A 271,629-nucleotide genomic window follows, 5' to 3' on the forward strand; every position below is an offset into this window, starting at 1 on the left:
GTTGTTAGGTTTTAAGTTACGTTTTCTGTCTTTGTCTCGTCACTTCCTGTTTTATTTTGAAGCCTGTGTCCTGCCCTTGTCTTCCTGTGTGATTGTCTTCCCTCCCCCAATGTGTTACACCTGTGTCTCATTGTCTCCCTAGGTTGTGGCATATATGCTGTGCTCCCCATTCCTACTGTGCCAGATCGTCTTGTCCCTTTGTCCACTGACTTGACAACATGAAAGTGGTAGGAGACGAAGACACAAGAAGGGTCAAGAAATAAATGGACAATAAAAGCCACAAAAACATGCTACGAAAGCCAATCAGAGCAGGGGTGCAGGGCAAATCAGCAGTCTCTACCAGGGACTGTGAGTGATGCAACAATAGAAACATGAGTCTACAAGGGTCAATAACACTCTGGGCACATACACACATGCACTTTATACTGATTCAGCACCTGTTCCAAGTGCCATGGGTCTTTATAACCAGACCAGCTTCCTTCCTCGGACTGACAAAGCAAACTGCAGGGTGTGTGTGGATTTAATCTCAGAGCAGGATGTGTTGTGTTGTGAAGCAGGCTACATTGCTGCTGCTGCTGTTGGCAGTGACCAGCTACAGCTCATTGCAGGCCGCTGATGATTGTGAGGGTGTGAATACACCTCTGCCAGCGAAGGACCTGCACAAGGTGAGTCTATAGTCTACCTGTGTCGGCGAAATCCAGGAGACAGAGCTCCTCAGGAGAGAAACTGAAGCTTTTAAAATCTGCTGTCTTGGCCTGGGCCTCAGTAGATCTGTGTGTTCAGAGCGGCGATACACTCTTTATGCAGTCTGGACCATAATATTTGTTGAATGCTCCCGATTCTCTTTTTGTAAAGTCTGTCAGGATATCGTCCTCACTGCAGCAGCTGCTGTCTGTCTCACTCTAAACTGTCTCCCTCCCCATCCAGATTTTCGGAGACTGGGTCCTGGTCTGGTCCGTTGCCGACCACCAGCTAGGCTGGGCCTTGTTGCCACATGTAACCAGCTCACGCGTGAAGTTTCGACTCCTAGACAACAACAAAACCGCCATGTTCGATGACTCTAAACTGTATCTGAGTGCTTCCCCTTCAGATCATTCAGACAGTGACGTAAAGCTCTATTTACAGAGGTTCAGAGAAAAGTCTGGTCAGACTATCTGACTGTACATAACTACGTTTAGTACCATCTGAGGGACTGTACTGTAACATCTGCATCAAAACACTGTTGCGTGTTCATGTCATGGCACCTGACTGTTTTGTTTACAGTGGGAAGAACTGTTCAAACTACATCATCAACATGTCCATGCCCTCTGACCCCACGTCCGATGAGCACCACCCACTGGTTGCCTTCGCTGGCAGTGAGTGATTTAAGGATGGTTAGGCTTATAGTGCATGTATCATCATGATCATCTTCATCCCTGCGGTGAATCCTCATTCTGCATGTGTGTTTGTGTGTTAGTGGTGCAGGAGGACGGTGGAGTTGTTAAACCATACAATGATTCAGGTGCGATGGACGTGTATGTCAGCTGCCCCAACTGTCTGACATTTGTCTACAGGAATATCCTGGGCAAATATCTGCTGATCTACAGTAAGATCACATACACAAACAATCCGATTATCTATCAAAGATGTACATGAACAATTGTGAAAAATAAACTCAAGTCTTTTTTTATCTCAGTGTTGTGTATGTTGTGTGTGTTCATCAGGGAGGGAGGGACATCATTCGGATGTGGAGCAGTTGGAGGCCGCCCACGATGGCTTCAAGAAAAAGGCTGAGTGTCTGAACATCCCTCACGACAAAGCGTTCATCTATGACGGATTGGCAGGTCAGTGAAATCTCCAAATGGAGATTCAGATGCAGTAAGGTGGAAAGAACAACAACAATGAACTTTGACTCTCTTCTTCTTTCAGGTTTTTGTCAAGTTAAACCTTCTCCTGAGGTGAAGCAGGAAGAGGAAGCGTCCTGAGTGCAGCTGATCAATGCACTGAATCAGGAAATCAAGAAATGTCATTTACAAACAACAAATAAAATAAAAACAGATACAGAGCCTGTGTTTTTCTTTCATGAAGCTGTGCAACATCATAATTCATTGCTCGTTTTATAGCGCTAAGATTTTGGCATGTACCTCTGCCATCCAAGGACCTGCACAAGGTGAGTCTACTTGTGTCGGCAAAATTGAGGAGACAGAGCTCAGGAGAGAAACTGACCCTTTTCAAGCAACACTATGGTTTCTCGACCTTAAAATAATGTTTCTAAATTCAAGTGGTAGAAAAACAGATAATAGGAGGAATTGTGCTGCTGCTGCTGCTACAGCCTGAATGGGGTCGCGCCGGCTGCAACTGCACTCTGTAACTTTCCTGTGAGAGTAGGAACACAGCCGGTGTTGGAGGAAAGCAAAGAGGATTTTGTTGAAGGAGGCGAAGGAAAAAAAGGGGGACAGTGATCGAACATGAGCCTAGTCAGAGTTTTGTGTGTTGGCGGAGCCCTGGAGGGGAGGCTGGCCGGCCGTATGCATTGTCCGTGTCTTTATCATTCATGTAGATCTCCTGTTTCTAACTTGTCTTTTGGTTGGTTGGTTGATTGGTTGGATGGTGGGTTGGCTGGTTGGTTGATTGGTTGGTTCCCTCTAGTCTTTGTAGATTTTATTCAAATATAACATTATACAAATAGGGTCAGCATTATACAGAGATCATTGGTCTATAAAGTGACTGGTGTAACTGGAACAGTTTATCACCTACAAATTGGTTAAAATTAGGTTACTGAAGAGTATGAAGGTCTAAATTTCTCCCATTAGGCCTACAATAAGAAGACAGTCCACGTGTCACTCATCTAAACTGAAAAAATTTGAGTACGGAGGGGCTCCTGGGAGATTGCAATGCTTCTTACTATCCTACAAGAGAAAGAGAGGGAGAGTGAGGCATGTTTTTGTGGTTTTTATTGTCCCTTTATTTCTTGCCCCTTCTTTGGTTTTGTTGTGACTTTGTCTCATTTTCATGATATTGTTGTTTTTTGTGTCCAGGACCTTTTGATTGATCTTTTCCTTGACTACATTGTAAATTAGGTCTCTATCTCAGTGTATTTCCCAGTTAACATAAGGGTTAAATGAAAGATTCAGTGATTAGGATTTAATTTGGAAGGCAATGGTACAGCCATGTCGCGTTTGACATGGTGCACTGTGCCATTCCAGTCTATGGCGGTTTCCCTTCCAAAAACGGGCCTTAACGATAAAACACAGTACTCTCACCCAAACAGACTGGATTTCTTGACATGATTTCTTACAACGCCATGACCAGAGCATGTCCAGCATAGATCCCATCATACATGGGGTCATGGTGTAAAATATTGGGGCAAATCAGCAGTCTCTACCAGGAACTGTAAGTGATGCAACAATAGAGACATCTATCCGCATACGGTAAGGGTCAATAACACTCTGGGCACATACACACATGCACTTTAAAGGGATAGTTCAACATTTTGGCAAATTGGCCCATTGCCATAATTGCTATAGTCATAGCAGTAGGTTCGTTACCTTTAATTGTAGGTGTAAGCTATTTTTAGTACAGCGGAGCGCAGCAGCAGGCTGCTCAGAGCTACGCTATGGAGGCTAAGGGAATTTCTTGGTTTCCCTCATCAAACTCATCAAATACAAAATCCCAAAACTCCACAGCGCTTTTGTAGACAAGTTGTGAGCTGCACAACCACCACGCTATGAGATAATGACGGAACGATACGAAACGGAGCCGTTTTCGAGGTAAATTCATACAAAACCGCTGATGCGCGTTGCGTTCAGGGACAGTTTTTCAGCAAGCAGTCTCCGTATTTACCCTGTATTTACCTCGAAAACGGCTCCGTTTTGTATCGTTCCGTCATTATCTCATAGCGTGGTGGTTGTGCAGGTCACAACTTGTCTACAAAAGCGCTGTGGAGTTTTGGGATGTTGAATTTGATGAGTTTAATGAGGGAAACCAAGAAATTCCATTAGCCTCCATAGCGTAGCTCTGAGCAGCCAGCTGCTGCGCTCCGCCGTACTGAAAATAGCTTACACCTACAATTAAAGGTAATGAACCTACTGCTATGACTATAGCGATTATGGCAATGGGCCAATTTGCCAAAATGTTGAACTATCCCTTTAAGCTAACACAGTACCTATGCCAAGTGCCATGGGTCTTTATAACCAGACGAGAGCGAACTGCAGGATGTGTGTGAATTTTGGTGTCAGAGCAGGATGTGTTGTGTTGTGAAGCAGGCTACGTTGCTGCTGCTGCTGTTGGCAGTGACCAACTCCAGCCCTTTGCAGGCTGCTGATGATTGTGAGGGTGTTAATACACTTCTGCCAGCGAAGGACCTTCACAAGGTGAGTCTATAGTCTATCTGTGTCGGCAAAATCCAGGAGACAGAGCTCCTCAGGAGAGAAACTGAAACTTTTAAAATCTGCTGTCTTGGCCTGGGTAGATCTGTGTGTTCAGAGCAGTGCTACACTCTTTATGCAATCTGGACCGTAATGGATGTCTATATTCAGGGCCGGCCCTAGCATTTTGGTGGCCCTAAACAAGATTTTTGTTTGTGGCCCTGCACTCTAAGCGCAAACACCAAATCACATACACTGCTTAAAACTGAATACAGACATGTTTATGCCCTCTGAGGTCTGAGGCAATTTTCTCGACTTTTACATATTTTCTTAAATTCATCTTATTAAGATACTTGCAGATGTAACAATACTCAAGTGTTTTATGTCTACACTGAGGCCAGTTTGTCCTAGAACACTGTATAAAGAAATAATTTAGGCCAAATTCTGGAAATTTGAAGTCTGCTTTCTGAAAAATCAAATCCCCTGTGAAAACACTCCTTCAGTCATGAGAACAAACTGTTTTGGTGCTTGAAATAGGATATGAATACAGTAATAGATAAGTGTAGAAAACAAGTCTAAAATTACATTTTGTAAAATCGCTTTTTGAGCATAAATGTTGTCATTTTGGCATTCTATGTTCACCAAATGTCTCAAATGTGAGATACAAGAAGCTGAATACTGACTTCAAAGCTTCATCAGATTTTGTAAATGAGAAATTTGCTTTTTTTTCCCCTCTTCAAACAAAAATATTTACTAAATACACAGAAAACACAATTTACATTGTTCATATAATGTGTGTTTTCACTGTGTCTGTGCTGTTTGAAAGGTAAAGAAAGTGTGAGGAGCTCAACAGGTCTGTATGAGCTGGAGCTGAGTTTAAGTCTGAACTCTCTCATATATACATATTTTTAAAATAATCCTGCTCATCAGATCAAAACTTTCAGCGTCTGAAGCACCGTCATCACCGCTTCTCTCTCTCTCTCTCCTAACGATTCTGTGGGATTGAAGCTTCACCGTTGTTTTAATTGACAGGTTCGGTCTCCTCTGCCGTCTCTCTCCATGCCAGCCGCTGTAGGTAAACCATGGAGCTAAAACTGTGATAGAAAGGACCTTAGTGATCCCAGAGTGCCAACTGGTTGGCCGAAGTTGACTGACAAGCGATTCAACCAATCACGTATGCTCAAATTAGGGGACAACGGATACATCCAATTACGCACATGAGAGGTGACGATGTGTGTGCCGTGCTCTGTTATTGGCTCTCTAACTCTGGCTGTGAATAACGTAGGTCATCGAGGGCGGGTGTATTTGAAAGAGGGGAGCCGTCCCTCGGTCACAGGAGCAGTTGAACCGCGTTTCTATGGCGTAAAATTACCGAAATATAAACAAAAACATATCAAGACCATCCATCCATCCATTTTCATCCGCTTATCCGGAGTCGGGTCAAGACCTCAGAGTGTTAAAATGACTTGAATTGAACCCCAGTACCTTCTGATCATGTGGCCCCACCTAACGGCTGTGGCCCTAAACAACTGCATAGTTTACAGTGTTTATGCCAGGGGCCGGCCCTGTCTATATTGTTTGGAAGGTCCTCACTGCAGCAGCTGCTGTCTGTCTCACTCTAAACTGTCTCCCTCCCCCTCCAGATTTCCGGAAACTGGGTCCTGGTCTGGTCCGTTGCCGACCATCAGCTAGGCTGGGCCTTGCTGCCACAAGTAACCAGCTCACGCGTGAAGTTCCAACTCCTAGATAACAAGAAAACCGCCATCTTTGATGAGACTAACCTGTATATGTGAGTGCTTCCCCTTTAGATCATTCAGACAGTGGTTTACAGAGGTTCAGAGCAAAGTCTGGTAAGACTATCTGACTGTGCATAACTACTTTTAGTACCATCTGAGGGACTGTACTCAACATCTGGATTAAAACACTGTTGCGTGTTCATGTCATGGCATCTGACTGTTTTGTTGTTCACAGTGGGAAGCACTGTGCAAACTACATCATCAACATGTCCATGCCCTCTGACCCCACGTCCGATGAGCACCACCCACTGGTTGCCTTCGCTGCAAGTGAGTGGCTCATAGTGCATGCAAAGACGGTTTAGAAACCAAGACGCCCCATGACGAGTCAGCTTCCTGTGTAACGGAGGTCCATGGGTATAGTCACAGTCATGAGGTACCAGTAAGGAGAAGTGACGGTGTGTGGCCGTTAGTGGTACTGAAGTTAAACTCACTCACCCATAAAAGGCATGCTAATCCACTTGCCAAGTGGTCACTGACCTCTTGGCGAAACGGTTAGCATTGTCGCTCGCAGTGCTTGAGACCCGGCTTCGAAACCCCCTCAGGGCAGGGCAGGTGAGAACAACATCAGTCACAATGGTGCCATGACACCCGATGCCCCGGATGGAGTGACCCATAAAAGAAGTGATAACCCACTTGCCAAGTGGTCATTGACCTCTTGGTGAAACGGTTAGCATAGTTGCCCGCAGTGCGGGAGACCAGGGTTCGTAACCCGCTCAAGGCAGGTCACAGAACAACGTTATTCACATCTGTATAATTTGGGATTATCCACGGCCCCGCCCCTTTAGGAGACTAGAGGCAGGCTTAAGTCTATTGACTCCAATGAGAGAAATGAACAGATTATGGTCGATTCTTTCGCCCCATAGTAACTTCAGTAAATATTGGACTCATTTTTCGCATTTCTTCTGAACACTTCTGACACTAAAATGGAAATTTTCAGATGGACACATCAGGAGAAAATTAACTTTGTTCCAGACCTGTCTCTGTCTCAACAACACACTCTCGCGAGGTTTGGCACAGATCTCCTAGGCAACGTCAAACAAACGTTCGCGAACGCCCGCACTATTTAAAAAAAATATCAAATATGACTGTTAGCTGTGAAAATATTTAATGTTATCATAAGAAAATATAAATATCTCACTTTAGTCTACCTACAACTTTTATAAATCCACACAACCCGAGGGGACCAGGCCCACTTATGGGACAGGAAGTGTCTACCATTTCATATCATTGGAGCAGCTTCTCATGGGGTATCTTGGTATCTTTGGTGATTGTAGCATCATCATCATCATCATCCCTGCAATGAATCCTCATTCTACATGTGTGTTTGTGTGTTAGCGGCGCAGAAAGAAGATGGCGTTGTTAAACCATACAATGATTCAGGTGTGATGGATGTGTATGTCAGCTGCCCCGACTGTCTGACAGTCGTGTACAGGAATATCCTCCTAGGCCGAAATCTGATGATCTACAGTAAGCTCACACACATACACGCACACACATAAACTTAAACTTAAGTGTTGTGCGATCTCAGTGTTGTGTATGTTATGTGTGTTTATCAGGGAGGGAGGGACATCATTCGAATGTGGAGCAGTTGAAGGCCGCCCACGATGGCTTCAAGAAAAAGGCTGAGTGTCTGAACATCCCTCACGACAATGCGTTCATCTATGACGGCTTGGCCGGTCAGTGAGTCCTTCAGCTCTCCAACAAGTTTCTCTGAAATCTCCAAATGGAGATTCAGGTGCAGTCAGGTGGAAAGAAAAACAACAATAAACTGAATGTGACCCCCTTCTCCTTTCAGGTTTCTGTCAAATGAAACCCTCTCCTGAGGTGAAGCAGGAAGAGGAAGCGTCCTGAATGCAGCTAATCAATGTGCTGAGTCAGTTAAATCAAGAAAGGTAATTTGCAAACAACAAATAAAAATGAATAAAAATAAAAACAAATAAGGAAGCCTGCGTTTTTCTTTCAAGAAGCTGAGGAACATCATAACATAACATCTGCTCTGACAGTCTCTGCCAGAGCAGTGCGGACCCTGTGGCCTGAACATGGATGTATTATATTAACGGGCCTGAAGCTCGGCCATATACAGTGCTACTTGAATGTTTGTGAACCCTCCAACATGGTGCCTGTGATTGTGGCCAAATAATTACATTTTAGACACATCTGTCCTGACCTGAACTTCCAGGAGGCCTCTGGTTTGTCCAAGTGATCTTTGGCAACTTTGTTGGGTTGGCCTTTGCCTGATTTATTCTTCATCTGGTGCTTCTTGCTGAAAGTTTTGATGGCCGTCCATTCTGGGGTGAGTTGCGGTGGTGCTGAGTGTCCTCCATTTATAAATGATTTGTCTTACAAAACCGTTCCTGTCTGAGGATGTCTCAAGTACCCAAAATGCTAGTACAGCGGATAACCATCATGGATGTTTTACCATGCTGTGGTAGCTAGTTCCTCCCAACAGCAGGTGGCGGTAAAGCCCCGCCCCCCGTGACGTCTCAACTGCTCGCCAAGAAGACGCTGTGTCGTCACATCCCCCAGACTTTCAACATGGCGTCAGGTTTGAAGCTAAATTTCTGGGAAGACGGACCCAAACCCGGACAATTTTACTCATTCCCCGGCGGCAGCAGCGGACCGGGCACATCATGCGGACCTGTCAAACACACACTGTGAGTGATCCCGTCCGAAACAACCGGAGGCTGTTTCCCGTTACGTTAAATAGGAGCTCCGCTGTCGGTTTCGGTTTGAGCTCCGCCGCCGATGCTGTATCATCATGGAGGCAGCTAACTGAGCTAAGCTAACTGTCGGTTTTTGTTTTTTCCTGCATTTCTGGTGCTCATTACTGACAATTCAGGACTTTTAAATCATTAAACAATTAAAAATAGAAACAGTGAAGTTTAATTTTAAAGCTGTAAACAACGCAGTTTGTTCTGTTTGTCTCCGCTTTGCTGACTAATTGTTAGCCGAAGTAACGTTAGCTTTCCTCATATTTATTCTAGTTTCCAGATATAAAACAACGACATAAACTATTCTTACTCCTCTACAAGTCGAAATAATGCTTTTTTTTCTTCTTTTTTTTTATTGATTATGGAATGTATTTCTTACTTGACAATGGCAAGTGATTCTCTTCGTTATTTTGTTTATTTGTGGGGATCCCCATTAGCTGTGCTAAAGCACCGCTAGTAGCTATTACTGGGGTCCACATTTAAAATCAGTCCACGTAAACACACATTTACAATCATTACATGAATAAGACTACGTTAGCCAATTCGACCAAAACTGACATTAAATCTTTACAATATATAAGTCATCATCATCATAAGTCAAAAACACATAGGTTATCTCAGTAGGAAACTGATTAAATGACGCTTGGGGAGACAGTGACAGGTTTATTATTTTTACACTGAGTTGCTGTTCCTTGTATTTTTTCCTGTGTTCACTGAGAAAACTAAACATCACACAACCACGAGATAAAAATAAAAAGACAAATGCACCTGTTTTAAGTGAACATTTCCTGGCCACAGCTTCAGTGACAATAAACTGGGGATTTTAAGGTTTGGAGCTGTTGATCAAGCAAACAAAGAAGTGCGAGTTACATCACATCAGGATGTGTGAACCATTATTATTCACCGTTTTTATGTTCTGTCTTTCTCCACAGTAACCCGATGGTCACCGGGACGTCGGTGCTCGGTGTGAAGTTCACCGGCGGCGTCATCATCGCGGCAGACATGTTGGGTTCCTACGGCTCTCTGGCTCGATTCAGGAACATCTCTCGCCTCATGAAGGTGATGATCGCCACTGGCATTCAAAACATGAGCCGTAAATGTGAATGAACATGATCTGTCACAATGTCTGAGCCAAGGTGAAGAGTTGTTTCTGTTTCAGGTGAACAACAACACCATCCTGGGAGCTTCAGGAGACTACGCCGACTACCAATACCTCAAACAGGTCATCGAACAGATGGTGTAAGCTGCTGTCAAAAATACCTATAACTGAAAATTCACTTAAAGGGATAGTTCAACTTTTTGGCAAATTGGCCCATTGCCATAATCCCTAGTAGTTTTAGGAGTAGGTTTGTTGACTTTAATTCAGGGATGCAAACAGCGCGCCGAAAAGCGAAACTCGCTTTTTTCATGACCAATTAGGTGACTTGTGTGAATCGTTCAGATCCGAAGAGTTTTTGTTTTGGGGAGGGGGGGGGTCTCAGCGTCTCAGCTGGGGTCAGTAAAATGTTTTTCTAACAGGCTGACAGTGACAATCACGTGAAACTGAGGCGAACTCATTCATGGTTGCCTCTGATTACACTGATAACAGCCTACCTATTCACCTCCAATATAGACGCGACATGCGCGCTCATTAAAGCGGCACGTATCCGCGTGCAGTCGGTGCGACGGCGACGCCGTTTTTCCCCCCCGTGCATGTCCGTGCAGCTGTGCGCCGCGGACATGCACAGTTCCCTACGTTGCTGTGTCAGGCAGGTTTTTCCCACGGAGCTCTGCCCCGTTTCAGAGGTGAAGGAAGCCTTAAAGACGTTGCCTCCGCGAATCCGCGATGTAGAATGTTCAATTCAAAAAGTGAAACTAACACATATATGTCCACACTGAGTGTGTAATGGACATATAATGTAGACATGTCTATTATTTTAATAATAATAATTATGACTAACATTCAGGGAAGACCTAAAATTTAGTATCTCCAAAATGGAAATATTGCAAAGGAATTTTTTTTTTTTTAAGCATTTTTAATATAGAAATGTTGGCCTTCTGAAAACTATGTCCATCTATATGCACTCAATACTTGGTTGGGGTTGAACTACTGGAAATTGACTTTTCTGTGATATTGTAATGTACTTATTTGTTAATGGTGAGCCCCCCCGGGGAAATTCCTCTCTTTTTTGGTCCTGACCCGTTTGCATCCCTGTTAATTGTTGACGCAAGCAATTTTTAAAACGATGGAGCAGAGCCGCAAGCTGCTCAGAGCTACACTACGGAGGCTCATTGGATTTCTTGGTTTCCCTCATCAAAGTTTTGACCTGCACATTCACCACGCTATGAGATAATTACGTTACGTTACGAGACAGTTGTTTTCGAGGCAAATGCAGAGACTGAAAACTGCCCTGCCGGGAACTCGCATCAGCGATATGTTGAACTATCCCTTTAAATTTAGGATATTTTGCTATGGACTCTTATCATCTAACTTTCAAGTGTCAGGACACAGTTGTTGAGAGGTTCATCCACTGTTGTGTGTCTCTGTTTAGGATTGATGAGGAGCTGCTGGGTGACGGTCACAGCTACAGTCCGAAGGCGGTCCACTCCTGGCTGACCAGAGTGATGTACAACCGCCGCAGCAAGATGAATCCTCTGTGGAACACCGTGGTGATCGGAGGTTTCTACAACGGAGAGAGGTGAGAGCTCCGACTGCTTCCTCTGGTCCGCTTGTATGGCCCGTTGGTTTTAGCAGAACGATATTAATTAACCTGCCGATCTTCTCTCTAGTTTCCTCGGTTATGTGGACAAACTGGGTGTGGCTTACGAGGCTCCCACGGTCGCCACTGGTTTTGGAGCGTACTTGGCTCAGGTAAAGAGAAGAGCTCCTCTTCCTTGTTGTCAAATTTACACAGAGAAATTGCCACTATGACAACTGTGCTCCAGTATAAATAAGTTATTTAATTAATTAATGGACTGAAATGAAGTACATGATCTGTGTGTGTGTCTGTGTGTAGCCTCTGATGAGGGAGGTGGTGGAGAACAAGGTGGAGATCACCAAGCAGGAGGCCCGGGAGCTGGTGGATCGCTGCCTCAAAGTGCTTTACTACAGAGACGCTCGTTCCTACAACAGGGTGAGTTCACATCACCTGTCCTTTCACTGATCCCAGGTCTGCTGTGCACGATATAACTCCTTGATAACTTATATTTTACTTAGTTTACAGTTTGTTACAGTTATTTAAATATTGAACACAAAAAACCCAAAGTTTCATTTTTTGACAAAGGCTGAACAAGAAGATGAAGATGTTATCTTTTGGTGTTTTTACAAGACAGAACTGCACAGTGAGTTATTTTGACTGTGTTTCAATTGGATGTTTGTTTTTCTATTTCAGCACGAGATCGCCATAGTAACAGAGGAGGGAGTGGAGATTGTTGGTCCCCTGTCTTCTGAAACCAACTGGGACATCGCTAATATGGTCAGGTAGGGTCAAAGGTCACTGCTCTGGATTCTGGGAAACAGAAACAGTGCTCCAGCATCTATAGACATGGAGTTTTCCTTTGTAAAAAATGACAGTGCCACAGTCCTGCATGCACCCAGTTTCATTAACCCGGGTCCAAATCACATCGTCGCACACTATGAACTCATCCATATTGTATTTATTAAGGATTTTGATGATGCACTGTAACATTTAGAAGTCTGGATTTGCTCCCACCTGTTGCTGATCTTATAGAGAACTGATGGTGCGGTGATCCCTACATGCCCTAGACAATCAGTTTAAAGACAATAAAAAATAACACAAAAAACGGCAGGTGATAAAAATTATTCTCTTCTTATTTATTTAATTTTCTATCAATCAATCTCAAGTGAAATTCACCTGCTGTTGTCTTTTACTTGTAAATAAATATGAACATATCGTTCAAATAAATATAAATATATATTTAGCTACCCCTCCCCCTGAACTGGTGCAGGAAATTGCCTGAATTGCTACACTAAATTAAATTAAAAGAACTACAGTGAAAAGATCATCATATTTTCTGTTGATGATACTAACCATGTCAGGATGTTTTGTAATAAAAGAGCTCAGTCCTAAACATGTATTATTCTGTATTCCTGGTCGACTGAAGTGAATCCTGTAGTCTGAATGTTATTGTGATTCCTCTGGTGTCACGTTGTGTTAACTTGTGTTTCCCTCTTACTCTGCAGTGGGTTTGAATGAAGATAAGCTGCAACTGATGAAGCTTCGGTTTGTCTGCTGCGTCACAAACGACCGCTTACATACATCTTATCTATTCCACTTTAGGTTTTTTCTGATGTTCAGTGTCTCTTTTTGTATAATGAAAAATAAATGCCATCAATGAAAAAATAATTGTTTTTGTGGTGTTTCTTGGGTCTTATACATTCAGGGGTGGTCACCGTTAAAAACTGGACCTTAATTAAACATTTCTGCCCAGTAAATTGTTTACATCTCACAATCTTTCACATTTCAGAGTTGGATAGTGCTATTCAAAAAGTGTTGGTGTTTTTTACATGAACATGTTATTATCCATGAATCATATCTCATATTTATTCAGAAATGGACAAACATATAACCAGCTAATCTGTTTTATCATTTTTTAAGGAAATACTTTTTAAAAGATTCAGACCAACCCATCAATAACATTTCAGTTAGTCAATGTGCTTTTTATCAGATACATTTTAGATAAATAATCAACAATAAAACTATGAGATCGCCCTCGAGTCTAGTATGCATTATGTAAAACTAGCCTTGTTTAGCCGTGTCTGCCTTCTCTGCAACTGTGTAATATTACATCATAACGACACGTCTAATACATTATTGAATGTTTATATGAAGTGCTTTCGCTTTCATTGTCTTAACCGACGGTTGTTGTTGCTATGCAGATTTCACGAGATAAAGTCATCTGTTTTGTAACTGGGCAGACCAGGAAAACGCATCCAATCAGAATAATCGCTGTCAGAAAAATAATTCTAGTCGACGAATAGAATTTCACACGCTTTTGGTATCCGGGTAGATTTGTGACACTGCACCAATCGGAATAGACGTCGGCTTTGTAGTCAGGCAGACATAACAAAGTCGGCCAATCACAAAAAAATCTGAAAGGGGATTTTTGCTGTATCTTGGCTCAGGTACTTTCTTTTTCTTTTTTAAAATAATTACTCAAATGCGACTCACCGAACATATCATACATTAATAACAGAATAAATTGACTGTCACCGGGAATTGTTCTGAAATTAAAAATAGCGTCTTAAAATATATTTTACAGGTGTTTCAGTGCTTGGTGGCTAATGCTATCCGATAGCAAGTAGCTAGGCTAGTCAGTTAGCATCCTATGGTTCGCAGCAGCTTGTAGCTACTAGCAATGTCGGAGCGCGGCAAACATCAGCGTTTGCCCCCAAACTAACTCCGTCGACCTTCGTTATGTTCGTTTACAGAAACGTTTGTTTGGTGTAATCTGTGAAATAAAACTAAGTGGGGTGTTACGAGTGTCGCTGTCTGAGGGAGCTAATGCAAGCGGGTGTCTGCGGTCCGTTAGCCCCCGCTAGCTGGGCAGTAACATGTTGCTGCTGCTGGGTCGGTGTGTGTTCATAGTAAATGTCAGGGCACATGACTACCGGCGCTACGCCCGCTGTAAACACGGCTTGTCAGGCATGACACCGGGACGGACCACGGCGGCCACACATCGGCCGCTGACATGTTTTTGTTCCACCTCCAACTCATGTTAGCGGGCGTGTGGAGTGAGCATGGCCGGGGCAGTGTTTTTGCTCCACTGAAACGACAACATGCCTCCCGCTCCGTGGTGGTGGTGGTGGTGGTGGTGGTAGTAGTAGTAACGTCTAACGGCACCGTGACAGCCGGCATGTGTCACTGGTACTCCGGCAGCCAGTTGGCCTTTTCTAGCAGTTGGTTACCGGGTTGAAATCTGAGCGGAGCAAGCTACTGTGACTGTGGTGTTAAAATGCAGGTCCGGTACGTCTGCAGGTGCTGCAGTGGGCGGCTGTCTGTCTGTCTGTCAGTCTGTCTGCCTGTCTGTCTGTCTGCATGCCTGTGGTCAACAGACAACAGTGTCACTCAGGGTGTGTTGTTTTTTCTTGGTTTTTTTAAAGGCTGAAAAGCATTGAATCCAGAATCCCCCAACAATGCCCTGATTGTTCAAGTTTTATATTGAATTTATAGAGTAATTTTTTTTGCTCTCCTACTTTGACAGCGACAGCCCCAACTCCTTCACTCTGAATGCACTGATTTCAGCAAAGAGTTGAATCGACATATTAATTTATTATCAGATATCTATCCATTGATTGAGTCAAGACAGATTGCAAAACAAAAAGCACCTTGGCACAGACATAGAAGTAAAAGCCCTCGTGCCTCTTTTCTAGGATCCCAGACTGACTCTGTCATGTTGTATGTAGATGAGTGTTGCTCTTTGTCTATTTACTCTTACATGTTTACCTCTAGGCAGGTTGTCGACAGTAGGGATGTCAGGATTACTTGTTTTCACAATTAATCGTGGTATTAAACGCCACAATTAATTAATCGTAAAGATTCCTAAATACCGTCACTTTCCAAAAAAGATGATGTTGGAACCATATCGGCAGATGTGGCGCCAAAGCAAAGGTGAATGCACCGATACTGGTCCATTTACCTTACGCAACATTGAATTGGTAGGAATTTAAATGTTAGCGTGTCATTTGTATTTAAAAAAAACCCCAAAACGATTCAAATAAACGTAAACATTTGGTATAGATGACAATTTATGACCTGAATATTTCAAACACTTCCCCTGGGGGATTAATAATTGGTCATACATAATAGATACTTGAAATATTTTGTTTAAACAATGAGTAATGTAATTATATTTGGACTATATTTGATTTTACACATTCATAGTGTTGTGAAATTAGTTTGCATAATAATCGTGATAATCGTAACATCGTGATTATTTCTCTGACAATAATCGTACCAAGAAAAATTGTGATCGTGACACCCCTAGTCGACAGTTGTGTAGATGAGGTTGTGGCGTTTTACTCAGGTTTTATTGCACTTATTAACAGTAACAGAATCAAATGGAGTCGCCTGAAATGTCTAGTAATTGATAAAAGAAAATTACTGATAAACTACTTATTCTTTTAAAAGTTCTGATTGGAAACACCACACACAATCTTAAACAATTGTATTCTATACTTTCACTTTATTGAATATAGATCAAGTTCAAATAAAATGCAGCATATAAAAATATCTGAGCTGGCGCATCTTGATTGACGGCTGCAATCACGTGACTGCACATGATCGCGGGGTCACCAGAAATTTGGGATGTCAAAATGGTTTCACAAGCCAGAAAAGGTTGGGAACCAGCAGGTTAAGAGGACCCCGGGGTCTGTTCAGTAATCGATAATGGATATCAAGCTGGGAAGAGTAGGCAAAAATGTAATTAATCTTATAAATTAATGTACTACTAACAGCATGTTCTGCAATTATGAATAAATATATGTCATTATTCTGTTCTTTTATTTTAACTAATTGATTGATGAAAAAAAAAATATTGATACATTTTGATATTCAATAAAATGTCAATTGAAAGTTTAATGACTGTTTCCTGAGCCTTCAACTAGATCTCAGAGAAGCCAATTCTCATTTATGGAAAACTTTGTTGTCACAAATCTATAAGCGAGTCATGTGCCCTTTCCCCTCAGATGGTGGTGCTCAGCACTGGTTAGTTGGTCCAGATGTCGGAGGACCAGCGGCACCCACGGGCCGAAGCCTCCCGTCGGGGAGAGGCCGGACTGGAGGCGGGGGAGGGCGACACGGAGCCCAGCATGCTGCTGCAGAAACTCAAGAGCAACATCTCGTAAGTCACCTCTTAAAAAATATATACTATACTATATATATATATATATATATATGATTAAGGTCTTGAAAGATTTTGAAAATGAATTAACGTGTTGAAAGAGCTAATTTTTTAAACACAGCCTAAACTGAGCTGAACATGAATTCAGTTTAGAAACTAAAACTGATAAAAAAAGGTGCAGTATGTAGATTTTCCACCTCACTGACTGTTTATATGAAATAGTACATAATTACTACCAGGGATCTTTAAACTCTTGTTCATCATCCTGGAAAATTATTTTAAGAGTTTAAAGGAGTCATCACCTGGTTTTTTACGTATCCAATCCCCCTTAAATTGCTTTGAATCAATTCTTAAAACTTATTGGAAACTCTTTTTTTTTTTTTTAATTCAAACATAGAGCTTGTTCTGACACTTTTTCATACGGCAACTTTCTCTCGTGAGAGTAAGCGCGAGGTTTTGACTGGTCCGGATGTTCATTGTATTAATATGTAATGAGGACGCAGGAAGGACAGGAATGGTGGCTGGCCCAGTGGGCTACATGCAGGCTGTATTGGAAATCGCATACTATGCTGCTCTCTGTCGTGTACCGTAACCATGTTATATAACTTCATAAAATAAAATAAAATTTTATCAGTTCATTGTAAAACATGTATTTACTGATGCAAATGTGGTGATTTCTGTACGTAGGCTACAGAGCCCCGGGGCATAGCTGCTGCTGCTCTGTGTGAAGCTTCACTTTTCATTCAAACAAACTAATACGACTGCCACAATTGTTAGATTTCATCAATTAGACCAACATTTATCTCCTAAAAAGAATTTAACCAGTCGGCGGTAAACCTCTACAAACCTGCGGGTAAGTTAATTAACGATCGTTTCCTCCGCGGGCATGACAACATAGTTTGACCGGTTAACAAGCACTGCAGGCGGGTTGCTGACAGTGACTCCTCCTCTCCTCTGGTGCTCGCTGCAGCTCGCTGGGGCTTCACTTCTCCCAACGCGGAGCCGTCATTTGGATAAACTAACCGCACATTGGGGATCGAAACCCTTACTTTCTCACATGAAAAATTATTAAAACTTAATAAAGTGACGAAATAACAGCGCTGCAGTGGGAAATAAAACAATAAGTAATGGCGCCGCGGCGGAAGTCGGGGTGGTGGAAGAGAGGTGTGTTTATGAAAGCAGGCTCCTATGGTGATGTCAATATAGGAGCAGAATCAAAATCTCGTAATTTTGCGGTGTGCAGCCTCATGAGCTTCTCTGGCTTAAACAAAGAGCCCAAACGAAACCAGTATACATGTTTTAACAAGGAAAAATGCGATTTCTGGGTGATGACTCCTTTAAGAGAAAAGAGTGGGAACCCTGATTGAGGCAACAACAGGTTTCTACCATGCTCTGCTCTATAAAGAAGAGCAGGTCTCTGATTGCTGTGTCCTCTTCTTTTGCAGTAAGAGTGTTCAGACCAAAGTGGATCAGATCCTGGTAAGAACGTCACTGTAAAATGAAACAGATACGTGATAGCTTCATCTCCCCCCAGAGCTCGTGTTTGATCTGTTCTGTTCTGCTTCAACAGCAAGACGTTCAGCGTTTCTCTGACAATGACAAGCTGTACCTGTACCTCCAGCTGCCCTCGGGACCCAGCTCTGGAGACAAGAGGTCAGTGCTGCTTGTTGACAAAGGACAGTTTTAAGGGGATAGTTCAACATTTTGGCAAATTGGCCCATTGCCATAATCCCTATAGTCATAGCAGTAGGTTCGTTACCTTTAATTGTCGGTGCAAGCTACTTTTAGAACGACGGAGCAGAGCCGAGAGCTGCTCAGAGCTACGCTACGGAGGCTAAAGGGATTTCTTGGTTTCGCTCATCAAACTCATCAAATACACAATCCAACAACTCCAAACGCTCTGGTGGACAAGTTGTGACCTGCACATCCACCACGCTATGAGATAATAACGTAATGTCAGAGTTGTTTTCAAGGCAAATTCATGCAAAATCGCTGATGCACGTTCCCGTCGGGGGGACGTTTTATGACAAGCAGTCTCTGCATTTACCTCGAAAACAACTCTGTCTCGTAACGTTCTGTTATTATCTCATAGCGTGGTGAATGTGCAGGTCACAACTTGTCCACCAGAGCGTTTGGAGTTGTTGGATTGTGTATTTGATGAGTTTGATGAGCGAAACCAAGAAATCCCATTAGCCTCCGTAGCGTAGCTCTGAGCAGCTCGCAGCTCTGCTTCGCCGTTCTAAAAATAGCTTGCACCGACAATGCAAGGTAACGAACCTACTGCTATGACTATAGGGATTACGGCAATGGGCCAGTTTGTCAAAATGTTGAACTATCCCTTTAATTAACAGTCATTTGACAGGAAATACAGAAGTGTGTCTCATAATTAATTCTGGTGTGTGTGTGTGTGTGTGTGTGTGTGAAGTGGTGGTGACTCCAGCTCGTTCAACACCGCCGACCAGCTTCACACCTGTAACTGGATCCGCAGTCACCTGGAGGAACACTCGGACACCTGCCTGCCCAAACAGGACGTCTACGAGACATACAAGTCAGAAAACACACAGACACACAATACTCATTTTCTTAAGTTGTTGCTGTTGCTGTTGTTTTTGTGGTCGGGTCATGTAATCTCTCCCGACTCTGCGTCCTGCAGGAGATACTGCGAGAACCTGCAGCATCGTCCTCTGAGCGCCGCCAACTTTGGGAAGATCATCAGAGACATTTTCCCCAACATCAAAGCCCGACGGCTCGGAGGCAGAGGACAGTCCAAATATCCTTTCACCCTGACGCACTTATTTATTTAACACACATTTAAATCTGTGGCGGAGTTCGTGTAGATTTGACTGATGTGGTTTCTATGCTGAAGTCTGGTGCTGCTGGTTGAATTCCCTAACCTTCCTGGCTGATACGTACTGTTACAGCGGCATCAGGAGGAAAACTGTTCTCAACATGCCTCTGCTGCCCAACCTGGACCTGAAGAATGACCCGGTACACACACACCCACACACACACACACACACACCCCATAGTGTCTGCCTGAGTGGATTCTTCTTGTTTTCTCAGGAGCCTGCTGTGGCATTCAGGGACCTTAGCTATTAAAGGGATACTTAAAATAAACAAATTAAACTTCACCCAAAATCGATATATCACCAATTTTCTACTCACCGTCATGCCAAGGAAGGGTTTGGAGAACTTTCAGAGTTATTAAAGCACTTTACGAGTTCCAGGGGGGGTCCGGCTGGCAACGGATTTTCATATAATGGCGGCGGATAGAGTTCACTTTTGAATCGTCCAAAACACACACTATGAAACATCCAGATACCTCCATACTGCTCGTCCGTACTGACCCAAGTGTCCTGAAGCCGCCACATGAAAAAGTTGTTCGGAAAAAATGAATGTGATCTCTGTTTTTATCCTTGTTGTAGCAGTAGATCCCAGTGGCTGCGCAATATTTGTTGCGAGATGTTCGTTCGTCGTTGTAAACCAGTGGATGTATGATGTAAACACGGAAGAACATCTCACAGCAAATCTCGTGCAGCCACTGGGAGCTGCTGTTACAACAAGGCTAAAAACAGAGATCACATTCAATTTTTCTGAACAACTTCTTTCATGTGGCGGCTTCAGGAAACTTGGGTCAGTACGGACGAGCAGTGTGGAGCAGAGGTTGCGCTAGACTTTTTCGTCGCCGGTCATTTTGACTGACGGGGTCATAAAAATTCCGTCATAATCTATTTTTACCGGTCACTTTAATTTTTTTTAAATGATAATAATGCCATATTCAATAGCATTCAATTTTAATTCATGTTTAATTCATATCAAGTCCAAACAAATTGAACAGAGAATGCTCCGGAGCAGAGTCGGCGTCAGAGCACATCTAACCGTGGGTCAGTCAGTGAATGCGGGGGTCACTTTCTGCCACTCAACATCTAAATACAACGTAAATACCTGATGATGACATCAGTTTTCTGTCAACAATCAACATGCTAACCCATGTGTTATACCAAAACATCCAAAGGAGCACGTTTTCACATAGGCACCGCATAGTGCACTGGCGTTAGCTCTCTCTCTCTCTCTCTCTCTGCCTCTCATTTCTCTTTTACGCACGCACGCAGCCATTGCGCATCACTGAAACAACTGAAGACCACACAGCCAGATGCAGCACAAATTCAGACAGGACAAGACCCACTCAGCTTTAAGTGTTATAAGCAATGCCACGGCGGGCAAAATACATTAAAAGAAGGCTTAGCGTTACCTTTAGAAGAGTTGTATGCGGCGAGTGTGTGAAACGGTGATGGCCCACTGCTCTACCTGTACCGAGACACACCGCTGTAGCTACAGCTACGTAACTTAACAACAGCTGACTACTGTCGGTCCCTCGGACACTGCAGCTAAATCTCGCCCGTTAAATCATTATCGACCGTCATATTTGCACTGACACGACTCCCAGTCAACATTTAATCCACTTGTAATGTCTGGAGTTTGAATACTGCGGGGAAGCTTTCTGTCTTCTTCTCTGTTGTTAGTGTTTCTGTGTGGCAGAGCTACAGCGCCACAGCTCCACACAGGCCTAGCGGAAGTACTACAGCGTTTTCTACTGAGCGCACCAGCCAGCTGTGAGGTTGTTTTTTTAAATCTAATTCTCACCGTAGTGACTTTGTGACATTGTATATGTTTTATATCGTTATCCACCGCTCCATTTATTGATTATCCGCCGGCTTCATTGTAAACAAATGCACATGGCCAGACAGCCATGGGTGTGAATTGCAATCTGTCAAAATGACGGATGGCCTCAAAATTTTTCCGTCATCGTTTTAAAAAAACGGTCAATGACGGAAAATATCCGGTTAACGCGACCCCTGGTGTGGAGGTATCTGGATGTTTCATATTGTATGTTTTGGATGATTCAAAAGTGAACTCTATCCGCTGCCATTATATGGAAATCCGTTGCCAGCCGGACCCCCCCTGGAACTCCAAAAGCGTTTTGATAAAAGAAAGTTCTCCAAACCCTTCCTTGGCATGACGGTGAGTAGAAAATTGGTGAATTATCGATTTTGGGTGAAGTATCCCTTTAACTTTTTCCACTATAATATCTTCTTTGTATTTATATTGATTCCATTTGTTGTTTTATAAGTCAACGGCTGATGTTCCTTCCTCCTCCTCCTCTTCATCCTCAGGCGGAGCTGACTGAGCTGGTCCAGACGTACAAGCAGGAAGTGACAGAGGCGGCGTGTGAGCTGATCTGTGATTGGGCACAGAAGATCCTGAAGCGTTCGTTCGACACGGTGGTGGAGATCGCTCGTTACCTGATCCAGGAGCATATTGTCAACCCTCGCTGCAGCCAGGCCGAGCTCGTCACCTCCGCAGCACTCGCAGGTCGGTCACGCACAATCAACACACAGTCAAACGTTGATATGGAAATTAATGGAATTAATTAATTAATTCTTAATTAATTCTTTCATCTTTAGGGATATTTCAACATTTTGGCAAATTCACCTATTGCCATAATCCCTAATGTCTTGGGAGTAGGTTCATTATCTTTAGTTGTCAGTGCAAGCTGGTTTTAGGACGGCAGGGGAGTACACAAGCTTCACGGTATTTCTACGTTTCCCTCATCAAACTCATCAAATACACAATCCAACAACTCCAAAATGCTCTTGTGGAGAAGTTTTGACACATTCACCACGCTATGAAATAATCACGTGTAATTATGTAACATTACGACACATGAAGCAAATACTCTCAACTACTTTCGCTTTTGAAATCACTCCGCCCAGCAGCCGTGTCTGTATGAATGTAGTTCTGTCTCTGCATTTGCCTCGAAAACAACTCTGTCTCGTAATGTTTCATTATTATCTCATAGCGTGGTGAATATGCAGGTCACAACTTGTCCACAAGAGCGTTTTGGAGTTGTTGGATTGTGTATTTGATGAGGGAAAGCCGGAAATACTATATGTCTCCGTAGCTGAGCAGTTCCTATCTCTGCTCCTCCGTTCTAAAAACAGCTTGCACCGACAATTAAAGGTAACAAACCTACTGCTAAGACTATCGGGGTTATGGCAATAGGCGAATTTGCCAAATACGGCAAATACAGCTGAGGTCAATAGTCACGTGTCCTCCACTAAGTAGATGTAACGACTGCTGTCTGCTCAGGGATGACTGTTTGTCTGTCTGCAGGAGGTCCAGCCAAACCCCACAAGGTCATCAAGAAGACACCGGTCATCTCTAAAGCGGAGGGTGATGGAGCTGCAGACCAGAAGGTGCTCACTCGTGTTTCTGTTCAGTCATTGACTGTCACGTTCAGACTCAATCTGACGCTGCTCGTTGCTTCCTGTTTGTCTGCAGAAGGAACTCGGTGATTCGTCCTCCTCATCGTCACTGAAGCCGCCGTCCGGCGACAAATCAGCAGCAGCCAAACCCTCCACCCTGGACGCTCCTCCTCCCTCCTCCTCCTCTTCCTCTCTGCGTCCTGCTGTAGGTCAAACTTCCCCCCAAATCAGATTCGAATTTCGAATGCTTCTTATGTTAAATATTTATATTTTTTATGTTGTTTTTTTTTGCTCATTATTACGTCCCACGTCCACTGAAGGGCATTCCTATCAAATCTGTTACGTAACTTTTGCACATGCTTAAGTTTTACCAACTCAATATAAAACTGTAAGAAGGGAAATTGGAATATTATAAGTACTTGTGCGACGAATCACAGTTGATCTGATCCAATCCATTTTATTTATAAAGCACAATTTTAAATAAGCACAAATGTGTCAAAAGTGCTGTATAGTAAAATAAAAATCATAAAACACAATAAAAAGACAAAATACTAAAGATAAAGACACAATAAAATATAATAAATAGACTGTCCACCCTAGATAAAATATCTGTGCACATAAAATCAACAACCTACTAAAGCCAAAGACAAGAGTGATCGGTAAGCACATATCTACGATGTGAAGCACTCTGTGTATTCGTACTGAGAAGGGTGCTATACAAAAGTACTTACTTACTTACTTACATGGTGTATAGTGTGGGAAAACGTAGGCTCTGCCCCAGCCGAATAAACAGGCAATTAAAAAAACTCTATGTCGCGCACAACAACAAAATTGTTTGTTTTATTAACATGTTCACTCCCCTGAACGTCATAACGCACAACGTTAATTTGCGTCGTTGTGGAAGGTGCACGTTTCCACCTTCGAATGTTCTAATTTTTAAAATAATCGTATTCTGTTTGAATAGCGAAGTTCGTTCCGACACACCTCTGCTGCCTGCACCTGTGTCTACCAGTGCTGTTAACTTCCTTGTAGTAATTTAAATCACTGTTGATATTGTGGATAACTGATGTAAACATCTGGCGAGCAGGTGGAGGCCTTCATGAAGCAGCTGCCCAGGATCCTCCCTCGCAGCTCCATCCCCGACAAGACCCAGCTGTCAGTCCGCTCCTCTCCGCCCTCGCTGGCGCCCAAAGATGCCTCAGGTGTTGGGGTGGCATCCGGACCCGGGGGCCCGGCCGCCGCCGCCGCAGCTAGCGGTGGTGGGGTAAAGGTCATCGCCATGGCGACGCTGCCCCAGCAGCAGGGCGCGCCGGTCCCGCTGATGTTCCTGCCTCAGAGCTGCCTGTCCTACGAGAGGGACAAAGTGGCGCCGCCTCCGCCGGCCGCTCCTCCTCAGCAGCATCACGCCCCGGCGGCCCCCACCTCCGTGGTCCAGAAGGTACGAGGGAACGCCGGCAAGCGCCCGCTGGAGGCGGTGGCGTCGGGCGGGGCAGCGGGCGCGTCCGGCGGCTCTGCTGGCAGTACTCCTGTAAAACGGAAACGTGGAAGACCGAGGAAACCGCGGCCCGAGGACGCCCTGCCGCCTCCTCCTGCTGCTGCTGCTGCTCTCCCCCCTCAGCCCCCTCCTCCCCCCGCGCCTCCCGCACACCCCTCCATCATCACCCCGCTGACCGGCGGCGTCATCCAGAAAGCCTCTTCCTCGTCCTCCTCCGCGCAGCCGGTACTGGAGCTGGTGATCCAGGACCAGTCGGGGCTGGTTCTGAGCCAGCTGCCGGCGGTGGCGGAGCACCGCGGCGTGGTGGTGCAGTGCCACACGGGCGGCGGCGGCGCGGTAGATGTGGAACGCCACGGTCGGCCGCTGCTGCTGCTCCAGAGCCCGGGGAACCCCAGCAGTTGGGAGCTGGCGCCGTCGTCGGGTCGGACCCCGATGGTGGAGGTGATCCAGAAAGCTCCGAGACCGAGCAATAATAACAACAACAACAGCAGCAGCAGCGTCATCGCTCCGCCCGCGGTGAACCTCCACCCTCCTCCTCCTCCTCCTCCTCCTCCTCCTCCGCCGCCGCCCGTGGTGCACGAGGAGCGAGGGGAGGTGGAGATAACGCTGACGCCGATGGAGTTTTCTGTCAATCCGCTGCTGCCTCCCATCACCCCCACTTCTTCTTCTGCTGCTGCTGCTCCCGCCACCTCCTCCTCCGCCCCCGCGGGGAAGGGTGAGGAGGAGGAGGGGGGAGAGAGCAGCAGCACCTCCTCAAAGAGAGAGGGACATTAGCTCCCATCTCTCTTTTTCTCCCTCCTTTGTCTTTTTTATCAGCCTCCCTCCTCCCTCCCTCCCCCCGCTCACTAAGCTTTTACCTCACCTGCAACACAACCCCCCCCCCCCCCTCCTTTTACCTCCCCTCCTTCCTTACTGGTGGAAATCCCAGATTGGCGACCACAGAGAGCCAGTCGAGGAGGATAAATGAAGCCTAAATGAAACCTGATATCCTTCCTTCCACCGACCCCCATTGCACTTGTAAACAACAGACTGGACGCTGTTAGAAACCTGTGATTCTTTAAATTGCATGTCTGTCTGTCTGTCTGTCTGTCTGTCTGTCCGTCTCTGTCTGTCTGTCTGTCTGTGTGTCAACTGTGGCTGAAAGAGGACAACCACTCCTCGGGCGGATGAGCCTGAAATCAGACCTTCCTCTTTAACCTGGCTTTCTTTCTTCCTCGCCTCCTCGCTCTCTGAACTTCCCATTCTCTGTGCTGAGGTTTTGTCGTCTGCTGCGTCGCTTCCACCGCTTCAGATCAGTCGATTTGTAAAATTAAAAAAACAAAACAAAAACAACATGACATATAAAAGAAAAGATGAAAAGAGATGTGGAGGAAAGGTGAAAGAAAAGAGGAAGAGGGGAAGGAGGCGTGAAAGAAGAGTTCAGCCTGAAGTCGATAGATACAGTAGGTACTACGGGTCAGAGCCTTGTAAAGGCTCTATGTGCTTAAAATGAAAGAAATGACCTCTTTAAAAGAGCTCGACCTCGGTTCATCTTCAGTCAAGGTCATTGGGATGAGATTTGAGAATGTGCAGCAGTCGCTGAAGAAAAAACTGAAGTTCACACAGTTTGAATCTTTGACTGAATGTGAATTGAAGCTCAGCTCCTCTATTTTAAACTGCTTGGATTAGTTGTATATTGTTATCTGTGTTGGTTTAGTAGCTATCTGTGTGTGTTTGTGTGCGCGTGCGTGTGCATGTGTGCGTGTCTCATAATTACTCATCACCCAGAAGTATGGTGTAAAATGAGCCATTACATATAAAATTAGAGATATTTTTAAATACTTTATTAGTTCAGGTCATTTATTAGAAACAACTGCGAATTTGGTCTCAGATCAGTTTCATTGAACTTAAATGACAAAGATTTATTTTAATAAATTAAAAAGACACACAAACACCTCATGTCGGGTGACGGGTCTGTGGCGGCCGTGGCCACGTTTGTTATTGAGACGATAAAGATTTCCATTTTATGCCCATGATCGTCAGGGCTGGGTTTTATTTCAAATGAGCTGTTATGGGTTATAAACATAGATTAAGTCTTTTTCAAATATCGGCTCTTAAAAGTTAATGGATCCAGATGCAAGAAAAATATTTGACCTTTATTGATTTTTGACTATGTTCTGATGTTTTATATTTAAAATAATTAATTTAATTTAAAAAAAGAAGTAACAAGCAGATTTTATGACAGTGCCACAAATTGTTTTGAACCTTGAACCAGCTGGTTAGTTTATCGTAAAGCCTCGTCCGTAACAAAATCCACTTCTCAGCTCCTCTAAAGTCCACTGGTGGACCTGCACTGTAATTTATTTATTTATTGTGTGAGATAGATAACTTTTTTTATAGATTGTTTTACTGTAAATCTAAGTAGCAAGACAGTAAATCTAACAACAATCTCTGAAGGAATACTGAAGAGGTTCTGAGATGTGATACCCAGCCCTCGCGACCACATTGAGGCTCGATGGTATCTTTTTGTTTGAAGTCTCATCGCTCTTTTGCCCTGAGACTGAAATACGTAAGACTGACGTTAGCACTTAATTTGCCACAACCCCACCCCCCGTTCGCCACCTCTTCTTTAGCTGAGCTCGCGGAGATAAACAATTTGGTGTAACATGCTCGTGTTTCATCGTAGCCTCTGTAAACGTAAACAGAAGTGAAAGTTCAAAATGTGTCCTTTCTTGTTGACAAAGGCCTCAGCTCAGGCACAGAGAGCAAAGCACAAAGTTAGCTGCCACGTGTTCACGATGAGCTTCTGTAGCAAACAGCCGACATGATTAGCCTGCTTTAGCCGTTGTCGTACGTTGCCATACGCCCTTTGCACTAACTCCTTGATCACTGTCTAGATCAGCAATGTGACATGACCACTCAGACAGGCCGTGAAATGAAGGTTAATTCTACCTGTAAAATGTAAGAAAATGACTAGTACAACGGTCTATTATTTAAATAATTTCTGTCAATTGACTTCTGCTTTGAGCAAACTGCACCATTATTTGGAGTAGAACTTAAGAAGAAGCAGGAAAACTGTGTTCATCAGTAATGAGTTTGAAATTGTTTCATCATGTTTAAAATGACCAAACCAGCACTCTGGTTTATCATTGAGACAACAGGCTTCCTAAACTGTCTCCTTCACTGGTTTTCTGGAGAAAGAGTTTGCTGATACATGTCACATTGCTGACTTTGTTTCTTTCACCTCTGCCAAACTGACTCTCACTCTGAGTGAGGGCATCTTCTTCATTGTTGGTGCTACAAACTGCAGGGCTAGGTGTTAGTACTGTGCGCCCTTGCAGTTTTCCATTCTGTCATCAAATTTGTACAAAAAAAAAAATCAACTTTTTGTCGAGGTGTGAATACAGCCGCGTGTGTGTGTGTTTTGAATGTGTGTGTCCTTGTTTTCCTCTCCGTCCTGTGACAACGAGAGCTTCAGGTCAGTTAAAGGGACACCGAAAACTTTTGACTGTTAGAACCAAACTTGTTGCATACTTGCATAGTTGTTGATGGTAAAGTGAGTTTCAGCACCTAAACTTTGCCATGAAGTGAGTGTAGCCTAGCTCAGATGTTTGCTACTACAACACTACCAATAATTTATAATTAACAGGAGCACTTATAATGCTAATATGTTGTTTTCTATCACTAAAGTGAAGTGCCAGTATGTAAAATTTTTTCCACCAGGTGGAAAAATGCCTCGACTAAAATATCTCGGTCTCCCTTTAACCGCCAAGCCTCAGCCCTTTTCAGACAGAACTGAAACAAATGAAAAGTTGCACTGTTAAAAAGTTGAAACAAGAAAGTCCTTGTACGTTATGAATTTATTGTTATATGCATTGAGAAAATACATCAAGTATTTATGAGTGATGTAATGTTCTGCTTTATGCTTGCACTCAGCTAGAGACCGGCCACGCAGTCGGCTTTATTTTTATTGCAAGAATTTGGTCAAGATAATACTCCTTTTTTTAATTGTTCAGTAAAGAATTTAGTAGTATGAATAAAAGGGAATACATTCTGTTATATAAAAGTTGCAGTAACTGGAGAGACAAAACTAGATGCAAAACTAAAGCAACATTTCACTTGATGGGAGATGTTGCTTGAATTTAACTAAGTTGTATGACATATTTCCACAACATCTGGCTCATGACCTCTCTTGGACCTGTTATCTTTCACAAAACCCAAAGATTTAAATGTAGGTAAATGTAAATCAATATTGACATTTAGTATCACGTTGCAAAAGAATGATCGGAAGTCAGATCTGCTGGCAAATTGTAGCTTGTTTAGAACTTAAAACACAAGGTTTTGGACTTTAGGATTTGACTCGTATCCTAATGGTCTGTACTTAGGACTTGACTAATGACCAGTTCTTGTTGACTTGGAATGACTCTGGACTTATAATTGACGTTTAACTTGTGACTTGACTTGGGTACTGTTGGTTTTCAGTTGTGACTTGTTAGTCATAACTTGGAACTTTGATAAGGATTTGTTCTTGACTTCTTGGATAATTTGACATTGGATTTGTTGGTTTTGTCTCAGGACTTAACTTGGAACTGTTCTCGACTTGGACTTTGGTGGTACTCGCTTACAAGAGATTACCTGGGACTTGTTGGCCTTGACTTGTTAGTGTTGACATTGGACTTATTGGTCTTGACTTGGCCCTGACTTGCTAGTGTTGACATGGGACTTTTAGGTCTTGATTTGGGACTTGTTGGTCTTGACTTGAGACGTTTTGGTTTAGACATGTTGATGTGTGATTATCAAAGCACTCAACTACAACATCCTGACCTTTACAAGATACAGAGGCATTGATTCCTCTTCAGTCCTGTAGGGTCCAATAAATGAGCTGATAATTTCAACTTGGCACACTTATGCCCCATGAGAGGTTTACAGTTTCATTGAACTGGACTATAACATGGACAATATTCACACAGAAAGCAGATCAGATGTTTCCCAGACCCACTATCAAAAGTGAAATGTTGCTTTTAGCATCTTGTTAGAAATCATCAATGTCATCAATGTAAAAGGTTCAGAGAGAAAGCTGTGTTCCCTCTGCAGGACCTACTGGGCTAAAGCTTCTTGACCTTGGTCAGGAGCTCAATAAAGGGTTCAATATGGTCAGTCAGTACGTTTACATGTACAGTTAAGTCAAGCTAGGGTTTATAGCTTGATTTAAAATGGACTAATATGTGGATGCGCATTTTAAAAGTCTAGATTTAGTCATGAGAACGTACAGAGCGATGGAGGATGACTCCATCATGAAGTCCCTTTCCAAAGTTTCTGGAACTGAAATATTGCAAGAGAGGTTGAATGGGGTAAAACCCTGGTTTTGCCCGGTTTTGGTCTTGAACTAGTGGACTACAGTATGCAAAAAGAAATGGTTCACAGAAAGTCAGAGATAGGACTCGGTTAACTAGATGGCTGGAGTTCCACGTACAACATAAGATCAGCTGCTTTGTAAAAGTCGATTTCTTAAAAAAGTTTGAAAAAGTGCAAGTCCATGTGAGCAATAAATCCAATGGTCCGAATGACCGGCATCGCTCTTAGAAGTCAACTTTCAGTAGAGCTTGAAGCGGTCCCTTCGAAGTCACTAATGAGACTTTGGCGAGCGAACCAGGCAAAGAAGCCTCAGTTTGGCTCAGTTTAGCTCTTAGTTTGTAAAGATTGCACCAGGTAGATTCCTTCCATTTTTGTGAATTGGAAGAAGCCTCTTAAGACCGGCAACACTCGGAAAGTAATGATCCAAAAGGACTTTCAGAAATGGACAATGGGAAATCAGACATGACCTGAAGCCTAAATTTGGCCATCGCCCTTGGGCAACTGGATGTCGATTTCTCTGGAGTTCATGTAAAAATGTGTAAAAGGTCTGCACATTGAATAGTGTTGTGGCTGTTGGTATCTGAAAGGAGTTAGTTAAGTCAGGAAAGATTAGAAAAGTCCATTTTGGCTCAGTTTGGCCCTGCACTGGGAACTCGGGTTTGAAGGCAGTGGTGGTGGTTGTTGGAATCTTTCACTGTGGAGCCATGTCGCTCAAAAAAAAAAAGCAGAAACGGGTCAGATAATCAAAGATAAAAGGATCGGGATTCGGGTAGCAGTGTGTTGACCTTAAAGGATCAGACTTAACAGCACAACGTCTTCTGACGTCACTTCCTGTACCAGATCTTTTTGTGATACACAGTTAACTTTTTGATCATACCTTCATCCAATGTCATGTCACTATTATTTCACAATGTTCCATTTTTCTTATTGATTTTAAAGGCACAGAGATTTGAAAGATGTTTTTATTCCCTAAAAAGAGTGGTTCCTCTCAACCAGAAAACATCATGTAGGTTCGATGATTCTCAATCATGCAGATCATCTGTAGAGATACAAAGGAAAAAAGAGATTTGTTGTTTTGTATCTTAAAGACACTCAGAGTTCACTCCACAGACTCAGGAAAGCTTCTCTTTTTGTTTCCCTGTCATGTTACAGGGGAAGAAACATGGATGTCCGCTCCAGTGAACATCTTCAGATTATATAGGATATGGCAGAGTGGATTTTGTGCCCCATCACTTACACAAGATTTTTTTTATGTCCAGTTGTCAGAAGATCTCAGATCTTCTGGGTCTTCATCCTTCAGAGAGGCACTGAAGTCTTTCAGTCATGTGAGAGTCATCAGTTCAGTTCAGAGTCCAGTTAATCCGTCTGTGCTCTCAGTTCCTGTTCACAGCTTGATTAATTTGATGTCACATGGTCGGTCATGTCACTCAGCAGTGACATCAACATGTGAACAACCCAGGAGAAGTGAGAGCAATGTCTTATAAGATATAAAACAAGAAATTCTTCCTCAAAGGGAAGTGAAACTGAATTCACTTCACTTTTTTTAATTTTATTTTTTATTCACTGCAACATAAGTTGTAAAAATGTGACACAGATGAAGTCTGATGAGTAGACTGAAGGTGAGTCAACAGTTTGTCTTGTTTTTTTTAGTGACGAGATGACGAGACGTTTGTACGATAAGCTGATCCTGGTCAAACGCTGCAGTTACTGTGGTGGTGGTGGTGGTGGTGGTGGTGAAGTCCCAGTCTGAGCTGAAAGTGGTCCTGTCGTCTGTCAGAGACCCAGTCAGAGCTTTATAACTGAATCCACTGGAGCAGTTGTTTCTCCTGCTCATTTTCTGAGTCACGAATTAAGGGGACAGTGGTGGTGGTGTTGTTGCTGTTCGTATTATTCCCTGAGCACAGCCTTACAGGTGCTGCTACCTCGTAGGCTCAGGAACTCTGGGTAATGTAGTCCTCAACGGTCCTCCAGCCTGGTTTGGAGATTGCGTTCCAGTTTTGTGTCCAACTGAGTGGGACTCTGACATCGAACAGCAGCGCTTGGAGCTTCATGCTGTGATTTTCTGTTCACTCTGATTTTCATTTCAATCAACTTGTTTTGCTGTCAGTGTTTTTATTAATCAAGTAAGAGTTTTTCTTTTTGTTAATTTATCTGTTTTGTTTCCTGTTGCCGTCTGTCATTGCTCTTTCATACAATTGTACAGCTTGTTGATGTGCAGATTTTATTATTATTATTATTATATATGTTGCTGTTAAGACCTTTTAAATCTATGTTTGCTTTGTGGAAGACACAGCGGCTTCCTGCATGGTTTTTCCTGTGACTCGTCTGTTTTTGTATTATTAACTTTAAAAGTTTGGAGAAATGTTGGTTTTCTTTCTCCTGTAACCTGCTGGCCTTTTTTTGTTTGTTTGTTTGTTTGTTTGCACTTCACTTCAGAAAATCCTCATTGAAGTGGGAGGTCAATGTTGATCCAACGGTGAAAAAGAAATATAAACCTTCCCTCCTTTTGCCCATTTTGGTTTGGAAACCAAATCAGTGAAATGCACCTTTACTTTTAACTGTGTGAGTTTGTTTTGTTTGTTTGTGTGTTTCTGCTGTTTGTTGTGACGGAGGACAGACTCAGAATATTAATGTGAATCTATTTTCCTACGCTGACTGACTGGAATAAAGGATGTGACATTCACTGGCAGAAAAACACTGATTCTGATTCTGGGTCGATTTATTTTTCTTTCCTCTTCCTCACTCATTTCACTTCCTCTTTCTTTGCCCTCTCTCCTCTTTCACGTAATTCCCTTTCCTTCACTTTTCTTATCCTTTTTCTTCCTCCTACTGTTTGGTTTGGTTTCCTCCTTCCTCTGTTGTTCTCTCTTTCAGTCACCAGGAGGTGCTGTAATAAAACAAGTGTTTTTTGTCATAATTTCCTGCTTCAGGTTGGATGTTAAAGTTTGAATTGAATGGAAAGAAAAAGAAATAAATTTGACAGAGCAACAGAAGAGATATTTAGAAGATCTATGCATGATATACATTAAGATAAAAGAGGAATTGTACAGTAATACAGTTTGACGCTATTTTCAAATTTATATAGGGTTATTATAATATAAATATTTAAGTAAGGTGTAATACACAAAAAAATATAAGAATACACACTAAAATAATGGAGATAAAGATAATTTGATTGATTAATTTTTTTTCATTTGTCAAGAAAATTGTTCAATCTATTTTTTGTTTGTTTTGTTTTTACATTCAAAACAAATGTTAAAATAGAAATTTTAGACAGGTAGTCTGAGACCAATAATTATAATAATGATAATGTTTAAAAATCAGTCCGTGGAGTTGAAAATATAAAACAAAACCTGACGACAGAGTCCTGACGATCCAGCGACAGTCGTCATTGAAAATAGTTTATTTCAGGAAACGTGGGAGCTGAATATTTTTGTTCCAAACGGAAACAGAACCAAAACCAGCAGCTCCGGAACTGGTACAATCATGTCTTCAAAATAAAAGCTTTTAAAGAAAGCATTTTTGTTTTACTATCAAGGTAAACACATTTTTTCCCCCTGATTACCTACCAACAAACATTTATGGTAAATACACTGTTTGTGCTATGTGTTATTTACTGTATAAATAGACTTTTTTTTAAAACTCAACTCATATTTGAACCCATCACTGTGTGGCTGTTTAAATGAGCCTTTATTTACACAACAAACTGGAACCATAGACTATATAATAAAAAGTGGACGTAGGCCTCCAGTCTGAAAAGTGAAGCCAACGCGGAAGTGACTTTACGTGGACTGGAACCTATTATTGTTATTCACTTATGATAAATCTAAAGATTACTTTTTTGTATGAAATTATCAAGGGAGGCATCCCGACATCTTTATTCTGAGCGATCGATCAACCAAAATGCAATAGAATATCATTATAAAATCAATCACCTGAGAAGCCCCAGGCAGTGAGCTTTTCCTGCTTTAATTCAGTTTATCAATACATCAATTTCTAATTTTGTCAGAGGAACTATGCAAGTCCAGTCTCTTTTCCTCTGTGTTGCTAACCCTCCTCAGTCCACCGCTCCATGGATGAATATAGCCTACTACACATTGTAACATCATATATGATAAATATTTATCATATATGATGATGTGTGTATATTTGTGTAGTCTTATCTGTCATAAACAAGAGATTACAGGTTACGGGGCGCATTTGTGTTGCGGTGAGCAGAGACAAGAGCTTGGACACCGCCCGGGTCGGACGGTCTGATCTTACAAGGTTGGTTGGTTGGAAGGCAGAGAGCCTCCACTCTCCCTGTAACAAGTTACAAGTAATTTATTTAACCACCACAATTACTCTGAAACTGTTAAATTAAGGTAAAAAAAAAAAATGCAGCATATAAGCTTTATTTCAGACACAGGTCCATATCACAAGTCAAACAATATAAATAGTACAAAAATAAAAAAGAAAGTACAAAAAATACAAGAGGAGTGTGCATTTCATAAAATATACAGGCTATTGCACCAATGCCACCTTAGCCTAGAAGTGAATCAGTAGCAGCTTTTCAATGGGCTTACTAGAGCCTCAATTATGTGATTCTCTGATTTGTCGAGGCGACACATAAAACTAAACTTAACTGTCTTAAGAGTGCCTCACAGGTTGGCACTCTATTAGACACATACAAATGACTTAAGTTAAGATAAATATACTGCATAGTTCCTCTTTAAGATAAAGGTAAATAAAAAAAAAATTCTGTGGCTTGCTTTCAGTGTATGCATGCTGATTGGTGAACAAATGGTAAACATTAGTGTAGTTGGAGAAACTGTTGCAGGCAAGAAGAAGTTAACCTCCATGCTTTTATTGTGGAAGGGAAACCGGACGTGTGTGTTGGCTCAGAGTGCCGTCGACTTGACGGATGTGCGTCACAGCTGCTTTAAAGCAGACAGAGTCGAGCCGATCCGAGCAGAGTAAAAAGGCCACAAACCGAGGACCAGATGGACCACCTTAGATCCTGAAAACCAGGACCAGGAAACCCGGACTAAAAACCCGGACTAAAACACCTGGATCCAACACGACGGGAACTCCCGGGACAAAACCCGGATTAAAAAACCTCGAGCCTCGGAGCATTTACACCGGAGAGAGGACGCGTCAGTGACCGGGTAGGTGCCCTTCTCCTCCTCCGGCTGGTTTTCCCCCTTTTCTTTTTCACTTCTCCTTTCCTTTTCTCGCCGTTTTAGTTTGGTCGTGGCCCCAGCGAGGTTTAGAGTTATAGAGTTGTCGTTCACCGCTGTCTGTTGCTGCCGTGATCCGGAGGTGAAGCCCCGGGATGTGGGCCTGCTGCAGCCCCGCTCCGCTCCTCCTTCCCCCGGTTTGTTTTCATCAGGAGGGAGCGGCTCTGCCCTGCTCTGCTCCGCTCCCCCCCTGACTCCTCCATAACATCCCTTTAAAACATCCTCGTTTCCTCTTTTGCAACGTTTCCTTCACACTCTTTCACCGTCAGTTTACCTGTAGTTTTTCCTTTTTAAGTCGCCTTTTGCTTGTGGTTTGTCATGGGCGCATCAAGGGAAAAATGATTCCCCTGGGCACAGAGAGGCAGAAGGCCCCCGACCCCTCCTCTGTAGGCTGCAGACACCACCACTGGTTTATTACATCTTTTCATGGTAATTTCTGTTTCTGTTATGTTTTTTCTCTCCCTCTTTTTTTGTTTTAGTTCTAATTAGTTATAGTTGTCATTCTGGATTGAGTTGAATCGAGCACAGCTGGACTTCTTCTTTTTAGCTTCCTGGCTGAGAGATGAATGATACTTGCAGAGCCAATCAGTCCGGTTCAGGGTTATTATAGTTAACTAAAACAAAGACTAAAAGTGAAAAAATTATGTAATGAACTGAAATTAAAATAAAAATTACAATTTTTTCCCAAAAACAAGAACTAAATAAAAACTACAATGAACAATGTAAAACTAACTAAAACTAAACTGAATTGCAGATAGCATCAGCTTAGTTTTACATTTCTTAAATATGCTAAAGTTGCAGGAAGAAAACGCCACAGGGACGACTTGGAGTGGGACCCACAGGAGAGTGAATGTAATGTGGTGAGGACTGATGGGAACATTATGGGATGCAACTAAAAGGGAAAAATCCTACAAACTTAAAAGTTTATCTTCAGAGGTCTCACAGAGGCTTTCTCCTAAAACCTGAAAGACTAAGACCAAATAAAAACTACTCAATTCCCCAAAAATAAAAACTAAACTGAAACTGCTTAATCACTTGTTGAACTAAAACTAAAACTGATATAAAAAAGCAAACTGAAAAACGAAATAAAAATAAAAACTGATCAAATTTATACTATAATAACCTTGGTCCGGTTCCCCTTGATTGATCCTGATGGTCTGAGATGGTCTTGTTTTGATCGTCTGGTTGCTTTGCAGCTTTTCTTTATCTGTTGGATCGTACATCCAAAACCAGAAGACACTTTCTGTCGATTGACAAATTGATTAAAGGAGTAATCTTTGCAGTTATAACACGACCAATGCGTGGTTTTATACCTCCTTCTCTTTTACTACTTCTGCCATCCACACATTCAATCCTGAGTTTACTGCCTGTAAAAACAGAGAGCCTGTCCACACGGATACAGATTTAAGTGACTCCACATACGTTTTTTTAAAGGTTTTTAATGGTAAAATGGTATTTTCTCAAAACGCCGCCCCAGCGTTTTCGTGTAGACGCACAAAAGGGTTTTTTTGTGAAATTATCATGTCAAACTCTAACCTGTAACCTTAGCCACACCACTAGATGTAACATACTGTCCGGCCCCTCGGATACTGTGGCTGAATTGTTAAATCATCATAGATCGTCATATTTGCACTGACGCGACTTAGCCTATAATGTTTAGAGTTTGAATACAGCGAGGAGCTTTCCGTCGTCTTCTCTGCTTTTGGTGTTTGGTAGTGTTACAGCGCCACACGGGCTCAACACAGGCCTGGCATAATGTACTACAGCGTTTAGAGTCGTTTTGAGTGGTTCCATGTACGCAGATATTTCTTAAAACGATGCTGTGTTTATGGGGGAACTTTTTCAAAACAAACAAGAAAAAGATCATTTTGGGTGAAGCTTCGTTTCCGTGTGGACAAGGCCCAGAGACTGTCAGAAACGATGTTGGGCCTGTGTTGGGTTGAGACTGCAGAGCTGTTGGGTGTTGTACTGACCAGACTGGTAGAAACTGAAGGCACCATGATCCCTGATTGGTTCTTACCGCCTCAGCAAAATGCACAGTGAGTCACAGGCCGTACTGACCTTGTTGTCTTTGCTTGCAGCTGCAGTTCAGGTGGATTTTGTTTGGGGTGCACCATAAGTATCGGGAGAGATAATTATCTATATCTATATTAATAATTATCAGTCAAAATACACAGATAAGTCCAATAATGACATTATTTTGACGATCACTATAGAGCCAATTAGCCAACACCTTGATTTCTCTCATTTTCAGCCCTAAATTGATTTAAAACGATAACAAATGTTGATTTTTGAGTCATAACTGTTGTTTTTGTTGTGATTACAGTAGTGATGTCAATTATATTATTGTGTTAAATCAGAGGCAGAGCTATAATGTTAAATTCATCTTAGCCTTTCTTAAGCTCAGGTGCATACTGCATACCGTATATAAACTGTTATTATTATAAAAATGTTATCGGCATCGGTTATACGAAGCAGATGGCTCTTTTTTTTCCACCGATAACTATTGTGCATCCCTAAACTTTGTATTTTAACGCTACAACTGTCTGTGTTTGTAATATTTTGTGCAACTAAGCAGCTGCTTCCTATTTACACCGGCCAATGCATGTCCACTTATTGGAGTAATTATTGCAGCTGGTTATGAGTCGCTAGTGTTTAAAAAAGGGAAACTTTCAGAAACGGTGTTGGTTTGACGCTTCAGAGTTGTGTTGTACTCTAGACGGGTACAAACCAAGACCTCGTGGCCCAGACAGCAGCCTCGTCCTCCTGCTCCCTGATTGTTATCAGAACACGAATTAACATGTTTGTAATATCTTTGCACATTTAAGCAACAGCTTCTTGTTTACACCAGCTCACACACGCCCAGCCTGATCTGATGCATGTTGGTAGATGTGTTGTATGGAGATGATTTCTGCTATAATGACAGCCATCACGATGGAGAGATGGTTTTTATGTTTTAAAATGATGTTAGATGTGTTTTCAGGGAACATTTAGTCGTTTTTACTTTTGTTTCTGCACAAAACACATTTAAAAAGATTATTAAGACTTACTTTAACTTTGATTTTTTAAAGGATTTAATAATTTTACACTCAGACAAACAAAATCAGGAACATTTAAGCGAGACAACAGAGGAAGGGGAGCAGTAAAAAGAGGAATGAATAAATAAAAACAACTTCCACACAGAGTAGAGTAGAGTAGAGTAGAGTAGAGTAGAGTTCGTCCAGTTTGTGACCAAAACACCCGGCCCAGGGGTGTGACAATGGATTTCAAAGGTTGAATAATAAAGTTTTTCTTTTGAATAGTGACAAATCATTGATGAACGATCAAAAAAAGTTGTAATTACGTTTCAGTTTTTTTGTGTCTGGATATTAAAGGGACATTATTACACGGTATAAATTAATTAAAGCCTCAGATGACTTCAGGAAATTTAATAACGGGGCAAAGTTTAACAGTGACTGAGACTGTGTAGAGATAATGTTGTGGTGCTTATTACAGTGTTAATAGAGTTTAGTCTGTGTGTGTGTATGGGGGAGTGGGGGGTTATGGTCTGTGTGTGTGTGTGTGTTGTTATGGTGATAAACTTCACACTTTGCCCTGAACTGCACACATCACAGACCGACGCTGCGTTCACTGTCACTCTGTTCACATCAGCTGCAGCTAATAAAGTCAATAAATCGATGAACTGATAAACCAATTGATCCGATCTGCTTAAATTTGAGGATTTGAAGCTTTTCCTCGACTTCACATGTTTTAAAAACTTTTTTTACTCTCTATTGCAGAAAAGTTTCTCTTCTCTCACATTTAATAGACTAAAGTTCAATTAACACAGTACCCACAATTCATTGCCACCTTAGAGATGGAGGTTTCATTGTTTTATTTACAGTATTTCTCTCTATTTTGTTGCTGTTGTGAGTGACGTCTGAGGCGACGAGGTGAAGTTCACACGTGAGGACGCTGGTGATGAGGGACGGACGTCAGGTCTAATCTGATCGGGAGCAGAGTGTCGTCTTTCTGGAAACTTCCTATCAGATCAGAAACCTGAAACCCGACCTTGATCCTGAACCTGAACCCGAGCCTCAGCCTGAGCCTGAGCCCGAGCGTGTCGGCAACAAAAACAGAGCAGACCTCATCAGGCCGCGCTGTGATTATTAAAAACCCACAGTCGGTCACATAACACTGATTGTGTGTGTGAGTGTTTTTCTATCTAGGCTTCGGTTCAAATGACAGTCGAACACAGCATGATATCCTCATCACCCTCATCTTCATCCTCCCCCGCACTGACTCATCACCACACACACACACACACAGAACTTACAGAACTTATGAGGACTCTCGTTGACATGTTTCACTCCCTGAATCTAAACCGAGCCAGAAAGCAGCAGCTTCCCAGGACTCGGCTTTGTTCCCATTAAAGACAAACACACACACACATACACAGACACACACACAGGTTAACACTCGTTAATCTGTTTTCTATTGATCTTCAGTGACGAGTGGTCGACCCTTCAGCAGGTCAGAGGTCAAACGGTGACGTGGCGTCGCTCCAAACTCCACCTCCACACGTTCAGACTCACATTCCTCTCCACTGCTGAGTCTAAAAACGACACATACAGTATATCTATATCTATGTATATATATTGAAGACGTCACCCTGAGTATTGATATATAGGTTTCAACAATCAATCAATCAATCGATCAGTCGTTTAAAATCACAAATTCTAAATCACTAGTTTCTTAGAAGTCTTCTCATGATATCAATCTGTGTAGGTTACAGGTTAGGAGGTTGATTATGTCACCGTCAACAGATGAAAATGCAACAAATATTCATCAGTGTTTTCTGACATTTTAGTGAGAGGAGAAAATGATCATTGGATGAATTGATCACTTACAATAATCACTAGTTGCAGTTTTACATTTTCAGCAGCAAACGTTAGAATAACACAAACTGTCGCATAATGCTGAAAAATAGCTTTTTAAAATTTTGTCTCTGCACAAAACACATGTTATTTGTCATGTTATAAATTAGGGGTGTGCATTGGCGCTGTCCTCACGATTGTTCACCAGGTAACGATTCGATTCGATTCAATTCTACGATGCATTGCGATGCATCAAAATTCTACTGCACACAACACGGCAAATTTTTCATCAGTCATGAGATATTGAACAACAGATTTTATCGGCTGCTATGACTCAGTATTATCACTCTCCTGTATCTTTGACATAAATGCCATTAAAATAAATTAAATTGATGTAGGGTATTGGATATGGCATTTTCAAACCTGAAAAAGAAAACATAGTGATAAAAAAAAAGTTATTTATATTTGACATTAATCGATTAATCTGTTATTGTGTTACTCCAGTTGCAGCAAAATGCATCATCAGCGCACACACGGACACACAGAGTTACTGTCCGTGTGTACAGACCAGGTACAAGGTAGAACCAGGTTTAGGTGAGAGTGACAGGGAACACATACATGTTACTGGGCGTCCTCACTACTACAGCAAGACCTGTAAATGTGTGTGTGTGTGTGTGTGCAGCTGACTTCCACCCACGCTTGGATGCTCCAGAAACCTCACATCTGGAAACTATCTCACTTACACACACACACATACACACACGCATATGCTCTGCTATGATGACATCATTCTCAGCTGTGTGTGATCAGCGTGTCCTCGTGATGATGTCATCGGGGGATTTTGTTAAAGACACGTTGTTGGCCCCCAACTTCTCACGTCGGTGTCATTTCGACCCCGGACCAGGACGATGCAGCTGAAACCATCAGCCGGTTAATCGATTAGTTTATAGACAACCTGCTGTGATTGGACGGCTTCCTGACGTAGCCTTTAGCTTAGCACAAAGACCGGAGGCAGCTGCTGTCGTTCCTGTGCAGCAGCAGCAGAAGATCCAGTCGTTATGGAGGCATCATCGTCATCATCATCTTTCTTTTTCAAAAGAAATCGTCCTGGAGACGGGAGTTGATTGTCAGGAAGTTGGATCACAGAGTCTCAATCGGACACAAAACCAAAATAGAAACATCCTCTTCCTCCTCCGTATGCGACACGCGCTCAAGATGATGATGTTGATGACTGACAACACACAAATAGTACACACTCAGGGTTGTTGTAGTTTCCTCTGAGGCTTCCCTCCTCACTCCTCCACAACATGCAGCTTCTGCAACACAATCACACACTGTCATACAAATTGATTTCTAAAAAAAAAAAAAGAATATATTAGACTTAAAATAGATAGATAGATAGATAGATAGATAGATAGATAGATAGATAGATAGATAGATAAACTTTATTTCGGTGTCACTCCACAACACACATTACAAATACAGAGACAATATAAAAATACAGTATTTATTACAAATTACTCCCCTCCCCCCTTGACAAAATTAAAAATGTTAGCGGACCACTCAAAAAAAAAAAGAGTTGTGAGACACCAACTTAAAAGTCATGAAAAAGATAAACACGTACATAATGGTACCATAAAGACAAAACACAAAACAGTTGGACCTCTCTTTGGCACATTCATTGATGCAATGTTTACCAGCTAAAGTTACACACTATTTATTTGTATCATCAAGATCATTAAAAGTAACAATATACTTAGAAAGTGTTCTAAATAGTTCATCGCTAATATCCATATAAATATCACAGCACGAACATGAACATGAACATGAATGTCCTGAGAGGTTCAACAGGAAGCGTTGCAGGTTTGTGATCGGAGACGTCCAGTATTCAGCTGTGATCACTGGCAGGAGGGCGTTACATAACACACACACACACATAAACACACAAATACATGTGCACACAAACGCTACACTGTGGGGTGTGGGCGGGAGTCACATGAACATGTAAACACAACATGGTTCAGTGCAGCTAAACACACGGACTGTGCATGTGTGTGGATGACGAGCCGTTTCCTGACGGAGCAGCTGGTCGTCACGTCTCCACTGTCGGTTTAATCTGAGGATTATTCCTGTGATTAACTGTTCTCGTCTATAAATCAAAAGGTGACGTCTGAAAACATCCTGTGGTGGGTGGGTGAGTGTTTTGATGAGGTCGTCGTTCTCTCTCCGAGCTGCTGCCTTAAGGATTTTTAACAATCCCAGGGGTTTTTTGAAGAGCGAGTGAGGTCGACTGGCAGGGTGGTGCAGCGTCAGCAGTGATGGCGGCGGTGTACGTGGTCATTATGATGAAGATGGAGCTGAAGGCAATATCTTTGATTTATCTTTCACTTGAGATTATGAACTTTGACTGAAGGTGTACAGTCATATAAATATCTATTTTTCTTTTATAAAGAAGCATTTTATGGAGCTAATTTATTCCCTCATTCTGGGAAAGATGTACTGGTGTGGGTGGAGTTGTGATTTGTTTAAAGTCCCCCTAAAGAGGCATCTTAAAATTTGTAAAAATGCTCTGCTATGACTATTTTTTGACTAAAAATAGCTTTCCCACAAGAAAGTTGTTTTAAAAAAACTCTCAAAGAGGCTAAAAACACGTCTACTATTCCTCCCTCATTGAAAAATCCCGGTTCTATGAATATTCATGAGTATGCAAATGAGCTATGACTTGCATGAGTGTCACCGGGTGCTGAAAAACTGACTCCAACCAACTTTTTCAGACTCTGGCTTTGAAACTGCATTTTCAAATCTAAAATCCTCAGTTACGCCGTGCATTTAGCGACTTTGCTGCTGAAACGACTTGTAGCAGAACTCAAACACTACATTGACATGCTGATAATTTCAAAAAATCAATTTTTGGTTTAGGGGGTCTTTCATTTGTTTAGGAGAATGACATCACGGATAAAAGTCGACTCCTCATTCAGGACGAATTGTTGGACTTAAAATTATTTTTCTCTCTCCGTCTCCTGTCTTTAGGCCTGCTCTTCCAAAATGGCCGACGCCGAGGTCTCCCTGTCCCCGGCTCTGCGGCCGCTCCACCTTAGCCCCTCCCACTCTGCCCCGCCCCCTCCACCACCTTCCTCCTCTCCCACCACCTTCTCCTGCCCTTCTTCCCCCTCCAGTGCCTCCTCTTCTTCCTCTTCTTCCTCCTCCTCCTCCTGCTCTGAGAGCTCCTCAGATTGCCCCAACCATCATCACCATCACCACCACCATCATCATCACCACCACCATCACCCCCGGCCTCAGCTGCAGATGCCCCCGCCCTCCAACAGCGAGCAGCCGTCCTCCCCGAGCGCCAGCCCCCGCAGCTCCAGCCCCAGCGGGAGCATCGGCAGCTCCGGCAGCCTCGGCAGCAGCAGCAGCGCCAGCGAGGGCATCGGCAGCAGCGGCGTGTCGAGTGGCGGTGACCTGCGAGGGCCGAGTCCGCCGCTAGACGTCATCTCAGAAGACGCCATGGAGATGGACCTAGGAGTCGACCAAGGTAACCACGAATAGAGTCGCTGCAGTTGGAAGAAACAAATTGGGTTTTGTTCCTATACTCTGTCCACATTCATTTAGGTCCTTTCAGAAAATCCACCCAGTGCAAGGCCACACATTTGGTCCCAGAGATAGTTAGAGTTAAGCCTGGTATTGAATTGAAACAGATTTTTTTTATCGGTGAGAGGCCACACACATGAAGATAAAAAATATTTGATTTAACAGTTTTGATTGTGTTTTGGGTGGTGTGCTCTGATATTCCCAATGCAGCACACCACACACATGGAGATCTGTCTTATAACACACTAGAGTCTCGACCCTCCAAGCCAGAAATCTCTTATGATCAAACATTATCTGACGCACTTTGAGTTTCACTTTGTTGATGGTAGCCATACTGGTTTCAGTCAGTCAGCTCGCTTCTTTATTGGCTACATTCAATTCCACGTCACAATCCATGGATTGTCGGCTTCCACACACACGAGGACTTTTGATCGTAACGGTCAGGGCCGACGATTGTAAATATTGAACAGGTTTAACGTTTACGATTGTCGGCCTCAACCATTTTCAGAGCGTATCTTTGGGAGAAATTGACTCTTAACTCACCTCACACCACAGGATAATCGCGTAGGATAATCTTTAGAGATAATCGGGCGTTTTCTGTCCTTGGTCGGAAGGGAGAAAATCCGACAGATTATCTTCATGTGTGTACCAGGTTTTAGCTCCATCTAGTCCTTTTCTTGCAATGATCTTAGGTCCTTCTGGACAATAAAGGCCTCCAGAGTAATTTGGCAGTCAGGACCTATCAAGGCCGATGCCGAATCAATCTGTATTCCCACCCTTGCCACCATGGCCTCCACTGGCTCATGTTGCCGACCTCCATTCATCATCCAGGTCATGAATAGGTTCTATACCCAGGCCTGACTCTTGGTATCTCTAATCTACATAGGGTTGATTAATCCCAGAGGAAGAGATTTGATGGGGAAACAGGTCGGATCAGGGGTGTAATGAGAAGATACGTTTCTTTGGATTGGCCTCTTACTTAGGTCCGGTTTCTCTTTGGAGACATGATCCAAAGAGCTTTACCCAAGATCCAAGGGTCTCATGGTGTAAAACCCATCCATGTTGAGAGGCAAATCATCACTATCCAACAGCTTTAGGTGTGTAGAGTTGTTGTTGTCGGTCTTTGCAGACTGTCTAGTGGTTATCAGTCTGACTCTTCTCATCCTCTGCCTCCAGTGATCGACCCTGAAGTGGCTCTGAAGGCTTGTCAGGAAGTTCTGCTGAAGGTCAAGCTGCAGAACAGAGAGGTGCCCGAGCAGCAGCATCTTGACAACAAACACCAACAGGACGATGACCAACCGCAACAACAACAACAACAGCAACAGCAACAACACAACACACACTTAGCAGAGCGTACCAGCCCTCAGTGGCACATCAGCCCAGACACCAGCTCCATCAAAGAGGAAGACGAGGAGGAGGAGGAAGAGGAGGAGGGTAGTTCTGAGAAAGAGGCACAAAAACAAGCTTGTACCTCTCAGCAAACCGCGCCTCCGTCAGCCCAGCCGGAGTCTTCATCTCTGCCATCAGCGGCAGCGTCGTCATCATCGAAACAGTCGTGGCTGTTGCGGCTCTTTGAGTCCAAGCTGTTTGACGTTTCCATGGCAATCTCCTACCTGTACAAGTCAAAGGAGCCGGGTGTGCAGGCCTACATCGGGAACAGACTCTTCAGCTTCCCCGATAGCGAGGTGGACTTCTACCTGCCACAGCTGCTCAACATGTACGTGCACATGGACACGGAGGTGGGAGACGCCATCAGACCTTACCTGGTGAGTCCTACATTACACATTTACACCTCGTGCAAACCAGTCCAATCAACTATTGTATCTACTCAGCACAAACTAGGATAAGCCGCATGACATTGTCAATTACAGCTTTCAACACCTGAAAGAAGGTGAAACCAGGCTCACAGGTAGCTCCAGATGTTCTGGTCAGGTGTTGGAGTTTGTGCAAGAAGGGAATCGGCACCAACTAGGTACAGTTGAAATTGCCACTGTCCACTCAAGTCTTAAAGGGATAGTTCAACATTTTGTCTAATTGGCCCATTGCCGTAATCCTTATAGTCATAGCAGTAGGTTTGTTACCTTTAATTGTCGGTGCAAGCTATTTTTAGAACGGCGGAGCAGAGCCGCGAGCTGCTCAGAGCTACGCTACGGAGGCTCATGCTTCTTGGTTTCCCTCATCAAACTCATCAAATACACAATCCAACAACTCCACTTGACTCGTGGTCAAGTTGTGACCTGCACATTCACCACGCTATGAGATAAGAACGGAACGGAACGAGACAGAGTTGTTTTAGTTGTTCAGCTGTTTTGCATGAATTTGCCTCAAACAACTCTGTCTCATAACGTTCTGTTATTATCTCATAGCGTGGTGAATGTGCAGGTCACAACTTGTCTACGAGAGCGTTTTGGAGTTTTTGGATTGTGAATTTGATGAGTTTGATGAGGGAAACCAAGAAATCACTTCGTAGCGTAGCTCTGAGCAGCTCGCGACTCTGCTCCGCCGTTATAGATAATCTTTTATTACGGACTCGGGTCCATTATAGGGAGACAATACAAAAACACATACAATACAAGATAAAAAACACCATCATAAATTTAAAACACATACAGACATCTGTTCCAGTGTCTCCAAAGACCTGACAAGTATTTCGTATCACTGTGTGTAGCTAGTGCAACTATGATGCTATTGCTTGCACCGAAAATTAAAGGTAACAAACCTACTCCTAAAACTATAGGGATTATGGCAATGGGCCAATTTGCCAAAATGTTCAACTATCCCTTTAAGGACTTTAAGTATTGGAGGAAGGTGTATCAACACCTTGTCCATGCTGACCTTTATTGATGGTTGTGTTGATTGTTTGGGAGGAACTCCTGAACCCAACCAACCTGCTTTGAGGTAATCAGCACATACATCTGAGCTCCTGGTTTGAACTCATCTTTGCTAAAGAGAAGTGAAGCTAGAAGAGCTTGTAGCTGCAGATTGATAACAACATGATTTGTCTGTGTTGAACATCATTATTTCAGTAGATGTTACCAAAAGCATCAAGTTCTGACACTCCACTCCTGCAGGATGTGTGATGATGTTCAACTGTCTTCCCTCCTCTCTCTCTTAGATCTATCGCTGCAGAGGCGGTATCACCTTTTCCCTGCTGACCGCCTGGTTGTTGGGCGCCTACTCCTCCGACATGCACATCTCCACCCAGCGTCACTCCAGAGGGACCAAACTGCGAAAACTCATCCTGTCTGACGAACTCAAACCTTCTTCTGTCCCTTCGTCCGACGCTCCCAGACCGATGTCGGCTTCTGTCTCCGAAAGCCCGGTGTCGTCGCCCTCCCACCGGCGCGGTCACCGCAGGCACAACAGCAGCAACATGGAGGCCTCCACCGCCCCAGACGGCCCTCTGCCCAAGGAGGAGGAGGTCTTCGCGTCCCCGTCCAGAAGGACACACCAGAGATCCAAGTCGGACGCCACCTTGGTGAGCAGCGGGCCCGGTACGAGCCTCCGACGGACCGGCAGCAACCCAAAGGTGGAGGCGGTTCACGAGGAGGTGAGGACCGGATTCACTGTTCGATTATTTGTTTGGTTTCTAAGATTGAGTTTCACTTCACGGTACAAAACCCACTGTGAATATTCAAGATCCTCAGCTTCAGTTGGACATTTGGATGGGTCCAAGTGTTAAAAACCTGAAGGAAAACAAAAATTTGACGTGGTTTTGTGAAGAGCTGTCCTTAACTATCTGTGTTAAAGAGGAACTATGCAAGTCTGGTCGCTTTTCCGCTTGTTTTGCTAACCCTCCTCTCGTCCATGTGCATTTGTTTACAATGAAGTGAGCGAAAAATCTAAACATGGAGCGGTGGATAACGTAATATAACATGTATATGATGTTATGGTTACGACGTGTGTATTAGTGTAGTTTTAACCATCATAAACAAAGATTGGCGGTTACTGAGCGTGTTTGTGTCACGGTGCCGCAGAGACGAGAGCTGGGACACCGGGGCGGCGACCGAGTAACTACACTGATGTTGCAAGGTTGGTTTTCAGCCGTGAGACGCCAGGTGGAAGGCAGAGAGCCTCCAGTCTCACTTGTAACAAGTCATGTAGTTAACTATCACAACTATCACAATTAGTCCGGAGCTTTTTAATTAAGGCAGCATAGCCACGGGAGAAATCCTGCTTAGTTCCTCTTTAAAGTCTCAAAATGTCTTCGCACACAATCAGAAGCTGCTGATCATCACGTTGTTTTGCTACATGAACAGTCGTGGACTCTACGTTTAGGTCTGCCGTGGTTCAGTCTGTACTTTTGAGGTTTCTGCTCCATCGTGACAGTCAAACACTAAAAACATCTGCAACAGCTGGTGGAAACAGTCTCCATGTGTGGTTGGTTCTGTTGCTGTGAGCTGGTTTTGGTCTCAGTGTTTCCTCGTCAGACAGTTTTCTCTGTAATGTACTGAGCAGGTCAGGAAAGATTTTTCTTTACACAGTGAATAAAAACTACTGAAATCAGAAAAAGAGGATCCTTATAACTTTTAACTGTATCACAGTGATCCGTGATCTGTCTTTTTAAAAAGGCCGATCAGCTGATTCAGCTGCTTCATCCTCCATAATGTGAAAAAAAAAACTTGGTTTGGTTTTATGATGACTGAGCAGGTTGGAGGCTCTGATTGGCTGTTTGTCAGTAAACCCTGGCAGCACTGACTGTGATCCGTGTGTCAGTCGGATTTGTGCATTTTTTTCTCTTCCAGCAGCTGTAACGTGAGACCGAACCGATGTCCGGTCTGTGACTCTGGAGGATGAGTGGAAAATATGTGTTTTGTAAAGAAGGGAGAGAGAGGGAGAGAGAGAGAAGAGGTGCAGAGTGTGTTTTCACGTCCGTGCTGTTGTTGAATCGTTGCCGCATTCTTGGCCCGGCAGCTCGGTCACGTGCGGACCGAGGCTTTCCATTGGCCGACTTCTGTTCTCTCCTTTCATCATCCTGCAAAAGGAAAACAGACAATTAGAGCGATGGAGAGATGAAGCGGAGAGGAGTGTAAAGCTCTCTGCTTTTCTCCTCTTCCTGCTCGTTTGGACTCGGCTGATGTTTGATCATATTTTCCACTTGTTTTTATTTTTAAGAGCAGAGAGAGAGAGAGAGAGAAGCTTCAGTGGAAAAAACTAGAACAGACTGGGAGGAGACGAGGAGAAAAAGCTGGAGCTGACCTTTATTTAACGCTGCTCAACTTCTGACCTCCTGATAGAAGAAAAGAAAACGCTGCAGGGTTTATCGTTTCCAGCAGAATGAAGCTACTACGATAACTTGTGAATATGAAGCTGCATGGGGAAAAGGTTTGAGATAAGGGGTTTTTCATTCAGCCGCACATAGAAATACAAACAGAAAACAAAAAGTGAGGGGAAGTTAAAGTCCTGCTTCACCTACTGTCAGGACGTTTCTGAGTCTTTGAAACAGGAGGAAATATCTGTCGGTGCTGTGACGGTGTGTTAACATGGGTGTGTTGAAACAGGAAATGATACAACAGGTTACTGCAGGAGCTTTTGTTTTAAGGAACCCATTGATTTACATTAAAGACAGGCAGAAATGTTTGTAACTGAGCCGGCTGTTAATTATGTCAGTGATTTATTCTGTTTCCTGCTTTTTATAAAACTTAAATGACTCACTTCGGATATTTATTATATTAACAGGTGGATGTTTTGTTGCTTTGCAGTAAAAACAACAACGTAGAAAAGCAGCAGCACAAACCGGAGTAACGGTCCCTCGGCGCTGTCCCTGACTAAATAAACTCTACTGTTATTGTTTTCATCGCTCTGAATAACTGTTGAGCGTAACTTCACACACACTTCACAACAACCAGTTCAGTCGACCCGGGCCAAAGAATTCATGCAGATGAGGAAGTAAATATTTCAGTGTTTGGGAATAAACCTGTCAGACAGATCAGCAGAGTCCAGACAAACACGTCAGACTAAACACCGCTTGTGTTCAATAAGCAGTGGAAGCCCTGCGGTCCCTCTGTCGGCACTTTGTCGGCCCTGTGTTAGATCTGTCACCTCCATGTTGACCCCTCTGTCGCCCCTCTCTTACAACAGAGGTACATACAAGTGTTGATCATCCAGTACTGTTTTGTTTTTGTTTTCTTGTTTCTTTTTTAATGCCTTTTAATTATTGTAAGGCAAGGCAAGGCAATTTTATTTGTATAGCCCGTTTTTACAAACAGTTTGTCTCAAAGGGCTTTACATGGCATCACAACAACATCCTCTGCCCTTAGACCCTCACATCGACTGAGGAAAAACTCCATGGAAAACCCTTTTAACAGGGAAAAATCGGAGAAACCTCAGGGTGAGCAACAGAGGAGGGATCCCTCACCCAGGTAGTAGGTATTGTAGTGCTCAAGTCACCTGCCCCAGAGACTACGGTTGAAAATTAGCCAACTTGGCTAAACCGGCATGTTTACAGAAATGTTTATTAATGTGCATTGTCTCTGTAGGCTATATTTAAACCAATAAACTAAACTAAACTAACACAAAGTTACTACGATGTTCAACCTCAGGACAAACTGCACATTTTATACTTCGATTAAAAAAAACGACACAGCAGCAGGTCAGAGGTCTCTTTATTAAAAACAGCAGAGGAGTTCAGAGAAAACGGAGGAAGAGACCAAACAGGAACTGATATACGACTCTTCCTCGTTCTAGTGGAGGTGGGGGGTTGCCGTGGTGACGAAAGGGGTGGGGATGGAGGAGGAGGAGGATGGAGAGAGGAGGGGAGGAGGGGGGGAGAGTTGGTTTACAGCCAAAGACAGCACAGAGTTTACACAACAACACCGGCAGACGGAGGGGATTACAAATATATATTCAAATTAAAATCTAAATGACAGAGAACGGGACCGGACCGGACCACCCAGTGTTTCTCTGCTATGTGTGGACCAGGAACAACTGATCGATTATTGATTGATCAGTGAGAACCTGCTGAATTGACGGTGAACGTTGTTACATTTACAACAAAAAAATGAAACTTTTTAAAGATCAAACAAACAACCGATAGAGAAAAGTTGGATGGATGGAAGCTTTATTTATATTTAAGGGGGTTTTATATGTTCAGCTGCACATTAGTAATAATGGCAGTAAAAATCATGTGACATGAAAATAATCTTTATCTAATTGAGGCAAATTAAAGTAATGAAATGATAAAAACTCAAAACTTTTCAAAAGGAAAGAACTAAAGTGATATTTCAGGTTAAATGTGGCGAGATGTCGAGTCTGGACACGTTTCTTTGTTCTTGGACTTCCTGTTTAGGTTGAACTGGTTTTGAACCGTTCCTGCTGCAGCTCATCAGTTCTCCAATCGACAAAAAACTCAAGCTGACAATTTATTTATTTATTTTAATTTGTTCTAGCCAAGGTAATTCCATGACTTTCCCCATAAACCAACCGAAGCGCAACACTTTCTAATTTCCTGATTGGAAAGGAGCATGGAGAAATACAGGTTATAAAGTGTCAAATCTCTTTTCAGCAGCACTGCCCTACAAAGGCAAAGTGCAGTATCTGCATTTTTTCAATTTTTTTTTTTTTTGACCAATCAAAAGTGTGGCATATTCTCTTCAATCTGGTAGAATTTGATATTGGTACTGCTAAAAATTTCCAGAGTTATTGGGCTTTTTATTTTGCTGTCCATCCAAAAGAAAAGCACTGTGAAACCAAGGCAAAGTGCCGTATCTGCAAACACTACTGTACTACCTACGTTCTATAATTTAGTATCTGCAGCTAATACCAAGGCAAAGTGCAGTATCTGCACCAAAACCAAGGCAAAGTGCAGTATCTGCCATAAAACGGTCAAAATTGGTCAGAAAGACAAACTACAAAATACATTTAATTCAGTCCACCTTTATCTAATTAATTATAGACTTGGTAGTTATTCATAATTTGATGCTTAAACCTGACAATGAAAAACACAAAAAGCTGTTTTTCTCAGTTTGGCATTTTTACAGATACTGCACTTTGCCTTCGTAGGGCAGAGCAGTCAACTTCACTTTTTTTTACTTTTTTTTAAATGGCGAAACTGTCCTTTATCTTCATTAAGCTCTGTATTTGGAGGGGCTGTGGTGGCGGCGTGGGGCGGGCGGGCGGGGCCCTCAGACTCAACTGGAGCTGAACTCTTCCGTCTGTCGGAGGTTTCTGTGTCACAGAGGATTTTGGTCGTGTTGAATCTGGGTCATGTAAACATCTTAACCTTCCCTCCCGTCTCTGAAATGTTTCCATGTGTTGTTGGCCGGCAGAGCTGGACGACCCCTGCTCCCCTCCTCCTCCTCCTCTTTCTCCTCCTCCTCTTTCTCCTCCCTGATGGTGGGGAGGGGAGGTGCACACACACACAGGGGAAGGGGGATTTAAACCACATGATGCTGAAACGTCTGTGTAGCAGCAGCTCAGTCATGTGACAGAAATAGTTTATATGACCCAGACGTCAGAGTTTGAGCAAATACAACAGAGACTTCAGAGGTGGAGAAAAGCCGATACGTGGTCTGATCGATCAGCAATCAATCAATCAATCTGGACTGTTTCTGTCCTCAAAACAGCTCCGATCACATGACTACAGCTTCTTTTTTCTCTGTTAATGAGGCGCTCGTGGCGGCTGTTCATGAAGCCAAGGGGGTCAAACAATGCTCCACACGGTCGTCAATAAATAATCTATCAATCAGTCATTTATCAACAGTAACTTGTGCTCATGTTGAGTCAGACTCGCTGCTGCCTTGCTCCTCTGCCACGGCCGGTCACCATGGAGACAGCAGGGTGGTGGTGGTGGTGGTTTGAGCAGTGAAGGTAACTGGCGTTGAAGAGTCGGAGATGGAGCCGCTCTGCCCCCTGGTGGACAGACGGGCGAACTACAGCTCATCTCTAGTGCTGTTTCTTTACTGATGAACCCAAAGCAGCTGATCATTGGCAGATTAGATTATAAATTAATGAATAATTCTAATCAATTTCTTTGTCAGTGATAACCAACATGTAACATAGTTTAAATCTTGGAGAAATTGGATTAAAAAACTAAAGATGATCTGAAGGGTTGAGCAGAGGCGACAGGCCTCGCTGCAGCCAGCCCCCGGTTCAAATCCCAAATCTGATGGCCATTACCTCTTTCTATGCCTCCCTGTTTCCTTATTTTATCAAATAAAGCCCAAAAATATACTTAAAAAAAAACAATACTTGCCTTAAGATGTGTTACCATTGTCTCTTAGCAATGCATGATGGGAACTGAGACCTGAGTTTAAAGGGGACGTGTTATGTAAATATCACTTTTTGAAGGCTCTTTTACATATATTTGGGTGTTTGTCTTGCCTTCTGGCCCCCAAAATGTGAGAATTGACAAAAAGCAATTTTCTGGCTCCCTAGGTTAAAATACATGTGGTTTTACGAGCTGTTCCCTCGGTTGTCTTCCAGTGATGTAACTAGTTTTTGGATTTGCATAATCCCACCCCTACCTGGGACCAGTAGAAGGGGGCGGGGCGAGCAGTGGTTCATTTACATTTAAAGGGACAGGCACTGAAACCAGACATTCTGAAGAGGGCTGTTTTGAGTGGATGAAAAGAGCAGTGATGTTTGACCCTTGGGGTATTTTAACCACAGCATGTCACAGATATGTCTTTAAGACACCTGGGAACTATTTTAATTTGTGGGAAAGGGGTCATAATACGTCTCCTTTAAAGTGAGGTGTTGTTGTTTTCCCTGCAGCCGGAGCGTCTCCGTCCTCAGAGGGAGTTCGTCAAGTCTCTGCTGGGCATCGGGAAGCGACTGGCCACGCTGCCCACCAAGGAGCAGAAGACCCAGCGGCTGATCTCAGAGCTGTCGCTGCTCAACCACAAGCTGCCGGCGCGGGTGTGGCTGCCCACGGCCGAGCACCAGCACCACGTCTGCAGGATCCCGCACACACAGGCCGTCGTCCTCAACTCCAAAGACAAGGTAACGCCACACAGACCTGAGCTGCAGGACACACGCAGCATTCAGAACGTTTACATGGACTTGAGTATCCCGGTTATGAGCAATATCTTCTTTATGATCATATTAGGGATGCTGCGTTTACATGCACACTAGGGGTGTACCCGAAACAGCAACTCCCTGCATGCATTGCATTACAGTAGACAGGAAGTGCTCACCGATACTTCCAGGGTCACCGTTCAACAACTTAGCATTTTTCTCATAGACAATAATGGGAAAAGAAGCAGCTATAAAACGATGGATAATTTTTTTGGAGTGTCACAACCCCCGTGAAACGACTCGTTTCACTACCAGAATTTGATCCATTCAGTCCGATTACGTTTGGAAAGTCTAGAAGAGCCGCACGATTAAATTATTTTATTCCCGTTCTAGTTAGCCGAGAGCTAAAGCAGAAGTTAGCCGGCTAGCTCGGCGTAGCACTAGCTCGGCTGAAGTCAGGGTGCCCACTTCCGGTTTCTTCCCGAATACGAATCCGAAGTTTTTTTAAAAAGCCTGAATCCGAATACAAATAGTGCACTAGCTGTACACCCCTAATGCACACAGAGAAACCTGTGGCTGGATTCACCAATATGTTCTTAAGAAAGATCTTTAGAAATGTCTTAAGAACTTTCTTATGAACTTCTTAATTTTAGATCTTAAGTGCAATTCCTCAGTATTTTCTCAAGAACAGTCATTTCTTCTGAATTTGTTATTCTTCCTACTTAAGAACTTCTTAAAATATGTCACTGCATTGCAGGCGCAAACAAACAACATAATATACATCTAGTTTGCGTTTTAACCGTCAGTCACTCACTAACCATGGAGACGGACAAAAAGAGATGCAGAAAGGCAGGAGCTTGAGGTTATGGTGAATGAAATTAATGTACGAATAAAATTACTACTGATGAAAATTAATAATATGGGAATAACAGCGGAAAATAAGACAAGAGGGTGGGCCAAAGTGGCTGAAGCTCTGTCATTATATTTACTTAAAGCAGAAGTAAGCAGAGTATTTGTGTTAATATAAGTCTTAAATAGTTCTATCTTCCGACAGCAATCACTTATATAGAGTGTTTGGTCTGAAATACGGGTCTGTCAGTCACTCTGCTCTGCTGTAAGCCGAGGAGAAAACTTTCCTTGTATCCTACAACCTTAATCCAATGAGGAGAGAGAACGGCATGAAGGGCTGTGTGTGCAGCCAAGGAATGACCGGATCGCTTACTTCTGCTTTAACGGGATACTCAAGTGTAAACACACTGATTGTTCCTGTCTCCAGGCTCTTATTCTGAAAGTCTCCTCCTCCTCCTCCTCCTCCTCTTCCTCCTCCTCCTCCTCCTCCTCTTCCTCCTCCTCTTCCTCCTCCTCCTCCTCCTCCTCCTCTTCCTCCTCCTCTTCCTCCTCCTCCTCCTCCTCCTCCTCCTCCTCCTCCTCTTCCTCCTCCTCTTCCTCCTCCTCCTCCTCCTCTTCCTCCTCCTCTTCCTCCTCCTCCTCCTCCTCCTCCTCCTCCTCCTCCTCCTCCTCTTCCTCCTCCTCTTCCTCCTCCTCTTCCTCCTCCTCCTCCTCCTCCTCCTCCTCCTCCTCTTCCTCCTCCTCCTCCTCCTCTTCCTCCTCCTCTTCCTCCTCCTCCTCCTCCTCCTCCTCTTCCTCCTCCTCCTCCTCCTCCTCTTCCTCCTCCTCTTCCTCCTCCTCCTCTTCCTCCTCCTCTTCCTCCTCCTCCTCCTCCTCCTCCTCCTCCTCCTCCTCCTCCTCTTCCTCCTCCTCTTCCTCCTCCTCTTCCTCCTCCTCCTCTTCCTCCTCCTCCTCCTCCTCCTCCTCCTCCTCCTCAGGCTCCCTACATCATCTACGTGGAGGTTCTGGAGTGCCAGAGCTTCGAGACGTCTCCCGTTCCCGTGCGCATCCCGGAGACCAGGATCCGCTCGGCGCGTTCGGCGGAGAGCCTGGACTGCGGCGTCGGCAGCGTCGCCATGGCGAACACAAACGGGATGACGTCGGAGCACAGGGCGGGAAGTTTCTCCACCGTCCCCAACTACGACAACGACGACGAGGCGTGGGCCACGGACGACATCGGACAGCTGCAGGTGGAGGTGAGACATCGTGTTGGACGGGTCGGAGAGGTCGGAGCTGTCGCAGTCACAGCTGAACTAACGTGTGTGTGTGTGTGTGTGTGTGTGTGTGTGTGTGTGTGTGTGTGTGTGTGTGTGTGTGTGTGTGTGTGTGTGTGTGTGTGTGTGTGTGTGTGTGTGTGTGTGTGTGTGTGTGTGTAACAGGCGGAGGCTCAGACCAGCAGCAGCGATAACATCAGTCAGTTTTCAGTCGACAGCATCACGAGTCTGGAGAGTAAAGAGCCGGTGTTCATCGCCGCCGGAGACATCAGGTACACACACATCACACACACACACATCCAGTGTTAATCTGGTCAGCTATTTTTCAATTTAGTTTTAGTCATATTTAGTCGACGAAAAGTCTTGTTTTAGTCTATAGTCTTTTTACAGGAAGCAGATTGACAGTAATGTGAAAGGGATAGTTCAACATTTTGGCAAATTGGCCCATTGCCATAATCCCTATAGTCATAGCAGTAGGTTCGTTACCTTTTAATTGTCGGTGCAAGCTGTTTTTAGAACGGTGGAGCAGAGCCGCGAGCTGCTCAGAGCTACGCTACGGAGGCTAATGGGATTTCTTGGTTTCCCTCATCAAACTCATCAAATACACAATACAACAACTCCAAAACGCTCTGGTGGACAAGTTGTGACCTGCACATTCACCACGCTATGAGATAATAACAGAACGTTACCAGACAGAGTTGTTTTAGAGGTGAATGCAGAGACCGCTTGATGAAAAACTGTCCCTGAAGGCAACGCGCATCAGTGGTTTTGCATAAATTTACCTCTGAAACAACTCTGTCTCAGAACGTTCCGTTATTATTGTCACAACTTGTCCACCAGAGCGTTTTGGAGTTGTTGGATTGTGTATTTGATGAGGGAAATCAAGAAATCCCATGAGCCTCCGTAGCGTAGCTCTGAGCAGCTCGCGGCTCTGCTCCGCCGTTCTAAAAATAGCTTGCACCGACAATTAAAGGTAATGAACCTACTGCTATGACTATAGGGATTATGGCAATGGGCCAATTTGCCAAAATGTTGAACTATCCCTTTAACACTGCATCACACACACGCTCCAGCAGCTGACCTCTGTCTCTGTCATGTGTGTGTGTGTGGTTGTTCAGGCGTCGGCTGTCGGAGAACCTCGCTCACACCCCGACCACGTTCAGGAGAGACCCCGAGGATCCGTCGGCCGTCGCCCTCAAAGAACCCTGGGAGGAGAAAGTCAGGTGAGCGCCACAGACGACAGGTGTCACAGAAGCGTTCCTCAGTAGCCGTGGCAACACTAAACAGTTTCCCCTTGTCCATCTGTCTGTTTCCCGTCCCGCCAGGCGGATCAGAGAAGGCTCTCCGTACGGTCACATGCTGAACTGGAGGTTACTGTCGGTCATCGTGAAGTGCGGCGACGACCTGCGACAGGAGCTGCTGGCCTATCAGGTCCTCCGACAGCTGCAGGTGAGGACGTCCACATCTGTCCACATGTGGCGAGGAGGCGCGAGTGAAACCTGTCACTGACCCGTGTGTGTGTGTGTGTGTGTGTGTGTGTGTCCAGTCGATCTGGCAGCAGGAGCGAGTTCCCCTGTGGATCAAACCGTACAAGATCCTGGTGATGTCGTCGGACAGCGGGATGATCGAGCCCGTCCTCAACGCCGTCTCCCTGCATCAGGTAACCCAGGGGGATTGTGGGAAATCTTAAGCTGCTTGTAACACTGAACGACTTCAGCCGGGCTTGTTGAGCCACGCGACTCATTTTTTAAAGTCGGGTCGAATATCGGCTTCATCGGACGCCGTCTGTCGCTCGGCGTTTGGAGGGGACCAACGACCAATCGTCTGTCTGACAAACAAACAAATGCCTTTTAAACAAATCTTTATTGACAATTGTTTAGAGCCACAGCGGGTGTGGGTATTTATGTTTTTATCATTAAGATAAAGATACAGATACAGAAGACTTTATTGATCTGGTTTCTACAGTCCACCGTGACCATACACATACAGTTAATCACACACAGGTAGCATGATGGGACATAGGAATGTACAAATAAAACTCATATATATAAATGAAAACCCGTAATGCACGAGGCAATTGTCAATAAAGTGCAATAATAAAAGAATGCTGAGAGCAGAATAAATAACAATGATAAGAATAAAGAGATAAAAAAAGATTTCTCTGAGAAGTTGAAAAAGATAAAAGTGTGGGCACATTAAGCAGACAGTACGAGTTGTGGCTTTCCTTCGTGTTATCAAAGCTACATTAAGGTCGGTGCTCCTCACGAGAATGAATAAAGAGATGTTTACATTAAAAAAAATAAAAGTTTACTGAAAGAAAAATCTATTACATCCATATATAGACTAAAAATTCAAACTATAAAGTTATGAAATTAAAAACCTAAACAATCTTAACTTAATTTTCATCCATAAACTATGGCTCTTACAGTACAAGTTGAAATTAAACAAGATCTCTAAAATCGTCCAGCTTGATGTTGTGCGGATTGCTACGGCAGAAACCACAGTTTTTACTTCTCTTCCATTTTACAATGAAGAAAAAAATCATTTTAATAATCAATAAAACCTCTAACGCGTGTCCTGTGTGTGTGTGTCTCTCGTCTCCTCAGGTGCGTAAACAGAGCCAGCTGTCTCTGCTCGACTACTTCCTGCAGGAACACGGCAGCTACACCACCGAGGCCTTCCTCACCGCTCAGAGGAACTTCGTCCAGAGCTGCGCCGGCTACAGCCTCATCTGTTACCTGCTGCAGGTCAAAGACAGGTGAGACGCTCCGCTCCGCTCTCAGCAGCTCTGCTTCCTGTCTCGGCGCTAAGCTCGGCTAACGTAGCTGCACTCTTTGTGTTTCTCCAGACACAACGGGAACATCCTCCTGGACTCTGAAGGCCACATCATCCACATCGACTTCGGCTTCATCCTCTCCAGCTCTCCTCGCAACCTGGGCTTCGAGACGTCCGCCTTCAAACTCACCTCAGAGTTTGTCGACGTGAGTAAACTCCTATTCCCGGAGTCTCCTGGTGAGGAGGTTTGACCAGCCGCAGGAAGCAGCTGATGGATGATGTTGTTGTTGTTGTTTCAGGTGATGGGCGGCCTGGACGGAGACATGTTCATCTACTACAAGATGCTGATGCTTCAGGGTTTGATCGCTGCCAGGAAACACATGGAGAAGGTGCTGCAGATAGTGGAGATCATGCAACAAGGTGACACACACACACACACACACACACACACACACACACACACACACACACACACACACACACACACACTCTCTCTCTCATCCTGATCTTATATATTAACTCAGTGGTTCCCAACCTTTTCTGGCTTGTGACCCCATTTTGACATCACAAATTCCTGGCGATCCCGCGATTTAGATACTGCATTTTATTTGAACTCGATTTCAAATAAAATGAAATTTTATTTGTAAAAAAAGTAATTTTTTTTTTCAGATACTAGACATTTGAGGCGACCCCATTTGAATCTTAGGCGAGCCGAATAACACTGTATTAACTATTGTGTTGTACTTGCAAATCTTTAAACTGTTTACAATTATAATGAAAATAATGAAAGAAATAGTTAGTGTGGTTTTGGTTTGTTTTTTAATGTTGTTTTTACTTTGCGTGTTTTTACTATATAAATACAGTATATATGTTTTTAATGATCAGATTTTATTTTATTTTCAGAATCTACGTATCAACAATGCATATAACCATACATCAATAAGTAGTGGTCTGAGCTAGGAAAGAAATAGAAATGTTGTGTCCTTGTACGGTACATGTTAAGAAATATTTATCACTGGTCAACTCAGTCTGGGTCGTTTGCTACTATATTTGTAATTGTATGTGCTGGACCCCAGGAGGAACAGCCATTGCTCATAAAATGATGGCTATATAACAATTTCTAATGGGGATCCTAATGAATAAAAAATGTAAAAAACAAATCTCTCAGGTGGAGGTTGAGGTGAGTCTCACTTCTCTCTCTCTCTGTCTCCAGGTTCCCACCTCCCCTGCTTCCACGGCTCCAGCACCATCCGCGGCCTGAAGGAGCGGTTCCACATGTCCCTGACGGAGGAGCAGCTGCAGCTGCTGGTGGAGCAGCTGGTGGACGGCTCCATGCGCTCCATCACCACCAAACTCTACGACTCCTTCCAGTACGTCACCAACGGCATCATGTGACCGCCATGAAAAACCGCCAACTGAACTCCCCCAGAGACGACCTCGTACCTTTCAGAGCCGAGGAGCCGAGCAGATTCACTGGATGTGATTTTCTTCTTCTGTTTCTGTCTCCGGAGTTACTCATTGATTTTTTTTTGTTGTTTGTTTTTGAGGAACTCCAGAAAAATCCCTTGTATTTAGGATTTTTTTTTTTTTTCCCAAATACAAGATTTCAGTGATGTTCATGTGCAGCTGGGGAACCGCAGCGACTTGGACAGACATTAAACAGACTGGATCAGGAGAGGACTGCAGAGTCCAGGATCCTGGTTTATTGTTTTGCTGCCTGAGACACACAAAAAAAATCATTCAAACACTAACACACACACACACACTTTTACTGGATTTTAACTCTGAACCAGCATCAACCAGCGTTCAGATGGCAGGAGAGGAAACACGAACATGAATGAAGCCGTCGTCAGTGTTCGGACCCGTTCTAGACGTTCAACTGCTGCTGAAAGGACGAATGAGTCGAGTACAAAACCTGCAGATCTGATGTTCAGATGAAAACATTTCAGCTTGTTATCATTAGACACTAAAATCTTGTACAAACAGGATCGTTTCAGCGTCTTTGCTCTTGCAGATTCATGAACAAATCTCTTTCCATCACATTTAAAAAAAAAAAAAAAAAAAAGGAAACCTCTTTGTCTTTAAGCTCCTTGTACCTCTGAGTTCTGGTCTCATCAGACCAGATGCATCTCTCTCATTGTGAGATCCATTTTGAGATCCATGTTTACTTTATTTCGGTGAATGAGTGAAACATTCCTCTGAAGACGTAGCGAGCGCGAACCCGCAGACCCCAGGTCAGCCCTGTGTGTGTGACAGCAGCTTGTTTCAGACGCTCCTCTCCTGCTCTCATCCGACTGAAACCAAAACGCGGTCTCTACAACTCTACTGTACCACAAACAAACACCAGCAGGACGTTCTCCTCCTGATGAACGGAGAACATCTGTGAACATCTGTGACAGTCGGTTCTGTCGTCTGCTTGTCCTTTAAAGAACAGAACGGTGAGAGAGAAAGAAAAAAAAAGAAAGAAAGCACAACGTGAACTCTGTGTTGTTTACAGCTGTTTCCTTTGTTCTGTGGACGAAACTAAACGGTTTAGAAATGATCAGTTCTTCTCCCTAACCCTCGGACATGTTGAGTTGTAATTGTTGTTTTCACCAGATATTTATCACAAACATTAAAACTAATTCTACTTTTTTGTTCAGATTTATGGACAAAAGTTTAAACTAATGACTGAATCCTCGTCGGCCTGCAAGATAACCAACGTCGTCGCCATTTTACCGCCTGGTTTCGAACTCTGCAGGAGCTTCGATCAGCCGATTAGCACGTTTAATGTGTAGTTGTTGAAATTAAGAGGTTCTTCTAACCCTTGTTTTGGTACAAGATGAATATTTTTGGCAGAACTAATACTGTTTTACAGGCAGCATTAATGAAGCTGGGATTTAACGTAAAGTGACTATTTTAATCGCATGTACTGCGCAGTGTTCATAATAACTCCCTTCCTACATTTTAAGAGCTTTTAAGACTGAATGTTCCTGAACAAGATGAAACTTGAGAAACTATAGTGGGAACGGGAAAAAAAAAAGAACGAATTAAAATTGATCGTGTCAGATCATCAGTTTATTTAACTGGATTAATCCAGGTCCGGGAAGGTCCGAGATGAATTTCAGAGGAAAGTTTTACGTAATTATTTTTGATGAGTTTCTGTCAAACAGTCACTTACAAACATGCTAAAGATGCCAATGACATCAAAACTCTACAGCAGTAAATTCAAAAGGAGCATTTAGATGGAAGCAGACAAGCTGTCACTGGTGAAATGATTCATCTGCAACAGATTTCTACAACAACAACAACAACATTATTATTATCATCATGATTGTCCCTGTTCCACAATCTGTACATGTGTGTATAACTAACTGTCTGTTAACGATGTTGTGCATATGTAACAAACGCTCAACACAAGATACATTCCTGTGATTAACTCGAGATAAACGAGAGCATCGGACTCTGGTTCTGTGTTTCCAAGGAGATCAACAATGACCAGTTCCCTGGTTTCCAAGGAGATCGATAATGATCAGTTTCCTGGATATGTGAATTTTTTTTGTTAGTTTTTTTTTTTTTTAAACCGTCCACTAAAACTGAAACAGACGTGTTCTCAGTATTGACGAGCAAATGTTTCTTGTCTGTACTTTAACACTTATGATAATGTTGTTACTAATGTTGGTAACATTTTACAGTGGCTTTATTCCAGTGTTTAACACTTGTGTAATGATATTTGTACATAAAAAATACTGCATTTCTGCTTTTGAGAAGGCAATGAGATTATTTCCTCTCTTGAGATTAATTTTTGTTTGTCCATTTTGGTAAATTATCTTGCTAATCCAATGGGCAGCCACGATAGATTGAGTGTCACTGAATTTATTGTCAGGCTAATTAGCTTGAAAGTTTGTTCAGGTCTTTAACCACTTGCATGTTCGTCTGCAGGTATAAACTAAAATGAGGTAGACAAGCAGAGGTTCGCAAACTAACTGGCTATTAGTTTGTCAATTCTTGTATTACCCATATTATTCATCACGAATGTTGTATTTCTAATAGAAACAATAGTGAATTTACAGCCTCCCCGATAAAACAAGACGTTTGAAAACAGACCAAACATTCATAGGGCCAGCACACATTTGTCAAGTTTGGTTAATGACTAATAAACACTATTCTAGATTGAAAATTAAATGTAAACACTTTTGAATTTTTATATATGTATAGATGGTCTGTGTTTCTCCACTTTGAAGCACCACATTATTAATGCTAATGTTGCTAACTATCTCTGGCCAAGAACAGTGTGCCACCATTAGCTTTAGCTTTAGCACCAGGTTGCTGCTGCTTTTTGCTAGCTTGTTTGGTTTTTCTGTTCACTCTCCTCCACAATCTGCTGGACTGGGATTTTATTTTATTTTTAAATTCAGATTCATTCAAATTTTAAATTTATTTTTTTGTTAGAAATTTTGAGTGTCATTAACTACAGCCAAAGGAACGACAAGTTAAACCAAGAACTAACGCAGCTGTACGTGTTAGCTCACATGTGCCAGCTGGCTTTGAAGCTTGCACAACAAGCACACTTTTTCCCCCCTGGCCTGTATTTAAACTAAAGTTTTGTCCTTGTGCGTCAATGTGTCCTGAATTGTAACAGGAAAAACAAGTTGGCAATAGATATACTTTAACTTTTTAGCCTGTGAAGCCACTAAAAAAAAAAAAAAAAAAACTTTCACTGGAATAAAGCTGTTGTTCTGTGTTACTGCCATATAATTTACATCTGTACAGCTGTTCTGCTGTTTTTTTGTGTGTGTGTGTTTTGACCACTATTGAAGGAGAAGCACAGATCTGTTATTGTAAAAGCAGCATCATGTTACCTTCTGCTAACTGTTAGCCTGCTCCTTTATACTACGCAACCGCGCTTGACAAAGATGCAGCTGTGACTAAAGTTTACCTGATAAGCAACTTAAAAAAACACACACAAAAAGGGGGTATTTTCAAATACTGAATGCAAACTGATATGTTGGGTGGGGATTTTACCAGGCTTGGACATGTCATTGATTAGTAACACACTTGATTTGAATGGATTTTTATTTTTTTTGCAATCCCACTTCCTATTTTTTTGTCACACTCTTCATATTGTGGACAAAAGTGTCCACGGAGAAAACGTGATAAAAATAGTATATGTTAATATTTTTTCCAGTTTTCTTTGCATAGATCTTCTAGTCTACTTCTCCTCTGTTGATCCATACCAAATATTCAATTAATTTCAGACTTTTAACCCCTTAAATTCCAGTGTAAAGGGTGCTAGGAAAAAAACACACACAAAAAGGGGGGTATTTTCAAAATACTGAATGCAAACTGGATTTGTTGGGTGGGGATTTTACCAGGCTTGGACATGTCATTGATTAGCAACAATATTGATTTGGGGGAATTTTTTGTTTTTTGGTAATGTCAGATTAAAAGAAAAGCTCCCATAGACTCCCATTATAATTTTTTATAATGGAAGTCTATGGGAGCTTGACGACTATTTCCCCATTATCCTTTTAATGAGGAAATAGTGACATAAAAATACTATGAATCTCATATATATAGATAAGGTGGCCTCAGACACACAGTCACGCATGCACGCACGCACGCACGCACGCACGCACGCACGCACGCACGCACGCACACACACACACACACGCACACACACCCCTCAACAAGACTGCTCCTGTGAGCGACTGTACGTTATTTCTAATTCACTCTGATCCACACACACACATACTTGTGGCTAGAGTTATTGCCATCAAATTTGGTAAACGGTCATCATTTTTCACAAAAAAAAAAAAAAAAAAAAAAATTGGAACGATACACCTAACTAACTAAAAAAAGTTACACTCTTACCACTTGAGGACAAAAGTGTCCACGGAGAAAACGCCATAAAAATAGTATACCTTAATATTTTTTTCCAGTTTTTTTTGCATATATCTTGTAGTCTACTTCTCCTCTAATGATCCATACCAAATATTCAATTAATTTCAGACTTTTAACCCCTTAAATGCCAGTATATAGGGTCCTATGGAAAACCATGACCTAACAACAAATCACAAAATGTAAACATACCACCACTGGGTTCATTCAGCTGTGTGTTCAATTGTCATCATTCAGTCGTGGCAGGCACACACACACACACACACACACACACACACACACACACTGGTCCGACCAGTTTGAGGCGTTGCAACTGTCCTCTTCTTACTCCACCTCCCATGAAGAGAGCTCCAGTTATGGTGTCTGTGTGTATGTGTGATAGTGTGTGTGTGTCCATGATGTAATAAAAACAAGTATTTGTGTGTGTGTGTGTGTGTGTGTGTGTGTGTGTGTGTGTGTGTGCCACGACTGAATGATGACAATTGAACACACAGCTGAATGAACCCAGTGGTGGTGTGTTTACATTTTGTGATTTGTTGTTAGGTCATGGTTTTCCATAGGACCCTATATACTGGCATTTAAGGGGTTAAAAGTCTGAAATTAATTGAATATTTGGTATGGATCATTAGAGGAGAAGTAGACTACAAGATCTATGCAAAAAAAACTGGAAAAAAATATTAAGGTATACTATTTTTATGGCGTTTTCTCCGTGGACACTTTTGTCCTCAAGTGGTAAGAGTGTAACTTTTTTTAGTTAGTTAGGTGTATCGTTCCAATTTTTTTTTTTTTTTTTTTTTGTGAAAAATGATGACCGTTTACCAAATTTGATGGCAATAACTCTAGCCACAAGTGTGTGTGTGTGGATCAGAGTGAATTAGAAATAACGTACAGTCGCTCACAGGAGCAGTCTTGTTGAGGGGTGTGTGTGCGTGTGTGTGTGCGTGCGTGCGTGCGTGCGTGCGTGCATGCGTGACTGTGTGTCTGAGGCCACCTTATCTATATATATGAGATTCATAGTATTTTTATGTCACTATTTCCTCATTAAAAGGATAATGGGGAAATAGTCGTCAAGCTCCCATAGACTTCCTTATAAAAAATTATAATGGGAGTCTATGGGAGCTTTTCTTTTAATCTGACATTACCAAAAAACAAAAAATTCCCCCAAATCAATATTGTTGCTAATCAATGACATGTCCAAGCCTGGTAAAATCCCCACCCAACAAATCCAGTTTGCATTCAGTATTTTGAAAATACCCCCCTTTTTGTGTGTGTTTTTTTCCTAGCACCCTTTACACTGGAATTTAAGGGGTTAAAAGTCTGAAATTAATTGAATATTTGGTATGGATCAACAGAGGAGAAGTAGACTAGAAGATCTATGCAAAGAAAACTGGAAAAAAATATTAACATATACTATTTTTATCACGTTTTCTCCGTGGACACTTTTGTCCACAATATGAAGAGTGTGACAAAAAAATAGGAAGTGGGATTGCAAAAAAAATAAAAATCCATTCAAATCAAGTGTGTTACTAATCAATGACATGTCCAAGCCTGGTAAAATCCCCACCCAACATATCCAGTTTGCATTCAGTATTTTGAAAATACCCCCCTTTTTGTGTGTGTTTTTAGCCATTTTTTTTCATAGGACCCTATATTCTGGCATTTAAGGGGTTAAACGTCTGAAATTAATTGAATAATTGGTATGGATCAATAGAGGAGAAGTAGACTAGAAGATCTATGCAAAAAAACCTGGAAAAAAATATGAAGGTATACTATTTTTATGGCGTTTTCTCCGTGGACACTTTTGTCCACAATATGAAGAGTGTGACAAAAAAATAGGAAGTGGGATTGCAAAAAAAATAAAAATCCATTCAAATCAAGTGTGTTACTAATCAATGACATGTCCAAGCCTGGTAAAATCCCCACCCAACATATCCAGTTTGCATTCAGTATTTGAAAATACCCCCCTTTTTGTGTGTGTTTTTAGCCATTTTTTTTCATAGGACCCTATATTCTGGCATTTAAGGGGTTAAACGTCTGAAATTAATTGAATAATAGCAAATACTCTTTCTTGTTCTCTCTCTCTCTCTCTCTCTCATTCATTTGTGAATATGTATGTATGTAAATGAACTGAGTTAGTTTTCCTGTGAGAAAAACAGATGCCTTGAGACGTACAGAAGGTACAAACTCTTTATCAATGCAACAGGAGGGACGAAGGTGTTCGGGTCTCCGACCTGAGAAGTGCTTTTCTATCAGACGTTTGACCACTTCAGAGACGAGTTTCAACACTTTTATGTCGTCCTCTTCTCCATCAGTCATTATGGAAAAAGCATTCATTCGTAATTGAGGTCACAATTTTAAGAAAGTAACATTTTCGATATCCAAATTGACACTCGACATTTAAATCAAGAAGTAGGCCTAATGCTTGCTTGTTGTTTACTATCAAATAAAGGCACATAAAAGCATTTTCTTATGAACTTAACATTAAAAGCTGCTAAAATTGTTAATTTTCTGTGTGAAGTATGGTGACTTCGGAGAGGACGACGACATTGCCGATCGTTGAAACTCGTCCCTGCTACTAAAAACCTTTCATTGCCTTCTTTCTTCCTTCCATCAGCTCTGAACACATTCAAGAATTTCGATGTGAAAAACTCTTTAAGTGCATTTATCCTGAATGAAAAAAGTTCTTCTCTGTCATTTGTAAAGAATTCCTTGTTGTTTTTAATTTTTGTTTTGGTACTAAACGTTCAACACTAAATCCATTAAAAACAGCTTATTTTGTTTGATTCTACCGAGGCATCTATTGAGTTTCTATTGAAATCAATCTGAACAACACAGGGAGGTTTTTTTTTTTTTAGTTGTGTTGATTTCAGTGGGAAATGCTCATGATGCTAACGTCATGTCATGTGAGACAAACTGACTCAAGGCTCAAGTAAAAACTTTATTTTTTCACTGTGTGAAGAAAATAAGCAAGATGGAAACACTTTGGATTTCAGTGTGATTTCTGAGGTGTTTGTCTTTTTTTACAAAACAGCATCATCTCATAATGAGGCAGAGGACGAGGAGGCCGAGCTGAATTTAATTGATCACTGAAGGAAACATTTACAGCAGGAAGTCTTGTTTTGAAGGATTTTTTTTTATTCATAAATCCTGATTAAAGTTTCTGCGAACTGACCTGACTTCACTGGTCTTAGGTCTGTATTAGGAGTGCGGTTAGAAAATACGACAGTCAACATTATGAGATGAGAAAAGCGACTATAAAAATGATCAAGAGCTCTTAATCTTGTATTTAACGAGATGTTGATTTCACAGCAGATAAAGTTACTAATCTAATCTTGTAATCAAAAGATCTTTCCTTGTAACTGTGGTACACATAAAACCTATAACTTTAATCTCTTCAGTTGCAATAACGAAATACAAAAAGGTCTAAATCACAAGTAACTGAGATAACTCATGCTTAGCTTATTAGATCTTTGTCTTGTCATTGTGATCAATGACTTTTGTTATCAACTGAAACATCTTAGTTATTCTACAAAAACTGATATAATAATGGGGTATTTAAATGTAATTTAGTATTTTTGTATTGATGGGATAAAAATCCTTTTTTCTCGTCAAGATTTTGTGGCTCTCAATATCAATAAGACACAAATCTTGCAGTAACAAGCTTTTTTTGTCAAATTAATTAAAATTTTATAAGTGAAAGAAGAAGAAAAGAGATTTCTTGATTTCTTTATTCAGATAAACATTTCTTATAATTACAAGATAAAGAACAAAACGCCTTCACATCATAAGATACAGTTTTGTCATTTTAAAATCTTATATTTATTATGTCTGTATTTTCTCCAACCTGCATGAATACAGTGAATTTATCTGATATCCTGCTCCCAGAAACAAGTTCAGACACAGTTCATATTTACTGAAAACAAAATTAGAAAGTCTCTCCTTCAGCTCCACCCTCCTCTTCCTCCTCCCACAGACTCAGAATGTAAACCTGTGAACATCCACCTAGTTTTGTCCGTTAATTAAGATCCTTTTCCTTCGAGTTTGTTCCACAGCAGCTGTTGATCGGAGGCATCGATCAGTTCCGTTTGTGTGTCTGCTGAATTTCAATCATGTACAGAACCAACGCACACATCTTACAGTTTGTCACGTGTCCTCACTAAACTGCATGGCAACTCATTCAATAAACCTGAAGCCTGTTTCCTAACCGCTGTGGAGCTGTGTCTTATTGGAGAAGGAGCAGTTTTTGGTGGTGTGTTCAAGGACGCTTGGGCAATTAACAACTTTGATGCAGATTTAATGCAATGATTAGTCAATTAGTGGAACAGAAAATTAATAAGCAACTTATGTATTTCCATTCCTTCCTTATTGTAGTTATACTTTTTATTTTACTTTTGAAAAATCGTAACTTTACTATTACAATATCACCATTTTTATTTTTCCTGCAAAATCTGCATTAGTTTTTTTTTTTTTTAGCATTGACTACAATGATGTTAAACTATTAGAGTTTTGAACTAAATTAGACAAAATGTATTTCTCTGCAAGTTGATTTTGACAGATAGTAATTGAAAATTGAAAGAAAAGTAAATCAGATAGAAAGATGTCTGATTTTCTACTATCTTAGAAATCAAGGTTATATATATATATATAACTTAATATATTACTAATATGTATTTATTTACTTGTATATGATGATCTTCTTGAATATCAATTACAAAACTTTAGCAGAAGCATATATTTAAATTAAAGCTACTTCATCAAAATTTCTACAATTTATTGTCACGTAATTAAGAGTCATATTTTTTCAAACTTAGTAATAATAATTTTTTTTTTTTTTTTTTTAAGTAAATTTACAAATTAAAGAGCAATATTTGAGTTATTAAGAGTCCACACCTCAGAGCTTGTTTTTGTTTTTATTGACAATTTGACATGACAAATTAAATACAAAGCTGAACGGAGCATGGCGGCAGTCGGACACTGAAGCTCAACAATCACACCAGAGAAAAACAAAAGTTTGAAAAATACCAAACGACAAACAGAAAGAAAGAAACAACGATGCCCTGAAAACACTCACAGAGGCATGATGGGAAAGTCGTAAGTGCCAAGTCTTCTTCTCTGAAACCTGCCAACAACATCAGATTCGAGAACTCTTCTACGTTCAACATTTTATTCAACGTGGCTTTAAGAAGTTGTTTAAATCAGGATCAGTGTGTTACTGAACTTTCCTGGTTTTAGTTCATGACTCAACACCGGGACTGTGAATCAGCAGCAGAATTAACATCGATTTAGTCCAAAGCTTGTGTGTCTTATCTCGTCCAGTTTGTCTCTACAACAGATTTAAATGTGTAGAAGCTTGAAGCTGCCAGGAAAAGACAAAAATATTAAACATCTGGATGGAAATTAAGATTATAGATCACAATTTTTAAATTGTAAGTCATCATTTTGAGGCAATAAGTCATCAATACTAAAAAAAAAAAAAAGGTCACATTATTGGGTCAAAGCTGTGATAATGACAATGAGTCATTGAACTGTTTAATTTATCATAATTTGTGCTTTACAGATATTTACCAGATAAATAATACAAAGGACGAGTCAACATTTTGACTTCAGACAAAATGTATAGATATAAATACAGATAAGTTAAGAATAATTATGATTATATATCCAATCCAAATTCCTTTTTTTTTTTTCAAAGATATGTTAAAATTCTGACATTTTTAATGTGGGTCCATTGAAAATCTTAATTACATTGATACAGGGTCAGAAATATATAAATCTAAATGTAATTTAAGTCACAAATCTGACATCAAAAGTCATTCTTTTTACTTTGACAAAATGATAATAATTCTTCAATATGAACTTATTGAAATAAAAATTAAATTGATTCATTAAATATAATATTACTACAGATGAACCAAATGTTTACTTGTGACCATGCATGTGATAAGTTAAAAATCTGTTATTACAGCATAATTTTTATCTATATTTGTATACAAAATATTGACTTGAAAGATTTTATCATTCTTGTATTGTTTCTGTTATCGGTTTATTTTTCCTGGCAGGTTCAAGCTTCCTTACAGATCAAAGTTCTGCTCATTTTGGACAAATAGAAACAAAACAAAAACAAGCTCTGCAGTCAACACATGTGAGCAAACTGAGAACAGATGAGCACCAACAGGTGGCAGCGAACAACACGTCGTCAGATTTCAGTCCCGACTCAGGCTGTGATCACACATTTACCATTTGAGTCCTCAATTTTGTTTTGGTGCAGATGTGACGTTTATATAAGGTTGATATACGTTTTAGAAACAAGTGTTGTTCTAGCGTCAGAATAAAAATGGTTCAAGTTGGCACCAACATAAAAAATAACCTGCTGTAATTTAATGTTTTCTAAGTAAAAAAGAATAAGATCAAAACAACAAACTGGATGTAACTCTTTATTTTTACAGGATAATTTGTGTTTTACTTTGGTTCTAATTTTTGGGAAAGTTCATCTTTTTTTTTAAATTTAAATTTCAAATTAAGAGTCTGAACGTGAACTGGAACTGAAACATTTCCTGTCTCACATTCATATTTGAATATTATTTCCAGTAATAAATGGATAGAAAATGACATGGGCTTAAAAAAAAGGAGCTTCCTATGTAACTGGAACCCAAAATAAACCAATATTCATTATTCAAAATGGAAAACTTTACTGAACATTGGAGCTTATTTTCTGTATTAACGGAAATGGTAATCTGGATTTTTGTGTTGGGACTCGTTTGTTTTGTTTCTGCTGACATCCTACTTTAAAGTTCAGTTTTATCTGCAGTGATTAATGGAAAAGGATCGATTTCATGAAGGAAGGTCACGTAAGAACATGATTTCTTTTTTTCTTTTCTTTTTTTTACGTTAACTTTAGTGGAGCGTTCACAGAGAGTGGGAAATTAAAGTTAAAAATACAGAAGTGGAATCTGGAGAGAAAAGAAACAGATTTTCTTTCCCGGTTGTAAATGCACTTCAGTTCAGGGTTAAAGCACTCACATGAAGTCTAAATTCAAGTTTCCAGAGAGGAGAAAGAACTACAGGACAAAATTAAACAAAAGTAGAAGCGTGACCTTTTTGCTTTTTGACGAAACCAGTCTCATCAGGGGAAAAAAAAAAAAAAAAAAAACACTGTTCATGTCATTCAGGTCAATAAAAGACAAATTAACAGATTAAATTAACTGATTCACACCAGTTTTCCTTCATCATCTTTTGGTGCCACTGAAAAAGTCAACAGTTAAAACTAATGACTTTATTCAAGGTTAATAATCTTTTTTTTTTTAAAGCTTTATAGAACAGCTATAAACTGTCATTGAGAAAAACGTATTTCTTTTATTTTGAAACTAATTAATTTAACCTTTGACCTTCTGCGAAAAGATCAGGACCCGACCCTTTTTCTCTCTTTTTTTTTTTAAACTTACTGCTGATTAACATTTAAAACCACAGACCTTCAACTAGCGACTTCACTTCTGTAACTTAAGTTTCAGCTCTAGACTCTTCGTGAATTATTATGGTTTATAACGGATCGATTTAACAGCAGTAAATCATTTTTCTTGACAGTTGATAAAGACATTTTTAGTAATAAACACTTTATAAAGACAGTTACAGTTTGTACCTGTGTGATCTTACCAGACTCCATAGTCTTTTCTTACAAATTTACAAACGTTCCCAAACCTGGAATCCAAAACTGTCGCCTGTGGAACAAAGCACTGGGGTTTGGCATCGAGCTGACAGAGTGTGTGTGTGTGTGTGTGTGTGTGTGTCTGTGTGTGTGGTTGTTTGGTGGTACAGATGATGAAGAGTCTATAGGAGGACACAGTCCGAGTCCTTGTCTCTCCTCCTGGCTTGCTGTGATCCCTGGCCTCTGACCTGCAACAGAGAGAACAGAGTCATGAACGAACACAGTCATGTGTTGACAGGAACAGGCTGCAGGCTGCAGAAAAACAAGCGGTGAGTCAGTGAGGCAGCTGTGTCTGTTTCCATGGAGTCAAACTGTTGCTTTAACAGCAGCTCCTGTCCTGTGTGTGCTGCACCACGGATGAACGGATAACTGGATCACTGGATCATTGTGACACTTAACAAAACTTAAAAACATGGAAGACTGTGACTGGTCGGTTCCTCAGTGTGGAGTCGTGTGTGTTTATCTCTCTGGACGAAGCTTGTTTCGTTTTCATGCTTTATGACTTCAGAGCCACAAATATTGTGAAGACGGCATCTTTCTTTAAAAGGATAGTTCAACATTTGGGCAAATTGGCCCATTGCCATAATCCTATAGTTTTAGCAGTAGGTTCGTTACCTTTAATTGTCGGTGCAACCTATTTTTAGAACGGCGGAGCAGAGCCGCGAGCTGCTCAGAGCTACACTACGGAGGCTAATGGGATTTCTTGGTTTTCCCCATTAAACACACAATCCAACAACTCCAAAACGCTCTGGTGGACAAGTTGTGACCTGCACATTCACCGCGCTATAAGATAATAACAGAACGTTACAAGACAAAGTTGTTTTGGAGGTAAATGCAGAGACTGTTTGCGGAAAAACTGCCCCAGACAGGAACGCACATCAGCGGTTTTGCATGAATTTACCTCTAAAACAACTCCGTCTTGTAACGTTCTGTTATTATCTCATAGCGTGGTGAATGTGCAGGTCACAACTTGTCCACCAGAGCGTTTTGGAGTTGTTGGATTGTGTATTTGATGAGTTTGATCACATTAGCCTCTGTAGCGTAACTCTGAGCAGCTCGTGGCTCTCCTCTGCCGTTCTAAAATTATCTTGCACCGACAATTAAAGGTAACGAACCTACTCCTAAAACTATAGGGATTATGGCAATGGGACAATTTGCCAAAATGTTGAACTATCCCTTTAACTTATGCCAGGATCAGACTACACAAATTCAGGTCCATTTTTACACAATTTTGTCGTCGACACTGACACATTTCCAGCGTCAGATTATGAATTTCTTGAACGACGAACGGCCGCGTGGTGTCACATAACTAACAGCGATTTTGGTTTTGAGGTTTACACATTCGTTAACGTTCCTCATATTCTCTGTGAAGGACGAGACCCAGGAACGGGTCCACGATCGTTATGAGCAAAAGAACAACTAGCATCACACACACAGCGCTACGGTAGCCATGATGACAGTTTGTCAAGAATTTATGTCACTGTACGTGTTTAATCTGACACGGTTTAATCGTGTAGTCTGATCCCTGGGGGCTCGTTGTGTCTGCTGTGACTCGTGGTGCGTTCAGGTGCAGCTCTGTTACCTGCTGTGCTGCCTGCGCTGATCCTGGCTGCTGCGGCTGCTGCTGTGGCTGCTGCTGCTGTTGTTGCTGCTGCTGCTGGAGCTGCTGCTGCTGGTATTCCTCCTGCTGCAGCTGCCGGGCCAACTCCAGGTCGCTGAGCGGCCCCGGGGCGCCGCCCTGCTGCTGCTGCAGCGACACCGCCACCAGGTAGTCCTGACAACAACACCAATCAGTCAGTAACCGGTTGTAACTGGTAGGGCCCGACCTATATGGATTTTTTGGAGGGGGAAAAAAATCTGATAACCGATTAATCGGCCGATTATTATTATTTTTTATAAAGTTTAAAAATTGTATTAATTCAAGTAATATATCTACAGATATTATATAATATATAAATTAGGGCTGCCCCCGAATAGTCGACCAAAATTTCATTGGTCGATTGGTCGCAGGAAAAAAAACAAAACATTTGGAGCCCTGTCTTGTCAAAATTAAGTCAAAATAAATATGACTGAACTGTATATGAAAGGCTATAGGGCTTTTAATTTGAAGGGCCAGATACAGGGGGGAAAAAAAGAAGGAAAAAGAAAGCCAGCGGCAACACTGGTTTTGAGACAGTTAACAGTTAATCAAGTTGTTCATAAGCTGTGTGATGTGTGTGTGAGTGACTATGGCGGAGTGTGTCAGTCACTCTGCTGTGTGCTGTGAGGAGGTTAGTGGATAGTGGATCGAGTTGGATGCGCCCTCTACAGGATAAATAGCCCAATGTCTGGGGATGTTTTCAAAAGGGGGAAGTTTTTCAAAGTAAAACCAAGTCTTATTCCCTGCATTTTATTTCTGAAAATATCGGCGACAATCTGCGAGTTTTGGCCGATTACCGATTATTCTCAAACAGGCTATAATCGGGCCCTAGTAACTGGATCCGTCACCACCTGTCCCATCTCACCTGGTCGATCTGTCTCTGCTGGTCCTGGGCGGTCGGCGGCAGGGCGGCGGCGGCGGGCGGAGCTCTCTGATGACACAGTCTGAACTCGGAGTCGCAGAAGTTCCCGTCGCCCTCGACGTTGTGAAGCGACTCCCAGACCAGACCCTCCTCCTGCAGGAAGCCCTGGTCCGTCACCAGCAGGTACAGGTGACCCTGACGGAGCGACGATAAAACTTTATTAACAACAGGTTCTTCATTTATTCTTATTTAAGAGTATGACCTCCTGACCATCACTATAAACTCAACCGTTTTAAAGGGATAGTTCGACATTCTGGCAATTCGGCCCATTGCCATAATCCCTATAGTCATAGCAGTAGGTTTGTTACCTTTAATTGTCGGTGCAACCTGTTTTTAGAATGGCGGAGCAGAGCCGCACGCTGCTCAGAGCTACGCTACGGAGGCTAATGGGATTTCTTGGTTTCCCTCATCAAACTCATCAAATACACAATCCAACAACTCCAAAACGCTCTGGTGGACAAGTTGTGACCTGCACATTCACCACGCTATGAGATAATAATAGGACGTTACAAGACAGAGTTGTTTTAGAGGTAAATTCATGCAAAACCCCTGGTGCACGTTCCCGTCAGGGGCAGTTTTCCGGCAAGCAGTCTCTGCATTTACATCTAAAACAACTCTGTCTCGTAACGTTCTGTTATTATCTCATAGCGTGGTGAATGTGCAGGTCACAACTTGTCCACCAGAGCGTTTTGGAGTTGTTGGATTGTGTATTTGATGAGGGAAATCAAGAAATCCCATTAGCCTCCGTAGTGTAGCTCTGAGCAGCTCGCGGCTCTGCTCCGCCGTTCTAAAAATAGCTTGCACTGACAATTAAAGGTAACGAACCTACTGCTATGACTATAGGGATTATGGCAATGGGCCAATTTGCTAAAATGTTGAACTATCCCTTTAAGAATTCATTTGTTCCAACCTCCATCAAATCCCTAAACAATGCTGCTTGAGGCCGAAGTTCGTGCAGTAATTGAGCTTCCACTGTGGTGATCTTTTAGCATGTATTATGTATGTGTAGTGTATGCATGTGTTATGTTATTATGGGATATGTGCAATACTGTTATGTAACTGTTAATGATGATGTGGCTGATGAAGCATTTATGAAGCAGCTGCTGAGTCCAAGACAAATTTCCCTTAGTGAGACAATAAAGTGTATCGTATCGTAGGTATTCAACACAAGCAGCTGCAGTGTGTGTGTGTGTGTGTGTGTGTGTGTGTATACGTATGTGTGTGTACCTTGTGTTTGATCATGGTACTGAAGTGGTTGTTCCTGAAGAACACAGAGATCTCTCCCTCTTTGGCCGTCGTGTTCAGTTCACACAGACCGTGATACGACAACTGGGTCGCTGTCGACTCCAGAAACTGCTCCGCTACCAGACCTGGAGAAAACACACACACACACACACAGAGACACACACACACACACACACACACACACACAGACACACAGATAAGTCACAGAGTGAGAGGTGTTGGTGATTCATCAGACCTCTGTGTACAGTCAGTGTCTGCAGATTGTGTGTGTTTGTGCGTTCACTCATGTTTGTGTGTTCATATGTGTGTGTGTGTGTGTGTGTGTGTGTGTGTGTGTGTGTGTGTGTTACCTTCACTGACTCGGCTGCTGTCAGCAGAGTGTTTGTAGTCGATGATTTTCTCCACCAGCTGGTTGTAACTCAGTTTCCCCACAGCAGCCACCATCTCTGGACTCTGGACGAACACACACACACACACACACACACACACACTGAATGTTAAACATGGTCTCAATCTCTGCTAATGAATCATTAACAACTAATTACCCTCTGTGCATTTTCCATCCCTGTTTATGGGCCGACTGAGCTGCACTGGTTTCACAGGTTCGTCAGACACAGTCAGTCAGAAACAGATTTTAACAGTTTGGATCAAACTCTTCTCTGATTCATCTGATCAACATGAGTCAGTCTCACCGTGTCACATGTTCCCTCATCACCACACACACACACACACACACACACACACACTGTAGCTTATTCTGACTCACACACATCATCCTCCCACTATTGAATCTCTCACTACAGAGCCAAATGTGGGTCAATCCGCCACTGAAAATAGTCCCCAACAGAAGCTACAGTGAGCAGAGTCTTAAAAAAAGAAACTGTACTTGTGATCACCGTATTTTCCGGACTATATGTCGCACCAGAGTGTAAGTCGCACCTGTCCAAAAATATGTTGCGAAGAGGAAAAAAAACATATATAACTGTGCGTTCACACCAAAAGCTTCCAAAGTGCCAAAAACGCTGGAAGTTAATTCATTTTCAATGAGAGTCCGGCGACCTGAGCGACCAAAGCGTCACCAAACGAGAAGTTGAGTTCTTGGTTAACTTTATGGTAATTAGCTATGACGCGGTTCAGCAGCAACCTGTCAGAATAGAGATGTTCTTAGGCTCCCCAATGACCAGCGCGATCAAACTTTGACATCAGTTACGTAATGAGCAACCAAAGCGGCTAAAAATATTTGCCACTTTGGAAGCTGTCTTGTCTGAAGCGCATCTTCGCTTCGAAATATAGGTGGCGTGAACAGCCAAACTACTACTACTAAAAGCACGACTTATAGTCCGGAAAATACGAAAATTGTTTTAAAAATCAAAATCTAGAGATTATTTTTTACACACACACACACACACACACACACACACACACACACACACACACACACACACACACACACACACACACACACACACACACACACACACACACACACACACACACACACACACACACACACACACACGGCGGGTGAGTGTTACCTGTGGGTCGACCAGCCAGCCGTGGTACAGCGGGATGTCCAGCAGGTCGAAGGCGATGCACTCGGGTGTGTATTCAAAGTCTGTGACTCCGGTGAAACGCACGTTCACATCCAGACCTGTGGAGAGTTTAGGGAGGACGGCCATGGCATCGCTCATGTTCTACACACACACACACACACACAGACAGAGGGTGACAGGTCATTCATGGATCCAAAGTTACTCCTTTCTTCAGTCACTGTTGAGTTCATGTTTGACAAACCGAAGCTCACTGATGATTTTTAATTCTGCAGATGAACATGTTTCATATTTTGAGTCTGAGCTTTATTTTGAAAGTCGAAAGCTGGTTTCCTGTGTGCGTGTGCGTGTGTGCGTGTGCGTGTGCGTGTGCGTGTGCGTGTGCGTGTGCGTGTGTGTGTGTGTGCATATACCTGCTGGAAGTTGAGCTCCATCCCGTCAGCTTTCTCTCTGGGTGTGACAGACAGCACACACTCTCCTACACAACACCAAACACAAACACACACACACACGTCGTTGTGTCACTCTATTGTCGTCGTGTCAAATAAACATCTGACAGCTCCGTCTCCATAGCAACGCCTGAGCTGGTTAATAACAATAAAGATCACGATGAATAAAACATGAGAGCTACTGTACAGACACTAAAGATGGAGGACCAGACGCCAGAGGACACAGGAAGTGATGTCTTCGTGTTGTTGATAAGTTGAACCAGCGACAGACGGACAAGTCGGTCTGAACCGGTCTGAACCGGTCTGAACCAGCAGACAGGTGAACACAGCATCTGATTGGCTGACACCTCTGTACATGTGAGGTCGTATTTTATTCTGTTATTCTGTTCTTATTCTGCTTTTATTTTAGTACTAACTAGGGCAGCCGTGTCCTGTCAAAATTAAGTCAAAATCAATATGACTGAACTGTATATGAAAGGCTATAGGGCTTTTAATTTGAAGGGCCAGATACAGGAAGTCGTGACACTCACTCGCTGTCAATTGGTTTTTATTACACGGCAGGTCCCTATTTTTTTTTTTTTTTTTGGTCAAAAGCGACTTCTTCCGGTGTTGTTATAGACGTTTCTGGTTTGGAGACTCCGACGTGAAAGCACGTATCACTGTTAGTCGACTAATCGTCATAAATGAGGACTAAAGGCCTTTGCACACTGAGTCCGTTTTTGTCGTCCGAAATTGCCGTACGTCAAAAAAAAAAATCGACCTCATGTTGTGTCGATCATGTTTACACACCGAGTCCGAAACTTTCGTCCGTCATAAAAAAATTCGGATCAGGTTCGATTTAATGCGTTTTTCGCATCCGTGAAAAGTCTTTTGACCAATCACATCAGAGTTTCCAGGCTGGAGAGGGAGAGAGGGAGGGGGGGATCACCGCTGAGTGGGTGTGTGTGTGTGCGCCAGCCGCTGTTCAGGATCATGTTAAATATGTGAGCTAATAATCAATATCTATCAAACTGGACCGACATCCTAAAATAAACAGTTGAAGTGATCATGATAGTTCCGCTGCTCATTAACAAGTAGCAGATCATCTCTACTGGCTTTTAATGTTTCTCTTTCATTTCTCAACAAGTGAGAGAACCACAAAGTGCATCACTGCGTGACGATTTTTGTCTCCCTCTCCGAAATTTGGAACACAAAATAAAAATGCATGCGAAAAAAACGGACTCAGTGTGCAAAGACCTTAAGACAAGACCAAGACCAAGGTCGACCAAGAAAATCTTTGGTCAGGGGCAGCCCTACGGTAATAACATTTTATTAAATTATCCATGTAAATCTCACTTTGCGTTGATTCAGGAGTTTGTAACAAAGAAAAGTTTCCCTCCGGGGACGAATAAAGTAATTCTGAATCTGAATCTGAATCTTACCCAGGTGAGCCATCAGGTCCTCGGTGGTGACCACTTCGGTCTGAGCAGGAAGCTTCGCCTGAACAAACACACACACACACACACATACACAGTTACTACAAATTACATGGAGGTTTAACATATTCTTCCACCTCTCCTGCACAATGTTTAATTTCATTACTTTCATTGTTTTTATGTGCAAATAGACAAGTTGGGATGTGTAGCTGGATCATCTGAGTCTGTTACAGGAAACATCCTGTTGTTACACCGGGGTCACGGCATCATGAGTCAGGAGTTAAGTTACAGTGAAGACACACACAGACACACACAGACACACACACACACACACACACACACACTTCCGCCCACCCACTGCTTTGTGATGTTCGTTGTGTCTGAACGGGGCTTTAGTCAATAATCAGTGTAATTAAAGAGGCTCAGAGTTGATGATGACGCTGCTGGTGACTCATCCAGATCTGAGGCTGAACTTAAAACACTTTGATATGTGTGTTGAGTGTGTGCGCGTGTGTTACCTTCCAGCGCAGGAACAGTGTGTTCATGATGGCCAGCAGGGGGCAGGGTCCGTTCTCGCTCTGAGTGATGATGGGTGTCTTCTTCTCCTTCCAGGTGATCCACTTCACCAGGTAATACGCCGGCATGGACGGCCGCGGCTCCTGAGCAGCAGCAGCCCCTGCAGCCCCTGAGGAGGAGGAGGCGGCGCCGGAGGTGGAGGGAGCGGCGACGGCAGCAACAAGAGCAGGAGCGGCTGCAGCTACAGCGCCCCCTGTGGACAAGAGGAAGACTACAGTCACACACAGACTTCAACAGGGGCGACTGAACCTCGGTGCTTCTGGTGAACCAGCGGCGAAGTGGGAGGACGTTACTCTGTGTTACTCAAATGTTTTTTGCTTTTTTGCCGTCTCTGTAATCCGTCTTCAGTTTTTTTAAGTTTATTAATTGTTTGGTCTGGTGTAGGAGTGAACCCAGGCTTCATCTCTCCCCAGAGTTTAAAGATAAGAATGACTTTATTAAAGTGACTACAAGGACTTTGATGAGCCTCCGCGCACACGGTGAAATTCTTGGACCGGTGCAAGACGGACAAAAGCGAAAACATTTTCCTAGAATGTTTTCATTAATCAAGAATGAAAGTCAGAGATTCGATTAGATACCGTCGTAGTTATGACCATAAACGATGCCAACTAGCGATCAGGCGGCGTTATTCCCATGACCCACTGGGCAGCGCCCGGGAAACCGAAACTAGGAAATGCTGGGCGAGTCGACCACTAAATAATAATATCAAAATAACTATAAAGACAAAACGATATATTAATTGAAAATGGACCCATTAACAAGTGGGTAACGTAGATTCATCCACATTAATATGAGGCTCTTTTATAACCAAAAGCAAACTCCTCTGGGTCTCTTTAAGCCCCCCAAGGGAAATCCATACAACTTTCATCTTTCTTGTGCTGCTTTCTAGCTTCTCTTGAAATTCTGTATTTGCCTAAATCACCACCAGTCATTTCGTTTCATTTCATTTCGTTACACCCACTGATGATGTCACAGTTCCCAGGGAAAAAACAACTATTTTCCCTTGAGAAACGACTTTTCAGGTTCTGAACCTTTTATTTTTTTGTTTGAACGCGCCGGCCGGTTCAAACTTGGGTGAAACCCCTACAATCCTGTTCACCATTTCTACATCATATGTACATATCCATTGTGTTTATGTGACTCCTACTCTCTAATTCAATAAAGCTTTGTGTTTTTCTCCGTGCTGCTGTGACGTGGCTCGTTTCAGGAACCGATTAAGTTAAAGTTTTGATCAACACAATGAGAGCAAAAAACTCTTTGTCTTCGTCTTCCTCCCTCTGACTTCTCGGTTTTCAGAAACACAGTTTTCTGTTCCTCGGTCCTGTAATTTTCTCTAATCTCACCGAGCCACCTTGTGTCTGTGATTCACCTCAGTGTAAACTCTGCTCACCGTCGCTGTCACCATCTTCTGCTTAAACTACTCAGACTAACGCCTGTAAATGAGCAATGAGTCACAGCGGAGCTACAGACAGTCTGTTATTTTTACTCTTTACTCAACACAAAGTACACAAACTCCTTTTACACAGGGAGGAGCGCCGTGACTTCACTCTGCCACAGGGAGACGCAGTATGAGGAGGCCATTGTTGTTGTTCCGGCGGAGGAGGAAGTCAACTGTCACTTTTTTTTTACAACGAATCGTTGTTACGCCTGAACGCCACCATGCTCTAAACTCACACTCACACACACACACAGGGAGGCATCATGTCGGCTTTTGTTTGGCTCCGTCTTCAGGCGACAAACTGAGATCTGTGTGTTCAGGAGGTTAGAGCCAGGTCGAGGACGCATCGTACACAGCAGACAACAAACCTCTGTTTTATTTGTCTTCGTTACATCAACGAGGGCCGATGTGTCAGTGAGAGAATCAGAAATATGGATATTAATGGATATTAATGTGTTTAGATGACTTTCAGGTAACAGTTTGTTCAAGTGAAAAGACACCGACATGTTTCCTTACAAAAACAACCGTCCATTATGGAGAGGAGGTTCTCGGGGTCCTGAAAGTTATTTTTAAAAGGAAAATGTTTTTAAATTTCAAAGTCGTGTACCTGTGTGATCTGGATGGTCCTGAATGTACAAAGCTGGACAAATGCCTTTGGAGTGTGTTGTTAGTGGGGTGTAAAAAGGCTTTGACCAGAAAATGGCTTAAGAAAAGACAAGCCAACAACAAATGAGTGGATTGATATAATTTATAAATACACTGTATATAATATGCTGTGGAGAGAATTGCATTGAAACTAAGGAACTGATTTTTGAAGAGAACTGGTCAAAATGGCTCAGCTATGTGTTGACTGTAAGACCTCACTTCACATAAAGGCAAAGATAAAGTCAAACCCTTTAATAGAAAATGTTTTCCCCTAGTTTCAAGCAGAATCTTTGTATTTTTATGTTTTACTTGTATGTTATGTTATGTTATGTTATGTTATGTTATGTTATGTTATGTTATGTTATGTTATGTTATGTTATGTTATGTTATGTGTTTTGTGCCAAGCTGGTATGTTACGAAAAGAAAACAAATAAAAAAAGTAAATGAAAAAAACAAACATCCATGACCCTGTGAACTCAGATTACAGTTAAGTCTTGTTTGTCAAACTGAGCCATGTTTTCTGCAGCTGCACTGAAGAATCTGTGAGTAACGACGACGTCACTGCCGTGTGTGTGTGTGTGTGTGTTTGTGTTTCTGTCTGTCAATGTGTCAGCACATTACTCTGAAGTTCTGCTTCCTCCTCCTCACACCAAACTTCCTGGAGACAAACTGAACCGACACATTAAACACCGACTTCACTTTGTGCAGCTACACACACACTCTCATTTGTGTGTGAGTAACTGTTTTCATAACCTCGGCATTTGGAGCCAAAGGTCACATCAGGTCAAAAACCAGCAGAGGACGTCTCACCTGAGGCCCCCGGCGTCTCATCGTCCTTCAGACTGGGGACGTCGGTGGACAGAGAGCCGCCCTCGGCGCCCAGAGCGGAGTAGGTGGAGGACAGGCCGTCGTCCACGTCCAGGGAGTTTCCTGTGGCCGTGGCCCCGTCCGACAGCTCCAGGCTCGGGATGGAGAACGACGCCGAGTCTGTGGACTCCCGCTGGTCCTCCGAACCGCCGGCCGTGGCCACAGACGAGCTGTCCTCCACGTCCAGCTCCAGACCTGCAGAGACCAGAACAGACCAGAGTCCTCTATAACAGGGGTTCTCAACTGGTGATCGGGACCCAAAAGTGGGTCGCGGACCCGTTCTGGATGGGTCGCGGACAGCTGGTCAAAAAAGTAAATAATATTTAATGCACATCTGATGTTGGATATGTCTTTTATTTTGAAAAATAACGTATATTGAAAGGCACGCGTCACGTGAACACATGCAGTTGTAATGGTCCTCCTCACTTTCTTATTAATGTGGCCTGAATGCAGTGAATCTTGTTTTGTTTTGTGGGTCTTTATTTTGTGCAATTTGATATTTATTCACTTTTGTGAACATGCTCTGAATGCAGAGATGCATTAGAAGTCAAATATATCGTTTTGTTGGTCTCCATTTTGTGCAGTTTGATATTTTTTTATTCACTTCCGTACATGCAGTTGTCATGGTCCTCCTCAGTTTCATTCATGTGCCCTGAAATGCACTTTGCTCAATAAAGAGCTAAATGAGTTTTTAAAGGCTTTAATAAAAAAAAAACATCTTGGTTTGAATTCTATAAAAGTGGGTCGTGACTAAATGACCATGGGAAAATGTGGGTCCCAGAGTGAGACTAGTTGAGAACCCCTGCTCTATAAAACCGTTCACATCGTGATCAATGATCATATCTGAACACCGTGTTAATGAGCAGAGTCTCTGCCGTCTCTCACGCTCCTGGCCCGCAGCCAATCACATCCCAGAACAACAAAGGCTGATTGAAGGCGTCTCCCGTTTCCCTGCTCCAGTCTCTCCACTTCCTGAATGTTAACCAGCCGCGACACAGCGAAGCCTCTGAACCAACATCTCCAACTGGAACTCCAACTCCGACCAACATCTTATAACACTGTAGTTACAGTCGCTGTGTTACACCAACACCTCCCTGCCTCCCTCTGGGCCGATCTATTAATTACCTCATATCAACATCTACACCGTCAGCGACATGTTTATGACCGGTCTTTAGTCACATACAGACAGAGTTGTTGTTTTAGTCACTGATGTAAACGGGTCTTTCAGGTTATAGAGGCTGTCGGGGTCATGAGGTCGTTGTCACCGTCACTGGTTTCTGTGGGTTTCCTCTGTAACATCACATAAATATTATAATGCATCATTACCTGACTCAACATCACACTGAGACTGGAAACTATGTCACACATCAACGATTTCTTAACATAATTGTTTTTTCTATCTTATTATAATATATATTGGTGCCACCTCTCTATGAATATTTATTGTTATCTTTATTTTTCACAGTTGTTATGCACTTCATGCACTGTGTGAGATGTGATGCAGCTGAGAATTTGAACTTCCTACAGGATCAATAAAGTATCTATCTATCTATTAAAGGGATAGTTCAACATTTCGGAAAATTGGCCCATTGCCATAATCCCTATAGTCATACCAGTAGGTTCGTTACCTTTAATTGTCGGTGCAAGCTATTTTTACAACAGCAGAGCAGATCCGTGAGCTGCTCAGAGCTACGCTACGGAGGCTAATGGGATTTCTTGGTTTCCCTCATCAAACTCATCAAATACACAATCCAACAACTCCAAAACGCTCTGGTGGACAAGTTGTGACCTGCACATTCACCACGCTATGAGATAATAACTGAGTGTTACGAGACAGAGTTGTTTTCGAGTTAAATTCAGAGACTGCTTGCCGGAAAACTGCCCCTGAAGGCAACGCACATCAGCGGTTTTGCATGAATTTACCTCTAAAACAACTGTTTGCATATGTACATGTACCTGTCCACGTCAAACAAACACCTGGTCTCTCCTCACCTTGGTCTCCTGCTCTGTTCTTCCCTCCCTCCGTCTCGATGTGTCTGAGCAGCGACGACACGGGTTTGTCCGTGGCGACCGCGGTCGACGTCCCGTTCTCAGACGACGGCAGCGAGGACTCGGTTGGAGGCGGCGTGGGCTCCTCCTTCACATCTTTGCCCGGTGGCAGAGGACCGCCGGCGTCCCCGTTGCTGCTGCTGCTGCTGCTCTGGGCCTTCGCTCCGGCGTCCGACCCCGGCCCCTCTGTTGCCGTGGTCACTTTCAATTCTTTGGAGGCGGTTTCCGTAGTCGGAGCGGGTTCGATCAGCAGGTCGGCCGCCGCCGGCTTCGAGCTGGACTCGGCCATCATCAGCTGATCCTCTGGTGGGAGCAGGAGAAAGGAGGTCCAACGCTTCACAGGACGAACGCCGCGGCCGTCATCAGCGTCGGGACGTCCGCTCCCGTCTGTCACGAGGTCGCAAACTTCACGGGCGCCGTTTTACGATGAAGGTGTGAGGCAGGAGCTGACAGGCCGCAGCTGCAGCTTTAACATGGCCCCCAGGACGCCGCCGGCTCAGGATTTACACGAAAACAAACACACCAGTTTCCAGCGGAGGTCAAATCCTTTAAAAAAAAAAAAAAATGAACAGATGTTCCAGACAGAAAATATGAAGAGAAACCGTCTGTGTTGGTGGCAGCAGAGTCGACGGGACTGTCAGATTAAGTTTGAGGATTATTTCAGTTTGTCGTCTAAACAGCCACAGGCGTCCCGTTGCACCTGAGGAGGAGGAGACAAGAGGGATCAGACGTTAAAGGATGCTGCTGGACAATAGATCTCATCACACTGCACAGGGTGTAGCGCTGCAGTATTTGACCATCCGTGCTTCAAAAATGACTAAAAATGATCAATAGGTTATCAAAATGGCGATCAATTTATTATTTGAGCTGTAACAAAATAAAATACCAGTGAAAAAATGATGACAAAGCAGTCACACCAGTCACTGAATGGTGAACGACGAGCAATAAGATACAAAACTAGACAAAGCTTTGATTTCACAGCTGGATATAATAAGTTTGCCAATGCCTCACAATCTGTCAGTGCCTGAACTCAGACAAAAGACACAAAAAAGTAAAAAGTAGATCAAATTAATGAAAGAATAAAAACCCTAAATTGTTGGTTTACAAACTTCAAATCAGCTCATTCTGAGTGGAGGAGTCTCCCAACATCTGTCTCCTAACAGCTGGAACTGTTACCGGCGCCGCGAGAGAAGAGAAAAACTATATTCCTGTTAAGTAAAACTGAGCAGCAGAGGACAAGATCCTACATTTCCCATAATGCACCTGGATGGTATCTTTCATTCTCGCCTGCCTGGGGACAAACCGTTAAGAGATTTGTCCTCTCCAATCCTGATGACATCACTATGACATCACTAAGGCATCATCAGCCCGTTCAACTGTACATGACTCCAGTTAACGATACGACATTTCATTCAAAAAATAGACAACAAGTCAGATAAAACTGGTGAAACATTTCAGAGCCCGTTGCCGGTATCTGTGCAATATTCAGAGTAATAGAAAGTTCACTCTGACAGAACAGGTCCGACGCCAACGTTAACCGTCGCCATCGACTGACTGAACAGATCCCAGATTAAAAACCTGTCTGTGCCTCCAAAGGCTAAAATCTTGTGACTCACCTTTAAAACACACACACACACACACACACACACACACACACACACACACACACACACACACACACACACACACACACACACACACACACACACACACACACACACACACACACACACACACACACACACACACACACATTATGTCAAACTAATCTCACACAGGAGGAAATAAAACTTGGGTACAGATCAATACTCAGGTTCAAACTTCTCTGAAACACGTGATGGCAGTTTGTAAACACACACACACACACACACAGGCAGTGAGCTCGACTCTTATACACAAGTCAAGACACATCTGATTATTTTACACCTGTTTACAGACGATCAGGTTTTATATTTCTAAGGAAGGATTCAATCAATCAAGAAAGAATCAATCAACATATTACAACTTTATTAATCCAATCAGGAGTTGAAACATACAATAAAAAGAATACCATAACAATAAAGTAGAGTAAAAATAGTGTAAAATACTGAGGGGATCAAGGGTCTAATAAAGAAACAGTGACCTTCAAGGACACAGCCATGACTCTCTCCCTATCTGGTTGTTTTTTTTTCTCATCTTTATGTGGATGTTTTGTTTTATTTGTGGTCATTTTGTGTCTTTTCTGTGACTTTGACTTCACACAGAGGCTTTGGATCAGGAGTTTGCTCCCCGGGGGCCACAGACACGGGCCTGTTCAGAGATCCACGTGAGGTAGCAGCTACCCTGCCCGCTGCCTGCTGCTGTCCTCCAGCCACATACACCGGGTGTTGATGCTGTACACAGGTGACCTTGCCACACCTGATCCTCCTCCTCCTCCTCCTCCTCCTGGGGGCTGAAACCACACACAGCTGGGAGAGCAAGGCCAGGTTTTTATTTATATTTTATCTATTATTACTGTGGTGCTACAGCAGCAGGGAGTATAATAAGTGTGAACATGTGGCTGCTGTGTGAGTTCACCAGGCTGTGAGGTTGAGTAAGAGGAGGAGAGAGTGAACTCCTAGATAAACAAGTGCTTAAGTTTCCCGTAACGCTGCTCAGTCACACAACACAACACAACAAGCCACTGATTCACCGCCCTGAAACTACACACATGCACACACACACACGTGACTGTGTGTACTCACTGCGGTCGGTGGTCTCCGGCCTGTCGCACCCGCAGCTCAGCAGAGAAACCGGACAGAAAAACCCTTTAAAAAAAAAACCTTCGACTCACGGCTCCGCGTTAAGCTGCTTTCTAGCCGAGCCGAGGCTAAGCTAACTCAGGCTAAGTTGTTGTGACACCGAGGCAAGTCAAGTCTGTCCGTGACGAGGCACCGACCAAGACATCCACATCCACAACCACGAAGAGAAGCGGCGGCGACGACACGCTGCTCTGGTCTGGGTTGGACCGAGCTAACTGTGCTGCTGCTGCTGCTGCTGCTGCTGCTGCTGCTGTGATCGGGCTGAACGGGCGTGCTAGCTGTTTACATTCCTCTCCGCTCACAGGCCCCGCCCACAAGCAGCGCCGCGTGACGTCACTTCCGCCGAACTTCAATGCTGCGTTCGAGACAACTCGGAATTCGGAACTCGGAACTCTCCGACCTCCTGGTTGAGAAAGTGCAATGGAACTAAACGCCATCGAAAGCAAAAATGTTATTTTGGGGGCCTCTATTACTGCCAATAATTCCGATTATAGATCATTTACGCAGCTACTTTAAACGTAAAAGTGTGGCCTTCGGTTGATTTACACGCGACTAAAGCATCCGAAAAAAAGTACTTCAGGTAGGAGCAGGATCCGGAGGTGAGCCGTCATCAATGCTCTCTTTATAATTTGGACTAACGGATGGACTCACAGAAGGGGGGGGGGGGGGGGGGGTCCGATGGACGCTATCGTGTACACGTTTAAACGGAAAGCATTGCACAGTTTACACGTAGTACCTACACGTTCACATCCCTAGTAATTACGCAGAATTTTTCTAGGGGTCGACAGAAGTTACGCACTATAGCTTTAAAAAGTTAATTGCTCTTTGGGGCCCCGAGTGGTCATCGGGCCCTAGGCAGGTGCTTAGTTCACTTATGCCTTGGGCCGACTCAGAGTCGGAGCTCCCACTCGGCAAAGTCAGAGAAAAAAGATCTACCCTAACTTCTTCTCCAAATGCCAAAATACATTAAAACATTCCTGTTTTTGTGTTCTTTGTAATGTTTTTATTGCCTGAATGCAAAGTTTGTCCCAGTCCGCCATGTTTTTGGTTCTGGCGTGGAGCGTCTCGAATGCTTTTAAGTATGAATTTCAAAGTTCCGAGTTACCGCGAACGCAGCAAAACAGCACCACGTGACGTCACTTCCGCCCAACTTTAAAAGGCTGCGTTAGCTGTTAGCCGCCGCTAAAGTTTGATTGTTGTTGTTCAATTTAATTACTGTAGAAGTTTATAACTATATACCATCACGGTACATATAATATACTGTAAAAGAAACACAACTAGAGCCTTGAGTTGACACTGCGGTCTATATTATGTTTATACGTTTACGTAAAGAAAGTTTGCTAGCACACGGCTAGCCCCGCTCTTCCATAATGACAATGCAGAACTCCGTTGAAATACCATGTGAATAAGATTAATGCAACATACCAGCACAAGTAAACCCATCTGATTGCTTATTTACTGTTTTAAGCACTTAATTACAATAAAGATGTGAATCCGGCCTACAAATAATGTCAGAATAGTGTATGTTTAAACTAAATATGTACTTTTTCTAATGTCCCGATAGCTGGAGTTTTTTTAAAAAGAAGAAGAAAAAAAAGACCATGACATGCACAGAGTTTTATTAAGACAATGTAAATAAGAAATTAATTTGTTAAGAAATTAAATATTCCAGCCGCACACGCACAATCACAGTAAGGTTAATTTGAATGGTAATTTGGCGTCGGTTCAAGACATTTATATCAGGTGCAGCACTTGACTTTACTTCACACACTCTTATTTAGTTATTCATTTATTTATTTACCTGTCTCTGTCCAAGCTTCTTCTGTTTGGTTTAGTTTCTAGCTTCACGTCATAGGTTAAAACTACCACGGCTCAAATACGTTGCACACAAGACTTTTTACCTTCCACCTTTTCTCTCCGTGTACCTTCTGACACAGCCAGGTGTGTTGGGTTTGTTTCATAGAGCAGCTCCGGCGGGTGGTGCCACCAGTCCTCCCGTAAAGAAAATCTGATTATCGATCATTGATACGCCCTAAATAAGATTGATAAATGTATCTGCGTGGTGTTAACACATGAGATGAAATGAACAAACGGGGTAATTTTGATGCCAAGTGAAGGGATGGTTGAAGTCCCCGCCCAGCCGGTACGGGCGGTGTCGGAAAGGAAACATCTCATCGCTGTTTTCACCAAAAAACAAAACTTTACCTTCTAAAATCAGTTCCTGCATGTTTTGGACACCACAGCTGAAATTAGATAAATTGATTAGTGTATTGATAGGCAATTAATGGCAGCATGTGATGTCTGCTTTATAGTTTAAAACTTTCATTAAAATACCAACATTTTCAAGTTTCGGATTTTTTGATGTCTTCTCAGTTTCTATAGCCTATGAAAATAAACATTATTGTTAAAAATAAAAATGAAATAGATAAAAAGCTTTTAGAAATAATGATGGCAGTAACAGTTTTCTATTTGTATAGCAACCAATTGTTATTAAAGAAAATACCTGGCAGGTGTATTGATAATGAAGGTTGGTACACAGGTCTTATCATTACATCACAAACATGAAATATATAAAAAAAATAAAAAATAAAAAAAACAGCTGGATAAAAACACAACAACAAAGGAGTAACAACCAAACACACCTCAGGTTTAAAAAAAACAGACCATGCACACATAAATTATTAAGGTGATTATTATGGGGCTTTTGTGTTTCCTGGTCTCTGTTTTGTCTCCCAGAGAGAAGAGTGAAAGCTCAGCTCCTGTTATCATATAGAAGGGGAGAGTGAGTGAGTGTGTTGGTTTTATTTTGATAGGTGAGACAGGAAGCGGTGAGGGTTAGAACAGTGGGGGTGTGACGGTGGGACAGTGGATGTGTTATAGTGTTGAGAGAGCAGCAGTCAGCTGAGTCTGATCTGACTGACAGACGCTGGACGACATGGACGAGCTGCTGGTGACGAGCAGAGCTGCAGCAAAGGTCTGTCAACACAAACCTGTGTGTGTGCATGTGCATGTGTGTGTGTAGTTGTAGGCTACATAGTGAAGACCAGGTTTGACCAGTCCTTACTTTTGGTTAGGGGGTTAAGAAGACAAGTGGATTTGTTTGTATATGTTTATCATAATGCTCTTTTCCAACATCCAATCGCTTTGCTTTGACTTCAGAGTCGCACAAAATCTCCAAATTTGGTGATTTTGAGTTCTTCCGATTGAATCAAGGAATGAATAACTACCCATAATTCCTTCTTGGGCTGAGAAAACGATCCCACTTCTTCTTTAGATAAACAAACCGTTAAAAAAAAAAACAGGCGGATAATCATGAGCAGCTGGAGGAAACAACTTTATCACTATACAGAGGGAGAAAAGTCTCAAAATGAGCTCAAACTGCTGCAACTAAAACTGGCTTTATTTTATTCTCTCTCGACTCAGAGGCAGCAGAAAATCTGAATTATTGATCATCAGTTGAGGCCTAAACTTCCCTCCACATCCAGCAGACGACACCCTCCTCTCAGTAGTTACTCGTGGAGTTCCTCAGGGTTTTGTTCTTAGTTTGTCATATTTTAAACTGCAGCATCCAAGTTATTTCATTCACTAAATGTCATGACTCTTATTTCTATGCATTTTTATTACATTATATGCTCCCAAAGATGAGTTAATTAGCTGTAAATCAAAAGGATAATTGCTAGAAAGGTCGATACAGTTTGGTCTGAAATGAAATGCAGAAAGTTTATTAAGAAAAACAGTAACAGTAACTGAGGAGGAAGGTGAAAAGCAGTATATTTGATAAACAGGCGTCAGACAGACATTTCCCTTCTGATCGGGGCCAAACTGTGTCTCATGGAAACATCTCAGTAATGAACATCTTTAGGACATTAGGAGGAACGTTTCCAGGAAATTATCTGGAAAACACAGTTAGACAGTGAGATAAAGTTTTTCTTTATTTAGACTTTTCTTTTTTTTTTTAATAAACCTTCAGTCAGTGAACGAAAAACCTGTGAGTGTGACTGTTGTTGTCCGGAGGAGTCAGCTGCTGCTAATGTGAGCTAATGATAAACCTGAGGCGCACTATCAGTGTGAATGTGTGTGTGTGTGAGTGTGTGTCCTGCTTGTTACCATGGCTCCTGTAAATGTAAATAAACTCCATTGATCCGCATCAGGAGGGGGACGACCTGGATAGACTCAGAAGTGAGGAAACCAATGAATATCTTCAGTTATTGATCATATAGATACAGGTGGGTCACATGATGTCGAAGACCTGCAAAGTCTCTAGACCTGAACCCACAGAGCTGAGTCAAACTGGGTTGAAGTTAAAAACAGAAAATTACATAATACAGAGATTATTTTTCACATGATCTAGTTTTGAAACCAGCTCCACAGAGTCTGAGGTTTGTTTACTTTCAGCTAACGATCACACCCACAACCCTGGTGATGAGTCAGACAGACTGGACAAAAAAAATAAAAGCTGATGTTCATGTTCATTATTTCTTCAGCTCACTCTGGTTTCCATGAGTTTAAAAGCTGAGAGACTCACAGACGTGTTTGTTCACCTGAGGATTCAGGACACGGCAAATATTGACCGACACACACACACACACACACACACAGAGAAGAGAAGCAGATTTAATCAGCCGCTCTGTGTGGAGAGAGACCGTCCAATATTCTGTTTCATTAAAGATTAAAGATGGGCACCTTGTCTTGATTGACAGGCGTCTCGGCCTATCACAGGCCACACATCCCGATGTTAAAGTCGAACGCTGCTGCCAGCTCAGGTGATGAAAGGACGTCACGGTTTTAAACGTGTCAGCTGTTTCAGTTTGCACGAGCTCAGTGAACTTCAGACGGAAGAACGCAAAATCAGAAATTCAAATATTTGGATTTGATATGTGACAGTGACGTGAGCGTTGCTCTGTTTGGTCTAAAGGTCTGACGGCCTGAACACAAACATTAGATCACATTCACACTCAGTTCAGTTCTATCAGTCGACCCCATTCATTCATTCATTCATTCAAAGAGACAATTTAAAAATAGCTGGTGCTGAGAAAGTGCTCCTATGAAAAGTTGGTAACCCTTTAATTTACAGGCCGCTAATTACGTGATAATGTCAAGAAATAAGAAGTAATTGCATCATGATGTCTAGAAATAGCGTAGAAATAACGGTCAATTTCATAGTAATGAAACGACTGATTGCATAGCCCAGAAATATTGGTCAGTTGCAAAGACTTGGTGGACAAAAATTCTGGCCTTTCCCAAAAATTCAAAGCATGACAAGCATGTGTAATCTTTTGCCTTAATGAAAAACATGACATTACAATGAAATTGACAGCTATTTCTAGGCTTTTTCTTGACATTACTAGGCAATTACTTGTTATTTCTTGGCTATTTCTTGACATTATCACGTACTTAACGGCCTGTAAATTAAAGGGTCACTGAAAAGTTAAATAAAAAAGAATCGATAATTGTACATTGTTCTGTATTATAATTTTCCTTATAGACCCTTTCAGAGAGTATAAACAAAGACAGGTGTTACCAAGGATACTAATTAAGGCTCCATTCCATTTAGTGTACCAGAGCGTTTTCTAACGAGCCACACCTGTCTTTGTTTATACTCTCTGAAAGGGTCTATATAAGCGTTCTCAAACACTTGCAAAAGTGCGTTATAAATTATTATTATTATTAGACAGGCACAATGAGACCAATCACAGTGATAATGAATACAGTCGATACATATTTTTAACAACCTGGAATTTCTTGAGAAAAATACATTGCAATTTCAACAATATTATACCTCTTCTGTCTTCTTTGTAATTTTCACACTTGGCAAATTTATCCTGTGGGCCGGATTGGACCCTCTGGCAGGCCGGTTTTGGCCCGTAAGGCCGCATGTTTGACACCCCGGCCAGCTCTAAACTGTCCTTTCAATTAAAGGCGCAGCGTGTAAAATGGGGGGAAAACCATGACATCTAACGTTCAGATTCTAGTTTGCAGCGCTCACTCGCTCACCCCTCCCGTTGATATCTCTGCTTTTTTCTCCTCCTTCTTGTTTCCTTCCGCCTTCTTCTTCTTTGGTTTATTTATGAACGCAAAACGTGCAACATGGCGGCGTAAGATGGCGACACTCTCTAAAGCAATATGTAGTATATAAAATAATAATTATAAGGCTACGAAAACCAAACACATTTTATTTTATTGCGATTACTTACACAAATGTATTCATGGGTTGTATATTCAGATTTTGCCAATAAACCTTGTCAATAATTACACACTGAACCTTTAAAGGCAAAAAGCGCCAAAAATACTTTAAAAAAAAAACACACACACACACAAACAAACAAAAACTCTCCTCCTCCCCTCAGGCCGGTTTCCATGGTAACCAGGGGGTCCACATCATCCTGAGCAGTGAGTCATGTGACCTGGATTCTGTGGTGTCGTCGCTGGCGATGGCCTACTTCCTGTCCAAGGTGAGAGAGCAGCGTTGTTGGTTTGATTCCCGAAGTTCAGACAACAGTTTTTTTTTTCCTCCTTCTTTTACTCTCATGATATTTATATGATTTAAGGTTATTTATTGCTGTGTGTTGCATTTCCCTCCAGGAGACTGAATAAAGTATTTTTCTATTCTCTTCTATTCTTTCACTTTGTCTCTTCTCGCTCTCAGGCGTCCTCCGGTTCTCCGGTTCTTCCGGTCCTCAACGTCCCACGGTCGCGGCTCCAGCTGCGCGCCGACGTCCTGCTGCTGCTGAGAGAGGCCGGCGTCGCCACGGAGACCCTGGTGTTCAGAGATGAGGTGGACCTGGCCCGTCTCCACGGCGACAGGAGGCTGAGGCTGACGCTGGTGGACCACAGCGTCCTGCCGAGGTTCAGAGACATCATGAGAACGTCATTAAAGGGATAGTTCACCCAAAATTGAAATTTCACTCATTATCTACTCACCCTGATGTCGACTAAGGGCTGGGAGAAGTTTCAGAGTCCTCCGTGGCTTCTCTGAGTTACAGGGGGTCTCAGCGTAGCAGTGCATGTCCATATAATGGTTGCAAATGGATACCAACTGTCTTCGTAACAAAAAGACACACCAAAAAACATCCAAATACCTCCATGCTGCTCGTACGTAATGTCCGTCTTGTATTGAAGCCCCGAAATGCGAAATTGTCCCTAAAAAAATTAAATAAGTCTATATTTCAAGCTTGTTTGTAGCGGAAGTTTCTCGAAGCTCCTCTTTCCGGTTTGTCAAATTTGGACGAACTGGGAAGAGGAGTTTCCGCTTGAAAGCTTGAAAAATAGACTTATTAAATTTTTTTGGGGACAATTTCGCATTTCGGGGCTTCAATACAAGAGGGACATTACAGACGAGCAGCATGGAGGTATTTGGATGTTTTTTGGTGTGTCTTTTTGGATGAAGAAAAGTGAGCCCCGTTCACAACCGTCATATGGACAAATACTGCTGCGTGGACCCCCCCCGTAACTCAGAGAAGGCACGGAGGACTCTGAAACTTCTCCCAGCCCTTAGTCGACATGAGGGTGAGTAGATAATGAGTGAAATTTCAATTTTGGGTGAACTATCCCTTTAAACAAGGTTCCTGGTCACATTCACGCTAATCTGAAGCTGTTGTCCTGTTGGTTCCTCAGCGGCGACAGACACCTGGAGGCGGCGGTCGTGGAGGTCGTCGACCACCGCCAGCCGGAGAGGACCGCCTCCTTCTCCTGTCCTGTCACCATGGAGATGGCGATGTCCTGCACCGCGTTGGTGCTGGAGCGGATTCTGTCCGGCGCCCCGGAGATCCTGGACCAACAGCTGGCTCTGCTGCTGTACGGTGAGACTCACAGGCCGAGGTGTGAGTGTGTCTCCTGTCTGTCCTCGCTGACGTGTCACAAATTCGATTTTGGCGTCTGATCGGACTTCTGTCCTTGTCCCAGTTCACATGCAACTGAGAAAATCGAATAACTGACGGGAACATGTCCTTCTCCTCAACACCAGGTGGCGTAATGCATCGTCTCAGCGGGTTAAAGCAGAAGTAAGAGGAATATTTGCGTTAATATAAGTCTTAAATAGTTATATCTTCCGACAGCAATCACTTATATAGAGTGTTTGGTCTGAAACACGGGTCTGTCAGTCACTCTGCTCTGCTGTAAGCCGAGGAGAAAACTTTCCTTGTATTCTACAACCTTTATCCAATGAGGAGAGAGAACGGCATAAAGGGGCGGTCCTCTCTGTGTGTGCAGCCAAGGGATGCACGTGAATGTGGTGACGTAGGGACGAGGGCGGGGACTGCTAACTCCATCGGCTGACAGGAAGTTAGCCAAAACGACCGGATCGCTTACTTCTGCTTTAATACGGCCCCTTTTCCGGTCGACCTATTAGCCAGGCGGCGGCAGACAGGCGTTTTCAAACAACAGCGAGATGGTTAATCGTACAGCTTTGTTCATCTCGTACGTAATGTGCGCGCTACTTATTGTGCAGATAAGGTGCACGCTATCCCTCGTGGTCATGGTGATTTCGAGCTGTAACGCTACAACAACAGTTTCTGTGACCAGCTTTCTTTGATGTTTTTGTTCCGAGGTCTTTCCGGGGTAGCCAGGCTAGCGCCGCCTACTGGTTCCGGCAAATTTAATTTGCCTCAACCATATAGTCAGGGAACTAGCAATGCGTTTCGGTTTGCTCCGTCCGCCAGAGCGGACGGACCAATCAGCGAACAGACGGGTAAGTGAAGGCGATGACGTTGAACTCAAGCGCTCAAGATTAACCTATGAGCTTAACCGGTGTATAGCACACGTGACCACCAAGCAGCAGCGATTAGTTGAAGCAAATGTAAGCAACCGCCTCCCGGAAGCAAACGAATCCCTATGGCTCGTGTTCAGACGCTATATGAAATGTAATGAAGTAAGCGGCTGATGCATCAGGCTATTTCCGGGGTGCGTTGTCCAGTTAAACTCTGATTAAGGCGTATACATGCCGGAGAAAGTTGAATTCCAATCACATCATCTGGGCGTCTTAATCGGAGCTGGAGAACTCTGATATTAGTCGGACTAACGTGTCTATATGCACTCAGTTGTTCAGTTACAGTCGGATTAAGGCAATAATTCGGTTTTCTGAAGTGTCATGTAAATGTACTGAATGTGTCTCCTGTGTGTCCTCGCTGCAGGTGTGATGGTGGTGGACTGTGTGAATCTGTCTCCTGCAGTCGGTAAAGTGACAGTGAAAGACGTCCAGATGATCCACCTGCTGCAGACGCAGTTCCCCGACCTGCCACAGAGGGGCGCTCTTCACACCGCTCTCAACACAGCAAAGTTTGACGTGTCAGGTAAAACTCACAGGGGGCGCTGTCGGCTGGTATCTAAGAGATGGTACCTGCAGTTACAACATGCGATGATGTTTATTTTTACATGGATCCCCATTCGTTGACTATTCTTTCTGGGGTTTGTTTAAAGGCAAACAACTTTAAATCACAAGACAATAAAAATAGTCGAACAGTCAAGTCAAACTACAAGAATATACCTTATCAACAATCCCCCATAATTAGTACAACAAATAGGATAAAACCTTTAAAATAGCCGAGCTTATAAGAGGGAGTCTGTTCCAATATGATGTAGCTCTATATGATACTGTATTTGTAAGTGCATTGGATTTTTGGCTGTTTTGGCTGGTGGTTTTAATGGCTTTAAGAATCATGTTTTATGAAACAATGTTAACGTTATTGTTTGTTTGCGTGCATGTGTGTCAGGTTTCACCACAGAGCAGCTCCTCCTGAACAACATGAGGACAGTTGCCAGTGGCAACCTGAAAGCAGCTGTTAGCATCGTCTACATGAGTCTCGACGTAAATATCAACTCCATCATTGATTAATTTGAATAATTTGTTTAAATTTCAAAAATTCTGGGAGTTTTGTGTTGTGACGGCGTCGTCTGTGCCTGCAGTCGTTCCTGCGGAGGAAGAACCTGCAGCACGAGCTTTGCCACTTTTGCCAGTCGCATCATTTGGATGCTCTGGTTGCCATGACGATATCCTTCAGTGACCAATCGGAGGAGCCTGTGAGGCAGGTGGCCGTCTACAGCTCGACCCTAACGTACAGGCAGGAGGTAGGTGTGGTGGCTGGGGTTAGGATTAGGATTAGATTTAAAATGAGGATCATATTAGGATTAAATTGCCAATGACCTTTTATTAGTATTAAAGCAGAAGTAAGCGATCCGGTCGTTTTGGCTAACTTCCTGTCAGCCGATGGAGTTAGCAGTCCCCGCCCTCGTCCCTACGTCACCACATTCACGCGCATCCCTTGGCTGCACACACAGAGAGGACCGCCCCTTTATGCCGTTCTCTCTCCTCATTGGATAAAGGTTGTAGGATACAAGGAAAGTTTTCTCCTCGGCTTACAGCAGAGCAGCAAATATTCCGCTTACTTCTGCTTTAATGAAATGATGAAGAAGTTTAAAGGTTGTTTTCTCCTGCAGATAAGCCACGCCCTCTTGAACAGTTGTAGCCCCGCCCTCTGCCTGTCTCCCGCCAGCAGCCCATATAAGGACATCCTGGCTTATCACCAGGGCAACGCTCTGGCTTCTCGTAGAAACGTGCTCCCTGTGCTCACGAACATCCTGTCCGGCTGGTGGCACAGAGAGGTGCATTGTGGGGCAGGCGGCGAGGAGCTGGAGGACCAGTTTGACCAATCAGACGTGATGATCTACGACACGTTTCCCGGCAACAAAGAGTCGGCCGATCTCCCCGACAACGACCGGCCGCCCTACGTCCTCTCCGCCTGCCGTCACCACCGGCGGCGGCTGCAGCTGGGAGCGGAGGATTATGGGAATGTGGAGGAGGAGCACGGCAGCAGGATGATGATGATGCCGCCGCCGCCGCCGATGAACAGTTTGGTGGACGGCTGCCCGCTGGACGGCAGCTTCAACCAGGAAGCTCTGCTGGAGAAGTTCAGCAGGATGGGAAGAGCGGAGGAGGAGCAGGTGGGGAGGGGAAACTAGAGAGGAGGAGGAGGAGGAGGAGGAGGAGGAGGAAGAGGAGGAGGAAGAGGAGGAAGAGGAAGAGGAGGAGGAGGAGGAGGAAGAGGAGGAGAGTGGAAACCTGGTGCCCAGAGGATGAACTCTAAAGATGCCACCTGCTCGTTAAAACCTTTAGTTTAGTTAAAGAGGAATTATGCTGCATTTTTAGCTAAACTATGCTGCAGTTTTACCTTAAAGGGATAGTTCAACATTTTGGCAAATTTGCCCATTGCCATAATCCCTATAGTCTTAGGGGTAGGTTGGTTACCTTTAATTGTCCTTTAATTTACCACGCTATGAGATAATAACAGAACGTTACGAGACAGAGTTGTTTTAGAGGTAAATGCAGAGACTGCTTGCTGAAAATCTGCCCCAGACGGGAATGTGCATCAATGGTTTTGCATGAATTTACCTCGAAAACAACTCCATCTCCTAACTTTCCGTTATTATCTCATAGCGTGGTGAATGTGCAGGTCACAAATTGTCCACCAGAGCGTTTTGGAGTTGTTGGATTGTGTATTTGATGAGTTTGATGAGGGAAACCAAGAAATCCCATTAGCCTCCGTAGCGTAGCTCTGAACAGCTCGCTGCTCTGCTCTGCCGTTCTAAAAATAGCTTACACCGACAATTAAAAGGTAACGAACCTACTGCTATGACTATAGGGATTATGGCAATGGGCCAATTTGCCAAAATGTTGAACTATCCCTTTAATTAAACAAGTTCAGAGTAATTGTGATGGTTAAATGAATGAGTTGTAACTTTTTACGAGGGAGAATGGAGGCTCTCTGCCTTCCAGCTATAGCGTCTCTTGGCCGAAAATCTTGCAAGACCAGCGTCGCAACACAAACACTCCCTGTAACCCGTAACCTGTTGTTAATGACAGATAAGATTACACAAATATCACATCGTATATGATAAATAACGTCATCCACCGCTCCATGGATTGTTTTTGCACCGGCTTCCTTGCAAACAAATGCACATGGCCGGGAGGAGGGTTAGCAAAACAGCAGGAAAGCGACTGGACTTGCATAGTTCCTCTTTAACAACCTATTGATCAACTATTGGTTTTGATTTTAATCACACGCCAGCAACAATAATTAGAATCTGTGGGTCAAAGACTTAATGTAGCAGACATACTGATGAGCTCTTCTTCAGCTGAGACAAATTAATAAAACTCATTCATTCATTCATTTCATTCATTTTTAAAGATGGTCGTCCTGTTTGATCGGTGAAGCTGTTTCTGTTCTGGCCTCAGTAAAAACCTCCTTCAGTCTGAGGTCAGGTTGTATTACACTCTGCTCCACACTGACCTTCACCCGCTGCCAGACAGACGGCTCTCTCATTGATCGTAAGATTTTATTACAAGTGTTTCAGCTCCATCTGATCAGACGCCCCCAGATGATTTAACCCCTCGTCACCCTGCATCAAAGAAAAGTCACGTTCAAAAATATATTTCCTCTGTAATTTTTCATACATTAAAAAGAAGCTGTGGAGGCATGACACCGTATGTTGTGGGTACGACGGCACCGTCATCGTCTGATGGTCTGGGATTGTGTCTCTCACTGCACCATGTCGCCCCCTGGTGGTTTAAAGCTGTATCATTCTGGTGTGTGGTTGTAATGTCGACTCTACACAGTATTATTTAACACTGTTTGCTTATTCCCACACACTTCCCAGCATGCATTGGTAAAAAAAGAATTCTCCATAAGTACTTTGTTTTGCAAAATAAAACAGTGACATGATGGAGGCTGTCATGAGTTTTTTTTTCTCTCTAGTTTTTCTTTTCATAGTGACATGAAAGGCAATAAAATGAATAAAAAAAAACTTTTAGAGTTGCTGATGTTCATCCTGTGGAGTTTCTCTGGTGTAAAGTAAAAGCTGTGGAACTACATTACTGCTGCTCTGCACCCACATTTTTGTCATTATCCCACCTGTTGTTGTCATTGGCATTTATCATCATTATTATTTCTTTTCTAGTTGATTTCCAACCAGACCACAGCAACCAGACAAAACAAACTACAGACACCAACATACCAATACAGCAACAGCACAGCTAGAAAACATCAACACCTGGCCTGAAAAAGGGATGGACAAAGCATATATGTCAAGATTTGTAATTATTATATCATACAAAACACCAAAGATGTGTATAAATAAAAACGATGTGCACAAGAGAAATAAAAATATAAAATTTAAACAATCAAATTATTAAGCAAAAAGGTGAATTTAATTTCAATCTAGGCCGTGGGTGTCTGTTGAGAAAAATTCTGGCCCTTCGACAAATATAGTTGCCTATCCTTGATATATAGCTTATAGATTTCCATCCCCCGTTTACATATATATAGACACATAAAGACACCATCAAGACACACATGACAACAAATAAGTAAGTGAAAAAAAGACAAAAAAATGAAGAAAAAAAAAAAACATTGCGAACTCCCTCAACAGTCCTATATTTATTTATTTAACCATTAATTTTCTATCCTGGTGGCAGTTGCAGGTCTGTTCTATTCTATTAACCGCTTTGACACACGCCCAAAAAAAAAAAAACCTCATAGCACAAACACACGTGAGTTGTATCATTTCGTGCAGGTAGGAACAAGCACGCTGCAGTTTCTTTCCACCCTTGCAACCATTTGCTTGCACAGTCAACGGTTGCGACGGCAACAGGGGGGCCAGGCCCTTTATGTTGCTGCAACCTGCTGCCACACCTCCGTCAGGTAGGTTGAAAGTACAGAGAGAGAGGGAGAGAGAGAGAGGGAGAGGTGAGGTAGTGCAGACAGATAAAGAGAAGTAGAGGTGAGGTGGTGAAGGAGAGAGAGGTGAGGTGTCAGAGTCCAGCTGTAAACTCATAAAAATCCTCCGTGATGTCATCAGGTGAGTCTCCAGGTGAGCGGCAGCAGGTTTCTCACTGATCTTGACTGTTTGTCCTGAACCCGTCTCACCTGTCTCACCTGACCTGGCTGCTGCGACTGACGCTCCTCTGTTGTCTCTGTGAGAGAGAGAGCGTCGACCGACCTCCTTCCTTCACCTGCTGCTGTAAGTTTTTGTTTTATTTTCTCTCTTTCTGTCTCTTGTCGACTTCCTCTTTGGTTTGTCTCTTTATTTTGTAGTTCGACCTTCTCCCCTCGCATGCCTCGCTCTGTGAACTGTTTCTTTAAGATAACAGGCTGTTTAAATAAAGTTTGCTTCAGCAGTTTGATACGACTCGATCAGATCAAGTCAAGTTCATACACCGGTAGCCAACAGTATGGTGGCACTTTGTTCACTCACACTGGTTTAGTGCACTCTTTGTTTATAACCGTCTCAGACACTAAACCTCTTGACTGTATGGAAAGCAAATGGTGACTGAAGTCTGAAACATTTGTTTAATCTCCAGCTTCATTTAACAAGTGCCAGACAAACAGATATCTTGTTAAATAATTCTCCAACTGTGTTTATTTTTCTTTTTAATAGACTGATTAGATCTAGATTCTAACACCTTTTTGTTAGTCGTCATAAGCTCCCATATCAAGAAGAGGCAATGTTGTCAACAGTGTGTCCTTTCTGTTTTGGGTGGAGTCAGATCATATGTTAGTTTGTCCTGGTTTTTATGCGAGAGAAAATGATTCATCAAAGTTCTGTTAGGTTCGTTGAGTTTGGATCCATTTGTGGTTGTTATAATGTGTCTATAACAAAATGCAAGGGTCTTGGAAATTGGTCAATAATCCACCCCATGCTCTGCTGATAATTAAACCATCTGATCTGGTTACTGCTAACAAACACATGTACAACTTTTAATTATGAACTTCTGATCATGTTTTTATCTTCATCATCATCACCACCAGCAGCAGCAACAGAAACAACATGGAGTCCAGAGAGGAAGAACAAGAGGACGACACCCCCAGGTCACATAAAACACATTATTAATAATAATAATAATGGATTACATTTATATATTGCTTTTGTATTGTATTTGTATACCCAAAGCACGTACAGCAACCATTATTCATTCATACCACATTCACATCGGTGGTGGTAAGCTACTGTATGTGTGTAGCCACAGCTGCCCTGGGGCAAACTGACATTAAACCACTTCAACGGTCGCACAGTGTTTCAGCTTATAGATCAGTGGAGGTGGAGAGGTTTTGTTTACATGAGTAAAGACTAGAGTGCATTGCATGAGGAAGTAAAGGCTACCTGTTACCTCGAGTGGAGTCTTGGAGAAAAAGCACAGAGTTGTCTGCAAACAGAGATTTATTTATTTATTTATTTTTTTTTACAACAGTTTGTGATAATTAATTATGAAATTAGCTCTTGAGTCAAATCTGGCATATTTACAACAATTTTTTTTTTTTGTATGTTCATGAATATGCAGAGTCCCATTACAAATCAACTAATAAATGAAAGAAAAAAAAGTAGACGCTTGCTACATCAAATCAATTCTTCTGTTCTGACATAATTAAATCCTGAATTATTCTCATGTCTCCAGTCTGTGTGATTTTAAAATATCCATGTTTTCCTGTGAACAGGTCGTTACTGGCAGCTGAAGACCCCGAGAACATCAACACCACTAACAGTATCAGGACTAACAGCATGGATACTACAGATACTACTGCTACTACTGCTACTACTGATACTATTGATCCACCTGGCGATACTGATCCAACTACTACTGATGCAGATCCACCGGACACTACTAATACAACTGGTGCTTGTGATGGTACTGGTCCTACTGATACTGCGTCCATTACTAACACTACTGAGGCTGTTAGTAATACTTCAGTCACTGATGATCAAACAGGTATTACGGTGTTATCTAAAGACCCAGGATATTATCTTTTTTTTTATTTTTTTTTATTTTATAACCTTTATTTAAACTCGGAGATATATTGAGGAGTAACCTCATTTACAATATAGCCGAGATGAAACACAAAACATATAAGGACAAAAGACAATACATTTGAAACATACAAAAACATAACAGAATACCAGAAATTAAAGGTGACTTGGATAAATTGAAACATAGTTAAAAGCAGGAGCATTTAGAGGTAAAATAAGATGTAGTTATGGTTTTAAATTGTCCTATTGACAAAAGTGAGGTAAGTTTCAAATGATTTTGCAGAGTGTTCCAGTTTGTAGGTGCACAGTAAGAGAAACTGGTCTTTCCAAGTTCGGTGTTAACAGAGAGAACCTGCAGTGTGAGCCAGTCTTTTGAGCGTGTATGATGGAGACCTGCATTAAAAGATACTAGTGAGTTAATATAAGATGGTAAGAGACCAGTAAGAGCTTTAAAAATAAATAAAATCCAATGTTGATCACGCCTAGTAGATAGTGAGGGCCATCCGACTTTAAAATCATTTAAGTGAGTTTTGTTTTTTTAGGATTTAAATTGTGATATTATTGGTCTTGAGTCCATGTTATTATATCTAAGGTTTTTATCCTCATAGATCACATGCAACACATGCAACCTTGACTTTAAAACTCAAATGTACAATTTATCTAACAGTCGTTTCTAAATATTTCTTATCTTCGCCCTCAGGCGAGGAGGAAACAGGTGAATTGCTGAAAGGAAACAGCGTTGCCATGACAGAAACCGGTGCTGAGTCAGCAGGTAAACAGGAAAAGGGAAAATGTTGTTTTTGTGTCAAAGAGGTCCTGTTGTCTTTGTTCATTTTGAGATATTTTTTTTGTTTTGTTTTTAAGATGAAGAGGAGCCACTGGAAAAAAACACAGCAGAAGATGAGGAAGGTGAGAAAAGTCGTCCGTCATCATCGTGTCTTGCTCAGATTAAAGTCTCTCTGTCCTCATCACCTCCTCTCTTCTTCTCTGCAGCAGAAGATGACGAGCAGGTGTTTGATTTTGAACCAGGTGACCTCTTCTTCTTCTTCTTCTTTGTCTTCTTCCTTTCCTTTGTCTTCTCCTTCTCTGATCTCCAGTCTTTGTCTTGTCTCAACAGACGAAGTCGAGTCTCAGCAGAGCTCATCGACCCCGACCAGAGAAAGACCAGGTACAACCAGAACACCAAGTTTTTTTTTCTGATAAATAATTTTGTAATTACAGCGTAGTTGGTGTCAGACCAGCAACCAACAAAACAGAAGCGGTTTTATTTATGTCACTTCTCCACATCCAGAATAAAATATGATATGGTACAATAACGTTTTGTGTGTGTCCTCACTTCCTGTCTGCAGATCCTCCCAGCAGTCTGGCCTTATCAGGGCCACGACCAATGAAGAAGAAAGTCCTGGTGGCTCCGACTCTCAGTCTGTCTTTAGGTAACAACGGTTTATACAATTCAGACAAATAAGACCTCGACCTCTGAGCCAAAACTTGATGTTTCAAGATCAAACTTCCTTCATAAAGTTGAGTATCATCAGCATAACTGTGACATCAAAGAGGGTAAACGCATGTAGATTAAAGGGACAACGAGGAGTTTTGGAAAGCGACGTGTTTTCAAACTACATTTCCCATGAGCCTCCGCGCACACGGTGAAATTCTTGGACCGTTTTCAATGTTTTCATTCATCAAGAATGAAAGTCAGAGGTTCGAAGACGATCAGATACCGTCGTAGTTCCATAAACCATAAACGGCAGCGTCCGCGAAACCGAAAGTAGAAATTCTGGTCGGCTCGCCCAGCATTTCCACCACTAACAATAATAACAAAATAACGATCAAGACAAAACTATATCTTTATCGAAAATGGACCCTTTAACAAGTGTGGGTAACGTAAATTCATCCACATTAATATGAGACTTTTTTATAACCAAATACAAACTCCTCGTTGTCCCTTTAAAAAGAAGTGGCCCTAACAGTGATCCTGGTGAAACGCCTCAGGTCCTTTTGGAGATTTATCAGTGATTAACGAACTCGCTCTTGAACAGAGAACCAGTTAAATGTTAATCAACTGTTGATGGTGACGATCCTCAGGTCGCAGCGAGTCGAACGTCTCTGACGATTTCCCCTCCGCCTTCCTCTCCCCTGCACCTGAAGACGATGACGACACGGGGCTCGATTTCGACCTCGATGCCATAGATACGCCATCAGACACCGAATCGCTGCACTTCCCCATGTACGACCTGGACGTGGAAGGTAAGAGGTCAGAGGTCGAACAATGGCGATATTTAAAGGGATAGTTCACCCAAAATTGAAATTTCACTCATTATCTACTCACCCTCATGTCGACTAAGGGCTGGGAGAAGTTTCAGAGTCCTCCGTGGCTTCTCTGAGTTACGGGGGGTCTCGGCGTAGCAGTGCATGTCCATATAACGGTTGCAAATGGATACCAACTGTCTTCGTAACAAAAAGACACACCAAAAAACATCCAAATAGCTCCATGCTGCTCGTATGTAATGTCTGTCTTGTATTGAAATGCAAAAATGTCCCGGAAAAAATTAAATATGTCTATATTTCAAGCTTGTTTTGTAGCGGAAGCTTCTTGAAGCTCCTCTTCCCGGTTTGTCAAATTTGGACGAACTGGGAAGAGGAGCTTCCGCTACAAAACAAGCTTGAAATATAGACATTTAATTTTTTTTCGGGACAGTTTCGCATTTCGGGGCTTCAATACAAGCCGGACATTACATACGAGCAGCATGGAGGTATTTGGATGTTTTTTGGTGTGTCTTTTTTTTACAAAGACAGTTGGTATCCATTTGCAACCGTTATATGGGTATGCACTGCTACGCCGAGACCCCCTGTAACTCAGAGAAGCTACGGAGGACTCTGAAACTTCTCCCAGCCCTTAGTCGACATGAGGGTGAGTAGATAATGAGTGAAATTTCAATCTTGGGTGAACTATCGCTTTAACTTGAACCTGTTTTGCAGATGACTTGCGGCGTCTCGGCGTGGCGACCTTCCGCCGCAGACCCATCGGACCGAGGTCTGACGGTCAGACCTCCTCTGCCCCGGGGCCGGACCACAGCAGTCTCGGAGCTCTGGAGAGGGAGGACATGGTGGACAATCTGGGCACAAGGTGGCGCTCTTTCTCCACAGGTGAACCCCCACAGGAGTGCCGGGTCAACATGAGCGTCCTGGAGCCGTATCTACGGGTTCTGTCCCACGGAGGTACGACAGCGCTGTAGTTACTGTAGCGTGGTGCTTTACATGGTCTCATCCTCATCTGTGGCCCTTCCCCTCATCTTTAACACCTGCTTTCCCTCTCCCTGTCACTTCTCAGGTTACTATGGAGATGGTATGAATGACATCATCGTGTTTTCCTCCTGCTACCTGCCGCAGAACAGTTTGGAGAATTACCAATATGTGATGGACAATCTGTTCAGGTGAAACATTCACAATGTCCTCACAATGTAAAGCGTCCTCACAGTGATGGTTTAAAATCAAAATCTTTAAAGGGCAACTATGCAAGTCCGGTTGCTTATCCGCTGTGTTGCTAACCCTCCTCTTGGCCATGTGCATGTGTTTACAAATTACAACGATGCCGGCGGAATATCAATCGACAGCAATAGATAACGTTATATATCGTGTACGATGTTACGACAAGTTGTGACCTGCACATTCACCACGCTATGAGATAATAACGAAACGTTACCAGACAGAGTTGTTTTAGAGGCAAATACAGAGACTGCTTGCTGAAAAACTGCCCCCAATGGAAAGGCACTTCAGCATTTTTGCATGAATTTGCCTCTAAAACAAGTCTGTCTCGTAACGTTCTGTTATTATCTCATAGCGTGGTGAATGTGCAGGTCACAACTTGTCCACCAGAGCGTTTTGGAGTTGTTGGATTGTGTATTTGATGAGTTTGATGAGGGAAACCAAGAAATCCCATTAGCCTCCGTAGCGTAGCTCTGAGCAGCCGTTCTAAAAACAGTTTGCACCGACAATTAAAGGTAACGAACCTACTGTTATAGGGGACTATAGGGATTATGGCAATGGGCCAATTTGCCAAAATGTTGAACTATCCCTTTAAGTTTTAATTATATATTTTTTTTAATTAAAAAACTAACTGCAGTCATGTCAGCTCCTCTGTGAGACTGAAGTCAAAGTGCAACATGCTAACACGCCAACGTCTCTGTCCACCTGTCTTCAGGTACGTAGTCGGGACTCTGGATCTGATGGTTGCAGAAAACTATGTGATAGTTTATCTGTGCGCTGGAGGTCAGAACGACAAACTCCCAGGGATCGGCTGGCTCAAAGAGTGTTACACCACCATCAACAGGAGGTACGATCATCTCAGTATCAGATTACTTGATGCTTACTTGCTGATTTCTTTAAACATAAATTGTATGAGGACATATCACACAAGGTAGAAAATCTTGATGGCGCTCAGCCTGGCTTTGTTTTATACATCAGTGTTGTTTGTGTCTGTGTCCACCGTGTGGCATCAGAGCTTCACTGTTGAAACACAAGTCTTTATTCTGCAGCTTCTCTTTCCTTAATGAGTCACTTTAGCTGCATGCTCTGAACACAGTGTGCTGGAACATCTTTATAAGTCACAATAAATGTCCATTTTAATGATGTTTCTGGTGAATTTGATACAATCCAGCTGTGATTTACTTAACATACTGTTTTCAATCAACTGTCTCCATTTCGCTCAGCAGGCCTTTCCTTTTCCTTATCAGGCTACACTCAGTTTTATTTGTTCTTCTTTTTTCTTTCTTTCTTTCTTTCTCACTGAAGAAATGCATTAACAAACAAAGGCACAGGTTGAGACTTAATGTCAGTTACCTTGACCTTTGAGCTTGATTATTCAGTTACTGTACAGCACAGACAGGAATGACCAGATACATGCAGGTGTAGTCAGGTACAGTCATGTACAGGTGCGTTAGAGCCGAGCTGCTGCCGTTGTCCACAGTCGTCCTCCTGTCCTTGAAAGGTTGGACTCCACCTTTTGACTTTGCACGGTTCAAACTCCGGGTCTGAACTTGGACTTTATACTTTAAGACAGACCCAGTTATCTGTGAGGCCTCTGTGTGCACACTGACTTCTACCTGGAGCAACTCTTAGTCTTTTTTTTTTTTAGCAGAGACCGATGAGGAGGTTGACTTTTACCTGTTTGTGTTTGTGCAGACTGAGGAAGAACCTGAAGGGTTTCCACGTGGTTCACCCCACCTGGTACATCAAAGCCCTCATCACGATCATCAAACCCTTCATCAGGTCAGTTCATCACTCACTTTATCTGCTACTGAAAATAAAGTAAAGTAAATAAACCAACAAATTAAAGCAGAAGTAAGCGGAATATTTGTGTTAATATAAGTCTTAAATAGTTATATCTTCCGACAGCAATCACTTATATAGAGTGTTTGGTCTGAAACACGGGTCTGTCAGTCACTCTGCTCTGCTGTAAGCCGAGGAGAAACTTTCCTTGTATCCTACAACCTTTATCCAATGAGGCGAGAGAACGGCATAAAGGGGCGGCCCTCTCTGTGTGTTTAACCCAGATAAACCCCCAAAAACAACTAAATAAACCAGCCACTTGAACTAGAAAACTAAACCTCCTTTTCTTTTAAATGAGGTGTGTCCCTGTGACAAAGGGAGAGTTAGTTTACTGCATCCTTTCAGATTTGGATGCATCTGAAACGGAAATGTGTTAAATAGCCGACAGAAATAAATAAATGAATATATTTGACTGTGCATATTTGGTATAAATAATAATAAATAATCTTCTTAAAGAGGATGTATAAACTGTATGTGATGATATAATATCTTCTTACAGACATGTGGCTAGATCTTGGAACAGACCTGCTCCACCACCCTGAGCACAGGTCTTTTCCAAGTTTCACTCTGTCATAGGTCACATACCAACAGTATAGATGTCCTGACTCACACAATCTGATTGTGTCAGCATAAAGACAGCGATGTACATTATAATAGCTGCCTGTCATGAGAAACATGCATGTTTCAGTGTTGCACACTTATAATTATAAAAAAAAACAATCAGCAACATTTCTTTCACTACTGCCACCCTTCATGTTTAGAGCAGTACACAATGTACATGTCGCCTTTTTGCAGGTGGGGCTTCCCAATGTTACAAAATAACGACCTTTACATTATGTTACATCTGTCTGTCTGCCATGCCATGGTGATTTTTGAGATGTTTATTGTTTACAAAGTGACACAAGGGACATAGAAATGTATGGGCGAAAGGGCTATAAGAACCCCTCAAACTCCCTCGCTATGTGACAAATCTTTACCTGACATGGGCAGAAATTTTATATAGTCAGAACCGTGAGACCTTCCTGAACACGTACATGTCATTTTGAAAAACAAACCAGTTAATTTAAACCAGGGGTGTCCAAACTTTTTGTAAAGAGGGCCAGATTTGGTGAGGTGAAAATGTGTGGGGGGCCGACCATTCAGCCTGACAGCCTTTGAACCATTAACATTAAATGCAAATGAACTATTTAATACATTTTTTTATTGCAAATGGCATTCTTTTCATTTCCTCACATAGAATATAAATAAATCTAAACAAGCTTTTACCAAATCATCACTTTTTTTTTTTTTTTTGGTATGTGCTGGCGGGCCATATATTATTGATTTTATGACAGACGCTGCGGGCCAGTGGGAATTTGAACACGGCCTGCAATTGGCCCTGGGCCGGACTTTGGACATGCCTGACTTAAACCAACAAATCAAACTAACTAAAGCAAAACAAAGCCTTCAAACAAAACCCAGTTAAATTAAATAGTCTCATCCTCCTCCTCCTCCTCAGCTCTAAGTTCAGCAGGAAGCTCCAGTTTGTCGACAGCCTCGAGGATCTGTCTCATCTCATCCCCACTGAGCACGTGCAGATACCAGACTGTGTCAAAGAGTGAGTTCACCTGGTGTTTAAACCTCTCGACACCCCAACATCTTCTTCTGTCGTCAGCGCACAACACAAAATAACCCAAAGAGACAGTGTAACGTGTTCAAAATAAGCCTGTAATTCAATATTTCATCATTTCTGTTGCTTTGCTCAGGTACGAACAGACCTTATCCAGGTGAAACCGCTGAAAGGAGGACTTGCATCCTTCAGAAACACATGCACAAACCACTGGGAGTTCTTCTTGGGCCTTTTTACATCTTATCGCTCCACATCCAGCAGGTGGAGATCCACCAGTGTCCTGCTCAGTGACACCCAGTCAGTGTTTAAGGACTAATGCTGCTGCCGCTGCCGTGTCAGTGAGCAGATCTCTGCAGAGCAGCAAGACGCCATCACAACGCTGCTGCTGCTGCTTTCTTTCTTTTCACCCACAGGTCACTTTGTAAACAGTGTTACAGCACTTTAAGTTTTACTGTAATCAGGGAGAATCCTGTTCAAAAGTAATCACACAAAAAACATTTCCATTCATTTTATTTTCATACATAATACATTTTATCATCATCATCATCATTTATGCTTTACTTTAAAAATTAGATCAAACATTTCAGTCCCATTTTCAAATAATTAGTTAAGGGAAAAAGTTATTATATTGTGATCACAAATTAATATTTCAATATAGATTTCATCATCATTTCTGTCATACCTTAAACATTAGATCAAACATTTCAGTCTCACTCTCAAATAATTTGTTCAGGGAAGGTAAAAGTTCCCTAAGATATTGTGAAATTAATATTTCAATATTATTTTATTATTTCTATTTTTGCCAACTCGTGTTTTAACAGGATAAAAAATGATTACCATCTTTAAAACTGAACAAACCGTACAAAAATCTACTTTACTCTGCAGGTTTCTGTTTTTTCTGGACATGTCAACTTTTTTTCTTTTTTTACACATACAAAAGGTGAAAAGTGTTTGTTTTTATTTCTGTTTTTTTTTTTTTGCTAAATGTTTTTTCATGTGGAAGGTTTTGAAATCAATCTGAAGTTTTTTGAGAAACTGGTGAAGGTTTTTTACTCACTCTGCACTTTCAGTATTTCCAGCCGCTGAACCAGCAGCCGCTGGCTGCAGGATCAGTGCCTTGCAACAGAACAGATGAATTTGTTCATGTTTTTGGTGCTGAATTAAAATAAATTTTAAAAAAATGCATTGTTATTTTCATCTTTATCTGGTGTGTTTGTGTTTTGTTTTGTTTTTTTCTCCTGTGTGAGGCGACCTGAAGTCAGAGATAACCTGTGATTGATTGTTTCCATCCAGTTTGTCCAGTTCTTCCTGCACGGGGGCGGAAAGTTTCAGATTTTACCAAAAAAAAAAAAAAAAAAGGAAAGAAGGAAAAATGCTGAAGTAAGGAATGGAGTTGTGTTTCCATGGAGACACATCTTTATGTACATGACCTTTTGAACCAGTTGAGGAGGAGGAGGAGGAGGAGGAGGAGGAGGAGGAGGAGGAGGAGGAGGAAGGCAAACAGGCTCGGTGTCATGAACAGGTGATAGGAGGCTGAGCGGTGCCTCCGGTGCCGGGTACAGGAGACTCACTCAGGTATGTGCGATCGTGTGTTGGTCCACACACACACAGCAGCAACAAGACAAGACGACAGATGTGTTCGGTCTTTTGTCCGCAGGAACATCTGTAAAGGACAAAAGAAGAAGACGACAGACTCAGAATCACTGTTTTTTATATATATAACCTATATTTATATCCACATCTGGATGTTGTTTGGACTAAAACCAGCACAGAGTGGTCCAACACACACACACACACACACACATATGCACGGTTTGTTTGTTCTGTTTGAAGTGTTTGTTTGTTATTGATCGTTGACAGAAGAAATAGAAATCGTCAGTCACGTGGCGGTGGCGGCCGTCAGACTAACAGCCAATGAGAGACCAGAACAGACTTGTTGTTACCTGTGAAGACATTTATTATGTGTGTGTGACAGGGAACACTGTGGTCATTTCTTACACCAGAACAGGAAAATGGTCTGCGGTGTGTGTGTGTGTGTGTGTGTGTGTGTGTGTGTGTGTGTGTGTGTGTGTGTGTGTGTGTGTGTGTGTGTGTGTGTGTGTGTGTGTGTGTGTGTGTGTGTGTGTGAGACAGACAGACTGGTCTGTATAAACCCAGCGGCTGGTCAGGAAATGGAGCCTGACAGGAAGGAAGTGAGGTAGCTGCTGAGGAAACTCAACAAACAGGAACACAGGCCAGTGTGTGTGTGTGTGTGTGTAGGCTATGTATGTGTGTGCGCGCGTATGTGTGTGTGTCAGCTCACCTCAGCCTGTTTTTCACCCTGGGTCTTGTGTGTTTGATTTACTTGCAGTATGTAACTATCAGCCTGCTTGAGTGTGTGTGTGTGTGTGTGTGGTTTTGAATTTCTTTCTCTGGCTCTCTGACTCTGGAATAAATGTATCATTGAATTGCGATTAAAGTTGTATTTCTGTGATAGGACCCTGCACTGCAAAAACTAAAACTCTTACCAAGAACATTTGTCTTATTTCTAGTTGAAGCAATCTCATTATAGCCTAGCTAGGCTACTTAAAATAAGACTAATCACATTAAAAGTAGCTTATTTTTAGACACTTTTTACTTCTTTCAAGTCTATTTTCACTTGAAATAAGTAGAAAAATCTGATAGTGAAGCAAGTTTTTCTTTCTTATTACAAGCACAAAAAACTTGCTTTCACTGGCAGATTTTTCTACTTATTTTAGGTGAAAATTTGTTTGAAACAAGTGAAAATGATAATTTTTAGGTGATGAGTCTTATTTTAAGTGGAAAGAGGTTAGCATTGTAGAAATTAGACATTTTGACAAGAAATAAGACAAATATTCTGGGAAAGATTTGGGGTTTTTGCAGTGCACTGTAAACCCAGATTTTGTTTCTAATTAAACATCTGAGTGATCATTACTTATTCTTTTATGTTTTGTAAAAACCTGCTATCATTACTAAACAACATTCGTTGTTTGGACTATTTAGCTGAAAGATTCATTGCACTAATCATGTTTAGTAGAGATAACTTGGTATGTTAACTTTCATAAGAAAAGGGAGGGGCCTAATTCAAAAACCTGCCGGGTCATGTGACAAGGCCATAACTGTGCGTCCACGGTGCTCTACACTTGGCGGGACGAGCAATAACATCTCTGGACAAGCGGCTGCAGACTTAACATTACTCTGACCAGGAAACAACCTACTCCGAGAGGAACGGTTAGTATGTAAAATAACTATTGTTATCTTTGTGGGAACTTTGGATAGGTTTTGGATAAGTTACTGTTCGAACCTGTGCATGGTGTAAATAGGCTAACACTGTCCACTCAAAATTGTGTTGTTGGCTAAATGTTAAAGTTAGCTTAGTGTTAACAGTCTGAGGACAGCTCACACACGGCAGGTTTGCGCGACTGTATAATATTACCGTTATTTTACGCGGTAGAAAAGCCGTTCAATCGCTGTCGGGGTGACTTGTTGACGCAGCTTTTTTTTCTGTGTAAGGTTACTTTACTGTGCATGGTGTAAATAGGCTAACACTAGCTAATGTCCACTCAAAATTGTGTCGGCTAAATGTTAAAGTTAGCTCAGTGTTAACAGTCTGAGGACGGCTCACACATGGCAGGTTTGCGCGACTGTATCATTAATTACTGTCATTTTACGCAGTAGAAAAGCCGTTCAATAGCTGTCGGGGCTACGGAGTTTAGCAAGCACTGTGAAAGTGTATGTTGTTCACACGGGGTGCTGTAACACAGTCTCGTTCGGTTCTATTACTTATTATATTCAACAGTGACATTGCTGAGCTGAGTTGTTAAGCTAAAAGTTTTTTTGTTCTCTATTTTTTCAGATCAATGTGGTGTGAAGATGCTGTGGAAGTGTAAGTATTGTGAGTTTATGTGTGAGAAAAGGTTACCTTTTAAAACATTATAGGTTAAAACACGGAAACTATGGTAGAACTGTCCCATTTCCCTGCTTACACCAACAATGTGTGTGCACATTCAACTTCATTAATGCACTTAAGGTCCACCTAGCAAAGATTCACCAGAAAACCCAGGGTGCACAACTGAGTGAAACTGCCCAAGTAACCTTTAACTGTCAGTCATGTGATTTTTCTGCACCCTGCACAGAAGCAGTCTTTCTCACTCACCTGCGCAGTACACATTTAAAGGTAAATCACAGAGTACAGTGTCCATATAATGGCTGCAACTTTCACACTAATGTGTATTCCACATTTAATGCGCACGAAAGTATGGAGCACAGAACAAGAGAGGGAATGTTGGACAGTTGTTGACACAGATTTCACAACAGACCAAGTTTGGTCCATACACATTATGTACTTACTGTATATCACAGTCCTACTCTATTAGTTGTGTTATTCAATCCAAACACTTCTTGGCTGGTTAAGCTTTCTTATAGATCATTATTTGTTTTTCATTTTAGCTATCTAACTTGTGTTATTGTGTTTAATCCCGAAAAGACTACAGAGCCAACTGCGATCCGGACACAGGTGCTCAGAGGGCTTCCTATCATCCTTGGGGACAACCCCACAAACTTCTTCAAAGCAGGTTTTGTAAGTAAGCTCTTGCTTTCTTAATGTTTTCACCATTATTATTTTTTTTTTTACCATGACAATCTTATAGTGTTTTAGAGAAATCTAATTTGATGATTGTTCTCTTCTGTTATTCTTTATGAAGGACACTGATGATGATTCCTTTCGTGACCTGGACATTGGGATAATTCTCATTGAACGTGAAGGTGCTGTGCTCGCATCTTCCCAGCATCTCATTCCAACCTCGTTGAAAATCATCAATGAGGGAGAAGTTGTCATGGACAACATTCAAGATCTGCCAAAGGCCATGTGCATTCTGTTTGGACTCACATATGCACTCCATCTTAACTACCCCAAGACTATGAAGCTCACATTTCAGTTCATCCAACAGGTATTGCTCTCGTTGGGCCACACTGACCTAAAGCCAAAGCTACAGACTTTGAAAAATCAGCTTGCAATGTAAAGAGATGTCAAGTTTGCTGTAAGAAGCTATTGAGCTAAGCTATCTTTTTTTTTTTTGCCACACCAGCAATAACACTTTCTGACCTGTAGGGTAAACATTTTTATTTTCTGTTAAACAAGCAAACAGACACACGTACAACACCCACACACTCACAAACAACACTGACACACATACACACCTACACACACTTAAATGCTGTAGGAAGCACACTGAATGTTGTCACTTCTGTGAAAATTAAAAATGTTGTTAAAAGTTTTAGCAGAAAGACACAAGACACAATTGTTTCAGTTCTTGTTGCATCATCAGTCTTTGTAGATGCAATTAGATATCTGAGTGGTGGTTTAAGACACAATTGTTTCAGTTCTTGTTGCATCATCAGTCTTTGTACCGGTAGATGGAATTGGATATCTGAGTGGCGGTTTCTTGTGATTTTTTTTTTTTTAATGGATTTTACCACTTAAATCTCAGGGGAAATCCACTTTTTTTTTTCTTGTGAATTTGAGACACATTTAACACCAACACACATAATTGTTTCAATGATTAAGAATGACCTTTTTCAGATTAATCTTTTTAGGTTGATCATGTTGAGGTTGACCTGATGTTAAGTTTGTCCTAACAACTTTGGCTGTGTTTTGCCATTTTTCTTAAAAAAATAAAATGTATTGGAGCATTTAAAGGTGTTTCTTTATTTCCATCCAATTTAATTGAAACATTTCATACAAAAAGAAAATCAAAACTAAATTAGAGGAAAATACAGTGATTGTAATAAATTATGAGTAGCAATAACTAGTCATATTAGCTAGTTTTATCTTAATTATTTTCAGTAATAAATATAAACTTAAGGTTCTATGTTAATACAACTTGACATGTTTAGTTTTAGCTTGTGTAAAAAGTTAAAGTTCCATGTTAATTCAACTCGACTTGTTTAGTTTTAGCTTGTGCAAAAAGTTAGAATTTCATGTCAATACAACTCGCCATATTTAGTTTTAGCTTGTGTAAAAAGTTAGAGTAACATGTTAAAACAACTCGACTTGTTTAGTTTTAGCTTGTGTAAAAAGTTAGAGTTCCATGTTAATACAACTTGACTTGTTTAGTTTCAGCTTGTGAAAAAACTAAAGTGGTATAGGGCAACGGGTTTCCACGCGATTTGCGAGTAAAGTCAACTAATTCGGGTTAAGAGTGTGTGTCGGCTGTTTTTGTTTTCTTTTACTGTGTGTGTGTAGGCCCTAAGTGTTTCTTGTAGTTACTATAACAACCAGAAACAACAATAGCCTACAGCTAACACTACGCAGTGACTGTGGAGATTTCTTTGTCAAGCCGTTGGTTTCAGGATCGACCCTGAAACCAACCCAGACTGGGTGCTAAGCATAGACTGTAAAAAGAAGGTGCTAAGCTAAGCTAAACTTAGCTAAACTAAGCTATAAGCTAACCACATCCTGGACCTGAGACTGGTCTGAATCATCCGACTGTTCCTCCAACACCGCAGCTTCTGTCAGGAGACTGAAACTGTGTCTGTGTGTCTGTGTGTGTGTGTGTGTGTGTGTGTGTGTGTGTGTGTGTGTGTGTGTGTGTGTGTGTGTGTGTGTGTGTGTGAACGAGGGGGCGGGTGGGTGATGATAATGTGTCGTCATGTGATGATGATGATGCTCAGCTGTTGACACACCAACCATCAAACCAGTAGGCCTATTGTCATGTTGTTGTGTCTGTGAAGAGGTGACATAACCCTAAAATCCCCCAACACACACACACACACACACACACACACACACGCACACACGTACACTTCTTCAACTTGTGTAGGCTACAAAGACATTAAATTAATTAGGCTACCAAACACTGGATGGAGTCAGGCTAGCAGTTTCCATCCGCTTCCAGTATTTATGCTAAGCTAAGCTAAGCTAAGCTAAGAAGAGCACTGCAAAAACTCAAAATCTTTCCAAGAATAGCTAGGCTATTTGTCTTATTTCTTGTCAAAATGTCTAATTTCTAGTCAAAACTAAACTCTTTTCACTCAAGAATCATCACCTAAAAATAGATCAGTTTCACTTGTTTCAAACAAATTTTCACTAGAGATAATAAGTAGAAAAAACCTGCCAGTGAAAGCAAGTTTTTATGTGCTTGTAATAAGAAAGAAAAACTTGATCCACTATCAGATTTTTCTACTTATTTCAAGTGAAAATACGCTTGAAAGAAGTAAAGAAAATAAAAGTTAAAAACAAGCTACTTTTTAATGTGTTGAGTCATATTGTATAATGAGATTTGTTTTGACTAGAAACCTACATTTTGACTAGAAATACGACACATAGGCTATTCTTGGTAAGATTTTGAGTTTTTGCAGTGAGAGTGTAAACATAAAAACAACAGGAACGACTTTAGCGTTGTTTCTGTGACGCGACCTCATCACATCAGTTTGTGTCTCTGATGTTTGTTCTGCTTTATGATCCAACTCTCTTTAATTTTCCATTCGGTCACCCTGTTAGCATGTTAGTTAGCCGCCGTGACGTTAGCCTGCAGTGATTTGAGGGAACCTGTCGCCTCGTCATCCAGTGACTCATCGACCTGCTGCCAGTCACTTCTGTTTATACAGTTGTTGTTTATGTTTTAAAATAGAAACACACACACACACACACACACACACACACACACACACACACACACACACACACACACACACACATTCATGTTTCCATCACTTCAGGGACATTACACTGACTTAGATGCTAAACCCTGACTAAACTCCAAGTCTCACCACAGAATGTCCCCACATCATTAGTTATGCAAGAACACACACACACACACACACACACACACACACACACACACACACACACACACACACACACACACACACACACACACACACACACACACACACACACACACACACACACACACACACACACACACACAGAGAGAGAGAGAGAGACACACACACATACACACACACAAGCCATTCCCACACACTCAGTTTAAAACAAGCCACCAGCGACCGACCACGTCTTTAATTTTTCCACTTGTGTTGTTTCCTCCCCCTCAGTACTGGACTGGGGTTTCCATGGCAACACACATGCATGCACAAGCGCGCGCACACACACGCACACACACACACACACACCATTATTATTTCAGCTCCGTGGTCTCCGTCCGTGCAGCTGCTTGTAATAACACATGATGTGTAGGATGATGAAGTGTAGGAGGGGAAACACATGCGAACATGTGAACCGGGTCATACATGTTACTTCTCTAGCCTACATGTTTCCCTCACACACACACACACACACACACACACACACACACACACACACACACACTGAACACACTGAACACACTGTGATATAAGACGGTCCAATGAACTGTCTGTCATCCTCATCACATGATGTTTTGTCTGGCTAATTATACATTTACTTTTATTATTTTGTGTTATATCATAGTGACCATTTCCTTTATTGTGGAAACATTATTAGGCTATATCTTGAATTCCATTCTTCCAACTCTGCAACTTTAGTCATGTCATAATCATAAAACACCACAACTTAATTCATGAAACACTGTGACTCTCATAACATTATTAACATTATACTGCAGCTTCATTCTTGAAACAAAGAATTTCTACATAAAAAAATTGACTTTGTTCTCTCATGAATCTATTCTTTACACTGCAACTTTATTTTAGCAAATTATGAGATTGTTCTTGAAACATTACATTTTTTTTCTTAAAACATTACAGTTTTGTTCTTGAATATAACTACTATTCTAGAAACACAGCAGCTTCATTTGAAACATTATGTATATGTAAGACTTTTTTCTGGAAAAGTCATCATTTATTCTTGAAATATTATAACTTTATCCCTCCAACATTGTGATTTTATTCATAAAACACTGCAACTTTATTCCTGAAACATTACAATTTTGTTGTAGAAATACCACAACTTTATATGTGAAGCATTTTTAATTTGTTCTGGAACCATTACCAATTTTATTCTTGAAACATCATAAATTCATTCTTGAAATATCACAACTTTATTCCTCCAACATTGCAATTTTATTCTTGAAACAGTAGGACTTTGTTTTTGAAACACTGCAACTTAATTTGTGAAATATTATGACTTAATTCTGGTGCTGGCAGAACCGCTGATAGCATCCACATGCTTCAACACACTGGGTCTATTTTAAGGTAAATGGTCATGATGAATACAGACACATTTTGGAGAGAAAACAGCAGATTTATTCAGCCGCCATGAGACACATGTTACATAACAAGGAGGAATAAAGTCGATCTGTATTTCTGTTTCTGCGGAGGAGGAAGTTACATAACAAAAAAACCAAACACAAGACAAACACCAGAAAATATATTTTCAGAAATCACACATTCATGTCATTTTTTAACTCAAGTTGTCACAGAAGATGCTGTTGGTATTGAATGAAAAATACATTTTAAGGTCATGTGAAAAACAATTGAGTTATGAGTACATTTTTGTAATGAAAAAAAAAAAGGTTTATAAGTAGCTGAGAGGAAATTCGGGATTTAGATGTGCTAAAACTAAATCTGCTTTAATCTCAGTCCTAAAGGGCGATTTATTTTCCTTCGTGTTAACACATGTTGTTATAACTTGTGTTCATAAGATGGAGATCTAATACTAATATCTTGTGCACAGCATCCGGGCTCCACAAAAATCTTCATACTCATACTTTTTTTCTCAGGATGTGTCGTCTTTCACATGGCTGTAATATTTTTTTTTTTCCATTGGCCACTGTTAATGCTAAAGAAAACCATTAGCGTTAATCATCTCCAAAAGAAACTAAAACAGGATCAGGTTTGTGTTCATTATGTTTCTCAAATCTCGCCTGTTGGCAGATTGTCATTAAAACAGCAGGAGGTTAATAATAATAATTATATAAGACCACAACCGCCTCCACAGGCTGAGACGCCCGTCAATCACACATCACACGTCCTCACACACATATTATTACATTACTGCAGCTCCACAGACTCGACGACACTGGGGCTGTGGAGGTCGTTGTTTGGTTCAAATCAGATTAAAGTCTATTTAAAGCAAGAAGATGAAGAAGAAAAGAATGTTTTGCTAAAAATAAAAACGTCTTGGTTGACTTTTTTTTATTTTTATTTGTTGCTCCTGCAGATGTGATCAACAGGAGCCACGAAGGCTCAAGGTGCCAAAAGTCACAGAAATGCTTTGTGATCAATACTCTTATTAATAATAGATGCACTCATACAATACTAACTACGCAACACATGTTCAGAAAAGAGATTGTACAATAATACAAACAACTCAATAAAATCATCAACGACATCTTTGATAAACGACAAAAAAAAAGGCATTTAAAAAATAAAACCGATAAAGAAAAAAGCTTGATTTCGCCAAAGTAGAAAAACACTAGATCTTGTTGTGTTATTTCTGCCTGAAGGCAAGACTGAGGGGAAAGTGCTCTCCAGTGTTGTTGAAACTGTAAGCAGGGAGGAGGAGGAGGAGACGAAGGGGAAGAGGAAGAGAGGAACTATGGTTGCGATAAACAAAAAAAAAAAAAAAAAAAAAAAAGGAGCCAGACTTTGGCAGCCGATGACTGATCCTGAGAACAGGTCTGAGTTTCCAAGAATCAGAGTGGAAACGAGTCAGGAGGTTTCGACAGCAAACCTGAAGGCTGAGGAGAGACTGCGCCCCCACACCTGACTGACTGACTGACTGACTGATTTGGATGTGAAGCGACAAACTCCATGTGACACAGTTTTAAAACAACAATGGGGATTTTACTAAAGCTGTAGTAAAGTCCCTGATATTCTCTCTACGCAGCTCGTAACGTAGGCTACGTCGCCGGGTTGTTTCCTCCGCCGGTGGTCACTGAGTTCAAACGCCTGAATGAGCAGATAATGAATTTTCTGCCCAGAGTGTAGCCTAGCTATCTGATGGACGCGCCTCCCTCCCAATGCCAACATATTTTAAATTCTCACTCTACAGTATTTGCACAGGTCATGGAGAGGTTGTGTGTTTTTGTGTTTTTTTTGCAGATGAACTGTTGTTAGAAATAACAAACTGAAACTTACCCTTAAAAGGTTAAAAGGTTAAAATAGAAAAAGAGACCAGTGAGGGGTCACAGACTCACAGTCCTATACCTGCAGGTCTGAGGTGGCACAGGTAAAAAAGGCTCTGAGTGATGTTTTGCCTTCAGGATTGCACATCGATGTAGCGCTGTCCGTTCAGTCGTGTTTTAGTAGCGCAGCTCGCTGAGTCCAACCACTAGGTGTGTAGCTGTTACAGAGCCAAACAATCTGATTAAACATGTTGGTAACCCTTTAATTTACAGTATAGGCCGCTAATTACTTGATAATATCAAGAAATAACAAGTAATTGCGTAGTAACGTCAAGAAATAGCCTAAAAATAACAGTCAATTTCATAGTAATGTCATGCTTTGCATTTTTTGGGAAAGGCCAGAATTTTTCTCCACCAAGTCTTTGCAGTTGTCAATTACAATCAATTATTTCTGGACAATTTCTACGCAATCAATCGCTATGCTTCGACATTACTATGAAATTTACCGTTATTTCTAAGCTATTTCCAGACATTACGACGCAATTAACCGTCATTTCTTGGCTATTTCTTGACATTATTGATTATTTTATTGTAGGCTATCCTTTGGATCCCCATTAGTCTTCATAGAGATAAAGACTATTCTTCCTGGGGTCCACATTAAATCAAACAATTACTACAACAATTACATCATTACAGCATTTATACAAAGAATGGGACTTTATCACGTAATTGGCGGCCTGTAAATTAAGTCAACTGATCGATCATGATCTGACACATGATACAAAGTCAGCGTTTCAGGTTGTTGTGGTATATCTACAGCTCCTACACAGTGCAATTAACCAGCAGATTCAGGTCTCAGTTGGACCGTGGAGGAGTTAACGGATAAAACTGGGTTAGACGGAGGAGTTTGTTGGAGAGGAAGTGTGAATCCTCCCACGCTCTGAGTCCAGTGAACGCACCACACTGTCCTGAGCTGAGGAAACTGAGAGGAGCAGCTCAGATTTTCCTTAAATAGACGTTTTTGGCCCCTTTCTTTTAAAGTCTCAGCCACAGGGAGGAAGCAGCCGGTCACCATGGCGGCGAGGGGAACACCGTGACTCAGTGGTTTCCACAGCAACCGCCAGACAACAGCTGAGTGAGATCCCCCCGCAGAGTCTGTGTACAAAGATGTCATCACATTATTATGCTCTGCTTTGGCCTTTTATGTTGGTTTTGCAACAACAAACACAGTTACGGTAACTACCGATCAGTCAATACTGATCAATACTTCCTTGAATTGTGTCACTAGTCCTTTTCCGTCCACCCGCCCCGATCATATTTCCTTTTACAAACGACAACATACATCATGTTCTCAGTCACGTGTCTGCACATTGTGCCGGTTTAATGCTTTGAAGAGGATTTTTTTTTTTTTTTTTTTTACATTTTTAAAGTCTGATCCTGCTTTTTTAGGCTGAAAACTTTTAAAAGTGAAATAAATTAACTTGAGTTACAGTTAGTTGCACTGCAAAAAACTCAAAATCTTAGCAAGAATATTTGTCTTATTTCTAGTCAAAATGTCATTTCTAGTCAAAACAAATCTAATTATACTTAAAATAAGACTCATCAAGCTTGTTTTAACACACTTTTTACTTTTTTCAAGCCTATTTTCCACTTGAAATAAGTAGAAAAATCTGACAATGGAGCAAGTTTTTCTTTCTTATTACAAGCACAAAAAAACTTGCTTTCAATGGCAGATTTTTCTACTTATTTCAATTGAAAATTTGTTGGAAACAAGTGAAAACTATCTAAAAAAAAACAAGTTAATTTTTAGGTGATGAGTCATATTCTGGAAAGAGATTAGTTTTGACTAAAATTGAGACATTTTGACAAGAAATAAGACAAATATTCTTGGTAAGATTTTTAGTTTTTGCAGTGTGGTTAGTTGGTTAATTAGCTAGTTAATTAGTCAGAGAGAGTAGGCTAGAAAAGGCTTTGAAACACACAGACCATCATGTTCGGAGGCACAACTGTCACAAAATGCAAATAAATAAAGGGTGAATATTTGTGGTTGAGGGGTCGGGTTCTGTTGGAGGACACACGGTGATGTTAAAATCTTAAACCTGGATTTAAGTTACTCTTTAATTTTTTTTTTGAAAGTGCTGGAATTTAGGGGGGGTTTTTTTGCATTAAATTGAGGTTTACATCAGTTTTTTTTGTCCAAATGGCAGCTGAATTAAAAAAAAAAGCTCTTCAGTCAGCAGCGTTTCCAAACGTTTTCTCTCACTGCTGCAAACATGAGCTCATTTTTAAATCAAGAATATATTAAAAACACATCTAATCTATGAATCTATAACATCCGGACTAAACCCGAACATGAACCCTGCCCCCGACGGTGTAGCTACGACCTGCAGACGTCACTTCACCATTTTGCATCCCTTCGCTTCTGTTGTTCAGTTGTAGCCGGGACACAAAATGGTAAAACAGTGAAATCAGGAGAAATCATTACAGCAAATCACACAAAAAAAAAAAGAAATAAAAGAAAAAAACCACAGCAGAAAATTCAAAACAATGTCTTTGTTAAAATACTGAAAATATAAAGCAAGTTAAATACTAATAAATCTTCTCACCAGATGCAGCCAAAGGATGTTTTACACACACAAAAAAGGTTTAAAATGTCGTCATGGACCCACAATTAAAAACATCTGTGTCACTTTTAGGAGGGGGGACTTAACTAAACGCACGCTGCAGTCGAAGTAGTCTGACATAATATAAAACCTTAATTTGCACAAAAGCAGACTTTAACAACTTGAACAAAAAAAAAATATTAGTCGTTTTCCTAAGGAAGTTTTGAACTGTGTGTCCGGGCCCCTCTGAGAGTTCAGTGAAGTCAGCATTTATATTTAAACTGGTGGATTATTAAGACCATATGACGTCGACTCGCTCTCACACACACATGTACACAACACACACACACACACACACACACACACACACACACACACACAGTCCGGTCCAGTGTAGGCAGGAATTTGCGGGACTTTCCCATCTCCTAAAACAAGAGTCTTAAATCATTCAGCACCAGCAGCAGTGGAGCTGGGCACAGAGAGAGAGAGAGTGAGGCATCCTGGGAATTGAAGTCCACAGAAGAAACTCCAGCGCAGCTCTGCAGGGGGGCACTTTGCACCAGCGTGTGGGTTAAAACGAGGGATTATTGGAGGGGTGGTGGGGGGGTGGTTGTTGTAGTAATCTGGGATTTTTCTTTTTCTTAAAATACAGACATTCTGTCATTTCGCAGATATCCTGAACAGAAAGGGATTCTGGGGGATGTAGTCCTCGCTGCTGGTTCACTGGACCTGAGATGTGGCTCGTTTTGTTTTAAAACATCGCGCACTGCAAAAACTCAAAATCTTACCAAGAATATTTGTCGTATTTCTAGTCAAAATGTCATTTCTAGTCAAAACAAATCTCATTATACTTAAAATTAGATTCAATGCATTCAAAAAGTAGCTTGTTTTTAGACACTTTTTACTTCTTTCAAGCATATTTTTCACCTGAAATAAGTAGAAAAATCTGATAGTGGATCAAGTTTTTCTTTCTGCTTTCACTGGCAGACTTTTCTACTTATATCAAGTGAAAATTAGTTTGAAATAAATGAAAATGATCTAAAAACAAGTTCATTTTTAGGTGATGATTCTTATTTTGAGTGAAAAGAGTTTAGTTTTGACTAGAAATGAGACATTTTGACAAGAAATAAGACAAATATTCTTGGAAAGATTTTGAGTTTTTGCAGTGCGGCTTCTCATTTTAAATCTCAGTTCTTTTCTTTCTTTCTTTTTTTCTTCTTTTAATTCTTCTGCTTCTTGCACGAGAAGAGACAAACACGCAGTGACATCCTTGACATCCTGGATAAAGTGATGATCCTCTGTGAGGGGGAGGGGGAGGGGGCGAGGAAGGAGGGGGGTTGTTTGTTTGTTTGTTTGTCTGAGATCTTTTCAGGTGAGGACAGGACAGCAACCCCCCCCCTCAGCTTGGGACAGTGCTTTGCTCAAGGACACTTCAGCAGGGCAGGAGGGCAAGAGGCCTCCGGTGGTGGGGGGTGGGGAGGAGGAGGAGGGGGGGTCAGATACTGGACAGAAGAGTCAGAGGTTCAGAGGAGAGAGGAGGTCGGTCAGGAGGTCCGAGCTGATGTGAGTCACTCCTGAAAAAACAAAACAGAGACACACAGGATCAGGATTTTGGTCACTGTGTGTGTGTGTGTGTGTGTGTGTGTGTGTGTGTGTGTGTGTGTGTGTGTGTGTGTGTGTGTGTGTGTGGTGTGTGTGTGTGTGTGTGTGTGTCTTTACCAGCTATAACAGGCTGTTCCTGCCGTTCATGTTCGGCCCTTTGGACCTCATCTGCTCCTGAACCGACCCCGACTGTAACCAACACACACACACACATAAAGAACGACATGTTAGATACAGTTGAACATTCGTCTGCGTCTTTTATGAATTTCAAGTTCATCAAGTGAGGAAGCAAAGAAGGAAGAGTCCCCGAGGAATAATGTCGATGCCGGTTACAGCTGTTGTGTTACCTGTCGTGTGGGCTTTAATAACGTTTGACAAATCAATGACGAAGAAATGCAAGAAACAACAGACGCCTTCGCCGTGTTCTTGCCCTGATTGATTTATTTCAGGTATGTCAACTTGTTTATTATGATTTATAATAAATATTTATTATTACAGCCCGATAGACCTGTTGTTTGTGTCGAAAAAATAAGACGACATACTTGTTAAGATGGTATTGTTAAGTCTCTGATTTAAGGGGTAGTTTTAAGGGTTGAAAAGCACTTTGCCTTGCTCTTAAAAGAACTGGGACACACTACCCCTACACAAGAACGCGCAAAACCGAGTGCTGGGAAAGGGCCAAAATCTACCCCGACTTTGCTTGATTTGAGAATCTGTTGTCTGATGTCACACAACAATCTGCACCCATCCACACTGTCAATGGTAAATCATCAATTCAAATGCATTTAAATGGCAAAATACATTAAAACGTTCTTTTTTAAATCTGTTTTTGTGCCCTTTGTAATGTTTTTATACCTTAGTGAAGCACTTTGAATGCAACGTTTGTCCACCATGTTGTCGGTTATTCTATACTGAGAAAGAGTTGCGAGTCGCCTCGAACGCAGCATTATTTTATTATGTGTTCTAATGTTTATGTTCATGTGCATTGTTATAGCCTACTCCACGGTATGTTCAGTCAGCGTGTGTGTGTGTGTGTGTGTGTGTGTGTGTGTGTGTGTGTGTGTGTGTGTGTGTGTGTGTGTGTGTGTGTGTGTGTGTGTGTGTGTGTGTGTGTGTGTGTGTGTAGCTGAAGCTCTGTGGATTCAGACTGTAACCAACTCTAACAGATGAGATGTGAGGCAAAGGAGCTAAAATAGAAGCAGGAAGGATGCCGCACTGTGTGCCACTTCCTGTCACACACGCACATCCACACACACACACACACGCACACACACGCACACACACACACACGCACACACACACACACACACACACATGCACACAGAGGACTGCAGTTCACATCAACGGAGCTTTGTGTGTCGACATGCAGCTGTACATCTGTTGCTTTACAGTTTTAGTGGCTGCAGCCTGAAGCCTGTGGTCGTCTACTCAAACTGTTCCCCATTATTTCTGTAGTGACCAGTCCCCTTTGTTTGTCACTACTGGATGCTGATTGCTTGTTTTGACTTGTGCTAAGAGCAATAAACCAAACGAAACTTCCGTTGCACTTGAAATAATGATCGGGATTTAATGAAGCCACATACTATCACTTTTTCCCCTATTTGCATAAAGTACACAGACAACAAACGCTCTCGCACAGTCGAAAACTGTTTGCTCCTCCACTGATAATCAGCAACACCTGGGCCACTGCTGCTGAGTAAACTCAAGTAACCTGCCTGACCCCGCCACATCCGGTTCAGGTCAGTTAAACCACAAAAGGAAATACTTCCGCCTAGCGGTTCAGTAGTGCAAAAACTAAAACATGGCTCCTACACGCCAGCCCCTAATTGCGTCTGGCAGAAGTCAGAGCAATTACAAAACATAAAGTAAAGGAGCCGTACATACAGTATAAGAATCAACAAAAATATATGAATATGCATAAGAGCATAACCCAAGGGTTTACATAACCCACTGCAGAGATAAATCAAACTGTGGCTTCACACAATAAACATAATTTTGTTACAGGTCTTTCTATCACATTTGTTTTGGTTTGAAGCCGAACCACACGCACCAAACCTCTTTTATCTGGAAAGGTTTGGAGCACCCTTCCAAGCACCCAAGACCCACGTGGTGCTGTGGAGTCCATCACCATGACGACATCTCCAGGCGTTAAACTTCTCTTTTCCTTTGTCCATTTTTGACGCTCTTGTAACAACGGTAAATACTCTCGGATCCACCGTTTCCAAAAGAGGTCAGCGATGTATTGTACCTGTTTCCACCGTCTCCTGGAGTACAGATCCGTCTTGTCAAAAAGTCCTGGTGGAAGAACTGGTTTCCCCTTCAGGAGTAGTAAGTGGTTTGGGGTTAAGGCTTCAAGGTCGCTGGGGTCCTCCGATAGTTTTGTGATGGGGCGATCATTGAGCATTGCCTCTGCTTCACATAACACAGTATGAAATCCTTCATCATCCAGTGTTTGCTGACGAAGCACAGAACTCAGAACCTTTCTGATCATTCGAATGAGACGCTCCCAAGTGCCACCGTGATGTGATCCAGATGGTGGGTTAAAACTCCACTTAATCCCTCTTTGCGACAAGTCCCTTTCAATATGGCTATGGTTTAAAGCAGCCAAGGCTTCCCGTAGCTCTCTCTCTGCCCCCACAAAATTGGTGCCATTATCTGACCTCATGCATGCAACTTGTCCTCTTCGAGAGATGAATCTTCTCAAAGCGTTGATGCATGAGTCAGTATCAAGAGAGTAAGCCACTTCAAGGTGCACGGCCCGACTTGTCATACAAGTGAACACAACGCCATACCTTTTTACAGTGTTACGTCCTCTTTTCACATCCACTGGGCCGAAATAGTCTACACCGGTGTTAGTGAATGGCGGTAGATCAGGAATCACTCTCTCCACGGGTAAGTCGGCCATTTTTTGTTCACCCATCTTTCCTCCATAAAGCTTGCAGAACAAGCATTTTGCTATGACTTTTCTTGCTGCAGAAACCCCACTAGTGATCCAGAACTTTCGTCTTGCAGTGGAAAGGACGTGATTTCTGCCTCCATGTCCAAGCTGTAAATGGAAATGACGGAGAATAAGGTGAGAGATGTGCTGGTCCTTTGAAAGGATGAGGGGATGTTTTATGTTCTCGGGGATAGCTGCCCTCCTCAGCCGTCCCCCAACACGCAGAAGCCCATTTTCCAAGACAGGATCCAGCTTATGGATGTTGCTACTTCTGGGTATCTCTGGATTACTGGAGGTTAGTGCAGCAATTTCATCAGGGAATCTTTCTCGTTGACAGAAGGCAATTATGGCTGTCTCAGCCTCTGTGAGGTCTTCCAGCAACACACTTTGATTCCCAAGTGAACTTCTGAATGCTTGCATCTCCTTTAACACATTCACTGGTGCTCCATTAGCACTTGCATTAGCGAGCTGCAACTCCTTCCTCCTTTTACTCAGCTTCAGCAGAACTCCCTTAAGCTTGAGGAACCAAGCAACTGCGACCTTTAACCTTTGCCAGACTGAGAAAAAGGTTATCAGTTGAGAAGTGGCATTGGTGCTGATAACTGTTGCATTGACCCTGAGGTCCCCTTTTACCTCTGGGTCGTCAGCAGTCATACTGAAGTCCATTGGTGATTTTGGCCACCTTTCTTCAGGACCCCATAGAAACTCAGGGCTTTTCATCCATCTTTGTTTCAAAAGGCTCTCTGCCTTTAATCCACGAGAAGCGTCATCAGCAGGATTTAAAGCTGTAGGGATGTATCTCCATTGATCAACTTCCGTGTTGTCTCTGATGGTAGTTATTCTGTTTGCAACAAAGGTTTGAAACCTCCGGTCCTCATTCCTTATGTACTTTAAGACTGATGTGCTGTCAGTCCAAAAGCATGCTTTCTTCAATGGCAGCTGTAGCTCTGATTGAAGCATCCTATCTACTCTGACAGCAACAACAGCGGCTGTTAGCTCCAAGCGGGGAATGGTAACAGCCTTAAGGGGAGCCACCCTGGCTTTGCCAAACAGGAAAGCAACATGAACCTTTTCCTTCACATTCTGCATTCTCAAGTAAGTAGCCGTACCATAACCGCTCTCACTGGCATCAGAGAAATGATGCAACTGGGCACAAACTATCTTCCCAAAACCTTCGGGCTTGAAACACCTGTTAACTTGAAATTCTGCCACCTTTTCCAGATCTGTCAGCCACTTGTTCCACCTTTCTTGAAAAGCTGAAGGTATGGGATCGTCCCAGTCACATTTCATCCTGCATAGATCTTGTAACAGCAGTTTGGCAGGGAGTATGAGAGGCGCCAGGAATCCTAATGGATCATAGATGGAGCTGATCATGGATAACATACCTCGTTTTGTGGAAGGCTTCTCCTTGACCTTTAGTTTGAATTTGAAACTGTCTGTTTCAATACACCACTGTAAACCCAGAGCCCTGTCCACAGGCAGTTTGTCTCTGTCTAGGTCCAGCTCACGCAGGGTTTTGGATCTGAGCTCCTCTGGGATACATTGAAGCACTTCTCGGCTGGTACTGATCCACTGAGTTAGAGTGAATCCTCCTTTGCTGCATATGGCTATGAGGTCCTTAGCCATGCTGACAGCGTCCTCTTCAGAGGGCAGACTCTTCAGGAGGTCATCCATGTAGAAATTCCTGTTGACGGTCTCGACCACAGCTGGTGAAAAGCTGGTCTGGTTGTCTTGAGCAGTCCTTCTAAGAGCATAACAGGCGCAACTGGGGGAGGAAACTGCTCCAAATAAATGGACAGTCATACGGTATTCCACGAGATCTTGCTCCAGATTACCTTGAGGCCACCACACAAAACGCAGGAAATCCACATGTTCCTTTGCTACCTTTACTTGGTGGAACATGGCCTTTATATCTGCCATTAATGCCACATGATCCTGCCGAAACCTCATCAGGACTCCTACCAAAGAGCTGGTCAGGTTTGGGCCTTGCAAAAGCTGACTGTTGAGCGAGATCCCTTTATATTCTGCTCCACAATCGAACACGACCCGTAGCTTATGCTTTCGTGGGTGGTACACGCCGTGATGCGGTATATACCACACTTTACCCTTTGTCACCTCCAACTGGTGAGGTTGTACTTGTTCAGCGTAACCATTGTTTATGACATCAGTAATAAAGTTGGTATACTCCTCATGAAAACCTGCATTTCTTTGAAGCTTCCTCCTCAAACCACGGACACGCTGCAAAGCAATGGTGAGGTTGTTTGGCATTGAGACGTCTTTCTCTCTGAAAGGTAGTTGGAACTGATAATGTCCGTCCTCAAGCCGAGCAGAGTCCTCCATTATTTCTACGAACTTCTTTTCCTCTCTTGACATTTCCTCTTGTTCTGTAAAGGTCTTCTCAATGAAGTCGTAGTTGTATTGCCTAGTCAACAGTTCCTCTATTCTGTCGACTACAGTTCGGTTGGCATGAACTGAGGGGTAACCACTTTCACTATGCCCGTGTACTGAACCATTTATTACCCACCCCAGTAAGGTTCTGATGGCGTAGGGCCCTTCACCCCGACTATGTACCACCTCCCACGGCTCCATCAGTTTGGATGCATTGGTGCCAATTAACAGATCCACATCAGAATGTATGTGAGGGATTTTAAGCTGTTTAAGATAGGGCCATTTGGTCAGCTCCTCTTCACTGATAATGTTGTCCGTTGAGACAGGCATCTCCTTTTGAGTAAACACACGGGGAAGTTGGTAGAAATGTTTGCCGGACAAATCTGAAATCTCCAGGCCTTTAACAATGGAGCTTATTACTGTTTTATCATGACCCATGGTACGAAGATGAATCTTGGTCTTTTGTCCTTGGGTGTTCAACCCATGAAGGAGTTTTTCCGAGCAGAACGTACCTGTGCTTCCTGGGTCCAGAAAGGCATATGTTTCAATAACCTTACTTCCTTTTGAACATTTCACTTTTACAGGCAAGATGGGAAGAACACCATTGCGGTGGCCAGCCCCTGTATGACCACAAGTTGAGGAAGTAGTGCAGCTTTCAGAGGACCTCCTCTTCAGCTGCTCTGTATCCTTCTGATTCACTCTTTCCTTTAGTCCAATGTGCAGAACGCTGGGATGCATTTGGCTGCAGTGTTTGCAAGTGATGCGCTTATCACAACTCCTGCTTAAATGTCCTGTGTTCAGGCAGCCAAAACATAGACCTTTCTCCTTTAGAAAGTCCAATTTTTCCCTGTGTGATTTTTTATCCAGCTGGAAACATTGTTCCAATACATGACCATCACGTGCACAATATAAACAAGAGGGAGAGTTTGTCTTGGAGACATATTTTTTTTGAGTTTCCTCATTATTGTGAGCACTTGCTCTGTATTTATCATTAATTGAAACATGAGTTGCAAAGCTGTTCCTCTTGAACTGTGATTTAATTTGAAACTTACTTGGCTTTATTATTCCTTTAACAGGTGGAGTGTCCTGTATATCGCCAAAGACCGGATCGGAGATAACTCTGATCTGCCGCTCAATGAAATCCACCAGATCTGGGAAACGTGCTCTTCGATTAGTTCTCTCGCAAATGTCACTTGCTTTTGTTCTCCATTTTTCTCTAAGTTTATATGGGAACTTCTGGATCAGAATTCTCATATTAGCTGGCATGCTTAGCTCTTCTAAATAACATAACTCCTCCATAGCATTGCAGCACTCGCGAAGGAAGAGTCCATAAGATTTCAATGCTTTAGTATCCTCAGACTTGATACTTGGCCAGCCAGTGGCTTTTTCCATGTAGGCTGCAGTTATGTTAAATTCATTCCCAAAATTATCCTTGAGCAGCTGCTTCGCAACAGCGTATCCCTTTTCGGCGCTCATGTGAAGACAGCTGCGCACAATGTCCCTTGGCTGCCCCCTTGTGTACTGCTCAAGGTAGTACAGACAGTCTCCCTTTGACTTGGTCTTATCCTCCACACAGTGCTCAAATGCCTTTATAAATGGGTTGAACTCCAGGGGATCTCCATCATAAGTTGGAATTTCCCGGTGTGGCAGTAACTGAGATGTTTGCATTTGAACCAGAAGAGCCGTTAGGTCGTTTTGTTGTTGCAACACACTGTAAAGGTCTCCTGCTGATTGAGCTTGACCTGGCATAGATGTAATGCTTTGCATGACAGCTGGAATTTTAGGCAACTCCAAATGAGATTGTAGAGAGCTTGAGATCACAGGTGAGTGTGTTTGTGGCACAAGAGGCTTTGAGATGGTGTCACCTGGATAAGCCGTGGGGTCTAACCGTTGGTTATAGTGGGCTGTGTTTGGATCAAATGCAACCTCATTTTTTGACAATGGTTCAGCATAGCCCTGTGCTGAATGATGAGACCCGTGCTGCTGAGAGGGCTGAGGCGCAAATTGTGCAGCGTGTGGGTTGAGAAAGACAGACCTGGTTTTAGGCTTAGCCCCTTTGCGGAAATAAGACTCCATGGCATCAGAGTGCTTTGATGCAATGCTGCCTCTGCTGCTGCCACTGGCCTGTAGCACCGCCAGCTTAGCACTAGCAACCGCTATCTCGGTGTTCAACTCAAGCTGTTCTTTTTGTCTCTTTAATAGATGTTCCTGGTCCTCCAGAGCATGTTTGTTCCTTAAAGCAGCAACACGAGCCAAGAGCCCAGCCCTTTGCGCCTCCGCTTTTATTCGTTCTGAAGCTGCAGAGGATTTGCTGCTAGAGGAACTGGCTGATGAGGAACCTTTATGACGTGATGACTTTCTGGAGTATTCTGAAGCAACATTTGAGATGCTATCATGAGGTTCAATCTGGATCTCCTCCTCCTCCACATTACCACCAGCAGCAGCTTTATTTTGAGCCTCCACTCCATTTTTATTTTCATCCTCTTGATCATGAGTTGCAGCTTTAATTTCTGTTTGCTTGTTGCCCACAGCTGGGGATCCACCTTTTTCTCCGTGATTGCCCACACCAGTTCCACCTTGAACCTGTTCCTCGGTTTCAGAGGCTGGGCAACTTTGAATTTCAGCCAACCACTTCATTGTACCAGCAATAAAATCGTGGACATTCAACATTTTAGCGTGAAACCATGTATCATGCTTTTTTGCAGCATCATCAGGCAATAGACCCAGCAAACCCTTGTGCACTAGCTGTACTTCTTCACACAAATCCACAAAATTGTTGAATTCACCTTTAACCTCATTTACATGTTCTTTATCACCCATCAACACAACAATGGTTTGTTTTAGATTGGACAGCTTATTTATTTTAGCCTTTCTTTGTTTTTCTAAATTACTTATTTTTTCTAATAAGGCTTTGGCTGTTAATTTCACTTCACGCTTTTCCCTTGTTTCAGTTTGGGTTTTTACCTCCCCACCCACATCAAAGTCAGTCTCACTCTCAAAATGTTTGTCCAATTTCTCCTCTTCTGCCATGATGGCCGAAAGTCAATGCTTTATTTATTAGCACGCAAAAGTAGTATTTTTTATGAGCACAAAACGCACGCCCTGACGCGCAAAGTTTATTCAAGGCAGTTGCGAGTCCGCTACCAATGCATTGGGTTTACGCATAATGTACCGTTATGTGTGCACACACACTATATACAATGGCCATTAATAGAGATCAGCGCTGAACCACATACCCCAATGGTGCGTTGGCCGGCATTGATGATCCTATGTCCAGAAGTCCGATGCGCGGTGTCCCGGTGGCTCCAGTAGCCCCGCTGCGATGGCGCTCCGAGCCCGACGCTGGCGGCTCCAGTAGCCGCTCCGACGCGCTGTGTCCCGGCCGCTCCAGCAGCCCGCTCCGCTCCGATGCCGGTTCGCCTCCCAGCGGCTCCAGCGGCGGCTCCAGCGACCAAGCGACACACGGTGTCCCGACCGCTCCAGTAGCGGAGGGACAGGTGAGTTTAAATGTCCATCTAAACGCGGCGTTCACTTCACCGGCTCGCTGACACACAATGCATCGAGTCCGGGTTTGCTTCCTCCAAACGAAGCAGTTTTCGACCAAATGTAGTGACCAGTCCCCTTTGTTTGTCACTACTGGATGCTGATTGCTTGTTTTGACTTGTGCTAAGAGCAATAAACCAAACGAAACTTCCGTTGCACTTGAAATAATGATCGGGATTTAATGAAGCCACATACTATCACTTTTTCCCCTATTTGCATAAAGTACACAGACAACAAACGCTCTCGCACAGTCGAAAACTGTTTGCTCCTCCACTGATAATCAGCAACACCTGGGCCACTGCTGCTGAGTAAACTCAAGTAACCTGCCTGACCCCGCCACATCCGGTTCAGGTCAGTTAAACCACAAAAGGAAATACTTCCGCCTAGCGGTTCAGTAGTGCAAAAACTAAAACATGGCTCCTACAATTTCCTTTCATCTCTCCACTGTCAACCGTCACACACACAGTATTCAGACACAGTACAGACAGCAGGTAAACAGACAGGTGTGTGTGTGTGTGTGTGTGTGCGTGTGCGTGTGCGTGTGCCTCACCGGCTGCAGACCGTCTGCCATCTCTCCAGATCCGATGTGTGTGAGGTGGATGAAGTTCGTCGGCTCTCCGATCATTGTGCGATCAATCTTCCTCCTCTTCTTCTTCTAAACACACACACACACACAGACAGAGAAACACACACAGGTGAGCATGTACTGTAGGCAGGTGAAACACAGACAGGACCTTGTGTGTGTGTCATTTGAACTCCGACTCCACCAAAGCCAAACATTCACATTCAGTTTATTTATTTACTATCGTTAATCCTTCGTGAACACATCTGCCACCTGTTGAGTGAAATGATGATCAGCACATCGACTGCTGCGTCTCAACCACCGATATGAATTTACTCTAGTCTATTTCTATATTTATTTCATGAATTGCAGCAATTTCTGTCGAGTCTAATTTGTTTTTTTGTTTTATGTGTATGTGTTCTTTTCAATGTCCTGTTCTGATTCTGGTTGTTCGTTTTCTGTTGCTCGTTCAACTCTCGACTGCAAAACTATAGTTTACCCTTGGGTATCAATAAAGTAACCTGAACCTGAACCTACTCCGCGGTGGAGGGAACGAAACAGAGAGGAGAAGTGGGAGGTCTGGGGGTCTGAGGGTCTGGGGGTTTGTAGCTCTGCTTGTTCCCGTGACCCTAAACCGTGTCGAGCCTCAGATCGTCCGATGTGCCTCTACACGTCCACATAGTCTGACACTCGCATCATCTCCACTCAGCTTCTGACATGTTGGTGAATCAGAGTCAGTCAGAGCCGCGGAGACAAACATGTGACGCAACATTAAAGAAACAAAAACGAGAACGAACAGAAACCTGCAGCTCAGGGAGGAGGAGGAGGAGGAGGAGAGTTAACGCCCTGGCATCCAGTTCACACCTTCACTTAACAGCGAGGAGCTGATAAAACCACAACATGACGGCATCATTTAACACGTATTGATGGTGTTTTGATGTCGTTATTATAGAGACATGGTTCACGCAGAATGAGAATTAAAAGAGTTAACAGAAAATGAAAAACAGAAAATACCAAATAAACTCGAATACTGAAATGAAACAATGATATTGTTAAATAACAAACGGAAAATAAAAGTAAAGTGGAAAATAAACGGAACAGAAAACAGAAATGAAAAAGTTTAAATTAATACGTGAAAGTGAAAAGAAAAGTTATAACATAAGAAAAGTATGAAAAAACACGTGGTTATTGTTTTTTTTCCCCCATTTTTTTCTTTTAATTTTCTGTTTTCCATTGAGATTTTAACCCTGGATTAATCATTAACAGGATAAAATAGGTGTTGATGACACTTCATGAAGCTTAAAGTTTGTGTTTAACAATTTGTTTCTACTTTTCCTACATTAATTTGTCAACAATATGAAGTTAAATTATATTTACCGTTCATTTTCATATACGTTCTTGTTCTTTTTGTCTTTGTCAGTCCTATTTTTGTTTTTTTGCATTTGTTTTGTTTTTTCTTTTATTGTTAAAGCAGAAGTAAGTGATATATTTGTGTTAATATAAGTCTTAAATAGTTATATCTTCCGACAGCAATCACTTATATAGAGTGTTTGGACCGAAACACGGGTCTGTCAGTCACTCTGCTCTGCTCTGAGCCGAGGAGAAAACTTTTCTCGTATCCTACAGTTTTTATCCAATGAGGAGAGAGAACGGCATGCAGGGCTGTGTGTGCAGCCAAGGGATGCGCGTGAATGTGGTGACGTAGGGACGAGGACTGTTATGGTGCGTTCAAGGCAACTCGTAACTCGTGTTTTTCCGACCTGTGAAGTCGTACCAGTTCTATCTGGTACGAGTTCACGGGTCAGAAGTTACGAGTGGCCGTTATAGTGACTTTCACAGGTAAAACAGGTCGGAAAAACACGAGTGGGTTGCCTGGAACGCTACAAAGTCGTAAGTTGTGACTTGAAGCTGTAATTTACAGTTTCAAAAGCCTGCCTGGAACGCAGCATTAGCCAAAACGACCGGATCGCTTACTTCTGCTTTAAATACTTTACAACTTTAGTTTTCCTACTCATCTCCCTGTTTTGTAATATTTAGTTTTGTGTATTATGTTTGTACAGTGTAGTTCAAGTAAAACAAACATAACAGCAGACAGACACAGTAGGAGATGTAGTGTTAAGAGTTGCAGCAAGTTGTTAGTAGTTACTTGTATGTAGTTTTAGTAAATGCAACAAGTATCAGCAGTAACATTAGCTCCTTCAGTTTTATCATTTACTTGCAGCAGCAACAGTAGCAGTACTTAGAGATTTAGAGCTTTCAGAATAAAAGCCTCAGACACGTCCAAAAAACATGAACTCGTGACTCAGCAGCAGAAAAGGAGCGGGTGAAGTTATGCATCATTTTGTGTGTGTCATCTGATCACACACAGATGGCTAGTAGTGCTGCATTCAGGGACACTGTGTGCTGCTGTGTTCAGGGACGCTCCTCTGTCGAACGCCCATGCAGCGAGCAGCTCATTAAAAACCCACTCTGCTGCTCCCAGAGTTAATCATGATGTGTGGAAACAAGCTGATCCAGAACACATCTCAGCCAGAATCACAACCACTTCATCTGGTGCATAAGAGGATTATTATTTTCCTCTGGATTATTCAGAGCTCTTATGCAACAACGGGCAGCAGAGGGAACTGAACGAAGAGGGCCGGACACATGCACAGCACAAGAAATCCAGTGTTTGATGAGCAGAAGAGCAAAGAGATTTTGATTTACTGAGTCCGACACGTTGATTTCACACGCTGTGATCTGCTTAATCTGGCTCCTCCGACTCCAAAACCAGGTCCAGGTTTCTTCTTACTCAGAGCTGTAACATCAGGACGACGTGGCCGTGTACGTGCCTTTTGGCTGTCAGCGTCTCGTTTTTCATAATTTGCGTTTGTCAGCGTCTTGTTGTGAAACCAGAGCTGTTACACAATAATCTGTCTGTTGTGTGTCCGTAAGAAGACCCCGTCACAGTTTGAGATACAATGTCAGTATAGATATTTATCGACAGATACTTATCGACTTATACCTATGAATTTAGGCTATGATCTCTTGAGTGTTGACTCATCACATAAATCAAGGTGATTAATAGTCAGGAGCAGGAATTCATGTAGAAACAGACACATGCTGCGTTCAGGGCCGCCTACGAACATATTATTCAAATGAAGTGTGATATTAAAATAAGTATGTAGCGTTTTCAACATGCACAGTAAGTGAATTTTTCATATCGACAAGAAATACCCTGATGTAACCTATACTTGATTGAGATGGGATTTATGGCTTTTTAAGGGGAGCCGGATCTTGGTGAGCCGTTCCTTTCAAAGAGCCGTTCAAAAAACTGACTCCTTTTTATATTTATTAAGTTTTAAGAAGCCAGCCTGGTGGTAACTCATTTTATCTTGGAAATAATCACTGGCAGGGGGTGAGATTTGGAACAAAACAATGCAAAATTAGATATCCCACCAATATCTGAGTTTGAATTATTCTGAAATATCGATTATAACCTCATTTGACATATGTGGACTAGATTTTAAGTCTGAAATTGATTCATTGTAAATATTAAGACCGCTGCAGCTTCCCATTGTTCATGTTAACGAGCCGTTGAAAAGAATCGGTTCGTTCGTCAACGTCACAACATTAATTAGCAAGAATTTCTGTATTGTGCTTTGAACATAGTGGACATACTGAATTGCCCCATGATGCATTGCAGCACCCCTGATGTTCACATTACAGTGAAATCCAGATACCAGATTTACAAACAGACGTTGCTTCTATAAATTGACCAATAATTGCAACTCATCTATACGGTTAAAATCTCACCCAAAAAAGAAAGAAAGTGACCAACAAACTGTTGATATTTAGCAAATATTGTAACAACTCTCTGCTTGATACTGGCTGCATTAGGTGTGAACATCAGCTTAGTAATGGCGACTAATGTTGGATGTTGTTATGATGCTATGTGTGAATCCCTCTGAGGCAGATTGTTTGTAAAAATGGGATTTACAAATAAACTAGCGCTGCCTAATTTGTTTGTTTAGTTGGCAGTGTGCAGAATATACTCATTGCCCCAGGCTGCAGTACCATCAGCTGATTGTCACACTGAGGCAAAAGTCACCTGAAAGTCCACACAGTGAGTCAGAGGAACAACCCAATAACAAATGGTGTGACTAAAGCATGAAGGGTTCAGCCTCTCCTCGACATACCCTGAGGTTTTGTTTCAGACGTGAAGGAAAGTTGTGTCCGACTTCATTTCTCTAATATAGTGCAGTTTTATCACTATTACCAATTTATTAAAGGGATAGTTCAACATTTTGGCAAATTGGCCCATTGCCATAATCCCTATAGTCATAGCAGTAGGTTTGTTACCTTTAATTGTTGGTGCAAGCTATTTTCAGAACGGCGGAGCAGAGCCGTGAGCTGCTCAGAGCTACACTACGGAGGCTCATGGGATTTCTTGGTTTCCCTCATCAAACTCATCAAATACACAATCCAACAACTCCAAAACGCTCTGGTGGACAAGTTGTGACCTGCACATTCACCACGCTATGAGATAATAACGTAACGTTACGAGACAGAGTTGTTTTAGAGGTAAATGCAGAGACTGCTTGCCGAAAAACTGTCCCAGACGGTAACACGAATCAGCGGTTTTGCATGAATTTGCCTAATTAAAGGTATCGAACCTACTGCTATGACTATAGGGATTATGGCCAATTTGTCAAAATGTTATACTATCCCTTTAAGATCATTCTGCTGTTTGCTCTTTTGAGTTATCACACTCATTCCTCCAAAGATCTCTGACAATGAAGTTCATGGTGAAAAGTTTTGTAATTAAATCATCATGTGGACAATAACCGTCCATAAACAAGTTCATATGTTGCTCTGAACGATGAATAACAATCCACATGTGTGTGTGTTCAATAAACATCTGGAGCCTCCACGTCATCACACACCAGACTGGCCCTCACACACTCTCACGTGTTGGCATCCCGCGGTCGAGCAGCTGCTGCTGAATCACAACGGCTGATGTGTTATCACGGCAACGACGGGAAAGTGGCAACAGTCAGGGGTCAAAGGTCACGAGTTCAGGACGGTGGCGCTGGATTTTCATCCTCAGTTAATTTGCTGATCATTTAATCAACTACTTCAATCAGTCAATTAAAGCATTTTGACGTCTCACAGTCCTGACTCACTTGTTTTTTTTTTCTTTGTTTTTAATTTTTATAATGTTTCTGTTTTTGTATTTTTGACTGTATATTTGATACTGTTAGACCCCAGGAAGAATAGCTGTGGCTCTGCTGCAGCTAATGGGGATCTGAATAATAAACTAAACTAAACTAAACTCGTGGTCATGTTGCTCCACCAACCTGCTGAGTTGAAAATATAGTTATGAAAAACAGCAAGAAAAGGGGTTCCCCAGGTTTTCTCATGGTTTTTTTTCCAGGTGCCAGATGTAACACAGCTCCTTCCAGATGTTACAGAGACGTCGAGGTGACCTACAGAAACTAAATCCAATCACTTCTCCCTGTTGGTGCTATAGACGACCTGAAACACCTCAACTGTTGTCTGTGACGTCGGGCGTATAAAACTTAAGGGGCACCATGCGACGCAGTGGGTAGGCAGAGGTTATCTCTCTCAACTACACTGTCAAACAAATACACTTTAAAAAAACTTAAATAATGTATTAGTCATTGATTACTGTTCTGTTGAATCTCTGATTACTGATTTTACAGTCAATATTAGAGCAAATAAGATAAGAATAAGAATTACTTTCTGAAGGGAAATGTATTATCTCAGTAGATAGTTCAGGGGTGTCAAACGTGCAGACCTCAGGATGAATTTGCCAAGTGTGAAAATTACATAGAAGACAGAAGACATTGTTGAAATTGCAAGTGTTTTTAGCAAGAAGTGTCAGGTTGCTCGTAATATGTTTTGTAAAAGGATAGTTCATTAACTGTAAATGTCTTAATAACGCACTAAAACAAAGGGAAAAATTCAAATTTCTTTTAATTTATAGGTTATCATGCTATTATTTTACTGTTTTTCGGTCCACTTGAGATCAAATTGCGCTTGCGTTTGTGGCCCCTGGACTAAAATGAGTTTGACACCCGATAGATAGATAGATAGATAGATAGATAGATAGATAGATAGATAGATAGATAGATAGATAGATAGATAGATAGATAGATAGATAGATAGATAGATAGATAGATAGATAGATAGATAGATAGATAGATAGATAGATAGATAGATAGATAGATAGATAGATAGATAGATAGATAGATAGATAGATAGATAGATAGATAGATAGATAGATAGATAGAAAGATAGATAGATAGATAGATAGATAGATAGATAGATAGATAGATAGATAGATAGATAGATAGATAGATAGATAGATAGATAGATATACATCATATCTTTTTGTAATGTCTCTGTGTTTTCTGTGTCGTGCAGCTGTTTTGTTTCCTTCTCTGTTCCTTGTTTCTGCTGTTTGTGTTTTCCCCCCCGTCATGTGACCTGAGCGCCGACTGAAAAAAGCCCCAAACTCTTCCAGAGGATTCATCAGATCAGAGTCACCGACTTCTCTCTCTCTCTCTCTCTCTCTCTCGGTTTGAAAAATAAAATCCCTGACCTTCCAGGATTTCCAGGACCGAAGTGAACGTCCTGTTTCTCTCTGTGGTTCATGATGTAACACGACTGTCTGAGACTCCAAACTGATCTGAGAGCAGTTTCGTGATGTAACACTCATGCTGCTGCTGCTGCTGCTGCTGCTGCTCGTTTACTGAACAAACACTGGAGAATAAAATCTCCCCTGGCAACGAGTGTGTTGAGCTGATAAACAGCGGATCTGCACCACCACCACCACCATCATCAACATCATCAACATGTAATAAGTGAATCATCATCATCATCATTAAAGCTGGCGAACGGGCTGGGATTTCAAAATAAGAGAGGTTGGGCGATGACATCACAGATCCAGGAAAATGAGAAGAGTGTGTGTGTGCGTGTGTGTGTGTGTGTGTGTGTGTCCACCGGCGTTTACAGATGAAGACCGTTAGTTTAATGAGATGAGGTTTTTCAAACTCAAATATCATCTGCAGTCAGACATAAACTTTAACTAGATCCTCCATCTTTGATTCATTAAACAAACGCTTTACAGTGTTTTTAACTAAAAACGGACACAGTCAGGTGTCCAACGCAAAGGAAGGAGAGAGAAAGAAAGAAAGAAAGAAAGAAAGCAGCGCGGTTACATCACCAACATGGCATTTACACTTATATGTATGGAAAGTCTTTTTTTAATTATTTTCCTCTGTCTGAACCTGCTGAGTTTCACAGACGAGCTTCACAAAGGAAGCTCAGTTCAACTTCCCTGAGAGTGAAGTCACTACTGGCATCGGCGTGTGTGCATGTGTGTATGTGTGTGTGTGTTTATTAAAAGTGTATTGTTGCAGTGCCACAATAGAACAAACAGAAACCTCTAAAAATACAGACAGAGGAAGGAGGGAGGGAGGGAGTCTGTGCTGCAGAAACACAGCGGCAGAACTTCCCCTCGTCAGTCTGAACGCTCACCGTGTCCACACACTGATTAATCCGCTGATTATTCTCCCCGTTAATTGATTAACCGTTAACAAAACTAGTTCCTCAGAGCTCAGATTAACCGTGACTTGTGACGGAGTTAAGTATAAAATCCTTTCATCTTTGAAACCACAACATTTCAACATTTTTGCTTCATTTTTGAGTCTTGAATCCATTTGATCAACATGAATATTTTGACACCAGACGAATAAAAGCAGCTCTATGTCCTAATGATTCTTCTTATATAATCCTACATATTTGGTTTATTCAAGTTTTTAGAGCTTTTACGTGTGTGAATGAACTATTTATGTAAGATAAGATAAACCTTTATCTACCCACAGTGGTGTTTGTGTTTGGAAACTTTCTTTTCCAATATACAGATATAAACTTGACTGATTTATTTTATCTCTCCCCGTTTATGGGACACAGATAGATTATGTAATCCTGCTGCGTTTTAATTTGAAGGACTGACCCTAACCCCTCCCACCTTCCCCACAAAAAAGAAGGAACTCCGCTGCCAGAAAAGGAAGAGGGTGTTGTGCTGCAGGAGGTCAGAGTTCACGGTGAAGCAGGAAGTCCTACCACCTGTTTACTCCTGAGTAAAGTTAAAGTGCGTATTTTATGTACTAGTTTTGCTTACGTTGCAGGGAAACAAAAAAAAAAAAAAGTAAGCACCACTGACGTTTCAAAGCCGGGTTAAAGAGGAACTATGCAGGATTTGTATTTCTATGTTTAAACTAATTTTGTTACTACAGTCGGATAAAACAAAAAGTTATTAAAAAGTTAGGTGCCTTTCTGAAGCGTGTCCTTCCCCTGTGATACTTTTTGTTTTGTTTTGGCCAGAGATGTATGTACAAAGTATGTACAGCCCCATTGCCTGCTTGCTACTGTATGTCTGATGCTACATTTTTACCTTAATTAAACAGCTTTGGAGTAATTGTGATGGTTTAATAAATGGCTTTCTGCCTTCCACCTAGCGTCTCTTGGCTGAAAACCAACTTTGCAAGATCAGAGCCTCCAACCCGGCGTCCTAGCTCTCATTTTAATTTAGTTTATTTCATAGGGACAGTGCAGGTTAACATAGTAACACTTCCACTCGTTACAAACAAGTCAATGTGACTGATGTTCTGCATACAGAGATTACAGCTAATGCTAGTTTTCTAACTCCCGTCCCTATAGTTTTTCTAATTTCTGCACACTGTGACACAAACGCGCCCCGTAACCCGTCATCTCTTGTTTATGACAGATTAAACTACACAAATATATATGTTGCAACATTGTATATGATATATATAACGTTATCCACCGCTCTATTGATTGATTTCTCGCCGGCTTCGTTGTAAATAAATGCACATGGCCAAGAGGAGGGTTAGCAAAACAGTGGAAAAGTGACCGGACTTGCATAGTTCCTCTTTAAAATCAGGCTAAATTTAGATTATACGTTGAGTTAAGATAAACTTCCAAAAATGCAGAGTACTCTGAAGGGATAGAAACATGACTGTGTGTGTGAGATAACTGGAAAAAAGGGAAAACATGACGGGATCTTTCAAGTCCCCAAAAGTAGCTAAACGATGATTGTCTCCTAAAGATGGATGTTTCTGACATATGAGGTGGTTTTCATCATGTGGTCGTCATTTCGTCATGTTCGTGTGTGTGTGTGTGTGTGTGTGTGTGTGTGTGTGTGTGTGTCTCACCGGTGGGGGTTTGGCCACCACGCAGCAGCCCATCTTGTGCCAGAAGTCACTCATGCCGACACTTCGTCTGTCCAGCTGCCAGCCGCCGCTCTCTGCTGCTGCCCTGCAGGCCGGGGGAGGAACTGCAGCCTGGGGGTAATCCTGGGGCATTCAGACGAACAACTGCACCAACACTGTCACTCAGACGACCAAAACCCTGAAACTGCCCCGCTGGACTCAGACTGGACACTGGACTCCAGGAGCGTTTGGATCCGAGAAAATATCAAATAAAGTCAAAAGTATCCGCAAGTCTTGACCCAAAAGGATCAAAATGTTTAATTACTGAATCCTCAGAAATAATTTGAGGAACGAAAAAAAAAAAAAAAAAAAAGACCAAATCCCAGATCTGTTGAATCCACTGATGGTTTTTCTGCAGCCAGATGAAAAACAACAAATCCAATATTGGTCCAGGTCTGATCTGTGGAGACAGAGAAGAATTAAATTAAATTTCATCAAATTTAGATTTGCATGATATTGTTCTGTGATTTTTAAGATTGCACAGTTTCCCCTTATTTCTCAGTTTATTTAAGAAAACGCCTCATTTCTTCACAGGAATAAGAAGGAAGTGATTTATCATATTAAGAAACCTGCTGCTGGTTGTGAAACTTTATCTTTCGCAATCAAGCAAAAGTGTTTTTGATACGTGAAGTTTCACTCGCAACTGAAAATCGTAATCTCAAAATCTCTCGACTACTCAAACTTTACTGGAAACACAAACCACAAAACAATATGTTCGCTGAACTATTTATTTGATCATTTATCAACTAATGGATAGCACATGTCCGAGAGTTATTTTGTTTTCTACCAGTTTAGTTTAATACGTCCTGTTATATCTCAATTTCTTGAAAAGTTTCCATGAGAAAACTGTCGGGAAAATACAAAATTCTTCAAAAATAGATGAACCAGCATTGGATTTATGAGCAGAGGTGGACTTTCTTGAAGAATTCCTGAAATCTTGATTGCTAAATCAAATTATGTACTTGATCCAATCAAACCAAACCAAAGTGTTGCCCAGACAAAATATCCTCACAGGGCACAAATGTCCCAATAAGTCACAGTTTGCAACTAAATCCCACCATTTTGGGGAGAAGGAAAAAAGATATTGTCACTTTCCAAAAGGTGTCCCAACTTGCTAAAATTAACCTGTTGCCGCTTTCTAAAAACGTCCTGAACTGTTTATATGTCCATTAAAACATCTTCCCTTTACAAAGGAATCGCCAAATTTTAAAACATCCTGACTTTCTGAAAACTTTTCCACAAACAGCTCGTTTCCACATTTAGTAAAAGTGTCCTGTCACTCTCTAAAGACACCAAAAGTCTTTAAGAGCATCCCAACTGTCTACAAGTGTCTTCCCCCCCCCCCCCCCCCAAAAAAAACTGAGATCACTACATAAACATTTCCAAATATGTCCTCCCTTACTAAAACATCCTAATTTTCCAAGAAAAGTCCAGCGTTTTCTGAGGACGTAGAAAAGTTCCTCAGAACTCTTGAGCTTGTGTCCTCACAAAGATAGAAAAGAACGGGAACAGCTTCACTTTCTGAGCAGCATGGGAACCGAAGCTCTGAGACGTCAACACAGTGAACACATTAAGTATGACTAAACACTGGGTGTGGTCCAAACACAGCACAGGAAGCACCACACACACACACATATGAACACACACACGAACACACACACACATACACTCTCTCTCTCTCTCTCAGGCTTGTAAAGCTGAAATTAAAGAGTGTTTCTGGATGTTTTGTTCTTGTTGTTTCCAGATGAAACAAACTGAACTGAACTGATCCTGAGGCGTCAGACTAAACAACAACTGTTGGCTCAAGTAGGAAATGTTTAGTTTAAGACGCACACACACACACACACACACACACACACACACACACACATATGCAGCTGACCTTTGACCCCGTACAGTGAGATGTTTACAGAGGGAAAGACTAATAACTGACCACTGGAATAAAACAATCAGAAGACTGGAGCTAAACAGCTCCTTTGTTTCTTTCTGCTGCTTCTGTTGTCTTAGATGTAACTTCTCTAAACTCCACCCTAACTAAATATATCATCACGGGCACCAATGTGACGAAATTGGACATTAAGATGGACGAGATAACGGCTCTGGTGAGGAACCGAAAGCACCTCTGTGAGTGCGGTGTAGTGTGTTTTACAGCTACACTGCAAAAACTCAAACTCTTTCCAAGAATATTTGTCTTATTTCTTGCCAAAATGTCTCATTTCTAGTAAAAACTAAACTCTTTTCACTCAAAATAAGAATCATCACCTTAAAAATGAACTTGTTTTTAGATCATTTTCATTTGTTTCAAACAAATTTTCACTTGAGATAAGTAGAAAATCTGCCAGCTATCAGATTTTTCCACTTATTTCAAGTGAAAATATGCTTGAAAGAAGTAAAAAATGTCTAAAAACAAGCTACTTTTTAATGTGTTGAGTCGTATTTTAAGTATAATGTGATTTGTTTTGACTAGAAATGACACTTTGACTAGAAATACGACAAATATTTTTGCAGTGTACATGGCTCAGATTCTTGAGCGCATCACTTTCTTCTTCCTCGTCACATTCTTGATGCGTTTAAGATGCCACAGGTTCCTCATGTGTTTGTTTTGTGCCTCATGTTCTCTATAGTCGAGGAGGATCCTTCAGATATTTTGGTGCACAACATCACCTCAGATGTAGATTATCATTTTTTCCAAAGTTGCTTCCAATTGGAGCATGTTGTTGTCGTCGTTGGGTTTTTTTTTACGTTTTCTGCAGCTCCAAACCGATCAGCACTGCCGCCGCCGCCGCCACGTTTATGTGCTTTGATTGTTTCTGTCAGTTTTCCATTGCGTCTGTTTTTCCTCCCAAACCTCTGCAGCTGCCAAATTCTTCATCGTCTTCTTCTTCTATAAGCAGGGAAAGCTGAGCGTGGAGTCGTGGACTGCCAGAATGATGGCATCGTCCACTCCACAGCGTTTCCCGTTGACATGAGGGGGTTAAGCTCCTGCCTGTGTTTCTATTTTGAGTCTGTTCTGGTGCTGGTGCTGGAGCAAAAACCCTCTGGAGTCTGTCCAACTCATTTCAGCAGATGTGATAAAGAAAGAATGCGAGAGGCCAGAGTCTCAGAAACATGTAGCTTCATGCTTTACATCCAACACTTATCAGCAGAGAGGAATTCAGCCCTGCAGGCTCCGATATCCACTCATCTGCGTCTCAGCTGAGCGAGGACGACGGGATCAGCAGCAGCACTTCCCCGTTGGAGCTGGACTCAGTCTGAACCAGCCTGAACCTAACCGGAGTATAACTTCTTTAATCTGCAGGTTTGATCCTGAATGAACCGCAAAGGAAACTTTCACTTCTCGCTACAGAGATTAAAAAAAGGGTTTATTAACCTGTGCCCCTGTCCTTTAATCCTGATCCTGATCTGGTTTGTTGTCATTTGGACTCAAAGGCCACTGGAGGACTGATAAGAAGACACCAGGATCCAGAAATATGAATGTTGTCCGAATTAATTTGTGGAATCATGTTATATAAAGGAGAGATAAGCAACTTGGATTTTTCTCAATAACTAATCCACGACCAACGGATCGTTTTCATCTGTGGTGTAAATGATTTACAGCTGTTAGGAGTTAATATCTAACATCTAAAGTGGGCCGATGTAACCCTTCTTCTGTTATAAAAGGATTGATATGTAGTTTTATAAGTGATAAAACTCATATAAAATCAGTTTATAAAGTCAAAAGAGAAAGTCTGAGACAAACGTGGCCTTCAGCCTGTCCGTTAATCAGAGCGACGTTCAGTCCCACTGAAGGAATCCAGACCACCTGACCTGTCCTGGGGGGTCGACTCTACTCTGGACCCCCCCGAGGAGGTCACGAGACACATCTGAGACGTCTACAGATGAGTGATGATCAGTGTGTCCTCGCCACCCTGTCTGAGCAGTGAAGCTTCACCGAGGAGGAGTCTGTTTGTCAATAAGTTGTGTAATCAGTTGACATAAGAGCATGGTTCGGACCTTTTTAGTTCAGTGGCCACATACAGCGCACTTTCATCTCCAGTAAAACAACAGCATATTAACCTATAAATAGCGAGAACTCCTAATGTTTTCCTTTGTTTTAGTGAAAAGAAGTATAAGTACATTTTTAAGATGTTTACATTTAATGAGCTATCCCAGTGGTTTCCTACCTCTTTTGGCTCGTGACCCCATTTTGACATCCCATATTTCTGGCGACCGTCGATCAAGATGCACCAGCTCAGATATTTTCATATGCTGCATTTTATCTGAAGTCGATTTATATTCGAGAAAGTGAAAGTATAGATACAGTTGTTTAAGATTGTGTGTTGTGTTTTTAATCATATTTAAAGGTGTACAGAAAAGAAAATTGAATTTGAGCCCACTCTGGATCATAAAATTAGTGTAATAACTCATCAGGCGACCCCATTTGAATTCCAGGCGACCCCAAGGTTAAAAAACACTGAGCTATATCCTTTAACAAAACATATGAACAGAAGCTGAAATTTTCTTGTCAAAACTATGTGCAGTTTCAACACTATTATGCCTCTTCTGTCTTCTATGTAATTTTCACACTTGGCTATTTCATCCCGCGGGCCGAACGTTTGACACCCATGTTTAGATCAAATGTTGTTCTCGGTTGATTCAGATTCATATATGCACAGAGACAGCAGCCTCTCATCGATGCTTTTGTCGTTTCAACAGTAAAACTCTCCTGAGACACGATCATGATGGAGGTCGGCCTCCATCTTTTGTTTCCACTGAGGCCGCACAGCAGCGTTCAGGACTGAAACCACAGTCTGGACCGTGGAGGTGGATCATGTTTATATCCACACGCCGCTGCAGACCGACAGCTCCTGGGTCTGGTAAAAAAATTTAAAAAAAACCTTGAACCTTTAAAGGGATAGTTCAACATTTTGGCAAACTGACCCATTGCCATAATCCCTATAGTCATAGCAGTAGGTTCGTTACCTTTAATTGTCGGTGCAAGCTATTTTTAGAACGGCGGAGCAGAGCGGCGAGCTGCTCAGAGCTACGCTACGGAGGCTAATGGGATTTCTTGGTTTCCCTCATCAAACTCATCAACAATCCAACAACTCCAAAATGCTCTGGTGGACAAGTTGTGACCTGCACATTCACCACGCTATGAGATAATAACAGAACGTTACGAGACGTAGTTGTTTTCGAGGTAAATACACAGAAATGAGGACAGACTCTGTCTCGTACCTACTGCTATGATTATAGGGATTATTTCAATGGGCCAATTTGCCAAAATGTTGAACTATCCCTTTAAAACTGGATCTGGAGTAAGCGCCTTTGCCGGTTTGTCGACCATCTCAGTCTGTAGGTGGCGCTGTCAGGGATGTTAGACTCTCGTCTTCCCTGCAGCAGTTTCCTGACTCTATTCGAACCTCATGACCATGTGTGTGTGTGTGTGTGTGTGTGTGTGTGTGTGTGTGTGTGTGTGTGTGTGTGTGTGTGTGTGTGTGTGAGAGAAAGAGAGCGAGAGAGAGAGTGTAGAATATTTGTCCCATGATGTCAGTGTGAGGACGACGAACTGTGAACCACACACTGGTGTTTCTATAGCTGTGAGGCTGTGAGGACACATCGACATATGATACGCTCTCACATTAACCACCACAACCAACCCCACCCCAGCACCACAACCCTAAACTAAACCTAAAGATAAAAGCTAAAACTATAAACCTGCACCACTGAACTCAAACGGGTCCTCCCTGCTGGTCCCTCCTCTCTATCTGCAAATTGTCTCGTTAGTTATTAGTCTGAATTCAGGAAGTGAAACTGAGAGTCTGTTAATCGGAGGAAAAAGTAAAGTTTGGAGGAAGTTCAGCAGTGAAAGAGTTCATCAAAATTGGGTCAGTCAGTCTCTGTTGTTGTGCGATTCACTGACAGTGACTCATGTGAGGGTCAACGCCACGGATCGTCTTAATCAGGCCCCAAACATCACACCACACTGCATCACTGTTCCTCTGCTGCTTAATTAAAGGGATAGTTCACCCAAAATTCAAATTTCTAACTCATTATCTACTCACCCTCATGTCGACTAAGGGCTGGGAGAAGTTTCTGAGTCCTCCGTGCCTTCTCCGAGTTACAGCGGGGGGGGGGGTCCGCGCAGCAGTATTTGTCCATATAATGGTTGTGAATGGTGCTCACTTTTCTTCGTCCAAAAAGACACACCAAAAGACATCCAAATACCTCCATGCTGCTCGTCTGTAATGTCCCTCTTGTATTGAAGCCCCGACATGAGAAATTGTTCCGCCGGTCAGTGCAAATCACGCGAGATTTGCACTGACACAGGAAGAGCAGTGAACTGAGACACTGGGAGCTTCTGCTACAAACAAGCTTAAAGACTTATTTAATTTCTTCAGGAACAATTTCTCATGTTGGGGCTTCAATACAAGAGGGACATTACAGACGAGCAGCATGGAGGTATTTGGATGTTTTTTGGTGTCTTTTTGGACGAAGAAAAGTGAGCTCCATTCACAACCATCATATGGACAAATACTGCTGCGCTGAGCCCCCCCGTAACTCAGAGAAGGAACGGAGGACTCTGAAACTTCTCCCAGCCCTTAGTCGACATGAGGGTGAGTAGATAATGAGTGAAATTTGAATTTTGGGTGAACTATCCCTTTAATGGCCATCCACTTAGACGGGTCCTCGTTACGGAGGGTACAGAGTGTCCTGCACACTGAACTGAAGTGATCATGGTTTGATCAAATCATCTTAACACGGTGCTGATTTATTACGGCCCTTTTTTTGTCCAGGTCTTTGAAGCTTCAGGTTTGATCGCATGAGTCCGGGCGTAAACAACACGTCAGCAGCAGCAGAGAGGAAAACAGCTGCGAACACCGAGAGGAACAGAGAGAAGTAAGAACAGAGAGAGAACGTGTTGGCGAGGCGGCGGTGTGATGATCAGCTGAGTCTTCTTCATCAGACCTGGGAACAACAACGCGACTGTTTCTGTCACAGATAGTGAACGTGGAGCTCAGACGGACGGACGGACGGACGGTGGCCCGGAGGTTTCAGACAAGAGAGAGTCACATGATGACAGTTCAATCAGCTGAGAGGAGAAGAGAAGTAAAAAACCTTTATTTAAAGGGATAGTTCACCCAAAATTCAAATTTCACTCATTATCTACTCACCCTCATGTCGACTAAAAGCTGTGAGAAGTTTCAGAGTCCTCCGTGCCTTCTCTGAGTTACGGGGGGGGGGGGGGGTTGTGAATGGGGCTCACTTTTCTTTGTCCAAAAAGACACACCAAAAAACATCCAAATACCTCCATACTGCTCGTCTGTAATGTCCCTCTTGTATTGAAGCCCCAACATGAGAATTGTTCCGAAAGAAATTAAATAAGTCTATATTTTAAGCTTGTTTGTAGCAGAAGCTCCCAGTGTCTCAGTTCACTGCTCTTCCTGTGTCAGTGCAAATCTTGCGTGATTTGCACTGACCGGCAGAACAATTTCTCATGTCGGGGGTTCAATACAAGAGGGACATTACAGACGAGCAGTATGGAGGTATTTGGATGTTTTTTGGTGTGTCTTTTTGGACGAAGAAAAGTGAGCCCCATTCACAACGAGATAATGAGTGAAATTTGAATTTTGGGTGAACTATCCCTTTAAACACATCAGATGAACAAAGTGACTCCTCACACACCTGTAAAAATCTGCCCAGAAGAAGAAAACAAGTCTCCACAGTGTCAAACATTTAGTTTTTGTGCACCAAGTCATCGTGTAAAGTGTGAAATGTGTGTGAACAGTCACTTCTTAATGAGGAGCTGAATGAAAATCTGTTAAAAAATGCTTTTACTTCTCTGATATTTCTGTCGCCATGGTTTATAATTATACTTTATTGAGCCTGTGTTTTATTTGGTATCGTTTGATTGACAGCTGTCAAACGAACGTCAAACAAACCAACCAACCACACACACAAACAAACACTCCAGACTTCATCCTGTATCAGTCTCACTGTTGAAAACATGATAAATAACACGGCTGAGTAGGTGGTGAGAGTAAGAGAGTAGGTCAGAGCGATAGAGAGACTATCAGGCCCAGTGGGTCAGCGGAGAGAGAGAGCAGCTCCACAATGAGCTCTTTTCATTCAGACATTTAAAGGAAAAACTTTCCGTCTGGTTAACCGTTGACTTAACGGCCTCTCCTCCTCCAACACAACGAAGACTTTCACATCCTGGGCCTCGCACGGAAAATTTAAAACCCAACACACCTTAAAGTTGACTGGTTTTACTTCTCCATCAGAGACCCCAGAGACCTGTGCAGAGTCTCGAGAAAAGAAAAGAAAAGAAAAGAAAAAAACCTTAAAAAACCAGAGACCACATGCTGCTTTTTTGTATTTTTGGTTAAAGTGAGTAAAGACAGGACGTGGTGAGTTTGGCTCAGTGTATGCACCAAATCCGCCCAGTAACATACAGTCAATTATAACAATCAAGTAGTTTTCTTAATGTTTGTTCTCTTTTTTCTTATCAGTGATTTTGCATGTCTTTATCTGATTCTTGTAAAGTTTCTGCACAAATAAAGCTGTGTAATTTTTCTGTTATTCTCGACAGTGTATCCATCCGCCCAGTATTTCAAGTGCAGAGGCTGATAATTAACTAAAGATAACTTTACAGTGCGTTAACTAATCCGCTAATTTCAGCAACGGAAACCTGGATTACAGAGTTTAATAGTGTAATTGTATTATCTTGCATTATGAGTGTAAAGTGTGCGGAGTTTGGCAGCTGATCATGTTTCCCCGTATGTGTGTTCACAGAGGCTGAAGGTTAAATCCACACTAACAAACACTGAGGTCAGAGTCCAGCCTCCACACGGTGCCATGAACGAGTCGCTGCTGCTCTGAATCACTTCCTCTTCCTCCGAAAAACGTCTGCAGGGAAAAAAAAAAACTCTGAGGACTTCGAAATCTGGAAAATTTGAGATAGCCATAGCCATAAAAGTACAGCACAGCAAAGCAACTGTAAAAAATAAAAACTCAAAAACGATTCGCGGTTCAACGGGTTCACTTCTCCTTGACAACAGCTCCAACACAAGAGTTCAGACTGAATAAAAACCTCTGGAACAAGAAAGTCCTCCCAAAAATAAAATAAAACACCTGCAGGAGGGATTCAACCAGCAGGACGGCCACAGATCAACACTGACAGAGATAATCCAGAAGCAGAAATCAACTAACAATAACTTGGCAGGACGTCCTGGACGATCGAGGCCCTCAAGACCCAGAAAAGATGTTCTACACACTCACACACTGTAATTAAACCAGCAGCAGCAGCAGCAGCAGCAGCAGCAGTAAAGTGGGTTATCTCTGAGGAGGTCAAAGTCACAACTGGGTCACTCTTGAGTCTGAGAGTCGACAGATCTGGTCTCTTTATTCCACATTTCACACCGTCTGTCTGTCTGTCTGCGCCGTGTCGTGTTTATCTGCTGTTTCACGTGCAACTGCATTGGGCAGCCTCTTAAAAAATGTCCTCATTTCTGTGCTCTGACTCATCCATTTACTTGAGACTCGCACAAACAAACCAAAACAAGGAGGTCAAAGAGGCTGAAAAACAGTGGAAAAAGTGTCGAAATAAGAAAATGTATGGCCTAGTTTTGAGTCAACACACACTAAGCATGCAGTCCAAACCAAAACACGGCAAATTACTGAGGCAAAAGCTTCATTAATCGATTAGTTAAGAAAATGAATCGGCTGCAAAAGCTTCTCAAATGACAGGATGTGGTTCTTTCGCTCGACAGTAAACTGAATATTTGTAGGTTTCTGGTCCAATAAAAGAACACAAATCTCAACACATGGCCGATATGAATCAATGTAATAATAATTCTTACTCGCACCGCTCTGATCTTTACAATGTCCATTCTCATACAGCTTTATTGTGAAAATCATGAGGGGGGTTTACCCGTAATTTCCCCTTGAACGCAGTGTAACGGTCACATAAATCCAACTGAAAACAGCGAGAGGGAACAGAGCTGTGCAGTGTTTTTTCCCCCCACCCCCTCCGCCGCCCGCCACACTCAGCAGCTCGCTCCTCCAAACTGACTCCAGACCTGTAACTTGGCTCCAGATCCAGATCTTCTCACTGAAAAACCCCAGAAACCAAACCGACTACGTCACAGATGCTGTAAACACCAGGCAGCGAGGGGAACGAACCAGAGAGATATTTTTGGCTCAGGATTTTCCTGAAACATTTCTCAGCTACAGCAGCAGCAGCGTTTACCTGAACCCTGTGACATCTTGACCTTTGACCTGCAAACCACCACAGGTCAGCTCTGATGTTAACCACAGAATATTAGAAAGTGAAACATGAGAAAAGAAGCTCATTAGCACCCAAAGTCCCTGGTTTGTGAACTATACGTTAAGAAGTTAAAAAGTAAAAAAAACAAAAAACATGTTGTAGCCTACTTGATAAACCCATGGAAATTCACACTAGCTAGCTTGTTAGCATCAGCCTTCATTGTTGTTAGCTTTTGTGCCACTGTCATAGGCCGATAAGTCTGTTAGCTTCTGGGCTAACGTGTCAACATGTCAGCTACTTAATGTTCTCAATAAACATTAAACATTTATAATAATTCGATATCAATGGGGCATGTCAAAAATTCAGATTAGCTTTGTTAGCATTGCTTAGCCAATTCAGCATTTGAGAGTATAATTGTGAGGAAAATTCAATTTGCAGCATTTTTTCTGGCTTTTTTTGTTCTGTTTGGTCCTGCTTTTAACATTTGTGTTAATCTAAAAAGAGAAAACTTGTCTAAAACACTGATAAAAAGTAAATTAGCTGGAATTACGATTTAGCCTAATATGTTGGGCTGTTGGTTTGTTAGTTTTGGCAACCAGGCATGACAGCTTCATATAACAAATGTGAGCTTAATGTGAACTGAGTCTGAGGTCTATTGGGGATTTAATTTCATTCATTTCCCACAAAGTTTCAACATTGGGATTCCCCAATAACTCCAGGATTATTGGGGAATCCCACCATCAACAACAGTCTGACACCAAATCTAATGTTAGTTAGCTGCTTTAATGCTAATGTTACCACAGCTTGATGATTGTGACGATAAAACAGAGCATAAAATCTCAGAGAGGCTTTTATGATAGCTAACTGAGGCTGTAAATTAGTGAGTTTCTATTCCTGTAGTAGGTAACTCTGACTCCAGTGCACCAAGCGAACCACAAGTCCTGGATCAGTCCTCTGTCTCTGTTCTCGACCCAAAAGGTAAAACTTATCTGACACAGAGGAAATTCAGATCATCTTAAGTCAAATATCAAAATGACCACTTCAAAGACAGACCCTGAACCAGTCTGAACCCTGAGGGAAACAAGACTCCCAACACTAGACAAGACCAACCAGACCAGTGCTCATATAAAATGTATGAATTTCCTACTTGTTTTGTCTGTAAAACCAAAAACATTGATCAGTTCATTGTGAAAATGACAGCTATAGTCTCAGCTCTGACTATAGCTACCTATGGCCATAAGTATGTGGACACTGCTCGTCCTCTTCTGGAAAAAAAAAAATTCCTGAACACTCCTCGGTTTCTGCACAGACACTCAATCACATCATAAAGCCGGTCAATGAAAATCACCTCTGAATCATTTATCTGTGAACATTCAATCAGCGTTACAGTAAAAAAAAAAAAGGAAAGAAAAGAAAAAAACGCTCCAGTGAGGAGGGAGGTTAAACCCTGAGTCTGTCATTGAGCTCCCTGACTTCAGCTGACATCTGGACGTGAAACATTTCAACAGGTTTTCAGCTGAATCCACTTCAGATCTCAGTGTCTGGACAGAGGTTTCTCATTATGTATTTTCTGTTTTCCTGCATGTGGATCCAATCTGTGAGGAAGGTTTAAGAGAAAAGAAGCAGCAGACTCACCAGAGAGACGACCAGACAGCAGCGAACGCAGCGACTGAGAGGCTGAAAACTGCACACTGAGATCATTAACCAGCTCTGACTTCTCTGCTAATGTCTCTCTCTGCTCTCTCTCTCTCTCTGAGGTGTGGCTCCAACCAGGAAACCCATCCTCCCCTTTTTTCTAAAGGAGCTCACTTGTTCTCCTTCCTTCTTCCTCCGGTTCCTCGGGCCAACAGCTCCTCCTGCTGATGGAGACGACTCCTCACATCTGACAGAAACACACAATAGATAATTTACTTATAATTAATTATAGGACCTAACAGGAATTAACTGGTGCATCACTTACATTTAGATATTTTATTCTACTATTGTTCCACTGGGAAAGACAAACACATGAAAAAATGAAATGATGGATAATTTGTAACTTGGCACACAATGATGCCTGTTATATAAACACAGATTTTATAAGGACACAATGTGCTGTAAGCCCATGATAATCTCTTTATGTAAAACCTGAATGAGAAAAATAAACAGTGCCTGAAGCTGTAGTGGTGCAAATGTTTAGTTTAGTTTCCACCACCTCAATTTTAAACTTTTTTTTTTTATTCTCCCAAACAGCCTCACTGACTTCATTATGTTTCAGTTGGTGGGTATTTTATTATCATATTACCTGATTTATTGATTTATGACCATTTGGCTCAGTTGTTAACAAATCAGCAATTTTATAGAGCCTGAGAAACCATAACGGTGCTGACAATGGTGTGTGTGTGTGTGTGTGTGTGTGTGTGTGTGTGTGTGTGTGTGTGTGTGTGTGTGTGTGTGTGTGTGTGTGTGTGTGTGTGTGTGTGTGTGTGTGTGTGTGTGTGTGTGTGTCTTGTCAGCCGGCAGCCAGTACTATCAAGTTTCTAGCGTGAGCAGGGCCATACCGGAAGATTAATTTCAAAATAAAATGTAGGCTATGTGTTTGTTATGTAAAAAAAAAAAAAAAAAAAAGGTCCTGTATATGGGTAAAAAAAAACAGACCAGTTTTTGATTTACAGTGGGCAGTGATGAACCGGGGAACACCAATTATTACTAACGCTAAAAGTGGGAGAAACTCATAATGGAAACTCACATCAGAGAACATGGGCTACATGATGTCAACAATAACACAGCAGTAAGTCAAACCTATAAATGTACACAATAACGACTGTAATTTAATTGGTTACATACCTAATTCAACTTACTTTACTTTATTTGTTTATTTAGTCGGGACAATGCATATTAATGGACAGTGAGTGCTAGAGTACCCACAGTAAATACCGGATTTAGCACATGTGCTAAATTACATCCGTAGTCCCCAAAACAATACAACAATTAACATAAAAAGTCTATAAAGACGGAGGACCAGTAGATAACAGAAAAAGTACATTTACATAGTTACAGAATTGACTACTGAATTGACTACTGCCTTCATTATTTCAATATTCTGTATAACATATTTTTACCATTAATATTTCAATGCTATTTTCTTTTCTATTGAGTAGCTCCTATTCAGTTTTTTTTTCTCCATAACTCCCATTATTGTATTTCCACTCAAACTAGGCTTCTTTCTTTTTCTGTGCCGGTTTTTTGCTATAGCTATAGGCCTATAGGTTCTTTTTTTCTTTTCTTTTCTTTTTTACATTGGTTATTGTTGCTAATTGTGAATATTAATTTATCCAGAGAACAATAACAAAAAGTTTTTAATCTACTTATTTCTAAAAAATATATAGGCTATATAGGCCTATGTTTTATATTTTGAATATGGGTCTTTGCTTTTCATACTCGTCATCATATTTGTACACGTGAAATCGAGCAGTGTTGCATTGCATAACAATTTTCCCTCTGGGGGATTAATTCTACAGCCTAATCATTTTTCTTTTAATGTCCTTTTATTTTGCAACGCCCAACCGGAAGTGTCCTGTGTGTATGTGGGTGTGTTGACGCAGCTGCTGAGACCATTTAACCTGCAGCAGCAGCAGAGAAGGCGGCACCTGATCCGTCTGCGACCAGAACCAGAGAACAAAAGACACAAGAACCACAGAGGAGACACGGAGACACGGACAGGTAAAGACAAACAAATAAACCGCTTGATTTACACCTGACATTTTCTCGTTGTGTTTATCTCCGCGTTTAACGGTGATGTGTCCAGTGTCTAGTCGGTCGTGACGGTGCCGGCCGGTGATGGAGGAGGATGAATCCGGCTGCGCAATTAATAAAAACTCGACAAATGATGATGCTCAACAAACCAACATGAAAAAGCATGAATGTTTGCTGTAATGTGATGAGATGCATGTCAGAAACGGAGCGTGTTAATGTGGATTTAATCGGTGGATGTAACCGGTGCAATCATCAGTAGGCTACTACCCCCTCCTCCTCCTCCTCCTCCTCCTCCTCCCGCGAGCCTGAAAACCGGGACAACGCCTCAAACGCAAATGTGCAGATTAATCCTTCAATTACACAACGATCGGCCTATTAATATAAAAAACAATCCTCACGTGATGACTTTAAAAAATGTAATAAAAGTGACGCTTTTGTACCAAAATGTTCCTGTCGCGTGCATCATGTCGTCTCGTCTCGTCGTCCTCAGATCTGAGGCTCGAGCCAACGCCTCAGTCAGGATCAATAAGCCCCGAATTAGGCAAAAAAAAATGGATAAAATGAAATGTGACTGGATTTTGGTGGCAGGTGATTTCCTCAGTGAGAAGCTGCTGAGTCAGCGACGTGTCGAGGTTTATTTCAGTCCGTTGAGGCGCGATGACCCAGATTCAGTTTTTAGACTCACAGTAAAAAATCTTCAGCATCTGACTGACACAATAAATAAATGTGAAGTGACTCAGCATGCAGGCCCATGTGTGGTTCACATATCAGCAGGAACTCATTCTCTTCAAACCCAGTCAGAAAGTAATGTAACATAGGCTAGATTTAAAAAAAAAAGAAAGAAAAAAGGCTGCTCCAACATCAATTAAGTTAAAACACCATATAATGTCTATACAATATAAACATCTGTCTGCAGCTGCTTCAGTTCCAATAACATAAACAAAACCAGATGCTGTTTTCTTGACTAATAAATGACTGAACATGGAGTTCAAGTAAACAAACAACCAAAAAACATGTCAACAAATAAAGCTCCAGTTCCAGGAGTGACACCGGATCTTGACCCAGGAAGGAGGAGGCTCCGACCTAAACTCACTGACACAGTCTCAGGTGTCCGTCAGTTATAATAATCACAGGTCTGTGAAGCGACAGTGGAACCAGACTATTATTTTTATAGAGTCAAACCACCTGCTTCATCCTCACCCTTATAACAGTGAACACTGACACAGTCGGACATCAATCAGCTGATCATTTAAAGGCCCCACGCTGTATAAACTTAGATTTCTATGTGTATTTTTTAATTATAAAGCAGGTCAAGGTTCTGTATTAATACTGTGAAATTATAAAAGTGCTCAGTCCAGATGAGTAATCGCAGCCTGTTCTCAGAAACTGAGCTTTAAAATGAGCCGTCAGGACCAGTGTAACTCTGTGATGTCACAACAAAGCATGCAGCACCACTCGGCCCCGCTCAGCCCCGCCCCGAGTCAGTCTGATGGATGAGTCATGGTTAATTCATGAAAAAACTGCCCCTTTTAAAACAGCTGAGAGGCCTTCAGGGTCCATGGGAGCCTGCAGCGCTATAAAAGGCTGTGTCATGTCATAAGTGGAAAGGCTCAGCTGTGAATAGGTTTCTCTACATGGACACAGCTCAGTCAGGCTGATGGGAGCTTTTAATTTAACTCTCTGGTTTCATATCTGCAGCAGAGCATCTACATATAAAATCAACAGATAAACTGGATTAAAATGTTAAAGTCAAGCTGAAACAAAATCACAGCTGTATGCACTTTTAATGGGTCATGACTTGGAATGATTTGAGATGTTTTCTACATTTTATCGTAATGGTAGGCTATGTAATTTTGATATTTTTTCTTACTTTCTTTCTTTTATTAAAAGCCTAACTAGGGACGGGAGTTGGAAACTAGCATTAGCTATAATCTCTGTATGCAGAACATCAGTCACATTGACTATGTTAACCTGCATTGTCCCTATCAAATAAACTAAATTGAATTATTTCAAGAATATATTTCTTTTAAAGAAACACCAGAAAAATCAATGTTCAGAATTTTTCATCTTCACTGTAAATCTTAGGTGAAATGTTAAATGCTATAAATGCTACAGGGTTTAATTTAGACCAACCTGGGTAAAGGGAACCAGTTTTTCTAAAATGGTTAAACAAAAAAACAAAAAAAAGTTCCAAAAAATATATATATCTGACGGGTTTCCTCAGTTCCTCCACTGTCATCCTACTCTGACCTGTAAATAGCCTGTTGGAGCAGCAGACACTAAAAATAAAACCAAAACAAGCTTTAAAATAAACCGAAGCTGCTTCCGCTCAGAGCCGAGACTCAGAGACTAAAGTCAGACTCAGACTTCAACTGCAATCAGGTCAGTGATCGACGTATAAAGGCCGAGAAGAGCATAGAAAAATATACTTTAGATTTAGACTCATGACTGAATTTTATGTGCAGACTCTAGGTGTCATAAGGGATTTACTTGATATATATGTTTCTTGTGAAAGATCTGCACAATAAATAGTTTAATGTAGTTATTGTACTAAGTTTGAGGCTCTTCAGTTCACCTGCAGGGTAAAGAAAACCTGGGGCTCCGTGTTCAGGGCCTAAATAACCACCTGAAAGACCCAGGAAAAAGAAAAACTTAGACACTGGAGCTGAAATTTTGATTAATTATTTACAGTAGTTAGCTGACAGAAAAGAAACAAGATTAATTCATTAGAGGAAATCAAAAAAAAAAACTTTTTTTCAGCTCCTACAGGCTGATTATTTTATGGTTTTGCAGTTTTCTAACAGTGAACGCAACATTGTTTACCAACTGTTGACATTTGACTCGTCCGTCAACAAGGAGGCGGCAGTCCGTCATTTTGACAAATCTAAAAATGGATCAGTTGGTGGTGGTTTGTTTCCAGTTTGTATCTTTGGATCATTCAGAAAACCTCTTGTTAAACGTCTGTTTTTTTCATTTCAGAGTGAAAGATGATGGAAAAATCAAACAGCCAATACGACTCGTTCCTCTTCTGGAGGCAGCCAATCCCTGCCCTCGACCTGTCCGAGCTGGCGGACCTGGGTCTGGGCGACAGTCAGCCGACCAGCGGCTACAAAGGAAAAGACAAGATGTCCAAACTGAGGGGTCAAGATGACGAGGTGAGAGGACGATGAGTAGTAGACCGATCCCGATCACCGATTGAGTTTAAATAAACCGATAACTGATCACGTGAGGGAGAATTATGTCTATTTAAATAACTTCTTTATTTATCTACTGTATATACTTATGTACTATTTACTGAGTATCAACAATGAGATGTGTCTATGTTGCTTTGTTTGTTGGTTTAAAGCCAAACAAACACGTCTCATGGGTTTAAATGTGTGTTTCATGTCTTTTGTGGTGTTTATGGTTTGAGCCCTGTCATTATGTGACGAATGAATAAAGTTTTTTTGAATCTTGAATCATTAGCTAGCAACATCATCTCTAGCAAACAAACATGTCGGTGCCGAGGAACTTCTTTTGGAGTAGGCTAAATAAAGACAGATAAAACACACTGCAAAAAGTTTCAACGCGACAATGACGTCATTGATCGGATCAGTGAATTAAAGAGGAACTACGCAAGATTTGTAGCTTAACTCTGCTACATTTTTACCTTAATTTAACAGCTTTGGAGTAATTGTAAAGGACACAAACGCACTCCATAACCTGTAATTTCTTGTTTATGACAGATTAAACTGCACAAATATAGACGTTGTAACATCTTTTATGATATATAGGCTAACGTTATCCACCGCTCTATTGATTGATTTCTCGCCGGCTTTGTTGAAAACAAATGCACATGGCCGAAAGGAGGGTTAGCAAAACAGTGTAGAAAGAGACCGGACTTACAGCCGATCTCACAAATTGCATAAAATGGAAAAAAAATCGGCCAATCCGATTGGTGCAAAGCCTAATAAGTAGTAGTCAGGGGTAACAGGCAGCAACTAAAACACTTTGTCCTTGGGCCAGCAGAGGGAGCTGTGGCCCAGGTGTTGGTATCTAGTGGTCTGACGTGAACTGTGTCTCTTTCTTTATTCCCAGGGGCTGTCTGAGTTCTCCTCCTTCAACTACTGGAAAACTCCCATCGCCGACGTGGACGCTCTGCTGGCCGACCTCAACCTGCTGCTCTGAGATCAGCCTCACCTGAGCTCTGACCCTGGATCAGTCTCTGCAGGCCTCAACCTCCTCCTCATCCTACTCTCCATCCTGCCTGATTCGCTTTTTTTTCCTTCCCTGGACACATTTTCACGCTAACAGTCCCCACAGGACACGAGGTCCACAGAGACTGGTCCTGGTTCACATTAAACACACGCAGACACACACATTCTCTGATCCTGAACTAGTTTTTTCCTTAAAAAAAAACACACAAAGGCCGACTCGTCCCGTGTGAACGTTGTGAATTAAATCTGAAGGCTGTAGTCTGAGACGATACGATTCTCCGTTTTAATAAGAGTCCAGATCCTGATCCCACTGAGAATTTGAACCGATATAAACCGTCCAGTTTGTCCCCATGTGTGGACAAAACATTAGAAAAACCACGTTCATTGTGTTGCACAGAGGTGTGTTACATTCACCACAGAAAATCTGGAGACTCGTCATGTGATGTAAGGAGGAGAGAAAGAAAACTGAGATATGAGGAAACCAGCCCGTTTTAATATCATGTAGCCTACATGAGTCGTTATACTGACGATCGGCTACACTGCTGAGACTGAGATTCAGTTTCTAAATGTTCCTATAGGTGAACAAAAACAAGATAAAGCTGTAAGAGTTCACATCTGTTTACACAACTAAAAACGACATTAGTAGGCCTATTTATGTGAATGTTTGGGTGACAGATTACAGGAAACACCAAGAACTTGGAAGATGGTTTTCAGGATTGTTTTAGGATGTGGTCAATAATAGGACGGCTCTGGATCTGGAGGTCCTTTAGGTTGTTTTCATTATGAAGGTATAGTCCCACAGAAGGGTTGTAGTGAGCCTTTAGGGGTATTAAAGGTGGTTGAACACCGTTGAGGAATGAAATTTTTGCACCACCATTAGAGCATTAAATGAAGGAACGAACGTCGCCGGCTCTTCCTCCTCCAGGGTTCAACACACCTGAAGAATGTATGAGGAGGAGCAGCGAAGATGTTCTGGTGGATCATTACATAACTGTGGGGTTTGTTTCTTTAATCTGTCCCCAGCTCGAGCTGTAGAAACTAACACACCCTTATAATAAAACCATTCATCATCACTCAAGAGGCAGTAACGTCTCAACCAGACAGACAAAAAGCCCTGATTGACACTAAACCTTTACTCTCAATTATCAGATCAGTTGTCAAACAAGGCTTTTCTTGGTGAATATAATGCATCTCGTTATTATTCATCCAGTTTTCATCAGATTATTTAAGTTTAAACAGAACCGTCCCTTTGTGTCGCATGAATGAATATGATTTATTAGACCAGAAGGAATCATTGAAGTGTTGAGACAGAGGTTGTTATTGTTTTTGTGCCTTTTTTTCCCCCTGAGCTGACAGTTGTTGTCATAATCTTGTATCATTTATGTATTTATTTCTCATGCTGCTGTTTTATTGTTTCACTATGAGCAGGCCTCAAACTGGAGCCACAACAAGTCAGAAACACTCTGTGGATCAATATGTCCTGTCAGAAATGTTCTGCACACCCAGTCAACAATAAAATGTCCTTTTTTTCTGATCAAAACACTTGTTTCATTGAAGTTACAGTTAGAGCTTAAATACACATTTTCTTTCCAGGAAAATGTATCAACATTATTTGAGTTTTTTTCTAGAATAAAGACAAGTGGAAAGTTGATAGGTGGATAAATAGTTTTTATTTGTGTTGAAATACACCATATACATACATTGCATAAATCAGAACAATACAAGAGTTTGTTGTGATATTTAAAACAGATTCACATTCTGTGATCTTCTTCAGGCGTTACACATAAATTAGAAAAATAAAATAAATTCCATGCTGCAGTTACATATGTTAACATTAAATCAAACCTTCTCACATTAGCTTAAAATGCATAGTAGGCTACTATATGGGGCTGTATCTCAAATATAGTAGCTACATTAATTAAATAACCAAATATAAGACGTAACAGCACATTTTGTTTCATCCAGTAATCTGCATGGTAAAAGGTAAAAAATAACAGTAGTTCTATGAGCAGTCTTGCACACATCAATCAATATGATAGTTAATCAAGATTAATAGTAGGCTACATACTGATTCTACACCAGATTCACAGAGATGGATGTAACCAGGCAGGTTTCTGCTTATTATACAGCTTGTGTTTACAGTCATTTATATAGTTGACGAAGTTAAATCTAACCTTCAATCTAACAACAATTCAAGGAGTAGTGACTTTATTTCAGGATTAACATCTGTATTTCATTAACTTGAGAAAAATTCAGCTGTTTGATACATTTACAGTGTTTGTTTTATATTTTATATTGTATATTATATATACACCCAAATAAACCAAACCAAATATACACACATTTCTATTTACACAACTGAATTAAAAACAGGGGGTGTATTTTCAAGTAATCATCCAGAGGTTTTTAGTGATTTGTAAATGTCAAATGTTTTTACAGCTTTTCTGTCTTTCATAGTGTTTGAATGTAGCAGCGGATTTCTCTTATGTAGGCTACTTCTGAATCTTTGGTCCTTTTGAGGACCATTCATTTACATTTGTGAATGTAGGATTTCCAGTACAAAATTAAAAGATTAACCAAAAAAAGTATTTGCCCTTAAGCCTTTTGTCATCATATTTTTAAGTTTTAGCTTTATACCAGTTGGAGCTCCAAACAACCCTCACCAATTTCTACCATTCTTGTTTCTGATCAACCCCGAGGCCTGAGCTCTGCGGGCAGGAGTGCGCTGTTCTCCGGCTGATCTGAGGTCAGCGGTCTGTCCATCGGTGTCTCAGCCTGACCGCAGCTCGGTCGTTTGAACCGATCCGGGGTCAGTTCCTCGGCGCCGCCACAGAGCCCGCCCACAGGGAGGTTAACGCTCACTCTGGCTTCCACCTCCGGTGTCGCGGGGCCGCCATATTTGTAACCAGATAAAATACAAAAATATCTGTTTTTAAAACCCCCTCACTGGCAGGTGAACGCCTGTCAGAGTCAGATTTACGTCGGGAGACGTGAAATCGCGGGAATCCACGAAGGAGGAAGGTAAAAGCCGCTTCGGTTTAACTTGCTAACAGTCTGCATGCACACAGGCTAACGGCTAACACGACTAGCTGCTACAAACTAGCGTCAATCCAACGCAGTGACGACCACACTTCCGGTCGTGACTTGCAACATAAAACACCAACTGACAAAATATCTGCGGGCTGTGTATGTAGAGCCGAAAAATGCGACATAATTTATTAAGTAGCCACGATATATATATACAATAAACGTTGTTTCACCGAGATAAATAATTTCAATGCAGTTTAACAGTAATCCTCGCCTACTTTTACGTGAAAGAACACGCTTTACGCTTTTATTTTGAAGAGCCAGCCCTGACACATCCGGGTGTGGACCGGCCGCCTCTCGGTAACTTTCTGCAGTAAACAAGTCCGGAGGAGCCCGACAAGCTGCAGTGGCGCCTAAAGCCCACGATTTGTGCGCCTTGTGAATGAAAAGTGTGCACAGTGCTGAACTGTTTCTACTCACCGCGGCGACTCTAGTCCGCATAAAACGTCCGCACAGCGGGGCCGTTTGTTTGTTTGGCTAGCCGGCGGCTAGCGTGCTAACAGTAGCAGAGAGGAGCGCTGGCTGGCTCCTCACAAACCTGAACGCGGTAAGTATCTGGCCCGGCCGTCCTGGTCGGGACACAAAAACAATATTACTCTTACGTCTTTACACGTTAAACACGGGTAGAAATAAGTAAAAGCATCGGGGGGATGTTTAGCCGAACGGGTCTCCGGTAAAGCCGTTTGACGACGCGCGCTGAAGAAAGCTAGTTAACCGGATGTGGAAGTAGTTTTTTCTCCGTGTGTAAAATAGGAAATTTCTCTCTGACTTCCCCCGGAAAACCAACAACTTAATATCAAACGGTTTCCTGTCGGTGTTACTGTAAATGTTTTTAGGCAGGGAGGATGTTACGGTGTTTAACGGTGGCGGTGGTTAAAAATAAAAAATAACTGGGCAGAGAGAGGAGAGGGGGACACGGGGGTAACGTGGCACATGGCGGACTCTTTCTGTTCATGAAGGCGCGTAAAATGGCTCCTCGGCCGCGGAGAGAAAATCTTCGTCCTTCTCCGCTGTTTCGCAATCACAGGCGCCGGGTGGAAGCCAGTTTCCATTATCGGACGACCTGACGACGGGCTAACTTTGCCTAGCTTTTTTTGCCCACTCCCCCGCTAAAAGAAGACTATTGTTTCCAGTAATAATAATTAAAAACAAAGAACCGACCGTCCACTAGTGCACACTGCCCCATGTTTTAAAATCAGCCACCATTTAATTATTATTCATGTGGTTATTGTTTAGTTTAGTTTTGTGTCTCATGGATGCTAATGACGTTAGCGCCCAAAACACTCAACACTGAACTTTGAGTCCATTATCGGACACATCCCCATTGTTTTGTGGCATTTTACTGCTGCAGCTTTAAAAACATCTGCAAATTATAATAACTTATCATCAGAGTATAAACAAAAAAAAACAACAGGCAGATTATAAGGAGTATTTTCTTTATTTACTTATCTTTGGATTACAAAATGGCAGAGAACAGAGAAAATGAATTTAGTATTGATTTTACTGTAAAGTACAACACAGAGAAGCATCCAATTATCTTTGATTTCATTAGTTTGTCAAAAGAAATATTTGTTATCTTCACTTGAAAAGAAATTGATTTATTCTTCTGTCCAAACACATATCAATTAATCAGTTAAAAACATTTAGCCTACAAATTGTTGCAGAGGTGTAGACATGTCTGATTCGTAAAATCCCTAATAGAAATAAAGTAGCATCCTCACAGGAAATAACAGTAGTTTATAATGGAAATATTAACTTTGATTTCAGATATTTTTATTCTGTGAGTGTAACTGTTAACATTTGTGATTTTATAACCTATGATGTGCATCCAACAATTATTTTAACATGTTTTCTCCATCAGCCAGTTACTCATTTGTCATGAAAATGCCACAAACATCTTCTTTCACTGTATTTAGTGTATTTTTACACTGAGATATGGGTATTAATGTCAAAACAAATCTGTTAAAGTAGCTTTTCCTCAACTGTTGTGCCTCAGGCTCAGCTCAATGTTAAAATTATCATTTAAAATAAACAAGTTAATCTCACAAACGAACAAACAAACATTGTGTTTTATGTGAATGTTTGTGTAAATTGTAAAAGTGTTTAGTACAATACAGCAAACAACACATTTTGGTTCATTTTTAAATCCCCTTGAAAGTGTTGTCACATCATGTTTCGTGAAATTCGAAGGAAGGTTGTAATGAATGAATGGGAGCTGTGGACACTGATATGATGACAATATCATGTGGCCAAACATTTACGCCTGTGTCCGTCTCATGTGCGTCAGATGTCGTTGGTGGACCTGGGGAAGCGTCTGCTGGAGGCGGCTCGTAAAGGTCAGGACGATGAGGTCAGAAACCTGATGGCCAATGGAGCTCCTTTCACCACCGACTGGGTGAGAAACGAACATTCGCTCTGCTCTTCTATTTTATCTGTTTTATCATGAACCATTATTTTTATTTGAATGATCTGATCCAGACGGCACCAAAGAAACAAAATCCCTTGCCAATTTTTTTTTCAAACTAGTAAATATGTTTACAGTTTAGGCAACAATATATAAAGGAAACAACAAAGTATCTCACTTGTTGAATGCAGAGGCAAGGCAAGGCATCTATATTTATATAGCGCATTTCATACCAAGGCAACTCAACGTCCTTTACATAAAGACAAAACATTTTTTTTAAAGAAGAACAGCATAAAACAGCATAAAAACAAAAAACAGTTAAAAGCTGGAGCAAAGAAGAATAAAAAGTAAAAGAAAAGAAAATAGATAGAGTTTTAAGTTATTAAAAAGAGCTCAGCTATAAGCACATGAAAAGAGAAATGTTTTTAACCTGGATTTAAAAGTGCTCACAGTTGGGGCTGATTTCAGTTCTGCTGGTAGTTTGTTCCAGTTGTGTGCAGCATAACAGCTAAATGCTGCTTCACCATGTGAGAGGAAGTTTAATTTCCCTGAGATGATTTCTGAGAAGCATTTGAAGCGCATTGGTTTTTATTGCATGAAAGTAAATCATCACAGACCTTTTATTGTCTCTTACATGCAGAGCTTCCTACAGGGAACAGGTTTTTTTTTTTTTTACAGTCACAACATATGTTTCCCTGCTAATAGTAAAGATGGTGTCTGTGTGCTCTGCAGTTGGGTACGTCCCCGCTCCACCTGGCCGCTCAGCACGGTCATTACTCCACCGCAGACGTCCTGCTGAGAGCCGGCGTCAGCAGAGACGCCCGCACCAAAGTGGACCGGACCCCGCTGCATATGGCCGCCGCTGAGGGACACACGGTCATCGTCGAGCTGCTGGTCCGGGTGAGAAGATATTCAGCTTTAAAACAGGACCAGTTTACTTGTTTTTAATTTTTATTCTGTCAGGCTAATAAGTCAAAACTCAAAGATAGATTTCACATTTTCAAATTTTTCATCGTTGGAACGAGAGCGTTTTGGAGTTGTTGGATTGTGGATTTGATGAGTTTGATGAGGGAAACCAAGAAATCCCATTAGCCTCCGTAGCGTAGCTCTGAGCAGCTCGCGTCACAGCTCTGCTCCGCCGTTCTAAAAATAGCTTGCACCGACAAATAAAGGTAACGAACCTACTGCTATGGCTATAGGGATTATGGCAATGGGCCAATTTGTCAAAATGTTGAACTATCCCGTTAAACATTCAGACATGGGTGAACCTGGGATTCGCACAGTAATGATCCGTTCAGATTTAGTCTATAGTGGCATGCAGAAGTTTGTGCACATTCCCATTACATTTTAAACAATATTTTTTACTTTCACATTTTGAATATGTCTCCTGGGTTTCTCATTCTTTTGCAGGCTGTAGAAATAAAAATAATACACTGATATTGATTAAATTATTTGCAGAAGAGTGTTTCATGTTAAACCCTTTGCCTTTTGGAGATCATTTCGTCTTCCACTTGCTTAACTGTTCACATTAACAGAAATGTTTGACCACAAAAAACAGTCCGGTGTGATTATACAGCGGCACCAAGCAAAAGTTTGGGCACCCACATTTTCTCATTTTTCATCGTTGCATCTGTGTTTGATACTTTTCCAGAGCGGTGCAGACATCAACGCCAAAGACATGCTGAAGATGACGGCTCTGCACTGGGCGGCTCAGCACGGGCACCACGGCGTGGCCGAGTGCCTCATCAAACACGGAGCCGACGTGCACGCGCTCAGCAAGTTCGACAAGACGCCGTTCGACATCGCCGTCGACATCCAGAACACCGAGCTGATGCTGCAGCTGCAGGTGAGACGCGGCGTGCTGACAGCTGTGGTGGGACCGCAAAACATCTGGACTGTTACTGTTAGTGCACCGAATGGCATTTTTTGGCCGAAGCCGAATACCGAATAAAATCAAAACGCTTGGCCGAATAACCGAATAATACCGAATACCGAAAGTGGTTATACATTTTTACATAAAATATTTTTTTAAACTTAATTTTCAAAGAAAGTAAATGTTTATTGACTATTCTGACAGTTTTTGAATATCCCAGTTGCTGTTGCTCATCAAAAAAGCACAACAAGGTTAAAGTTTTTCATTTATATCGGCCCATTGTGAGTGCTGATAGATCTATGCAATTACATTCCAAAAAAACCCAAGCGTCTTTTAAAACAGTGGTTCCTAACCTTTCTTGGTCAGATTTAATTTTTAATTCATCAATTAGGCTACTAGACATTTCAGGCGACCTCATTTGAATTTCAGGCGACCCCACGTGGGGTCCCGACCCCAAGGTTGGGAAACACTGTTTTAAAAGACGTCGGCCACGGACGGAGTGGGCGACATGCTGGGACGAGGAACTTTCGTTTTAACTGCTGCAGCCGTCTCTCCCTCTCGTACTCAGCATGTTGTTCAGGGTGTTTGGTTTTTAAATGATTTATAAAAAGGCGCGTTCCTACAGGAACGATCCCCTCACTCAGCCCTCTCAGTGGCCGTGTCTCCGCTGCAGACAGGACGCACCGGGCTCTTGGAGCGACGTGCAACGGTGCGAGCGGTCGCTGTGCAGCTTCCCCCCACTGCTCTTGTTGCTGTTGTTTTTCCAGCAGTAGGAGTCACCTACTAATAAAGCTCAATGGGGTTTAAGCTGCCGTTTCGATTGTTGCGTGATCGCGTATTTATCAGACTTTTTTTTATTTTATATTCGGCCTTGCTTTGCGCTCATTCCACCGAAGGCCGAATGTTGCTTTTTTTGCAATATTCGGCCGAATATATTCGGTTACCGAATATTCGGTGCATCCCTAGTTACTGTTTGGGTATAATCAGTTAATGTTATAGAGGAGTAATTAAAACAATGTGTGTGTGTGTGTGTAGGAGGGGATGCAGAACCAGGTGAATATGAACCAGGTGAACATGAACCAGGTCAGCATGAACGTGGAGACGAGCACCACCACCAACCAGCCGCAGTTCATCATCCAGGGAATTCCTGGCATCCAGGGGGGCGTGGTCAACCTGGCGGAGCTGCTCAACAAGGCCAACACAGGTAACACACACACACACACACACACACACACACACACACACACACACACACACACACACACACACACAGAGCTTCTACCAGCTGTTAAACATAATAATAATAACTTTATTAAAATCACAAGTTACAAAGTGCTACACAAAACAACATATAAGAGACAAGTCACAAATGTCATAAATCAGTCATAATCAGCGCCCAAGCAATACGAGAACCCAACAACAAACTGAGACCAGGAGGACTCAAATTAAAATGCAGGATGCAGATAATTAGATACAATAAATAAAACAGACATGATTTAAAAAAAAAAAAAAGATGAGATACAATAAGATAAGAAAAGAAAAAAAGAAGAAGGTGTCAAGTAAAACTTAAAAATAGATGATGATGACTGATGCAACAGTTCGACTCCTTTTTTCTTTTTCTTTTTTTTTCTTATGTCTTTTTTACTTTTGGGGTAAGGACAGTCATGAGCTACGTTATTTTGGTTTGGTTGGTGGTCTGTTTTTATATCTTTGTGAATACAGAGAGCACTTTTTATATTACTATTACTATTTATAATATAGTATTTTTTAAATATGTGTGTGATGATGATGATGATGATGAAAGAAGAGGATGACATCACATAAAAGTCTGTAAAAGTGGGTTTTAAGAAGTGATTTAAATCCAAAACGCCATGTTGGAATTCAAAATTTAATTGTGATTTAATGTAAGTTTGTGTTTCAGGAGATTCAGAGGAGGCGTTGGCGGCCAGCGCTCTGGACTCCAACATCCAGCACGCTGCTGTCGTCAACGAGGGGGGTCAAAGAGTAATCACCATAGTAACAGACCAACACGGCAACCTGCAGACCACCGGAGGGATGTCACAGCCGTTCTTTGTCACGATGCAGCACGGACAGCAGAGTACGACAGAATAACCTTCATCCAGTCCAACTTCTTCTGAGTCAGATGCTCAGTTGTTTTTGATGCTGAATCTGTTTGTTCATTTGTTTGTTTGTTTGTTTGTTTTCAGTGCTGGCAGTGCCGGCCAACACGGTGACGGAGGAGGTGGTGACAGAGGATCCGCAGCCTCCTCCTTCCAGGAAGAGAAAGCTGGAGGTGACCAACAACCACAACGACACAGGAGAGACGGTGAGTGGAGAAAATGATTATTACAATTATATAGAAACTGAACTGTTGCTTTATTCGAGAGTTAAAGGGATAATTCAACATTTTGGCAAACCAAGAAATCCCATTAGCCTCCGTAGCGTAGCTCTGAGCAGCTCGCATCTCTGCTCTGCCCTTCTAAAAATAGCTTGCACCGACAATTAAAGGTAACGAACTTACTGCTATGACTATAGGGATTATGGCAATGGGCCAGTTTGTCAAAATGTTGAACTGTCCACATTCAGACATGGGTGAACCTGGGATTCACACAGTAATGATCCGTTCAGATTTAGTCTATAGTGGCATGCAGAAGTTTGTGCGCATTCCCTTTTTTAAAAATATTTTAATCAATATATTTTTAATTTTCATCTTTTACATTTTCAAAATGACAGAAAAGGAAAAGGGCCCACAGCAAAGGTTTGGCCACCCTGCATAGTTTTAGTACCTAGTAGCTCCGCCCCTTGGAAACTATCACAGTGTGTAAATAGTAAACCTCTTGTCTGATACCTTGGTCAAAGTTATCTGAGAGCTCAAGTCTCCGGGGTTTCTCATTCTTTTGCTGGCTGCTGCTTTGTTTCCCCTTTTCACTCTAAATCTGTAGAAAACATAAATAATACACCGATATTGCTTTGATTATTTGCAAAAGAGTGTTTCATGTTGAACCTTTTAGAGATTATTTCATCTTCTACTTGCTTAACTGTTCACATTAACAGAAATTTTTTGACCAGTGGTGCCCAAACTTTTGCATGATCCCACTGTATAATCCCACTGGGCTGTTTCAAGTAGTTTGCACCGTGATCCAGCAGAGGGAGCCCTAAAACTGTGCCATCAGTTAAATCCATGGTATTCCCTATTGAAACATCTGTAAACTGGTGTTGTGTTAATGGGAGGACACCGGACATGAACGCCGTCCTGGGCGGACAATCACATCAGTATCAGTATCAGTATCTGAGCCGCAAGTCTGTAGAAACGTAAGAGTTTTACATAAAGTAACTCAGATCTGCACACTCACCTGCCAGTTTGTGACCTGAGGGCTCCACCGACAAGTGGAGCAATTTCATGTATGTAACACCGACAGACACCGTACGTGTTGTGTTTCCCTCGGGTGTCGTCTCAAATCTGCTCAAACTTGAAATTTTGAATAACAACAAGATTAAACTACAAGAACAGGCAGCAGCCAGACATGAAAGTGAAGACAAGTAACCGTGATATGTCTGTAAGCAGCGCCAAAGTCTAGTCTAGTATACGTTGGGTATGCTAATTAATTTAGTGTGGCTCCGTCTATTTTTCTGCAAATGCTCACTAAAGCTGTAAAGCCCGAGCATGTAGCCGACACGTGCTTAAAAAAAAAAAAAGACTATGCAGTCCGTGTTCTTCGTTTGAATGGTTAACTAAAACACTTTCTTTCTATTACAAGATGGAAACTGTGCAGTAAAGCTGACAAGAACAATAATCTGGTGCAAACACGGCTAAAAACTAGTGCTTTCTCTCAGCTCCATAGCTTCATTTAATTAACCAAAACACATACAGTATACGTCACATTATACCCCTTCACCAATAAAGAAAACTGCAGTCTTTACTAGTCTAAATAAGCACTCTGCAATAATCTGTGGAACTGCTTATTATCTTAAAATATAAATCAAATAGCACAAAATCTAAATTATGAATCACTTTGTTTATAATGTACAAATGGCTCTTAACAGTTTTGTCTATAAAACTCCATTAAATGTGATTGTACACGTCTTGTTGGACCAAAAGTCTGAATCGCAGTTTCTTTCCTGTTGTTAAAGACGAACGAAACCACGACATTGTCACAGTTAAGAAGCTGCTGATTTATTTTCTGTCAGCTCGCCGACTAGTTGTTACAGCTCCAGTGTGAACGGTTGTGCAACAAACCTGTTTGACTCTTCATTACTGTCTTGACTGTGACATGACCCTCTCCTCCTCCTCCTCCTCCTGCAGGAGTTGTTGCAGAGGCAGCTGCAGGAGGCCAACAGGAAGGCACAGGAGTACCGGCAGCAGCTGATGCGCAAGGAGCAGGAGGCAGAAGAGTATCGCATCAAACTGGAGGCCATGAGTCAGGCCAACAGCTCCAGCATCGCCGCCGCGGCCGCCGCCAGCAACGCCGCCAACGCCGCGGCCAGCCCCGAGGAGGTGGTGGGGGGAGAGGAGGACGAGGAGGAGGGGGCCGCCGGCGTGGTGGAGGAGGAGGGAGAGATGGTGGTGCTGCAGGAGGGAGGCATCATCATGGAGGGGGAGGAGGGTCAGGTGACGCTAGTGGAGACGGGCGGAGAGGCGACGGAGGTCAGCTCCTAACAGAGAGGGAGAGGAGGAGGAGGAAGAGGAGGAGACCTGAGGAGGGGGGGTGACACAACGAAAAGACACGTCATAACAGGAGAAGGTTGGTTTGACTCGCAGTTTTGCGTCCCGTTTAAAGAAAGCGATGGAGGAAGAGGAGCTGTGTTGCTGTGGGACGAGTTCACAACGTTTTGAATCCCTGAAAAGATTCAATACAGAGGAGAGGAGAGGAGAGGAGAGGAGAGGAGAGGAGAGGAGAGGAGAGACAAAATGGCTTCACCTGAAACAGCAGGACAAAGAACGACAGACTGAAAAACAGACTAAATAGAAACAAGATGATGGAGTTCAGTCGTGCGCCATTTTGAATCCCTGAAAGATTCGTAACAACACAAAATGGTTTTCCCCCACACACACACACAAAAAAAAAAAATGACGAGACTGACAAGAGGCCTGAACACAAACACAACGATGGATCTGAATCATGAATCTTTGAACGATTGGACGCCGACACGTCAGAGAGAGGAGACTCTCCCCTCCCGGGAAAGAGGTTGGAGGGAGAAAGAAAAGGGTTGACGACTAACCAAACATGATAGTGGAGTTTAGTTGTGTATTGTTATGAATCCTCGAATGATTGGACACACACTTCAGAGAGGAAGACCAAGTGGCTTCCCTTTAAAAAACGATAAACAGGGGCAAAAAAGAAAGAAAGAAAGAAAGAAAGACCACGATGGAGGATTTTAGTTACACACCATTTTTGAATCTTTTTGAAAGATTTGATTGATCACTGTATGTCAAAGAGGACAAACAAGAACGACTTCCCCCAAGAGAAACAGACCACACACACACATAAACACAATGGGAGATGCAGTCATACGGCGTTTTGAGTTTCCCCACAAGTTCTCCGGAGTGAATCAGGATGCAGAACGGCGTCAATGAAGCAGGATGAACGAAATGACAAAACTCAGGAGAAGTTGGGACCTTACGTTTCTTTTTTTTTTCTTCTTTTTTTTTGTTATTTGTTTTAATCGTAATCAGTGATCCCAAACCAAAAAAAAAATCAAGACACGTCGTCATCTAGGAAGTCAGTCCTCGTTCTGCAGCCCTGTCCGTCTCCTTAGCAACACTTTACGCACCATTTTTGCTTCCCCAACTGGTCTCAAAGCAAATGCAGGGTGACAAGAACTGAAGGCAGCTGGTTTACAAAAACAAGTGAAACGTTGTCAGGAGGAGAGTTTCACTTTGTTTTAATTATGTTTTGGACACAAATGGAGCCATTTGTGTTTCCATTATTTTCAGTCTCACCAGGTAAATCATTGAACTAACATAGCTTTCTGTCTAACGCCTTCGTAACTGTACTTACTGATAGATTTGGGACCATGCTGCCATTTAAAAAGAAAAAGAAAAAAAAACCCAGTTCCTGAGACCTTTGCTGTAGCTTTGTACCATTTTGCTTCCTCAGAATAGCACGGACAACGACTGAGAGCTGTGAAAGGTTTCTGGACACTACAGTAACTCACTCTGAACTGTTTCCCTGCTTTTTGCTTTTTTGTTCTTGGACTCGTATTGTTTTTGTTTTGTGAGGAGGGGGGGGGGGGGGTGGCGTTCGTTTTCACACGTGGCTCTTAACATGCATCATGTGTCAGGACAAACTCAATTTTCCCCATTTGCTTCGATATTAATTCCCCTATCAAGTGGTGAAGCCAAATGGTGACGGTTGAAGCAGTTTTTTCTAAAGGAAATGGGTTTTCGGACACAGTTTCTGTGTCTAATGTCCTGTGTGTTTCCATCCACTCCTCAATGAGCCGACTAGCGTGTGATGTAGAAAAAAACCCGTCTCTGGGTTCAAGTTTGATTAAGTCTGAACAGAACCAGATCCATCATGGGAACCGGTCATTCACTAATTATGATTATTCTTTAAAACCGGCTTTGTTTTCCATCTTCGGGTCTAAAACGTGGCTGACGGGAGTAAACTAGAACTGAGACTTATTTTCATCATTGAATAATCCATCGGTTGTTTTATGTATTGCTAGTTTAGTCTATAACATGGAAGAAAAACCCACCACTGTTTGCCACAGTTGGAAGTTTCCGCATGTTTGACCACCAGTTCACAACCCAAAGATATAATAATGTTAATAATGACAATAACAATGACATCATAGAAGAGGAAAAATCCAAATGTTCATATTTGAGAAGGTGGAAACTGAATGTTTGTGTTGCGGGTTACAAACAATTACTCTGTGATGAGTGTGGTACTGATAAATTGGTTGAATTGGTTCCAGCTCCACTCAGCTCAAGACTTAACTGTTTGATTACCAACTCTTTCAATTGATAATTAATAACTGTGTTACCATGATGCTTAAATTCCCAAGTGCTGATAAAACACATTTTCCCCTGCAGAGCTGATTTTATCTTTCAGGACCATGTTTGGTTTTTAAAATTGGACTCTGTGTGTTTTTAGCTCTTTAATTATGTGTTGTGTTTATTGTAGATCCTGTTGAATATTTCACACGTCAGTTCCTCTGATTTCCTCTTTTCCTTCTGTGCAGATTTCAGTTTCTACGAGCAGGTCAAAGTATCACTGTGAACGTTTTAAGAGCTGAGCAGATCAATGACCTGATGTGACACAGTGTCATTTAGTTCAAGAAAACCTTCAAATGTTCATGTTAAGAGAAACTGCAGCAGTTTTCTTATTTTTGCTCATAATACTAATAATGATGCTAGTGACGCCTATAAAGCCATAAAAACCAATGGCAACCTAGGTGTGTTTTTGACAATCGAGTTATTTGCCAATCAGTTTTCTCTCTTTGACTAATAGACTCAATAATCAACTAATTGTTGCAGCTCCAGTGTGATTTTCTTCTTGATTATTATTAATTCTCTAAACCTGAAATGATTCAGTTCACTTTCAAAGAACTAAGTGAAATCTGGACAATGGTTGTCTTGTTTGTTATTTCTTTAAAATAGTCGCATAAGCAAAGATCATAAATTTAAATTCTTTCTGTCACTGGACGAAACTGTTCTGACATTTCAGTCCAAGCTGAACCCGTCGCATATTTAACCATGATAGAAACAGAAGCTTTATTTAACTCCAGAAAATGTTAATGTAAAGTTAAATGTGAACCAAACTCATCTCAGCTGTATTTTTTTTTTTTTTTTTTTTTTTACTTTACCTTTCAGAACCAACAAATTCAAAATTTTATTTTGCTCTAAAACATTAAAAGCAGAACTTGCGCTGAAATCGACAGAAGGAAGGAACTCGGTTGGAAAACTTCAGAGTGAACGAACACACAGTTTGAAGTCGACGCAGTCTGTAGTTGGAGATAAAAAACATCTAAAACCACCACCACTGTGGTCCCTGAGTTATTGTTGGCCATGTTTTTCCTGCCCTGGTTCAATGAATCCTGTCAAGTCCCACAGTATATAAAAAAAACAAAAAATCAGTTATGGATTATTACTGATCGCCATGTTTCTCTTCAGACCGCCCTGTATCCTCTCAGACGTCTGTCCTGCCCTTTCTTCCTCTGATCAGTGAGTCTGTCATTTGAGTTGAGTATGATAGTTATTTTTATAAGCTCAGCGAAGCCAACCTTTTTCTATGTACATATAAAGTTGTATTTTTTTAACTGTACCTGAATGCTTCAACATAATAATGATGATGATGATGATGCTGATGATTATGATGATGGCTGCCTGCATTGGTAATCTGAAATATAAACACTTGTTTTTTTGAATAAGATCATCTCTGTTGTGTTTTTGCTTCCCCCACCGTGACACCTGAACGCTACATGAGGCATTCAGGAGCCAAACTAATGCCAAGGACCACACCTTAAGTCGTTTCATTTACGAACTTAAAGTCAACAGTAATCACACTGGAGAAGGTGTTAAATATGTGTGAAATAACTTAAATATGTTTGTTTTATGAACTACTTTTTTCCATTTAATATCTATTTAGTCAGTTTCTTAGTTAAAAATGAGCAGAGGTGAAGACTTGTTTTTTTTTTTTATCATACACACAAAATACAAATGTATAAAATATTCATGCATCACTTTGATAAACAGACTGTTCATAACCAAGAGATGAGTTAAGCGTGTTGTGAGATGCTACTTGTACTGACAGCTGTTTATTAGAGTTTAATTGGTTCATCAATCAATGGATTAGTTGGTTCAGAGAAAATCAATCAGCAGTCATTCCGATGATTGATCAGACTCAGCCATCAACCAGCCAGAATATAAAGACTTGATGTTTGACCCAGATACAAAGTGAGTCAGACATTTTCCAATGTAAAACTCATCTTGTCACTGCTCTCTGGTGGATCAGCTCTGTAATGGAGACACTTTGTAAATGACCTCAAACCTAGTTTGACATGTACCAACATTTACTGGTATTGATCGGCTGATATTCCAATTTAAACAACCACGTTTGATGTATATACGCAATAAGAGGATATGCGTGTTAACACTTTCCTATGTGGTGGTACGGTATTTTCCAGAACGGGGGATTAATGGTTCAATCAAGAAGATCTCATTGACAGTAAAGATAATAATCATCCGTAAAAAAAAAAAAAAAAAAAAAAAAAGATGTAAATGGAGAGGGGGGGTGGGGCTAGTGAGCACATTTGGGGGGACAGTAGGCTGAAACACTTATCAATCAAGAGAGGGGGGAAACGACATAAACATCATTTTCTTTAGACATATTAACAGCCCTCGTTAATGAGACGTGTGTAACGATTATGTTGCTTGGTGGTGTTTTAATAACTACAGCTCCCATGAGGCTTTGTCCGCCCTGCTGCCAGTGGCTTTTGGGATATTCCCGCCCAGCTCGTGGATTATCGCCGCTCAGTCCTGATTGACGGGGCTGTCGACCAATCAGCGGCGGCGTAGCGACACGCGGCCAACCCCGTGCGGCGGGGGGCGGGGCCTCTGCGGAGGGGGCAGGGCGGGAGGTATCATGGAGGATCAGTAGGCAAACTGTGGCCGTCAGAGGAGAGTAGCCCCCGCTCTGATCCCCGGGACTTTCTCAAGTGTTTACCGACGCTTTTTTTAAAAAAATCATCCCGTAAGAAAAAATAACTTCCAACATGGACATGAAGAAGAGGGTCACTCTAGAGCTGCGAAGCAGGAACCCGGCGGAGGTGAGTCTTATTATTTGGTTTTAATAACATTTTAATTGTTGCCTGAAATAGCCCGGGAGGTGATGTGCGACCGAAGCCAGAGCCTGAGCCCCGGCTGAGGCTGGCTGAGGCTGGCTGCTCCGCCTCGCTCATCACATGGGAGTCCGCCACCGATAGCACTCTGAACGGAAACTTTAACTGAGGGAGCGTCGGTGCGTTATTAGACCGAGTTATGGGCTGATGAACCGCCGCCTGCAGCCCGACCGAGAGTGCACCGATCCCGGATGGATGTGGAAGCATCTCGCGGCTCAGTCCTGTCCGTCCGTCCGCCCCCTCCTCCTTCTCCTCCTCCACCACCACCACCTCTCCGGTGAAATCCCTTCTCTCTCCCCCGGAGAGAGGCTCAACTCAAATTGTATCAGAACGAGTTTACTACCATGAAATTATCGCATTTCCTCTTCTAAAACGCCCATGCGGTTTAGTTATTACGTCCCATTCAAGCGTATTTTATGATGGTTCATCCGAAACACCTTCACGGATAACGACGTGGTGCAAGTTAAACTTTTAATCAGCCACCGACCGCTCGCTCGGTGCAACTCGGAGGAGAATTTAACAGAGAATACGAGGCACCGATAAAATAACTTGAACTAAAACATGCGATTATTTAATAGATACCCAGACGGAGCGGGAGTTTTCGGAGGCTCGCCGCGGAGCAACACTGCGTATCGACCTCAACAACAACGACGTCGGCGGCGGCGGGTACTCGGTTCTCTGTGAGCGGACATTTTAAGTCGCCAACGGCTTAAACTTCGACGGAAATATCGTACAAACCGACATTTTATTGAACCGCGCGTCGTTAGATTGACTTCAGGAGCGAAAATATGTCGTCTTTTTCTTTGGCTGTGGTGTTTTTTTTGTTGTTGATGTTTTGTTTTTGGTGCTCGGTGGTGAACGCGGGGCGCGCGGAGGTCGGTCACAGACATTTTGAGTGTGGGGGGAGCTCGAGCTCCCCCGTAGTAGTAACGCGTTACCGTCCGACTTACCGTTACCAGAAGCGGATTAGTTTAGCTATCGGGAGTCGACTCGACGACGCCGCGGAGCTGCTGCTGCTGCACAGCCGTTATCGACGGTTGTTTTCTGCATTGACTTTGACCGTTGAAATTCAAACCAAACGAACCGTAACAGACGCCGCGCGAGTCGGCTGCTATTGTACCGCATTGACCTCCTGGTGCTCGCGGAGAGAGAGGGGGGGTGGGGGTTATACGTTATAAGTGTATAACGGATATAACAGCGTCGTAACGTAACGATTCAAAATGGCGTTACCCGACCCAGGGCAGATTACCGCCGTTCAGTGTAACCATGCGGAGGAGAAGAAACAACTGCGTGTGTGTGCCGATGTTTATCAAAATGGACGTTAACTGATCCACATCTCATCATGTCCTCCCTCTCTCTCTCTCTCTCTCTCTCTTTCTTTCTTTTTTTTTTTTAAATTTACACATCGCCCTCCTCCTCCTTTCGCCGCCGTTCAACCGTTCGTCCACTTTTCATTCATAATCATACTACACGATCGAACGCAGTAGCGATTCGAACACTCCGCGTTCCATCGGCGTTGTTCGGATTCTTTCGTCCCCCACCTTCTTCTTGCTCGTCTTCGTCTTCTTATAAAGCAGCAGAGCTCCACTGTGTGTGTGTGTGTGTGTCTCTGTATGTGTGTGATTGAGTTATATAACCGGACTGCCAACCAACCAACCAACCGGCTTCAGTTAAATAACACACACTCCTGCTCACGACTTCATTCACTTCAACAAAGACTCACAAACTCACTCAGCAGCAGACAACTTACTGGTGTCATGTTTTATGAAGGGAGGGAAGAGGAGGGTGTGTGAGCAGATGGTGTGTATGTGTGTGTGTATGTGTGTGTGTGTATGTGTAGAGAGGCTCAGAGGAACACCCCCCAACCCCCTCCAACACACAGTCACAGCAGTGTGTAGATTATAGTAGGTTAAACCCCCAGCACACGCACACACATAGACATACACAGTGTAGTAATGGTGGAGCTGTTGGCCTGAAGCTCTGATACACTCTATAACACTCTGCTGGTTATATAAGCTCAGGAACCAGAGGAACTGTGGGAAATACAAGCAGTCACCAGTCTGAACAAAGTCCTCCACAGACCTGCATCTCACACCAGACACCCTGCAATGAACAACTCCTGCAATGATTTATTCATCATTTGGCAATTATGTATTATCACATATGTTTTGTGTTAAAAAAAAAAAAAAAAAAGTGAATATTCAGATGAAACCCAGTGTTATAGCCTATATCACAATAAATGAATCTATTTTGGTCCGTTGGAAACCTGAAAAAGACACTTTATAAGCAACTATTGAGAAAAATCATATGGATATATTAGGCCTAATTGATAATGCAAACAGGAATTGGTTATGTTCATTATCAATTAATCTGTTGATTAATTTCTGGATTGTTCTGGATTATTAAAAGGTCAGAGAGCTTGTTAAATATAACTTCTAGTATTTATTCACTGTGGTCAGTTTATTGTGATGTAACATCTGAGAATCAGAAATATTTATAATTTTAATAGATCGCTTTTCTACAATGGATCAATTATTTTCTATGAATTAATACATCTGTTGTTTAGGGTTAGTTAAAATAAAAAAGCAGTAAAAATTCACTTTAAAAAATCACATTTTCCGTCCAGATTTGATCTTAAAACCTGAAAACATCCGATGTTAGATCAGATCAGAGGAGTTTTGACCTTTTTTTTTCAACGATTAGTTTCCTATTGATTGACTTCATTATTATCATCTGGTGGCCGTTGGAGGAACAACAGGTTAAAGCTCTTCTAGGTCAAGGTCAGCTTTACTGGTTACACAGTACGGGTCTGCACACTGAGGTGCAGCAGGACCTGCTCAGTTACATAAGTGGAAAAGAAAAAAAAAACATATCACACACGCTTGAATACATAAATTGAAATGTAATTCTGTCCATTCATTCATTTTTTCCCCATCATCCCCCCCTGCTCGCTCTGTCGTCCTCGCAGATCGCGGAGCTGGTGCTGGACAACAGTCGCTCAGCGGACGGCGAGGTCGAGGGTCTGACGGACGCGTTCACCGAGCTGGAGTTCCTCAGTATGGTCAACGTGGGTTTGAGCTCGCTGGCTAAACTGCCGTCGCTGCCCAAACTACGCAAGGTAACACACACACACACACACACACCTGAGTGTTTGAGTTTTTTTCGATCAGCAACATTTATCACTATCAAAAAAAAAAGATCCATCCAAAAAAAGGTACATGAGGCTGAAGCTAACTTGTAGATGCCCTAACCTTTAAACCTTTAAATCATATGTAAATATATACATATACATGCATACATACCACCTACACATATACACATGAATATACATATACATACACAGCAAATACCAACCAAAATACTTGAAATCCCAGTATTTGTCCCATAAATCATGACTACAAACCGTCACGTCTCCAGAATGATGTAATTTCTGTTTTATTATATTTAGCCGAGTTTGATTCAGTTTGAAAGCTCCACACAGGACGTCTACAGGAAAACCTTAAAAAAAATAAAGGTCTTACAGAAGGTTTTAAAAAGCCTTAAACGTTATGAACAGACGTCTTAAAGGTCGTTTCTGTGTTAATGTGGCGACTGACGTATATAACGACAAAATACTTTGCATTCAAAGACAAACTTCAGACAACAAAATACCACTCAACATTAACTTCTTCTCTTCTTCTTTTCCTTTTCTCCTCCTTCTTCTCCCTCGCAGTTGGAGCTGAGCGACAACAACCTGTCTGGTTCTCTGGAGACTCTGTCAGAGAAATGTCCCAACCTGACCTACCTCAACCTGAGCGGGAACAAGATCAAAGAGCTGAGCAACGTGGAGGCGCTGGTCAGAACACACACACACACACACACACACACACACACACAGACACACACAGACACATAGATAGACCAGGGCTCCATACTGGGCTGCATTTTGAGACGGTGCAAGTACATTTTTCAACCAGTAAATTAAAAAAAACTCTGACTGGTGAAACAGTGAAGAAGCGGCTCAAAGAGTCTGTAATCTGTGATTAGAGGTGACAGGACAAGGTGTGTGAGGTTAATGAATGAAAAGAAATTGTGAACATTTGCTTTGCAAGTCGATAACAATGTCCGCCCCTTAAATCTTCTGCTCGCACGCCTACAATTTTAAGTTAGGGACACTTTCTCAGACTCGTGGAGGTGTTTTACAGCTGATACCAGGGTTCCTATGCAAGTATGGAAAGTATGTAATTTGATTTTATACATTTCCAGGTCTGGAAAAGTATGGAAAATTACTATAAATAAAAAAAAAATACTATAAATAAACTATTACTACATAAACTATTCTATGGAAATATTATATTTATCTTAATACTTGGGTTAGTTATTCTGTATGTGCTATTGTATCTAGTTACAATCTCTCGGACATTATTTGGTGACATAATGGCATACACATATAGAATAATGAAAACAAATGATTAATTGCATGATTTTTTTTAATATATTGGCCATCTATTTACTCAAATCACAAATTATTAGAATTTTTTTTTCAAATGTGTAGGAACCCTGTGATACCATTGCTGACATAATATTTCCTGTGTCGCTGCAGCAAAACCTGAAGAGCCTGCAGAGCCTGGACCTGTTCAACTGCGAGATCACGTCTCTGGAGGACTACAGGGAGAGCGTGTTCGAGCTGCTGCCTCAGGTCACCTACCTGGACGGCTTCGACCAGGAGGACAACGAGGCTCCCGACTCCGAGGCCGAGGACGAAGGTGAGACGCTGAGCTTGGTGCCAGTTTGTTTTGTTTTTTTTCCTCCTCTGTGTTTTTTTGGGGGGACAGCGACTTTATCGGCCTTCTGTGCGTTTGGTCTCCTCTGGTCTCTCAGACGAGGACGGCGAGGACGGGGCGGGGCCGACCGGCGACTACGACGACGAGGACGATGAAGAGGAGGACGAGGACGGCTCAGAGGGAGGAGAGGTGGGGCTGAGCTTTCAAGTGAACCGGGGCAATCAGGTGGGCAACTCAAAGGCTTCAGTCCGCGTGGTCGACCCAACAGCCCGGCCGGCTCAGACGCACACGCATAGTACATCCCATAATGCACCTGTGCTCAGCCAGGCAGAGAACACGGACAGACATTGAACAGTGGCAAGATAAAAAAAAAAAAAACTAAGCCACTGGCCGGTGTCAGCAGGTGAAGGTCCGGCGTTAATATTTGACTGGTTCTCCTGCCGGTGGACAGGAAGTGCTTTTCAAAATAAGAGAGACAGATGTGGAGCAGAGAGCAGATTCAGCTCGACACATAAAAAAACCTGTTGACATGATCTGATTGTGTAACGTCGATGAGACGTGAAGCACAACATGATGCTCGTGTGATTTATCATCATGGAATAAAAAAATGAAAGTCCAGTTCTCTGCCTGGTCTGAACTGAGCCGGCTCGGTGGGGCGACCTCAGGTGTGACCTCAGGAGTGGTGTCCTTGACCAGGTTCAGCACCAAAATGGCCGCCTCTGACACGTTGACCCCCTCCCACCCCGATCAGAGGGAGCAGAGCGTCTCACAGCTCCTTTGGATCAAAACTGAAACTGGTTTGAATTTGACAACAATTATCAGAAACAGAAGAAAAGAAAATAGTGTTATTACTTTTTTTTTTTTTTTTATTAAATGTTAAGAATTTCAAAATAAATCCTTAAAGTTGACACTGTTATGTAGAAATATAGTTTTATGGTGACCCTTTAATCTACAGGCCGTTAATTACATGATAATGTCAAGGAATATTCTAGAAATAACGGTCAATTTCATATAATGTCATGTTTTTCATTAAGGCAAAGGATTACACATGCTTTTCATGCTTTGATTTTTTTAGGAAAGGCCAAGTCCTTGTATCTCTTGGCTATATTTCTCAACATTACTATGAAATTGAGTGTTATTTCTGGGCTATTTCTAGACATTATGACACGGTTACATGTTATATCTTGACATTATCACGTAATTAGCAGCCTGTAAATTAAAGGGTAATAACTAGTTTTATTATGTATTTATTTATCTTTCCTTATACTCAAAATATAAGTTATTTTTACGAGTTAAAGAATAAACTATAGTATTTGCCACTTAGATTTATCCTCTATCGTCACATTTTATATACTACTACTAATTGACAACATGTAAATGCATATCTAAGCAAAACCGCGAGCTGTCAGAGTCGGTCTAATGGAGATCAGCCTGGTCACAGTGATGTAGACGTGATTAATAGTCGTAGAGCTGTGATTAGTGTCGTCCAATCAGAAACAACCTTCCCATCTTCTTTAAGTTTGAAAAGTGTAAAAAAGAAACTGGGTTTAGACTGTTTCCTCTTCTTCAGGACGACGATGATGATGAGGAAGACTTTGGAGAGGAAGAGGAGGAGGAAGGTGAGTGAAGATTGAACTGTTAACCCCGTTAATCAAATGACACATGAACCATTAATAATAATAATAATAATAAACTTTATTTGTATAGCAGCACATTTCATGCAATTATTGTAGCTCAAAAACAAAAGAAGGAACATTAAAGGAGAATTCCGGTCATTTTCTAAGTAACGCTCTACAGCTCTAGGTCCCCGAGGGCGACCATAGGAAAAATCTGAGAAAAATATGTGCAGCCCGGACCGAGCTCTCCTCCTGCTAGCTGCGCTACACTGCAGTTACCACGACTTTGGCCTCTATATAATGTTCAAAATATCACTACGCATGCTTTGGAACATCCACCAGTTCCTCACCACACAACACTGAGTGTGAATAACTCTGTTAATATGAGAGAGCAGTGTTAACGTGTGTTTTTATCACGTAGCTCTGTTTACTCTAGCTTCCTGGGTAGACCTTACTAGTCGAATGTCAAGCTCGGGACTGTTTCCATATCAACAAAGACAAAAGCGTGAGGAAAACATGATTTTGGATGGGAAGAAAAGCATCAATATGAGAAGTCTGGAAATTAGATATATTAGATATATAATATAACTGCTTTTTTTCCCACCCAAAACCTTTTTTTTCCTCCTAAATCCATGTTTTCCTCGCGTTTTTGTCTTTATTAATATGTAAACAGTCCCGAGCTCGACAGTCCACTAGTAAGGTCTACCCAGGAAGCTACAGTAAACAGAGCTACATGATAAAAACACACGTTAACACTGCTCTCTCATATTAACAGAGTTATTCACACTCAGTGTTGTGTGGTGAGGAACTGGTGGATGTTGCAAAGCATGTGTAGTGAAATTTTGAGCATTATATAGAGGCCAAAGTCACGGTTGGAAGAACAGCCCCCATTACTTCGCTGTTTAACCGCAGTGTAGCGCAGCTAGCAGGAGGAGAGCTAGGTCCAGGCTGCACATATTTTTCTCAGGTTTTTTCCTACGGTCGCACTCGGGGACCTAGAGCTGTAGAGCGTTACTTAGAAAATGACGGGAATTCTCCTTTAAAAGAACATTTAATAAGAAACATGACAAGAAAAGAAGAGATAAAGCAACAATAAAGGAACGTTTTTATTACCTGTCAGTAAAATATCTTCCTGCCGGCCTCCTCTGATCGGTTGTTTTTCTTTTCTTTTCTCTCGGTGCAGAGAATCAAGCGGGCGTCCAGGGACAGAAGAGGAAGAGAGACGTGGACGACGAGGGTGAGGACGACGAAGACGATGACGACGACGACGACTAGTCCCCTCCAAGGCCGACCGTCGTCGCCCGTGTGTCATCCTGTCCTGTTTCTGTCCGTCTCAGTCCACCTCCGGACCCGACCTCCGCCAGACAACAACCTCTGCAGCTCTGCAGCAGCAAACCGGCAACAACAGCAGGGACAGCATCAGCAGCAGGAACAGGAACAGTGATGTCAGATACTAGCTCCTCCTGCAGTAGAATATCACCTCTTTATTTTAGATAATATATAAGATTTTATCAGAACTGTACCTGCTGGACTCTCCGTCTCCCTTTAAAAGAAAAGAAAAGAGAAAAAAAAAAAAAACCTGGTTCAGGATCAAAGCGCTTCTGTCTGTCCCGGTAAGTCTGTCTCCTCTCGTCCTCGATCCTCGTCTGATCGTCCTCCTCTGGATGGCTCTGGACACTGAAGGTGAAGTCCTGGTTTGGTGTGGACCGGCTCCTCGTTCAGCGGAGAGAAAGAAGAAAACAAAAACAAACAAAAAAAATAAAAAAAACACACAATCCAGATCACACCGGACCAGATTTTTCCGTCTTCTGCTGCGGTTCGGCTCTTTCTACCTTCTTCCTCCGCTCCTGCTTGTTGTTTGAAGATGTCAACGACGACGACCCCCTTCTTTTTGGTTTTTCAAGCACAGCAGCACTTCCTTGTACAAAAAAAAAAAAAAAACTCCAGCGACTGACTGGACTCGGCGGAGGAAACGACAACCAAGAACCTTTTTTTTTTTAAAGAACCTTTTCTCTCTCTTCGTCAGGAGCCTCCGGTCCAGACTACAGCATCCTCACACACACACACACACACACACACAGGTCGTTTTAATGAACTACCTGCTCTCAGGTGGTGCCGCGCGTCCGCGTTACCGTAGCTACCAAAAGGTTTTTGTATGAACATCACTTGATTGAAGAGTTTTTTAGTGTTTTTTTGTGCAGAAATCAGGTCGTAAAAACCACAAGAGCCCGTTTTGACGTCATTTTTGGTCGTTAATTGTTGAGATCGACACGTGGATCTTGTAGTCTGGACCGGAAACTCTGACGACAACGATGCAGAGGAGGAAGAGGAGGAGGAGGAGGAGGAGGAGGAGGGGAGACCTTCAAAAATCACCCGAGTCTGCAGCCATCCTGGTAAAGACGTAGAGTTTCACCTCTTCACCTCTCAACATCAGGACCTCCTTCTTCTTCTTCTTCTTCTTCTTCTTCATCATCACATGCTTCTCTGAGCCTTCGTCATATCACGTTGTCCCTCTGAGCCTCAGTCCACCACCAACCACCATCCACCATCCGCATCAAATGTGCTCCACACCTTTTTAAAATAAAACAAACAACAAAAAAAAAAGAAAAGAAAATAGAAACCGGGTCTTTCTGCAGCCATATCAAGTCTCTGGACTCTTGACGGGAGAGGAGAGCGCCCCCTTCAGGACCTCAGTGTGTCTAACACCAACCCAATCAGGGACATTGTCTCATGTTTCTACCTTCACCTCCATCTCCTCCATCACGCTTCTCTCTCCCAGCGCCGTGTTGAACAGCTTCAGGATCGATCCACCACCACCATCACCACCACCATCACGTCCACACATCATCATGTTTCAGTCCGAACTGTCCCTGAACTGGATCGGCATCGGCGTCGGTCGATCCCCGTTGACTCTGCTGTCTCTCTCTCTCTCTCTCTGCCGCGTCTCACAGCTCCACATATGCAGACCTGCCGTCGCTCAGGTCCACACAGGAGATCGTATTAAGAAAATATTCCCAGTGTGTGTTTTTTTGATTTTATTGTAGGGATATCTACAGGGAAGATTAGGTGTGGGGGGTGGGGGGGGGGGATTATTAGTTCTGATGATGTGTTTTGTTTTGTTTTTTTGAAGTTAACAGAGACCTGTTTCTGTCCCCGATCAGCAGCTGTTGTTTTGTTTTGTTTTTTTAGTTTGATGTAAAAAAAACGAGCGGCTCATTCTCAAACTGCCCGTCCCCTCCTGATGTCTCGACGACCGCCGTCGCCGCTGTTGTTGTGTCACACTTCAGGCTCCGCCCCTTTAGACGTAATTTACAAAACATGTTTTTCGTGTGTTCAGGTGTTTCTCGCCGCCTCATCACCAGCAGGAAGTGAAGAAAACTAAAAAAAAATGTTGAATCCTGCCCAAAACACACAAAAAAAGTAAATAAAAAAAGAAAACGAATCATAAAATGTGTTTTAATGTCACATCTGTAGGTGCAGCAGCGAGTTAACTTGTCTCTTCTCTGGTCAGTTTAACTTCCTGTGTGATGGTTTCCGTTTACACCTTTAGATCGAACACCTGTGTCTCTTGACTTGACGAGCGGCCGAGGGCGCCTGCGACAGGTGTACACTGCAGTGGGTTATGGGATATTATTGCGGGGACTAAAAGGATGCGACAGCTGTGTCTTCCAGAGTTTCTCGGAGTGTAGTTTACCTGTTTGTGGGGCGAGGGGGTGGGGGGGGCGGAGTCTGAAACAGGACACACCTGCTGCTGCTGCTGCGTCTGTTTCAGGTGTCAATGACGCGGCTTCATGTTCTGCAACAACTTTTTACTTCCTGTTTCCTCCTGCTTTATTAAAACGGCAACAAATTGGACTCGGCTGGAAATAAAAATAAATAAATGAAATGAAATAAAATGACAGGTTGAAACTTTTAGAGACAGATCCTTTGTTTATCTCCAGGTGAGTCCGGTTTGTTCCTGATGAGCAGCAGCCTCTGTACAGCTCTGACTTTAAACTGCTGTAAACTTTTAGCTTTTCTCTCATTTACACTCTTAAAAACGGCGTCGTTGTTTTAAATACACCGTCATGTCTGGTTTCACAGTTTTTACAGTGCAACGACTCACAACTCACTCAAGCTGAAAGGCGTTCGAATGAGACAACAACTTATAAGACTTTGTGCTCCTGAGTCGTTTTCAGCTGTTTAAATTATTTCTTTACAGTTCTGTAAAAAATGAAATAAATAAGAAAACGAGTCGTCTTCGATCAGAGAGACCAGAGGATTTGTTTCCTGTTCCTTAACAGAGAAGTAATCTGTGTCCATTTTGACAAATCATGTATTGTGTCGTTCATTTTTCAGAAAAAAAAAAACCCTCTGGCTTTGATTTGATCCGATTTGAAAAGAAACTGATGAGCAGATTGATTATTAATCTTTAGTCCTGTTGACTGGTGGGAAGCCAGTGAGGGATCTCAGCAGCGACTCCTGGTGGTCCGTCATCAAACTGCACGTCTCTCAAACAAGACAAAAGAAAAGCTTGACGTAGACATCAAGATGTGTTTAACGTAACGTGCTGTTCTTAAGAGTGTAAAAGGTCAAAGGTCATGTCTGTCAGACCTGCTGAGGTCGGTTTTAACTGGTTTTTAAGGCAATATTGTAAATAGACTCAGCTCAGTTTCAGGTTTGTTTTTATTTTGTTAATGACTTAAATAATTTTACATTTGTTTCTTTTTTTGTTTTGTTTTGTTTTGTTTTCTGCAGCAAGGTGATAGTTGACCCACGCCTTTGACCTTTGACCCCAGCTCACTCCTGTGTCAGCTGTTAGTTTCCCTCCATCGTCCCGTCTGTGGGGACAAAACTGTATTTGACTTTTTGTGTGGTGTAACAGAAACAATACTGAGGGTTTTCAATAAAAACATGAAAGAAAAAAAAACAAGTTGTTTGCAGGTCAGTTTTCTTCAGGTCCCTGAAGACGGCGCCAGCGACGCCTCGGAGAGTTGAATTCTGGGTAAGATCGAACAACAGGAACCATCTTTATCAAGACCGAACCAACAGAACATCTCAACTTGACTGTCGGTGTGTTTCTGTTCAGAGGTTGGTGGCATGTTGGAAATATTCAAAATAAAAGTCACTGAGAAATTAATGCTAACAGAAAAATAAGATATTAGAGACAGAAATCTCACTTATTTACTTTTTTATTGTAAGATATTAGACATTTGTTCATATTTAAAAAAAAAAAAAAAAAAAAATATATATATATATATATATATATATATATATATATATATATATATATATATATATATATATATATAGCCTGTACGTATATAACCAGAGACTAATTGAAACCAGCTGTGACTCATAAGATCTTTATTATCAGTCTGAATGTGTGATGTGTTGAATATAAACGAGTTTTAGTTTATGCCGAGTTATTAAGAATTAGGGATGTCACAATTACTTGTTTTCACAATTAATCGCGGTATTAAACGCCACAATGAATTGATCGTAAAGATTCCTAAATACCGCCACTTTCTGAAAAAGATTATGTATCGGAACCATATCGGCAGATGTGCACCAAAGTAAGGGTAAGTGCACAGATACTGGTCCATTTGTCTAAAGAAATGCTGAACTTGTAGGAATTTAAATTGTTTGCATGTCATTTGTATTGTAGAAAAATTATTAAAATAAACTTAAACATTTGGTATAGATGACAATTAATGACTTAAATATTTCAAACACTTCCCCTGGAGGATTAATAACTGGTCCTTTAAGAGATTAGATGTGATTATATTTTTACTATATTTGCTTTTACACATTCATAGTGTTTTGACATTTATTGATGCATAATAATCGTGATAATCGTAATACCGTGATTATTCCTCTGACAATAATCGTACCTAGAAATTCTGTAATCGTGACATCCCTAGTTAGAATAGATGGTTTATAATTAAAATATCTGCTGCAGGTGATGATGGATGCGTTCACTGACGTCCTGTTAAATCCAGCGCTGTGTTAAAGTCCTTCAGAGCAAAGCGAAAGAGATGAAGCGAAGCTGAAAACAACAAACTGTAACGTGACCCCACGAAGCTGCAGGACGACATGAGGTACAGTTCGGCCTGTAAACAAACACACACACACACGCAGAGTAACACACACTGTGTGAGGACTCGGCTTCCATCTGCTGATAAATATCAATAAAACATGAGAAACACTTCTTCTAATGGAGAGAGAGAGAGAGAAGGAAGAGGAGGGGGAGGAAGAACAGATGAAGGGTAATGGAAAAGAAAATAATGGGGAGAGAGGAGGAGGAGGGGGTTTTCTTTTTTTAAGTTTGGTGAGAAAGAAAATGGTAAGAGGAGAAGAAAGGAAAGATGAAACAGGAAGGAAAGGAGCTGTAGAGAAAAGATGGAAAATGTGAGAAGAAGAAAGGGGGAAAGATGGAAAAATAAAAGGAGGAAAAGGAGCCTGGGAGAATAGAGAGATGAAAAAGAAGGAGGAGGTTGAGAGGAAGAATAAAATGGAGGAATAGAGAGTGAAGACATGAGCTGATTGTCTGAGTATTTCACTGATGGATCACATAACTTCTTATTGACTAGCAAGGACCACGCCACAATGGTGTGAGTTCAATCATTTAATGAAGAAAGTAACAAGTTTTTATTGTGAAAGTCACATTTCACTTCCTTTTTAAGTTTTTATTCCTATATTTTAGTTTATTCATTCTGCATATTGTTGATTATAAACTTTATTGATTTAAAGACAGATAAAAATACATCAAACAAAATCAGATTAGAAACAAATTAATTGAGACAGTATGTAAAAAAAAAAAAAAAGTTGTTTTTTTTGTCACACATCTATAATCCTGAAACCTGATCTTTTAATATAAATGTTTGTTTCTACTGTGACGATGCAACAGAAATATAAATGTAAAGAAAAGATGAAAGCTTGTGTGTGTTCAGAGTTTGTCCTGCAGGTGGCGCTCTAATCTTTCTACTGACTCACTGGATCAGATGCTCAGAGTTTCTGATTGAGATTTTATTCATTAAAATAAATAAAACTGAGATTTATGTTCTTTTATATATATATACAAAACAAATACAATGTGATCAACTCAGGATTATTTTTTTCTATAATTGATTTCAGAAGAAGGAGCGTTCTGCTGATTTATTTTTAACAATATAAAATAAAGCCTATATATCTTCACAGTCAGAACAAACACTGAACAGATGAGATGATGCATTTTAAAAAGGTTAAACCAGGTCTACTATATACGCACATCTGTGAACATCTGGTCCGGTCTGAAGCGAAGTGAGGATTTATTTCTGCTCTGGTTTTTATTTTCAGCCTCAGATCATGAAACTGTAAATAAATAACCAAACAACATCTAATGTGAACCAGGTTTTTTTCTATTTCTCCTCTGCAGATGAAACATGTCACTGCTTGTTTCCTCCTGTGAGGAGACAAGGGAGCAAGGGAAGGAAACAAGGAGATCAGCTCAAGCTTGCTCAGACTTCCTCCTCCTCCTCCTCCTCCTCCTTTAAAACGGTTAAATTGTCCCTTAATGGGTCCAACAGCTGTGACCCCCTCCCCTCCCTGTCTGCCTCCAGTCCCATGAGGAGTCACATTAATCTGCTTCAGTCTCCTGTCAGTCACCGGCTGCGGCTGCTCTGATTGGTCGGTGGCGGTCAGGTGACATCAGACTCAGATCAGAGCTGCAGGTCTCAGAGAGGAGAAGAAGGAGAAGAAGGTTTGACTAAACTTTTTAGAAACAACACATCTTTTTATCTTTTTAATATTAATAAAGAAAATCACACAGATTCGCACTATTAAATTGCATTCATGTGCATTATTTGTATAAAATGTTCCTTAAAAAGTTATTTTTCAAGTGTTTAATAAGGGACAATATATGCTGCTCTATGCAAATGTAACCTTATTATATATTTAACTAAAAAATATTTGCCAGAAACCCTCAAAGTCACTGCAACTATGGTTTTTTGCACTGTATTTCTTTCTTTCTGTACCTATTAATTCCTGTCTTGTTTTTTTCTGACTTAACTTGTATATTTCTCTACGTAAGTGAGTACGTGTCATCCTATCTCAGCTTCACTTAGCAAAATTTAGCTTATCTTAGTTTATCTGAGAAAACAACATTTATTTATTTATTTATTTATTTATTTATTTATTTATTTATTTATTTATGTGTTTTGTTTATGTGTGTTAATTTCATCTGAGGTCCCCGGGCAGGAAACAGAAAACACATCCTGCTAAGACAAACACAAAACAGCATCTTCAATGACAACAACAAGATTTAACAACATTAAAAAGCATTGCAACTAAAGAAATGTAGCTGTGACGGCACCACACCTGAAGCAGGTTCACCAGGTTCACCACCAAAGTTTAGTTTAGTTTAGTTTTATTGTCCACCTCGGTCGAAATTTACATATCTTTAGCTTCCCCCACATAAAATCACACTACACACAGACAAACCATGCGAGTGGACAAGAAATAGCAAGTAACAGCAGCAGTAGATCAGAATAAAACATTAAAAACCTTTTGAGCGTGTACTTAAAGTCAGACGCAGTCATTTGCATTAAGTGCTGGTAGCACATGGAATAAATGATTTCTTGTCCCGCTCGCCCCTTGGGAACCTGAATCGGCGGCCAGATGGGAGCAATTCAAAAGTCAAATCAAGACGTTGGATGTGAGATGTTTTAATGAAGATGGACTTTGTTAAAACGACTAATTCATTATGTTTATTTAATCTCATCCGTTTAGTCTCTTAAACCCTCAGATGGTCAGATTAGTTCCCTCGACCAGGTCTCAGTTTTTAAACTCTGACATCACGTGTCCCATGAAGGATATGATAATAAACCAACAACTATTAGAAATGATAGTAGCTATAAAATGATCATCTAAAACATAAAGATTACAAGACATGAGACGTTTCTCACCTTTAATCAATCCTATCATTATTCACCACTTTAGCATTTTATTAAGAAATTATTTCTATTTTTTTTTTTAGATTTGATCATGATTATTTCCAATTAACAACTAAGCCGACTTTAATAATCAGAGCTGTGTGTGTGCGTGTGTGTTAGCGTGAGCATCTGTGTGTGTAAGCGTGTTAGCGTGTTAGCATGCTGTCCTCTATCGTGTGTTAGCTCCCCTGAAATATTTACTCTCCTCGACCTAAAAGCCTTTGGTTGTCATGTTATTTTTATAAGACACAGATACATGAACACACACACACACACACACACACACACACACACACACACACACACACACACACACACACACACAGATGACATCACTCTGACCTCACCACAGCAGTTTTATGAGGCCTACGTGAGTGTGTGAGTTGTTGCTCGTGATGTCACCATCCTCTCGCCGTCGTTGGGACGATAATAAACAGGAAGTATTTTTAGTTCTGTTGCTATGAGAGCAGCAGGACGACACTCTGTCCTCCTCTTCCTCCTCTTCCTCCTCTTCCTCTTGCCCCGGTGGTGATGGCGTGGTTGCCGTGTGCACATCGAGGCCTCACCTGTGTTACTGTAACTCAAACAAACAGAGGTCGTCCAGCTGCTCCTAGAGGATCCCGAGGTTTTCCTGAGTCTCTTCAGTATGATCTCTGTGCCTCCAAACACACAATCTGGTGCCCAGGACGAATCTACGGTGGCCCCAAGAGCTCAATACAACAGAATTTAAAGGAATAGTTCACCAGAAAATGAAACTCAGTCATTAGTGACTCACCCTCATGTTGATGAATAGGCTACTCCATCCGTTCATCTGGAGACCCGGGAGGCCGGTTTGTAGAAATCCTTATATGAGAGTCAATAGCGCCCGACACAAAAAAACTACACAAAAACCTTGTAATATTCCTCCATACTGCTCATCCGCTGCAATCCAAGTGTCCTGAAGGGAGACAGAGTTTACTCGAAACGACATCATTTTTACAGCCTAAACAGTCCTGTATTGAATTTGCCTGTTGTCAAGGCAAATGCAGAGACTGCTTGCTGAAAAACGAATGAATTTACCTCTAAAACAACTCTGTCTCGTAACGTTCTGTTATTATCTCATAGCGTGGTGAATGTGCAGGTCACAATTTGTCCACCAGAGCGTTTTGGAGTTGTTGGATTGGGTATTTGATGAGTTTGATGAGAGAAACCAAGAAATCCCATTAGCCTCTGTAGCGTAGCTCTGAGCAGCTCACGGCTCTGCTCCGCCGTTCTAAAAATAGCTTGCACTGACAATTAAAGGTAACGAACCTACTCCTGAAACTATAGGGATTATGGCAATGGGCCAATTTGCCAAAATGTTGAACTATCCCTTTAATTAAACAGCTTTGGCGTAATTGTGATGGTTAAATCAATGACTTGTAACTTGTTACAGGGAGAGTGGAGGCTCTCTGCCTTCAACGTAGCGTCTCTTGTCTGAAAACCAACCTTGTAAGATCAGAACCTCCGACCCGGTGTCCCAGCTCTCGTCTCTGCAGCATCGCAACACAAATGCGCCCCGTAAACCGTAATCTTTTGGTTATCCACCGCTCTATTGATTGATTTCTCGCCAGCTTCGTTGTAAACAAATGCACATGGCCAGGAGGAGGGTTAGCAAAACATCGGAAAAGCAACCGGACTTGCATAGTTCCTCTTTAAAACTACATGCCCACTTCCTGTTCCTTTAGTCCTGAAGAAGATCTGAAAGGATCCAAACATTGAACCTCCACTCTTAATACATTTTTGGGGAGCATTTACCGGTGTGTTTTTACATTTTTTCCTCCTTTGTCGATCAAAGCTGCACGTTAGGGGCCTGGACAGCTCGATGGAGTCGTAGATCATGTTTCTAGAGCTGGAGGGACATGGAGGAGATGTTTAACCAGGTTGTTGGTTGGAGCAGAGGCTCCAGGGAAACATCTACTGCAGCGGTTCTCAACCTTTCAAGGACCCCTAGATTCACACAAATTAGACCACGGACCCCCATTGGACCAAATTTAGAAGTAAAGACCAGAAATACACAAATATTTGTTCTGAGACTGAAGAACATTGCTTTTTTATACATTTAAATTAGGGCCAAATTTCTGGAAAAAAGTGGTCAAATTTCTCCAAAAACATTGAAACATTTCTAGGAAAAAGGGGGAAAAATTGTCGAAAAAAAAGTAAAGAAAAAAGAAAGAAAAAGTGATATATATATATGTATATGTATATATATATATATAGTTTAGTTTTAATAGTAAATAGTAAAGTTTATATATATATATATATATATATATATATATATATATATATATATATATATATATATAAACTTTCAAATTTCATGAAAAAATCGGGGACCCCCTTCAAATCTCTCAAGGACCCCACGTTGAGAACCACTTGGTTCATCAGGATGAACTGTAATAACCCTGATGATCCTCAGACGCTTCATCGTCAGGTCGGTGTCGGTTCCCGTAGAGGAGCATTCAGACGTTCATCCGTCTCAGCTGAAGAAATCAATAATCAGTTACTTTCAACATGGATCATGGTTTTCAAATGAAAAAGAGGAGGAAGAAGGAAGAAGGAAAGAAGAGTGGGGGGAGAAAGAGATCAAAGCGGGGGAAGAGAGGTGGATGGGGGATGCAGGAGAGGACAATGGAGGAGAGGAGGATGGAGAAGAGGAGGATGGAGAGAGGTGGATGGATGGAGGAGAGGAGGAGGATGATATAGGAAGTGGAGGGTGAAGGATGGAGGGGGGAGGAGGAGGAGGAGGAGGAGGTTGAAGGAGAAGATGATGGAGGAGGAGAAAAGGATGAAGAAGAGTTGGAGAGGAATAAAGGAGGTCGAAGCTTTGAACAGACGCTGCAGGGCTCTGAGTCACAATGAACACACAGACCATCCCCCCCAACACACACACACACACACACACACACACACACACACACACACACACACACACACACACACACACACAGCACTGTTACACACACGCATCCACATACTAACACACTAACATACATACAGTGTTACACACACACACACACAGACACACAACTCTCCCCTCTAATCCTTCCTGTTTTAAATGAGAACAAACTGTAACACTGACCTGGTACACATCGGACATGAGTGTGTGTGTGTGTGTGTGTGTGTGTGTGTGTGTGTGTGTGTGTGTGTGTGTGTGTGTGTGTGTGTGTGTGTGTGTCTCTGTGTGTGTTAGTGTGTGTGTCTGTGTGTGAGTGTTAATAAAAAATGTAATGCCCCCCCCCCCCCCCCCCCCCCTCCTGAAACAGAAGCATCAGACAGCGTCAGTGTAAATAATTTATTAGCCTCTGATGTGAACATGAATCAGCCTCCACTGTTTTATCTCAGTAAATAACCCAGTTAACACACACACACACACACATACACATACACATAGTATACTACACATTTACACACACATAGTATACACATACACGCACACACACATCAGATTTTTTGTGTTTTCTCAAAATTTGCTTCATCACCTGCAGCCGGGGGCCACATGTTGGGCCCCTGAGTCCTTATTAAAGGGCATTTCCTGTCAATCAATGTTCACCTCAGATATCAGGTCACCTATGATCAGTTCATCACATACCATCCAGACTCCCAACTGCAGCGTGTGGATGTTTATATTCGTTTTTGTTCAAGAATCTATCGTTTTTTTTTCAATGTTCATTAGTAACGGGCTCTGGACTAATTTTAAAATTGTTCTGTGGTCGCAAGTAGCCTAACGTCCTTTTGACCATTGCTTAAATTTTAAAATTCGCTTTACAATTAAATTAAATCGAAATTCGGTCACCGAAGAAGAAGAAGCCGCGGTAAGTCCGAATTTGGATTTAATTTAATTGTAAAGCGAATTTTAAAATTTAAATGATGGTCAAAACTTGCGACCACAGAACAATTTTAATATTAGCCCGGAGCCCGTTAATGAACATTGAAAAAACGAATATAAATGTCGACACGCTGCAGTTGGGAGTAAGGATGGTATGCAATGAACTGATCATAGGTGACCTGATATCTGAAGTAAACATTGATTATGACTGGAAATGCCCTTTAACAGTCTGTGGGAAAAAAAAACCTTCATCTGCTGTGAGATGATTGTTATGCTCAGACGTGACCGTGTTGCACTGGAGGTCCTGAAGATGAAGACTTGATCCCAGTGAAGACCAGAACAAGAGTCGAGTCTCTCTGGATTCACATCAGACCCCAAAGACTTGAGAAGCACCATTTGGTAACCCTTTAATTAACAGGTCGCTAATTACATTATAATGTAAAGAAATAGCCAAGAAATAACGGTCAATCTCATAGTAGGCTAATGTCATGTTTTTCATGAAAGCAAAAGATTAGTAGAAGCTTTTCATGCTTTGAATTTTGTGGGAAAGGCTGTTGTGCTATATCTACGCAATCAATTGTTATTTCTTGGCTATATTTCTCAACATTACTATGAAATTAAGGGTAGTTAAGGGTTACCACACATCCTGTTAGTGTAAACTCATCCTGAAGCTGTAACTGGAGCTAGGCTAACAGTTTCCCTCCGCCTCCAGTGATTGTGCTAAGCTAAGCTAAGCTAAGCTAAGCTAAACCAGCGTCCCACAGAGATGAAAGATGAAACAGGAGGTTTTATCTAAAATAAATCAGACTGGTGCTCTGAGGTGGATCCAGTTTTCAGCTGCAGAGACACGCAAACGCAGCGAGCAGCAGATTAGTCATCAAGAAATGCTCACACATGCATACATAATCACACACACACACACACACTCATGCATTAGACACACGAACATGTGTGTGTGTGTGTCTGTGCTGTAAGAGGTGGAGCTGTGTAATGGAGCGATGCTGTTTGTCCTGCCCTACATCTGCTCTGCTCTTCATTACAGCTCACTGACCTGTGTGTGTGTGTGTGTGTGTGTGTGTGTGTGTGTGTGTGTGTGTGTGTGTGTGTGTGTGTGTGTGTGTGTGTGTGTGTGTGTGTGTGTGTGTGTGCATCCTCTCTCTAACTGATGATTCTCACACTGGGATGTCGGCCAATGGCGCAACTGGATGCAAAGGTCATGTGACTGTGATGTGGAGGTGTCATTTCCAGACCCGAGTCCAGAATCCAGAAGAAGCTCCTATAGACCAGTGGTTCTCAACCTTTTTTACATCAAAGACCCATAAATTGACACAAATTAGACCATGGACCCCCATTGGACAACATTTTCAAGCAAACACCAGAAATACACAAAGATTTGTTCTGAGACTGAATAACGTTACTTTTTTTTTGTAGGCTACATTCAAATTAGGGCCAAATGGCGTGAATTTTGGAAATATTATAGATACATTTCTGGAAAAAAAGTGGTACAATTTCTCCAAAAACGTTTAAACATTTGTAGGAAGAAGTGGTTAAAAAAAAAAAATCTCAAAAGAAAGTAAAAAAAAAAAAAAAAGTTTAAACATTTGTAGGAAGAAGTGGTTAAAAAAAGAAAATCTCAAAAGAAAGTTAAAAGAAAAAAAAAGTTAAAGATTTTCTACAAAAAAAGTGGTAAAATTCTCAAAAAAACAAACAAACAAAACTAATAATAATAAAAATTCTCAAAAAAAAAAAAAAAGAAGTGGTAGAATTTCAAGAAAAAGTTGGTGACCCCCTTGAACCCTCTCAAGGACCCCAGGGGGTCCCCGGACCCCACGTTGAGAACCACTGCTATAGACCATCCATGATTAAGATACAATACCATATGATAAACTTATTATTGATGCCACGACAACACACAAAACAACAAACACACAGCTGTGATGAGTCATTTGGTCACATTCAGACTTTTTATTTTATTAACTTTTTATTCAAACAAGAAAAAAGAAAAAGAAAAAAATCAGCCAATGACGTGAGAGAGTTCTTCACCTGGACTGAGGAAGTTGAAGCAGGCGTCTGAAATAATCTCATCATCCCACTGCAGGTTCATTATCTTTGTTTATTTTGCATGTGAACACGAGGTCTGGATGCTCAAAACAGAAAATAAACAGTGTTTTTTTTGTTTAGTTTAGTTTAGTTTTTCCTCATGGCTCCATTTACCCACAATGCATTGCTGTTTACAGTAGTTCAACATCATTCAAAAACATCAACATATAAATATTTAGTTAAACGAAAGAAGCAAGAAAGAAAACAACATTTAAAATAACTTGTTTTCATATTTTTGACAAAGTGAACATGATGTAAAATTATACAGTGAATCGTCTTTTTTTTTTTTTAAATGTGCATAAACTTTAAAATAAATACAGACTTTTCTTTTCTTTTCACCTACAGAACAACGACTCCATGCTTTCACCTCTGACAGCGTCGTCTGCTACAAACTGAGTTCTTCGTCTTCGTCTTCATCATGACAAATGTGCAAAAAGAGAAAACGATGGTGAAAACATTGTGAGCAACAAACGGAGATAAAGAAATGTGCATATTTAACGTTACGGTACCAACACAACATGTGACTTTAAACAGAGATTTAAATTATCAGCTGATATTTGAACTGTGTGAAAAGGGTTGTTTTATGTCATCCATTTCAGTGTAAAAAAAAAGAAAAGTGTTTTGATAAAGAGAGAAATTTGTTTTTAATGTAAGACTGTGGGTAACAATTATTATTGTTATCACTGATTAAAATATTAGTTATGTGCGAGTCAAGTGTTTGCCTGAACCAGAACTTTTTCATATATATAGATATTTCATTTTCTGATAAAACTGATTGAGTACGTAGTTCAGCACTAAACATGGACTATAAATATCTTAATTAGTACTAAAGTGAGTACTTTGTTTTTCTGTGATGACATGCACTTTTAATTATATTCATAACATTAACGTGTCATCACTTAGTATGTCTGTGACATGTCTCAAACACTAAGTTAATAAATTGCTTGTGTGTCCATGTGTGTTTATATTTAAACTGTTTATCTCATGTTTATTATAGATTTACAATTGTAAAGGATCATAACCAAAGCATGTTTACATTATTGATTTTTTTTCCCTTCTCAAAATCAATACTGGTCTCAAAACCAGTATCAGCCTGATTAAATAAAACCGTAGTTTGTAAACCAAAGCCGGTCTTATTAATAACTTGATCTTGAAGAAGGTAGCTGTGTCAAAATCACATTTTTTAGGCCTTTTTAGCTTTTTTGCTCTAAAATTAAATCTGAATTCAAGTTTTGCAAAAGAAAAACCACACGTCACACCTCATACCTCCCAACAACTCTACAACAATCAACACTTCCTGTTCTGTAACACAACACATAACTCCTCAACAAGTGACACAGAGACACTGTTTTCTCTGTATATTATTGACATTATTGCTTATTCTCCTCTTTTCATGACGTGGAAGATGTAACTCCCTGATTTTTGTTGTTGAAGTAAAAAAAAAACTCCCTGTTAATGTTCATCATCACGGTTGAAAACTGCAACAGAGAGCTGGAAGTACATTTTTTTTAGGAGGGAAATGTGGGGCTACAACTAAATTAGAGAATTTATGAGAATTTATAAGAAGATCATCTTAAAAGAAATGTCACACAAACATACATAATATATATTAGCAAATAAATCAGGTAACAGGTTATTCAAAATCTTAATTGTTCGCGTTAAGAAATGTACAGCAAACTCACCCCACCCCCCCGTCATGCCCGTAGGAAACATAGTGCTCTTCAGTGCCGTCATTGAAAAAGATTCCCATTGTAAAAACATTGACATCTTTGCTTGGAAAAAAAGTGTCTTTGACAAACTGTCTTCTTTCTTTTTTCAAAAACCCAAATATCTCTTCCCAAAAATTCACCGGGGAAACATCATGTGTGAAATCAACAGAGAGGCTTTTCCACTTCACCTTCAGCAGCAAAAAAAAAAGAAAAAAGAGAAAGAACAAAGACAAAGAGAAACGTGCAGCACCATTAGAGAAAGTGAAGGGTGGTGCCTCTCCATTAAAAATCTATTTATTCAAATTAAATGTGACACATCTGTCACAAAAAAGAGACTTTGTGGAATAAAATGGGCAGCAGAAGTGAGAGGGCGTCTGACTGGTGACAGTCTAGTGCACTGTGGAGGATTAAAGTCTTTAAACCTCCTGGGAAGAACTTGTAGATTGCTGGTTTCAAAATAATCCACATTTGCTTAAGCGTTCATGTGCATCCCACTGTCCCCGCATTAAAAGATGAAAAACATTTCAGCGGTTAAATTACAAACTCCTTTTTTTTTTCTTTTATGCAAATCCTGACTCCTGACTTTTGTGCGTGCTGAAAAAGCGTTGCCAAAATTCATTGAGAAAATTCGTTAATTCAATAAATACTTGTAGTAGAAAAAAAATCCTCATCAAGGTGTCGCCTCTGACTCGTCGTCGTCCTCGGGTGACGTCGGCGAAGTCGGCGTGTCTTCCTCGTCCGCCGTTGCCGCTGACACCGCCGCCGCCGCCGTCGTCGAGGGCGTCATCTTCTCGTAGGTCCTCCTGCGCTGCCGCCGTAGAGTCTGGCTCTGCAGCTCCTTCACCTCCTGCAGAACCTCCTGCGCCTCCTTCCACGACGACACGGCCTCTTCCAGAAGGCGCTCGGCTTCGGCGCGCCTCCGGTCCACCTCCGCGTCCCCCTCCTCCGACAGCAGCGAGGGCGGCGAGGCGGCGAGAGGCGGTGGCGGCGGCGCACACGGTTTGTTGTCCGGGGTTTTGGACTCGAAGGACCCGGAGGAGCTGAGGGAGTTCTTCTGACTGGGACAGGGCGACTCCTTGCCGCTCGCCAGTCGAGGCGAGTCGGCTTCGCTGCCTCGAGGGGAATCGGACCCTTTAACCTGAGAGGAGTCGGACGGCGGCGGCGATTCGGGCGATTTCTGCGCGGGAGAGTCGTCGTCGTCGTCTTTGTCCGGACCGGAGGAGCCGGGCGACCCCTTGAGGTTTGGCGAACAAATCGTGTCGGAGCTCTTCGACCGCGGGGAGTCGTCGGCGACCGTGAGACGAGGCGAATCTTTCAGTCGCGGGGAGTCGTTGGCTTTAGCGGCCGGAGAGTGGGATCCTCTGGAGCGAGGCGAGTCGGCCCCCTTGGAGCGATTCTTCTTGGCTTTGGACCGAGGAGATTCTCTCCCTCTGAGCCGAGGAGACTCTTTGCCCCGGAGGCGAGGAGAGTCGCTGCTCCTGCTCCTCGAAGATCCCGATGACCGGCTGAAGATGACAACAACAACAACCACAACCAATTAGCCTTTGAGGTTCACAGTGCAATTTTCACAAGCCAACTTTATTCAAGTTTACTGCAGCTACTCAACCTTAAAATCAACCCCCTTTTCTTGTGATCCAAACAGTGGGGTTTGTGTAACTCTCTTTTCCTATTGGTTAACCCCCAAATAGTCAGATCACACATCCTCACAATGGAGGGAGGGAACAACAAAAGTATGGGAGAACTAAACAGGGGAAACCATGGTGAGCACCAAGACCCTTACTGGGCCTGTTGGTTTCAGGTAGAAGGAAGAAAGCGGATAGTTGATCTGTTCGCCACAAGTAAAGACAGAGTAGTAGAAGAACTTTCCTTTGTGGACAAACCTTGTTACCTTCGTCTCAAAATTGCATTTAGTTGGAATTAACAGTAAACACTCCTGGTATCTTGAGTGAACCCAATCATTTCGGAGCCATTGTGTGAGAAATATTGAATCGTGGACAAACAGTCCATGGTACAATAGAGGACAAATCTTTTATTGGATTGAGTTGGAGAGAACAGTCCACAATGTGGGAGGACGACAATATGAGAGATTAGTGAAGGTTATTGAACCGACCTGGAGTGCGGAGACTCTGAGCCCCTGAGGTGATGGAGTCGAGGGGAGTCGATGCCCTTCAGGTACGGAGAGCTGCCTCCTCGTTCTCGCTCTGCTTTGGCTTTCTGCAACTCCTGTCAATCAAGACACACCGTTAATCTTTATTGTCTCCTGTTTTACCATCTAAGGTCAAAATGTTTTGCTTATTTTGTGGAAAAACAACAGCAACTAAAAAGAGAGCAGATGCAGTTTCAACACAAATAATGTTTCCTGTGATGAAACCGATCAATAAGGAAATCGATTAGACTTAGAAGGGTAAAGACCTGCAGTCTCATCTCCTCCAGCAGCTCCTGAGCTCTCTGCATCCTCTGGGCGATGAGGCTCTGCAGCTGACCGACCGGCTGCACCGACGCCCCTCCACCCGCCTCCTCTTCCGTCGGACACCGACGAAGGGCAGACCGCAACTCTGAACGAATCATCGCCGGTCTGGAGACAGGAAGCAGAAGAGAGAGAGTATGGAAGAAGGATTTAGACTTTTAAACTTTTATGAACAAACTTGAAGTGAAGGGTTCTAACATTTTGACTCATTGACTGAACATTTACTTTTCATTCCTTCTAAATAATTACCAAACCATCCATCAGGTTCTAGGTTTTTTTTTATTTTAATCTTTTAGAAACTTGAAATTTCATCATCCATCACATCCTTACTTTAAAAAAAAAGGTATCTGCTTCACTTTGACACCATTACAGATGGAGGTTCAGAGGCTTTTAGATATGCACTAGGAACAAGAAGACATGGGTTTATGGTGACCTCCAAAACCTGCACCTTCACTGTGACAAGATTATAACACAAGTCTGACAGATCTTGAAGTTATTACACAGTTTACAGGGATGGATGAAGGAGGTTTTTGATTCATTGACTGAGTACCTGGAGGAGAGGACTTCATCCATGGAGGCACAGCGACTCCGGCCCTGCATGCTGAACCTCTTCCCAGGCTGTGGTGTTCGAGACTGAGTCTGAAGGACCTGAAATGAAACGTTTGGTTTTTTAAATTATTCTTTCTCACAATTTTGTTCAGTTCTTTTGTTCAGTTTGTGAAATCAATCAGTGGAAACCTCAATAAATTTGGACTTGTTTCCCCAAGATGAGATGTTTTTATTCTGTTTGAAGGTAACATATGCAGGTAGACTCTGCATGATTTGTTCAGACTGTTTCAGATTTCTATTGTATCCTTGCACACTTTTTATTGCAAGTCCCTCTGTCTTCTATTTTTCTATTGTATCTGTCGTATTTATTGTTTCTGACTGTGATTATTAGCTATTACCATTAGGACCTAATGTATCCAGTCACGGCAAGCTTAGTATTTATTGTATATATTCATTGCTCTTTACCTTTGTATATTGATGCTGTTTCTATTGTTTGTATGTTGATATTTAATATTTGAATTCCTCACACCCAGACGTGTGGGAAAGTGATTGGTTTGTGTCACACAGCCACTCCTATTTAAGATGGCTTCCTGTGTTGGCGCAAACATTTGCTTGAAAAAGGTCTAGCACCGAAACGTTGCAATACAATAAATTCTGCAAGTTGGCCATGTGTGCGGGAACTCTTCTTTTTCTATTCAGTTTGAAGGTAAAATATGGACGACTGAACCCAGACATTACGCACTGAAGTAATAGATTCATGAAACCACATCACATAATGAAAACAAGTATTGATCAGTAGAACAGGAGTAGGATCAGAGTTTTACTTTACCTGCTGGGTCTTGTGGACCTTGGAGGCCTCCAGATGGGACTGTTTGCCCCAGGACCGCTCACTCCCCCTGGGCAAACTTCCAGTCTTCACCTTGGCCTCCTTGGAGATCACCCTGAGCTTCGAGACATCGGTGCCGGACCGCTGACGACCGCCAACGCCCCGAGATCCGACGTCCCCCCTCTGCAGGTCGACCCTGAAGCTGTTCTCCCAGGACTCCTGAGAGTCGTCGTCGTAGTCTGGGCAGAAACCGTCCTCCTCGGCAACAAGGTCGAGGGTCAGCATGCCGTGGGAGGAGGTGGACGCCTGGGATAGGTGATACAAAATCAGTTTTGTAAATATAATGATATTAAGGTTTGAACAAGATTTGGATTAAGAAAAAAATAAGGTAAAACCTTTAATTTACAGGCCGCTAATTATGTGATAATGTCAAGAAATAGCCAAGAATTAACAAGTAAGTGGTCATAATGTCTAGAAATAGCCTAGAAATAACAGTTTCCCAAAAAATTCAAAGCAAGAAAAGTATTTGTAATCCCTTGCCTTTAAGAAAAATTGAGAAAAAATTTAATTGGCCGTTATTTATAGGCTATTTCTTGACATTACTACGCAATTAATTGTTATTTCTTGATAATTATCACGTAATCATCACTTAATTAACGGCCTGTAAATCAACGGGTTACCAAAATTAAATTGGAGAACGACCATAGGAGATCCCAGTACCACGGCCATGAGGTGTCCTCTGGTCGGCAGCCGGCGGGCATGAGGGATCTTTGCTCGGTCTCTGGTGGGATGAATCAGCGCACTGTCTTCCTCGATGGTCACCTGGACAGAAACATAGGAACTGACTATAAAGCCCTTTGAATGCCTCATCTCAAGGTGTTCTTGCTGTATGTTGTGTTGTGTTTAAGTCTATGAAATGTCCACGGTTTTGCCGAAAACCAATTTCCCTATGGGGACGAAGTTATTCTTCTTGAAAAGGTAGGCCTTTTTGTTTTTTAAATTTGTGACTCAATTTATACGAATACACATCCGTCATTATAAGGAAGATTGATTGTTTTTAATGAGCTGTAGCCCAATCAGTGTGGTCATACTCAGTAAGGTCTTAGCCTATATAACTAAAGTAATGAAGGTTCGTTGAAGGCCACTCATACCTCGTCTAAAACTCTGTTCTTGGCTTTGATGATTGCCACATTGAGGGCGTTGACCCACGATTCCTTTTCCTCAGGACTCACCGCCAGAAACACGAGGTTGGGAACCTGCAACATGACAAAAACCTTTACTGTGTCTGATAGGCTAGAGTTAATCATCATACAGGACAGAAGAGATAAAGATAAAGAGGCAAGCAGGAAAAACTTTGAAATGATACAGATCTTTTTTTTAAGTGAGTTTTAACCTGTCAGGATGAAAGTCCAGACTAAGGTGCGTTGTTATTGTTGTAGCTGATGTGAGCTAAGTTTTCGATAAAACTATAGCCTAATTAACATGTTTTCAGTGTAGCTAGCATGTTTCTTGTTAAGCGCACTTGTAAAGCTCCTTCAGGTAAGCTCTTTGCAACTCCCATTAATATTTAGGGTTTAAACTTTATTTAGGTAAGGTTTGATGTCTCTATGCTACGTCGTTTAGCTAATTTTGTTGAGTTGAGTTTTTGTTACTAAGTTGCTAAAGCTAAATTTGCTAAACTTGACTTTGAATATCATAATCAAAGTCAAGTTTATACGTTTTTACCTGATGTCACAATTTAAGTTTAGCTGTCACAATAGGGGATATGCCGACGGTCACATGACGAAACCTGAAGTCCTCACTTACATACGCTTTTGCCAACGCGCGGAAGTGCGCGGTAAAAACAAAACAGACTACTAGCTAGCGGGTACTTTCAGACACTTTGCTACTGTTCTATTTTATTTTATAAGTATTATATTTGAGTAAAACTGATAAAATGTCGAGTAAAGAAAGAAAATAAGGTGAAGTAGTTCTGTCATAATCTATGACACATGATGAATATGTTTATACCTAAAAACTCAATAACCACAGATTCTAAACGTCAGCAAAGCTAACACTGAATAATTTTAATGTTTTTGAATATAGGCCTGTGACTGGTGTTTTTTCAAACATACCAACTTGATGTTTAGAGATTTCACATTGGACCTTTGTAAAGAGCACGTCCGAGGTCGTGTTCACTTACATTATATCATCACGGCGAGACTTTTGCAACAACATAACGAGATATACTTTGATTTCAGTCGTGTATCGTGGCTGTGGCAAACTGCAGCAGACTGACGTGTGAACATGTTTGGACTCTGCGGGGATTATGCTGCTGTAACTCGTCCTCTGACGGACTAATGGGATTCTACGGATTAAATCTTCTCAGAGCAGAAAAAAAAAACAGCAGCTCAGCCAATCACTGCGGCCGGCTCAGGGTGGGCGGGTGATATTAAATCTAATCCGCCAATCCTGAGACGGATGTAGGAGGGGATTCACCAATGATGTGGCAGTACGAGTCGAGGGTGGGGGGTGCAGTGTGTAATCCCTGAGCATAGAGGACGGACACGGAGGATGAAGATGAATAAAGACAGAAACACTGAAAACTGAGAGGATGGGCTCAGAGTTTGTTCCTGTCGCTGCTGGAGAACTTCATAAAACATATTGAACACAAACGTCACTAATCGCAATCTGTTTCAGACATGTTTCTATATCAAATGTTTTTTTCTTTCTTTCCACTTTTTGAATTGATAGTTTAAAGGTCATTTGCACAAAGATTAATAAATCATTGCTGTGCTCTACATTAGAAAAAAATATTTTAGGTGTAATAGCATTTTAAAAAAGCAAATTCTGACTTATCTCCTCTGACTGAACAAGATGGATTATGATAATGATAATAATAACAAAAATCACATATGGACTCACAGTGTTTCCTGGCTGTCTGCAGCGAAGCACGGTGAAGCGACTGTGGTTCTTCTTGCTGCGACTCTTTGCTTTCCTCAGCTCCTCCGAACGCTCGTAATCAGCCAGGTCGAACACTTCCTGTGCTTTACGCTCGTCTTTCACCTGGAGACACAAGAAAACACACACACACACACACAAGGTTTGTCACTCACTGCCAATCATTTAAATACCTCAGAGTGACGAGACTAGGCCCTATTTAAATGTCTGGGCAGAGAAACTCAACTTCACTTCATTTATTTATAGTATGTGTAGGCCTATCTATCTATCTATCTATCTATCTATCTATCTATCTATCTATCTATCTATCTATCTATCTATCTATCTATCTATCTATCTATCTATCTATCTATCTATCTATCTATAAACCAGTCAAATAAAAAAAACACATAAAAAGTTCAGATTTATAATACAAGGGATTAACCCAAAGTGAGTAGCCTACACGGTCGTTATTGACAGTTTCCTTGAGGCTTGTGCATCATTCCCGTTGCTATGGTTACCTGCACTTACTGTAAGTGGTCTATAAATCTTGAGGTTTGACCTTTGACTGAGGTGAACATAGCCTATATATTACAGTATTTGTGCAAACACCTCTCAGCCAATCAGAGAGCGGGATTCTCTGTCGTCTTGGCAGGAGGAGGAAAAGATGTGATGACAGAGTAAAGGAGCTGTCAATCATCCCTGATCCGGTCTGTTCGGTTTGATGTGATCAGGTTAAAGAGGAGATGAGGTCTGGAGCCAAACACACACACACACACACACACCATATAAAACTGATCTCAGATCTGTTGACGTGTGCCAGTGACAGTGTGGACGACTTCACATGGAAACACTGAGCTGAGACTCACAGATGCACTGACACATAAATAACCGTGTGTGTGTTAACTCAGACTGTGTAACACCTGGGTCCAACATCACCTGTGTTTCAGTCGTCAACAACAAACACAAATACAAGTCCAATTCTTATCAGTGTGCAACAACAGAATAACCAGTTTATTTCTATTCTATTCTATATTGTCTATATATTAAAGTTAAGTGTTTCCATTTCTGTGGTTTTGTATAAAACATGAGAATTTGAGGACGTCACCTTTAATCTAAGATGTGATTTAGGACACATTTCATTGTTTTCTGATTATTTCATATATAAAATGATAAAATAATTTTCATTAGCTCATCAGATCCTACTCCAGTGTTTTTCAACCTTGGGGTCGGGACCCCACGTGGAGTCGCCTGGAATTCAAATGGGGTCACCTGAAATGTCTAGTAATCAAAAAAATAATAATTACTGATAAAAAAAACTAATTATTATCCTTTTTAAATATGATTAAAAACACAACACACAATCTTAAACAACTGTACCTATACTTTCACTTTCTCGAATATAAATCGACTTCAATTAAAATGCAGCATATGAAAATATCTGAGCTGACGCATCTTGATCGCGGGGTCGCCAGAAAAGGTTGGAAACCACTGTCCTACTCTGTTTACAACTGTGAACAACATGATCACAAAAACATGCACTGTCGACACGTGACACACACACACACACACACACACACACACACACACACACACACACACACACACACACAGTCACACTTAAAACGCAGATCAAACACATCAATCAATATGTGTGGTTCCTGAAATCCATGTGGGCCGCATCAGTGTGTGTCCATACAAACAAGGCCACACGGGGGTCACCCAGAGTGTGTGTGTGTGTGTGTGTGTGTGTGTGTGTGTGTGTGTGTGTGTGTGTGTGTGTGTGTGTGTGTGTGTGTGTGTCACGTGTCGAGCCTGGTGTTGACAAATCCGTCAATATCAGAGTCAGAACAATCGATACGGTGCCTGGTACGGAGACAAAATGAGCAAGAACTGATGTCGGTGTCATCAAACCTCTTTAACAGTCGAGTGTGAACACAAACAGCAGGAGGAAGAGGAGGAAGAGGAAGAAGAAGAGGAAGAAGATGAAGAAGAAGACGGTGATAGAGATGAAGAAGAAGAGTGAAGTCATTAGACCAGACTCAGACGTGCTCAGGACAAAGAAGACGATGCGTTAAAAGCTGATTTCTCTGCTCACGGTGACTCACAGAGCGAAGCTGATGCGTCACTGTTGCTCTGATAAAGTCTGAGTCACTATGAACTCACATCCGACGAGTGTTTAGTCAGAATAACTTCACATTCACACACACGACAGACACACACTGATCAATGCGTTCATTAAAATGTCTCATTTTAACGATGTTGTTGAAGTTTTTTCTATGGTCATCGTATCGTGGCCTTTTATTCCAGATGCACAGTATATAATTCAATCTATAAAACCACAGGGTTTAAGATCCAGAGGAGAAAAAGCAACATGACGTCTTTATCATGATTATCATGACTTTGCTTCGTATTAGATATTCAATAAAGAACAGCATCAAACTGTAAAGTTAATTTCAGTAGAAGCTCTGAACAAGGTTGTAATGTACCAAACTCTCATTTACTTACATTTCGGTACACATACATGCACTGAATCATATCAGATCATACTATACATACTTTTTTTGTCATGTAATTATATTTCACACTGTTGTTAAGTCATATTGTGTTGTTAATGCCGCGTCATGTTATGTCTCATTGTATTGTTTCATTTTCTCTCCTGTTTTATATCATTTCATGTAATGTCATATCGTATCATATCGTATCGTATCATATTGTAGCGTATCAAATTATATAATTTCATATAGTATCGTATCAAATTATAGCGTATCATGTCATATCGTATCGTATCGTATCGTATTGTATCATATGAAATTGTATCGCATCTCATTGTATTATATCGCATCATACATTGCCCGTTAAAAAAAAAGTCACCACTTGGATTTAACTAAGCTAATAGGTCAGAGCCTCCCATTGGATAATTACTGCATCATGGATGATTATGTTTCAGCTGGCAACAACTTATTTAACCCTGAACTGATGCAGTCTCATTTCTTTAAACAACCATGTCAGAAGACACATCTCTTCAGAAGGGACAAATTATTGGCATCAAGCAAATAGGAGATTTCTGAGACTAAAACTGGGTTAAGAACTGTCCAACGCATTATTAAAAACTGGAAGGAGAGTGGGGAACTATCATCTTCAGGGAAGAAATGTGGTCCAATGTGACAACAGAGTCCAGACCTTGAAGCAGAAGTAAGCGATCCGGTCGTTTTGGCTAATGCTGCGTTCCAGGCAGGCTTTTGAAACCGTAAATTACAGCTTCAAGTCACAACTTACGACTTAGTAGCGTTCCAGGCAACCCACTCGTGTTTTTCCGACCTGTTTTACCTGTGAAAGTCACTATAACGGCCACTCGTAACTTCCGACCCGTGAACTCGTACCAGATCGAACTGGTACGACTTCACAGGTCGGAAAAACACGAGTTACGAGTTGCCTTGAACGCACCATAACAGTCCTCGTCCCTACGTCGCCACATTCACGGCGTCCCTTGGCTGCACACACAGCCCTGCATGCCGTTCTCTCTCCTCATTGGATAAAAACTGTAGGATACGATAAATGTTTTCTCCTCGGCTCAGAGCAGAGCAGAGGGACTGACAGACCCGTGTTTCAGACCAAACACTCTATGTAAGTGATTGCTGTCGGAAGATATAACTATTGAAGACTTATATTAACACAAACATTCCGCTTACTTCTGCTTTAACCCCACTGAGAGTCTTTGACAAATTAATGCAACTTTGGACTGAAATAAATATTGTGACATTGCAGAAGCTTATTGAAACGATGCCACAGCAAATGCGTGCCGTAATCAAAGCTAAAGGCGGTGCAACAAAATGTTAGAGTGAGTGACTTTTTTTTGGACGGGCAGTGTAGATTGTATTGTATCATATCATATTGTGTCGTGTCATGTCATATCCTATTGTATTGTATTAAATCGAATTGTATTGCATTGCAACACATTGCATCATATATCGTATTGTATCAAATCGTATCGCACTGTATCATATCATATCCTGTCCTGTCGGTTGCTTTTGTTTCAGTTTGTTTCGTTTTGTATTGTGTCGCACTGTGTCCTGTTGTTTCCTTGCTGCATCATGTTGAATCTCTTTGTGTTATGTCTTTTGTTTTCCATCACCACCAGGAATCCACAGGCAACTGTTGAAAAAAAAAGGAAAAAAAAGAGCGTCTTCTCCAACAGCTCAGTGAAGAGAGGAGCCGAAGTGTCAGGGTGAATCCTTCTCAACTTACAGCAGCAGCAGCAAAGTTATTATTAACAATAAAGAACAAAGGATGAGCTGAGTGTTTAATGTTGCGGCATGCAGGAATGATGTGAGAAAGAACAGATGGATTTAAAGTCCATGAACACACACACACAGACAGAGACACACAAACGCACAGTGAACCTTCCCTCAGGCTGCTGCTGTATTAAAATGTTCTGGGTCAACGTTTCTGCTGAACTACAGAAACTAGACGACTGATGATGAGAAAAATATAATTACAGCAAACACACACACACACACACACATACACACACACACACACACAGACTCAGACATGGGTTAACATGAGTCATTATTCTGCTGCTTAGTTCACTTCAGTCGACCGAAGCAGAAACAACATCAGAAGAACTCGACGCTGCTCAGTGCAGAGCTCCTTTACATGAACCCTACACAGACACATCTACTGTATACAGTATATGCTGCTGAATGACAAAGTTTCAACTAAAATTTAATGAAATTGTCCTTTTTCTGTCCCACTCAGCTGTTTAAATGTGTCTCAGTTCAAACTTAAAAACCTGGGATGAGTCTATGCAGTTTGTTGAAGCCTCATCCTGTTTATATATTATGAAACTTGGATGCATTATTGCTGTATTTCCACTTTTATCTGTAGGTTTTTTTAGATAAAATTTTAGATTTTCTTTGATATTACACTGATTTCAGTCTAATGCAGCCACCTGTTTTATCTGAAATTCACATGTTTCCACTTGTGGCAGACTGTGTTTCAGAAATGTTAATGTTTTAGGACTTGGAGGGAAACAAACGACTTCATGTTGATGATGTTAAACTGCTGTGATAATCTGCGGACGCTGAGGGGTTGTGCGCTTAAAACTCTGAGCTAAAGTCTTGGAGCACAGAGGAGAAAGTGTCTGAGTCAGCATCACACAATCATCAGCGAGTGTACACTTACATAACAAACTGTTATATAATGATGTAGCACTGCAGAGTCAGTGTGAACACTCGGCACGACCTGCTGCACCTGTCCTCTGGGAGGCGTTCAGGGACTCTGCAACAATCTGAAATCAGTCAACTCTGACGTTAAAAAAGGAATCGAGCGGCGGCGATCAAACACCGACGCTTTTTAGTTTCTCTTCGGGTTTATAGGGACATAAAGATGACATCACAGGTCACATGGTCTGACTCTGACTCCGTGTTGTTTAGATGTGACTCAAGAAACTTTCACTTCCTCTCTCCGCTCCAATAAAATCTGAATTTCAGACTGAGGAAGAAAGGAGTCTCTTTGTCTAGATGTTTCTTCTTTGTATCAAACAGTTTACTAGAAACGCACACACACACACTCAGACCACGGGGGGTTTAAAATCCTGACTAATCACACACACACACACACACACACATAAGAGGAGGAGAAACCTCACAGATGTTCTTCTCTAATCTCAAACATGCTCACAGGCAGCAGCACAGCGCAGCACCGGACTCAGAAACAGCTTCTTAGTACAAATCAAACACCTGAAGGCTCAGATGTACAGATTTCAGATGAACCTGTGAACACAACACCAACCATGTTTTTTTTTTTTTTTTGTTTCTCAAGGTTTTTATCTCAGGTTTGTATCTCACCTCCTTGTCAGAGATGAACAGGTGGTCTCCTCTCAGCACCACATATCGGTTCCTCCACAGTTCTCTGAAGATGCCTCGGCCGCAGAACTTCCTGATCCAGCCGACCTTCTCCGGCTGCTGGACGACCGGCTGGCCCGAGTCCTGGACGCCCTGAAACACAGCAACAACAGCAACAACAACAACAGACGTTAGAATAATAATAATAAGAAGAATATATGAAGAAACCTGCAAAGAAAACATCTGGAAACATCTGAAACACAGTGAAGATATGGAACCGGGACCAAACCACCATTGATATTTGGGAGTTACTTATTCATTTACTTATACTATTTATTTATACTTTTTAACAGATATAAAGCTGTCTTTTGCACATTTTCTATGTTACATCGTCTATTAATCTGCGGTTGTCTGAAGCTTTTGTATGTTGCATGTGCTGTGTAGTCTTGTCTGTGAGTATTATATGAAGAGTTCATTTGCAAAAGCAGATAATACAAATTAAAAAAAAAAATGAGCTGATGCTTTTGAATTATTCTTTGCATAGTGTTGTTTTCAATAAAGCTTTATTTTTTTGAGATACGTCTTTTTTTTTTACATCTCATCTCCTTGGTCAAAGCCATTCAACTTTGATTTGACTGATATCATCACCTGGTGTAAATAATAATTCAAAATTTTCAGTTTCAGTTTTTGAGGCCAAAGATGAATTTCCACAACAGTGGACAATAAAGATTTTCAATTTCAATCTCAGAAGGAAAGATCTCCAAGTAAAGAAGTAAAAGAGTAAAGACTCAAACAGCTGAGAGATCAACTCAAACTGTTTGTTTTCCTCCTCGACATCTGATCCAACACAACAACTCTCCGCCTGTTGCAGCTCCGGCTTCATTAAACTGGTTCCTGGTTCTGTTCAGACTCTCGGGTTCCGATCTGGTTTAACACAGAAACACTTCACAGTCTGTTTATCTACATCTAGACCACAGTTTATGTCTATTTATATATTTATTTATATCTATTTTAAATCCAGAACCAAAGAGCAGTCGTTGTCTGAACCTGGACGTTGTGTGAATTAACTTTTCAGACATGATGAACCTGATGAAACATCACCACATGTTTATATCATCTTGTATAATTAATTTTTGTTAACGTTGCTTCTGTTTTGTGGCCGTTGTTTGAGCTGAGTTTATGTTAGTTTGTGTGGACTTTTGCATAGTTTTCTGCCTTTTAATCTTTATTTAGATTTAGCCTTCTAATCCTTTAATGTATTATTTGTATGTTTATATCTAAATCATTTTATTTATTCTCTTTTAGGGTGAGTACTTAACATCAGTCCAGGGACAGCAGATGGCATGTTTACACTTGTTAAAATGTTTTATTCATGTGCATTGTCCCCGATTATTAAACCTTTAAATAAATAAAATAAAAATCACGTTCATAACATGAGACAAAAACAGATGGAGATTAAAGGGCCAGTTCACCTAAATTACAATACACACATTTCCTCTGTATCTGTACCCAGGTAGAGACCTGAGCCGGTCCAGACATAGCTGCTGTTAAACCGAAGCAGAACCTGATTAATTTGTCACATTTTATCACTTAAACGCACAACTTTTTCTTTGTTTTTCAAATTAAAAGTTGACATAAACCACAATGATTGAGTCAGATTGATAGATGCTTGCTGCGTTATAGTCGTGTGTATCAACGAGAACTGGTCCTCTTGGGATTACAGGACAGTTTACCGAGAACAAGGCGGGTCATGTTCAGTTCAACTCAGAACCACAGATCTGACTCCAGATCAGCTGGCGGTTACGTAGCAGCTACACGGGAGCTTTTACATGAGAGTTAATATGAAAACATGGAGACAAGTCAGAATCAGGTCAAACATCACAAACAGCAGAGATGAAATTAAAGTAATGAAATGTTACATAATGTTATGATGAGTGTGTTTTAAATGATGAAGTGATGTGAAAATGCTCCAGATGTTAAAAAAAAAAAAAGATAAAAAAAAAAAAACAGTTTATTGATCAGCAGATGAAAGGAAACTGTGATCAATAATTCAACAGGGGGGTGGGGTGGGGTTCATGGAGAATAAACCTGAGCCCAGGTTGTTAACCCTGGTGATGAACACGTGAATGTTGTGGGAGATGATGGTGATGGTGATGATGAACTGGTGATGATGAGCTGGTGAATGTGATGGAGACAGATGCTGCAGCGATGCTCCCTGAATAACAATCACTGATCATTAAAGGCCTGTGATCGCGGGTCCGATCGCCGGGCGATGAATGAGTGACGGTGCGGACGGAGCCGGTGGAGGTGGCGGTCCTGTTCACATCATCCGAGATCAGAGGGATCGAACCTGCTGCTGCTGCTGCTGCTGCTGAGTGAGTGAGTTGAGACCTACCCGTCTGCTCTGGGTGCTGCTTTTCTTCATCCTCCTCCTCCTCTCTGGCCGCCGCTCGCTCCGCGGCTCTTCCGGGGCTCTCGGGAGAATCACGCCGACGGAGAGGCGCTGCAGCCCGGCGCCAGGTCGCTCGGTGTCCCGGTGTCGGTGTCGAGTCCGTCGGTTCCTCCTCCTCAGCTCCGCGGCTGTTGTCTGAACCGAGGCAGCATCCTCCCGGTGAGTGTGTGTGTGATGTGTGATGTGGAGGCAGATGCTGCCTCTCAACGCGCTCGTGCACGCGCTTTGGCACGCGGACGCGCACTGTAGCCTATATTCCCATACAAGAGGAGCGCGACAGTGCCATCTAGTGGCGCGCACACATTACACACACAGACACAGACACAGACAAGACACGCACACACGACGCAAACGCACACCTTAAACAAAAGAAAAAGAAGGTGTGTGTGATACATTCATTCATAGAGTTGTCGCATTATAATGAATGGATTTTTACGCAATTAATCGCGTTTACTTATTTTATTTCCTTTTATGCTCCATCTATTTTCTTTATTACTGATGATTATTAGTTATGTCGTCACCACTATTGATTATTTAATTGATTGAAAATATTCTGTAGGTAAGGCTGCTAATATTTACAGCAAGGACAAAGGACACTGTAGTCTGGATGAATGATGATGATTATGAAAAATGAAACATGTTCAGGATCTGGTAATTATTATTTTTTAGGATTTATCCACAGGTTTATTCTGAGATAAAAACAAATAAGTGCCTTGGACGGATTAAATTGCTGATGAATAAAAACTAAAGGTGTTTAACACAAACATAGAGATCTGATACAGAGCAGCAGCAGCAGCTGAACCACATCTGGACCTGAGGAGAACCAGGTCTGGACCTCAGGTCATAAACCACCTGCTGAGTTCTGGTTTGTTCAGACCGAGCAGGTAAATCTCTCCACCTAACGTCGACTCACCTGGACAGATGTGTCCTCCAGCTGCAGGAACGAGTTAGTGAGATTTCTTTAGTCCGAGCTCATGAACCTCAGAAACCAGGGACCTGCAGGTTTGAGCTGATTTAAACGTCACAATGTTGATGTTTCGTATATATTTTTGATTTATTTTGAAGCTCAAACATTCACAGACACTTTAAAGAGACATTCCACCAATTAAACAAACGAGAAAACAACAGATCACTGTGACGGGTGGAGAAAGATTTCACTGGTCAAACAAGCAAACAAAAGGGGAGCAGGTTCCCTGGGTCCATGATGTCACTTCCTGTTGACGGTGTCCACTTCATTAGCTACACCGTTGTACGGCCGAACACCTTCTCCTGTCCTAAAGACTTAGATCCAGAGGTGTTCCTCGTGTTCTGACCCATCAGGTATTTCAGTCTTTAAATAGAAACAAACATGGACACAAATAAATGTTGGGAATGTTGTTGTAGATGTTGTTTTTTTTTTTAAATCCAACGAGCTCCTCGGGAGTCCGTTCGTGTGTGTGCTCAGCGTCTGCTGCCATGACGACCGCTTCCTTGTGGTCTCTCGCCAACGTGTCCAGACGACAACGTTACCTCCTCCAGGAAACTGAGAGAGAGAGAGAGAGACAGAAAGAGAGAGAGGTAAAGACATCTGGTCACGTGATATTTGGGGATTTTATGTCTGGTTTTTCATTTTTGCTGCCAACTATTAAAGGGATAGCGCAACATTTGGGCAAATTGGCCCATTGCCATAATCCCTATAGTCATAGCAGTAGGTTCGTTACCTTTAATTGTCGGTGTAAGCTGTTTTTAGAACGGCGGAGCAGAGCCGTGAGCTGCTCAGAGCTACGCTACGGAGGCTAATGGGATTTCTTGGTTTCCCTCATCAAACTCATCAAATACACAATCCAACAACTCCTAAACGCTCTGGTGGACAAGTTGTGACCTGCACATTCACCACGCTATGAGATAATAACAGAACGTTACCAGACAGAGTTGTTTTAGAGGGAAATTCATGCAAAACCAGTGATGCACGTTGCCTTCAGGTACAGTTTTTCAGCAAGCAGTCTCTGCATTTGCCTCTAAAACAACTCTGTGTGGTAACGTTCTGTTATTATCTCATAGCGTGGTGAATGTGCAGGTCACAACTTGTCCACCAGAGCGTTTTGGAGTTGTTGGATTGTGTATTTGATGAGTTTGATGAGGGAAACGAAGAAATCCCATTAGCCTCCGTAGCGTAGCTCTGAGCAGCTCACGGCTCTGCTCCGCCGTTCTAAAAACAGCTTGCACCGTCAATTAAAGGTAACGAACCTACTGCTATAGGGATTATGGCAATGGGCCAATTTGCCAAAATGTCGAACCATCCCTTTAATGTGATGATCTGGAAAATGTGTGTCACCTCTTAGTGTTGTGGATGCTGCTTCCTCCCAGGACGATGCGGACTCCAGGTGTGCTGCGGTTCAGGTTGTAAACAGTCAAAGCTTCTTCGTACATGGCTCCTCCGATTATGAACACAATGATGTCCTGAGGCCTGAAACACACAAACACACACAATTCACACACACACACACACACACACACATCTTAACTCTGTAGGATTGTTCAGCATCACTTCAACATTCACAACCTTTCTTTCAAAATTAGAAATAAAGGATTAAGACTGTCTGTGGCTTTTAATTTGAAAAACTGACTCTTATTGATCCATTGATTCTCCAATTTCCACACCCACACCGGTCTCTCTCTCTCTCTCTCTCAGGTGTGTGTTACCTGTCTCTGAGGCTGCTGGCTCCCAGGTACGGAAACTGACTGTCTCTGAGTCGACCTTTGATCAGCTGATCCAGAGTGTCGTGGAGCAGAGGCTGATGCTGCGTGTACACGTTCTCCACGCCCTGAACACACACACACACACACACAGAAAAATATGAATTCAAGAAACAATCTTCAACTCGGGGCGGTGTGGTGTGTGGCGCAGTGGTTAAGGTGGCCGCCCCATGTAGAGCCTACAGTCCTCAACGCAGGCATCCCCGGTTCGAATCCCGTGTCGGGCAGACCTTTCCTGCATGTCATTCCCCCTCTCTCTGCCTCCCCCTTTCCTGTCTGTCTCACTATGTACTATCAAATAAAGGCAAAAACGCCAAAAAATATACTTAAAAAAAAAAAGAAACAATCTTCAACTTGCTGCAAGAACCGGTTGTCGGGGTGTTTTGAATGGTTGCTAGGGAGGCTGAAGTGGTAACTATGGCAACAGTAGCTGCTAGTGTATCCACAACAGGGTATATATAATACAGGAATCTTGAAGTTAATTTCAATACCTTTTTAAGACTTTTTCAAGACCTTCTCAACATTTTTTAATACCTCACCGCCACTTCAAGCTGTAACCATTTACATCAGTGACACTTTTAACTGAACAGTTTTAGTTTGTGATAAAGTCTATAGACCACTATGATGCTACAGAATTCAAAATAGGCTGGGATAATAAATCAAAGGCAAAGTTTATCAAAAAACAAAACAAAATAACTTTGCTCCACTCAAAAAACAAAAACAACAATCTTCTTTTCTTTTTTATGTACCGGTTCATCTTTGTTTTTTAATAAAATGAATAAATTCACACACTTTTACAATGTTTTTTAGGACTCAAACTCTTGGACAGCTACTTCAGAAAAAAATACCTTGAAAATGTAAGACTTTATAAAGTCCCGAAAAGACTTTTTAATACTTTTTAAGGGTCTTACTTTTCCCAAAATTGATTTATTACCTTTTAATACTTTTCAAGACCCCGCGGATACCCTGTAGTTGCGGTAAACGCATGGATCTATTAACGCTGGCTTTTAACACGGATGTCAATTTGTGTGATATCTATTGTTAGAAGCCGGTGTGATGATTCATGCGTTTTACAGATTTTCATTGAAAAAAAAAAAAAAAAAAAAAAATCCATGCATTTACAGCGTCCACCGAAACCATGGAAACGTAAACATAAAATTCCACCGGAAGAGCAAAACCGGCAAAACAGGCTACGTTTTTGACGTTCGGAAAAGGTGGATAATGTGTAGGCTACGTATTGTGTCTGTACCTTGAGTCCTTTGAAGAACTGTTTGGTGATGGCGACGGCGTCTGTCGGCGTGATGAGGTCACTTCCTCTGACTCTCTTCCCTCCGTACTCGACCACGGACTGAACCATCTGAGAGAGAGGAGACACACGTTCAGGGTTAAACCATCCAGTCAGAGCTGAGCGCTGCTAGGTTATTATAGTTTTTACATTTTCATTAGCTTTTATTTGTATGTAGTTTTTCAGTTTGCTTGTTTTTAAATTTCAGTTTAGTTTTAGTTCAACAAGTGATTAAGCAGTTTTAGTTTATTTTTTATTTTTGAGGAATTAACTAGTTTGTATTCGGTTTTTCAGGTTTTAGGAGAAAGCCTCTGTGAGACCTCTGAAGATAAACTTCCACATTTGTGGGATTTTTCCTTTTTAGTTGCATCCCATAAATGTTCCCATCAGTCCTCATCTCGTTACATTCACTCTTATCTACCCGTGGGTCGCACTCCAAGTCGTCCCATATTGAGCTGTGGCGTTTTCTTCCTGCAACTTTAGCATCTCTAAGAAAACTAAAACTAAAGGCGCGTTTCCATTGCAGGAACTTCGGGGTAATTTTACGGGGCCAGCCCCGTTGGTGCGTGTTTCCACTGCAGGAACCTCCCCCACAGGGCCATTTACAGGAACTTTTACGGGGGCCAACGGAGTACCTACTCCAGGGTAGGTACTCCGTTCGGCCCTGAAAAGCTCCTGGGTGCGGCTCGAGGTTAACGCGGCACTGATTGGCTAAAGCTAGAGCAGGCTCTGACGCCACCAGAAAGCACCAAAACAACCGGCATTTTTAAAAGGGGGAGCAGAAGGGGAGCATTAGCCTAGCAGACACCGCTGTAAACAACAAGAAAACAGCAGGAAGATGTACACAAATGGACCGACGGTGAGGTGCAGACAGCACCGAGGAGAGTCAGAGGGGGTTTGAGTCATCGCGGCGAAATTAAAATATCAACGCACCTCGACACACTGGGGATCCATCACGCCACAAAACAATGCCGTGAAAAGTAAAAAAAAAAAAAAACTCTAGCAGGATTACAATCAACCGCCATGTGCACAAACGCACAAACCAGAAACGCGGCTACCACCTCAGCTCCTTCCATCCTTCTCCGTTGTTGTTATGATTTGTGTGCATGTGCTTGTGACCTGCCTGGGTGACGTCACGGTCGAAACTGATCGAAACTCATGACGTCGCCGCGGGGTCCGACTCTGCAGTGGAAACACGGCCACTGAGAGGGCCGAGTGAGAGGACGGTTCCTGTAGAAGTTCCTACCCCCTCCCTTTACCAGGAACTCCTGCAGTGGAAACACGGCTTAAGCTGATGTTATCTGCAATTCATTTTAGTTTTAGTTAATTTTTATTTAGTTCTTGTTTTTGGAAAAAAAATTTGTTTTTTTATTTTTACTTCAGTTTACTACATTATTTTTTCGCTGCTAGTTTTTATTTATTTATTTAGCCTTTATTTAACCGGGTAAAAAGACCCGTTGAGATCGAGATCTCATTTTCAAGGGCAACCTGGCCAAGAAGGCAGCAGCACACGTCGTCAACATTTTCATAAGATACAAAATACAATATTACATTACAATAAATAGGGCCATAGTACAATCGAGGTTAAAACAAAGTGCAAGGAACAAGGGGGTCATGGTGGCAAGAATGGTCAGCAGAGGCACCGCTCAATTGATTTTTGTTGTCGGTCCTTTAGGAAGTGACGGAAAACATTAAAAGATACGAGTTCGGACATTTTCAGTTCAGCCTGGAGATCTTAGTGAACTACAACAACCCAGAAGAAGCGGTGATGACATCATTACCCTGCGGTGTCGCTCGGTCACTCCTTTCCTGCTCAGCTCGTCCATCAGTGACGGGAGGATGGTGCTGCTGTGGCGCTCGTATCTCAGGGCGTAGAGCATGACGAGGCGGACGGCGTCCAGCTCCGAGAGACGAGGGTTCTGCAGCAGGCGACGCACGCTCTGAGACAAGAGAAGAAGAAGAAGAAATATACGAGGGTTTAAGAGAGGAGACTTCGACTTTCTCCTCCCTTTAACATTAGCACTTGGATTTTGAGTGGCATCCAACGTTGACCGATCTCAGCAGAGTCGGTCCAATACCACATTAAAAATGAAATAAGCGTAATTCATGGGTTGCAGTGACGTCACGTCGAAGGGACCGCCGACATATTTGTGTCCGATTTGACAGGTCTCCTCATATGACAGCATGCAAACCACAGGATGGAAATGACAGTTTCTTGACAAAATGACAGGGTTTCATACATCCTGTCTGGGTTTATATCTCTATAACAACAGACTAACTCTACGTTATCCCACTTATTACACAGTTTATGAATTAATTAATTAATTTGAGACGTAATGTTGATCAAAGTCCTTAGTCCGGTCACTTCTCCGCTGTTTGCTCCTCACCCTCCTCTCGGTCGACTCGTGTGCAGTTGTTTTCAACGAGCTTTTGATAATCAATCAGTAGATTGATGAATTATCATGTAAATGTTACGATGTGCGCATTTATGTAGTCCTGTCTGTCATAAGAGATTAACGTTACGGTTACGGGACACGTTTGTGTCACGGTCTGGCGGTGGCACAGACACAGCTGGTCACAGCTGTGACACTGCGCTGGCCCGTCCCCTGTCCGCTCTGATCGCAGGTTTGGTTTCCAGCAGCGGTGAGGGAGGCAGAGAGCCTCCACTCTCCCTCTAACAAGCTACAAGTCATTTTTCTAATATCACAGTTAGTCTGAAGCTGGTAAAAATGAAACACAAGGTAAAAATCCTTGATAGTTCTTCTGCCCTGCTCCGCTGATCAGAGCGGCGTCCCTAGCAACGGCCCGTTTTACTTAGCAACGGTCTGTTATACAGAAATAAAAGACCCTAAATGCAGAATCAGTGAGTAATTAATAAGAAAGTAGGCTAATCAAAATGCAGAATTCAATGTATCCATGTTATTAAAAAAAAAAGTGAATCCCCTCTTTTTGTGAGACTTGTCACAGCCCACGCTGCCACTGATAGATGCCTGCAGTCAACCATTTATTCCGCCTATAACTTTACGTCTTTTGGGATGGAATAAAACTGCAGTCCGGGGTTTCTTTGGCAACTGCTATCACAGTCAACAGCACAATATAATCCTGGCATCTTTCAAATAATGTCAATTTTCGGTCTCTTGCTGATTTCCTCCTACTACTCCACTTGTTCTGGTAACGTGACGCTGTGATCTGTGCCCAGATTGCCCTGATTCGGACACAAATATGGCGGCGCAGAAACACAGTGACGTCATGTGAATCTAATGAATAGGTTCTCTTAAAAAAAAAATCTGTTGCATTCGTTAAAGACCTTCTGTGACGCTGTGGCGCTGTGACGCTGTTACCTGCGAGGCGTTGGAGTGGTCGTTCTGACAGGCCAGCTCCTGCTCCACCTCCGACACCTCCATCAGCTGACGCTCCGACACCAGCCGAGACAGCTCGCCCACCACCGTCACGTGCTTGGACACGGTGCCCGACATCTTCTTGAACTGAGGGTAGTTGTCTACAAAGGCCTGCAGAGGACACACACACACACACACACAGACACACACATAGTAAATGTTGTATAATGATTCAATGTAGGAGCTGGTAATGTTTATGTTTAGTGTTCGTCTTGGATGTTTAGTTTGCATATCTATGTATTAAGTATGTGTCTTCTGCATTTATTTTTGTTTTTATGTATTAAGTAAAGTATGTGTCGTTTGTAGATGGTTTGTATTTGTCACTTATGAAAATGAAAAGACCCCAGGAAGAATAGCTGCTGCCGGCCTCGTAAAAGCTAATGATCTTAAAGGGACAACGAGGAGTTTCTATTCAGTTATAAAAAAGTCTCACGTTAATGTGGATGAATCTCCACTACCCACACTTGTTAATGGGCCCATTTTCGATAAATATATCGTTCTGTCTCTATCGTTATTTTGTTATTATTAGTGGTGGCGGAGATGCTGGTCGAGCCGACCAGCGTTTTTTACTTTCGGTTTCGCAACGAATCATGAGAATAACGCCGCTGAATCGCCGTTTATGGTCAGAACTACGACGGTATGTGAACCTCTTTGAACCTCTGACTTTAATTCTTGATGAATGAAAACATGAGTCTGTCTTGCGCCGGTCAAAAGAATTTTACGGTGCGCGCGGAGGCTCATAAATGTAGTGTGAAAACGCTTCGCTTTTCCAAAACTCCTCGTTGTCCCTTTAATAAATCAAACCAAACCAATCCAGTTCTCACTGTTAAATGTTTTGTCTTTATGTAAAGCACACTGAGTTGCCCCTTGGTATGAAATGCACTATATAAATAAAGATGCCTTGCCTAAATACCACAAAAACATGATAAAAAGTGAATAAATATTGAATAAATACAATAAAGACTATGCAGCAGTGCCACGTGTGACCATAACAAAACCCCTCAGACCTTCATGTCGGTGATGGACTCGAGCTTCTGTTGTCCTTTAGGTTTCTTCTTCTGGAAATCCTCCATCAGGTTCTTTATGTTGGTGCCGATCTCTCCAAAGTTCAGGTACAGGTTCTAACACACACACACATATACACACACTTTAATTTAAATACCGCATCAGTCTTTCACTCTCAATCTGTGTTGCTGCATCTCTCTTCAGACTCACGTTGGCGTAGAACTCGTCGTTCTCCGCGGACAGGACGACCTCCCTCAGGTCTTTGCTGATCCCCGGGACCCGGGACAAGTCGATCCGGTTGTTGTTCAGACCCAGCAGCTCGTGGACCATGGCCTGGTAGGTCCACTGCAGAACAAGACCACAGAGAGACGTTTTATTAACAACACAGACGAAGATCGCTGCACTCACCAAGAAAAAATTAATAATTACAACATTTCTGAGACCATCAGGTTTCAGCATCAACAACAAAGAAGAATAACAACACGTGCGCGCTGAGTTAAAAACAAGAGGAGACAGAGTTGATGATATCATGGTGTGAAGCGTTGTGATTGGTCACCTGGTTGAGCAGCGGCGTGATGGAGTCGTCGCTGCGGTCGAGGATCAGCAGCAGAGGAGGAACCTCCGTCTTCCTGAAGTCAAACAGCTCGTACTCCTTGGTGATGATTTGCTGATGACAGAGAGACATGGAGTTAACACTGTCCAGATATAGATATACGTATCTACATTTATAAATATAGCACTGTTCAAAAATATTTTAATACATCACTGTAAAAATACTCCAATCCTGAACTTCTGAGCATTTCAACACTGATTTTACAAATAACTCCAGAGTGTAGTTGTCAATATGTGTTGAGCTTTAGATTAATTTTACAGGTTTGCAAATGTTGTTTTATAAAAACACATTATATTGGTGAAAGCCACTTTGAAAAGTGTCCCAGCTTTTGTGGCATTTTATCTTATTTATTTACTTATTACTTGTATTTCTATTATTTATTCATTTATTTTTATTATTGTTATTATGGGGTGTATGTGTGTGTGTATAATGTCTATATTATGTATGTGTGTATGCATATGTCTCTATATATTACATTTATTATATTATATTTATGTGCTGTTGAATGTATTCTAATGTATCCTAATAAACATTTGATTCTGAGTCTTTTTGTTGCTACTCTGAGCCTGTGTGTGACTTAATGAAACAAACTGAACACTGAACGCAGCATCACGTGTTCTGGATGAAAACACACTGTGAACAAGACACTGACTGAAGCTGTAAAATATCTGACCCTGAAATATGGTGCAAGTACGAGTTATAACACTTGTGTGATCGCGTGTGTGTGTGAGTGTTCGGAGTGCTGTTGCCATAGAAACCTTGACGCTCTCGGCCAGGCGTTTGGACATGTCCGAGGACAGCTGGTAGCGGATCATCGGACACTTCTTCAGAGCGAGGAGGACGGAGGTCAGACCCTGAGTGCAGCGAGACAACATGGAGGGTTCCCAGCTCCGACCCTGACACACACACACATCAGCCTCCAATAAATAATCAATATCAGCCCAGTTGTGACATGTTTATAGACCATGAGTAACAGCAAAGTGAAGAGTCTGAACATGGTACGACACACACTGACCAACACACACTGACCAAGAGGATGAGGTCATTTCAGACCAAAATGTTTATTAATGTGATTTTTTGTGTATTAAAGCAGAAGTAAGTGATATATTTGTGTTAATATAAGTCTTAAATAGTTATATCTTCCGACAGCAATCACTTACATAGAGTGTTTGGACCGAAACACGGGTCTCTCAGTCCCTCTGCTCTGCTCTGAGCCGAGGAGAAAACATTTATCGTATCCTACAGTTTTTATCCAATGAGGAGAGAGAACGGCATGCAGGGCTGTGTGTGCAGCCAAGGGACGCCGTGAATGTGGCGACGTAGGGACGAGGACTGTTATGGTGCGTTCAAGGAAACTCGTATTTTTCCGACCGTGAAGTGGTACCAGTTCGATCTGGTACGAGTTCACCGGTCGGAAGTTACGAGTGGCCGTTATAGTGACTTTCACCGGTAAAACAGGTCGGAAAAACACGAGTGGGTTGCCTGGAACGCTACAAAGTCGTAAGTTGTGACTTGAAGCTGTAATTTATGATTTCAAAAGCCTGCCTGGAACGCAGCATTAGCGAAAACGACCGGACCACTTACTTCTGCTTTAATATTACATTATTTAAGGTAGTACTGAAGTACAGAAGAAATCTGAGTGTGGAGAATGAGTTAAAGGGATAGTTTTCGAGGTAAATTTGTGCAAAACCGCTTCCTGTCGGGTTAGGGTTAGGGTTAGCCTCTAAAACTCTGTCTTGTAGCTTTCCGTCATTATCTCGTAGCGTGGTGAATGTGCAGGTCACGACTTGTCCACGAGTTGTTGGATTGCTTTTTTTCATCTCTAAATGTTCAACTTCAAGAGCACCCCGCAACACCTGGAGTTACCCCTTTGTTTCCACCACGAGCACTCGTACCCCCCCCACACACCTCCCCACCTCCCCCCGCCTTTGTTGGATTGTGTATTTGATGAGTTTGATGAGGGAAACCAAGAAATCCCATGAGCCTCCGTAGCGTAGGCAGCTCTGAGCAGCAGGGATTATGGCGATGGGCCAATTTGCCAATATGTTGAACTATCCCTTTAAATTAAAAGGGATTTTGTAAATCTGTGATGTCTGTCAAATGATGGCCATTAGATTTTCCTCTGCGTTTTGTTTATTACTAAGGGAGCTGTGTATGTTGTATGTATGTTGGACCCCAGGAAGAATAGCTGATGTTGTTGCTGGTGCTAGAAAGAAAGAAAGAAAGAAAGAAAGAAAGAAAGAAAGAAAGAAAGAAAGAAAGAAAGAAAGAAAGAAAGAAATATAATATGTCCTGCCATTTTCTTTCTTCCTTTTATTTAATTTCATTTATTTTATTATATTTATGTTACCTATGTAATGACTTATGCACTTCATCCACTTTATGTCTCATACTGTATTTGTTTATTTAAATCATTGATGCCTGACTGTTTTGTATTGTCAACGGTCAGTGTTCTGACTGTGATTGGAACTTTTAAATAAAGTTTGGAAAAAAAAAGAAAGAAAGAAAGAAAGAAAGAAAGAAAGAAAGAAAGAAAGAAAGAGTCACAGTGAACAAACACAGACAGATCTGGGTTCTTACCCGGGCGACTCCCTGCAGGTTGAGGGAGAACAGGTGAGGATTCACCGCGATGAAATCTCCATAAAACTCCTGCAGACACACACACACACACACACACACACACACACACGCAGAGCGATGAACAAATGCAGAGGACTCGGTTACAGACAAGATTTACAACCCAACAGAGAGTTCAACTTCCACTGAAGAGACTGAAATCAAACCATAAAACTTCACTCAACTAAAAATCTTGTTAAAACCACATCACAACACCAGTCTGACTCTGTAATTACCTGCACTAGTCGGGACCATCCTGCACTTTCTTTTGCCGTTTTTTGCACTATACACACACATCTCTAGTTGTTTTATTTTATTGTTCCACTATTCAGGCTGTATTCACACAGTTTACAGTTGTTATTCATTTGTTATTTATGTCCAACAGTTCCATTTTTGTGTACAAACTGCACACCTTGCTGCTGTAAACCACCATACACCCCCCATCTGTGCAATATTTCTCATGCCTTACAACGACCGATACTTTGTATATAATTTTATTATATTCTAAGTAACTGAATATATTCCTGAAACATTTTGGTACATAACTACAGTGGGGAAAATAAGTATTTGATTCCCTGCTGATTTTTTACCTTTATTTCATGTATAACCTTTATGGTGATATTATATTTCTGGATGTTTTGTTGATATTTTGCCTTTTTCCGTTAAAATAAACGTACCATAAAAACCATAGACTACCTATTTCTTTGTGGAGGAGCAAAGTTACAAAATCAGCAGGGAATCAAACACTTATGTTTGTCTTACATCGTTTTTAAATCTCTATATTTGCATATTCTTCTACTTTTTTTTACCTTGTATGTCACAAATGTATGCTTCTGTAACAACCAGATTTCCCATGTGTGGGATTAATAAAAAGTCGTATGTCTTATTGGTGTGCTCATCTGACCACATGTTGTCCAGCCAGCCTGACTCCCAGCATGCATCAGGGGACAGTTTCACTCACCTGGACTTCAGCCACCACTTCCTGTTCATCAGCTTCAGCCAGAGCTTTGATCTCACTCTTACTGATCACGTTACTGAAGTCTGAAACACACACAAGTCAGAAAACATCATATTAAATTAAATAACCATGAACATTAAGAAACATCGGTCCTGAGTCTGTCAGAGGGTCGATCTCACTGAGACACTTGTAACTGCTGGGTTTCTGAAAGCAGAAGTGTCAGTGTACTGGGATACACTGGAGCTGTGTTTCAGTTTGAACTGTCCCTCCAACAATGAAAAAGTATTAAAGGGATACTTCACCCAAAATCGATAATTCACCAATCATCTACTCACCGTCAGGCCAAGGAAGGGTTTGGAGAACTTTCAGAGTCATCAGCTTTAGGAGTTCCAGGGGGGGTCCGGCTGGCAACGGATTTTCATATAATGGCGGCGGATAGAGTTCACTTTTGAATCGTCCAAAACACACACTATGAAACATCCAGATACCTCCATACTGCTCGTCCGTACTGACCCAAGTGTTCTGAAGCCGCCACATGAAAAAGTTGTTGGAAAACGAATCAATTTGATCTCTGTTTTTAGCCTTGTTGTAGTAGTAGCTCCCAGCACAAACATCAACAGAGCCACTGGGATCTACTGCTGGTTACACCAGTAGTAACCACTTTTTCATGTGGCGGCTTCAGGACACTTGGGTCAGTACGGACGAGCAGTATGGAGGTATCTGGATGATTCATAGTGTGTGTTTTGGACGATTCAAAAGTGGCCACTACCCGCCGCCATTATATGAAAATCCATTGCCAGCCGGACCCCCCCTGGAACTCCTAAAGCGTTTTAATAACTCCGAAAGTTCTCCGAACCCTTCCTTGGCATGACGGTGAGTAGAAAATTGGTGAATTATTGATTTTGGGTGAAGTATCCCTTTAAGTCAGCCTTGATCGGCCCACAGTGTATCGTAGATGTTTAGGAAACTATCGCTGGATCACCATGATACTAAAGAAAAGCTAAAAGCTGAAGAAGTTCTGCAGCCTGTTTTCTCTCTGGTTTCTGGAGTTTTATTTTGAAGGGGCATCAGAGATAATGACATCACACTGAATCAGATCATTGTGTGTGTGTGTGTGTGTGTGTGTGTGTGTGTGTGTGTGTGTGTGTGTGTGTGTGTGTGTGTGTGTGTGTGTGTGTGTGTGTGTGTGTGTGTGTCAGGTTCACAATAACCAACTTACAGATGAAGTAGACACTGTACTTTGGTCTCCTCAGCTCCTGGATCAGATGTTCAACGTTCTCCTGCAAGAAACACACGTCACAGATTCAGTCACAGCTGCAATGGAGATCATGACTCGTCACTCGGATCATGACTCGTCACTCGGACCATGACTTGTCACTCGGAGGCAGCTGAGTCGAGGCTCTTCTTGTACCTTGGTGGGTCTGAGGAAGCAGATGGCCTTCAGGTGTTTCATGCTGTCTCTGTTCTGAGAGTCGATCCGTTCGAAGAGGTAAACTTCCTTCTGCAGGATCTCGGACTGAGTGTACACCACGCTCACTATGCTGGTCTGTGACACACAACACAAAAACACACACACACACACACACACACATCAAATACACAGCAGCTCCTGAGAGATGTGAATCCATCCTGTGTGGACATGATTATGGGTAACATCTAACCGACAGGCAGCAGGTAAATCAACAATACAATATAGACCCGTAAAATTAAAGAACTTTTTTTCACGACACTTTCTCATTTCTATTAAAATGTAGATTTTAGTGAAGTAAGAAGGCAACATAGTGCACCTCCACCACGTCAACCCGGGCCAGATGTTGTTGTTGTCCTGTTGTCCACCTGGGTCAAGGAAGGAAGGAAGGCAGGAAGGACGAAGGGAAAGAAGGAAGGAAGGACAAAGGGAAAGAAGGATGGAAGAAAGGAAGGAAGGGGAAAAGGAAGGAAAGATAGATGGAGGGAGGAACAGATTGGGTCAAAAAGGAAGGAAGGGAGGGAAAAGGATTGTTCAAGGAAGGAAGAAGGGAAAGAAGGGAGGAAAGAAAGATGGAGGAGGGTCAAATTGGATCAAAGGAGGAAGGGAGAAATAAGGAAGGAAGGAAGAAAGGATGGGATTTTGGAAAGAATGAAGAGAGAAAGGAAGGAAAGAAGGAAGGATGGAGGAAAGGAACAGATTTTTTTTATTTCTCTAACAAAGTAAAAGAAAATTGTTGTAAATAAGTTTCAGTCTGAGCTTTTATTCACACTATTTCTAGTCTTATCATACAGAACTTAGTCACACTAACATTAATATCCAGATCGTTTAATCACAATCAGTCATGGTTTGGATGCCACAGTCTACCTCAGTGTTGCTGACCGCGCTCATCACAGTTTACCATCTTCTACTGGCTGCTTCTACAGTAACAGGATACTGTCGCCTACATTATTTGTCTAGTGAGTGTCTCCAGACCTGAATCTAGGTAGAAAATCGACTGTCAACATGAATACAGCTGACACATCTGCAGAAATTATGTGACGCAGTTGTGTCAAAGACTCAGAGGAGAGTTTACAACATGTGGTGGATCCATGAGATGAAGAAAGTGATCTGTGTGAGGGCACTTAAGGAAAGGTGTTTAACTAGATTCAGGTCTGGAGACACTCACTAGACAAATTGACATTATCCAGCTACAAGCAGCCATGAGAAGATGGTAAACTGTGATGAGCATGAGTGAGATAGACTGTGGCATTAGAACCAGGACTGATTGTGATTAAATAACCAGGATAATAATGTCAGTGTGACTAGGAACAGCTCTGTACCAGAGGGCTGGAAACAGGGTAAAAGCTCAGACTGAAACTTATTTACAACAACTTCTTCTTCTTTACTTTGTCAGAGAATTAACCTGGTGTTTAATCCAGTAAAATTTAAGACAACATCTGGCCCTGGCTGATGTGGAGGAGGTGCTATGTTGCCTGGTTACTTCACTAAAATCATCATTTAAATAGACATGAGAGTGTGTCTTGAAAAGTCCTTGTCTGGTTTGTATTGTTTGTTTGTTTGTGTATTGTTTTTTTTGTTTTTTTCCTGTCCTGTCTTGTATTTTTAACTGGACCCAGAGTCTGTACTAATAAATTATCTATCTATCTATCTATCTATCTATCTATCTATCTATCTATCTATCTATCTATCTATCTACACAACAAACTCGGTCCAGGACTTCATTGGATCAACACAGTAAACCCAGAGCAGAACCAGGACCGAGGGTGGGATCGTTCAGATAACCACTGCGTCTACAGACCGGACAGAACCGGGACGACCAGCCGGTCCCGGGCCCCGGTGTCTCACCGTCTCTCGGTCCATCAGCAGCACCTTCATCCCGGGCCCGCTGCTCTCCACCATCTTGGAGATGTACTGCTTCACCGCGAGCGTCACGTTCATGGCGGCGACGACACAACGACCAACTAGGGAGGAGAAGCAGCCGTGTTACCGACCGTCCGGTACCGTCCGTTACCGTGTGAGAGCCTCCGTGTCACGGGCCAGGACCAAAATCAGCTGAGCTGCGACAACACAACAAGCTTCGGGAGTACTTCCGGGTTCGTTACGTTGTTACGTGACGTAACTTACGTCACGCACTTCTACGTCAACACTAGAGTGAGTAGTAGAGATATATATTTATTATGCATCACTGAGTACAGTAAGTTTGGGATAAGTATAGGTATACAGTTAACAAATAGTGATAAAATTCCATATATTTGCAATGAATTAAAATTAAACTTTAATTTATTTGCCATGGATTTTCTATTAGAGTTATCATCATAATGCTGTTGTGTAGTCAACTGTCAAATCATAGTCACTTGTTACTCTGCCTCAACCAAGTCTGAAAGTAAAAAGAAAAGAGGAAATATTACAGTTTTATTGCTATCAACAACAGTAAGGGTTTAGTCAAGTTAACAGAGTTCAAAGCAACACAAGCATAGCCTAATAAGAAGAATCGTTAACAAATAGTGATAGAATTACGTGTATTTACAATGAATTCAAATCAAATTTTAGCATTTGCATGGATTTCCTATTTGAACACATCATTATGCAGTTGTGAGTCCAGACATGTTGTGAGTGACCTGTCAGTTTGCCTCATTCAAGTCTGAAAGTTTGATAAAAACAGAGAAAATGCTACGATTTTATTGCTGTTGATGACTGTAGGGGTTAAGTAAACTTAACACAGTTAAAAGTAATTAACACAAGCATATAAATACCGCAAAACAAAGCATTTATTGACCGTTATTTAGGTTTTCCTATTGCTTTCAATTGCCCGCCAAGCACTTCCGGGAACTTTCTGAGGCTACATGGACCACGTGATCGGCCAGCATTTTGAACTTCCGTTGTCGCCACTCTCTCTATAGGCACTCTAGTCAACACGTACCAAGCGCCTTTTTCAGAGTTTGTTGTTTTGTAGATGATTTCAAAGAGACCAGACTGCCTCTCCCAGCAGTCGGCCGGAGGAGATCCCCACTTTCCTGCTCTGTATCATGGATGTATTATATTAACGCTCTGTATCCGTAAATGTGGAAGGAGCAATGGCGTCCAGCCTGAGCAGTGTTGTTGCCTTGGTATTGTGTGTGGCTCTGACCCCTTGCGTAGGGAGAGACGAGGAATGTAAAACCTTTACAGATGACTTTGGGATGTATCAACCAGGAGAATACTGTCTAGAGTTTTGCTGTGGGTCTTGCAAGGACAGATACTGCTGTCAAGATTCTTCCCGGAAGCTTTCTGAGGACGAACAAGAGATCTGTGATTACGTCTCGTCGCCAGTAACGCGCATGGTCATTGTGATTATTGTGGCTGTAATCACTGTGCTCGTCCTCATCTGCTGCTGGCTCTATCCCTGCTGCTGTTTGTACAAGGCATGCCGCAAGCCGCCACCGGTGGTAGCAACAAGCACTTACACAACAGTGGTCACCGGTAGGGCTCAGCAGCACCCCCAGCAGCAGGCCATCGCAACGCCCAGCCAGCCTAAGGTCTACCAGGGGGGCCAGTATCCGCCCTACCAGCCCGTACCAGTGCAGCCAGGATACGGGACCCAGCCCATGCCCCAGGCCGACGGAGCTCAGCCCATGCCCACGACGCCCGACCCAGCAGCGCCTCCGACCTATCAGGAAGCCACCGGTCCAGCCTACCCACCCAACCCAGCGCCTTACAGCCAGGCTACATTCAACCCCAACCAGCCAGCGTACCCGGCGCAGCCTCCCGCCCAGCCGCAGCCCAACGCTCCGTACGACCCCCCGGATTTCCTTTCCCTGCCCCATACATTCAACCCCAACCAGCCGCAGCCCAACGCTCCGTACGCCCCCCCGGATTTCCTTTCCCAACCCGCCTACGATTTCCTTTCCCAACCCGCCTACAACCCGGATTTTGGTGCACCCAGGACCGGATGATGGACCACACATATGGAGCTATTTCCCTGACATTAAAAGTTGGCATTGAAAACTGAATTTGGAATTGTAGTAAAAGTTGTATTGACACTGAAACAAGTATCGGCATTGAAAAATGTTGGAACACAGGCATAAAAAATACAATATTTTATTTGGATTTTTAAAAAATATATTATCATGTAGTTTTCAATGTCAGTCTTCAGATTTCTTCTTCATGCGTCCCTAGCCCCCCCTCCTCCCCCCACGCCAAAACCCTGACAGTAACTTGGCATTGAAAAAAAGAACATTGAAACAGAAAAAAAAAAAATTGAAACTGAAAACCAGTGAGACTGGGGGGAAAATGCAGTGTAAAAAAACACACTGAAAAAGATGGACATGAAGAAGAAATCTGAAGACTGACATTGAAAACTACATGATAATATATATTTTTTTAAATCCAAATAAAATATTGTATTTTTTTTATGCCTGTGTTCCAACATTTTTCAATGCCGATACTTGTTTCAGTGTCAATACAACTTTTATTACAATGCCAAATTCTGTTTTCAATGCCAACTTTTAATGTCAGGGAAATAGCTCCATAAAAATGTGTGATCCGAGTCAATATGAGAAAGGGTCATATGCTGCGGCGGTTGAATGTGGAAATCTGAACGACACATTTGTAGTTGTTAAAGTACTGTGGAAGAGTTACCACGTGAAAAATGTTGACACCTCTTGGCTCTGCATGGACATACAATATACAAGTGGTGAGATTTAATTTTTGTTTTTATATTTCTCAGCGGCTCTGCCATAGTCATCTTGGTGAATTAAACATGAAATCACTAAGTCTGATATTAAAGAGAAGATGAAGTGCTTCGTCATCAGGCATCTGAACGTAGGCTACCTCAACACGTCCCTCATAGTCCCTGTCTATACAGTGCACTGGACAAACATGCTTGACCTCCTTAATCCACTATCTGCAGTGATCACAGTCGCATTCATGGTCAAATTTAGCAGAGGGAGTTTCAGATTCCATGACTGGATTTACACTGAACAGTGTGCATGTCATTTCGAGCACTTTAACGTCTCATTTTGTATTTATTCTTGTTTCTGATATGGTTGTGTTGCCTCCACCGTGCTGCCCTCATAGAGGTTAGATTGAGTTAAAGTTACCGTAAAGTTTACCCTCCCACCATGTTTTTCAGTGTATCCTGAACAATATGACTGCCATCAAACTGTGTAGCCTTGTCATTTTAGTTCCTGTAGAAACACCTCAGTCTCTGTTTTTTATGAATCTTTGCAGATCATCGGTTTCTTATTCATTACTCTGTGTCGAATCATAAGTTCTACTTTTGTCATTGCCATCACTATTGCCTTTATAAGACATCAACAATGTAAAGTTTTTGGAAAAATAATAGATGGAAAAGAAATGAACAGGCAAGCCTCCCCTGTTTTGCTCTGCCTTGTCACTTTTCTTTCCTTTGTGTTTTTGCAGCAAAGCCATTACTTCCTCTTTCTGCTGACTGAAATGACTTGAAATTTAGTTTTTACTAAAGTGACCTTTATTTCTTGTAGGTAGTCACAGCTCATGTGACAGACTGGACTTCTGAGTCACCCTGTTGCCTGATTTTATTTTCAGTGTCCTTTGTTGTGGTCAAAGAAAATAGTACCTAACATATTCCATTATATGTGAATGTCACGGGTGCAGATTTCAGAAGACTTCCAGTCACATCTATGCTGTGGCTTATTTAACCTTCCTGACGTTTGACAGACCACATACAAGCCAAAAAAGGGGTATAATGTCGTCACACATCAACTTGTATTCTGCAAAATAGTTTTTTTTGTGAGGAATGTGCTAATGTCCTATGTCGACCAATTGATTTATCTAAATTTCTTTGTAGGCATGCCCTTTGTCTCAGGTCTAGCTTCATATACTTGTATGTTCTGCCTGTGATTTTTAGTCTTGTGGCCAGTGTTGATTCGACAAGGTGACTTAAGTTGAAAAGTTTTTATTTGTGTGTTTGTGTGCGTGGATTATAGCCATACATGTTCCGGCTGTTTCTCGTCCAAGAATAGTTGTCATTGATGCTAATATGAGAATATATTTACATGACTTTTATTGTTAAAAACCCTCAACTTATTCTTTTGTGTTCAATAAAAAAAAATAAAAAAAAGATGATTTCAAAGAGATTTCATAGATTTTACCCAACTTCTTCTTCTTCTTCCAAGGAAGTCATACTTCCCATGGGCGAAAACTCACCAAACTTCACAGAAACATCCGACCCCATGCCAGATTCACTCAACTCCAAGGACATGTGCCCCCCCCCCCCCAGGGGGGGCACAATAAGCGTTTAAATTTAAAAACTTTAAAAATTCCTACCAAACCAACGGTAGATGCTACAGTGTTGAAACTTCACCACAATGTCGCCTCAATACTGCTGAAACTTTTGTCCACTTAAACTTATTACAAATTATGAAGTCCATCACTCTGTTTTTTTCGATAACTGTAAAACTTTTAAAATGTATCTCCTCCCACAATTTTTGCTCAATTGACACCAAACTTGCTACAGAGCATCTCCAGACCGTCCTCCACAAAACTTGTTTCTCGGATTTTTGATTAAGCAAAAATTGAGCCTACAGTGCATGAAAACGTTTGACTGTAAACAGTACTGTAAACATATACCATCAAATTCTTGCTAAATACATTTTCAATCTTCCTGAAAAAAATTGAGAATATTCTGGAGTCATGGTTGATGAAGTTTGGCAAATATCAGAATTTTAACTCAAAAACTGAATTTTTGAAAACATTAAAAACAAATCACCAACATTTCCATGCTGGCAAGATGCAATTTATGTATTATCAGATTTCTGTTTAGATGACTGAATTTCTGAAATTTTGACCATTTCATCACAACAGCTGCCCGGGCACTGACTCACCTGAGTGGATAGATGAAGCTACACAGCAGGTCTCACTACCAGTCAATTAGCTCAGCAAGTTAGGAGCTGGTTCTTGGTGTCAGAGATTGTGAGTTCGAGACCCAGCAAGGGTGGTGATGATGATGACAGATCAAAATGTCAGATGTCCTCAAGCTGTTTTGCTGTCTAAATGCAATTTATGTATTAACAGATTTTTGTTTAGATAATAGAATTTCTGACTTTCTGAAATCTGCCTCGACAACAGCTGCCCGGGCACTGACTCACCTGAGTGGATAAATGAAGCTACACAGCAGTTCTCACTACCAGCCAATTAGCTCAGCGAGTTAGGAGCTGGTTCTTGGTGTCAGAGGCTGTGGGTTCGAGACCCAGCAAGGGTGATGATGATGATGATGACAGATTAAAATGTCAGTTGTACTCGACATGAAACACAAGACAATTGTCCTAATGGTGGCATTACAGCAAGCCTCTAAATTTAAAAATCCAAATAGCTTGGACTGGACCATGTGCGAAGGCTCCTAACATCTTAGACTCATAGTAGATGTTTGACAAATACATATCATTATTTTACCTCAAAAACTGATTTTTCTTTTTACTGTGGTTTCAAATCTGCCTACACGACAGTGAATGGTTTACTCAATTTGTGAAGCCGCTGTTGAACTGCCACTTGTCAATTAGCTCAGTGCGATAGACACCGGTCTTTGGTTCCCGAGGTTGTGGGTTCAATTCTCAACTGATGCAAATTGAACATTATAAGGTCAACTGTCTTGTCTTCCTATTCTCCTGTTTGTTGCTCAGAATTGCCTAAATTTGCCCAAAAGTAGCCCGGACCCGACCCATCGATGCGCAGCAGCTATAATTTATTTTGGTCTTGCCCACACACCAGACAACTTTGGAGCAGACTGGCATGCTTTATCAGTGATCATATTTATCCCCAGTTTAATTTATGCTGGAAAAATGTTTTGTTTGGCTACACTGAATATGATTTAAAAAAAACTAAATTCTCAGTTTTATATGATTAATTTGTTAAATTGTATATACATAAGTCTAAATTTTCTGGTTACACTTATTTCATCTAACTGTATTCAGTCCTGTGTATACTCTTGTTGTCAATAAAGTTGTTAAATAAAATAAAAAATACAAATACAAATAAAAAATAAAAATAAAAAAAGAGTTTGTAAGATGATGGCTTTTTTCCTTTCATTCACGAGTCCCCTAAGATTTAGTTTTATGAACTTTTATATTAGTTACATTTATTTTTCGCTTGTATTATTATAATTACTGAGAGTTTGTATTTTCGCCTATGATTTTCGCTAAGCCCCGCCCACAAACGGCTACTGTCCAATCCTACGTTAGTAACCGTAACTATGCACCCAGAGGTCTGGTAGCTTTCAGCAGAAATCAACATGCCGCTGCGGTGTGCGTATGGGATTTGCAAGACCGATTCACGATATCCGAGTAGATTGGAGGGTGGTGTTAAATTTTTTCCCTTCCCCAAGCCAAAGACGCAAGGAGAAAGATGCCGGGCGTGGATAAAGCAGTGTGGCAGACCACATGAACAACTGAATCCCTCCAAAATCAACAAGAACACCCACGTTTGTTCGAAGGTAAGATGCTAACTAATGTCAGCTAACATAGCTTTGTGTGTAATAAAACCTTAGTAAGCAAAGACGTCTCAATAGTATTAGGGTCACATTGACCGGGTCACAGTTTTACGAGAATAAAGTCATCATTTTACAAGAATAAAGTCATCATATTACAAGAAAAAAGTCATAATTTTACAAGAATAAAGTGATAATTTTACGAGAACAAAGTCATAATTTACGAGAAAAAGTCAGAGTTTTACAAGAATAAAGTGGCGATTTTATGACAAAAAGTCGTACATTTATGAGAAAGAGCTGATCCTGATACTGATGACAATGTGGTGCTGATGTGCCAAAATATTAAATATCGCCATGTTTGTGAAACCTGTAAGTACAACTTCACGAAATGCTCCACTGCCCTCATTTTAACAACTTTCCTCCTATAAAACAACAGGTCAAAATATTATGACTTTGTTCTGGTAATACTACGAGTTTTTTTCTCGTAAAATTGTGACTTTTTCTCGTAAAACTATGACTTTATTCTCGTAGTCTGTGAAAATATTTTTTGTCTCAATGTGGCCCTAATACTCCATCGTAAGTAAGATAAACAAGTTCTGACATACTGATATCTTTCAGCATTTTGTGAATGGACGTCCTACACCTGAGTTCCCAGATCCTGTGGCTGCGCCTCCTTCCTCAAGGGGGGAACATCGCAGAGGCGGAAAAACCCTAGCAAAAAGGTTGGCTGCATGTCATTTTGGTCTTGTCTTAAAAATAACAAGTGTAACACCAAGAATGGTAAAATACAGTAAAAAAACAACAACCCAAAAACAGTTAACAAGGCTTCACTGCTATTGCAAGATTGCATTCAGTGTGGCTACTACCTCAAAGTTGGAGATGACTGATAAAGGGTTTTTATTTAATTCAGATGGAGGTGGAGGAGGTTGGTCTTAAACTGAACATCCCACCTTTTGCCATGTCCAACTGTCAGATGCCGCATGCAGATGTTGAGATGACCAAAAAAATTGCCAAGCACAGAGTTCATGTTGAGAGGGCAATTGCTAAAATAAAATAAAAAGTAAGATTGTTACTGGTAGAATACCAATTTCCCGTCTTGTAAACATAAATCAGATCTGGTACATAGTTAGTGTGTTGTCCAACTTCCAACCGCACGTCATCAAAGATGGGCGCCAAATGTGTATGTATCTGTATGAATGTGACACTAATAGCTAACATTTATTAACCAAAAGTGAAAAGTTTCTCTTATTCTCATTGCAAACCAGACTTTTCCCAAAAGTGTGATGTTCATGATGAATGAACTGAAAAGTGAAATACATCTTGTGTGCCTTAAGTAGAGCATTTCGTATACATTGTACGCTTGAGCCATATCCACCGTCTGCTTCTTTCGGCCGCTTCAGAGACTGATTTAACTGTCCGCCGCAGAGCCTGTCCTGACTTCCCCCCGGGTCTTTCAGCAGCTTGATGGTGGAAGACACCACAAATCCTCTGCATCCCACTTCAACAGGATAGACTTTTGCCTTCCACCCTCGTTGTGCGTCTGCTGCCAGTTCTGTGTAACGCAGTTTCTGGCGTTCATAGGCTTCCTCAGCTGAATTCTCCCACAGAACTGTGACTCTACAACCTTCAGTGAAGGAGACCAGAGTACCAGGTCTGGCCTGAGGGTGGTGGATGCAATCTCGGGTGGAAAGATTAGTTGCTGGCCAATTGACCATATTCACAGCGTCGCCATCTTTCCTTACGTCACCACTCGGGTGGGTAAACAAATACGTTAGCCGGCGTCTTCATAAAAAAAGGGGGAATCTTCTGAATTAAGTTAACCCTAGTTTGTTGTTTTAGTTTGAGTTGGAGACCACTGGTAGTCCTGTTTTGTCGTTTGGTTTTAGGTTAAACTTGGTTTTTGTAGTTCAGCGGGGAAGGTGCTGGGTGCGACGGCCCACAGTGTGGCTTGCCTGGTGCTTACCCCTCTTTTGTTATTTTGGGCCGGGGTCTCCATCTCCTTTTGTTCAGTACTTTATGGGTTAACACTTTTGTGTTTTCTTCCCCAGTGGTTCCTTTTCCCAATAAAGAAAATCTTGTTGCAAATTTCTAAAACTTTGTGTGGCGTCCTTTTATATGTTGAGGCCTCATTGAACGAGTGGGTTTGAACTTGCGACAACCACATATAAGATTGGAACAGCTTTAATTTTGCAACCCCTTGGTCTGTGGCATTGTTGTGGCAAACTTGTGTAAGACATTGTTGGACTTTGATGTGCCTTATTTAAGTCAAGTGTATAGATCAGTCCCACTATATGTTAGCAATATCCTGGCGCATTGTAATCAAACACAAGCGGGCTAACGTCAGCTAGTTCATTTAGTTTAGCAAGAAATGGGCACGACAATAATGAAAGCTAACTTAATTTCGTTAAAATTTTAATTAATGTTAAAATAGCTTATATTGACTTACCCTGCTGTACAAGAACTTTGTTGTTTTTGTATGTGATTGTTTTTAACGCAAAGCTCCAGGGGGCGCTTTCCACTCTATTTTAAAGGGACAACGAGGAGTTTTGGAAAAGCGAAGCGTTTTCACACTACATTTATGAGCCTCCGCGCGCACCGTACATTTCTTTGACCGGGCGCAAGACGGACTCATGTTTTCATTCATCAATAATTAAAGTCAGAGGTTCAAAGAGGTTCACATACCACCGTAGTTCCGACCATAAACGGCGATGCGGCTGCGTTATTCTCATGATTCGCAACGAAGGAAACGCTGGTCGGCTCGACCAGCACTTCCGCCACCACTAATAATAACAAAATCACGATAGAGACAGAACGATATATTTATCGAAAATGGGCCCATTAACAAGTGTGGGTAGCGGAGATTCATCCACATTAACGTGATACTTTTTTATAACCGAATAGAAACTCCTCGTTGTCCCTTTAATGTTCTCTTGATTTGAACTCTGGCAACATTTGATTTGGTGAATGTATCTCTAAAGCATAGTGGAAACCTTTCTGTCTGCTTCTTTCTGATATAATTGAAGAATTTGTCCAGAAATGTGCAGATATTTCCATAGAAATATCACGCACCGATACCGATAAAAACTACGTATTTCGCATGCTAGGAGAGAAAGCTTGACAGACATTAGCAACAGTAACCTTGGGGGTCAGGGCTTAGTGAAGCTAATTGTAGCTTACATAGATATTTATTTATTTCGGACTCTGGGTCCATAGTACAATACAAAAATATTCTTTATGCAATGTAATAGCTCATGACAGATTCATATATTCACATACTGTGGCCGGTTCATATTCACTTATCAATTTATTGGGAACGCCAGCCAAAAAAAAAAAAAAAAGCCAGTCAGACTCAGTGCTAATCTGCCTTTGTAAAAGTTTTCAAGTTTGGTCTGTGTTCAAACTGTTTTTACAGGTGTTGCTCAACTGTACAATCATTATGGAGAATGTAATCTTTATTTCTGACAGCCGTTTCATATTCTTTCTTCCCCGTTTATATCAACAAGAGAAGGCTAACAGGCTAAATAACAGAACGTCCGATCGTAGCACCGACTGCAGCCTTGGCAATGGTTGCAAGGCTGACAACAGGAGACACCCATTGCATGTTCTTTACATTAAAGCACAACAGAGCATCGTATTTTATCGGCTATATGTTAGGATTTATATGTAAGTATTAAATTGGAATTATTATAATAACCTCCAAATAAAACGTTAGATTTCTAATTTAATGATCTCTCACACACTTGGGACTCAGGTTAGCATAAAGTTAGCTACAGCAGCTAATTAGCATCACCACTAGCAACAACTACCATGTGTTCATGAGTGAAACTAACATTGTATATGTCGCCTGTTTAATATTATAATGTACTATATAATATGTACATTGGAGCTGGATGCTTTTAATTTAACTACTCAGTATTCAGTAGCTTTAATGAATCAATAACAACTTCAGTAAATCCACTGCTGCTAGTATTAGCCGGTTGGCTAACATTAGCACGTTTTAGCCGCTCAGTCCGCAGCCAGAACATTAAAAACGGAACCGACGGCAGAGCCGGACGATGTTGGCGTTAACGTTGTCTTTAAATGTTTAAGATGTCTTGTAAACGTCTGAATTTCATAATATTTCAGTCGGACCAGTGTGTTTTGTGGTGGAGGACGAGGGCGTGGGGTCGAGGGAGACTGCATCATGCTAGTCACTGTTAGCACGCAGTTAAGTTTGGTTCACTCTTCTTGAGGATGAACACAGCTGCTGGACAAGTTATATTATACATAAGGTGGCACACCAGGGGTCGACATGTGTATTTTTTTTAATGAATATATTCTACAACTTAATCAATACGTTTACATGCACAGCTTAGTCATAGCTCATAGCTCGATTTGAGCGTCTGGTCTGACTTCTGCCCTTGTCCCAGTTTGTCATGCAACAGGGAAAATCGAAAAGCTGAAGGTGTCCGCCGCCTCAGGTGCCGACATGCGACGTTTTCAGCAGGTTAATACGGACCCCTGTCCAGTTGACTTATCTGTCCCCATAGTGGGAAAAAAAATGTAAATAAATAACTTAGAGTTGTTAACTAGTTCCCAACCGGACGTGGTGGTTCATGTCCAGGCTGAAAAATGTTGGGTTAGACCCATAGACTGTGGTTGGACCACGGGTTTCCCTATTTCTTTTACAAAACACAAATTACTGCTTTTTGCATTGAATCTGCGCTGACGCATCAGCCCAGGTGCTTTTTTTTTGGCCCGGTTCGACCCGGCTTCCGTGCTGCACTTTGTCTCATCTTTAGTGTGTTGTGTCTATGGTTGTGTCATGCTAGCATGCTAATCACTGTTAGCATGCAGATGTTAAGTTTGGTTCACCCTGAGGATGAGCACAGCTGCCGCTGGGGTTAGTTATATTATACAGTATATTATACATACGTGGGCATGCCAGCGGCGACACGTGCATTTTTATATTTTTTATTTTGTATTATTTTATAACTTAGTGAAAGTGGGTGCAGTGCCACCAGCGCAGGAAGATATCCCTCCGCCCCTCCCCTCGTCCACCAGGACGTGTGTTTTCAAGAGGCGGGGACGGCGCGGTTGGATACAGTCAGTCGGTGGGGTCGTTGTTAGTCCACGCTGAGCAGCTAACAGCTCATGTGTGGAGACCACTCATTCACTTTTTGATTTATTTTTTGCAAAACACTTCGTTTAAAGGCGGAATTTTTACGGAATAAGTTTGTATTTCTCATATAAACACTTCGGATCAGGTAAGCGAGCACTTGCGTCACTTTTTGTGCAGTTCACGTGCAGAGTTATTGGAAGTCACTGAGTTAGCTGCTAGGCTAGTCCGTTAGCATTTGCAGCTGAATGCTAAATTGGCTGAAGAGGAGGAGGAGGGGGGAGCAGGAGGGGGCGACAGGTCCGTGCAGCTCAACACCACTGCAGTAAAAACACAACACACACAGTTTGACAGTGTCATGTTTGGATCATTTGTGTTGTCACTGCAAAGAGTTGAGTCAGAAAAGTGTTGTTGATGCTAACACTCACAGCCTGTTATGTTTTCTTTAGCATGTTAGCAGAGCATGCTAACTGGCTGAGATAAGTCTCTTACAGATTGCTGCTGGTCGTTTTTTTTTTTTTTTTTTACATTAACAATCCAATGAGGACGTTTTCTTAAACACAAAATTGAACAGTTGTCACCCTAGTTAAATTTTCGAGTCGAAACTCGCACAGAAAGCGACCAAAGTTTCACAGATTTGCAGATTGAGTTGCTAATGGTCGCCGAGGCAAAAGGAAACAAGATACAAACATGTAAAAAAATGGCTTTAAATTGTGTTAGGATTTTTTTTATATAAGTTATATGTTGTCTGATGATAATAGTAATAACAAACGTTTCTGTCATCCTCCCTAGTTTTTACATGCTTGTATTTGTATAATACCTTGTGTAATGGTGAAATCCGTGTCAAATCACATTTTGTGATGTAAAATAGTTTATAGATTTCATTACAGATATCATTTAATAGTTGCCATCTTATTTAAATTCTATTTGAGTCCAAAATTGCACAGAAAGCCAGCAAGGTTTCACAGATTTGCAGGTTGCATGGCTACTGGTCGCTCAGGCAACAGTAAAGTGATTCCACAAGATACTAACATGCAAGAAATGTCTTTAAAAATTGTGTTTGGTTATGTTTATAAGTTAAATATTGTCAGATAATAATAATAATAATAATAATAATAATAATAATAATAATAATAATAATAATAATAATAAAACGGTTCTGTCAAACTCCCTAGTTTGTACATACTAGTATTTATAAACCTCTTTATCGTCCCTTGTACCACCACTCTGTCATACCTTATCCTGTTTCGTGAGTGATTTGTGTCTTCTCCTGCGTTGTCCTGTCATGAATGTCTGTGAGATGCCCTCTCTCCTACTGCACAACGAATCTACCTACGGGTACTAATAAAGTAAAACTGAACTGAACTGAACTGAACTTATAATACTTTGTGCAATGGTGAAATCAGTGTCAAATCACTTTCAGTTCTGTAAAATAGTTTTTAGACTTCAAGTGCAACGAAATGAGTTGCAATCCCATTAGTGCAGAAGAATGGATACAAAAAAAGGATAAATAACATTTGAAACTAAATAAATAATAAATCACACATGCACCAACAACTGCCTTGTAACCATTTCACAGCTCCATTTGCAGCATTCAGTAGCTTATATATTGCACATTGGTGCATTGCAGCATTCAGGGCAGCAATGGCTCCTGAGTAAAAACTGTTTTTTAGCGTGTGTGTTTTAGTCTGTTTTACTGTTTTAACATTTAAACTTTTGTCAACACTGGAGAAACTGATTAATCTCACTGACACATTGAATAAACCTGTATACACAGTGCTGACATGTTATATGTGACTGACGTCATCTGAAAGAACTCACACTGATGTGTTGACACCAGGTGGGGCCCCTCGTCGGGTGAGGAGGGGAAGATGGAGGTGGAGAATGAAGGAGATAATACCGACCTGCTGATGTTGTGTGAAGAAGAGGAGCAGGAGATTTGGCCCCCGACACCAGAGACGGATGAAAAGGAGAAGGATGAAGGTGAAGAGCTAAAACACGGTTTATTGTAATGATTTTACTGTATTTACTGTAATGAGCTGTAAATTCACATTTGGACTTTGAGTAAATAGGTTATTATTAATTGGTGAAATGAGCCATCCATTCATTATTTTAATGATTAAGGAATGATAATATTTGGAATAATTATCAAATAATGCAGCAACATTCAAATTCACAGGTTCTTGGTAAATAACTGCAGGCTAAAACATATTAAACAGCATTATATGTGGTATTATAAAGTCATGGTGAACTAACAGAACCTGTGCTCATTGTTTATTATTTACTGTCAGTGAGTTGTTGTTATTACAGATGCCAAAATTCAAGTCTTTGGGTTTTTTTTAACACTAAAATCAGCAGAAACTTCTCTTTCGGATGTTTTTCATAAGCACATGTTGTGTAAAAAAAAAAAAAAGGTTAATAGAAGAATAACTGATCTGTGCTGCAGCCGAAGTGAGCCAGACTCAGCCATGGTTCTGTCTCTGCAGGTCTGGACTCTGTGCTAAGTCCGATGGAGGAGGAGACGTACCCCCCACCCTTCAAGATCGTTCCCATCTCAATCCAACCGGTGATAAACTTCACCCCCTTCACAGTCAGACCCACGGTGAAGGTAACAGGAACGTCCTGACAGCTCTGATCTCTGGGTTTCATTTATGAGGCGTTTCTTGAGATAAGTCAGTCGGGCCTTTACTTACATGGGCTGAAGATAACAGGTCTTTATCGCTCTCTTTGATAAATAATGGTCATATTTTAGTACGCAGCCCATTATTTCAAAAGTAAAGCACAGAACTTCAGTTAATTTCGTGCCTGGGCTTTTATTGTGAAATATTTGTGGGCACATTCCCTGAAAACAAACTAACAATAGATGATGAACTTCACATCATTGTCATGTGAGTTTACACTTGTTCATAATACTGAAGTGGCTGTAAGCAGGGCATTGACAAATATTGCATTTTGGTATTCGTACTTCCCAAAAGTCGAGGAATAGGCCAATATTTGCTGGAAGGATTTTTGTGTGTTTTTTTAATTTTTTTTAATCCATGCGGCACCGCTGCTGCCAGCCCTAACCCTCTACACTTGAGTTTGCCTGAGTTAATGACCATAAATACACAATGTATTTGCTGTCATACATTGTGGATAAGCATGAATTTTGCTTACCCTCGTTCAGAGTGAGAGATAGAGGAAAGCACAGCACCGGGCTTTTGAAAAAAAAAAACAAGAAAAAGACAAAGACGAACTGTGACACACAGCGTCGATTAGTGGTTTTGATTGTCGAATATTTAAATAGTCGACTATTCGGTGAAAACCCTAGCTGTAAGTTACATCAGGGGTTAAATCTGCACGTTCAGTTGTGTTGTGTTCTTATTGAATTACATCCTTACTCTGTGTGTGTGTGTTCCTCCAGTCCTCAGGTCGTCCTCTGGGCTTCAGGGTGAACGGTCGAGTGGTGCCTCTGGTTCCTGGAGGTCAGTACTCTTCAGCCTGTTCGTGGTCAGGGATTCAGCTGCTCAGGATCTGAGTCAGATGAATATTTAGAGCTTGCAACTAAAATTACTGAAGCTCGAGCTCCAACAATTAGTCCATAAATTAATTAGTCAATCGCAGAAGATGAATCTGATGCTATTTTGATAATTGATTAGTTGTTTTCGTCTTATGTCTGATGCTTGTTGTTTAGAGCGTCTAATTTCTCTGACACCGCACAGAATCTCTGTCGGTGTAACTAGATTAAATATCCGGGTGAAAGTCTTTGTGAGGTGATTTTCTTCTCCACGTTCCTCCTCCAGATGGAAGCATCGAGCTGAAGCTGCGCTCGCACCCTAAAGGTTCAGCCTGCGGCTTCACTACAGTCCAGATCCCCGACAATGTGGCCGTCTACAGTCCTGCAGATTTTGAACCTGAACCTGAGCCCGATGATGAGTCAACTCCCATCATCACAGGTACGCACCTCAGCCGGTCTGATGTGGTTTAAATAAGTACAGATTGTTTCTCTAACCTCTGATTGTTGGTTTGGTCCAGGTGTGGTCTCAGGCGAAGCAGCTCAGAAGGTTTTGAGCGACCACAATCTGAACTTCAAATCCAGCCAGCCTCAGAAGAAGAAGAAGAAGAAGACCCCGTCTGATGCTACTCCCAAATCACCACTCACAACACCCCCAGCGTCACAGAAGGCGAAGAAGAAGGCTCCTCCCAAGATCAGCAAACTCAAAAATCCTCAACAGCTGCTTCGCAAAGGTTCGACTCCTGAGACGTTTCCTTATTTCTGACTGGAGATGCTCAGATATCAACACTTAAAGATAATTAAAGCAGCCTCACTCTTAGAAAATGACAGACACACACACATAACGTGACAGAAACTTTAGATACATTACATCCTGATATTAATCCAACCACAAGGTTCCCTTTGAATTGTCTTTAATATTATATTTGAGCTAATATGCTCTAACTCCGTACTGTATTACAGGTAATACTCAGAAAATTAGAATATCGTGAAAACGTTCATTCATTTAAGTAATTCAACTTAAAAGGTGAAATGAATATATTATTTAGACTCATAACAGGCATTGCAAGATATTTCAAGCTTTTATTTGTTAGAATTTTGATTATTATGGCTTACAGCTTATGAAAACCCCAAAATCAGAATCTCAAAAAATTTGAATATCGTGAAAAAGTTCAATGTTGTAGCTCAAATTGTCAGCCAATTAATCCAAAACACCTGCAAAGGGTTCCTGAGCCTTTAAAAGCTCTCTGTCTGGTTCAGTACAGTTCGCAATCATGGGGAAGTGAATGAACTTTTTCACGATATTCTAATTTTCTGAGTATTACCTGTATATTGCAGATATGAATCGTGTGTGTGTGTCTGTGTGTGTGTCCTCTTGTCTTCCTCAGGTCGGCTGGCACCTGTCGCTCCTCCTGACTGTCTCATCTGTTTGTCTCAGTACAAACTCATCACAGAGCTCAGAGGATTCATGTGTGTAAGTCCGAGCGTCAGACCTCCTGATGTCACATAACTAGAACGAACATGAGGCGTTCAGGGTCTTCTGTATGTATTGTGTCACAGTGGGGGAAGGAGGAAAAAAAAACCTTAACACCTCCTGACGTCCAGAATCATTTGGGTGTGTGAGATCGACCAATAGCAGCACAGAGTCCTGACCTTTAAACTTAAACAGGTAGCAACAGACACATGGCTCTTTTCCACTACACAGACTCGACTCGACTCAGTTTAGGTGCTTTTCCTTTACAGCTGAGTTCTTCGTAGTTCCTCCTCAACGTGGGCGGGGTCATCATAGCGCGGCAGCTATGGCTGCATCGTCTCGCTCTCTTTTTTCGATCCTCTCGTCAGCTCCAAACTCACTCGTCTGCACCTCGATCACGGACCACGGTCTGGTTTTCCTCACAGCAGACATTTAACTCGCATGAAACTCGGTACAGATCAGTGGTCGCTGCTGTCGGTGGCGTTTTTAAAATTAGTGGGTTTGATTCTCGTGTTGGACGTCGCGCTCGCCAGTATCGCCTCGGCTCAGTTGAAACCCGGGCTGAGGCGTTACCAAAAAAGCACCAGGTACCAGGTAAAAGGTGCTAGTGTATATTTCATTTTCTTTTTTTTCTGTTTCTTTCATATGGTTATTATTTTATATAACTTGCATTGTTTTGGTATGATTTGATTATGTATGATCTTGGCATTGTTTTTACTTTGAAATTTACAGATTTATTTATTTATTTTTTTAAGTGTTGGATTGAATCCCTTGTGCCCTGACATTCGCTGTTGAAATGCATCCAAGAAAAACTCAATAAAAATAATTTTGAAAGAAAAGGTGCTAGTGGAAAAGCAAAACAAACGATAGAGCTGTTCCGAGCTGAGCCGAGCCGAGCCGCGCTAGTAGAAAAGGGCCAAAAGAGCTGATTGGTCCAGCATGTAGTTGGTCCTAACCTGAGTCCAGACAGAGAGATGAATATGTCCCCCCTCCCGTCCTCTCCGTCCTCTCTCCAGCTGTGCAGCCCTGCGATCGCCGAGAGTCTGAAGAACCTGAAGAAGAAGAATAAATTACGCCGTAAGAACCGGACGCTCAAGAGCAAAGCGTCGAAGCCTAAACCAGGATCTGCTCAGAAGACGCGCAGGTTGTCTGACGAGATCCCGCCAGAACCGCTCACCAGCCCCGCCCGTCTCCACGGCAACAGCAACAGCAGCAGCATCAGCCCTGCTCGTCTCCACGGCAACAGCAGCAGCATCATCAGCCCCACGAAGGAGCCGACGGAGCCGGACCCCAGCCCCCCGCAGGGGAAACTGGTCATTCTGGTGGAGGACTTCTACTACGGCTCGGCCCCCGGACGAACGCCAGACCAACCAGAGCCGCTGGGAGGGAAGTTTACTGGACCGTACCGCTGCATCCACTGCCCCCAGCTGCTCAGCAACAACATCGAGTAGGTTCACACACACACACAGTGTTTACAGGATTATTTTAGCCTCTTATTTTAACCTATGACTATTTTAGTCTAGTTTTAGTCCACGAAAACTGATGAAATTTTCGTCTAGTTTTAGTCAGTGATTTTAATCTCTTTCTAGTAACATAATTCTATTTAGCCCAGGACGAATCGCCTTGTTGTTTACAACTACTTCCGGGTAGAAAACCAGCATTCGAACAATAGTGACGGACGAGAGTTTCGCTATAATATATCTACTTTTTCATGTCACTATATCACCGTTTAGACTAATCTGATGTTTGTAAAGTCTATAAAACCAATGATTGGACAAACATTACTATTTACGTGTGCACATTTTTGTAATTAGTCATGGTTATCAGAGATTAGCCGGGCTAACGGTTACCTGTTTAACTTTAATAACTCAGTGACTCAATAAACGCTCCATGAAAAAATATTTTCTCCAGCGGATATCTGAGTTACAACATGATTGTGCAAACTGGAGTAGTTTCATGTCGTGTCCGACAACGGGAGGGTTTTAACAGCTGACGTCCTGGTGTTAGCTTAGCTACCGCCGTTAGCTTAGCTACCGCCGTCAGCTGTCCCTGTCAGCTGCAGCCACTGATGCTTTCTAGACACCGTGATTCCCCCCAACTGAATAAATACAACACAGAGCAACACAAAACACACACAGAGAGAAATAGTAATGTTTCTTCCATCATTTCAGATTTGTCTAAACAGTGATAGGGCGTGAAAAATATGATATATATAGCTAAACTCTCGTTCGTTACTATTGATCTCATTCAAATTACGTGCTGGTTTTCTACCCGGAAGTAGAATGTAAACAACGGCGATTCGGTCTATAGTATAATTACCTATAGTAACTATAAAAGAAACCACATTTTTATTTCAAACAAACAAATGACAAACTCATTTACCAATTCAAACATGGTTATCTTATTATGTTATTGTTACCTTGTAGACTCAAGGAAACAGGGAAGATGCTCTGCTCAAGAGAATCACTGTGTGTTATAACAGACTAAGAACCAGTCTCTGTCTCTGTCTCAGTTTGATGAGTCACATGCGGCAGCACGCGGCGACGTCTCAGGACGACACCGACATGGACGCTGCATCCTCGTGTCCGCACTGTTACCGCCACTTTCTGAACCCGTTCAAACTGCAGTGCCACGTGGAGGCGGTTCACAGCCAGTACGAGTCCACAGGTCCGTGAAACAAACACACACACACACACTCTCATTAAATCACCTGAGATCATCGGCGTAGTGACGGACAGAGGGGTGGATGGTTCACCTGTCTGTGTCAACAGGAGCAGCTCTGATGGATAACTTTATTTAATCCCTGAGGGGAAATTTAAAATGTCAAAAGCAACAGCTGAGGGGGACATAAAACACATAGTGTATAAAACACAATAAATATGTAGGTAAAAGGTGTTAAAAGTGCTTATGAGTGAATCCCAGCTTTGATCACAGCAGGAATACACATTTTAAATAACGTCCTTAGTTGACGATTGGCAACAAGAAATCAAGACGTGAATTTATAACCAGTTTATGACAAATCGCGTCGCAACAAATCAGCTCGATCAGAGAAAACATAAGAAATTTAAAGAACAGATGAAGTAAACGCACATTTAAAACCGTCACTGTTTGTTTGACCAGAGAGACTGAAGCTGTAGGACACTGATTTAATAGAAGATAATACATCGACCTTATTTGGGAAGATGGTGTTCAAACAAAAAACTGAACTTACTTACTACTTAGTACTTCATTTACCTTATATTTTTTCATTTTCTCTTTTTTTCTAACAATGGACTGAAGGGCTGTTAAGAAAGTGGGACAAGTAATTGATTTATTTATGATTTGTAGAAAAGGGATGGGATTCAGGGAGCACAGCTTTTTCTCACTCCTTTCGAATATGTATGTTTATACTTTTGTGTTTTTGTTTCCAAATTTTGTTCTTCAACTTGTTTATGTTATTTACATATGAGGGAACAAACTGGAATTGCGCCTTATTTTGTTTTATATGTTTCAGGGATGCAAACAGCGCGCCGAAAAGCGAAACTCGCTTTTTTCATGACCAATTAGGCGACTTGTGTGAATCGTTCAGATCCGAAGAGTTTTTGTTTTTGGGAGCGGGGGGGGGGTCTCAGTGTCTCAGCTTGGGTCAGTAAAATGTTTTTCTAACAGGCTGACAGTGACAATCACGTGAAACTGAGGCGAACTCATTCATGGTCTCTGATTATACTGATAACAGCCGACACGGCACGGTTCCCTAGGTTGCTGTATCAGGCAGATGTTTCCACGGAGCTCTGCCCCGTTTCAGAGGTGAAGGAGAGACGCCGCCTCCGCGATGTATGTGTTCAATTAAAGTGAAACGTCATTATATAGTATATGTCCATTACTGAATGAAACATCCCATGTCTTTATTTATTCAGTTTATTTTAATAGTAATAATTATGATTAACATTCAGTGAAGACCTAAAATTCAGTATCTCCAAAATTGAAATATTGCAAAGGATCTTTTTAAAAAAAAAAACATTTATAATATAGAAATGTTGGCCTTCTGAAAACTATGTCCATCTATAATCAATCAATCAATACTTGGTTGGGGGGTTGAACTACTGGAAATTGACTTTTCCATGATATTGTAATGTAATCATTTGTTAATGGTGAGCCCCCCCCCACACACACACACCCCCCCCACGCCAGACAATTCCTCTCTTTTTTGGTCCTGACCTGTTTGCATCCCTGATGTTTGAAATAAATATATATGAAGAAAAAACTGCAGTTTGTCTGATGACCAGATGTAAATCCAGATGTTTGTGTTGTTCATGCAGTGACGTGTCGGATCTGTGAGCTGGAGTTTGACAGTGAACCGGCTCTGCTCTGGCACATGAAGACCACCCACAAACCTGGAGAGATGCCGTACAGCTGCCAGGTGAGACTCCACCACCACTCTGTGTTCAGGTGTGTGTGTGTGTGTGTGAGGAGTTAACGTGTCTCTGTACCTGTGCTGCAGGTGTGTGACTTCAGGTCCTCGTTCTACTCTGAAGTCTGGACCCACTTCGAGGACTTGCACGCCGACACCAAACACCTGCTGTGTCAGTACTGCCTGAGAGTCCTGCGCAGCAACACCTGCTACCAGCAGCACTTCGCCAGACACCAGGTACAACACAGCTCAGCAACACCTGTACCATCACAGGTACACGTAACACGTCACTGAGCTCAGCTGATAGTCAACGAGAAATCAGACCAGGGAATTCACAGGTATTGAAAAAGTCTGAAAGGGCCTCAACTAGGGCTGCAGCTATCGATTATTCTATTGATTATTTCAGCGATTAATCGAGTCATCGAATATGGTGTTTTGCCTTATTAAATTGCTATATTAAAAGGGCGTGTTTGCAAAATCTACTCTTATTAACCACCTGATATTTTTATATATATTTCAAGTGAGTGAGTGAGTGAGGTGTCTGTATAAAAAGAGAAGTGTATGTTCTTGTGTGTGAGGCCAAATCACTCCAACAAAAGACAATTTAAATGAACGCAGCAGCGTTTTATTTCGTTTCCTTGAGCTCATGTCAGGGACGTCATAACCAGCCGTCAATATCCACTCACGTTCTTAAACAGTCGTTACAAATAACTTATCACTGTATATTCTTCTCACCAGCGTTCATCTCAATTACAATTTCATGTCTTTTCTCTGATCGCTCCACAGAATCAAATTACTCTTGTAATCGTTTCAGCCCTAGCCTCAACTTAGATTTTTAAAAAAAGGTTTTTGAGGATAAAAGATGTCAGATGTTGGGATGTTAACAGGAGATATTGGTTTTCCTGATTATTAGCTCAGAAAGTATTGATGAAACGATGACATCCCCAGACTGTTTGTTCTGTACAGATTGATGATCAGATTAAGAGCTCAGCGACCCGTCGGTGACTAGTGGACAGAGTGAGACGTCGCTACGTTGTTCTCAGTCTTTGTGGGTGAATCTATTTGTTTGTTTGTTTTTTCAGAAGAAACACGTGTTCGGCTGCGACAAGTGTCGTCTTCACTTCCTGTACTTCAACGAGCGAACGGAGCACAAACACCAGCATCACAAAACCCACGTCCGGCCTCCGCAGCTCACCGGACTCAAACCTGGAACCAAGGTACGCCGCACCTGTCTGCGTCTGCAGCGGCCACAGTGAGCGGAGAACATCAACCACATCGAAACAATAATAACAAACAACTTCCCACTGCACAGTTAAATACATGATGCATATTTAATTTTTCTCTATTTTTAGTATTTTATTTTATTCATTCATAACATTGATTCACATAATTTTATATGGATGTATATTGTGTATATTTTATATCTGTTTTATTTTGCGCTACCATGCCATTATATTATATTTTATGTACATGTGCGCTACTGGATACTGAAATTTCCTTTGGGATCAATAAAGTATCTGTGTGTGTGTGTGTGTGTGTAGGTGACAGTGAGGACGTACTCTGTGGTTTCAGGATGTGAGAATGAAGAACCAGCGAAGAGAACGGTTTTTCCCTGTAAGGTGAGTCACTTCAGACCAGGTGAACTCCAGGTTACGTAACGATCTCTCCACCTACACACAGTCATGAGGTCAGTGTGGAGGCTGCACGGTCTCATCACAGGGACCAGTATTAGTGTAACAGACCTTTCTTCTGCTTCTTCTGTGTCTTAGGTGGTGGACGTCGACCCCCCTCCTCCTCCTCCTCCTCCACCACCACAGGAAGCTCAGAGGAGGAGAGTGGAGAGTCTGGGGACACTACTGGCCGACCTCAGGTGCTCTAATAAACTCTTCACCGCAGTTTAACAGTTACAGAGTTGTTTTAGAGGTAAATGCAGAGACTGCTTGATGAAAAACTGTCCCTGAAGGCAACGCGCATCAGCGGTTTTGCATGAATTTCCCTCTAAAACAACTCTGTCTCGTAACGTTGTGTTATTATCTCATAGCGTGGTGAATGTGCAGGTCACAACTTGTCCACCAGAGCATTTTGGAGTTGTTGGATTGTGTATTTGATGAGTTTGATGAGGAAAACCAAGAAATCCCATTAGCCTCTGTGGGCGGGGGGGTGCGCGAGCGGAAATAATGAAAGTAATGGCAAACAAACACTGCATATCTCCAAAATCAGGCAGGTTTCCAGGATGCCAAGTCGCCTACTCATTTTAATGTAACAATTGCCGATGAGAACCGGTGTCAAAAAGGGATAAAGGAGGAAAAAAAAAATCGATCACAGACTTTCATGATCGATTACCATGGCAACGAACGAAGCTTCGAATTTTTTGGGTCAGCCCTATAATGAACCTACTGCTATGACTATAGGGATTATGGCAATGGGCCAATTTGCCAAAATGTTGAACTATCAATAAAGTTTTAAAACCATCTCCTCTCTCTCTCTCTCTCTCTCTCAGTGAGGAAGCCGATGACTCTCGCTCTCCTCCACGCTGTGTCGAGTGTCTGTCTGTGATCCAGGACTTCAGGACTCACTTCCTGTCCCGGGTCCGCTGCTCCCTCTGCAGGTTCATCACCTGCTGCTCCACCTCCTACGCCAACCACATGATCAAGTACGACAGCGCCGCTCTCTGATCGTCAGAGTTTAATCACTGATGAGCTGATGAATTGTTGTGATTGATCTTTTAGTGCAGCGCTGCACTAAAAGATCAAAGCTGTTTCTGTTCATCCAGTGATCACAGCATGAATAAATAACACAATAATACACCTGCTTTGAAAAAATAAATAATAATAATGAACAAAAAAGAAAGTAATAATTTACAGTAAATCAAAGATGAATTAGGAAGAACAGACCAGAAGAGATAATTGGTTTGTAAAAACATGTTCATGTGACTGTTTAACAAGCCAATGCTGCTTTTCTTAATAACGACACATTTATTAATAATATCTAATAGTTTCAGCAGCAACAGTTTTTTTTACACTGATGATCACAGTTTGGAATAAAAATAAGTTGATATGAAACTAATTATTTTACACTAAACAAAGAAATTATTCTTTCCTGTCAGAATCATATTTAACCAGATGTCGACAGATTTAATCAGTTTGGTTTTTCTCCTTCACATCTGTACGTTTATTTTTGGTGACGAATGATTTTGTTTTGTGTTTCTCTTTACTGGATGTGTTGATGTGTGTGTTGCTGTTTCCACAGTAACCATGCCACCTGCAGGAGGAACCCACACTACCAGAGCATCTTCCTGACGTACCCACGGTAACTATTCTCACTGCATAGCGTTGGCGTGTATTCGCTGCTACGTTTTTATGCGTAGTCGCTCGTACATAGCGGTGCTGGAGTCGTGCCGTTAGGGGCGGAGTCACGGCCAGCTGAGATTTATCTACGCCACTATCTCCCTGTTTCGTCCTGCGCGAAAAGACAGAGAAATCCTCGTCATCAACAAGAGTTTTAACTTCTGTAGTTATAAACCTTTAAAGCTATAGTGCTAACTTCTGTCGCAGGATTTCTGCGTTATTACAACGATACGGCCGGTGTAACCCTCCCCTCCTCTCCCATTCATTCATTCATTTATTTATTTAAAAAGGACAGTGTGCAGTGACATTACCCCTGTAGCTGCATGATACCGGTAATGCACATCACACACAGTAACAGCAACACTCGCAACACACCACATGCTGCTGTTCACGGACTATAACACTCGCGACTCGCCGCACACTGCTTGTCACAGCACACAGACTCCCCGCAGTAAGTTACACACAGCAACACGGGCTACACACCTTGTAACTCACTGCTAACGATGTGGCTAACACCAGGCTGCTAACAGCTGTTGCTTCCTCCCTCCTCCCTTCTCGTTGTCCGGTAAAACTGAGTAAAACACGTCGTTTCGGTCGTTTCCTCTCCGCCAGCGCGGGAAAGTCGCTCCAAGACAGCAAATACAAAAAGAACAAATACTGAAAAATACAGCGAGGCGTTTGAGGAGCCAAACGGCTTAATCAGCGTTGTATCATCTCCTCTTGTAGTGGCTTGGGTGAAACGGATATTAACAGACACGTAAAAGTTACGCACTATAGCTTTAAACAACCATATTCTAACATATTTATTGTGTTTTCAATCAAATCTCGTATTTCACTTTACACAGACTTTTAACAGCCGACTGACTCCACATCTGTGATCAGAAACACATGTTAGCGAAGTGTATGGTTTTCACCGTTTGTTGTGTTTGTCTCGTTCTGTGTGTGTGTGTGTGTGTGTGTGTGTGTGTTTCAGGTTGTTACAGAAGTTGAAGTGCGAGTCGTGTCCACTCTCCACCCACAGAGGAGACGTGATGGCCAATCACCTGACAGTGAAACCGGACCACTGCTGCAAAACAAACTGCTACAAAACAAAAACAGGTAACACACACACACAGCTGTTCCCATCACATGACCAATTCACGTCACTTCTATTCATTCTTGTTTATTTTAACCGTCACCACCGAGTGTCCACACCGTGTGAACACATTTACCTTCATTTCATTCAACCTTTATTTCAATCAGGACCGACCATTTACGACAAGAGAGCCAGGTTTGAAGATGAAGATGAAATTACATTTATTGTGAACAAAATAAACGTTGGCGCTTAGACCACGGGGTGTAGACCAGCTGAGTAAACTGATCTGGGGATGAGAAGCTGCATCTGAAGAAGTTAAATCCCCCCCCGGGCCTAGACACTGGTGGTGGTAGGGAAGCTTGAAGTCGCCTGATGAGGCAACTTCTCGGTTGAAGATTGAGAACTTTTAAATTTGACGCTAATGACTGATTGGTGGAAGAGAAAGAGACGATGGCAGACTGTGATTGGTTGAATTATGAGAGTAAGGGTGGAGCGAGAGGATAGCGGAAAAACAGGGAAAGGGCTTTGAGGCGTGCTTAAAGAGATAGTTTAAATGAAGCTTAGCGAAAGTTCAGACAGGAAGACTGAGTGGACGGCGACAGGTGTCGTCTCGTCTGTGTGAATCATCACCTGTGGTGTCGTTCATCACACAAACCACCAGGTGGCACCACAGTAACACACTGTGGTAGCACAGGTACAGGTGGACACACACACACACACACACACACACACACACACACACACACACACACACACACACACACACACACACACACACACACACACACACACACACACACACACACACACACACTCTCTCTGCTGGAATCCGTCCACTCAAGTCATGTGATCAACTATTTTTAGTTTAGGCAAGGAAAGGCAATTTTATTTGTATAGCCCGTTTTTATAAACAGTTTGTCTCAAAGGGCTTCACATAGCATCACCTCTGTCCTTAGACCCTCACATCGACTGAGGAAAAACTCCATAGAAAACCCTTTTAACAGGGAAAAATCGGAGAAACCTCAGGGTGAGCAACAGAGGAGGCATCCCTCACCCAGGACGGACAGACGTGCAATGGATGTTGTTACAGACAAGAAAACAGTTTATAACAGAGAATGTGAGGCAAGCGAGGCAGGGAGAGCAGGCCAGCTTAATAGGAGGACTGGATGGCGGACTGGTTCATAGGAAGGGAGGGCAAGCCGGTTTAACAGCAGGGGGCAGGGATGCAGGCGAGATGGAGCTCCGGTGGATTTAGTGAAGAAGAAGTGATGATGTCATAAAGACAAACTGTGTGTGTCATTTCAGAGACGAGCGTTGAGCCACCACAGCCGACACACACCTCCCACAGGTAAACACACACTCACACTCACACACAAGGATTAATCAATCTATAATCAATAAACACCAGAAATATTTTAATGCAGAGATCAAACACGTCGCTGATGATGAGCTCTTTCACAATAAAAGTCTCTTGAGTTATGAGACGAAAAGGCATCAGAGACATTTATTGTGAAAATCAATGTTATTTTTGAGTTTCATCATGTTTATTGATTATTATTCAATTATTCATCATTCATCTGTTTTTTTCTTTTCTTTTTGAGTTAATCATCTTGTGTTTCACCACTTGAACATGATGCTCACTAAAGGGCTTCTTTTCCCCCTGAACTTTCAACCATATCCAGTGTTTCCCCCAGAAAATGTGTTAGTTAAGGTGGTGTCTGTCCTGTTGGCGGGGGGGGGGGGGGGGGGGGGGGGGATGTGCGCGCGCGAGCGGATCGATTGATTGGCGAGGGGGGTGTGTGCCGTATTAAGTTTCGCTTTCACCATGCGCGCTGCTGTTATGCGCTTCTCTGTGGTGTGTAGAGCAGGGGTCTTCAACGTTTTCCAGGCCAAGGACCCCCAAACTGATGGAGAGATGGAGCGGGGACCCCCTACTTATATACAATATATTGTATAAAATTGTGTTTTATATTTAACTGGTCCTGTAGTGCCATACAGGGCCGTTGTATAGGGGAGAAAGGTGATGATCATTATAGGGGCCCAGCGCCCAGTAGGGCCCACAAAAACCCCAGTAGTCTAATCTTTGTATGACTGAATTATTCTGCATAAGACCCTGACTGATACTCATAGTAATGCTGCATTAGCATCAAAACAAAGTAGGCTAAATAAGAAATGATAATAGATACGTAAAAGTGGAAAAGTCAGGGGGCAGGGGCCCACTTTAGTATACTTTCAGGGGGCCAAGGATTCCTAGCAACGGCCCTGGTGCCATATGCCAAAAGTACCATGTTATGAACTATAAATCACGCTTTTTTTTAGGAGTTTGGCTGGTCTTGGGACTTTTCGAAGGGACTTACATAAAAAACATATGCCATGCCATCTATGATCACAATAGGTCACAACTACGCTCGTGGTAACTGAACGCTGCTACTACACCAATGAAAGAATTACTAAACCATAAAAAGACAGAGAAAACAAAGCAGTGTTTCCCCTACTTTGTTTTTTTCTCTGGCTTTTTATGCATTTATTTTGAAAGGTCAGCTGGAGAGAGACGGGGACGCGGAGAGAAAGTGAGAGGGGGGATTGTCACGCAGCGATGGGACTGTCGGAGGGTCGCTGCAGCGGCCGTGCTCTACCAAGACATATGACGCTCGCGACTCACCCCCAATCGTCAGCGCCGCGGTCACCGGGGCTGATTCTGAGAACTTTTACACCGGGCGCGCCGTGTCATGTCTCGGTTCCACGGAGCGTTTCAGTGACGGCCTGACGCTGCTGCATTGTTGCTGCGCTATGAGCAGACGTGGCGGCGCGCGTTAATGTCACCGTCGTGTGTGTGTGCTGTGAATATCGCTACATTTTTATTTTTTTAAGACGTTAGTTTAGGCGGCAGCTCTTTGTTGTTAAGGCGGCCGCCTTAACAGGAAAGCGCTGCGGGAAACCCTGATATCTGATGTAATCTTCTCCCTCTAGCCCCACCCCTCCCGCCATCCCAGCACCGGCCGTTACACCACCGCCCGTCATTGAACCACCGGCCGTTACACCACCGGTCATTACACCACCGCCCGTCGTTAAACCACCGGCCGTTAAACCACCCGTTGTCCAGATGCGAAGAGGCTTCGTCCCCATCCACCTCTTCCCCCGAGGACAGAGGACCAGTCAGCTGTGCGTCAGACCCCTCACCTCCCCCTCCCCCCTCTCATCTCCTCCCGCCATGACCATCAAGATCCTGAGGAACCACCCACAACCTGAGCAGGTGAGGAGGGAAAGTGTTTTTAATTGACAACCGGTCACTTTCTGAGGTTTATTTTTTGTCCGGCTGCTTAATCGGTGATATTTTTTTTAACTTTCAGTCTATCTTCTCGTAGAACGGGTGTGTGTTGTATCGTTTTCCACCTCCATGTCAGCTTTAGGACCCTCTGATTGATCGATGAGTTGGTGAAACTTATAAAGACAAAATAGTGGATATTGTATCAAGTGGGCCACTTCGAAAATGACTGAACCCAATGAAATGAAAGGAAGCTGGAGCACTTGATAAATTGCAGAGCTTTAATAGGGTGCAAACAGACCAACGTTTCAACCAAAGTCAAACCAGTGAAACTTAAATGATGTTTTACGATCGAAAAGTTTGTCGTTGTGTTTTATTTTGAAATTTACTGGATGCTTGTTGTGTTTCACTTCTAATCTTATCGACTTAGGTTGATGCATGATGGCTCCGTCGTCCGGCAAAAACAGACCTGCTGCGTATTTCTGCATTAGAGCGCACACGGTGAAAATGCTCTGATTGATTTTAACGTTCGCAAAACATTGTCTCATGTCTCAGCCTGCAGCCCCTCCTGCCCTGACGGAGTCCCAGCTCTCCACCGTCCTCTCCTCGCTGTGCGTCGGCCTCTCCCACGCCGCGCGGCTCTACCAGACGTCACCGCCGCTGATCCGGTCCTGGACTCTGCAGCAGGAGCGCGGGCTGGCGGACAGGAAGTGGAGCTGGGAGGTGGAGGCTCTGGCGGAGCAGCTGCTGAGTCGGCGAGAGCAGCAGCTGAACGTCAGCGAAGAGTCTCTGCTGCAGGCGGCCCGGGCGGCGCTGGGCGAGGACGGTCGGCCGACGGACTGTTACAGCTGGAGCGTCGACTTCATGCTGAGACACGACTTCAGTCTGCAGACGAGCTCCTCCTCCTCCTCCGCCAGAGTCCTGCTGCCGGAGAACATCAGGCAGAACATCGGCACGTTCATCCAGTCGCTCTGCTCCCAGGTCAGTCACGACTCATCAGCTGGTCGAGGGAAACGTCACGTCAGGAGAAAAAGAGATTTGTTTTCCATTGAAGCACAAACCAAACAGTCCAGGTACCAAGGAGTTACTGAGCAGAGCTCTGATGGAGTCTAGTGATATGTGAAAGGCACAGGGTCGATAATAAAGTGCTCCAAACACTATCCAAGAAAAGAAAACTCTATAGAACGAGTCGCCTTGTTGTTTACAACGACTTCCGGGTAGAAAACCAGCATGTAATATGAATGAGAACAATGGCAGGACGTCAACTGTTAAAACCCTCCCGTTGTCGGACACGACATGAAACTACTCCAGTTGGCTCAGTCATGTTGTAACTAAGATAGAAAAAATATTTTTTCATGGACCGTTTATTTGAGTCACTGAGTTATTAAAGTTAAACAGGTAATGGTTAGCCCAGCTAATCTAAAATAGTCATGACTAATTACAAAAACGTGCACACAGTAATAGTAGCTAATGTTTGTCCAATCATTGGTTTTATAGACTTTACAAACATCAGATTAGTCTAAACGGTGATATAGTGACATGAAAAATTAGATAAATGTAGTGAAACTCTCGTCTGTCACTACTTCTCATGCTGGTTTTCTACCCGGAAGTATGTGTAAACAACAAGGAGATTCGTTCTATAATCACATAGAAAAATGTAAAAACGTAACAAATAAATTATAAGTTGTGACTAACACATCACAAGTTGTGAACAAGGACCTGAACCTAAAAAAACATTCATTCACTGCAGCTTCACTAGTGAAAAGGGAAACGATATGAGGGGTTATTGCACGTGTCAGAGAGAATATAACAACGTTTTTACATAATACTGCAGACAGACGATCAGTGAGTTTTAACCTCCTCCCCCTCAGATCCAGACGAGCGGTCTCCCTCCTCACTGCCTTGGCGCCATGGACGAGTTCTCCATCTTCATCCACCCGGACAAGTTCAGCAGCGAGGACTCGTCGGCCTTCCAGCTGTCCGGCTCCGCTGAGGACTCGCCGGCGGTGGACGTCGTCCTCGCTGCTCTGTCCGACGGGACGCCGCTGACGCCGCTGCTGCTCTTCAGAGGAGCCGCGTCGCTGGTTCCCGACGGGTTCCCCGACAACGTCCTGCTGGAGGCTCGGCAGGAAGGATTCACCGACGAGGAGCGACTGCAGATCTGGATCGATAAGGTCAGTGCTGATCCTCTGCTTCGATCACCTCCTCCTCCTACAGCTGTCTGAAACATCTGGGCCCAGATGTTCAGAGGTAATCTGATCGGATAATGGATTGGATCAAATCTTGAAAATGGGTCGTTCAAAACTACAAACGGATTCTGAGATCGGATCAGATCACATAATCCAGTCTTGGTTTTAATCTGGATCAAACTCTGAGTTTGTGTTGTTCAAAACTTTTTACCGGGATCGGGAAAACTTTGATCCAAAAAATCTGGATTCTTCTGATCGCAGCAGTTTGGTGGATTCAGGAACAAAATGTGATTTAAACTAAATTCAAATTCGTCATATAGTGTATATATACATTTATATTTTTGCACCTTATCTTTAAACCATTGTAGTGATAACGTAAATAAAGTTAACTATTGATTATTCCACAGATGAAGAACTTTTCCCCAGCTACTGGATATTTAAATGAAAACTGAAATTTGAAGTTTGAATTTGAAACACATGGAAAAATATTCACAATGTGTTTGACTAATGTACTGTATATTTATTTAGTTTTTTTATTAATTTGTTGTGGGTCAGATGAGGTCTGGCCGTTTAAAAGACATGGAAGAAACAAAAAACAGTACAAAACTATACGTGCATCCCATTTTCAAATAAATAGTGACCTCATGCTGCTGTTCCACCTGTTTTTTACCTTCAGTGTGACACACAGTCACATTTAAAACACTCATTATCCGGATTTGGTAATCCTGAAAAGTTTGTATCCGGATCAGATCCAATCCAACTTTGCTTTGAACAACTGGGAGAAAAGTGAAGACGGATTACGTGATCCTGGGTGGCAAAAAAAAAAAAAAGAGAGATTTCACAATCTGGATAGTTTTGATCCAGATGACACCTTTTGAACATCTGGGCCATGGATTTCCTCCCCGCTTTTATTTTGAAATCTGTCAAAGTAAAGTCATCATCAGATCTGGTTTAACGCTCTCCTCCCTCTCTACCTGTGCAGGTGTGGCGGCCCCGTGTGTCCGTGTCTGGGAGCGACCGTCGGTCCGTCCTCATGGTGGACGTCCACCGAGGTCACCAGGCCGACGGCTTCAGAGACGCTCTGTCCTCGGCCGCCACAGACCTGGTCCTGATCCCGGCGGGATGCAGCTGTCGCCTGCAGCCGCTCGACGTGTGTGTGACGCCGGTGCTCAAAGACTTCCTGCAGGTAGTTTTACTTTAGTTTATCAGTTTTATTGAACATGTCAAGAATAAAACAAAAAAAAAAGATGAATGAAAGCATATAAACAATACTAACATTTTAAAAAGAAACAATAAAATCCATCCTCTGTAGCATATAATCAACACAACACAAGAAGATACCTGTCAAAAGGAGAGGGAAGAATAAAATGAGAGCTTTTCTAGTCTGACCCACTTGTACGATTCATGTAATACTAATAGACAATTTACAGCCATCAGTCCATGTTATTTATCTCAGTCAAATCAACTCATTTGGTCAGAACAAGAACAAAATAGTTGAAATGAAAACACCACATTCACACAGTCCACAAAATAAAAGAACAGAACCAGCAAAAAACACTAGTTCATCCAACCATCACTCAGTATTTTGTTTCTGAAGAGTCTTTCTGTTTCTCACCTGTCTGTGTCTCTGTGTTATTGATCACAATCACCTGACTAACTTGTGGATCGTCCTCCTCCAGGCGCGGTGGACTCAGCTGGTCTCTGACGGGGGTCTGGACGGTCTGGGTCTGGACCAGCTGGCTCTGACTCTGGCCTGCTGGATCAGCGAAGTTTCCTCCACGCTGAACTCTGAGACGGACGTCCTGCGCAGGTTTGAACATCTGGATTCACTCTTTGCGACTTTATCGCTAAATCTGGCGACTTTCCAAACCCTCTTGGCGACTTTTCTTGTCAAAAGCGACTAGCGACAAATCTAGCGACTTTTTCCGGTGCTGTTACAAACGTTTCTGGTTTGGAGATTCGGACCTGAAAGCACGTTATCACTGCTGTTTTCACTGTGCAGCGGGCGCTGTTAGCCACCGCCCCAAAGCACCCACCGGCGGCCAGTCACACAGTAGAGTCACGGAGCTGCTCCGCTGCGGCCAGAGACCCACACCGCTGCTCTCCACGCTGCCACACCCCCCAGATTTGCCTCCAAAAATACTTATTTAGCCGTAGAAATGATTTGGGAGACATGCCACACTGCAGAGTAGCGGTAAAATGAGCCGATTGCCACTTGACACAAAAGTGCATTTTTCTCTAAAACTACCGTTTTTGGAGAAACCGAGCTCTCTGCTTCTCCTTCGTACTCACGAACGAAACGGCGGAAAAACTTGGAAAGTCACTCTTCAACCATGTGAAAACCGTTTGTTTCTAGGTGATGTACAGAGTTCGGTTCAATGTGAGAAAAAAGGTAAACTAATAGCCAAAAACATGCGGTCCGGAGGCGGTTTGATGAGCAGTTAGTGTGGTCGCGAAAGAGTTAATGGACATAACATGAAAATATGCCGGATTATAGCAAAATGCTAATTTCCGTCCGTAGTCCCATTAACATAAAAACAGTTCAGCAGCAGTACATGTTACACGTAAAAAATTTTTTAAAAGTAGACAACACAATAGGCAACTATAACAGTGAAGAACATATTGAGAGACACATTGCACAGGTAGAGGAACGTAAGAGTTTCGTTCTGGGAGATGAAGTGCATAAGTGCTGGGTTAAAGTGACGAGTGCAAAAGTGCATCGGTACCAGGTTGTATTGCACGATGCCCTAGATATATTATATATATGTGGGTGTACTTTTTAAACACTTTACATCAGTTATGATCATGATCGATGAGTTCCTGTCACTTCAGTTGGTCTTAACAAAACAATCCATTTGATTAATAATGATTGATCTGTTCAGTGACTCAGGACTCAGACTGATCTGAGATCTGTGTGTCGTAGAGACGTTTCCTCTGAACCTCTGAACGCTGTGGTTTCTGCCGTACGCAGTCCGTCCCAGCTGTTAACATGTGTCTGCAGTCGTCAGGCCGATAAAACAGACGACTCAGTGACGGACCGTCAGTGTCTGGCATCTGTTCCCGACCGTCCGAGGTGTGTGTGTGTGTGTGTGTGTGTGTGTGTGTGTGTGTGTGTGTGTGTGTGTGTGTGTGTGTGTGTGTGTGTGTGTGTGTGTGTGTGTGTGTGTGTGTGTGTGTGTGTGTGTGTGTGTGTGTGTGTGTGTGTGTGTGTTAAACCTGCTCTGCACATGTGGCTCTGATGAAGACAGATCATCTTTGAGTGATTTTATAGTTTCCAAGGAAAATAAACGTCGTCGCCCCAGAGACATGTGAGTAATGCGACCGTACAGTTTGACCTCCAGGGAAACAGTTGAGCTCATCCATCATCATGTCGGAGCGGGACTCGGTTCTGATCCTGGATCAGTTCTGGGTCAATCGCCTGATCACTCGATTAAGCGATTAATAATCCACCTTATTTGTTCGGCTGTTTGAGTTACAGTCAAACGGCACCTGAACGCACCACAAAGACTTGAAACCACGAGATCGGCTGATCAGACCAGATCCACCTGCAGCTTTTTCTTCTGTGGTTTCACTGTTGATGACAGTTGTGTGTGTCAGGGTTATTATAGTTAGAGAGGAACTATGCAGGATTTGTAGTTTAACTATGCTGCATTTTTACCTTAATTAAACAGCTTTTGAGTAACTATGATGGTTTAATGACTTGTAACTTGTTAGGAGAGACAATGGACTTACATGGCTCCTCTTGAACTAAAGCTAAACCTAAAACTAGCAGTGAAAAAAAAAATTTGTAAACTGGAATAAAAATAAATAAATAAAAAAATAAAAGTCAATTTTTCCAAAAACAAGAACTAAATAAAAACTACAATGAACAAAGCAAAACTAAACTGATGTTATCTGCAATTCAGTTTAGTTTTAGTTTTCTTAGAGATGGTTAAAGTTGCAGGAAGAAAACGCCACAGCTCAATATGAGACGACTTCGAGTGCGACCCACGGGTAGATGAGAGTGAATGTAACGTGATGAGGACTGATGGGAACATTATGGGATGCAAGACTTGAGCCTAAATAAAAACTAGTCAATTCCTCCAAAATAAAAACTAAACTAAAACTGCTTAATCACTTGTTGAACTAACTGAAACTAAACTGAAAAACTAAATCAAAATAAAAACTAATAAAAAAAAAAAAAAAAACTATAATAACATTGGTGCGTGTTGCCATGGTTACTCCACAGGTCGTTCAGCACGGCGTGCGACCCGCAGCAGGTGGACGATCGACGGGAGGCAGCGAAGATGATCGGCACCTTGACGGAGGCTCTGATCCAGCCAATGGAGACACAGGAACCAGAACCAGGACTTGGACCGGGACCCGAGCTGGAGCTGCTGCTGCTGATGGAGGAGGAGAAGACGGAGTCGAAGGAGGAGAAGATGATGGAGTCGAAGGAGGAGGCGAAGTGGGAGGAGAAACCGGAGCTGATGGAGATGAGCTGACCAGCTGATGTCTGAGGATCCTGAGGCGTAAACGGACGCTGTCACCGCTCAGGATCGAGACAATCACGCCACAACGTTCAGCTCTCGGATCAATTCCACATTGATCAGATCTGAAACGATCGAACTGAAAAACCTGAAGCGACTCTTTTACTTCCTCATGATCCAACAATTTAACAACAACAACCATGAGTTCAAACACAGACACAACCATGTTCAGCTCGTCACAGTCGGACGACGTCAGGACTCGACGACTCAAGAGTGGAGATTAAAACACGAGGACAAACTTTGTTGAGTTTGAAAGATAAACTATTTTTGTTACTTTTATACTGGAACATGAAACACTGTGATATTTTGTAGTAAAATAAAGAGACGATGTTAAGACGGAGTCAGAAGTTTCCAGTTTTATCAGGAACAACAAACTGAAACTGAATCTGACACAGAAACAGGGTGGAATTCATTATTGATCCTCAGAAGGAAATTAGGTTGTTACAGTTGCTCAGCAAATCATAGTGAATATGAAGAAGATAAAGATGGAAAAATAAAGTTTATAGATGACACTAACAGTCAAAAGTTTGGACACACCTACTCTTTCAGTGTTTTTCTTCATTTTTATTACTTTCTACATTGTAGATTAAAACTGAAGTTGTCAAAACTATGAAGAAACACATATGGAGTTATGTAGTAAAAAGCAAAGCATAATATTTTAGATTTTTCATTTTTCAAAAGAAGCCACCCTTTGCTTTGATGACAGCTTTTTGCACACTTTTGATTCTCTCGTCAGCTTCATTAGGCGCGTTTCCGCTGCAGGAACTTGGGGGTAATTTTACGGGGCCAGCCCCGTTGGTGCGGGTCTCCACTGCAGGAACCTCCCCCACAGGGCCGCTTACAGGAACCTTTACGGGCCGAACGGAGTCCCTGCCTGGGGGTAGGTACTCGGATCGGCCCTGAAGAAGTCCTGGTGGGGCTTGAGATTTACTCTGTGCTGATTGGTCAGACTCAAAGCAGGATCATGTGACGCTAAGAGAAAGCCCCAAAATAAGATGCATTTTTATAACCCAACGTTACTAAAAACGGAAAAACGGCCGGAAAAAAGAGAGAATAACTCGGTAAAAGACGAGAGTAGTAGGTAGGCCTGGTAAAAAAAAAGAGTGGTAAATAGGCGATCGCAGGATTACGTGACGATCGAGTGGGCATATATATATATTTTTTTTAAGAAAGCGTCTATACTGACAGAAAAAAACAACAAGGGCAGTAAAGAGCCCGGTGGGTCCTGTCTGCAGTGGAGACACGGCCACTGAGAGGACGGTTCCTGTAGAAGTTCCTACCCCCTCCTTTTACCAGGAACTCCTGCAGTGGAAACGCGGCTATTAATCGTCACCTGGAACGGTTTTCCAACACTTAACACTTCAATCTTTGGTCCATCTCGTCCCAAACCATCTCACACTTTTTTTTAACACTGTTTACTATATAACTCCATATGTGTTCCTTCATAGTTTTGATGTCTTTAGTTTGAATCTGCAATGTAGAAAGTGATTAAAAAAAAAAAACAATAATAATAATAATGAAGAAAGACCATTAAATGAGAAGGTCTGTCCAAACTGACTGGTAGTGTATATAAAAGATAAATATATACATAAATTATTAGAAATATATGTGTAGTTTAATGTACTGTATATGAGAAAGATATAATTTGTCAGTTACAGTTAATTGATGAACTGTTATGAGACACTAATTGTCCTGAATGAAACTAGTTTTAAACCACCTCATCTATTACTGTTGCACCTAAAGAGCTTTTATTATCAGATCTGTTGCTGTCGTCATCACTGACTGTACGAAGAGATTCAGTCGAGCATCAAATCAAATTTATGTGATTGAGACTCGACGTGAGTCAGAAAGTCCATGATAAAAGTTGTGTGAGGCCCCGGTCCAGGACACTGCACTGTGATCAATGAACAGCATCTGGACAGATGTTTGAGAGTTGGCAGCGAATGTCACTGAGAAGAATAATGTTTTTTTATGTGAGTTACTGCACCAACACAGACAGACAAACAAACACACACTCTCACGCTGAGTGCAGCATTCAGATATAAACAAACACTCCCTGGAGAAACAGTATGAAACATCCTCCCACCAACATCTGGACACACTGAGTTCCCACACACACACACACACACTGGCTTTACAGTGACTCATTACATCAGTTCCACCAGTCAAGACACACTTGTACTTTTCTTTATCTTTTTTAAACGTCAGCAAATTGTTGGCGCATGAGAGGAAAAGTGAAGTGAAATAAGAATAAAGGAAGTGCTGAAAGAAAAAAGGGAAATGGACCAAGCAAGGGAGGGAAACTGGGAAAGACAGATAATGATGAAACGTTTGGTTTTCATCAACATCTAATAATCGTGTCTCTGTGAGCAAACAGGACAGACTGAGCTTTAATTAAACTACAGTTTTTGGCAGAAACTCTTTCTGCTTCGTTATCAGAAGTTTTTTTCTGCTCTGAACACAAGTCTCATGACGAACTGGCGGGGAAACAACACATTCAGATTTGTTTTTTCTGTCTTTTCCATCATCTTTTTTCTGTATCTCTCTCTGTGTTTCCTGGTTTAAATTGTGAGTTTATCGTTTGTATTAGTCCTTTAAACCAACAGCTCTGAGCTGATGTGAACAGTTT

General features: G+C 42.0%; 15 protein-coding genes across 25 annotated transcripts; 11 read left to right on the forward strand and 4 right to left on the reverse strand.

The window, feature by feature from the left end:
• The first annotated feature begins 1,069 nt into the window (after positions 1–1,069).
• On the forward strand, positions 1,070–2,044 carry LOC310994225 (saxitoxin and tetrodotoxin-binding protein 2-like). The gene is made up of 4 exons (XM_083982833.1): positions 1,070–1,355; positions 1,457–1,585; positions 1,704–1,823; positions 1,909–2,044. The coding sequence occupies exons 1-4, from the start codon at positions 1,238–1,240 to the stop codon at positions 1,962–1,964; spliced, it is 423 nt and encodes a 140-aa protein (XP_083838959.1). The 5' UTR covers positions 1,070–1,237; the 3' UTR covers positions 1,965–2,044.
• A 2,122-nt stretch (positions 2,045–4,166) lies between these two features.
• LOC310994222 (saxitoxin and tetrodotoxin-binding protein 1-like) lies at positions 4,167–8,073 on the forward strand. The gene is made up of 6 exons (XM_083982827.1): positions 4,167–4,352; positions 5,990–6,135; positions 6,318–6,409; positions 7,478–7,609; positions 7,699–7,818; positions 7,938–8,073. Exons 1-6 carry the CDS (start codon positions 4,224–4,226, stop codon positions 7,991–7,993), a joined length of 675 nt encoding a protein of 224 aa, XP_083838953.1. The 5' UTR covers positions 4,167–4,223; the 3' UTR covers positions 7,994–8,073.
• Positions 8,074–8,627: 554 nt separating this feature from the next.
• Positions 8,628–13,193, forward strand: psmb4 (proteasome 20S subunit beta 4). The gene is made up of 8 exons (XM_083981871.1): positions 8,628–8,796; positions 9,786–9,912; positions 10,013–10,092; positions 11,385–11,531; positions 11,623–11,704; positions 11,850–11,966; positions 12,225–12,313; positions 13,037–13,193. The coding sequence occupies exons 1-8, from the start codon at positions 8,678–8,680 to the stop codon at positions 13,047–13,049; spliced, it is 774 nt and encodes a 257-aa protein (XP_083837997.1). The 5' UTR covers positions 8,628–8,677; the 3' UTR covers positions 13,050–13,193.
• A 761-nt stretch (positions 13,194–13,954) lies between these two features.
• On the forward strand, positions 13,955–179,341 carry rfx5 (regulatory factor X, 5). Of its 2 annotated transcripts, XR_014595774.1 has the most exons (12): positions 13,955–13,978; positions 16,541–16,695; positions 18,141–18,174; positions 18,266–18,348; positions 19,121–19,243; positions 19,349–19,465; positions 19,605–19,683; positions 21,870–22,068; positions 22,870–22,952; positions 23,038–23,166; positions 24,049–25,566; positions 179,330–179,341. XR_014595774.1 is itself a non-coding variant. In XM_083982610.1 (11 exons), the coding sequence occupies exons 2-11, from the start codon at positions 16,574–16,576 to the stop codon at positions 25,228–25,230; spliced, it is 2,151 nt and encodes a 716-aa protein (XP_083838736.1). In that variant the 5' UTR covers positions 13,955–13,978; positions 16,541–16,573; the 3' UTR covers positions 25,231–26,678. The 2 variants fall into 2 exon arrangements, 1 of the variants encoding a protein (XP_083838736.1); XM_083982610.1 differs by lacking the exon at positions 179,330–179,341 and having other exon boundaries at positions 24,049–26,678.
• LOC310994080 (phosphatidylinositol 4-kinase beta-like) lies at positions 34,734–59,856 on the forward strand. Its single transcript, XM_083982609.1, has 14 exons — positions 34,734–34,937; positions 42,896–43,400; positions 44,633–45,222; positions 46,572–47,006; positions 53,171–53,398; positions 55,240–55,497; positions 55,681–55,787; positions 56,634–56,738; positions 56,841–56,964; positions 57,062–57,175; positions 58,122–58,273; positions 58,364–58,496; positions 58,590–58,710; positions 59,504–59,856. Exons 2-14 carry the CDS (start codon positions 42,911–42,913, stop codon positions 59,683–59,685), a joined length of 3,039 nt encoding a protein of 1,012 aa, XP_083838735.1. The 5' UTR covers positions 34,734–34,937; positions 42,896–42,910; the 3' UTR covers positions 59,686–59,856.
• Positions 69,068–89,374, reverse strand: mindy1 (MINDY lysine 48 deubiquitinase 1). Of its 5 annotated transcripts, none has more exons than XM_083982613.1 (12): positions 89,249–89,374; positions 84,611–85,367; positions 82,562–82,813; positions 79,611–79,861; positions 79,099–79,156; positions 77,642–77,706; positions 77,214–77,372; positions 76,029–76,131; positions 75,661–75,803; positions 74,377–74,568; positions 73,455–73,646; positions 69,068–72,060 (listed from the first exon to the last, which is right to left on the reverse strand). In XM_083982613.1, exons 2-12 carry the CDS (start codon positions 84,957–84,959, stop codon positions 71,995–71,997), a joined length of 1,830 nt encoding a protein of 609 aa, XP_083838739.1. In that variant the 5' UTR covers positions 84,960–85,367; positions 89,249–89,374; the 3' UTR covers positions 69,068–71,994. The 5 variants fall into 5 exon arrangements, with proteins under 5 accessions (XP_083838739.1, XP_083838741.1, XP_083838737.1 ...); XM_083982615.1 differs by lacking the exon at positions 89,249–89,374 and adding an exon at positions 87,391–87,700 and having other exon boundaries at positions 84,611–85,213; XM_083982611.1 differs by lacking the exon at positions 89,249–89,374 and adding an exon at positions 87,391–87,700.
• Positions 90,339–99,045, forward strand: LOC310994086 (exopolyphosphatase PRUNE1-like). The gene is made up of 8 exons (XM_083982620.1): positions 90,339–90,421; positions 93,795–93,899; positions 94,094–94,293; positions 95,062–95,246; positions 96,576–96,734; positions 97,155–97,249; positions 97,348–97,509; positions 97,879–99,045. The coding sequence occupies exons 1-8, from the start codon at positions 90,383–90,385 to the stop codon at positions 98,398–98,400; spliced, it is 1,467 nt and encodes a 488-aa protein (XP_083838746.1). The 5' UTR covers positions 90,339–90,382; the 3' UTR covers positions 98,401–99,045.
• Positions 102,265–111,008, forward strand: LOC310993929 (BCL2/adenovirus E1B 19 kDa protein-interacting protein 2-like; the record flags this gene model as incomplete). The annotated part of the gene is made up of 13 exons (XM_083982413.1): positions 102,265–102,305; positions 102,930–103,120; positions 103,940–104,011; positions 104,233–104,268; positions 104,357–104,407; positions 104,589–104,672; positions 105,325–105,486; positions 106,219–106,458; positions 106,571–106,673; positions 107,441–107,572; positions 108,421–108,507; positions 110,066–110,164; positions 110,313–111,008. 13 exons carry the CDS (start codon positions 102,265–102,267, stop codon positions 110,335–110,337), a joined length of 1,323 nt encoding a protein of 440 aa, XP_083838539.1. The 3' UTR covers positions 110,338–111,008.
• On the reverse strand, positions 124,853–156,139 carry cdc42se1 (CDC42 small effector 1). 2 transcript variants are annotated; one of them, XM_083982626.1, is made up of 5 exons: positions 156,068–156,139; positions 144,127–144,583; positions 134,870–134,974; positions 125,568–125,639; positions 124,853–125,422 (listed from the first exon to the last, which is right to left on the reverse strand). In XM_083982626.1, the coding sequence occupies exons 2-4, from the start codon at positions 144,274–144,276 to the stop codon at positions 125,571–125,573; spliced, it is 324 nt and encodes a 107-aa protein (XP_083838752.1). In that variant the 5' UTR covers positions 144,277–144,583; positions 156,068–156,139; the 3' UTR covers positions 124,853–125,422; positions 125,568–125,570. The 2 variants fall into 2 exon arrangements, with proteins under 2 accessions (XP_083838752.1, XP_083838753.1); XM_083982627.1 differs by lacking the exon at positions 156,068–156,139 and adding an exon at positions 152,416–152,430.
• On the forward strand, positions 157,998–162,997 carry mllt11 (MLLT11 transcription factor 7 cofactor). Of its 2 annotated transcripts, none has more exons than XM_083982628.1 (3): positions 157,998–158,134; positions 161,147–161,322; positions 162,245–162,997. In XM_083982628.1, the coding sequence occupies exons 2-3, from the start codon at positions 161,155–161,157 to the stop codon at positions 162,332–162,334; spliced, it is 258 nt and encodes an 85-aa protein (XP_083838754.1). In that variant the 5' UTR covers positions 157,998–158,134; positions 161,147–161,154; the 3' UTR covers positions 162,335–162,997. The 2 variants fall into 2 exon arrangements, with proteins under 2 accessions (XP_083838754.1, XP_083838755.1); XM_083982629.1 differs by lacking the exon at positions 157,998–158,134 and adding an exon at positions 160,488–160,549.
• Positions 165,100–176,519, forward strand: gabpb2a (GA binding protein transcription factor subunit beta 2a). Of its 2 annotated transcripts, none has more exons than XM_083982622.1 (8): positions 165,100–165,997; positions 167,738–167,845; positions 168,587–168,754; positions 169,506–169,700; positions 170,763–170,931; positions 171,649–171,825; positions 171,935–172,053; positions 174,031–176,519. In XM_083982622.1, exons 2-8 carry the CDS (start codon positions 167,738–167,740, stop codon positions 174,382–174,384), a joined length of 1,290 nt encoding a protein of 429 aa, XP_083838748.1. In that variant the 5' UTR covers positions 165,100–165,997; the 3' UTR covers positions 174,385–176,519. The 2 variants fall into 2 exon arrangements, with proteins under 2 accessions (XP_083838748.1, XP_083838747.1); XM_083982621.1 differs by having other exon boundaries at positions 165,100–165,384.
• Positions 179,188–190,847, forward strand: anp32e (acidic (leucine-rich) nuclear phosphoprotein 32 family, member E). Of its 3 annotated transcripts, none has more exons than XM_083982625.1 (7): positions 179,188–179,498; positions 182,539–182,688; positions 183,283–183,405; positions 184,153–184,314; positions 184,421–184,522; positions 185,904–185,952; positions 187,133–190,847. In XM_083982625.1, exons 1-7 carry the CDS (start codon positions 179,445–179,447, stop codon positions 187,222–187,224), a joined length of 732 nt encoding a protein of 243 aa, XP_083838751.1. In that variant the 5' UTR covers positions 179,188–179,444; the 3' UTR covers positions 187,225–190,847. The 3 variants fall into 3 exon arrangements, with proteins under 3 accessions (XP_083838751.1, XP_083838749.1, XP_083838750.1); XM_083982623.1 differs by having other exon boundaries at positions 179,203–179,498; positions 184,421–184,558; XM_083982624.1 differs by having other exon boundaries at positions 179,206–179,498; positions 184,153–184,315; positions 184,431–184,558.
• Positions 190,848–203,226: 12,379 nt separating this feature from the next.
• plekho1a (pleckstrin homology domain containing, family O member 1a) lies at positions 203,227–216,705 on the reverse strand (the record flags this gene model as incomplete). Its single annotated transcript, XM_083982414.1, has 10 exons — positions 203,227–204,061; positions 204,667–204,779; positions 204,969–205,131; positions 205,574–205,671; positions 206,402–206,704; positions 207,119–207,220; positions 207,550–207,654; positions 209,303–209,443; positions 215,170–215,319; positions 216,676–216,705. 10 exons carry the CDS (start codon positions 216,703–216,705, stop codon positions 203,227–203,229), a joined length of 2,040 nt encoding a protein of 679 aa, XP_083838540.1.
• Positions 216,706–218,665: 1,960 nt separating this feature from the next.
• Positions 218,666–233,785, reverse strand: vps45 (vacuolar protein sorting 45 homolog). Its single transcript, XM_083982619.1, has 15 exons — positions 233,546–233,785; positions 231,641–231,775; positions 231,449–231,509; positions 230,233–230,312; positions 229,236–229,304; positions 227,414–227,551; positions 226,599–226,709; positions 226,253–226,387; positions 226,045–226,158; positions 224,981–225,148; positions 223,421–223,579; positions 221,604–221,711; positions 220,301–220,422; positions 219,933–220,064; positions 218,666–219,140 (listed from the first exon to the last, which is right to left on the reverse strand). Exons 1-15 carry the CDS (start codon positions 233,636–233,638, stop codon positions 219,059–219,061), a joined length of 1,707 nt encoding a protein of 568 aa, XP_083838745.1. The 5' UTR covers positions 233,639–233,785; the 3' UTR covers positions 218,666–219,058.
• Positions 233,786–234,763: 978 nt separating this feature from the next.
• Positions 234,764–235,632, forward strand: LOC310993931 (uncharacterized protein; the record flags this gene model as incomplete). Its single annotated transcript, XM_083982415.1, has 1 exon — positions 234,764–235,632. The coding sequence occupies exon 1, from the start codon at positions 234,775–234,777 to the stop codon at positions 235,630–235,632; it is 858 nt and encodes a 285-aa protein (XP_083838541.1). The 5' UTR covers positions 234,764–234,774.
• Positions 235,633–271,629: the final 35,997 nt, after the last annotated feature.

Source organism: Trachurus trachurus (genome assembly GCF_905171665.1).
Source record: "Trachurus trachurus genome assembly, chromosome: 11".
NCBI lineage: Eukaryota > Metazoa > Chordata > Actinopteri > Carangiformes > Carangidae > Trachurus > Trachurus trachurus.

What these genes read in the sequence shown, in the direction of transcription:
- anp32e (XM_083982623.1), top strand. Translation starts at nt 179,445, where the DNA reads ATGGACATGAAGAAGAGGGTCACTCTAGAGCTGCGAAGCAGGAACCCG. An exon ending in GAAGCAGGAACCCGGCGGAG is followed by an intron (nt 179,499 to 182,538) that starts GTGAGTCTTATT and finishes TCGTCCTCGCAG; the next exon opens with ATCGCGGAGCTGGTGCTGGA. An exon ending in CGCTGCCCAAACTACGCAAG is followed by an intron (nt 182,689 to 183,282) that starts GTAACACACACA and finishes TCTCCCTCGCAG; the next exon opens with TTGGAGCTGAGCGACAACAA.
- LOC310994225 (XM_083982833.1), top strand. Translation starts at nt 1,238, where the DNA reads ATGGCACCTGACTGTTTTGTTTACAGTGGGAAGAACTGTTCAAACTAC. An exon ending in CAAATATCTGCTGATCTACA is followed by an intron (nt 1,586 to 1,703) that starts GTAAGATCACAT and finishes TGTGTTCATCAG; the next exon opens with GGAGGGAGGGACATCATTCG. An exon ending in CATCTATGACGGATTGGCAG is followed by an intron (nt 1,824 to 1,908) that starts GTCAGTGAAATC and finishes TTCTTCTTTCAG; the next exon opens with GTTTTTGTCAAGTTAAACCT.
- LOC310994086 (XM_083982620.1), top strand. Translation starts at nt 90,383, where the DNA reads ATGGACGAGCTGCTGGTGACGAGCAGAGCTGCAGCAAAG. An exon ending in AGCAAAGTTTGACGTGTCAG is followed by an intron (nt 96,735 to 97,154) that starts GTAAAACTCACA and finishes CATGTGTGTCAG; the next exon opens with GTTTCACCACAGAGCAGCTC. An exon ending in CCCTAACGTACAGGCAGGAG is followed by an intron (nt 97,510 to 97,878) that starts GTAGGTGTGGTG and finishes TTTCTCCTGCAG; the next exon opens with ATAAGCCACGCCCTCTTGAA.
- LOC310994222 (XM_083982827.1), top strand. Translation starts at nt 4,224, where the DNA reads ATGTGTTGTGTTGTGAAGCAGGCTACGTTGCTGCTGCTGCTGTTGGCA. An exon ending in GATGAGACTAACCTGTATAT is followed by an intron (nt 6,136 to 6,317) that starts GTGAGTGCTTCC and finishes TGTTGTTCACAG; the next exon opens with TGGGAAGCACTGTGCAAACT. An exon ending in CCGAAATCTGATGATCTACA is followed by an intron (nt 7,610 to 7,698) that starts GTAAGCTCACAC and finishes TGTGTTTATCAG; the next exon opens with GGAGGGAGGGACATCATTCG.
- vps45 (XM_083982619.1), bottom strand. Translation starts at nt 233,638, where the DNA reads ATGAACGTGACGCTCGCGGTGAAGCAGTACATCTCCAAGATGGTGGAG. An exon ending in AGTCCATCACCGACATGAAG is followed by an intron (nt 225,149 to 226,044) that starts GTCTGAGGGGTT and finishes TGTCCTCTGCAG; the next exon opens with GCCTTTGTAGACAACTACCC. An exon ending in GCCAGCAGCCTCAGAGACAG is followed by an intron (nt 220,065 to 220,300) that starts GTAACACACACC and finishes TGTGTGTTTCAG; the next exon opens with GCCTCAGGACATCATTGTGT.
- mindy1 (XM_083982613.1), bottom strand. Translation starts at nt 84,959, where the DNA reads ATGATGGCCGAGTCCAGCTCGAAGCCGGCGGCGGCCGACCTGCTGATC. An exon ending in CAGCAGCCGAGTCAGTGAAG is followed by an intron (nt 75,804 to 76,028) that starts GTAACACACACA and finishes TGTTTTCTCCAG; the next exon opens with GTCTGGTAGCGGAGCAGTTT. An exon ending in CAGCGCAGGCAGCACAGCAG is followed by an intron (nt 72,061 to 73,454) that starts GTAACAGAGCTG and finishes TCTCTGTTGCAG; the next exon opens with GTCAGAGGCCAGGGATCACA.
- rfx5 (XM_083982610.1), top strand. Translation starts at nt 16,574, where the DNA reads ATGTCGGAGGACCAGCGGCACCCACGGGCCGAAGCCTCCCGTCGGGGA. An exon ending in TGGACCTGAAGAATGACCCG is followed by an intron (nt 19,684 to 21,869) that starts GTACACACACAC and finishes CTTCATCCTCAG; the next exon opens with GCGGAGCTGACTGAGCTGGT. An exon ending in CTTCCTCTCTGCGTCCTGCT is followed by an intron (nt 23,167 to 24,048) that starts GTAGGTCAAACT and finishes TCTGGCGAGCAG; the next exon opens with GTGGAGGCCTTCATGAAGCA.
- psmb4 (XM_083981871.1), top strand. Translation starts at nt 8,678, where the DNA reads ATGGCGTCAGGTTTGAAGCTAAATTTCTGGGAAGACGGACCCAAACCC. An exon ending in ACATCTCTCGCCTCATGAAG is followed by an intron (nt 9,913 to 10,012) that starts GTGATGATCGCC and finishes TTTCTGTTTCAG; the next exon opens with GTGAACAACAACACCATCCT. An exon ending in GGTTTCTACAACGGAGAGAG is followed by an intron (nt 11,532 to 11,622) that starts GTGAGAGCTCCG and finishes TCTTCTCTCTAG; the next exon opens with TTTCCTCGGTTATGTGGACA.
- gabpb2a (XM_083982622.1), top strand. Translation starts at nt 167,738, where the DNA reads ATGTCGTTGGTGGACCTGGGGAAGCGTCTGCTGGAGGCGGCTCGTAAA. An exon ending in AGCTGATGCTGCAGCTGCAG is followed by an intron (nt 169,701 to 170,762) that starts GTGAGACGCGGC and finishes GTGTGTGTGTAG; the next exon opens with GAGGGGATGCAGAACCAGGT. An exon ending in GATGCAGCACGGACAGCAGA is followed by an intron (nt 171,826 to 171,934) that starts GTACGACAGAAT and finishes GTTTGTTTTCAG; the next exon opens with TGCTGGCAGTGCCGGCCAAC.
- mllt11 (XM_083982628.1), top strand. Translation starts at nt 161,155, where the DNA reads ATGATGGAAAAATCAAACAGCCAATACGACTCGTTCCTCTTCTGGAGG. An exon ending in TGAGGGGTCAAGATGACGAG is followed by an intron (nt 161,323 to 162,244) that starts GTGAGAGGACGA and finishes CTTTATTCCCAG; the next exon opens with GGGCTGTCTGAGTTCTCCTC.
- LOC310994080 (XM_083982609.1), top strand. Translation starts at nt 42,911, where the DNA reads ATGGCCGACGCCGAGGTCTCCCTGTCCCCGGCTCTGCGGCCGCTCCAC. An exon ending in TCGGACAGCTGCAGGTGGAG is followed by an intron (nt 55,498 to 55,680) that starts GTGAGACATCGT and finishes TGTGTGTAACAG; the next exon opens with GCGGAGGCTCAGACCAGCAG. An exon ending in ACGCCGTCTCCCTGCATCAG is followed by an intron (nt 57,176 to 58,121) that starts GTAACCCAGGGG and finishes TCGTCTCCTCAG; the next exon opens with GTGCGTAAACAGAGCCAGCT.
- cdc42se1 (XM_083982626.1), bottom strand. Translation starts at nt 144,276, where the DNA reads ATGCCCCAGGATTACCCCCAGGCTGCAGTTCCTCCCCCGGCCTGCAGG. An exon ending in TGGTGGCCAAACCCCCACCG is followed by an intron (nt 134,975 to 144,126) that starts GTGAGACACACA and finishes GTGTGTGTTTAG; the next exon opens with AAGAAGAAGAGGAGGAAGAT. An exon ending in TGGCAGACGGTCTGCAGCCG is followed by an intron (nt 125,640 to 134,869) that starts GTGAGGCACACG and finishes TGTTGGTTACAG; the next exon opens with TCGGGGTCGGTTCAGGAGCA.